The following is a 288,358-nucleotide window of genomic DNA, read 5'->3' as shown; positions in this document are numbered from 1 at the left end:
CCTACACCCATACAACCCTCCCTATCTCTGTGACCTCATCCACCCCTACAACCTTCCCTATCTCTGTAACCTCCTCAAGTCCTACAACCCTCACTATCTCTGAAACCTCCTCCTCCCCTACAATCTTCCCCATCTCGGTAACCTCCTCCAGTCCCTACAACCCTCCCTATCTCTGTAACTTCCTCCACCCCTGCAACCTTCCCTATATCTGTAACCTCCTCCACCCCTACAACCTTCCCTATCTCTGTAACCGCCTCCAGCCCCGGCAACCATCACTATCTCTGTAACCTCCTCCACCCCTACAGCCTTCCCTATCTCTGTAATCTCCTCCACCCCGACAACGTTCCCTGTCTCTGGAACGTCCTCCACCCCTGGAACCCTCCCAATCTCTTAAACCACCTCCTGCCCCTACAACCCTCACTATCTCTGCAACCTCATCCACCCCTACAGCCTTCCCTATCTCTGTAACCTCCTCCACACCTGCAAACCTCACTATCTCTGTCACGTCATCCAACCCTACAATCCTCCCTATCTCTGTAACCTCCTCCAACCCTACAATCCTCCCATCTCTGGAACCTCCTGCAGCCCCTACAACCCTCCCTATCTCTGTCAACGGCTTCAGTCACTACAACACACCCTATCTCTGTAACCTCCTCCAGCCCCAACATCCCTCCCTATCTCTGTAACATCCTCCACCCCTACAATCCTCCCTATCTCGTTGACCTCCTCCACCCCTACAACCTTCCCTATCTATGTAACCTCCTCCAATCCTACATCCCTCACTATCTCTGTAACCTCCTGCACCCCTACAATCTTCCCCATCTCGGTAACCTCCACCAGTCCCTACAACCCTCCCTATCTCTGTAACTTCCTCCACCCCTTCAGCCTTCCCTATATCTATAAACTCCTCCACCACTACAACCTTCCCTATCTCTGCAACCGCCTCCAGCCCCGACAACCCTTACTAACTCTGTAACATCCTCCACCTCTACAGCCTACCCTATCTCTGTAATCTCCTCCACCCCGACAACCTTCCCTGTCTGTGGAACGTCGTCCACCCCTAGAACCCTCCCTATCTCTGTAACCTCCTCCAACCCTGCAATCCTCGCTATCACTGTAACCTCCTGCTGCACCTTCAACCCTCCGTATCTCTGTAACCTGCTTCAGTCCCGACAGCACACCCTATCGCAGTAACCTTCTCCACCCCGACACCCTTCCCTATCTCTGTAACCTCTTCCAGCCCCATCAAATCTCCCTATCTCTGTAACCTCCTCCACCCCTACAGCCTTCCCTATCTTTGTGACATCCTTCACCCCTACAACACTCTCTATCTCTGTAACCTCCTCCACTCCTGCAAATCTCACTATCTCTGTAACCTCCTCCAACCCTGCAACCCTCCCTATCTCTGTAACCTCCTGCAGCCCCAACAACCCTCCATATCTCTGTAACCTGCTTCAGTCCCGACAACACACCCTATCGCTGTTTCCTTCTCCAGCCCTACAAACCTCCCTATCTATGTAACCGCCTCCACCCCTACAACCTTCCCTATCTCTGTAACAGCCTCCAGCCACTATAACCCACCCTAGATCTGTAACCACTTTCCAGCCCCTACAACGCTCCCTATATTTGTAAAATCCTCCACCCCTACAGACTTCTATATCTCTGTAACTTCCTCCACCCCTACAACCATCCCTATATCTGTAACCTCCTCCATCCCTGCAACCCTCCCTGCTTCCGTAAACTACTCCACCCCGACAAACTTCCTTATCTCTGTAACCTCCTCCGTCCCGACAACCCTCACGATCTCTGTACCCTCCTCCACCCCGTCAACCTTCCATATCTCTGTAACCTCCTCCAGTCTCTGCAAACCTCCCTATCTCTGTCACCTCCTCCACCCGAACAGCCTTCCCTATCTCTGTAACCTCCTCCACCCCCAGAACCCTCCCTGTCTCTGGAACCGCCTCCAGCCCGTACAACCTTCACTATCTCGGCAACCTCATCCACCCCTACAGCCTTCCATATATCTGTGACCTCCTCCACCCCTACAAACCTCACTATCTCTGTTACCTCCTCCAACCCTACAACCCTCCCAATCTCTGTAATCTCCTGCAGCCCCTACAACGCTCCCTATCTCTGTAACATGCTTCAGTCCCGACAACACTCCCAATTTCTGTAACCTTCTCCAGACCTACAACCTTCCCTATCTCTGCAACCTTCTCCACCCCTACAACCTTCCCTATGTCTGTAACCTCCTCCAGCCCCTACAAACCTCCCTATCTCTGTAACCTCCTCGAGCCCTACAACCTTCCCTATCTCTGTAGCCTCATCTAGCCCCTACAACTCTCCCGATCCTGTAATCTCCTCCACCCTTAAAGCCTTCCCTATCTCTGTAAACTCCTCCACTCCTACAACCCTCCCTATCTCAGACACATCCTCCGCCCCGACAACCCTCCCCATCTCTGTAACCTCCTCCAGCCCCTACAAACGTCCCGATCCTGTAATCTCCTCCACCCTTAAAGCCTTCCCTATCTCAGTACCTCCTCCAGTCCCTACAACCTTCCCTATCTCTGTCACCTGCTCCACTCCTGAAACCCTCCCTATCTCTGTAACCTCCTGCATCCCTCCAAACCTCCCTATCTCTGTCACCTCCTCCATCCCTACAACCTTCCCTATCTCTGTAACCTCCTCCACCCCTACAACACTCCCTATCTCTGTGACCTCCTCCACCCCTACAACCTTCCCAATCTCTGTAACCGCCAACAGCCCCGACAAACATCACTCTCTCTGTCACCTCCTCCCCCACTAGAGCCTTCCCTATCTCTGTAATCTCCTCCACCCCGACAACCTTCCCTGTCTGTGGAACGTCCTCCACCCCTAGAACACTCCCTATCTCTGTAACCACCTCCAACTCTGCAATCCTCCCTATCTCTGTAACCTCCTGCAGCCCCTACAACCCTCCCTATCTCTGCAACCTGCTTCAGTCCCTACAGCACACCCTATCTCTGTATCATTCTCCAGCCCTACAACCCTCCCTATCACAGTAACCTTCTCCACCCCGACAACCTTCCCTATCTCTGTAACCTCTTACAGCCCCGACAACCCTCCCTATCTCTGTCACCTTCTCCAATCCTACAACCTTCGCTATCTCCGTAACCGCCTCCAGCCCCGACAACCCTCACTATCTCTGTAACCTCCTCCACCCCTACAGCCTTCCCTATCTCTGTAATCTCCTCTACCCCGACAACCTTCCCTGTCTGTGGAACGTCCTACACCCCTAGAACCTTCCCTATATCTGTAACAGCCTCCAGCCCCTACAACCCTCACTATCGCTGCACCCTCCTCCACCCCTACAGCCTTCCCTATCTCTGTAACATCCTCCACCCCTAAAACCCTCCCTATCTCTGTCACCTCCTCCACTGCTGCAACCTCACTATCTCTGTAACCTCCTCCAACCCTACAACCCTCCCTATCTCTGTAGCCTCCTGCAGCCCCAACAACCCTCCATATCTCTGTAGCCTGCTTCAGTCCCTACTAAACACCATATCTCTGTATCCTTCTCCAGCCCTACCACCCACCCTATCTCTGTAACCTTCTCCACCACAACAACCATCCCTATCTCTGTAACCTCCTCCACCCCGACAACCTTCCCTATCTCTGTAACAGCCTCCAGGCACTATAACCCACCCTAGCTCTGTAACCGCCTCCAGCCCCGACAACGCTCCCTATATCTGTAAAATCCTCCACCCCTACAGACTTCTATATCTCTGTAACTTCTTCCATCCCTACAACCATCCCTATATCTGCAACCTCCTCCATCCCTGCAACCCTCCCTGCTTCCGTAACCTACTCCACCCCTACAACCTTCCCTATCTCTGTAACCTCCTCCATCCCGACAACCCTCACTATCTCTGTAACCTCCTCCACCCCGTCAACCTTCCATATCTCTGTCACCTCCTCCAGTCCCTACAAACCTCCCTTTCTCTGTCACCTCCTCCGCCCGAACAGCCTTCCCTATCTCTGTAACCTCCTCCACCCCTACAACCTTCCCTAACTCAGTAACCGCCTCAATCCCCTGCAACCCTCACTATCTCTGTAACCTCCTCCACTCCTACAGCCTTCCCCATCTCGGTAATCTACTCCACCCCGACAACCTTCTCTGTATGTGGAACGTCCTCCACCCCGAGAACCCTCCCTGTCTCTGTAACCGCCTCCAGCCCCTAAAACACTCACTGTCTCTGCAACATCATCCACCACTACAGCCTTCCCGATATCTGTGACCTCCTCCACCCCTACAAACCTCACTCTCTCTGTTACCTCCTCCAACCCTACAACCCTCCCTATCTCTGTAATCTCCTGCAGCCCGTACAATCCTCCCTATCTCTGTAACATGCTTCAGTCCCTCCAACCTTCCCTATGTCTGTAAACTCCTCCAGCCCCTACAAACCTCCCTATCTCTGTAACCTCCTCGAGCCCTACAACCTTCCCTCTCTCTGCAACCTCCTCCAGCCCCTACAACCCTCCCAATCCTGTAATCTCCTCCACCCCAAAAGCCCTCCCTATCTCTCTAACCTCTTCCAGTCCCGACAACCTTCCCCATCTCTGTCACCTGCTCCACCCCTGAAACCCTCCCTATCTCTGTAACCTCCTGCATCCCTCCAAACCTCCCTATCTCTGTCACCTCCTCCATCCCTACAACCTTCCCTATCTCTGTCACCTCCTCCACCCCTACAACACTCCCTATCTCTGTGACCTCCTCCACCCCTACAACCTTCCCAATCTCTGTAACCGCCAACAGCCCCGACAAACATCACTCTCTCTGTAACCTCCTCCCCCACTAGAGCCTTCCCTATCTCTGTAATCTCCTCCACCCCGACAACCTTCCCTGTCTGTGGAACGTCCTCCACCCCTGGAACACTCCCTATCTCTGTAACCACCTCCAACTCTGCAATCCTCCCTATCTCTGTAACCTCCTGCAGCCCCTACAACCCTCCCTATCTCTGCAACCTGCTTCAGTCCCTACAGCACACCCTATCTCTGTATCATTCTCCAGCCCTACAACCCTCCCTATCACAGTAACCTTCTCCACCCCGACAACCTTCCCTATCTCTGTAACCTCTTACAGCCCCGACAACCCTCCCTATCTCTGTCACCTTCTCCAATCCTACAACCTTCGCTATCTCTGTAACCGCCTCCAGCCCCGACAACCCTCACTATCTCTGTAACCTCCTCCACCCCTACAGCCTTCCCTATCTCTGTAATCTCCTCTACCCCGACAACCTTCCCTGTCTGTGGAACGTCCTACACCCCTAGAACCTTCCCTATATCTGTAACCGCCTCCAGCCCCTACAACCCTCAGTATCGCTGCACCCTCCTCCACCCCTACAGCCTTCCCTATCTCTGTAACATCCTCCACCCCTAAAACCCTCCCTATCTCTGTCACCTCCTCCACTGCTGCAACCTCACTATCTCTGTAACCTCCTCCAACCCTACAACCCTCCCTATCTCTGTAACCTCCTGCAGCCCCAACAACCCTCCATATCTCTGTAGCCTGCTTCAGTCCCTACTAAACACCCTATCTCTGTATCCTTCTCCAGCCCTACCACCCACCCTATCTCTGTAACCTTCTCCACCACAACAACCATCCCTATCTCTGTAACCTCCTCCACCCCGACAACCTTCCCTATCTCTGTAACAGCCTTCAGGCACTATAACCCACCCTAGCTCTGTAACCGCCTCCAGCCCCGACAACGCTCCCTATATCTGTAAAATCCTCCACCCCTACAGACTTCTATATCTCTGTAACTTGTTCCATCCCTACAACCATCCCTATATCTGCAACCTCCTCCATCCCTGCAACCCTCCCTGCTTCCGTAACCTACTCCACCCCTACAACCTTCCCTATCTCTGTAACCTCCTCCATCACGACAACCCTCACTATCTCTGTAACCTCCTCCACCCCGTCAACCTTCCATATCTCTGTCACCTCCTCCAGTCCCTACAAACCTCCCTTTCTCTGTCACCTCCTCCGCCCGAACAGCCTTCCCTATCTCTGTAACCTCCTCCACCCCTACAACCTTCCCTAACTCAGTAACCGCCTCAATCCCCTGCAACCCTCACTATCTCTGTAACCTCCTCCACTCCTACAGCCTTCCCCATCTCGGTAATCTACTCCACCCCGACAACCTTCTCTGTATGTGGAACTTCCTCCACCCCGAGAACCCTCCCTGTCTCTGTAACCGCCTCCAGCCCCTAAAACACTCACTGTCTCTGCAACATCATCCACCACTACAGCCTTCCCGATATCTGTGACCTCCTCCACCCCTACAAACCTCACTCTCTCTGTTACCTCCTCCAACCCTACAACCCTCCCTATCTCTGTAATCTCCTGCAGCCCGTACAACCCTCCCTATCTCTGTAACAAGCTTCAGTCCCTACAACCTTCCCTATGTCTGTAAACTCCTCCAGCCCCTACAAACCTCCCTATCTCTGTAACCTCCTCGAGCCCTACAACCTTCCCTCTCTCTGCAACCTCCTCCAGCCCCTACAACCCTCCCAATCCTGTAATCTCCTCCACCCCAAAAGCCCTCCCTATCTCTCTAACCTCTTCCAGTCCCGACAACCTTCCCCATCTCTGTAACCTGCTCCAGCTCCGACAACCCTCCCTATCTCTGTAACCTCCTCCACCCCTACAACCCTCACTATCTCAGTCAACTCCTTAACCCCCACAATCCTTCCGATCTCTGTCACCTCCTCCACCCCTACAAGCTTCCCTATCTCTGTGACCTCCACCACCCCCCAATCGTCCCCATCCCGGTAACCTCCTCCAGTCCCTACAACCCTCCCTATCTCGGTAACTACGTCCACCCCTACAACCCTCCCTATCTCAGTAACCTCCTCCACCCCTACAACCCTCCCTATCTCAGTAACATCATCCAGCCCCGACAAACGTCCCGATCCTGTAATCGCCTCCACCCTTAAAGCCTTCCCTATCTCTGTAACCTCCTCTAGTCCCTGCAACCTTCCCTATCTCTGTAACCTGCTCCAGCCCCTACAGCCCTCCCTATCTCTTAACCTCCTCCAGCCCCGACAACCCTGCTTATCTCTATAACCTTCTCCACCCCTAAAACCCTCCCTATCTCTGTAACCTCCTGCTTCCCTCCAACACTCCCTATCTCTGTCACCTCCTCCACCCCTACAACCTTCCCTATCTCTGTAACCTCCTCCAGCCCCAACATTCCTCCCTATCTCTGAAACCTCCTCCACCCGACAACCCTCCCTATCTCTGTGACCTCCTCCACCCCTACAAGCTTCCCTATCTCTGCAACCTCCTCCAATCCTACAACCCTCACTCTCTCTGTAACCTCCTCCCCCACTAGAGCCTTCCCTATCTCTGTAATCTCCTCCACCCCGACAACCTTCCCTGTCTGTGGAACGTCCTCCACCCCTAGAACACTCCCTATCTCTGTAACCACCTCCAACTCTGCAATCCTCCCTATCTCTGTAACCTCCTCCACCCCTACAACCCTCCCTATCTCTGTAACCTCCTCCAGCCCCTGCAAACCTCCCAATCCTGTAATCTCCTCCACCCCAAAAGCCTCCCCTATCTCTGTAAGCTCCTCCAGTCCCTACAAGCTTCACTATCTCTGTAACCTGCTCCAGCCCCTACAACCATCCCTATCTCTGTAACCTCCTCCAGCCCCGACAACCCTGCTTATCTCTATAACCTTCTCCACCCCGAAAAACCTCCCTATCTCTGTAACCTCCTGCACCACTCCAACGCTCCCTATCTCTGTAACCTCCTCCACACCTACAACCTTCCCTATCTCTGGAACCTCCTCCAATCCTCCAATCCTCACTATCTCTGTAATCTCCTTCACCCCTACAATCTTCCCCATCTCGGTAACCTCCTCCAGTCCCTACAACCCTCCCTATCTCTGTAACTTCCTCCACCCCTACAGCCTTCCCTATATCTGTAACCTCCTACACCCCTACAACCCTCCCTATCTCTAACATCCTGCAGCCCCGACAACCCTCCCTATCGCTGTAAACTGCTTCAGTCCCTACAACACACCCTAACTCTCTAAACTTCTCCAGCCCTTCAACCCTCCCGATCTCTGTAACCTTCTCCACCCCGACAACCTTCTCTATCTCTGTAACCTCCTCCACCCCTACAACCTTCCCTATCTCTGTAACCGCCTCCAGCCATTATAACCCATCCCAGCTCTGTAACCGCCTCCAGCCCCTGCAACCCTCCCTATCTCTGTAACCAACTCCACCCCTGCAGACTTCCATATCTCTGTAACCTCCTCCACCCCTCCAACCTTCCCTATCTCTGTATCCTCCTCCAATCCTACAACCCTCACTATCTCTGTAACCTCCTCCACCCCTTCAGCCTTCCCTATCTCTGTAATCTCCTCCACCCCGACAACCTTCCCTGTCTGTGGAACGTCCTCCACCCCTAGAACCCTCCCTATCTCTGTAACCGCCTCCAGCCCCTACAACCCTCACTATCTCTGCAACCTCCTCCACCCCTACAGCCTTCCCTATCTCTGTAACATCGTCCACCCCTACAACCCTCCCTATCTCTGTAACCTCCTCCACTCCTGCAAACCTCACTATCTCTGTAACCTCCTCCAACCCTACTACCCTCCCTATCTCTGTAACCTCCTGCAGCCCCTACAATCCTCCCTATCTCTGTAACCTGCTTCAGTCCCTACAACACACCCTATCTCTGTAAACTTCTCCATCCCTTCAACCATCCCGATCTCAGTAATCTTCTCCACCCCGATACCTTCCCTATCTCTGTAACCTCCTCCACCCCTACAACCTTCCCTATCTCTGTAACCTTCTCCAACCCCAACAACCCTCCCTATTTCTGTAACCTCCTCCACCCCTGCAACCCTCCCTATCTCCGTAACCTCCTCCACCCCTACAACCTTCCCTATCTCTGTAACCTCCTCCACCCCGACAACCATTCCAAACTCTGTAACCTCCTCCAACCCTCCAACACTCACTATCACTGTAACGTCCTCCACCCCTACAAACGTCCCGATCCTGTATTCTCCTCCACCCTTAAAGCCTTCCCTATCTCTGTAACCTCGTCCACCCCTACAACCCTCACTATCTCAGTCAACTCCTTAACCCCCACAATCCTTCCGATCTCTGTCACCTCCTCCACCCCTACAAGCTTCCCTATCTCTGTGACCTCCACCACCCCCCAATCGTCCCCATCCCGGTAACCTCCTCCAGTCCCTACAACCCTCCCTATCTCGGTAACTACGTCCACCCCTACAACCCTCCCTATCTCAGTAACCTCCTCCATCCCTACAACCCTCCCTATCTCAGTAACATCATCCAGCCCCGACAAACGTCCCGATCCTGTAATCGCCTCCACCCTTAAAGCCTTCCCTATCTCTGTAACCTCCTCTAGTCCCTGCAACCTTCCCTATCTCTGTAACCTGCTCCAGCCCCTACAGCCCTCCCTATCTCTTAACCTCCTCCAGCCCCGACAACCCTGCTTATCTCTATAACCTTCTCCACCCCTAAAACCCTCCCTATCTCTGTAACCTCCTGCTTCCCTCCAACACTCCCTATCTCTGTCACCTCCTCCACCCCTACAACCTTCCCTATCTCTGTAACCTCCTCCAGCCCCAACATTCCTCCCTATCTCTGAAACCTCCTCCACCCGACAACCCTCCCTATCTCTGTGACCTCCTCCACCCCTACAAGCTTCCCTATCTCTGCAACCTCCTCCAATCCTACAACCCTCACTCTCTCTGTAACCTCCTCCCCCACTAGAGCCTTCCCTATCTCTGTAATCTCCTCCACCCCGACAACCTTCCCTGTCTGTGGAACGTCCTCCACCCCTAGAACACTCCCTATCTCTGTAACCACCTCCAACTCTGCAATCCTCCCTATCTCTGTAACCTCCTCCACCCCTACAACCCTCCCTATCTCTGTAACCTCCTCCAGCCCCTGCAAACCTCCCAATCCTGTAATCTCCTCCACCCCAAAAGCCTCCCCTATCTCTGTAAGCTCCTCCAGTCCCTACAAGCTTCACTATCTCTGTAACCTGCTCCAGCCCCTACAACCATCCCTATCTCTGTAACCTCCTCCAGCCCCGACAACCCTGCTTATCTCTATAACCTTCTCCACCCCGAAAAACCTCCCTATCTCTGTAACCTCCTGCACCACTCCAACGCTCCCTATCTCTGTAACCTCCTCCACACCTACAACCTTCCCTATCTCTGGAACCTCCTCCAATCCTCCAATCCTCACTATCTCTGTAATCTCCTTCACCCCTACAATCTTCCCCATCTCGGTAACCTCCTCCAGTCCCTACAACCCTCCCTATCTCTGTAACTTCCTCCACCCCTACAGCCTTCCCTATATCTGTAACCTCCTACACCCCTACAACCCTCCCTATCTCTAACATCCTGCAGCCCCGACAACCCTCCCTATCGCTGTAAACTGCTTCAGTCCCTACAACACACCCTAACTCTGTAAACTTCTCCAGCCCTTCAACCCTCCCGATCTCTGTAACCTTCTCCACCCCGACAACCTTCTCTATCTCTGTAACCTCCTCCACCCCTACAACCTTCCCTATCTCTGTAACCGCCTCCAGCCATTATAACCCACCCCAGCTCTGTAACCGCCTCCAGCCCCTGCAACCCTCCCTATCTCTGTCACCTCCTCCACCCCTGCAGACTTCCATATCTCTGTAACCTCCTCCACCCCTCCAACCTTCCCTATCTCTGTATCCTCCTCCAATCCTACAACCCTCACTATCTCTGTAACCTCCTCCACCCCTTCAGCCTTCCCTATCACTGTAATCTCCTCCACCCCGACAACCTTCCCTGTCTGTGGAACGTCCTCCACCCCTAGAACCCTCCCTATCTCTGTAACCGCCTCCAGCCCCTACAACCCTCACTATCTCTGCAACCTCCTCCACCCCTACAGCCTTCCCTATCTCTGTAACATCGTCCACCCCTACAACCCTCCCTATCTCTGTAACCTCCTCCACTCCTGCAAACCTCACTATCTCTGTAACCTCCTCCAACCCTACTACCCTCCCTATCTCTGTAACCTCCTGCAGCCCCTACAATCCTCCCTATCTCTGTAACCTGCTTCAGTCCCTACAACACACCCTATCTCTGTAAACTTCTCCATCCCTTCAACCATCCCGATCTCAGTAATCTTCTCCACCCCGATACCTTCCCTATCTCTGTAACCTCCTCCACCCCTACAACCTTCCCTATCTCTGTAACCTTCTCCAACCCCAACAACCCTCCCTATTTCTGTAACCTCCTCCACCCCTGCAACCCTCCCTATCTCCGTAACCTCCTCCACCCCTACAACCTTCCCTATCTCTGTAACCTCCTCCACCCCGACAACCATTCCAATCTCTGTAACCTCCTCCAACCCTCCAACACTCACTATCACTGTAACCTCCTCCAACCCCAACAACCCCCCCTATTTCTGTAACCTCCTCCACCCCTGCATCCCTCCCTATCTCCGTAACCTCCTCCACCCCTACAACCATATCAATCTCTGTAACCTCCTCCACCCCTCCAACACTCCCTATCTCTGTAACCTCCTCCAACCAAAAAAACCCTCACTATCTCTGTGACCTCCTACACCCCGTCAACCTTCCATAACTCTGTAAACTCCTCCAGTCCCTACAAACCTCCCTATCTCTGTCACCCTCTCCACCCGTACATCCTTCCTTATCTCTGCAACCTTCTCCACCCCTACAACCTTTCCTAACTCTGTAACCGCCTCCAGGCCCTACAACCCTCACTATCTCTGTAATCTCCTCCACCCCTACAGCCTTCCCTATCTCTGTAATCTACTCCACCCCGACAACCTTCTCTGTCTGTGGAACGTCCTCCACCCCTAGAACCATCCCTGTCTCTGTAACCGCTCCAGCCCCTGCAACCCTCACTTTCTCTGCAACCTCCTCCACCCCTACAGCCTTGCACTATATCTGAAACCTCCTCCCCCCTACAAACCTCACTATCTCTGTAACCACGTCCAACCCTACAACCCTCACTATCTCTGTAATCTCCTGCAGTCCCTACAACACTCCCTATTTCTGTAACCTCCTCCAGCCCTACAATTCTCTCTATCTCTGTAACCTTCTCCACCCCTACAATCTTCCCTATGTCTGTAACTTCCTCCAGCCCCTACAAACCTCCCTATCTCTGTAACCTCCTCGAGCCCTACAACCCTCCCTATCTCTGTAACCTCCTCAAGCCCTACAACCCTCCCTATCTCTGTAACCTCCTCCAGCCCCTACAACCGTCCCGATCCTGTAATCTCCTCCACCCCAAAAGCCTTCCCTATCTCTGTAACCTCCTCCAAACCTACAGGCTTCCCTATCTCTGTAACCTCCTCCACCCCGACAACCCTCCCTATCTCAGTAATCTCTTCCACTCCGACAACCCTCCCTATATCTGTAACCTCCTCCAGACCCTACAATCCTCCCGATCCTGTAATCTCCACCACCCCTAAAGCCTTCCCTATCTCTGTAACCTCCGCCAGTCCCTGCAACCTTTCCTATCTCTGTAACCTGCACCACCCCTAAACCCTCCCTATCTCTTTAACCTCCTGCATCCCTCCAACAATCCCTATCTCTGTAACCTCCTCCACCCCTACAACCTTCCCTATCAATGTAACCTCCTCCAGCCCCAACATCCCTCCCTATCTCTGTAACCTCCTACACCCCTACAACCCTCCCTATCACTGTGACCTCCTCCACCCCTACATCGTTCCCTATCTCTGTAGCCTCCTCCAATCCTACAACCCTCACTATCTCTTCACTCTCCTCCACCCCTACAGCCTTCCCTACCTCTGTAACATCCTCCACACCTACAACTCTCCCAATCTCTGTAACCTCCTCCACTCCTGCAAACCTCACTATCGCTATATCCTCCTCCAACCCTACAACCCTCCCTCCCTCTGTAACCTCCTGCAGCCCCTACAACCCTCCATATATCTGTAACCTGCTTCAGTCCCTACAACACACCCTATCGCTGTTTCCTTCTCCAGCCCTACAACCCTCCCTATCTATGTAACCGCCTCCACCCCTACAACCTTCCCTATCTCTGTAACAGCCTCCAGCCACTATAACCCACCCTAGCTCTGTAACCGCCTCCAGCCCCTACAACGCTCCCTATATCTGTAAATTCCTCCACCCTTACAGACTTCTATATCTCTGTAACTTCCTCCAGCCCTGCAGCCGTCCCTATACATGTAACCTCCTCCACCTCTGCAACCCTCCCTGCTTCCGTAACCTTCTCCAACCCCACAACCATCCCTATATCTGTAAACTCCTCCACACCTACAACCCTCACTATCTCTGAAACCTCCTCCACCCCATCAACCTTCCATATCTCTGTAACCTCCTTCAGTCCATACAAACCTCTCCATCTCTGTCACCTCCTCCACCCGAACAGCCTTCCCTATCTCTGTAACCTCCTCCACCCCTGCAACCTTCCCTAACTCTGTAACCGCCTCCAGCCCCTACAACCCTCTCTATCTCTGTAACCTCCTCCACCCCTACAGCCTTCCCTATCTCTGTAATCTACTCCACCCCGACAACCTTCTCTGTCTGTGGAACGTCCTCCACCCCTAGAACCCTCCCTGTCTCTGTAACCGCCTCCAGCCCCTACAACCCTCACTATCTCTGCAATCTCATCCACACCTACAGCCTTCCCTATATCTGTGACCTCCTCCAACCCTACAACACTCCCTATCTCTGTAATCTCCTGCAGCCCCTACAACCCTCCCTACCTCTGGAACATGCTTCAGTCCCTACAGCACTCCCTATTGCTGTAACCTTCTCCAGCCCTACAACCTTCCCTATCTCTGGAACATTCTCCACCCCCACAACGTTCCCTATCTCTGTAACCTCCTCCAGCCCCTACAAACCTCCCTATCTCTGTAACCTCCTCGAGCCCGACAACCTTCCCTATCTCTGTAACCTCCTCCAGCCTCTACAACACTCCCGATCCTGTAATCTCCTCCACCCCAAAAGTCTTCCCTATCTCTGTAACCTCCTCCACCCCACAACCCTCCCTATCTCAGTACCCTCCTCCACCCCTACAACCCTCCCTATCTCTGTAACGTCCTCCACCCCTACAAACGTCCCGATCCTGTATTTTCCTCCACCCTGAAAGCCTTCCCTATCTCTGTAACCTCCTCCAGTCCCTACAACCTTCCCTATCTCTGTACCCTGCTCCAGCCCCTACAACCCTCCCTATCTCTTAACCTCCTCCAGCCCCGACAACCCTGCTTATCCCTATAGCCTTCTCCACCCCGAAAATCGTCCCTATCTCTGTAACATCTTGCATCCCTCCAACCCACCCTATCTATGTAACCTCCTCCACCCCAACATCCCTCCCTATCTCTGTAACCTCCTCCACCCCTACAACCCTCCCTATCTCTGTGACCTTCTCCACCCCGACAACCTTCCCTATGTCTGTAACCTCCTCAAATCCTGCAACCCTCACTATCTCTGTAACCTCCTCCACCCCTACAATCTTCCCCATATCGGTAACCTCCTCCAGTCCCTGCAACCCTCCCCATCTCTGTAACATCGTCCACCCCTACAGCCTTCCCTATATCTGTAACCTCCTCCACCCCTACAACCTTCCCTATCTCTGTAACCGCCTCCAGCCCTGACAACCCTCACTATCTCTGTAACCTCCTCCACCCCTACAGCCTTCCCTATCTCTGTAATCTCCTCCACCCGACAACATTCCCTGTCTGTGGAACGTCCTCCACCCCTAGAACCCTCCCTATCTCTGTAACCGCCTCCTGCCCGTACAACCCTCACGATCTCTGCAACCTCATCCACCCCTACAGCCTTCCCTATCTCTGTAACCTCCTCCACCCCTACAAACCTCCCTATCTCTGTAACCTCCTCCAACCCTACAATCCTCCTATCCCTGTAACATCCTGCAGCCCCTACAACACTCCCTATTTCTGTAACCTGCTTCAGTCCCTACAACCCTCACTATCTCTGTAACCTCCTCCACCCGGTCAACCTTCCATATCTCTGTAACCTCCTCCAGTCCCTAAATACCTCCCTATCTCCGTCACCTCCTCCACCCGAACAGCCTTCCCTATCTCTGTAACCTCCACCAAGCCTACAACCTTCCCTAACTCTGTAACCGCCTCCAGCGCCTACAACCCTCACTATCTCTGCAACCTCATCCACCCCTACAGCCTTCCTTATATCTGTGACCTCCTCCACCCCTACAAACATCACTATCTCTGTTTCCTCCTCCAACCCTACAACCCTTCCTATCTCTATAATCTCCTGCAGCCCCTGCAACCCTCCCTATCTCTGTAACATGCTTCACCATACAACACTCCCTATTTCTGTAACCTTCTCCAGCCCTCCAACCTTCCCTATCTCTGTAACCATCTCCACCCCTACAACCTTACCTATGTCTGTAACCTCCTCCAGCACCTACAAACCTCCCTATCTCTGTAACCTCCTCGAGCCCTATAGCCTTCCCTATCTCTGTATCCTCCTCCAGCCCCTACAACCCTCCCGATCCTGTACTCTCCTCCACACCAAAAGCCTTCCCTATCTCTGTAACTACGTCCACCCCTACAACCCTCCCTATCTCAGTAACCTCCTCCACCCCTACAACCCTTGCTATCACTGTAACCTCCTCCAGCCCTTACAAACGTCCCGATCCTGTAATCTCCTCCACCCTTAAAGCCTTCCCTATCTCTGTAACCTCCTCCAGTCATACAACATTCCCTTTCACAGTAACCTGCTCCATCCCCTACAACCCTCCCTATCTCTTAACCTCCTCCAGCCCCGACAACCCTGCTTATCTCTATAACCTTCTCCACCCCTAAAACCTTCCCTATCTCTGTAACCTCCTGCATCCCTCCAACCCTCCCTATCTCTGTCACCTCCTCCACCCCCACAACCTTCCCTATCTCTGTAACCTCCTCCGGTCCCAACATCCCTCCCTATCTCTGTAACCTCCTCCACCCCTACTACCCTCCCTATCTCTGTGACCTCCTCCACACCTACAACCTTCCCTATCTCTGTAACCTCCTCAAACCCTACAAACCTCACTATCACTGAAACCTCCTCCTCCCCTACAATCTTCCCCACCTCGGTAAAGTCCTCCAGTCCCTACAACCCTCCCTATCTCTGTAACTTCCTCCACCCCTACAAACTTCCCTATCTCTGTAACCTCCTCCACCCCTACAACCTTCCCTAACTCTGTAACCGCCTCCAGCCCCTACAACCCTCTCTATCTCTGTAACCTCCTCCACCCCTACAGCCTTCCCTATCTCTGTAATCTACTCCACCCCGACAACCTTCTCTGTCTGTGGAACGTCCTCCACCCCTAGAACCCTCCCTGTCTCTGTAACCGCCTCCAGCCCCTACAACCCTCACTATCTCTGCAATCTCATCCACACCGACAGCCTTCCCTATATCTGTGACCTCCTCCAACCCTACAACACTCCCTATCTCTGTAATCTCCTGCAGCCCCTACAACCCTCCCTACCTCTGTAACATGCTTCAGTTCCGACAGCACTCACTATTTCTGTAATCTTCTCCAGCCCTACAACCTTCCCTATCTCTGTAACCTTCTCCACCCCCACAACGTTCCATATCTCTGTAACCTCCTCCAGCCCCTACAAACCTCCCTATCTCTGTAACCTCCTCGAGCCCGACAACCTTCCCTATCTCTGTAACCTCCTCCAGCCCTTACAACACTCCTGATCCTGTAATCTCCTCCACCCCAAAAGCCTTCCCTATCTCTGTCACCTCCTCCACCCCTACAACCCTCCCTATCTCAGTACCCCCCTCCACCCCTACAACCCTCCCTATCTCTGTAACGTCCTCCACCCCTACAAACGTCCCGATCCTGTATTCTCCTCCACCCTTAAAGCCTTCCCTATCTCTGTAACCTCCTCCAGCCCCTACAACCCTCCCTATCTCTTAACCTCCTCCAGCCTCGACAACCCTGCTTATCTCTATAACCTTCTCCACCCCGAAATCCGTCCCTATCTCTGTAACCTCCTGCATCCCTCCAACCCACCCAATCTCTGTAACCTCCTCCACCCCAACATCCCTCCCGATCTCTGTAACCTCCTCCAACCCTACAATCCTCCCTATCTCTGTGACCTTCTCCACCACGACAACCATCCCTATTTCTGTAACATCGTCCACCCCGACAGCCTTCCCTATATCTGTAACCTCCTCCACCCCTACAACCTTCCCTATCTCTGTAACCGCCTCCAGCCCCGACAACCCTCACTATCTCTGTAACCTCCTCCACCCCTACAGCCTTATCTATCTCTGTAATCTCCTCCACCCGATAACCTTCCCTGTCTTTGGAACGTCCTCCACCCCCAGAACCCTCCCTATCTCTGTAACCGCCTCCTGCCCCTACAACCCTCACGATCTCTGCAACCTCATCCACCCCGACATCCTTCCCTATCTCTGTAACCTCCTCCACCCCTACAAACCTCCCTATCTCTGTAACCTCCTCCAGCCCTTACAAACGTCCCGATCCTGTAATCTCCTCCACCCTTAAAGCCTTCCCTATCTCTGTAACCTCCTCCAGTCAATACAACATTCCCTATCACAGTAACCTGCTCCATCCACTACAACCCTCCCTATCTCTTAACCTCCTCCAGCCCCGACAACCCTGCTTATCACTATAACCTTCTCCATCCCTAAAACCCTCCCTATCTCTGTAACCTCCTGCATCCCTCCAACCCTCCCTATCTCTGTCACCTCCTCCAGCCCCACAACCTTCCCTATCTCTGTAACCTCCTCCAGCCCCAACATCCCTCCCTATCTCTGTAACCTCCTCCACCCCTACAACCCTCCCTATCTCTGTGACCTCATCCACCCCTACAACCTTCCCTATCTCTGTAACCTCCTCAAATCCTACAACCCTCACTATCTCTGAAACCTCCTCCTCCCCTACAATCTTCCCCATCTCGGTAACCTCCTCCAGTCCCTACAACCCTCACTATCTCTGTAACCTCCTCCACCCCTACAGCCTTCCCTATCTCTGTAATCTCCTCCACCCCGACAACGTTCCCTGTCTCTGGAACGTCCTCCACCCCTAGAACCCTCCCAATCTCTTAAACCACCTCCTGCCCCTACAACCCTCACTATCTCTGCAACCTCATCCACCCCTACAGCCTTCCCTATCTCTGTAACCTCCTCCACCCCTACAAACCTCCCTATCTCTGTAACCTCCTCCACACCTGCAAACCTCACTATCTCTGTCACCTCATCCAACCCTACAATCCTCCCTATCTCTGTAACCTCCTCCAACCCTACAATCCTCCCATCTCTGGAACCTCCTGCAGCCCCTACAACCCTCCCTATCTCTGTAAACGGCTTCAGTCACTACAACACACCCTATCTCTGTAACCTCCTCCAGCCCCAACATCCCTCCCTATCTCTGTAACATCCTCCACCACTACAATCCTCCCTATCTCTGTGACCTCCTCCACCCCTACAACCCTCCCTATCTCTGTGACCTCATCCACCCCTACAACCTTCCCTATCTCTGTAACCTCCTCAAATCCTACAACCCTCACTATCTCTGAAACCTCCTCCTCCCCTACAATCTTCCCCATCTCGGTAACCTCCTCCAGTCCCTACAACCCTCACTATCTCTGTAACCTCCTCCACCCCTACAGCCTTCCCTATCTCTGTAATCTCCTCCACCCCGACAACGTTCCCTGTCTCTGGAACGTCCTCCACCCCTAGAACCCTCCCAATCTCTTAAACCACCTCCTGCCCCTACAACCCTCACTATCTCTGCAACCTCATCCACCCCTACAGCCTTCCCTATCTCTGTAACCTCCTCCACCCCTACAAACCTCCCTATCTCTGTAACCTCCTCCACACCTGCAAACCTCACTATCTCTGTCACCTCATCCAACCCTACAATCCTCCCTATCTCTGTAACCTCCTCCAACCCTACAATCCTCCCATCTCTGGAACCTCCTGCAGCCCCTACAACCCTCCCTATCTCTGTAAACGGCTTCAGTCACTACAACACACCCTATCTCTGTAACCTCCTCCAGCCCCAACATCCCTCCGTATCTCTGTAACATCCTCCACCCCTACAATCCTCCCTATCTCTGTGACCTCCTCCAACCCTACAACCTTCCCTATCTATGTAACCTCCTCCAATCCTACATCCCTCACTATCTCTGTAACCTCCTGCACCCCTACAATCTTCCCCATCTCGGTAACCTCCTCCAGTCCCTACAACCCTCCCTATCTCTGTAACTTCCTCCACCCCTTCAGCCTTCCCTATATCTATAAACTCCTCCACCACTACAACCTTCCCTATCTCTGCAAACGCCTCCAGCCCCGACAACCCTTACTAACTCTGTAACATCCTCCACCTCTACAACCTTCCCTATCTCTGTAACAGCCTCCAGGCACTAGAACCCACCCTAGCTCTGTAACCGCCTCCAGCCCCGACAACGCTCCCTATATCTGTAAAATCCTCCACCCCTACAGACTTCTATATCTCTGTAACTTCTTCCATCCCTACAACCATCCCTATATCTGCAACCTCCTCCATCCCTGCAACCCTCCCTGCTTCCGTAACCTACTCCACCCCTACAACCTTCCCTATCTCTGTAACCTCCTCCATCCCGACAACCCTCACTATCTCTGTAACCTCCTCCACCCCGTCAACCTTCCATATCTCTGTCACCTCCTCCAGTCCCTACAACCCTCCCTATCTCTGTAACTTCCTCCACCCCTTCAGCCTTCCCTATATCTATAAACTCCTCCACCACTACAACCTTCCCTATCTCTGCAACCGCCTCCAGCCCCGACAACCCTTACTAACTCTGTAACATCCTCCACCTCTACAGCCTTCCCTATCTCTGTAATCTCCTCCACCCCGACAACCTTCCCTGTCTGTGGAACGTCGTCCACCCCTAGAACCCTCCCTATCTCTGTAACCTCCTCCAACCCTGCAATCCTCGCTATCACTGTAACCTCCTGCTGCACCTTCAACCCTCCGTATCTCTGTAACCTGCTTCAGTCCCGACAGCACACCCTATCGCAGTAACCTTCTCCACCCCGACACCCTTCCCTATCTCTGTAACCTCTTCCAGCCCCATCAAATCTCCCTATCTCTGTAACCTCCTCCACCCCTACAGCCTTCCCTATCTTTGTGACATCCTTCACCCCTACAACACTCTCTATCTCTGTAACCTCCTCCACTCCTGCAAATCTCACTATCTCTGTAACCTCCTCCAACCCTGCAACCCTCCCTATCTCTGTAACCTCCTGCAGCCCCAACAACCCTCCATATCTCTGTAACCTGCTTCAGTCCCGACAACACACCCTATCGCTGTTTCCTTCTCCAGCCCTACAAACCTCCCTATCTATGTAACCGCCTCCACCCCTACAACCTTCCCTATCTCTGTAACAGCCTCCAGCCACTATAACCCACCCTAGATCTGTAACCGCTTTCCAGCCCCTACAACGCTCCCTATATTTGTAAAATCCTCCACCCCTACAGACTTCTATATCTCTGTAACTTCCTCCACCCCTACAACCATCCCTATATCTGTAACCTCCTCCATCCCTGCAACCCTCCCTGCTTCCGTAAACTACTCCACCCCGACAAACTTCCCTATCTCTGTAACCTCCTCCGTCCCGACAACCCTCACGATCTCTGTACCCTCCTCCACCCCGTCAACCTTCCATATCTCTGTAACCTCCTCCAGTCTCTGCAAACCTCCCTATCTCTGTCACCTCCTCCACCCGAACAGCCTTCCCTATCTCTGTAACCTCCTCCACCCCCAGAACCCTCCCTGTCTCTGGAACCGCCCCCAGCCCCTACAACCTTCACTATCTCGGCAACCTCATCCACCCCTACAGCCTTCCATATATCTGTGACCTCCTCCACCCCTACAAACCTCACTATCTCTGTTACCTCCTCCAACCCTACAACCCTCCCAATCTCTGTAATCTCCTGCAGCCCCTACAACCCTCCCTATCTCTGTAACATGCTTCAGTCCCGACAACACTCCCAATTTCTGTAACCTTCTCCAGACCTACAACCTTCCCTATCTCTGCAACCTTCTCCACCCCTACAACCTTTCCTATGTCTGTAACCTCCTCCAGCCCCTACAAACCTCCCTATCTCTGTAACCTCCTCGAGCCCTACAACCTTCCCTATCTCTGTAGCCTCATCTAGCCCCTACAACTCTCCCGATCCTGTAATCTCCTCCACCCTTAAAGCCTTCCCTATCTCTGTAAACTCCTCCACTCCTACAACCCTCCCTATCTCAGAAACATCCTCCGCCCCGACAACCCTCCCTATCTCTGTAACCTCCTGCATCCCTCCAAACCTCCCTATCTCTGTCACCTCCTCCATCCCTACAACCTTCCCTATCTCTGTAACCTCCCCCACCCCTACAACACTCCCTATCTCTGTGACCTCCTCCACCCCTACAACCTTCCCAATCTCTGTAACCGCCAACAGCCCCGACAAACATCACTCTCTCTGTCACCTCCTCCCCCACTAGAGCCTTCCCTATCTCTGTAATCTCCTCCACCCCGACAACCTTCCCTGTCTGTGGAACGTCCTCCACCCCTAGAACACTCCCTATCTCTGTAACCACCTCCAACTCTGCAATCCTCCCTATCTCTGTAACCTCCTGCAGCCCCTACAACCCTCCCTATCTCTGCAACCTGCTTCAGTCCCTACAGCACACCCTATCTCTGTATCATTCTCCAGCCCTACAACCCTCCCTATCACAGTAACCTTCTCCACCCCGACAACCTTCCCTATCTCTGTAACCTCTTACAGCCCCGACAACCCTCCCTATCTCTGTCACCTTCTCCAATCCTACAACCTTCGCTATCTCCGTAACCGCCTCCAGCCCCAACAACCCTCACTATCTCTGTAACCTCCTCCACCCCTACAGCCTTCCCTATCTCTGTAATCTCCTCTACCCCGACAACCTTCCCTGTCTGTGGAACGTCCTACACCCCTAGAACCTTCCCTATATCTCTAACCGCCTCCAGCCCCTACAACCCTCACTATCGCTGCACCCTCCTCCACCCCTACAGCCTTCCCTATCTCTGTAACATCCTCCACCCCTAAAACCCTCCCTATCTCTGTCACCTCCTCCACTGCTGCAACCTCACTATCTCTGTAACCTCCTCCAACGCTACAACCCTCCCTATCTCTGTAACCTCCTGCAGCCCCAACAACCCTCCATATCTCTGTAGCCTGCTTCAGTCCCTACTAAACACCATATCTCTGTATCCTTCTCCAGCCCTACCACCCACCCTATCTCTGTAACCTTCTCCACCACAACAACCATCCCTATCTCTGTAACCTCCTCCACCCCGACAACCTTCCCTATCTCTGTAACAGCCTCCAGGCACTAGAACCCACCCTAGCTCTGTAACCGCCTCCAGCCCCGACAACGCTCCCTATATCTGTAAAATCCTCCACCCCTACAGACTTCTATATCTCTGTAACTTCTTCCATCCCTACAACCATCCCTATATCTGCAACCTCCTCCATCCCTGCAACCCTCCCTGCTTCCGTAACCTACTCCACCCCTACAACCTTCCCTATCTCTGTAACCTCCTCCATCCCGACAACCCTCACTATCTCTGTAACCTCCTCCACCCCGTCAACCTTCCATATCTCTGTCACCTCCTCCAGTCCCTACAACCCTCCCTATCTCTGTAACTTCCTCCACCCCTTCAGCCTTCCCTATATCTATAAACTCCTCCACCACTACAACCTTCCCTATCTCTGCAACCGCCTCCAGCCCCGACAACCCTTACTAACTCTGTAACATCCTCCACCTCTACAGCCTTCCCTATCTCTGTAATCTCCTCCACCCCGACAACCTTCCCTGTCTGTGGAACGTCGTCCACCCCTAGAACCCTCCCTATCTCTGTAACCTCCTCCAACCCTGCAATCCTCGCTATCACTGTAACCTCCTGCTGCACCTTCAACCCTCCGTATCTCTGTAACCTGCTTCAGTCCCGACAGCACACCCTATCGCAGTAACCTTCTCCACCCCGACACCCTTCCCTATCTCTGTAACCTCTTCCAGCCCCATCAAATCTCCCTATCTCTGTAACCTCCTCCACCCCTACAGCCTTCCCTATCTTTGTGACATCCTTCACCCCTACAACACTCTCTATCTCTGTAACCTCCTCCACTCCTGCAAATCTCACTATCTCTGTAACCTCCTCCAACCCTGCAACCCTCCCTATCTCTGTAACCTCCTGCAGCCCCAACAACCCTCCATATCTCTGTAACCTGCTTCAGTCCCGACAACACACCCTATCGCTGTTTCCTTCTCCAGCCCTACAAACCTCCCTATCTATGTAACCGCCTCCACCCCTACAACCTTCCCTATCTCTGTAACAGCCTCCAGCCACTATAACCCACCCTAGATCTGTAACCGCTTTCCAGCCCCTACAACGCTCCCTATATTTGCAAAATCCTCCACCCCTACAGACTTCTATATCTCTGTAACTTCCTCCACCCCTACAACCATCCCTATATCTGTAACCTCCTCCATCCCTGCAACCCTCCCTGCTTCCGTAAACTACTCCACCCCGACAAACTTCCCTATCTCTGTAACCTCCTCCGTCCCGACAACCCTCACGATCTCTGTACCCTCCTCCACCCCGTCAACCTTCCATATCTCTGTAACCTCCTCCAGTCTCTGCAAACCTCCCTATCTCTGTCACCTCCTCCACCCGAACAGCCTTCCCTATCTCTGTAACCTCCTCCACCCCCAGAACCCTCCCTGTCTCTGGAACCGCCCCCAGCCCCTACAACCTTCACTATCTCGGCAACCTCATCCACCCCTACAGCCTTCCATATAATCTGTGACCTCCTCCACCCCTACAAACCTCACTATCTCTGTTACCTCCTCCAACCCTACAACCCTCCCAATCTCTGTAATCTCCTGCAGCCCCTACAACCCTCCCTATCTCTGTAACATGCTTCAGTCCCGACAACACTCCCAATTTCTGTAACCTTCTCCAGACCTACAACCTTCCCTATCTCTGCAACCTTCTCCACCCCTACAACCTTCCCTATGTCTGTAACCTCCTCCAGCCCCTACAAACCTCCCTATCTCTGTAACCTCCTCGAGCCCTACAACCTTCCCTATCTCTGTAGCCTCATCTAGCCCCTACAACTCTCCCGATCCTGTAATCTCCTCCACCCTTAAAGCCTTCCCTATCTCAGTACCTCCTCCAGTCCCTACAACCTTCCCTATCTCTGTCACCTGCTCCACCCCTGAAACCCTCCCTATCTCTGTAACCTCCTGCATCCCTCCAAACCTCCCTATCTCTGTCACCTCCTCCATCCCTACAACCTTCCCTATCTCTGTAACCTCCCCCACCCCTACAACACTCCCTATCTCTGTGACCTCCTCCACCCCTACAACCTTCCCAATCTCTGTAACCGCCAACAGCCCCGACAAACATCACTCTCTCTGTCACCTCCTCCCCCACTAGAGCCTTCCCTATCTCTGTAATCTCCTCCACCCCGACAACATTCCCTGTCTGTGGAACGTCCTCCACCCCTAGAACACTCCCTATCTCTGTAACCACCTCCAACTCTGCAATCCTCCCTATCTCTGTAACCTCCTGCAGCCCCTACAACCCTCCCTATCTCTGCAACCTGCTTCAGTCCCTACAGCACACCCTATCTCTGTATCATTCTCCAGCCCTACAACCCTCCCTATCACAGTAACCTTCTCCACCCCGACAACCTTCCCTATCTCTGTAACCTCTTACAGCCCCGACAACCCTCCCTATCTCTGTCACCTTCTCCAATCCTACAACCTTCGCTATCTCCGTAACCGCCTCCAGCCCCAACAACCCTCACTATCTCTGTAACCTCCTCCACCCCTACAGCCTTCCCTATCTCTGTAATCTCCTCTACCCCGACAACCTTCCCTGTCTGTGGAACGTCCTACACCCCTAGAACCTTCCCTATATCTGTAACCGCCTCCAGCCCCTACAACCCTCACTATCGCTGCACCCTCCTCCACCCCTACAGCCTTCCCTATCTCTGTAACATCCTCCACCCCTAAAACCCTCCCTATCTCTGTCACCTCCTCCACTGCTGCAACCTCACTATCTCTGTAACCTCCTCCAACCCTACAACCCTCCCTATCTCTGTAACCTCCTGCAGCCCCAACAACCCTCCATATCTCTGTAGCCTGCTTCAGTCCCTACTAAACACCATATCTCTGTATCCTTCTCCAGCCCTACCACCCACCCTATCTCTGTAACCTTCTCCACCACAACAACCATCCCTATCTCTGTAACCTCCTCCACCCCGACAACCTTCCCTATCTCTGTAACAGCCTCCAGGCACTAGAACCCACCCTAGCTCTGTAACCGCCTCCAGCCCCGACAACGCTCCCTATATCTGTAAAATCCTCCACCCCTACAGACTTCTATATCTCTGTAACTTCTTCCATCCCTACAACCATCCCTATATCTGCAACCTCCTCCATCCCTGCAACCCTCCCTGCTTCCGTAACCTACTCCACCCCTACAACCTTCCCTATCTCTGTAACCTCCTCCATCCCGACAACCCTCACTATCTCTGTAACCTCCTCCACCCCGTCAACCTTCCATATCTCTGTCACCTCCTCCAGTCCCTACAAACCTCCCTTTCTCTGTCACCTCCTCCGCCCGAACAGCCTTCCCTATCTCTGTAACCTCCTCCACCCCTACAACCTTCCCTAACTCAGTAACCGCCTCAATCCCCTGCAACCCTCACTATCTCTGTAACCTCCTCCACTCCTACAGCCTTCCCCATCTCGGTAATCTACTCCACCCCGACAACCTTCTCTGTATGTGGAACGTCCTCCACCCCGAGAACCCTCCCTGTCTCTGTAACCGCCTCCAGCCCCTAAAACACTCACTGTCTCTGCAACATCATCCACCACTACAGCCTTCCCGATATCTGTGACCTCCTCCACCCCTACAAACCTCACTCTCTCTGTTACCTCCTCCAACCCTACAACCCTCCCTATCTCTGTAATCTCCTGCAGCCCGTACAACCCTCCCTATCTCTGTAACATGCTTCAGTCCCTCCAACCTTCCCTATGTCTGTAAACTCCTCCAGCCCCTACAAACCTCCCTATCTCTGTAACCTCCTCGAGCCCTACAACCTTCCCTCTCTCTGCAACCTCCTCCAGCCCCTACAACCCTCCCAATCCTGTAATCTCCTCCACCCCAAAAGCCCTCCCTATCTCTCTAACCTCTTCCAGTCCCGACAACCTTCCCCATCTCTGTAACCTGCTCCACCCCTGAAACCCTCCCTATCTCTGTAACCTCCTGCATCCCTCCAAACCTCCCTATCTCTGTCACCTCCTCCATCCCTACAACCTTCCCTATCTCTGTAACCTCCTCCACCCCTACAACACTCCCTATCTCTGTGACCTCCTCCACCCCTACAACCTTCCCAATCTCTGTAACCGCCAACAGCCCCGACAAACATCACTCTCTCTGTAACCTCCTCCCCCACTAGAGCCTTCCCTATCTCTGTAATCTCCTCCACCCCGACAACCTTCCCTGTCTGTGGAACGTCCTCCACCCCTAGAACACTCCCTATCTCTGTAACCACCTCCAACTCTGCAATCCTCCCTATCTCTGTAACCTCCTGCAGCCCCTACAACTCTCCCTATCTCTGCAACCTGCTTCAGTCCCTACAGCACACCCTATCTCTGTATCATTCTCCAGCCCTACAACCCTCCCTATCACAGTAACCTTCTCCACCCCGACAACCTTGACTATCTCTGTAACCTCTTACAGCCCCGACAACCCTCCCTATCTCTGTCACCTTCTCCAATCCTACAACCTTCGCTATCTCTGTAACCGCCTCCAGCCCCGACAACCCTCACTATCTCTGTAACCTCCTCCACCCCTACAGCCTTCCCTATCTCTGTAATCTCCTCTACCCCGACAACCTTCCCTGTCTGTGGAACGTCCTACACCCCTAGAACCTTCCCTATATCTGTAACCGCCTCCAGCCCCTACAACCCTCACTATCGCTGCACCCTCCTCCACCCCTACAGCCTTCCCTATCTCTGTAACATCCTCCACCCCTAAAACCCTCCCTATCTCTGTCACCTCCTCCACTGCTGCAACCTCACTATCTCTGTAACCTCCTCCAACCCTACAACCCTCCCTATCTCTGTAACCTCCTGCAGCCCCAACAACCCTCCATATCTCTGTAGCCTGCTTCAGTCCCTACTAAACACCCTATCTCTGTATCCTTCTCTAGCCCTACCACCCACCCTATCTCTGTAACCTTCTCCACCACAACAACCATCCCTATCTCTGTAACCTCCTCCACCCCGACAACCTTCCCTATCTCTGTAACAGCCTCCAGGCACTATAACCCACCCTAGCTCTGTAGCCGCCTCCAGCCCCGACAACGCTCCCTATGTCTGTAAAATCCTCCACCCCTACAGACTTCTATATCTCTGTAACTTCTTCCATCCCTACAACCATCCCTATATCTGCAACCTCCTCCATCCCTGCAACCCTCCCTGCTTCCGTAACCTACTCCACCCCTACAACCTTCCCTATCTCTGTAACCTCCTCCATCCCGACAACCCTCACTATCTCTGTAACCTCCTCCACCCCGTCAACCTTCCATATCTCTGTCACCTCCTCCAGTCCCTACAAACCTCCCTTTCTCTGTCACCTCCTCCGCCCGAACAGCCTTCCCTATCTCTGTAACCTCCTCCACCCCTACAACCTTCCCTAACTCAGTAACCGCTTCAATCCCCTGCAACCCTCACTATCTCTGTAACCTCCTCCACTCCTACAGCCTTCCCCATCTCGGTAATCTACTCCACCCCGACAACCTTCTCTGTATGTGGAACGTCCTCCACCCCGAGAACCCTCCCTGTCTCTGTAACCGCCTCCAGCCCCTAAAACACTCACTGTCTCTGCAACATCATCCACCACTACAGCCTTCCCGATATCTGTGACCTCCTCCACCCCTACAAACCTCACTCTCTCTGTTACCTCCTCCAACCCTACAACCCTCCCTATCTCTGTAATCTCCTGCAGCCCGTACAACCCTCCCTATCTCTGTAACATGCTTCAGTCCCTCCAACCTTCCCTATATCTGTAAACTCCTCCAGCCCCTACAAACCTCCCTATCTCTGTAACCTCCTCGAGCCCTACAACCTTCCCTCTCTCTGCAACCTCCTCCAGCCCCTACAACCCTCCCAATCCTGTAATCTCCTCCACCCCAAAAGCCCTCCCTATCTCTCTAACCTCTTCCAGTCCCGACAACCTTCCCCATCTCTGTAACCTGCTCCAGCTCCGACAACCCTCCCTATCTCTGTAACCTCCTCCACCCCTACAACCCTCACTATCTCAGTCAACTCCTTAACCCCCACAATCCTTCCGATCTCTGTCACCTCCTCCACCCCTACAAGCTTCCCTATCTCTGTGACCTCCACCACCCCCCAATCGTCCCCATCCCGGTAACCTCCTCCAGTCCCTACAACCCTCCCTATCTCGGTAACTACGTCCACCCCTACAACCCTCCCTATCTCAGTAACCTCCTCCACCCCTACAACCCTCCCTATCTCAGTAACATCATCCAGCCCCGACAAACGTCCCGATCCTGTAATCGCCTCCACCCTTAAAGCCTTCCCTATCTCTGTAACCTCCTCTAGTCCCTACAACCTTCCCTATCTCTGTAACCTGCTCCAGCCCCTACAGCCCTCCCTATCTCTTAACCTCCTCCAGCCCCGACAACCCTGCTTATCTCTATAACCTTCTCCACCCCTAAAACCCTCCCTATCTCTGTAACCTCCTGCTTCCCTCCAACACTCCCTATCTCTGTCACCTCCTCCACCCCTACAACCTTCCCTATCTCTGTAACCTCCTCCAGCCCCAACATTCCTCCCTATCTCTGAAACCTCCTCCACCCGACAACCCTCCCTATCTCTGTGACCTCCTCCACCCCTACAAGCTTCCCTATCTCTGCAACCTCCTCCAATCCTACAACCCTCACTATCTCTGTAACCTCCTCCACCCCTACAATCTTCCCCATCTCGGCAACCTCCTCCAGTCCCTACAACCCTCCCTATCTCTGTAACTTCCTCCACCCCTACAGCCTTCCCTATATCTGTAATCTCCTCCACCCCGACAACCTTCCCTATCTCTGTAACTGCCTCCAGCCCCGACAACCCTCACTATCTCTGTAACCTCCTCCACCCCGACAGCCTTCCCTATCTCTGTAATCTCCTCCACCCCGACAACCATCCCTGTCTGTGAAATGTCCTCCACCCCGAGAATCCTCCCTATCTCCGTAATCGCCTCCTGCCCCTACAACCCTCACTATCTCTGCAACCTCATCCACCCCGACAGCCTTCCCTATCTCTGTAACCTCCTCCACTCCTGCAAGCCTCACTATCTCTGTAAACTCCTCCAACCTTACAATCCTCCCTATCTCTGTAACTTCCTGCAGCCCCTACAACGCTCCCTATCTGTGTTACCTGCTTCAGTCCCGACAACACACCCTATCTCTGTAACCTCCTACAGCCCCAACATCCCTCCCTATCTCTGTAACCTCCTCCACCCCTACAATCCTCCGTATCTCTGTGACATCCTCCACCCTTACAACCTTCCCTATCTCTGTAACCTCCTCCAAACCTACAACCCTCAATATCTCTGTACCCTCCTCCACCCCTACAATCTACCCCATCTTGGTAACCTCCTCCAGTCCCTACAACCCTCCCTGTCTCTGTAAATTCCTCCACCCCTACAGCCTTCCCTATATCTGTAACCTCCTCCACCACCACAACCTTCCCTATCTCTGTAAATGCCTGCAGCCCCGACAACCCTCCCTATCTCTGTAACCTGCTTCCGTCCCTGCAACGCACCCTATCTCTGTCTCCTTCTCCCGCCCTACAACCCTCATTATCACAGTAACCTTCTCCACCCCGACAACCTTCCCTATCTCTGTAACCTCTTCCAGCCCCAACAAACCTCCCTTTCTCTGTAACCTCCTCCACGCCCTACAACCCTCTGTCACCTTCTCCAACCGTACAACCTTCCCTGTCTATGTAACCTCCTCCAGCCCCTACAACCCTCCCTATCTCTGTAGCCTTCTCCAGCCCCTACAACGCTCCCTATCTCTGTAACCTCCTCCACCCCCATAAGCCTCCCTATCTCCGTAACCTCCTCCAGCCCCTTCAACCCTCCCAATCCTGTAATCTCCTCCACCCCTAAAGCCTCCCCTATCTCTGTAACCACCTCCACCCCTACAACCCTCCCTATCTCTGTAACCTCCTCCACCCCGACAGGCTTCCCTATGTCTGTAACCTCCTCCACCCCTACAACCCTCCCTATCTCTGTAACCTCCTCCACCCCTACAACCCTCCCTATCTCTGTAACCTCCTCCAGCCCCTACAAACCTCCCGATCCTGTCACCTCCTCCAACCCTGCAGCCTTCCCTATCTCAGTAATCTACTCTACCCCGACAACCTTCTCTGTCTGTGGAACATCCTCCACCCCTAGAACCCTCCCTGTCTCTGTAACCGCCTCCAGCCCCGACAACGCTCACTATCTCCTCAACCTCCTCCACCCCTACAGCCTTCCCTATATCTGTAACCTCCTCCACCCCTACAAACCTCACTATCTCTGTAACCTCCTCCAACCCGACAACCCACCATTTCTCTGTAATCTCCTGCAGCCCCTACAAACCCTCCCTATCTCTGAAACATGCTTCAGTCCCTACAACACTCCCTATTTCTGTAGCCTTCTCCAGCCCTACAACCTTCCCTATCCCTGTAACCGTCTCGACCCCTACAACCTTCCCTATCTCTGTACCCTCCTCCAGCACCTACAAACCTCCCTATCTCTGTAACCTCCTCCAGCCCTGCAAACTTCCCTATCTCTGTAACCTCCTCGAGCCCCTACAACCCTCCCTATCTGTGTAATCTTCTCCACGCCGTCACCCTCCCTATCTCTGTAACCTCCTCCACCCCTGCAGGCTTCCCTATCTCTGTTACCTCCTCCACCCCTACAAACCTCCCCATCTCTGTAACCTCGTACAACCCGACAACTCTCCCTTTCTCTGTAACCTTCCTCCACCCCCACAATCCTCCCTATCTCTGTTCCCTCCTCCAGGCCCAACAACTCTCCCGATCCTGTAGTCTCCTCCACCCCAAAAGCCTTGCATATCTCTGTAACCTCCTCCACCCCTACAACCCTCCCCATCTCTGTAACCTCCTCCACCCCTGCAGGCTTCCCTATCTCTGTAACCTCCTCCACCCCTACAACGCACCCTATCTCTGTAACCTCCACCACCCCGAAAACCCTCCCTATCTCTGAAACCTTCTCCAGCCCCTACAAACCTCCCGATCCTGTAATCTCCTCCCACCCTTAAAGCCTTCCCTATCTCTGTAACCTCCTCCAGTCCCTACAACCTTCCCTATCTCTGTTACCTGCTCCAGCCCCTACAACCCTCCCAATCTCTGTAACCTCCTCCAGCCCTACAACCCTGCTTCTCTCTATAACCTTCTCCACCCCTAAAACCCTCCTTATCTCTGTAGCCTCCTGCACCCCTCCAAACCTCCCTATCTCTGTAACCTCCTCCACCCCTACAATCTTCCCCAACTCGGTAACCTCCTCCAGTCCCTACACCCTCCCGATCTCTGTAACTTCCTCCAACCCGACAACCCTCACTATCTCTGTCACCTCCTCCACCCCTGCAGCCTTCCCTATCTCTGTAATCTCCTCCACACCGACAACCTTCCCTGTCTGTGGAACGTCCTCCACCCCGAGAACCCTCCCTATCTCTGTAACCGCCTCCAGCCCCTACAACCCTCACTCTCTCTGTAACCTCCTCCACGCCTACAGCCTTGCCTATCTCTGTAACCTCCTCCATACCTACAACACTCCCTATATCTGTAACCTCTTCCACACCTGCAAACCTCACAATCTCTGTAACCTTCCCCAACCCTACAACAACCCCTATCTCTGGAACCTCCTCCAGTCCCTGCAACCCTCCCTATCTCTGTAACTTCCTCCACCCTACAGACTTCCCGATATCTGTAACCTCCTCCACCCCTACAACCTTCCCTATCTCTGTAAAACCTCCACCCCTACAACCCTCCCTATCTCTGTAACCTCCTCCACCCCTACAGGCTTCCCTATGTCTGTAACCTCCTCCACCCCTGCAACCCTCCCTATCTCTGTAGCCTCCTCCACCCCTACAACCCTCCCTATCTCTGTAACCTCCTCCAGCCCCTACAAACCTCCCGATCCTGTAACCTCCTCCAACCCTGCAGCCTTCCCTATCTCAGTAATCTACTCCACCCCGACAACCTTCTCTGTCTGTGGAACATCCTCCACCCCTAGAACCCTCCCTGTCTCTGTAACCGCCTCCAGCCCCTACAACGCTCACTATCTCCTCAACCTCCTCCACCCCTACAGCCTTCCCTATATCTGTAACCTCCTGCACCCCTACAAACCGCACTATCTCTGTAACCTCCTCCAACCCTACAACCCACCATATCTCTGTAATCTCCTGCAGCCCCTACAAACCCTCCCTATCTCTGAAACATGCTTCAGTCCCTACAACACTCCCTATTTCTGTAGCCTTCTCCAGCCCTACAACCTTCCCTATCCCTGTAACCGTCTCGACCCCTACAACCCTCCCTATCTCTGTAACCTCCTCCAGCCCCTACAAACCTCCCTATCTCTGTAACCTCCTCCAGCCCTGCAAAATTCCCTAACTCTGTAACCTCCTCCAGCCCCTACAACCCTCCCTATCTCTGTAATCTTCTCCACCCCTTCACCCTCCCTATCTCTGTAACCTCCTCCACCCCTGCAGGCTTCCCTATCTCTGTGACCTCCTCCACCCCTACAAACCTCCCTATCTCTGTAACCTCGTACACCCCGACAACTCTCCCTTTCTCTGTAACCTTCCTCCACCACCACAACCCTCCCTATCTCTGTTCCCTCCTCCAGGCCCAACAACTCTCCCGATCCTGTAGTGTCCTCCACCCCAAAAGCCTTGCATATCTCTGTAACCTCCTCCACCCCTACAACCCTCCCTATCTCTGTAACCTCCTCCACCCCTGCAGGCCTCCCTATCTCTGTAACCTCCTCCACCCCTACAACGCACCCTATCTCTGTAACCTCCTGCACCCCTCCAAACCTCTCTATCTCTGTAACCTCCTCCACCCCTACAATCTTCCCCAACTCGGTAACCTCCTCCAGTCCCTACAACCCTCCCGATCTCTGTAAATTCCTCCAACCCGACAACCCTCACTATCTCTGTAACCTCCTCCACCCCTACAGCCTTCCATATCTCTGTAATCTCCTCCACACCGACAACCTTCCCTGTCTGTGGAACGTCCTCCACCCCGAGAACCCTCCCTATCTCTGTAACCTCCTCCAGCCCCTGCAACCCTCACTCTCTCTGTAACCTCCTCCAGCCCTGCAAAATTCCCTATCTCTGTAACCTCCTCCAGCCCCTACAACCCTCCCTATCTCTGTAATCTTCTCCACCCCTTCACCCTCACTATCTCTGTAACCTCCTCCACCCCTGCAGGCTTCCCTATCTCTGTTACCTCCTCCACCCCTACAAACCTCCCTATCTCTGTCACCTCGTACACCCCGACAACCCACCATTTCTCTGTAATCTCCTGCAGTCCCTACAAACCCTCCCTGTCTCTGAAACATGCTTCAGTCCCGACAACACTCCCTATTTCTGTAGCCTTCTCCAGCCCTACAACCTTCCCTATCCCTGTAACCGTCTCGACCCCTACAACCTTCCCTATCTCTGTAACCTCCTCCAGCCCTGCAAACTTCCCTATCTCTGTAACCTCCTCCAGCCCCTACAACCCTCCCTATCTGTGTACTCTTCTCCACCCCTTCACCCTCCCTATCTCTGTAACCTCCTCCACTCCTGCAGGCTTGCCTATCTCTGTAACCTCCTCCACCCCTACAACCCTCCCTATCTCAGTAACCTCCTCCTCTCCTGCAAACCTCACTATCCTGTAACCTCCCCCAAACCTACAACCTTCCCTATCTCTGTAACCTCCTGCAGCCCCTACAACCCTCCCTATCTCTGTAACCTGCTTCAGTCCCTACAACACACCTTGTCTCTGTATCCTTCTCCAGCCCTACAACCTTCCCTATCTCTGTAACGTCCTCCAGCCCCTACAACCCTCCCTACCTCTGTAACCTTCTCCACCCCGACAACCCTCCCTATCTCTGTCACCTCCTCCACCCCTACAGGCTTCCCAATCTCTGTAACCTCCTCCACCCCTACAACCCTCCCTATCTCTGTAACCTCGTACACCCATACAGCTCCCCCTATCTCTGTAACCTCCTCCACCCCTACAACCCTCCCTATCTCTGTAACCTCCTCCAGCCCCGACAACCTTCCCGATCCTGTAATCTCCTCCACCCCTAATCCTTCCCTATCTCTGTAACCTCCTCCACCCCTGCAACCCTCCCTATCTCTGTAACCTCCTCCACCCCTACAGCCTTCCCTATCTCTGTAATCTCCTCCACCCCGACAAAATTCCCTGTCTGTGGAACGTCCTCCAACCCTAGAACCCTCCCTATCTCTCTAACCTTCTCCAGCCCTACAACCTTCTCTATCTCTGTAACCTGCTCCAGCCCCTACAACCGTCCTTATATCTGTAACCTCCTGCAGCCCGACAACCGTCCCTATCTCTGTAACATCCTCCAACCCCTACAACCCTCCCTATCTCTGTAACCTTCGCCAGACCCTACTACCATCCCTATCTCTGTAACCTCCTCCACCCCGACAAACCTACCAATCTCTGTAACTTCCTCCACCCCTAAAACCCTCCCTATCTCTGTAAGCTCCTCCAAACCCTCCAATCCTCCTAATCTCTGTAACCCCCTCCAGACCCGACAACATTCCCTATCTCTGTAAACTCCTCCAGCCTCGACAACACTCCCTGTCACTGTAACCTCCTCCAGATGCTACAACCCTCCCTATCTCTGCAAGCTCCTCCAGACCCTACAACCCTCCCTATCTAAGAAAGCTCCTCCAGACCCGACAACTCTCCCAATCTCTGTAACCCTCTCAAGACAGTACAAACCTCCCTATCTCTGTAACCACCTCCAGACGCTGCAACCCTTACTATCTCTGTAACCTCCCCCAGTCCCTGAAACCCTCCCAATCTCGTTAACTTCCTCCAGCCCCTTCAGCCCTCCCTGCCTCTATAACCTCTTCCATCCCCTTCAACCTTCCGAGATCTCTGCACTCCTCCAATTCCATCCTCTTGAACATCCCCCGATTCCCATCGCTCCACCGTTGGCAGCCCTGCCTTCAGCTGCCTGGGCCCTGAGCTCTGGAACTCCCTCCCTAAACCTTTCTGACTCTCTCTCACTCTCGCTCCTCCAGAAAACCTCCCTCTTTCACCAAGCCTTTGCTCTCCTATCCTTAAGATCTCCTTAAGTGTCTCAGTGTTGAATCTTGTTTGATGCAAAGCAGCTTGGGATGTTGACGATGCTGTTTCAATACAATAAAATAAATATATAAATACAAGTTATTGTGGGACTCCTCCCATCCCCAAACTGTTGGACTCCTGCCCCCCGCACAACTGATGTACTCTTAATTGATTTTGACAGATGATGCTGGATGATTTCCGATTGTTTGGAAAAGCTCTCCAATTGTCAGTGAAGATTTTGACCGAGAATGCGGCTGAGGCGAGTTTTCTGGCCTGGAGAATAATTTTGCGTGGAGACCAACATCTCATTGCAGGTAGGCCCCACCAAGCCTGTTCCACCTCTCAGAACCTGGATTATACTGTCCAATGGCCCAGTGTGGTCCCGAAAGCCAAACACAGGCACAGCAAGAACCCATGTCCCAGGGCCCACTGTGGTCCCGAGAGCCAAACACAGGCACAGCAAGATCCCATGTTCCAGGGCCCACTGTGTCTCCCAGACCCAAACACAGGCACAGCAAGATCCCATGTCCGAGGGCCCACTGTGTCTCCCAGACACAAACACAGGCACAGCAAGATGCCATGTCCCAGGGCCCAGTGTGGTCCAAACGCAGGGACAGCAAGATCCCAAGTCCCAGGGCCCTGAGTGGTCCTGAGAGCCAAACACGGGCACAGCAAGATCCCAGCTCCCACGGTCCATTGGATTCCTGAGATCCAAACACGGGCACAACAAGATCATGTTTCCCAGGGCCCAGTGGGTTCCTGAGATCCAAACACAGGCACAGCAAGATCCCAGGTCCCTCCCTCCCAATGTGGTCCTAATCTCCACAAACAGGCAGAGCAAGATCCCGTGTCCCAGGACTCTGTGTGTTCCTGAGATCCAAGCACAGGCACAGCAAGATCCCAGCTCCCAGGGCCCACTGTGGCCCTGAGAGCCAACACGGGCACAGCAAGATCCCAGCTCCCATGGCCCACTGTGTTCCCGAGAGCCAAACACGGGCACAGCAAGATCCCAGCTCCCAGGGTCCAGTGAATTCCTGAGATCCAAACACGGGTACAGCAAGATCCCATTTCCCAGGGCCCAGTGGGTTCCTGAGATCCAAACACAGGCACAGCAAGATCCCAGGTCCCTTATCCCAATGTGGTCCTGATCTCCACACACAGGCAGAGCAAGATCCCGTGTCCCAGGATTCTGTGTGGTCCTGAGATCCAAACACAGGCACAGCAAGATCCCAGCTCCCAGGACCCACTGTGGTCCTGAGAGCCAAACACAGGCACAGCAAGATCCCAGCTCCCAGGGCCCACTGTGGCCCTGAGAGCCAAACACGAGCACAGCAAGATCCCAGCTCCCATGGCCCACTGTGTTCCCGAGAGCCAAACACGGGCACAGCAAGATCCCAGCTCCCAGGGTCCAGTGGGTTCCTGAGATCCAAACACGGGCACAGCAAGATCCCATTTCCCAGGGCCCAGTGGGTTCCTGAGATCCAAACACAGGCACAGCAAGATCCCAGGTCCCTCCCTCACAATGTGGTCCTGATCTCCACACACAGGCAGAGCAAGATCCCATGTCCCAGGGCTCTGAGTGGTCCTGAGATCTAAACACAGGAACAGCAAGATCCCAGGTCCCTCCCTCCCAATGTGGTCCTGATTTTCACACACAGGCCCAGCAAGATCCAGTGTTCCAGGACTCTGTGTGGTCCTGAGATGCAAACACAGGCACAGCAAGATCCCAGGTCCCAGGGTGGTACTGAGACCAAAACACAGGCACTGCAAGATCCCAGGTCCCTCCCTCCCAATGTGGTCCTGATTTCCACACACAGGCAAAGCAAGATCCCATGTCCCAGGACACTGTGTGGTCCTGAGATCCAAACGCAGGCACAGCAAAATCCTGGATCCCTCCCTCCCAGTGTTGTCATTTGACCCACACACAAGCACAGCAAGATCCCAGGTCCCTCCCTCCCAGTGTGATCCCGAGCCCCAAATACAGGCACAGCAAGATCCCATGTTATAGGCTCCAGTGTGGTTTTGAGACTCAAGCACAGGCACAGCAAGATCCCATGGCCCAAGGCCTAGTGTGGTCCTCAGTCCCAAACACAAGCACAGCAAGATCCCATATCCTAGGCCCCAATGTGACACTGAGCCCCTCACACAGAGGCACAGCAAGAAACCAGGTCCCTCCCCACAGTGTGTTACTGAGCCCCACACAGGTACAGCAGGATCCCAGGACCCTCCCCGCAATGTGATACTGAGCCCCACACACAGGCACAGAAAGATCACAGGTCCCAGCAAACCCCTCCCCAGTGTGGTACTGAGCCCCAAACACAGGCACAGAAAGGTCCCAGGTTCCAGGCCACTCCAATATGGTGCTGAGCTCCAAACACAGGCACAGCAAGATCACACATCTCCCCCTTCCCAACCCCCAGTGTGGGACTGAGCCACACGCACAGACACAAGATCCCATGTTCCCAACCCCCATTGTAGTACTGAGAACCACGCACTGGCACAGTATGGCCCCAGGTCCCAGCCCCTGGTGGGGGTGGGAATGTGTATGGGGAGGGGTAGGCAGGATATATTGGTCCTCAATACACCTCGGGTTGGAATGTGTTGTGGCTCCTGTGCTGGATGACGGTGCAGAGATCCCTGTTGGTGACATTTGGGAGTGCGGTTGCAATCAGGGCTCAGTCATGGTGCAGCCTTCCACAGTGCAATACCCAGTGGACACTCGCAGTGCGGAGCTGACAGGTGAAGCTGCTCCTGGCCTGGCAAGGAGGAATTATCATCGCGTTCTCTATTCATGGTCAGAAACTTTCAATTCTATCTCTGTTTAATAGCAAGAGAATGGGATAATTCGCAGCCCGGTTAAAACTGCTGGAGGATACATTGGAGGGAAAAAGAAATCATATTCACTTGCTCCCTCTCTGCCTCACCACTCTCCCCCTCACCCTACCCCCCTCACTCCCACACTTCTTCTCTCCCTCCCTCTCACTCTGTTGCCCCCTCTCTCTCTCACTCTCCACTTCTCCCACTCGCTCCCTTCTCCCTCTCCCTGTCTCACACTTGCGCCTCAGCTCTCCATTTTACCCTCTCACCGACCTTCTCTCCCTCCTTTGCCCTCAATACCCTTTTCCTGTTTCGCCCTCTACTCTTCAGCCTCCTTTCTCTTTCTCCCTCGCGCCCTCTCTCTCTCCTGCTACCTCTCCTTGTCTCTCCCTCTCTACTCTCTCTCTGTCTCACTCTTCATCTCTACTCTCTCCCTCTATCCTTCTCTCCCTCTGTCTCACTCTCTCTCTCCTGGTCTCTCCCTCTCTACTCTCTTCCTATAGCTTTCCTATGTATATGTGATGGTTTTCTAGAACAGGAAAATAGTATATTGAGGAACCAATTAGAGAACGAGCTATTTTAGATCTCGTATTGTGCAAAGAGAAAAGGGTAAATTAACAATCTTGTTGTCAAGGAGCCTTTCGGAAAGAGTGAACATAATATTATAGAATTTTACATTATGTTTGAAAGTGATGTACTTCAATCCAAAACTAGGGTCTTAAAGTAAATTGGGAAACTACATTAAAAAGGTATTACTGTAGACAGGAAGTGGTTAGCATTTAAATAATTAATACATGGCATTCAACAAATTTACAGTCCTTTGAGGCACAAAAACCCAGCAGGAGAAATGATTCAGCCATGACTAACAAGAGAAATTAAAGATCGTATTAAATCAAAGGAAGAAGCTTCTAAAGTTGCCAAAAAAACGCAGTAAGCCTGAGGATTGTGAGTGTTTTGGAATTCAGCAGAGGAGGACCAAGAAACTGATAAAGAAAGAGAAAATATAATATGAAAGTAAACTAGCGAGGAGCATAGGAACAGACTGAAAAAGTTCCATAGGTATGCAAAAAGGGAAAAGATTAGCAAAGACAGCAATGGGCCCATATTCACTTCTGGCAGATGGAGTATGATGTGGGAAAATGCAAAGTTGTCCATTTTGGCAGGAAGAATAAAAAAGAAGCATATTATGTAAATGGTGAGAGATTTCAGAGCTCTGAGATGCTGAGGAATCTGGGTGTCCCAGTGCAGGAATCACAAAAGGTTAATATGCTGGTACAGCACGTAATTAGGAAAGCTAACAGAATGTTATCGTTTATCGTGAGGGGAATTGAATGCAAAAGTAGGGAGGTTATGCTTCTGCTATCCAGGGTATTAGTGAGACCACATCTGGAGTACTGTGTACAGTACTGGTCGCCTCATTTGAGGAGGAATGTAAATACGTTGGAAGCTGTTCAGAGAAGGTTTACTAGACTAATATCTGGAATGGGCGGTCTGTCTTCTGAGGAAAGATTGGACAGAATAGGCTTGTATCTACTGGAGTTTTGAAGAGTTAGAGGCGACTTGATTGAAACATATAAGATTCTGAGGGGTCTTGACAGGGTGGATGTGGAAAGGATGTTCCCCCTTGTGGGAGAATCTTGAACGAGGTGTCACTGTTTAAAAATAAGGGGTGGTCCATTTAAGATAGGGATGAGGAGAATTTTATTTCTCTCAGAGGATAGGGAATCTTTGGAATTCTCTTCCTCAAAAGTCAGTGGAAGCAGAGTCTTTGAATATTTTTAAGGCAGAGGTAGATATTCTTGATAAGTAAGGGGGTGAAAGTTTATTGGGGTTGGTGGAAATCCATGTTGACTCTGCCCAATCCTACCATTATGTTCTAAGTATGCAGTTATCACATGCTTTATTACAGATTCTAACATTTTCTCTGTAACTAATATCAGAGTAACAGGTATGTAGTACCCCACTTTCTCTCTCCCTACTTTCTTAAATAGTGGGGTTACATTTGCTCCTTCCAATCTTTAGGAACTGCTCCAGTATCTATAGAATTTTGGAAGATGACCACCAATGCATCCACTATCTCTACAGCCACCTCTTTCAACACTCTGGGAATGTAGATCATCAGGTCCAGGGGATTTAATCAACTTTCAATCCGATTAATTTCTCCAGTACAACATTTTTACTGATAGTAATTTCTTTCTGTTCCTCATTCTCGCTTGAGCCACTGTTCTCTAGTATCTCTAGTTTTTTTTGTAAAAGGGAAATCATGTTTGACAATCCTGTTGGAGTTTTTTGAAGCTATAACTAGCATAATAGATCAGGGGGAGCCAGTAGATGTGGAAGAGTCTGTCACTCTAGAATTAGCCTTCATAGCCACTCCAGGCGCAGATCCACAAACAATTGACCATCTTCAGGCGCTGACCCATTGTCTCTCGAGACAAGGAGGCCAACGAAGAAGGAATATTTGGATTTACAGAACATGAACTTTCAAAAGGCGTTTGATACAGTGCCACACAACAGACATGTGAGTAAACTTGAATCTCATGGAATAAAAAGGGACATGGATATGAATTTCGTTGAGTGACAAAAAACAAAGAGTAGTGGTTAATGGATGTTGTTCGGGCTGGAGGAAGGCTTGTAGTGGAGTTCCCCAGGGATCAGTGTTGGGACCCTTGCTTTTTATAATATATATTAATGACCTAGACCTTGGTGTACAGGACACAATTTCAAAACTTGCAGTGATATGAAACTTGGAAGCATTGTGAACTGTGAGGAGGATAGTGTAGAATTTCAAAAGGACATAGACAAGTTGGTGAAATGGGCAGACAGGTGGCAGATGAAGTTCAATACAGAGAAATGTGAGGTGATTCATTTTGGTAGGAAGAACATGGAGAGACAATACAAAATAAAGGGTACAATTCTAAAGGGGTGCAGGAACAGAGGGACCTGGGTGTATATGTGCATAAGTCATTAAAGATGGCAGGACCGGTTGAGAGAGTTGAGAGAGTATGTTAATAAAGCATATAGTATCCTGGGCTTTATTAATAGGGGCATAGAGTACAAGAGCAAGGAAGTTATGTTGAACTTGTGTAAGACACTAGTTCGATCTCAGCTGGAGAATTGTGTCCAGTTCTGGGCACTGCACTTGTTTTAGTTTTACTCACACTGTCCCAGACGTTAGCACTTTCAAATCCTTACCCTACACTCTGTCTCTCTCCCCTTCTCTGGCTCTGTCTGTCTCTCTCTCGCCCTCTCTCTCGTCTCTTTCTCTCATATGGCTGTCTACCTCTCCCTCTCATGTCTCTCTCTCTCCCTCAGGTTTCTCTCTCTCTCTCATGTCTCTCTCTCTTATGTCTCTCTCTCTCTCGTTCATGTCTCTTTCTCTCTTTCATATGTCTCTCATATCTCTCTCTCATGTTTCTCTCTCTCAAGTCTCTCTCTCTTTCATGTCTCTCTCTCTCTTTCATGTCTCTCTCTCTCATGTCTCTCTCTCATCTCTCTCTCTCATGTCTCTCTCATATCTCTCTCTCATGTTTCTCTCTCTCAAGTCTCTCTCTCTTTCATGTCTCTCTCACTCTTTCATGTCTCTCTCTCTCTTTCATGTCTCTCTCTCTCTATTTCAATTCTCTCTCTCTCTCTAATGTTTCTCTCATCTCTCATGTCTCTGTCTCTTATGTCTCTCTCTCTCTCTCTCTCTCTTCCTCTCATGTATCTCGCTCATGTCTCTCTCACTCTCTCATGTCTCTTTCTCTTCTCTCATGTTTCGTTCTGTCATCTCTCATGTCGCTCTCTCTCTCATGTCTCTCGCTCTCCCTCTCATATCTCTCTTTCATGTCTCTCTCTCGCTCTCTCTCTCATGTCTCTCTCTCTCTCTTTCATGTCTCTCTCTCTCTCTATCTCAATGTATACTGACCCTAACCCTAATGTATAATAAGCCGAACCCTAATGTACAGTAACCATGAACCCAAATGTATACTAACCCGAATGGATACCAAACCTAACCCGACTGTATACTAACCCTGAACCATAATGTATACTAACCCTGAACCCTAATGTATACTAACCAGAACCCTAATGTATACTGACCCTGACCGTAATGTAGACTAACCCTGAACCATAATGTATACTGACCCTGAACCCTAATGTATAATAAGCCGAACCCTAATGTACAGTAACCATGAACACAAATGTATACTAACCCGAATGGATACCAAACCTAACGCTAATGTATACTAACCCTGAACCATAATGTATACTTACCCTAACCCTAATGTATACCAACCCTAACCCTAATGTATACTGACACTGACCGTAATGTATACTAACCCTGAACCATAATGTATACTGACCCTGAACCCTAATGTATACTAACCCGGACCCTAATGTACACGAACACTGAACCCAAATGTACACTAACCCTAATGTATACCAACCCTAACCCTAATGTCTACCGATCCTAACCCTAATGTGTACTAACCCTGAACCATAATGTATACTGACCCTGAACCCTAATGTATAATAAGCCGAACCCTAATGTACAGTAACCATGAACACAAATGTATACTAACCCGAATGGATACCAAACCTAACCCTAATGTCTACTAACCCTGAACCATAATGTATACTTACCCTAACCCTAATGTATACCAACCCTAACCCTAATGTATACTGACACTGACCGTAATGTATACTAACCCTGAACCATAATGTATACTGACCCTGAACCCTAATGTATACTAACCCGGACCCTAATGTACACGAACACTGAACCCAAATGTACACTAACCCTAATGTATACCAACCCTAACCCTAATGTCTACCGATCCTAACCCTCATGTGTACTAACCCTGAACCTTAATGTATACTATACCCTGAACCCTAATGTATACTTACCCTAGCCCTAATATATACTAACCCTAACCCTGATGTATAGAAACACTGAACCATAATGTATACTGACCCTAAATCTAATGTATACTAACCCTGAACCCTAATGAATACAAAGGCTGAACCATAATGTATACTGACCCTAACCTTAATGTATACTGTCCCTGAACCCCAATGTATACCAAAACTAACCCTAATCTATACTAACCCTAACCCTAATGTATACGAAACCTGAACAATAATGTACACTACCCCTAATGTATACCAACCCCAACCCTAATTACACTAACCCTAACCCTAATCTATACTAACATAGAACATAGAACATCGAACAGTACAGCACAGTACAGGCCCTTCGGCCCACGATGTTGTGCCGAACCTTTAAACTACTCTAAGATCAAACTAACTACCTACCCTTCATTCTACTATCATCCATGTACCTATCCAAGAGTCACTTAAATGCCCCCAATGTATCTGCTTCTACTACCACCGCTGGCAGCGCATTCCACGCACCCACCACTCTCTGTGTAAAGAACCTACCTCTGACATCTCCCCGAAACCTTCCTCCAATCACCTTAAAATTATGCCCCCTGGTGATAGCCCTTTCCACCCTGGGAAAAAGTCTCTGACTATCCACTCTAACTATGCCTCTCATCATCTTGTACCCCTCTATCAAGTCACCTCTCATCCTTCTTCGCTCCAATGAGAAAAGTCCTAGCTCCCTCAATCTTTCTTCGTAGGACACGCCCTCCAGTCCAGGCAGCATCCTGGCAAATCTCCTCTGCACCTTCTCTAAAGCTTCAACATCCTTCCTATAATGAGGCGACCAGAACTGAACACAATATTCCAAGTGTGGTCGAACCAGGGCCTTATAGAGCTGCAGCATAACCTCGTGGCTCTTAAACTCAATCCCCCTGTTAATGAAAGCCAACACACCATACACCTTCTTAACAACCCTATCAACTTGGGTGGCAACTTTGAGCGATCTATGGACATGGACCCCAAGATCCCTCTGTTCCTCCACACTACCAAGAATCCTATCTTTAAGCCTGTATTCCGCATTCTAATTCGACCTTCCAAAATGAATCACTTCACACTTTTCCAGGTTGAACTCCATCTGCCACTTCTCAGCCCAGCTCTGCATCCTGTCAATGTCCCGTTGCAACCTACAACAGCCTTCCACACTATCCACAACTCCAGAAACCTTCATGTCATTGGCAAACATGCTAACCCAGCCTTCCACTTCCTCATCCAAGAAATTGATAAAAATCACAAAGAGCAGAGGTCCCAGAACAGATCCTTGTGCAACACCACTGGTCACCGAGCTCCATGCTGAATACTTTCCATCTACTACCACCCTCTGTATTCTATGGGCCAGCCAATGTTGTATCCAGACAGCCAACTTTCCCTATATTCCATGCCTCCTTACTTTCTGAATGAGACTACCATGGAGAACCTTATCAAATGCCTTGCTAAAATTCATATGCACCACATCCACTGCTCTTCTTCAAAGAATTCAATAAGGCTTGTGAGGCATGACCTGTCCCTCACAAAGCCATGCTGACTGTCTATAATCAAACCATGCCTTTACAAGTGATCATAAATCCTGTCTCTCAGAATACTCTCCAATAATTTTCCCACTACCGATGTAAGACTGACTGGTCTATAATTCCCAGGGTTATCCCTATTCCCTTTCTTGAACAAGGGAACAACATTTGCCACCCTCCAATCATCTGGTACTACTCCAGTGGACAGTGAAGGCGCAAGGATCATCGCCAAAGGCACAGCAATCTGTTCCCTCGCTTCCCGTAATATCCTTGGGTATATCCCGTCTGGCCCGGGGACTTATCTGTCCTCATAACATTCAAAATTTCCAGCACATCCTCCCTCTTAACCTCAACCTGTTCGAGCATATCAGCCTGTTTCACGCTGTCCTCACAAACGACCAGGTTCCTCTCACTAGTGAATACTGAAGCAAAGTATTCATTTAGGACCTCCACTACCTCCTCCGACTCCAGGCACAAGTTGCCTCCACTATATCAGATCAGCCCTACCCTCACTCTGGCCATACAGAGTCTGTATGTGTAGATGTGTGTGTGTGTCTCTCTGGCCATCTGAGTCTCTGTGTTTGTGTGTGTGTCTCTCTCTCTGCCTATCTGAGTCTGTGTGTGTGTGTGTGTCTCTCTCTCTCTGTCTATGTGAGTCTCTGTGTGTATATGTGTGTGTCTCTCTCTCTGCCTATCTGAGTGTCTGTGTGTATGTGGTGTCTCTCTCTCTCTGCCTCTCTGAGTCTCTGTGTGTATGTGTGTGTCTCTCTCTGTGCCTATCTGAGTCTGTGTGTGTGAATGTCTCTCTTTCTGCCCATCTGAGTCTTTGTGTGGATATTTGTGTGTCTCTCTCTCAGCCTATCTGAGTCTATGTGTGTATGTGTATGTCACTCTGTCTGCCTATCTGAGTCTCTGTGAGTATATGTGTGTGTCTCTCTCTCTCTCGATCTGTGTCTCTGTGTGTCTGTGTGTGTCTCGCTGCCTATCTGAGTCTCTGTGTGTCTGTGTGCGTCTCTCTGCCTATCTGAGTCTCTGTGTGTCTGTGTGCGACTCACTCTCTGCCTTTCTGTGTCTCTGTGTGTATGTGTTTGTGTGTCTCTCTCTGCCTTCCTGAGTCTCTTTGTGTCTATTTGTGTCTCTCTCTCTGCCTATCTGAGTCCCTGTGTGTGTGTCTCTATCTCTGCCTATCTGAGTCTCTGTGAATACTTGTGTGTCTCTCTCTGCCTATCTGAGTCTGTGTGTGTGTGTCTCTCTCTCTCTATCGATCTGAGTCTCTGTGTGTATGTGTGTGTCTCTCTCTGCCTATCTGAGTCTGTGTGTGTGTGTCTCTCTCTCTGCCTATCTGAGTCATTGTTTGTGTGGGTGTCTCTCGCTCTGCCTATCTGACTCTCCGTGTGTATGTGTCTGTCTCTCTCTCTGCCTATCTGAGTCTCTGTGTGAATGTGTGTGTGTCTCTCTCCACCTATCTCAGTCTCTGTGTGTATGTGTTTGTCTCTCTCTCTCACTGCCTATCTGAGTCTCTGTGTGTATGTGTGTGTCTGTCTCTCTCTGCCTATCTGAGTCTCTGTGTGTATGTGTATCTCTCTCTCTCTCTCTGCCTATCTGAGTCTCTGTATGTATGTGTTTATCTCTCTCTCTGCCTGTCTGAGTCTCTGTGTGTATGTGTGTGTGTCTCTCTCCACCTATCTCAGTCTCTGTGTGCATGTGTTTGCCTCTCTCTCTGCCTATCTGAGTCTCTGTGTGTATTTGTGTGTCTCTCTCTGCCTATCTGACTCTCTGTGTGTTTATGTGTGCCTCTCTCTGCTGATCTGAGTCTCTTTGTGTATGTGTGTGTCTCTCTCTGCCTGGCTGTGTATGTGTGTATATGTGTGTGTGTCTTTCTCTGGCCATCTGATTCTCTGTGTATATGTGTGTGTGTGTGTCTCTCTCTCTGCCTATCTGAGTCTCTGTGTGTGTTTGTGTCTCTCTCTGCCTATCTGAGTCCCTGTGTGCAAATGTGTGTGTCTCTTTCTCTGCCTATGTGAGTCTCTGTGTGTGTATGTGTGTGTCTCTCTCTGCCTATCTGAGTCTGTGTGTGTGTCTCTCTCTCTCACTCTCTCTCTGCCGATCTTAGTCTCTGTGAGTATATGTGTGTATGTCTCTCTCTCTGCCTATCTGAGTCTCTGTGTGTCTTTGTGTCTCTCTCTGCCTATCTGAGTCTCTGTGTTTCTGTTTGTGTGTCTCTCTCTGCTTGTCTGTGTCTCTGTGTGTTTCTCTCTTTCTGCCTATCTGAGTCTCTGTATGTATGTGTGTGTGTCTCTCTCTCTGCCTATCTGAGTCTCTGTGTGCATGTGTGTCTCTCTCTGCCTATCTGAGTCTCTGTGTGTATATGTTTGTCTCCCTCTCTGCTTGTCTGTGTCTCCGTGTGTATGTGTGTGTCTCTCTCTCTGCCTATCAGAGTCTCTGTGTGTATTTATGTGTGTGTGTCTCTCTCTGCCTATCCGAGTCTCTGTGTGTCTATGTGTGTGTGTCTCTCTCTGCTTTTCTGTGTCTCTTTGTGTATGTGTGTTTGTGTCTCTCTGCTTGTCTCTGTTTGTGTGTAGGTGTGTGTGTCTCTCTCTGCTTGTCTCTGTCTGTGTGTAGGTGAATGTCTCTCTCTGCTTGTCTCTGTCTGTGTGTATTTGTGTGTCCCTGTCTCTGCCTATCAGAGTATTTGTCTCTGCATATTTGTATTTGTATTTGTCTCTCTCTCCCTGCCTGTCTGAATCTCTGTGTGTTTGTGTGTGTCTCTCTCTGCCTATCTGAGTCTCTCTGTGTGTGTATGTGTGTCTCTCTCTGCTTGTCTCTGTCTGTGGATGTGTGTGTGTCTCTCTCTCTGCTTGTCTCTGTCTGTGTGTATGTGCATCTCTCTCTGCTTGTCTCTGTCTGTGTGAATGTGTGTGTGTCTGTCTTTGCTTGCCTTTGTCTCTGTCTGTCTCTCTGCCTGTCTGTGTCTCTGTGCTTTGTATGTGTGTGTCTCTCTCTTCCTGTCTGTGTCTGTGTGTCTGTCTGTCTCTTTCTTTCTCTGCCTGTCTGTGTCCTCTCTTTCTATGTGGACATGTTCTTTCCTATCTGCATGTGTGTGTCTTTCTGTGAGTCTGTGTATATCTCACACAGACTCTCGCAGGCACACACTCACAACTCATTCCTTCATCGGCAGACACGCACACACACACACACACACACACACACACACACACACACACCTCATTCCCACACAGACACTGTCACACACATTCATTCACATACACACACTCACACTCACACTCACACTCATTCACCTACACACACACACTCAAACTCACACACAACACATTTCCACACATACAGACTCACTCACTCTTATTCACACATATGCCCACACTCAATCTCACGCACATACACAATTCATTTCCACACACTCAAACTCTCATTTCCTCACACACTCAAACTCACTCACACACTCACAAACACACATCCACTCACACACACCCATTCACACAACTCATTCCCAAACAGACAAACACACATATTCACAAACACACACTCTCACACTCCACACACACACAAACACACACACACACACACACACATTCCCCCACAAACACAGACACTCATACAGACACACAGCCACACTCGCAGACACAGACACATTCATTCACACACCTACACACGTGTATCCGTGAGTGAGTGTTTTTTGTGTGTGTGTGAGGATGTCATGAGGATGTGTGAGGGTGATGTGCATCTGTATGTGTGCTCTATAGAGCTGTGTGTGTGTGTGGATGTCCATGCTTGTGTGAGTGTTGGATCTGCGTGTGTGTATGTGTAATTGTTTGTGAGTCTGTGTGTATGCCTGAGTGTGTGTGTCTGTATGTGTGATTTTTCTGTGTGTGTGTATGTGTGTGAGGGTGTCTGTGTCTCTGTGTATGTGTGGTGTGTGTGTGTGTGTGTGTGTGTGTGTGTGTGTGTGTGTGTGTGTGTGTGTGTGTGTGTGTGTGTGTGTGGGTGTGTGGGTGTGTGTGTGTGAGGGTGTGTGTGTGTGTGTGTTTAACATAGAAATATGGAAAATAGGCCCTTCGAGCCTGCTCTGCCATTCATTATGATCTTGGCTGATCATCCAACTCAGTAATTCCTTCTTGAAAACATGCAATGTTTTGGCCTCAACTGCTTTCTGTGGTAGCGATTTCCACAGGCTCACCACTCTCTGGGTGAAGATATTTCTCCTCATCTCAGTCCTGAAAGTTTTACCCCGTATCCTTAGACTATGACCCCTGGTTCTGGACTCCCCCACCATCGGGAACATCCTTCCTGCATCTACCCTGTCAAGACCTGTTCTAATTTTATAGGTTTCTATGAGATTCCCCCCTCACTCTTCTGAACGCCTGCGAATATAATCCTAACTGACTCAATCTCTCCTCATACGTCTGTCCCACCATCCCAAGAATCAGTCTGGTAAACCTTCGCTGCACTCCCTCGATAGCAAGAACATCCTTCCTCAGATAAGGAGACCAAAACTTCACACAATATTCCAGGTGTGGCCTCACCAAAGTCCTGTATAATTAAAGTAAGACATCCCTGCTCCGTTATTCGAATCCTCTCACTATGAAGGCCAACATACCATTTGCCTTTTTTACCCCCTGTTGCAACTGCATGCTAACCTTCAGCGACTGGTGTCCGAGAACACCCAGGTCTCGCTGCATATTCCCCTCTCTGAGTCTTGCCGTTCAGATAATAGTTTTGCTACTGAAGTGGATAACCTCACATTTATCCACATTAAACTGCATCTGCCATGCATTAGCCCACTCACTCAACTTGTCCAAATCACCCTGAAGTCTCTCTGCATCCTCCTCACAACTCACCCTCCCACCCAGTTTTGTGTGAGAGGGTCTGTGTGTGTCTGTGTGTGTGCGCTCTTTGGAGCTGTGTGTGTGTGTGTGTGAGGGTATCTGTGTCCATGTGCATCTGTGTGTGAGAGTGTGTTGAGGGTGTCTGTGTCCGTGTGTGTTTGTGCACTATGGAGGTGTGTGTGTGTGTGTGTGTGTGTGTGTGTGTGTGTGTTTTGAGGGTCTCTGTTTCTGTGTCTGTGTGTGCTCTATGGAGTTGTGTGTGTGTGTCTGTCTGTGAGGGTGTGTGTTTGTCTGTGTGAGGGTGTGTGAGGGTCACTGTGTCTGTGTGTGAGAGTGACTGTGTCTGTGTGAGGGTCTCCGTGTCTGTCTTTCTGTGTGTGTGAGGGTGACTGTGTCTGTGTGAGGGTGTGTGTGAGGGTCTCTGTGTCTGTGTGTGTGAGGGTGACTGTGTCAGTGTGAGGGTGTGTGTGAGGGTCTCTGTGACTGTGTGTATGAGGGTGACTGTGTCTGTGTGAGGGTGACTGTGTCTGTGTGAAGGTGTGTGTATGTGTGTGTGTGTGTGTGATGGTCTCTGTCTGTGTGTGCTCTTTGGAGCTCTGTGTGTATGTCTGTGTGTATGTGTGTGTCTCTGTGAGGTTGTGTGTGAGGGTCTGTGTGTCTGTGTCTGTGTGAGGGTGTCTGAAAGTCTGTGTGAGGGTGTGTGTATGTCTGTGTCTGTGTGTATGTGTGTGTGTGTGTGTGTGTGTGTGTGTGTGTGTGTGTGTGTGTGTGTGCTGATCTGGAAGTGAGAGCCTCTCCTTTGACAGAGAGCTGCTGCCCTTACCCACAACATACGGACTGCTGACCCACAGCAGTGTTGCCCTCAGTAATGGCAGATAGAGTGAGGCGCTCAATGCCACTTTCGCAGAGTGGTATGAGGGGATGGGCAATAAAAACCACTGTGCCCTCGCAGCGACACCCACATCATGTGCATGAATGAAAATGATGATGTGAAGAGGAGGAAAGTCCCTCCCTCATTCTCTTTCGCAATCATTTCCTCTCAATACCGACAAGATTAAGAACCAGGTTGCTGGCAATTATTATCAGAGATATTCCAGCGATTGCCTGAACGGATTGTGCCCCACGAGAGTGAGAAGTGACCCCAAAGTTTGAGGGCAGAGAGAGAGAAGGATTCGCTTGGAGATTGGAACTCCTTCGCAGATCACAGCCCGGGATCTTTCTGCACACAAAATACAAGGTAGGTGCCTGATGCCCTGAGGTGGGTACAGGCTCAGGAAAGGCCCAGGCTGCACGCTTGGCCTAGTCTGAACTTCTCGTGGGAGGGAAAGCAGGAATTTAGCCTGAACTCTGCTCTCCTGTGTCCCGCAAAGAGACTGATTCCCTTCGCCCTTCATCTCCTCCCCGTGCTCACAGACCCTCCCAGTCCAGCAACACCTCCATTCGAAAATGCTGATCCCAGTCTTCAAATCCCCACATGGCCTGCTCGGCCCATCCCTAACTCTGTGACCTCCTCCACCCCTACAACCTTCCCTATCTCTGCAACCTCCTCCACCCCTACAACCTTCCTTATCTCTGCAACCTCCTCCACCCCTACAACCTTCCCTAACTCTGTAACCTCCTCCACCCCGACAACCATCCCTATCTCTGTAACCTCCTCCACCAGTATAACCTTCCAGAACTCTGAAACCTCCTGCACCCCGACAACCTTCCCTAACTCTGTGACCTCCTCCACCCCTACAACCTTCCCTAACTCTGAAACCTCCTGCACCCCGAAACCTTCCCTAACTCTGCAACCTCCTCCACCCCGACAACCGTCCCTAACTCTGTAACCTCCTCCACCCCGACAACCTTCCCTATCTCTGTAACCGCCTCCAGAACCAACAACCATCCCTATTTCTGTAACCTCCTCCACCCCTGCAACCATCCCTGTCTCTGTAACCTCCTCCACCCCGACATCCCTCGCTATCACTGTAACCTCCTCCAGTCCCGACAACACTCCCTATCTCTGTAACCTCCCCCACACCGACAACCCTCCCTATCTCTGCAACCTCCTCCAACCCTACAACCTTCCCTATCTCTGTCAACGCCTCCAGCCCCTACAACCATCCCTATCTCTGTAACCACCTCCAGCCCCTACAACCCTCCCTATCTCTGTAACTTCCTCCACCCAGACAACCCTGGCTCTCTCTGTAACCTCCTCCAGTCCCTACAGCACTCCCTATCTCTGCAACCTCCTCCACCGCTACAACCTTCCCTATCTCAGTGAACGCCTCCAGCCTGACAACCCTCGCTTTCACTGTAACCTCCTCCACTCCAACAACCCTCCCTATCTCTGTAACCTACTCCAGTTCCTACAACACTCCCTATCTCTGTAACCTCCTCCACCACCACAGACTTCCCCATCTCTGTAACCGCCTCCACCCCTACAACTTTCCCTATCTCTGTAACTTCCTCCAGCCCCTACAACCCTCCCTATCTCTGTAACCTCCTCCAGTCCCTACAACACTCCCTATCTCTGTAACCTCCTCCACCCCTACAACCTTCCCCATCTCTGTAACCTTCTCCACCCCTACAACCTTCCCTATCTCTGTAATCTCCTCCAGCCCCTATAACCCTCCATTTCTCTGTAACCTCCACCAGCCCCTACAGACTTCCCTATCTCTGTAACCGCCTCCACCCCTACAGCCTTCCCCATCTCTGCAACATACCCCACCCCTACAACCTTCCCTATCTCTGTAACCTCCTCCAGCCCCTACAACCCTACCTATCTCTGTAAACTCCTCCACCCCTACAGCCTTCCACATCTCTGTAACCTCCTCCACCCCTACAACCTTCCTTATCTCTGTAACCTCCTAAACCCTTTCAACCCTCCCTATCTCAGTAACCTCCTCCACCCCGACAAACCTCGCTATCACCCTCACCTCCTCCACCCCTACAACACTGCCTATCTCTGTAACATCCTCCACCCCGACAACCCTCGCTATCACTGTAACCTACTCCGACCTACAAACTTCCCTATCTCTGTTACCTCCTCCAGCCCCTACAAACTTCCCTATCTCTGTTACCTCCTCCACCCCTTCAATCTTCCCTATTTCTGTAACCTCCTCCAGCCCCGACAACCTTCCCTTTCTCTGTAACCTCCTCCACCCCGAAAACCCTCCCTATCTCTGTAACCTCCTCCAACCCGACAACCTTCCCTATCTCTGTAACCGCCTTCTGCCCCTACGACCCTCACTATTTCTGTATCCGCCTCCACCCCTACAGCCTTCCCTGTCTCTGTGACCTCCTCCACCCCTACAAACCTCACTATCTCTGAAACCTCCTCCAACTCTACCATCCTCCCTATCTCTGTAACTTCCTCCACCTACTTCAGCCCTCCCTACCTCTATAACCTCCTCCAGCCCCTACAACCTTCCAAGATCTCTGCACTCCTCCAATTCCGGCCTCTTGAACATCCCCCGATTCCCATTGCTCCACCATTGGCGGCCCTGCCTTCAGCTGCCTGGGCCCTGAGCTCTGGAACTCCCTCCCTAAACCTCTCCGCCACTCTCTCTCGCTCTCGCTCCTCCATAAAACCTCCCTCTTTCACCAAGCCTTTGCTCGCCTGTCCTTAAAATCTCCTTAAGTGTCTCAGTGTTGAATCTTGTTTGATGCAAAGCAGCTTGGGATGTTAACGATGCTATGTAAATACAATAAAAAAAATATATAAATGCAAGTTATTGTGGGCCTCCCCCCATCCCCAAACTGTGGGACTCCTGCCACCCGCCAAACTGATGAACTCTTAATTGATTTTGACAGATGATGCTGGATGATTTCCGAGTGTTTGGAAAAGCTCTCCAATTGTCAGTGACGATTTCGACCGAGAATGCGGCTGAGGTGAGTTTCCTGGCCTGGAGAATGACCTACCATTGCAGGTAGGCCCCACCAAGCCTGTTCCACCTCTCAGAACCTGCATTATACTGTCCCAGGGACCAGTGTGGTCCCGAAAGCCAAACACGGGCACAGCAAGATCCCATGTCCCAGAGCCCACTGTGGCCCTGAGAGCGAAACACAGGTACTGCACGATCCCATGTTCCAGGGCCCACTGTGCCTCCCAGACCCAAACACAGGCACAGAAAGATCCCATGTCCGAGGGCCCACTGTGTCTCCCAGACCCAAACACAGGCACAGAAAGATCCCATGTCCGAAAGCCCACTGTGTCTCCCAGACCCAAACACAGGCACAGCAAGATCCCATGTCCCAGGGTCCAGTGTGGTCCAAACACAGGCACAGCAAGATCCCATGTCCCAGGGCCCATTGTGGTCCCGAGAACCAAACACAGGCACAGCAAGATCCCATGTCCCAGGGCCCTGAGTGGTCCACAGAGCCAAACACAGGCACAGCAAGATCCCTGCTCCTAGGGCCCACTGTGGTCCCGAGAGCCAAACACAGGTACAGCAAGATCCCAGCTCCCAGGGTCCACTGTGGTCCTAAGAGCCAAACACAGGCACAGCAAGATCCCAGCTCCCAGGGCCCAGTGTGGTCCAAACACAGGCACAGCAAGATCCCATGTCCCAGGGCCCACTGTGGTCCCGAGAGCCAAACACAGGCACAGCAAGATCCCATGTCCCAAGCCCCACTGTGGTCCCGAGAGCCAAACACAGTCACAGCATGATCCCAGCTCCCAGGGCCCACTGTGGTCCAGAGAGCCAAACACAGGCACAGCATCAGCCCAGCTCCCAGGGCCCACTGTGGTCTCGAGAGACAAACACGGGCACAGCAAGATCCCAGCTCCAAGGGCCCACTGTGGTCCCGAGAGCCAAACACAGGCACAGCAAGATCCCAGCTCCCAGGGCCCAATGTGGTCCTGAGATCCAAACACGGGCACAGCAAGATCCCATGTCCCAGGGCCCACTGTGGTCCCGAGAGCCAAACACCGGCACAGCAAGATCCCAGCTCCCAGAGCCCACTGTGGTCCCGAGATCCAAACACAGGCACAGCAAGATCCCAGCTCCCAGGGCCCACTGTGGTCCCGAGAGCCAAACACCGGCACAGCAAGATCCCAGCTCCCAGAGCCCACTGTGGTCCCGAGAGCCAAACACAGGCACAGCAAGATCCCATGTTCCAGACCCCAGTGTGGTCCTGAGACCCAAACACAGGCACAGCAACATCCCTGGGCCCAGTATGGTTCTGAGACCCAAACATAGGCACAGCAAGATCCCATGTCTCAGGGCCCACTGTGCTCCTCAGACCCAAACACAGGCACAGGAAAGTCCCGGGTCCCTCCCTCCCAGTGTGGTCCCATGACCCACACACAAGCACAGCAAGATCCCAGGTCCCTCCCTCCCAGTGTGATCCCGAGACCCAAATACAGGCACAGCATGATCCCATGTCCCAAGGCCTAGTGTGGTACTCAGACCCAAACACAGGCACAGCAAGATCCCAGGTTCCAGACCACTCCAGTATGGGGCTGAGCTCCAAACACAGGCACAGCAAGATCACACATCTCCCCCTTCCCGCCCCCCAGTGTGGGACTGAGCCTCACACACAGGCACAGTAGGATCCCAGGTCCCAGCCCCTGGTGGGGGTGGGAGTGTGTGGGGGGAGGTGTAGGCAGGATATATTGGCCCTCAGTACACCTCGGGTTGGATTGGGTTGCAGCTCCTGTGCTGGATGACGGCGCAGAGATCCCTGTTGGTGACATTTGGGAGTGCGGTTGCAATCAGGGCTCAGTCGTGGTGCAGCCTTCCACAGTGCAATATCCAGTGGACACTCGCAGGACAGAGCTGACAGGTGAAGCTGCTCCTGGCCTGGCAAGGAGGAATTATCATCGTGTTCTCAATTCACGGTCAGAAACTTTCAATTCTATCTCTGTTTAACAGCAGGAGAATGGGATAATTCACAGCCCGGATAAAACTGCTGGTGGATACATTGGAGGTAAAAAGAAACCATATTCACTTGCTCCCTCTCTGCCTCACCACCCTCCCCCTCACCCTACCCCCCTCACTCCCACTCTTCTTCTCTCCCTCCCTCTCACTCTGTTGCCCCCTCTCTCTCTCATCTCCCACTCGCTCTCTCTCTCCCTCTCTCTGTCTCACTCTTCATCGCCAGGCTCTCCCTCTATCCTTCTCTCCCTCTGTCTCTCTCTCTCTCTCCTGGTCTCTCCCTCTCTTCTATCTTCCTCCAGCTTTCCTATGTATGTGTGATGGTTTTCTGGAACAGTAAAATAGTATATTGAGGAACCAATTGGAGAACGAGCTATTTTAGATCTAGTATTGTGCAAAGAGAAAAGGGTTGATTATTAATCTTGTTGTCAAGGAGCCTTCCGGAAAGAGTGAACATAATATTATAGAATTTTACATTATGTTTGAAAGTGATGTAGTTCAATCCAAAACTAGGGTCTTAAAGTAAATTGGGAACCTAATTTCAAAAGGTATTACTGTCGACAGGAAGTGGTTAGCATTTAAAGAATTAATACATGGCTTTCAACAAATGTACAGTCCTTTGAGGCACAAAAACCCAGCAGGAGAAATGATTCAACGATGACTAACAAGAGAAATTAAAGATAGTATTAAATCAAAGAAAGAAGCTTCTAAAGTTGCCAAAAAACGTAGTAAGCCTGAGGATTGTGAGTGTTTTGGAATTCAGCAGAGTAGGACCAAGAAACTGATAAAGAAAGAGAAAATATAATATGAAAGTAAACTAGCGAGGAGCATAGGAACAGACTGAAAAAGTTCCATAGGTATGCAAAAATGGAAAAGATTAGCAAAGACAGCAATGGGCCCATATTCACTTCTGGCAGATGGAGTAGAATGTGGGAAATTGCAAAGTTGTCCATTTTGGCAGGAAGAATAAAAAAGAAGCATATTATGTAAATGGTGAGAGATTGCAGAGCTCTGAGATGCAGAGGGATCTGGGTGTCCTAGTGCATGAATCACAAAAGGTTAATATGCTGGTACAGCACGTAATTAGGAAAGCTAACAGAATGTTATCGTTTATCGTGAGGGGAATTGAATGCAAAAGTAGGGAGGTTATACTTCAGCTATACAGGGCATTAGTGAGACCACATCTGGAGTACTGTGTACAGTCCTGGTCTCCTTATTTAAGGAGGGATGTAAATGCATTGGAAGCAGTTCAGAGTAGGTTTACTAGACTAATATCTGGAATGGGCGGTCTGTCTTATGAGAAAAGATTGGACAGACTAGGCTTGTATCTGCTGGAGTTTTGAAGAGTAAGAGGCGACTTGATTGAAACTTATAAGATTCTGAGGGGTCTTGACAGGGTGGCTGTGGAAAGGATGTTCCCCCTTGTGGGAGAATATCGAACGAGGTGTCACTGTTTAAAAATAAGGGGTGGTCCATTTAAGATAGGGATGAGGAGAATTTTTTTTCTCTCAGAGGATTGGGAATCTTTGGAATTCTCTTCCTCAAAAGGCAGTGGAAGCAGAGTCTTTGAATATTTTTAAGGCAGAAGTAGATAGATTCTTGATAAGTAAGGGGGTGAAAGGTTATTGGGGTAGGTGGAAATCCATGTTGACTCTGCCCAATCCTACCATTATGTTCTAAGTATGCAGTTATCACATGCTTTATTATAGATTCTAACATTTTCTCTGTAACTAATATCAGAGTAACAGGTCTGTAGTACCCCACTTTCTCTCTCCCTACTTTCTTAAATAGTGGGGTTACATTTGCTACTTCCAATCTTTAGGAACTGCTCCAGTATCTAAAGAATTTTGGAAGATGACCACCAATGCATCCACTGCAGCCACCTCTTTCAACACTCTGGGAATGTAGATCATCAGGTCCAGGGGATTTAATCAACTTTCAATCCGATTAATTTCTCCAGTACAATATTTTTACTGATAGTAATTTCTTTCAGTTCCTCATTCTCGCTTGAGCCTTGTTTCTCTAGTATCTCTAGTTTTTTTTGTAAAAGGGAAATCATGTTTGACAATCCTGTTGGAGTTTTTTGAAGCTTTAACTAGCAGAATAGATCAGGGGGAGCCAGTAGATGTGGAAGAGTTTGTCACTCTAGAATTAGCCTTTAGAACCACTCCAGGCCCTGCTTCACAAACCACTGACCATCTTCAGGCGCTTACCCATTGTCTCTCGAGACAAGGAGGCCAAAGAAGAAGGTATATTTGGATTTTCAGAAGACTTTTGATAAGGTCCCCCACGGGAAGTTGGTAAATAAAATTAGAGTGCATGGGATTGGGGGAGATAAACTGGTATGGATTGAGAATTGGTTAATGGACAGGAAACAGAGAGTCGGAATAAACGGGTCATTCTCAGGTTGGCAGGCTGTGACTAGTGAGGTACTACAAGGATCAGTGCTTGGGCCCGAGCTATTCACAATCCATATCAATGAATTGGAGGTGGGGAACAAATGTAATATTTCCAAGTTTGCTGATGACACAAAACTAGTTGGGAATGTGAGTTGTGAGGAGGATGAAATGAGGCTTCAGAGAGATTTCGATAGGCTAAGTGAATTTTTTTTCAAATTCATTCATGGGATGTGAGCCTCCCTGGCCAGGCCAGCATTAATTGCCCATCCCTAATTGCCCTTCAGAAGGTGGTGGTGGACTGCCTTCTTGAACCGCTGCAGTCCATGTGGGGTAGGTACACCCACAGTGCTGTTAGGAAGGGAGTTCCAGGATTTTGACCAAAAAACATTGAAGGAACGGCGATATAGTTCCAAGTCAGGATGGTGTGTGACTTGGAGGGGAACTTGCAGGTGGTGGTGTTCCCATGTGTCTGCTACCCTTGTCCTTCTAGTTGGTGGAGGTCACGGGTTTGGAAGGTGATGTCTAAGGAGCCTTGGTGCATTGCTGCAGTGCATCTTGTAGATGGTACACACTGCTGCCACTGTGTGTCAGTGGTGGAGGGAGTGAATGTTTGTAGATGGGGTGCCAAACAAGCGGGCTGCTTTGTCCTGGATGGTCTTGAGCTTCTTGAGTTTTGTTGGAGCTGCACCAATCCAGGCAAGTGGAAAGTATTCCATCACACTCCTGACTTGTACCTTGTAGATGGTGGACAGGTTTGGGGAGTCAGGAGGTGAGTTACTCGCCTCAGGATTCCTAGCCTCTGACCTGCTCTTGTAGCCATTGTATTTATATGGCTACTTCAGTTCAGTTTCTGCTCAATGGTAGCCCCTAGGATGTTGACAGTGGGGGTTTCAGCGATGGTAATACCATTGAATGTCATGGGGAGATGGTTAGAGTCTCTCTTGTTGGAGATGGTCATTGCCTGGCACTTGTGTTGCGCGAATGTTACTTGCCACTTATCAGCCCAAGCCTGGATATTGTCCAAGTCTTGCTGCATTTCTACACAGACTGCTTCAGTATCTGAGGAGTCACGAATGGTGCTGAACATTGTGCAATCATCAGTGACAATCCCCGTTTCTGCCGTTATGATTGAAGGAAGATCAGTGATGAAGCAGCTGAAGATGGTTGGACCGAGAGTAAGTATAATTAACTGGGGGAAAGCCAACTTCAATGGGGTAAGAATGGAGCTGGGACAAATAAATTGGAATCAAAGGTTGGCAGGCAAAACAGTAGCTGAACAATGGGTTGCCTTCAAACACGAGATAGTTCGGCTGCAGTCAAGGTCAGACCAGTTCAGTCACATGACTAACTCCTGGACTGAAAAGATCTCTCCCCTGTCTGCTCACATCTCTTTCTCACGGAACTGAAGACCCACTGAAGTCACAGGAACCCCAAGAGAGAAAAGTCTCCTGCAGTGAACAAGGTTTAAGAAGAATACTGGGCCCCAATGAAAAGCAAGACGACATCCAATCAAGGACCACAGCGAGCTTGAAGCACAGTAAAAACCCCTCTTCATAGATTGCCTCTAACATTTTTTACATATTTTTTCTTCTCTTTTCTGCCCCTATTTTCATGTGTGTATCGCGTATGCATGCTAGTGTGTGGTGGGGCATGTATCTATAAACAATTCCCATATTAGAGTTTAAGTTTAAGGTTTGATACATTTCACTTTTCGTCTTTAAACCAAAGAAATCCTGTTTAGGCTAATTTCTTTACCTTTTCATTGGAAAGTGGTGAACAAGGATCCACCAAGGGGGCGCTCAAAACACAGTGTGTTTGAAATGAAACCCTGTTACAGTAAGACCAGGTGAAGACAGTAAAATACCCCATGACACCTTTCTCACCCGGTCATAACAATAGAGATTAAGATGAAGAAAAAGTGTGCTTATTGCAGATGCCGGGTCGATAAGACAAAAGAGAACCAGGCTGAATATAGAAGCTTCAGAGAGGAAGTGAAAAAACATATGAGAGAAACAAAGAGAGAGCATAAGAAGAGACTGGCAGCTAACATAAAAGGGAATGCAGAAGTCTTCATAGGCATATTAATAGTAAAAGGGAGGGTGGAATCGATTAGGGACCACAAAGGGGATTTATGCATGGAGGCAGGTATCTGTTTTTATCAAGTAAGAAGATGCAACCCAGGCCACGGTGAAAGAGGAAGTAAGTCAGACACTAGAATAATTTAAAATTGATTAGGAGGAGGTATTGGATAGACTGTGTACTTAAATTTGATTAAGCACCAGGTGAGATGCATCAAGGATGCTGAGGGAAGTGAGAGTGGAAATTGCGGAGGTACTGACCATAATTTTTCAGTCTTCCTTAGACTCGGGGGTGGAGCCAGAGGACTGGAGAATTGCAAACCTTACACTCTTGTTCAAAAAATGGTGTAAAGATAAGCCCAGCAACTACAGGCCAGTCAGTTTAACTTCAGTGGTGGGGAAGCTTCCGGAAACAACAGTTAGGGACAAAATTAATAGTCACTTGGGTGAATGTGGGTTCATTAAGCAAAGCCAGCAATGGATTTCTTCAGTGAAAGTCATGCTAACTAACTTGCTGGAGTTTTTTGAGGAGGTAACAGAGAGGGTTGATGAGGACGATGCTGTTGATGTGGTGTACATGAACTTTCAAAAGGCGTTTGATACAGTGCCACACAACAGACTTGGGAGTAAACTTGTATCTCATGGAATAAAAAGGGACATGGATATGAATTTCGTTGAGTGACAGAAAACAAAGAGTAGTGGTTAATGGATGTTGTTCGGGCTGGAGGAAGGTTTGTAGTGGAGTTCCCCTGGGATCAGTGTTGGGACCCTTGCTTTTTCTGATATATATTAATGACCTAGACCTTGGTGTACAGGGCACAGTTTCAAAATTTGCAGTGATATGAAACTTGGAAGCATCGTGAACTGTGAGGAGGATAGTGTAGAATTTCAAAAGGACATAGACAAGTTGGTGAAATGGGCAGACAGGTGGCAGATGAAGTTCAATACAGAGAAATGTGAGGTGATTCATTTTGATAGGAAGAACATGGAGAGACAATACAAAATAAAGATTACAATACTAAAGTGGGTGCAGGAGCAGAGGGACCTGGCTGGATATGTGCATAAGTCATTGAAGGTGGCAGGACAGGTTGAGAGAGCGGTTAATAAAGCATACAGTATTCTGGGCTTTATTAATAGGGGCATAGAGTACAAGAGCAAGGAAGTTATGTTGAACGTGTGTTCGACACTAGTTCGGTCTCAGCTGGAGAATTGTGTCCAGTTCTGGGCGCTGCACTTGAGGAAGGACGTGAGGGCATTGGAGAGAGTACAGAAAAGATTCACTAGAATATTTCCAGGGTTGAGGAATTTCGTTTCTGAAGATAAATTGGAGAAGTTAGGGCTGTTTTTCTTGGAGAAGAGAAGGCTGAGAGGTGACTTGATAGAGGTATTCAAAATCATGAGGGGTCAGGACAGAGTAGATAGAGAGAAACTGTGGAAGGATCGAGAACAAGAGGGCACAGATTTAAACTGTTTGGTAAAAGAAGCAATGGCAACACGAGGAAAAATGTTTTTATGCAGCGATTGTTTGAGGTCTGGAATGTACTGCCTGAGAGTGTGGAAGCAGGTTTGATTGAGGAATTCAGTAAGGAATTGGATTGTTGTTTGAAACTGAAGAATGGGAAGGGCTGCAGGGAGAAGGAGGAGGAGTGGCAGGAGGTAAATAGCTCGTTCGGAGAGCCAGTACTGACAGGATGGGTTGAATGACCTCCTTCGATGTGTAACAATTCTGTGATTCAGAGATTCTCCATTTCTCTGTATCTCTCTCTCTCACCTTTGATCATTGATCCAACCCATGTGCCTGCCATAATACAGTTATTATCTTCTCTATTTAAGGAAATAATGGATCATGGAACATCAAGTCCATCATCCCGTGTCTGATAATAATGGCTAAAATCGCACAGGCATCAGGTAGGATCAACCAACGGTATAACTGGGATTCAAGCAGTGAGCTACCTTATGAGATAACCGGTGGTATATCAGTGAGATAAAGCAGTGAGATAACTTGTGATATAACCAGTGAAATATCAGCAAGATAAAGCAGTGAGGTAACTTGTGATGTATCCAGTGATATATTAGAATTTTTAGAATTAGAACATTACAGCGCAGTACAGGCCCTTCGGCCCTCGATGTTGCGCCGACCTGTGAAACCATCTGACCTACACTATTCCATTTTCATCCATATGTCTATCCAATGACCACTTAAATGCCCTTAAAGTTGGCGAATCTGCTACTGCTGCAGGCAGGGCGTTCCACGCCCTTACTACTCTGAGTAAAGAAACTACCTCTCACATCTGTCCTATATCTATCAACCTTCAACTTAAAGCTATGTACCCTCGTGTTTGCCATCACCATCCGAGGAAAAAGACGCTCACTATCCACCCTATCTAACCCTCTGATTATCTTATATGTTTCTATTCAGTCACCTCTCCTCCTTCTTCTCTCCAACGTAAACAACCTCAAGTCCCTCAGCCTTTCCTCGTAAGACCTTCCCTCCATACCAGGCAACATCCTAGTAAATCTCCTCTGCACCCTTTCCAAAGCTTCCACATCCTTCCTATAATGCGGTGACCAGAACTGCATGCAATACTCCAGGTGCGGTCTCACCAGAGTTTTGTTCAGCTGCAGCATGACCTCGTGGCTCCGAAACTCGATCCCCCTACTAATAAAAGCAAACACACCATATGCCTTCTTAACAGCCCGATTAACCTGGGTAGCAACCTTCAGGGATTTATGCACCTGGACACCAAGATCTCTCTGTTCATCTACACTACCTAGAATCTTCCCATTAGCCCAGTACTCTGCATTCCTGTTACTCCTTTCAAAGTGAATCACCTCGCACTTTTCCGCATTAAACTCCATTTGCCATCTCTCAGCCCAGCTCTGCAGCCCATCTATGTCCCTCTGTACCCTACAACATCCTTCGGCACGATCGACAACTCCACCGACCTCAGTGTCATCTGCAAATTTAATAACCCACCCTTCTACACCCTCTTCCAGGTCATTTATAAAAATGACAAACAGCAGTGGCCCCAAAACAGATCCTTGCGGTACACCAAGAGTAACTAAACTCCAGGATGAACATTTGCCATCAACCACCACCCTCTGTCTTCTTTCAGCTAGCCAATTTCTGATCCAAAGCTCTAAATCACCTTCAACCCCATACTTCCGTATTTTCTGCAATAGCCTACCATGGGGAACCTTATCAAACGCCTTACTGAAATCCATATACACCACATTAACTGCTTTACCCTCATCCACATGTTTGGTCACCTTCTCGAAAAACTCAATAAGGTATGTGAGGCACGACCTACCCGTCACAAAACCGTGCTGACTATCACTAATGATCTTATTCTTTTCAAGATTATTATAAATCCTGTCTCTTATAACCTTTTCCAACATTTTACCCACAACCGAAGGAAGGCTCACAGGTCTATAATTACCAGGGCTGTCTCTACTCCCCTTCTTGAACAAGGTGACAACATTTGCTATCCTCCAGTCTTCCGGCACTATTCCTGTCGACAATGATGACACAATGGCTCTGCAATCTCCTCCCTTGCTTCCCAGAGAATCCTAGGGTAAATCCCATCTGGCCCAGGGGACATATCTATTTTCACACTTTCCAAAATTGATAACACCTCCTCCTTGTGAACCTCAATCCCATCTAGTCTAGTAGCCTGAATCTCAGTATTCTCCTCAACAAAATTGTCTTTCTCTACTGCAAATACTGACGCACAATATTCATTTAACACTTCCCCTATCTCCTCTGATTCCACACACAACTTCCCACTACTATCCTTGATTGGCCCGAATCTAACTCTAGTCATTCTTTTATTCCTGATATACCTAAAGAAAGCCTTCGGGTTTTCCCTGATCCTATCCGCCAATGACTTCTCGTGCCCTCTCCTTGCTCTTCTTCGCTCTCCCTTTCGATCCTTCCTGGCTAGCTTGTAGCTCTCAAGCGCCCTAACTGAGCCTTCACGTCTCATCCTAACATAAGCCTTCTTCTTCCACTTGACAAGCGCTTCAACTTCTTTAGTAAACCACGGCTCCCTCGCTCGACAACTTCCTCCCTGCCTCACAGCTACATACTTATCAAGGACACGCAGTAGCTGCTCCTTGAATAAGCTCCACATTTCGATTGTTCCCATCCCCTGCAGTTTCCTTCCCCATCCTATGCATCCTAAATCTTGCCTAATCACATCATAATTTCCTTTCCCCCCGCTATAATTTTTGCCCTGCCGTATATACCTGTCCCTGCCCATCGCTAAGGTAAACCTAACCGAATTGTGATCACTATCACCAAAGTGCTCACCTACATCTAAATCTAACACCTGGCCGGGTTCATTTCCCAGTACCATATCCAATGTGGCATCGCCCCTGGTTGGCCTGTCCACATACTGTGTCAGAAAACCCTCCTGCACACACTGGACAAAAACTGACCCATCTAAATTACTCGAACTATAGTATTTCCAGTCGATATTTGGAAAGTTAAAGTCCCCCATAACAACTACCCTGTTACTCTCGCCCCTGTCGAGAATCATCTTCGCTATCCTTTCCTCTACATCTCTGGAACTATTTGGAGGTCTATAAAGGACTCCCAACAGGGTAACCTCACCTCTCCTGTTTCTAACCTCGGCCCATACTACCTCAGTAGACGAGTCCTCAAACGTCCTTTCTGTCGCTGTAATACTCTCCTTGATTAACAATGCCACACCCCCCCCCCCCCTCTTTTACCATCTTCTCTGTTCTGACTGAAACATCTAAATCCTGGATCCTGCAACATGCATTCCTGCCCCTGTTCGACCCATGTCTCCGAAATGGCCACGACATCGAGATCCCAGGTACCAACCCATATCAGTGAGATAAAGCAGTGAGATAACTTGTGATGTAACCAGTGATATATCAGTGAGATCAAGCAGTGAGATACATAGTTGTGACAATTCTGGTCTTCATATCCCTTGGTTAGACCACACTTGGAGCATTATGCACCGTTCTGATCACCGCATCCCTTGGTTAGACGACACGTGGAGCACTGTGCACAGTTTTGCTCTCCATTTCCCTTGGTTGGACCACACTTGGAGCACTGTGCACAATTCCAGTCTCCATATACCTTGGTTGGACCACACTTGGAGCACTGTGCACTGTTATGATCTCCATATGTCTTGGTTGGACCACACTTGGAGCACTGTGCTCTGTTCTGGTCTCCATATCCCTCGGTTAGACCACACTTGGAGCACTGTTCACAGTTCTGGTCTCCATATCCCTTGGGTAGACCACTCTTCAAGCACTGTGCACAGTTCCAGTCTCCATATACCTTGGTTAGACCACTCTTGAAGCACTGTGCACAGTTCCAGTCTTCATATACCTTGGTTAGACCACACTTGGAGCACTGTGCACAGTTCTAGTCTCCATATCCCTTGTTTAGACCACACGTGGAGCACTGTGCACGGTTCCAGTCTCCATATCCCTAGGTTCGACCACACTTGAAGCACTGTGTACAGTTCCGGTCTCCATATCCCTTGGTTGATCACACTTGGAGCACTGTGCACAGTTCTGGTCTCCATATCCCTTGGTTAGACCGCACTTGGAGCACTGTGCACAGTTCTGGTCTCCATATCCCTTGGTTAGACCACACTTGGAGCACTGTGCACAGTTCCAATCTCTACATCCCTTGGTTCGACCGCACTTGGAGCACTGTGGACAGTTCCGGTCTCCATATCCCTTGGTTAGATCACTCTTGGAGCACTGTGCAGCGTTCCAGTCTCCATATCCCTTGGTTAGACCACACGTGGAGCTTCGTGTACAGTTCTGATCTCCATATCCCTTGGTTAGACCACACTTGGAGCACTGTACACAGTTACGGTCTCCATATCCCTTGGTTGGACCACACATGGAGCACTGCGCACAGTTCTAGTCTCCATATTATAAAAAGGATATAGAGACCCTCGTGAAGATGCAAACAAGGATGATCCCAGAACTGAGAGGTTACATATAACTATCAGGAATGACTGAACAGGCTGGGGCGGTTTTCTCTAGAATTGAGAACGCTTGAACCGTGGCCTAATAGAGGTCTTTAAAATCATGGAAGTTTCGATGGGCCCGATGTAGAGAAGACGTTTCCACTTGTGGGTGAATTCAGAACTCGGGACCGTCAATATAAGATAGTAATAAATGCAGTCAGGGAATTCAGGAGAAACATCTTTCCCCACAGAGTGGTGAGAATGTGCAACTCACTCACACAGGGATTGGGTGAAGTTAATAGTGTGGATGTATTTAAGGGGGAAGCTGGAGAGAGAAAGCAACAGAAGGATATGGTGATGGGGCGAGATGAAGAGGGGCTTGTGTGGGGTATAGACATGGATCTGTTGGGCCGAATGGCCTGTTTCTGTGCTGAAATCCTGTGTCACACTGTCATCTCTCACATGTCGGAATTATTGACCTGATCATTGGCTGTTTGGATTTGCTTTGTAGGACATAATATAAGTGCCAGGGTTGGAGGTGATGTACTTCTTCCCTGTAAGAGTGATCCCAATGGAATTGCTAAGGGTTCCATATACTGGCAAAAAGTGAAACCGAATATCGTGGCATGGTATTGGAACAAAGGCAAGGAAGATTCCCAGTATCAGGACCCGCAGTACAGGAATCGAACCCTCATCGCCAACAGTGAAGTCATCAGAGGAAATCTGTCACTGCTGATCCAGGGGCTGCAATTGAATGACAGTGGAGAATACGAATGTATTGTCTCGAAGAAAGGGAGTATGACTGCCGAAAGACTTATTGTCAGACTGGCAGTAAACAGTGAGTGCTAAAGTCATCTCTGTCCGTCATACATTACACTCATATATCTCTCTCTCTGTCTCTCTGTCTGTCTGTCTGTCTCTCTCTCTCTCTCTTTCATGTTTCTCTGTCTCTCATGTCTCTCTCTCGTATCCCTCTCTCACTCTCTCATGCCTCTCTCTCTCTCTCTCTGTCTCGCATGTCTCTCTCTCCCATCTCTATCTCTCTCTCACTCATGTCCCTCTCTCTCTCATCTCTCTCTCTCTCATCTCTCTCTCATCTCTCTCATGTCGCTCCCTTTCATGTCCCTGACTCTCTTTCATGTCTCTTTCTCTCTTTCATGTCTCTCTCTCTGTCTTTCCTTCATGTCTCTCTCTCTCTCTCTCTCATGTCTCTCCCTCTCTTTAATGTCTCTCTCTCTCATGTCTCTCGCTCTCTCTCATGTCTGTCTCTCTCTCTCATGTCACACTCTGTCCGATTTTCTCTTTGTCGGGTCCTCTCTCTGATCCTGACCCATTGTCGATGCAAAACATCGATTTGCTCTGTTTGATTTGTGTTTAACAGATTCTAAGATGGAGACTGAAGTGAATACCAAACCAGACAGCTTTGATAACTATACCAAGCCTAATAATACAGGTGAGAGACCATGAGATCATAACCCTGAACCCTAATGTATACTCGCATTTACCCTATTGTATACTGACCCTACCCCTAATGTATATGAAACCTAAACCTAATGTATACTAACCCTAACCCAAATGTATACTAACCCTAACCCTAATGTGTACTGACCCTGAACCCTAATGTATACTGACCCTAACACTAATGTATACTAAACATGACCCCTAATGTATAGTAACCCTGAACCCTAATGTATACTGACCCTAACTCTAATGTATACTTACCCTAAACCTAATGTATACTTACTCTAAACCGTAATGAATAGTGTCACTAAACGTAATGTATACTGAACCTAAACCTAATGTATAACAACCATAAATCTAATGTGTAAGGACCCTAAACCTAATGTATCCTAACCCCAACCCCAATGTATACTGACCCTCAGGCTAATGTATACTGACCCTAACCCTAAAGTGCACTAACCCTGAACCTTATGAATACTAACCCTGAACTCTGATATATACTGACCTAACTCGAATGTATACTAACCCGAAACGTAATGTATACTAACCCTGAACCCTAATGAATACTGACCCTAAAGCTAATGTACACTGACCCTAACACTAATGTATACAAACCTGAGCCCTAATGTATACTGAACCTCATCCTAATGTATACTGACGCGAACCCTAATGTATACTGTCCTAACCCTAATGTATACTGACCCTATCCCTAATGTATACTGACCCTAACCCTAATGTCTACTCACCCTGAACCCGATTGTATACAGACCCTAATGCTAATGTTTACTGACCCTACTCCTAATGTATAGTAACCCTAATTCCAATGTATACTAACCCTGAACCCTAATATATACTGACCCTAACCCTAATGTATACTGACCCTGAAATCTAATGCATACTGACGCTAACCCGAATGTATACGAACCCTGAACCCTAATGTATACTGACCCTGAACCCTAACATATACTGACCCTGAACCCGAATGTATACTAACCCTAACACTAATGTATACTGAACCTAACCCTACTGTATACTGACCCTGAACCCGAATGTATACTGACCCTGAACTCTGATGAAGACTGACACTTACCCTAATGTATACTAACCCTGAACCCTAATGTATACTGACCCTAACCCTAATGTGTACTAACCCTGAACCCTAATGTATACTAACCCTAACCCTAATGTATCCTGACCCTAACCCTAATGTATACTAACCATGAACCTTAATGTATACGAACCCTGAACCTTAATGTATACTGACCCAGAACACTACTGTATACTGCTCCTGAACCCTAATATATATTAACCCTGAAACCTAATGTATACTAACCCTGAACCCTAATGCATACTGACCCTGAACCTAATGTATACTGACCCTAACACTAATGTATACTGAACCTAACCCTACTGTATACTGACCCTGAACCCGAATGTATACTGACCCTGAACTCTGATGAAGACTGACACTTACCCTAATGTATACCAACCCTGAACCCGAATGTATACTGACCCTAATCCTGATGTATACTAACCCTAATTCAAATCTATACTGACCCTAAACCCTAATGTATACTAACCCTGAACCCTAATGTATACTAACCCTGAACCCTAATGTATACTAATCTAACCCTAGTGTATCCTGACACTTACTCTAATGCATACCAACCCTGTACCTTAATGTATACGAACACTGAAACCTAATGTATACTGACCCAGAACCCTACTGTATACTGACCCTGAACCCTAATGTATATTAACCCTGAACACTAATGTATACTAACCTTAACCCTAATGTGCAAGGACCCAATTCTTAATTATACTGACTCTATTGTATACTGACACGAATGCCAATGTATACTAAGCCGAACCCTAATGTATACTAACCCTCACACTAATGTATACTAACCCTGAAACCTAATGTAAACTCACCCTAACCCTGATGTACACTGACCCTAATCCTAAGATATACTAACCCTTAATCGTACTGTATACTGACCCTAACCCTCATGTATAAGAACCCTGAACCACAATGTATCCCTACCCTAACCCTAATGTATACTGGCCCTGAACCTTAATGTAGACTAACCCTGAATCCTCATGTATACTGACCCAGAACCAGACTGTATACTGACCCTGATCCCTAATGTATACTAACACTGAAGCCGAATGTATACTTTCCCTGAACCCGAATGTATACTGACCCTAATGTGTACTGACTCTAACCCTAGTGAATACTGACCCTCACTCTCTCGTATGCTGACCCAGAACAGTAATGTATACTAACCCTGAACCCTAATGAATACTAACCATTAACCGTAACGTAGACTGACCCTGAACCCCAATGTATACTAACAATGAACCCTAATGTATACTGACCCAGAACCAGACTGCAACAGACCCTGAACCCGAATGTATACTAACACTGAACCCTAATGTATACTAACCCTGAACCCTAACGTATACTGACACTAACCCTAATGTATACTGACCCTAACCCTAATGTATACTAACCCTGAACCCCAATGTATACTGACCCTGGGCCTAATGTATACTGACCCTAACCCTAATGTATACTGACCCTGAACCCGAATGTATACTGTCCCTAACCCTAATGTATACTAACCCTGAACCTGAATGTATACTGACCCTAACCCGAATGTTTACTGACCCTAATCCTAATGTATACTAACCCTTTACCCTAATGAATACTAACCCTGAACCCCAACGTAGACTGACCCAGAACCCTAATGTATACTGACCCTTACCCTAATGTATACTGACCCTGAACATTAATGTATACTAACCCTGAAGCCTAATGTATACTAACACCGAACCCTAATGTATACTAACACTGAACCCTAATGTATACCTACCCTGAACCCTAATGTATACTCACCCTGAAACCTGATGTATCCTGAACCTCAACCCTACTGTGTACTGACCCTGAACCCTAATGTATACTGACCTTAACCCTAATGTATACTAACCCTGAACCCTAATGTATACTAACCCTGAACCCTAATATATACTGAACCTAACCCTAATTGCCCCTAGTATAGGTAGGTGGTAGGGAAATATAGGGACAGGTGGGGATGCGGTAGGAATATGGGATTAGTGTAGGATCAATAAATGGGTGGTTGATGGTCGGCACAGACTCGGTGGGTCGAAGGGCCTGTTTCAGTGATGTCTCTCTAAACTAAACTAAACTAAACTAAACTAAGCTAATATATACTAACCCTGAACCCTAATGTATACTGACCCTAACCCGAATGTATACTAACCCTGCACCCCAATGTATACTAACCCTAACCATAATGTATACTAACCCTGTACCTTAATGTATACGAACCCTGAACCCAAATGTATATTAACCATGAACCCTAATGTATACTAACTCTGAACCCTAATGTGTACTAACCCTGAACCCTAATGTATACTAACCCTAACCCTAATGTATCCTGACCCTAACCCTAATGTATACTAACCATGAACCTTAATGTATACGAACCCTGAACCTTAATGTATACTGACCCAGAACACTACTGTATACTGCTCCTGAACCCTAATATATATTAACCCTGAAACCTAATGTATACTAACCCTGAACCCTAATGCATACTGACCCTGAACCTAATGTATACTGACCCTAACACTAATGTATACTGAACCTAACCCTACTGTATACTGACCCTGAACCCGAATGTATACTGACCCTGAACTCTGATGAAGACTGACACTTACCCTAATGTATACCAACCCTGAACCCGAATGTATACTGACCCTAATCCTGATGTATACTAACCCTAATTCAAATCTATACTGACCCTAAACCCTAATGTATACTAACCCTGAACCCTAATGTATACTAACCCTGAACCCTAATGTATACTAATCTAACCCTAGTGTATCCTGACACTTACTCTAATGCATACCAACCCTGTACCTTAATGTATACGAACACTGAAACCTAATGTATACTGACCCAGAACCCTACTGTATACTGACCCTGAACCCTAATGTATATTAACCCTGAACACTAATGTATACTAACCTTAACCCTAATGTGCAAGGACCCAATTCTTAATTATACTGACTCTATTGTATACTGACACGAATGCCAATGTATACTAAGCCGAACCCTAATGTATACTAACCCTCACACTAATGTATACTAACCCTGAAACCTAATGTAAACTCACCCTAACCCTGATGTACACTGACCCTAATCCTAAGATATACTAACCCTTAATCGTACTGTATACTGACCCTAACCCTCATGTATAAGAACCCTGAACCACAATGTATCCCTACCCTAACCCTAATGTATACTGGCCCTGAACCTTAATGTAGACTAACCCTGAATCCTCATGTATACTGACCCAGAACCAGACTGTATACTGACCCTGATCCCTAATGTATACTAACACTGAAGCCGAATGTATACTTTCCCTGAACCCGAATGTATACTGACCCTAATGTGTACTGACTCTAACCCTAGTGAATACTGACCCTCACTCTCTCGTATGCTGACCCAGAACAGTAATGTATACTAACCCTGAACCCTAATGAATACTAACCATTAACCGTAACGTAGACTGACCCTGAACCCCAATGTATACTAACAATGAACCCTAATGTATACTGACCCAGAACCAGACTGCAACAGACCCTGAACCCGAATGTATACTAACACTGAACCCTAATGTATACTAACCCTGAACCCTAACGTATACTGACACTAACCCTAATGTATACTGACCCTAACCCTAATGTATACTAACCCTGAACCCCAATGTATACTGACCCTGGGCCTAATGTATACTGACCCTAACCCTAATGTATACTGACCCTGAACCCGAATGTATACTGTCCCTAACCCTAATGTATACTAACCCTGAACCTGAATGTATACTGACCCTAACCCGAATGTTTACTGACCCTAATCCTAATGTATACTAACCCTTTACCCTAATGAATACTAACCCTGAACCCCAACGTAGACTGACCCAGAACCCTAATGTATACTGACCCTTACCCTAATGTATACTGACCCTGAACATTAATGTATACTAACCCTGAAGCCTAATGTATACTAACACCGAACCCTAATGTATACTAACACTGAACCCTAATGTATACCTACCCTGAACCCTAATGTATACTCAACCTGAAACCTGATGTATCCTGAACCTCAACCCTACTGTGTACTGACCCTGAACCCTAATGTATACTGACCTTAACCCTAATGTATACTAACCCTGAACCCTAATGTATACTAACCCTGAACCCTAATATATACTGAACCTAACCCTAATTGCCCCTAGTATAGGTAGGTGGTAGGGAAATATAGGGACAGGTGGGGATGCGGTAGGAATATGGGATTAGTGTAGGATCAATAAATGGGTGGTTGATGGTCGGCACAGACTCGGTGGGTCGAAGGGCCTGTTTCAGTGATGTCTCTCTAAACTAAACTAAACTAAACTAAACTAAGCTAATATATACTAACCCTGAACCCTAATGTATACTGACCCTAACCCGAATGTATACTAACCCTGCACCCCAATGTATACTAACCCTAACCATAATGTATACTAACCCTGTACCTTAATGTATACGAACCCTGAACCCAAATGTATATTAACCATGAACCCTAATGTATACTAACTCTGAACCCTAATGTATACTGACCCTGAACCTAATGTATACTGACCCGAACACGAATGTACACTGAACCTCACCCTACTGTATACTGACCCTGAACCCTAATGTATACTAACCCTGAACCCTAATGTATACTGACCCTAACCCTAACGTATACTAACCCTGAACCCGAATGTATACTGACCCTAACCCTAATGTTTACTGACCCTAATCCTAATGTATACTAACCCTGAACCCTAATGTATACTAACCCTGACCCTAATGTATACTAATCCTGAACCCTAATGTATACTGACCCTAATCCTAATGTATACTAACTCTGAACCCTAATGTATACTGACCCTAACCCTAACGTTTACTGACCCTAATCCAAATGTATACTAACCCTGAACCCTAATGTATACTGACCCTGAACCCTAATGTATACTGACCCTAACCCTAATGTATACTAACCCTGAACCTTAATGTATACTGACCCAGAACCAGACTGTATACTGACCCTGAACCCTAATGTATACTAACACTGAACCCTAATGTATACTAACCCTGAACCCTAAAGTATACAAAATCTAACCCTCATGTATTCTGACCCTAACCCTAATGTATACTGACCCTGAACCCGAATGTATACTGACCTGAACCCTAATGTATACTGTCCCTCACCCTAATGTATACTAACCCTGAACCCGAATGTATACTGACCCTAATCCTAAAGTATACTAACCCTAAACCCTAATGTATACTAACCCTGAACCCTAACGCAGACTGACACTGAACCCGAATGTATACTGACTCTTACCCTAACGTATACTGACCCTAAACCCTAATGTATACTAACCCTGAACCCAAATGTTTACTGACCCTAACCCTAATGTATACTGACACTGAACCCTAATGTATACTCACCCTCAACCCTGATGTATCCTGAACCTCAACCCTACTGTATACTGACCCTAACCCTAATGTATACTAACCCTGAACCCTAATGTATACTAACCCTGAACCCCAATGTATACTGACCCTAACCCTAATATATACTAACCCTGAACCCTAATGCATACTAACTCTAACCCTAATGTATCCTGACCCTAACCATAATGTATACTAACCCTGTACCTTAATGTATACGAACCCTGAACCCTAATGTATACTAACTCTGAACCCTAATGTACACTGACCCTGAACCTAATGTATTCTGGCCCTAACACTAATGTACACTGAACCTCACCCTACTGTATACTGACCCTGAACCCTAATGTATACTAACCCTGAACCCTAATGTATACTTACCCTAACCCTAATGTATACTAACCATGAACCCGAATGTATACTGACCCAAACCCCAATGTGTACTAACCCTCACACTGCTTTGTACGGACCCTTACCAGAATGTATACTGACCCTAATGTGTACTGACCCTAACCCTAATGTATACTGACCCTAACTCTATCGTATACTGACGCTGAACCGTAATGTTTACTGACCCTAACTCTAATGTCTACTAACCATAAACCTAATGTATACTGACGCTGAACCCTAATGTATACTAACCCTGAACCCCAATGTGTAAGGACCCAATCCTTAATTATACTGACTCTAATGTATACTGACCCTAATGCCAATGTATACTAAGCCTAACCCTAATGTATACTAACCCACACACTAACGTATACTAACTCTGAACCCTAATGTATACTGACCCTAACCCTGATGTACACTGACCCAAATCCTAATATATACTAACCCTGAATCGTACTGTATACTGACCCTAACCCTAATGTATAAAAAACCTGGACGCCAATATATCTCTACCCTAACCCTAATGTATACAGACCCTGAACCTTAATGTATACTAACCCTGAACCCTAATGTATACTGACCCAGAGCCAGACTGTATACTGACCCTGAACCCTAATGTATACTAACACTGAACCCTAATGTATACTAACCCTGAACCCGAAAGTATACTGACTCTAACCCTAATGTATACTGACCCTAACCCTAATGTATACTAACCCTGAACCCTAATGTATACTGACCCTGAGCCTAATGTATCATGACCCTAACCCTAATGTATACTAACCCTGCACCCGAATGTATACTGACCCTAACCCTAATGTTTACTGACCCTAATCCCAATGTATACTAACCCTAAACCCTAATGGATACTAACCCTGAACCCTAACAGAGACAGACACTGACCCCTAATGTAAACTGACTCTTACCCTAACGTATACTGACCCTGAACCCTAATGTCTACTAACCCTGAACCCAAATGTATACTGACCCTAACCCTAATGTATACTAAAACTGAACGATAATGTATACTAACCCTGAACCCTAATGTATACTCACCCTGAACCCTGATGTATCCTGAACCTCAAACATACTGTATAATGACCCTGAACCCTAATGTATACTGACCCTGAACCCTAAAGTATACTAACCCTAACCCTAATGTATACTAACCCTGGACCCTAATGTATACTAACCCTGAACCCTAATGTATACTGACCCTAACTCTAATGCATGCTGACACTAACCATAATCTATAGTAACCCTGTACCTTAATGTATACAAACCCTGAACCCTAATGTATACTGACCCAGAACCCTACTGTATACTGACCCTGAACCCGAATGTATATTAACCCCGAACCCTAATGTATACTAACTCTGAACCCGAATGTATACCGAACCTGAACCTAATGTATACTGACCCTAACACAAAATGTACACTGAACCTCACCCTACTGTATACTGACCCTGAACCCTAATGTATACTAACCCTGAACCCTAATGTATACTGACCCTAACCCTAATGTATACTAACCCTGAACCCGAATGTATACTGACAATAACCCTAATGTTTACTGACCCTAATCCTAATGTATACTAACCCTGAACCCGAATGTATACTGACCCTAACCCTAATGTTCACTGACCCTAATCCTGATGTATACCAACACTAATTCAAATCTATACTGACCATGAACCCTAATGTATACTAACCCTGAAACTTAATGTATACGAACCCTGAACCCTAATGTCTACTGACCCAGAACCCTACTGTATACTGGCCCTGAACCCTAATGTATATTAACCCTGAACCCTAATGTATAATATCCCTGAACCCTAATGTATACTGACCCTGAATCTAATGTATACTGATCCCAACACTAATGTATACTGAACCTTAACCCTACTGTATACTGACCCTGAACCCGAATGTATACTGACCCTGAACTCTAATGTATACTGACCCTAACCCTAATGTATACTAACCCTGAACCCGAATGTATACTGACCCTAACCCTAATGGTTACTGACCCTAATCCTGATGTATACTAACACTAATTCAAATCTATACTGACCATGAACCCTAATGTATACTAACCCTGAACCCTAATGTATGCTGACCCTGAACCCTAATGCATACGGAGACTAACCCTAATGTATACTGACCCAACCCTAATGTATACTAATCCTGAACCCTAATGTATACTCACCCTAACCCTAATGTATCCTGACCCTAACCCTAATGTATACTCACCCTGAACCTCAATGTATACGAACACTGAAACCTAATGTATACTGACCCAGAACCCTACTGTATACTGACCCTGAAACCTAATGTATATTAACCCTGAACCCTAATGTATACCAACCCTGAACCCTAATGCATACTAACCCTAACCCTAATGTATACTAACCCTGAACCCTAATGCATACTAACCCTAACCCTAATGTATACGATCCCTGAACCCTAATGTATCCCTACCCTAACCCTAATGTATACTAACCCTGAACCCTAATGTATACTGACCCTTACCCAAATATATACTGACCCTAACCCTAATGTACACTAACCGAGACCCCTATTGTATACTAACCCTAAACCTAATGTATACTGACCCTAACCCTAATGTATACTAACCCTGAACCCTAATGTATACTGACCCTTACCCAAATATATACTGACCCTAACCCTAATGTACACTAACCGAGACCCCTATTGTATACTAACCCTAAACCTAATGTATACTGACCCGAACCCTAATGTATACTAACCCTGAGCCCTAATGTATACAAACCCTGAGCCCTAATGTAGACAGAACCTCACCCTAATGTATACTGACGCTAACCCTAATGTATACTGACACTGAACACTAATGTATACTGTCCTAACCCTAATGCAGACTGCATCTATCCCTAATGTATACTGACCGTAACCCTGATGTATACTAACCCTGAACCCGATTGTCTACTGACCCTAACGCTAATGTTTACTGACCCTGATCCTAATGTATACTAACCGTAATTCTAATGTATACTGACCCTGAACCCCAATGTATACTGACCCTACCCCTAATGTATACGAACCCTGAAACCTAATGTATACTGACCCTGAACCCTAATATATACTGACCCTGAACCCTAATGTGTACTAACCCTCACACTGCTTTGTACGGACCCTAACCCTAATGTATACTAACCCTAACTCTAATGTCTACTAACCCTAAACCTAATGTATACTGACGCTGACCCCTAATGTATACTAACCTTAACCCCAATGTGTAAGGACCCAATCCTTAATTATACTGACTCTAATGTATACTGACCCTAATGCCACTGTATACTCAGCCTAACCCTAATGTATACTAAACCACACACTAATCTATACTAACGCTGAACCCTAATGTATACTGACCCTAATCCTGATGTACACTGACCCAAATCCTAATATATACTAACCCTGAATCGTACTGTATACTGACCCCAACCCTAATGTATAAGAAACCTGGACGCCAATGTATCTCTACCCTAACCCTCATGTATACTGACCCTGAACCTTAATGTATACTGACCCAGCACCAGACTGTATACTGACCCTGAACCCTAATGTATACTAACACTGAACCCTAATGTATACTAACCCTGAACACTAAAGTGTACTGACTCTAACCCTCATGTATTCTGACCCTAACCCTAACGTATACTGACCCTGAACCCGAATGTATACTGACCCTGAACCCTAATGTATACTGTCCCTAACCCTAATGTATACTAACCCTGAACCCGAATGTATACTGACCCTGAACCTAATGTATACTGACCCGAACACGAATGTACACTGAACCTCACCCTACTGTATACTGACCCTGAACCCTAATGTATACTAACCCTGAACCCTAATGTATACTGACCCTAACCCTAACGTATACTAACCCTGAACCCGAATGTATACTGACCCTAACCCTAATGTTTACTGACCCTAATCCTAATGTATACTAACCCTGAACCCTAATGTATACTAACCCTGACCCTAATGTATACTAATCCTGAACCCTAATGTATACTGACCCTAATCCTAATGTATACTAACCCTGAACCCGAATGTATACTGACCCTACCCCGAATGTTTACTGACCCTAATCCAAATGTATACTAACCATGAACCCTAACGTATACTAACCCTGAACCCTAACGTAGACTGACCCTGAACCCTAATGTATACTGACACTTACCCTAATGTATACTGACCCTAACCCTAATGTATACTAACACTGAACACTAATGTATCCTAACCCTGAACCCTAATGAATACTCACCCTGAAACCTGATGTATCCTGACCCTCAACCCTACTGTATACTGACCCTAAACCTAATGAATAAGAACCCTGAACCCTAATGCATCCCTACCCTAAACCTAATGTATACTGGCCCTGAACCTTAATGTATACCAACCCTGAACCCTAATGTATACTGACCCAGAACCCTAATGTATACTGACCCTGAGCCTAATGTATACTGACCCTAACCTTAATGTATTCCGACCTTCACCCAAATGTATACTGACCCTGAACCCGAATGTATACTGACCCTAACCCTCATGTATACTAACCCTGAACCCTAATGTATACTGACCCTGAGCCTTATGTATACTGACCAAAACACTAATGTATTCCGACCCTCTCCCTAATGTATATTGACCCTGAACCCGAATGTATACTGACCCTGAACCCTAATGATTAATGTCCCTAACCCTAATGTATACAAACCCTGAACCCGAATGTATACGGACCCTAACCCTAATGTTTACTGACCCTAATCCAAATGTATACTAACCCTGAACCGTAATGTATACTAACCCTGAACCCGAATGTATACTGACCCTGAACCCTAATTTATACTGACCATTACCCTAATGCATACTGACCCTGAACCCGAATGTATACTAACCCTGAACCCTAATGCTTACTGACCCGAACCCTAATGTATACTAACACTGAACACTCATGTATACTCACCCAGAACCCTGATGTATCCTGACCCTCAACCCGACTGTATACTGACCCTGAACCCTAATGGATACTGACCCTAACCCTAATGTGTACTAACCCTGAACCCTAATGTATACTAACCCTGAACACTAATGTATACTGACCCTAACCCAAATGTATACCAACCCTGAACCCTAATTTATACTAACCCTAACCCTAATGTATCCTGACCCTAACCCGAATGTATACTAACCCTGAACCCCAATGTATACTGACCCAGAACCCTACTGGATACTGACAATGTAGCCTAATGTATATTAACCCTGAACCCTAATGTATATTGACCCTGAACCCGAATGTATACTGACCCTAACCCTAATGAATACTGACCCTGAACCCTAATGTATACTGACCCTAACCCGAATGTATACGAACCCTGAAGCCTAATGTGTACTGACCCTGAACCCTAGTATATACTGACCCTGAACCCTAATGTATACTAACGCTAACACTGCTGTGTAAGGACACTAAACCTAATGTATACTAACACTAACCCTAATGTATATTAATCCTGAACCCAAATGTATACTGACACTAACCCTAATGTATACTTACCCTAATGTTTACTGACCCTAACCCTAATGTATACTAACCCTATCTCTAATGTCTACTAACCCTAAAACTAATGTATACTGACGGTGAACCATAATGTATACTCACCTTAACCCTAATGTGTAAGTACCCAATCCAGAATTATACTGACTCTAATGTATACTGACCCTAATGCCAATGTATACCAAGCCTAACCCTAATGCATAGTAACCCTCACACAAATGTATACTAACCCTGAACCCTAATGTATACTGACCCTAACCCTGATGTACACTGACCCTAATCCGAATATATACGAACCCTGAATCGTACTGTATACTGACCCTAAACCTAATGTATAAGAACCCTGAACCCTAATGTATCCCTACCCTAACCCTAATGTAGACAGGCCCTGAACCTTAATGTATACTAACCCTGAAACCTAATGTATACTGACCCAGAACCAGACTGTATACTGACCCTGAACCCTAATGTATACGAACACTGAACCCTAATGTATACTAACCCTGAACCCTAAAGTATACTGACTCTAACCCTAATGTATACTGACACTAACCCGAATGTATACTAACCCTGAACCCTAATGTATACTGACCCTGAGCCTAATGTCTACTGACCCTAACCCTAATGTATTCCGACCCTCACCCTAATGTATACTGACCGTGAACCCGAATGTATACTGACCCTGAACCCTAATGTATACTGTCCCGAATCCGAATGTATACTAACCCTGAACCCTAATGTATACTAACCCTGAACCCTAACGTAGACTGACCCTGAACCCTAATGTATACTGACCCCTACCCTAATGTATACTGATCCTGAACCCTAATGTATACTGAACCTAACCATAATGTTTACTGACGCTAATGCTAATGTATACTAACCCTGAACCCTAATGTATACTGACCTTTACCCGAATGTATACTGACCCTGAACCCTAATGTATACGATCCCTGAACCCTAATGCATCCCTACCCGAACCCTAATGTATATTAACCCTGAAACCTAATGTATAGGAACCCTGAACCCTAATGTATACTGACCCTGAACCCTAATGTATACTGACCCTAACCCTAATATATACTAACCCTAATATATACTAACCCTAAACCTAATGTATACTAACCGTGAACACTAATGTATACTAACCCTAAACCTAATGTATACTGACCCTAACCCTCATGTATACAAACCCTGAGCCCTAATGTATAGAAACCCTGACCCCTAATGTATACTGAACCTCACCCTAATGTATACTGATGCCAACCCTAATGTATACTGACCCTGAACACTAATGTATCCTGTCCTAACCCTAATATATACTGACCCTATCCCTAATGTATACTGAACCTAACCCGATTGTATATTAACCCTGAACCCGATTGTATACTGACCCTAACGCTAATATTTACTGACCCTAATCCCAATGTACACTCACCCTAATTCTAATGTATACAAACCCTGAACCCTAATGTATGCAGACCCTGAACCCTAATGTATACTGACCCTAACCCTAATGTATACTGACCCTGAACCCTAATGTATACTGACCCTAACCCTAATGTATACGAAACCTGTACCCTAATGTATACTGACCCTGAACCCTAATATATACTGACCCTGAACCCTAATGTATACTAACCCTATCCTGCTGTGTAAGGAGCCTAAACCTAATGTATACTAACCCTAACTCTAATGTATACTGACCCTAACCCTAATGTATACTGACCCTAATGTGTACTGACCCTAACCCTAATGTATACTGACCCTAACTCGATCGTATACTGACCCTGAACCGTAATGTTTACTGACACTAACCCTAATGTATACTGACCCTAACTCTAATGTCTACGAACCCGAAACCTAATGTATACTGAAGCTGAACCCTAATGTACACTAACCTTAACCCTAATGTGTAAGGACCCAATCCTTAATTATACTGACTCTAATGTATACTGACCCTAATGCCAATGTATACGAAGCCTAACCCGAATGTATACTAACCCTCACACTAATGTATACTAACCTTGCACCCTAATGTATACTGACCCTAACCCTGATGTACACTGACCGAAATCCTGATATATACTATCCCTGAATCGTACTGTATACTGACCCTAACCCTAATGTATAAGAACCCTGAACCCAAATGTATCCCCACCCGAACCCTAATGTATACTGGCCCTGAACCTTAATGTATACTAACCCTGAACCCGAATGCATACTGACCCAGAACCAGACTGTATACTGACCCTGAACCCTAATGTATAATAACACTGAACCCTAGTGTATACTAACCCTGAACCCTAATGTATACTGACCCTAACCCTAATGTATACTGACCCTAATGTGTACTGACCCTCACCCTAATGTATACTGACCCTAACTCCTTCGTATACTGACCCTGAACCGTAATGTTTACTGACCCTAACCCTAATGTATACTAACACTAAACCCTCATGTCTACTAACCCTGAACCCTAACGTATACTGACTCTAACCCTAATGTATACTGACCCTAACCCTAATGTGTACTAACCCTGAACCCTAATGTATACTAACCCTGAACCCGAATGTATACTGACCCTAAACCTAATGTATACTAACCCTGAACCCTAATGTATACTAACCCTAACCCTAATGTATCCTGACCCTGAACCTAATGTATACAGACCGTAACACTAATGTATACTGAATCTAACCCTACTGTATACTGACCCTGAACCCGAATGTATACTGAACCTGAACCCTAATGTATACTGACCCTAACCCGAATGTATACTAACCCTGAACCCGAATGTATACTGACCCTAAGCTTAAAGTTTGCTGAACATAATCCTGATGTATACTAACCCTAATTCAAATCTATACTGAACCTGAACCCTAATGTATACTAACCCTGAACCCTCGTGGATGCTGACCCTGAACCCGAATGTACACTGACCCTAATCCTAATGTATACTAAGCCTGAACCCTAATGTATACTAACCCTGAACCCTAATGTATACGAAACCTGAACCCTACTGTATACTGACCCTGAACCTAATGTATACTAACCCTGAACCCTAATGTATACTAACCCTGAACCCTAATGTATACTGACTCTAACCTAAATGTATACTAACCCTGAACCCTAATGTATACTAACCCTAACCCTAATGTATCCTGACCCTAACCCTAATGTATACTAACCCTGAACCCTAATGTGTACTGACCCAGAACCCTACTGCATACTGACCCTGAACCCTAATGTGTATTAACCCTGAACCCTAATGTATATTGACCCTGAACCCTAATGTATACTGACCCTGACCCTAATGTATTCTGACCCTGAACCCTAATGTATACTGACCCTAACCCGAATGTATACGAACCCTGAACCCTAATGTATACTGACCCTGAACCCTAGTATATACTGACCCTAAACCCTAATGTATACTAACCCGAACACTGCTGTGTAAGGACACTAAACCTAATGCATACTAACCCTTACCCTAATGTATACTAATCCTGAACCCCAATGTATACTGACCCTAACCCTAATGTATACTGACCCTAATGTGTACTGAACCTAACCCTAATGTATACTGACCCTAACTCTATCATATACTGACCCTGAACTGTAATGTTTACTGACCCTAACCCTAATTTATACTGACCCTAACCCTAATGTATACTGACCCTAATGTGCACTGACCCTAACCCTAATGGATACTGACGCTACCCCTATCGTATACTGAGCCTGAACCGTAATGTTTACTGACCCTAACCCTAATGTATAATAACACTAAACCCTAATGTATACTAACCCTGATCCCTAACATATACTGACTCTAACACCAATGTATACTGACCCTAACCCGACTGTATACTGACCCTGAACATTAATGTATACTGACCCTGAACCCTAATGTACACTGACCCTAACCCTAATGGATACTAACCATGAACCCTAATGTATACTAACCCTGAACCCTAATGTAGACTGACATAACCCTAATGTAGACTAACACTGAACCCTAATGTATACTAACCCTAACCCTAATGTATCCTGACCCTACCCTAATGTATACTAACCCAGAACCTTAATGTATACGAAACATGAACCCTAATGTATACTGACCCAGAACCCTACTGCATACTGACCCTGAACCCTAATATATATTAACCCTGAAACCTAATGTATACTAAACCTGAACCCTAATGTATACTGACCCTGAACCTAATGTATACTGACCCTAACAATAATGTATACTGACCATAACCCTAATGTATACTAACCCTGAACCCGAATGTATACTGACCCTAACCCTAATGTTTACTGAACCTAATCCTGATGTATACCAACCCTAATTCAAATCTATACTGACCCTGAACCATAATGCATACGAGCCCTGAACTCGAATGTATGCTGACCCTGAACCCTAATGTATACTGAACCTGAACCCTAATGTATACCACCCCTAAATCCAAATGTATACCAACCCTGAACCCTAATGTCGACTGACCCTAACCCTAATGTATACTAACCCTGAACACTAATGTATACTTACCCTAACCCTAATGTATCCTGACCCTAACCCTAATGCATACTAACCCTGAACCTGAATGTATACGAACCCTGAACCCTAATGTATCCTGACCCTAACCCTAATGCATACTAACCCTGAACCTGAATGTATACGAACCCTGAACCCTAATGTATACTTACCCTAACCCTAATGTATCCTGACCCTAACCCTAATGTATACTAACCCTGAACCCGATTGTATACTGACCCTAACGCTAATGTTTACTGACCCTAATCCTAATGTATACTAACCCTCATTCTAATGTATACCAACCCTGAACCCTAATGTATACTGACCCTGAACCCGAATGTATACAGAGCCGAACCCTGATGTATAGTGACCCTCAACCCTAGTGAATATTAACCCTGAACCCAACTGTATACTGACCCTGAACCCTAATGTATATTAACCCTGAACCCTAATGTATACTAAACCTGAACCCTAATGTATACTGACCCTGAACCTAATGTATACTGACCCTAACAATAATGTATACTGACCTTAACCCTAATGTATACAAACCCTGAACCCGAATGTATACTGACCCTAACCCTAATGTTTACTGAACCTAATCCTGATGTATACTAACCCTAATTCAAATCTATACTGACCCTGAACCATAATGTATACTAACCCTGAACCTTAATGTATACGAACCCTGAACCCTAATGTCTACTGACCCAGAACCCGACTGTATACTGACCCTGAACCCCAATGTATAATAACCCTGAACCCTAATGTATACTAGCCCTGAACCCTACTGTATACTGACCCTGAACCTAATGTATACTGACCCTAACCCTAATGTTTACAAACCCTGAACCCGAATGTATATGAACCCTGAACCCTACTATATACTGACCCTGAACCCTAATGTATATTATCCCTGAACCCCAATTTATACGAACCCTGAACTCTAATGTATACTGACCCTAACCCTAATGTATACTAACCCTGAGCCCTAATGTATACTGACCCTGAACCCTAATGTATACTGACACTAACCATAATTTATACGAACTCTGAACCCTAATTTATACTGACCCTTTACTCTAATATATACTGACCCTGAACCCTAATGTATACTAACCCTAACACTGCTGTGTAATTACCCTAAATCTAATGTATACTGAACCTAACCCTAATGTATACGATCCCTGAACCCTAATGCATCGCGACCCTAACCCTAATGTATAATAACCCTGAAACCTAATGTATACTAACTCTGAACCCTAATGTGTACTGACCCTGAACCCTAATGTATATTGACCCTAACCCAAATATATACTGACCCTAACGCTAATGTATACTAACCCTGAGCCCTAATGCATACAAACCCTGAGCCATAATGTACACTGAACCTCACCCTAATGTATACTGACGCTAACCCTAATGTATACTGACCCTAAACCCTAATGTATACTATCCTAACCCTAATGTATACTGACCATATCTATAATGTATACTGACCCTAACCCTAATGTATACTAACCCTGAACCCAATTGTATACTGACCCTAACGCTAATGTTTACTGATCCTAATCCTAATGTATACTTACCCTAATTCTAATGTATACTAACCCTGAACCCTAATGTATACTGACCCTGAACCCAAATGTATACTGACCCTAACCCTAATGTATACTGACCCTGAACCCTAATGTATACTGACACTAACCATAATTTATACGAACTCTGAACCCTAATTTATACTGACCCTTTACTCTAATATATACTGACCCTGAACCCTAATGTATACTAACCCTAACACTGCTGTGTAATTACCCTAAATCTAATGTATACTAACCCTAACCCTAATGTATAGTAATCCTGAACCCTAATGTATACTGACACTAACCCTAATGTATACTGACCCTAATGTGTATTGACCCTAACCCAAATGTATACTGACCCTAACTCTATCGAATACTGACCCTGAACCGTAATGTTTACTGACCCTAACCCGAATGTATACTGACCCTAACTCTAATGTCTACTAACCCTAAACCTAATGTATACTGACGCTGAACCCTAATGTATACTAACCATAACCCTAATGTGTAAGGACCCAATCCTTAATTATACTGACTCTAATGTGTACTGACCCTAACTCTAATGTCTACTAACCCTGAACCCAAATTTATACTGACCCTGAACCCGAATGTTTACTGACCCTAACCCTAATGTATACTGACCCTCACACTAATGTATACTAACCCTGAGCCCTAATGTATACTCACCCTAATCCTAATATATACTAACCCTGAATCGAACTGTATACTGACCCTAACCCTAATGTATAAGAACCCTGAATTTTAATGTATCCCTACCCTAACCCTAATGTATACTGGCCCTGAACCTTATTGTATATTAACCCTGAACCCTAATGTATATTGACCCTGAACCCTAATGTATACTGACCCTGACCCTAATGTATTCTGACCCTGAACCCTAATGTATACTGACCCTAACCCGAATGTATACGAACCCTGAACCCTAATGTATACTGACCCTGAACCCTAGTATATACTGACCCTAAACCCTAATGTATACTAACCCTAACACTGCTGTGTAAGGACACTAAACCTAATGCATACTAACCCATACCCTAATGTATACTAATCCTGAACCTCAATGTATACTGACCCTAACCCTAATGTATACTGACCCTAATGTGTACTGAACCTAACCCTAATGTATACTGACCCTAACTCTATCATATACTGACCCTGAACTGTAATGTTTACTGACCCTAACCCTAATTTATACTGACCCTAACCCTAATGTATACTGACCCTAATGTGCACTGACCCTAACCCTAATGTATACTGACGCTACCCCTATCGTATACTGAGCCTGAACCGTAATGTTTACTGACCCTAACCCGAATGTATAATAACACTAAACCCTAATGTATACTAACCCTGATCCCTAACATATACTGACTCTAACCCGACTGTATACTGACCCTGAACATTAATGTATACTGACCCTGAACATTAATGTATACTGACCCTGAACCCTAATGTACACTGACCCTAACCCTAATGGATACGAACCATGAACCCTAATGTATACTAACCCTAACCCTAATGTAGACTGACATAACCCTAATGTAGACTAACACTGAAACCTAATGTATACTAACCCTAACCCTAATGTATCCTGACCCAGAACCCTACTGCATACTGACCCTGAACCCTAATATATATTAACCCTGAAACCTAATGTATACTAAACCTGAACCCTAATGTATACTGACCCTGAACCTAATGTATACTGACCCTAACAATAATGTATACTGACCATCACCCTAATGTATACTAACCCTGAACCCGAATGTATACTGACCCTAACCCTAATGTTTACTGAACCTAATCCTGATGTATACCAACCCTAATTCAAATCTATACTGACCCTGAACCATAATGCATACGAGCCCTGAACTCTAATGTATGCTGACCCTGAACCCTAATGTATACTGAACCTGAACCCTAATGTATACCACCCCTAAACCCAAATGTATACCAACCCTGAACCCTAATGTCGACTGACCCTAACCCTAATGTATACTAACCGTGAACACTAATGTATACTTACCCTAACCCTAATGTATCCTGACCGTAACCCTAATGCATACTAACCCTGAACCTTAATGTATACGAACCCTGAACCCTAATGTATACTTACCCTAACACTAATGTATCCTGACCCTAACCCTAATGTATACTAACCCTGAACCTTAATGTATACGAAACATGAACCCTAATGTATACTGACCCAGAACCCTACTGCATACTGACCCTGAACCCTAATATATATTAACCCTGAAACCTAATGTATACTAAACCTGAACCCTAATGTATACTAACCCTGAACCCGAATGTATACTGACCCTAACCCTAATGTTTACTGAACCTAATCCTGATGTATACCAACCCTAATTCAAATCTATACTGACCCTGAACCATAATGCATACGAGCCCTGAACTCGAATGTATGCTGACCCTGAACCCTAATGTATACTGAACCTGAACCCTAATGTATACCACCCCTAAATCCAAATGTATACCAACCCTGAACCCTAATGTCGACTGACCCTAACCCTAATGTATACTAACCCTGAACACTAATGTATACTTACCCTAACCCTAATGTATCCTGACCCTAACCCTAATGCATACTAACCCTGAACCTGAATGTATACGAACCCTGAACCCTAATGTATCCTGACCCTAACCCTAATGCATACTAACCCTGAACCTGAATGTATACGAACCCTGAACCCTAATGTATACTTACCCTAACCCTAATGTATCCTGACCCTAACCCTAATGTATACTAACCCTGAACCCGATTGTATACTGACCCTAACGCTAATGTTTACTGACCCTAATCCTAATGTATACTAACCCTCATTCTAATGTATACCAACCCTGAACCCTAATGTATACTGACCCTGAACCCGAATGTATACAGAGCCGAACCCTGATGTATAGTGACCCTCAACCCTAGTGAATATTAACCCTGAACCCAACTGTATACTGACCCTGAACCCTAATGTATATTAACCCTGAACCCTAATGTATACTAAACCTGAACCCTAATGTATACTGACCCTGAACCTAATGTATACTGACCCTAACAATAATGTATACTGACCTTAACCCTAATGTATACAAACCCTGAACCCGAATGTATACTGACCCTAACCCTAATGTTTACTGAACCTAATCCTGATGTATACTAACCCTAATTCAAATCTATACTGACCCTGAACCATAATGTATACTAACCCTGAACCTTAATGTATACGAACCCTGAACCCTAATGTCTACTGACCCAGAACCCGACTGTATACTGACCCTGAACCCCAATGTATAATAACCCTGAACCCTAATGTATACTAGCCCTGAACCCTACTGTATACTGACCCTGAACCTAATGTATACTGACCCTAACCCTAATGTTTACAAACCCTGAACCCGAATGTATATGAACCCTGAACCCTACTATATACTGACCCTGAACCCTAATGTATATTATCCCTGAACCCTAATTTATACTAACCCTGAACTCTAATGTATACTGACCCTAACCCTAATGTATACTAACCCTGAGCCCTAATGTATACTGACCCTGAACCCTAATGTATACTGACACTAACCATAATTTATACGAACTCTGAACCCTAATTTATACTGACCCTTTACTCTAATATATACTGACCCTGAACCCTAATGTATACTAACCCTAACACTGCTGTGTAATTACCCTAAATCTAATGTATACTGAACCTAACCCTAATGTATACGATCCCTGAACCCTAATGCATCGCGACCCTAACCCTAATGTATAATAACCCTGAAACCTAATGTATACTAACTCTGAACCCTAATGTGTACTGACCCTGAACCCTAATGTATATTGACCCTAACCCAAATATATACTGACCCTAACGCTAATGTATACTAACCCTGAGCCCTAATGCATACAAACCCTGAGCCATAATGTACACTGAACCTCACCCTAATGTATACTGACGCTAACCCTAATGTATACTGACCCTAAACCCTAATGTATACTATCCTAACCCTAATGTATACTGACCATATCTATAATGTATACTGACCCTAACCCTAATGTATACTAACCCTGAACCCAATTGTATACTGACCCTAACGCTAATGTTTACTGATCCTAATCCTAATGTATACTTACCCTAATTCTAATGTATACTAACCCTGAACCCTAATGTATACTGACCCTGAACCCAAATGTATACTGACCCTAACCCTAATGTATACTGACCCTGAACCCTAATGTATACTGACACTAACCATAATTTATACGAACTCTGAACCCTAATTTATACTGACCCTTTACTCTAATATATACTGACCCTGAACCCTAATGTATACTAACCCTAACACTGCTGTGTAATTACCCTAAATCTAATGTATACTAACCCTAACCCTAATGTATAGTAATCCTGAACCCTAATGTATACTGACACTAACCCTAATGTATACTGACCCTAATGTGTATTGACCCTAACCCAAATGTATACTGACCCTAACTCTATCGAATACTGACCCTGAACCGTAATGTTTACTGACCCTAACCCGAATGTATACTGACCCTAACTCTAATGTCTACTAACCCTAAACCTAATGTATACTGACGCTGAACCCTAATGTATACTAACCATAACCCTAATGTGTAAGGACCCAATCCTTAATTATACTGACTCTAATGTGTACTGACCCTAACTCTAATGTCTACTAACCCTAAACCCAAATTTATACTGACCCTGAACCCGAATGTTTACTGACCCTAACCCTAATGTATACTGACCCTCACACTAATGTATACTAACCCTGAGCCCTAATGTATACTCACCCTAATCCTAATATATACTAACCCTGAATCGAACTGTATACTGACCCTAACCCTAATGTATAAGAACCCTGAATTTTAATGTATCCCTACCCTAACCCTAATGTATACTGGCCCTGAACCTTATTGTATATTAACCCTGAACCCTAATGTATATTGACCCTGAACCCTAATGTATACTGACCCTGACCCTAATGTATTCTGACCCTGAACCCTAATGTATACTGACCCTAACCCGAATGTATACGAACCCTGAACCCTAATGTATACTGACCCTGAACCCTAGTATATACTGACCCTAAACCCTAATGTATACTAACCCTAACACTGCTGTGTAAGGACACTAAACCTAATGCATACTAACCCATACCCTAATGTATACTAATCCTGAACCTCAATGTATACTGACCCTAACCCTAATGTATACTGACCCTAATGTGTACTGAACCTAACCCTAATGTATACTGACCCTAACTCTATCATATACTGACCCTGAACTGTAATGTTTACTGACCCTAACCCTAATTTATACTGACCCTAACCCTAATGTATACTGACCCTAATGTGCACTGACCCTAACCCTAATGTATACTGACGCTACCCCTATCGTATACTGAGCCTGAACCGTAATGTTTACTGACCCTAACCCGAATGTATAATAACACTAAACCCTAATGTATACTAACCCTGATCCCTAACATATACTGACTCTAACCCGACTGTATACTGACCCTGAACATTAATGTATACTGACCCTGAACATTAATGTATACTGACCCTGAACCCTAATGTACACTGACCCTAACCCTAATGGATACGAACCATGAACCCTAATGTATACTAACCCTGAACCCTAATGTAGACTGACATAACCCTAATGTAGACTAACACTGAAACCTAATGTATACTAACCCTAACCCTAATGTATCCTGACCCAGAACCCTACTGCATACTGACCCTGAACCCTAATATATATTAACCCTGAAACCTAATGTATACTAAACCTGAACCCTAATGTATACTGACCCTGAACTTAATGTATACTGACCCTAACAATAATGTATACTGACCATCACCCTAATGTATACTAACCCTGAACCCGAATGTATACTGACCCTAACCCTAATGTTTACTGAACCTAATCCTGATGTATACCAACCCTAATTCAAATCTATACTGACCCTGAACCATAATGCATACGAGCCCTGAACTCTAATGTATGCTGACCCTGAACCCTAATGTATACTGAACCTGAACCCTAATGTATACCACCCCTAAACCCAAATGTATACCAACCCTGAACCCTAATGTCGACTGACCCTAACCCTAATGTATACTAACCGTGAACACTAATGTATACTTACCCTAACCCTAATGTATCCTGACCGTAACCCTAATGCATACTAACCCTGAACCTTAATGTATACGAACCCTGAACCCTAATGTATACTTACCCTAACACTAATGTATCCTGACCCTAACCCTAATGTATACTAACCCTGAACCTTAATGTATACGAAACATGAACCCTAATGTATACTGACCCAGAACCCTACTGCATACTGACCCTGAACCCTAATATATATTAACCCTGAAACCTAATGTATACTAAACCTGAACCCTAATGTATACTGACCCTGAACCTAATGTATACTGACCCTAACAATAATGTATACTGACCATCACCCTAATGTATACTAACCCTGAACCCGAATGTATACTGACCCTAACCCTAATGTTTACTGAACCTAATCCTGATGTATACCAACCCTAATTCAAATCTATACTGACCCTGAACCATAATGCATACGAGCCCTGAACTCGAATGTATGCTGACCCTGAACCCTAATGTATACTGAACCTGAACCCTAATGTATACCACCCCTAAACCCAAATGTATACCAACCCTGAACCCTAATGTCGACTGACCCTAACCCTAATGTATACTAACCCTGAACACTAATGTATACTTACCCTAACCCTAATGTATCCTGACCGTAACCCTAATGCATACTAACCCTGAACCTTAATGTATACGAACCCTGAACCCTAATGTATACTTACCCTAACCCTAATGTATCCTGACCCTAACCCTAATGTATACTAACCCTGAACCCGATTGTATACTGACCCTAACGCTAATGTTTACTGACCCTAATCCTAATGTATACTAACCCTAATTCTAATGTATACCAACCCTGAACCCTAATGTATACTGACCCTGAACCCGAATGTATACAGAGCCGAACCCTGGTGTATAGTGACCCTGAACCCTAGTGAATATTAACCCTGAACCCTACTGTATACTGACCCTGAACCCTAATGTATATTAACCCTGAACCCTAATGTATACTAAACCTGAACCCTAATGTATACTGACCCTGAACCTAATGTATACTAACTCTGAACCCTAATGTACAATAACCCTGAAACCTAATGTATACTAACTCTGAACCCTAATGTATACTGACCCTGAACCCTAATGTATATTGACCCTAACCCAAATATATACTGACCCTAACGCTAATGTACACTAACCGTGAACCCTAATGTATACTAACCCTAAACCTAATGTATACTGACCCTAACCCTAATGTATACTAACCCTGAGCCCTAATGCATACAAACCCTGAGCCATAATGTATACTGAACCTCACCCTAATGTATACTGACGCTAACTCTAATGTATACTGACCCTAAACCCTAATGTATACTGTCCTAACCCTAATGTATACTGACCATATCTATAATGTATACTGACCCTAACCCTAATGTATACTAACCCTGAACCCAATTGTATACTGACCCTAACGCTAATGTTTACTGATCCTAATCCTAATGTATACTTACCCTAATTCTAATGTATACTAACCCTGAACCCTAATGCATACTGACCCTGTACCCTAATGTATACTGACCCTAACCCTAATGTATACTGACCCTGAACCCTAATGTATACTGACACTAACCATAATTTATACGAACTCTGAACCCTAATTTATACTGACCCTTTACTCTAATATATACTGACCCTGAACCCTAATGTATACTAACCCTAACACTGCTGTGTAATTACCCTAAATCTAATGTATACTAACCCTAACCCTAATGTATACTGACACTAACCCTAATGTATACTGACCCTAATGTGTATTGACCCTAACCCAAATGTATACTGACCCTAACTCTATCGTATACTGACCCTGAACCGTAATGTTTACTGACCCTAACCCGAATGCATACTGACCCTAACTCTAATGTCTACTAACCCTAAACCTAATGTATACTGACGCTGAACCCTAATGTATACTAACCATAACCCTAATGTGTAAGGACCCAATCCTTAATTATACTGACTCTAATGTGTACTGACCCTAACTCTAATGTCTACTAACCCTGAACCCAAATGTATACTGACCCTGAACCCGAATGTTTACTGACCCTAACCCTAATGTATACTGACCCTCACACTAATGTATACTAACCCTGAGCCCTAATGTATACTCACCCTAATCCTAATATATACTAACCCTGAATCGAACTGTATACTGACCCTAACCCTAATGTATAAGAACCCTGAATTTTAATGTATCCCTACCCTAACCCTAATGTATACTGGCCCTGAACCTTATTGTATATTAACCCTGAACCCTAATGTATACTGACCCAGAACCAGACTGTATACTGACCCTGAACCCTAATGTTTACTAACACTGAACCCTAATGTATACTGACCCTGAACCCGAATGTATACTGACACTGAACCTTAATGTATACAGACCCTCACACTAATGTATACTAACCCTGAGCCCTAATGTATACTCACCCGAATCCTAATATATACTAACCCTGAATCGTACTGCATACTGACCCTAACCCTAATGTATAAGAACCCTGAATTTTAATGTATCCCTACCCTAACCCGAATGTATACTGGCCCTGAACCTTATTGTATACTAACCCTGAACCCTAATGTATACTGACCCAGAACCAGACTGGATACTGACCCTGAACACTAATGTCTACTAACACTGAACCCTAATGTATACTAACCAAGAACCCTAACGTATACTGACTCTTACCCGAATGTATACTGACCCTAACCCTAATGTATACTAACCCTGAACCCTAATGTATACTGACCATGAGCCTAATGTATACTGACCCTAACCCTAATGTATTCCGACCCTATCCCTAATGTATACTGACCCTGAACCCGAATGTATACTGACCCTGAACCTTAATGTATACTGTCCCTAACCCTAATGTATACTAACACTGAACCCGAATTTATACTGACCCTAACCCTAATGTATACTAATCCTGAACCTTAATGTATACGAACCCTGAACCCTACTGTTTACTGACCCAGAACCCTACTGTATAGTGACCCTAACCCTAATGTATACTGACCCTGAACCTTAATGTATACTGACACTAACCATAATTTATACGAACTCTGAACCCTAATTTATACTGACCCTTTATTCTAATATATACTGACCCTGAACCCTAATGTATACTAACCCTAACACTGCTGTGTAATTACCCTAAATCTAATGTATACTAACCCTAACCCTAATGTATAGTAATCCTGAACCCTAATGTATACTGACACTAACCCTAATGTATACTGACCCTAATGTGTATTGACCCTAACCCAAATGTATACTGACCCTAACTCTATCGTATACTGACCCTGAACCGGAATGTTTACTGACCCTAACCCGAATGTATACTGACCCTAACTCTAATGTCTACTAACCCTAAACCTAATGTATACTGACGCTGAACCCTAATGTATACTAACCATAACCCTAATGTGTAAGGACCCAATCCTTAATTATACTGACTCTAATGTGAACTGACCCTAACTCTAACGTCTACTAACCCTAAACCCAAATGTATACTGACCCTGAACCCGAATGTTTACTGACCCTAACCCTAATGTATACTGACCCTCACACTAATGTATACTAACCCTGAGCCCTAATGTATACTCACCCTAATCCTAATATATACTAACCCTGAATCGAACTGTATACTGACCCTAACCCTAATGTATAAGAACCCTGAATTTTAATGTATCCCTACCCTAACCCTAATGTATACTGGCCCTGAACCTGATTGTCTTTTAACCCTGAACCCTAATGTATACTGACCCAGAACCAGACTGTATACTGACCCTGAACCCTAATGTATACTAACACTGAACCCAAATGTATACTGACCCTGAACCCGAATGTTTACTGACCCTAACCCTAATGTATACTGACCCTCACACTAATGTATACTAACCCTGAGCCCTAATGTATACTCACCCTAATCCTAATATATACTAACCCTGAATCGAACTGTATACTGACCCTAACCCTAATGTATAAGAACCCTGAATTTTAATGTATCCCTACCCTAACCCTAATGTATACTGGCCCTGAACCTGATTGTATATTAACCCTGAACCCTAATGTATACTGACCCAGAACCAGACTGTATACTGACCCTGAACCCTAATGTATACTAACACTGAACCCTAATGTATACTGACCCTGAACCCGAATGTATACTGACCCTGAACCTTAATGTATACAGACCCTCACACTAATGTATACTAACCCTGAGCCCTAATGTATACTCACCCGAATCCTAATATATACTAACCCTGAATCATACTGCATACTGACCCTAACCCTAATGTATAAGAACCCTGAATTTTAATGTATCCCTACCCTAACCTGAATGTATACTGGCCCTGAACCTTATTGTATACTAACCCTGAACCCGACAGTATACTGACCCAGAACCAGACTGGATACTGACCCTGAACACTAATGTCTACTAACACTGAACCCTAATGTATACTAACCCAGAACCCTAACGTATACTGACTCTTACCCGAATGTATACTGACCCTAACCCTAATGTATACTAACCCTGAACCCTAATGTATACTGACCATGAGCCTAATGTATACTGACCCTAACCCTAATGTATTCCGACCCTAACCCTAATGTATACTGACCCTGAACCCGAATGTATACTGACCCTGATCCTTAATGTATACTGTCCCTAACCCTAATGTATACTAACACTGAACCCGAATTTATACTGACCCTAACCCTAATGTATACTAACCCTGAACCTTAATGTATACGAACCCTGAACCCTACTGTTTACTGACCCAGAACCCTACTGTCTAGTGACCCTAACCCTAATGTATACTAACCCTGAACCCTAATGTATACTAACCCTGTACCCTAATGTCTACTGACCATAACCCAAATGTATACTAACCCTGAACCCTAATGTATACTAACCCTAATCCAAATGTATCCTGACCTCAACCCTAATATATACTAACCCTGAACCTTAATGTATACGAACCCTGAACCCTAATGTATACTGACCCAGAACCCTACTGCATACCGACCTTAATCCTAATGTATACTAACCCTGAACCCGAATGTTTACTGACCCTAATCCTGATGTATACTAACCCTAATTCAAATATGTACTGACCCAGAACCCTAATGAATACTCACCCTGAACCCTAATGTCTGCTGACCCTGAACCCGAATGTATACTGACCCTAACCCTAATGTATACTGACCCTAACCCTAATGTAAACTAACCCTGAACCCTAATGTATACTTATCCTGAACCCTAATGTATACTCACTCTGAACCCTAATGTATGCTGACCCTGAACCCGAATGTATACTGACCCTAACCCTAATGTATACTGGCCCTGAACCTTATTGTATACTAACCCTGAACCCTAATGTATACTGACCCAGAACCAGACTGTATACTGACATTGAACCCTAATGTATACTAACACAGAACCCTAATGTATACTGACCCTGAACCCGAATGTATACTGACCCTGAACCCTAGTGTATACCAACACTGAACCCTAATGTATGCTGACCCTGAACCCGAATGTATACTGACCCTAACCCTAATGTATACTGACCCTAACCCTAATGTATACTGACCCGAACCCTAATGTATACTTACCCTGAACCCTAATGTATACTAACCCTGAACCCTAATGTATACTGACCCTAACCCTAATTTATATTGACCCAGAACCCTAATGTATACTGGCCCTGAACCTTAATGTATACTAACCCAGAACCCTAATGTATACTGACCCTGAACCCTAATATATACTGTCCCTAACCCTAATGTATACTAACCCTGAACCCGAATGTATACTGACCCTGAACCCTAATATATATTAACCCTGAAACCTAATGTATACTAAACCTGAACCCTAATGTATACTGACCCAGAACCCTACTGCATACTGACCCTGAACCCTAATATATATTAACCCTGAAACCTAATGTATACTAAACCTGAACCCTAATGTATACTGACCCTGAACCTAATGTATACTGACCCTAACAATAATGTATACTGACCATCACCCTAATGTATACTAACCCTGAACCCGAATGTATACTGACCCTAACCCTAATGTTTACTGAACCTAATCCTGATGTATACCAACCCTAATTCAAATCTATACTGACCCTGAACCATAATGCATACGAGCCCTGAACTCGAATGTATGCTGACCCTGAACCCTAATGTATACTGAACCTGAACCCTAATGTATACCACCCCTAAACCCAAATGTATACCAACCCTGAACCCTAATGTCGACTGACCCTAACCCTAATGTATACTAACCCTGAACACTAATGTATACTTACCCTAACCCTAATGTATCCTGACCGTAACCCTAATGCATACTAACCCTGAACCTTAATGTATACGAACCCTGAACCCTAATGTATACTTACCCTAACCCTAATGTATCCTGACCCTAACCCTAATGTATACTAACCCTGAACCCGATTGTATACTGACCCTAACGCTAATGTTTACTGACCCTAATCCTAATGTATACTAACCCTAATTCTAATGTATACCAACCCTGAACCCTAATGTATACTGACCCTGAACCCGAATGTATACAGAGCCGAACCCTGGTGTATAGTGACCCTGAACCCTAGTGAATATTAACCCTGAACCCTACTGTATACTGACCCTGAACCCTAATGTATATTAACCCTGAACCCTAATGTATACTAAACCTGAACCCTAATCTATACTGACCCTGAACCTAATGTATACTAACTCTGAACCCTAATGTGTACTGACCCTGAACCCTAATGTACAATAACCCTGAAACCTAATGTATACTAACTCTGAACCCTAATGTATACTGACCCTGAACCCTAATGTATATTGACCCTAACCCAAATATATACTGACCCTAACGCTAATGTACACTAACCGTGAACCCTAATGTATACTAACCCTAAACCTAATGTATACTGACCCTAACCCTAATGTATACTAACCCTGAGCCCTAATGCATACAAACCCTGAGCCATAATGTATACTGAACCTCACCCTAATGTATACTGACGCTAACTCTAATGTATACTGACCCTAAACCCTAATGTATACTGTCCTAACCCTAATGTATACTGACCATATCTATAATGTATACTGACCCTAACCCTAATGTATACTAACCCTGAACCCAATTGTATACTGACCCTAACGCTAATGTTTACTGATCCTAATCCTAATGTATACTTACCCTAATTCTAATGTATACTAACCCTGAACCCTAATGTATACTGACCCTGAACCCTAATGTATACTGACCCTAACCCTAATGTATACTGACCCTGAACCCTAATGTATACTGACACTAACCATAATTTATACGAACTCTGAACCCTAATTTATACTGACCCTTTACTCTAATATATACTGACCCTAACTCTAATGTCTACTAACCCTGAACCCAAATGTATACTGACCCTGAACCCGAATGTTTACTGACCCTAACCCTAATGTATACTGACCCTCACACTAATGTATACTAACCCTGAGCCCTAATGTATACTCACCCTAATCCTAATATATACTAACCCTGAATCGAACTGTATACTGACCCTAACCCTAATGTATAAGAACCCTGAATTTTAATGTATCCCTACCCTAACCCTAATGTATACTGGCCCTGAACCTTATTGTATATTAACCCTGAACCCTAATGTATACTGACCCAGAACCAGACTGTATACTGACCCTGAACCCTAATGTTTACTAACACTGAACCCTAATGTATACTGACCCTGAACCCGAATGTATACTGACACTGAACCTTAATGTATACAGACCCTCACACTAATGTATACTAACCCTGAGCCCTAATGTATACTCACCCGAATCCTAATATATACTAACCCTGAATCGTACTGCATACTGACCCTAACCCTAATGTATAAGAACCCTGAATTTTAATGTATCCCTACCCTAACCCGAATGTATACTGGCCCTGAACCTTATTGTATACTAACCCTGAACCCTAATGTATACTGACCCAGAACCAGACTGGATACTGACCCTGAACACTAATGTCTACTAACACTGAACCCTAATGTATACTAACCAAGAACCCTAACGTATACTGACTCTTACCCGAATGTATACTGACCCTAACCCTAATGTATACTAACCCTGAACCCTAATGTATACTGACCATGAGCCTAATGTATACTGACCCTAACCCTAATGTATTCCGACCCTATCCCTAATGTATACTGACCCTGAACCCGAATGTATACTGACCCTGAACCTTAATGTATACTGTCCCTAACCCTAATGTATACTAACACTGAACCCGAATTTATACTGACCCTAACCCTAATGTATACTAATCCTGAACCTTAATGTATACGAACCCTGAACCCTACTGTTTACTGACCCAGAACCCTACTGTATAGTGACCCTAACCCTAATGTATACTGACCCTGAACCTTAATGTATACTGACACTAACCATAATTTATACGAACTCTGAACCCTAATTTATACTGACCCTTTATTCTAATATATACTGACCCTGAACCCTAATGTATACTAACCCTAACACTGCTGTGTAATTACCCTAAATCTAATGTATACTAACCCTAACCCTAATGTATAGTAATCCTGAACCCTAATGTATACTGACACTAACCCTAATGTATACTGACCCTAATGTGTATTGACCCTAACCCAAATGTATACTGACCCTAACTCTATCGTATACTGACCCTGAACCGGAATGTTTACTGACCCTAACCCGAATGTATACTGACCCTAACTCTAATGTCTACTAACCCTAAACCTAATGTATACTGACGCTGAACCCTAATGTATACTAACCATAACCCTAATGTGTAAGGACCCAATCCTTAATTATACTGACTCTAATGTGAACTGACCCTAACTCTAACGTCTACTAACCCTAAACCCAAATGTATACTGACCCTGATCCCTAATGTTTACTGACCCTAACCCTAATGTATACTGACCCTCACACTAATGTATACTAACCCTGAGCCCTAATGTATACTCACCCTAATCCTAATATATACTAACCCTGAATCGAACTGTATACTGACCCTAACCCTAATGTATAAGAACCCTGAATTTTAATGTATCCCTACCCTAACCCTAATGTATACTGGCCCTGAACCTGATTGTCTTTTAACCCTGAACCCTAATGTATACTGACCCAGAACCAGACTGTATACTGACCCTGAACCCTAATGTATACTAACACTGAACCCTAATGTATACTGACCCTGAACCCGAATGTATACTGACCCTGAACCTTAATGTATACAGACCCTCACACTAATGTATACTAACCCTGAGCCCTAATGTATACTCACCCGAATCCTAATACATACTAACCCTGAATCGTACTGCATACTGACCCTAACCCTAATGTATAAGAACCCTGAATTTTAATGTAGCCCTACCCTAACCTGAATGTATACTGGCCCTGAACCTTATTGTATACTAACCCTGAACCCTACTGTATACTGACCCAGAACCAGACTGGATACTGACCCTGAACACTAATGTCTACTAACACTGAACCCTAATGTATACTAACCCAGAACCCTAACGTATACTGACTCTTACCCGAATGTATACTGACCCTAACCCTAATGTATACTAACCCTGAACCCTAATGTATACTGACCATGAGCCTAATGTATACTGACCCTAACCCTAATGTATTCCGACCCTAACCCTAATGTATACTGACCCTGAACCCGAATGTATACTGACCCTGATCCTTAATGTATACTGTCCCTAACCCTAATGTATACTAACACTGAACCCAAATGTATACTGACCCTGAACCCGAATGTTTACTGACCCTAACCCTAATGTATACTGACCCTCACACTAATGTATACTAACCCTGAGCCCTAATGTATACTCACCCTAATCCTAATATATACTAACCCTGAATCGAACTGTATACTGACCCTAACCCTAATGTATAAGAACCCTGAATTTTAATGTATCCCTACCCTAACCCTAATGTATACTGGCCCTGAACCTGATTGTATATTAACCCTGAACCCTAATGTATACTGACCCAGAACCAGACTGCATACTGACCCTGAACCCTAATGTATACTAACACTGAACCCTAATGTATACTGACCCTGAACCCGAATGTATACTGACCCTGAACCTTAATGTATACAGACCCTCACACTAATGTATACTAACCCTGAGCCCTAATGTATACTCACCCGAATCCTAATATATACTAACCCTGAATCATACTGCATACTGACCCTAACCCTAATGTATAAGAACCCTGAATTTTAATGTATCCCTACCCTAACCTGAATGTATACTGGCCCTGAACCTTATTGTATACTAACCCTGAACCCGACAGTATACTGACCCAGAACCAGACTGGATACTGACCCTGAACACTAATGTCTACTAACACTGAACCCTAATGTATACTAACCCAGAACCCTAACGTATACTGACTCTTACCCGAATGTATACTGACCCTAACCCTAATGTATACTAACCCTGAACCCTAATGTATACTGACCATGAGCCTAATGTATACTGACCCTAACCCTAATGTATTCCGACCCTAACCCTAATGTATACTGACCCTGAACCCGAATGTATACTGACCCTGATCCTTAATGTATACTGTCCCTAACCCTAATGTATACTAACACTGAACCCGAATTTATACTGACCCTAACCCTAATGTATACTAACCCTGAACCTTAATGTATACGAACCCTGAACCCTACTGTTTACTGACCCAGAACCCTACTGTCTAGTGACCCTAACCCTAATGTATACTAACCCTGAACCCTAATGTATACTAACCCTGTACCCTAATGTCTACTGACCATAACCCAAATGTATACTAACCCTGAACCCTAATGTATACTAACCCTAATCCAAATGTATCCTGACCTCAACCCTAATATATACTAACCCTGAACCTTAATGTATACGAACCCTGAACCCTAATGTATACTGACCCAGAACCCTACTGCATACCGACCTTAATCCTAATGTATACTAACCCTGAACCCGAATGTTTACTGACCCTAATCCTGATGTATACTAACCCTAATTCAAATATGTACTGACCCAGAACCCTAATGAATACTCACCCTGAACCCTAATGTCTGCTGACCCTGAACCCGAATGTATACTGACCCTAACCCTAATGTATACTGACCCTAACCCTAATGTAAACTAACCCTGAACCCTAATGTATACTTATCCTGAACCCTAATGTATACTCACTCTGAACCCTAATGTATGCTGACCCTGAACCCGAATGTATACTGACCCTAACCCTAATGTATACTGGCCCTGAACCTTATTGTATACTAACCCTGAACCCTAATGTATACTGACCCAGAACCAGACTGTATACTGACATTGAACCCTAATGTATACTAACACAGAACCCTAATGTATACTGACCCTGAACCCGAATGTATACTGACCCTGAACCCTAGTGTATACCAACACTGAACCCTAATGTATGCTGACCCTGAACCCGAATGTATACTGACCCTAACCCTAATGTATACTGACCCGAACCCTAATGTATACTTACCCTGAACCCTAATGTATACTAACCCTGAACCCTAATGTATACTGACCCTAACCCTAATTTATATTGACCCAGAACCCTAATGTATACTGGCCCTGAACCTTAATGTATACTAACCCAGAACCCTAATGTATACGGACTCTGAACCCGAATGTATACTGACCCTGAACCCTAATATATACTGTCCCTAACCCTAATGTATACTAACCCTGAACCCGAATGTATACTGACCCTGAACCCAAATGTTTACTGACCCTAATCCAAATGTATACTAACCCTGAACCCTAATGTATACTAACCCTGAACCCTAACGTAGACAGACCCTGAACCCTAATGTATACTGACCCTGAACCCTAATGTATACTGACCCTAACCCTAATGTATACTGACCCTGAACCCTAATGTATACTGACACTAACTATAATTTATACGAACCCTGAACCCTAATGTATACTGACCCTGAACTCTAATATATACTGACCCTGAACCCTAATGTATACTAACCCTAACACTGCTGTGTAATTACCCTAAATCTAATGTATACTAACCCTAACCCTAATTTATACTGACCCTAACCCTAATGTAAACTATCCCTGAACCCTAATGTATACTTACCCTGAACCCTAATGTATACTCACTCTGAACCCTAATGTATACTGACCCTGAACTCTAATATATACTGACCCTGAACCCTAATGTATACTAACCCTAACACTGCTGTGTAATTACCCTAAATCTAATGTATACTAACCCTAACCCTAATTTATACTAATCCTGAACCCTAATGTATACTGACCCTAACCCTAATGTATACTGCCCCTAATGTGTACTGACCCTAACCCGAATGTATACTGACCCTAACTCTAATGTCTACTAACCCTAAACCTAATGTATACTGACGCTGAACCCTAATGTATACTAACCATAACCCTAATGTGTAAGGACCCAATCCTTAATTATACTGACTCGAATGTGTACTGACCCTAACTCTAATGTCTACTAACCCTGAACCCTAATGTATACTGACCCTGAACCCTTATGTTTACTGACCCTAACCCTAATGCATACTGACCCTCACACTAATGTATACTAACCCTGAGCCCTAATGTATACTCACCCTAATCCTAATATATACTAACCCTGAATCGTACTGTATACTGACCCTAACCCTAATGTATAAGAACCCTGAATTTTAATGTATCCCTACCCTAACCCTAATGTATACTGGCCCTGAACCTTATTGTATATTAACCCTGAACCCTAATTATACTGACCCAGAACCAGACTGTATACTGACCCTGAACCCTAATGTATACTAACACTGAACCCTAATGTATACTGACCCTGAACCCGAATGTATACTGACCCTGAACCTTAATGTATACTGACCCTCACACTAATGTATACTAACCCTGAGCCCTAATGTATACTCACCCGAATCCTAATATATACTAACCCTGAATCGTACTGCATACTGACCCTAACCCTAATGTATAAGAACCCTGAATTTTAATGGATCCCTACCCTAACCCTAATGTATACTGGCCCTGAACCTTATTGTATACTAACCCTGAACCCTAATGTATACTGACCCAGAACCAGACTGTATACTGACCCTGAACACTAATGTCTACTAACACTGAACCCTAATGTATACTAACCCAGAACCCTAACGTATACTGACTCTTACCCGAATGTATACTGACCCTAACCCTAATGTATACTAACCCTGAACCCTAATGTATACTAATCCTGAAACCAAATGTACACTGTCCCAAACCCTAATGTATACTAACACTGAACCCTAATGTATACTCACCACAAACCCTGATGTATCCTGACCCTCAACCCTACTGCATACTGACCCTGATCCCTAATGTATGCTAACCCTAACCCGAATGTATACTGACCCTAACCCTAATGTTGACTGACCCTAATGCTAATGTATACAAACCCAGAACCCTAATGTATACTAAACCTGGACCCTATCGTAGACCGACCCTGAAACATAATGTATACTGGCCCTTACCCTAATGTATACTGACCCTGAAACCTAATGTATACTAATCCTGAAACCTAATGTATACTGTCCCTAACCCTAATGTATACTAACACTGAACCCTAATGTATACTCACCACAAACCCTGATGTATCCTGACCCTCAACCCTACTGCATACTGACCCTGAACCCTAATGTATACAGACCCTAACTCTAATGTATACTAATCCTGAACCCTAATGTATACTAACCCTGAAACCTAATGTATACTGACCCTAACCCTAATGTATTCTAACCCTGATCCCCAATGTATACTCACCCTAACCCTGATGTATCCTGACCCTAACCCGAATGTATACTAACCCTGAACCTTAATGTATACGAACCCTGAACCCTAATGTATACTGACCCAGAACCCTAATGTATACTGACCCTAAACCCTAATGTATATTAACCCTGAACCCTAATGTATACTAACCCTGAACCCTAATGTATACTGACCCTGAACCCTAATGTATACTGACCCTGAACCTATTGTATACTGACCCGAACACTGATTTATACTGAACCTAACCCTACTGTATAATGACCCTGAACCCGAATGTAAGCTGAACCTGAACCCTAATGTATACTGACGCTTACCCTAATGTATACAAACCCTGAACCCGAATGTATACTGACCCGAACCCTAATGTTTACTGACACAAATCCTGATGTATACTAACCCTAATTCAAATCTATACTGACCCTAAACCCTAATGTGTACTAACCCTGAAACCTAATGTATGCTGACCCAGAACCCTAATGTATACTGACCCTAACCCTAATGTATACTAACCCTGAACCCTAATGTATACTAACCCTGTACTCTAATGTATACTGACCCAGAGCCCTACTGCATACCGACCCTAACCCTAATGTATACTAACCCTGAACCCGAATGTATACTGACCCGAACCCTAATGTTTACTGACCCTGATCCTGCTGCATACCAACCCTGATTCAAATCTGTACTGACACTGAACCCTAACGTATACTCACTCTGAACCCTAATGTATGCTGACCCTGAACACGAATGTATACTGACCCTAACCCTAATGTATACTGACCCTATCCCTAATGTACACTAACCCTGAACCCTAATGTATACTAACACAAACCCGAATGTATACTGACCCGAACCCTAATGTATACCTACCCTGAACCCTAATGTATACTAACCCTGAACCCTAATGTATACTGACCCTGACCCTAATTTATATTGACCCGGTACCCTAATGTATACTGGCCCTGAACATTAATGTATACTAACCCAGAACCCGAATGTATACTGACCCTGAACCCGAATGTATACTGACCCTGAACCCTAATGTATACTGTCCCTAACCCTAATGTATTCTAACCCAGAACCCCAATGTATACTAACCCTAACGCTAATGTATCCTGATCCTAACCCTAATGTATGCTAACCCTGAACCTTAATGTATACGAACCCTGAAATCGAATCTATACTGACCCTGAACCTAATGTATACTGACCCTTAATCCTAATGTATACTGACCCTGAACCTAATGTTTACTGACCGTAACACTGATTTATACTGAACCTAACCCTACTGTATAATTACCCTGAACCCGAATGTATGCTGAACCAGAACCCTAATGTATACTGACGCTGACCCTAATGTATACTAACCCTGAACCCGAATGTATACTGATCCGAACCCTAATGTTTACTGACCCTAATCCTGAATTATACTAACACTAATTCTAATGTATACTGACCCTGAACCCTAATGTGTACTAACCCTGAAACCTAATGTATGCTGACCCTGAACCCTAATGTATACTGACCCTAACCCTAATGTATACTAACCCTGAACCCTAATGTATAGTAACCCTGTACGCTAATGTCTACTGACCCTAACCCTAATGTATATTAACCCTGAACCCTAATGTATACTAACCCCAATCCAAATGTATACTGACCTAAACCCTAATGTATACTAACCCTGAACCTTAATGTATACGAACCCTGAACCCTAATGTATACTGACCCAGAACCCTACAGCATACCGACCTTAACCCTAATGTATACTAACCCTGAACCCGAATGTTTACTGACCCTAATACTGATGTATACTAACCATAATTCAAATCTGTACTGACCCTGAACCCTACTGTATACTCACTCTGAACCCTAATGTCTGCTGACCCTGAACCCGAATGTATGCTGACCCTGAACCCGAATGTATACTGACCCTAACCCTAATGTATACTGACCCTAACCCTAATGTATACTGACCTGAACCCTAATGTATACTTACCCTGAACCCTAATATATACTAACCCTGAACCCTAATGTATACTGACCCTAACCCTAATTTATATTGACCCGGAACCCTAATGTATACTGGCCCTGAACCTTAATGTATACTAACCCAGAACCCTAATGTATTCTAACCCAGAACCCCAATGTATACTAACCCTAACGCTAATGTATCCTGATCCTAACCCTAATGTATGCTAACCCTGAACCTTAATGTATACGAACCCTGAAACCGAATCTATACTGACCCTGAACCTAATGTATACTGACCCTTAATCCTAATGTATACTGACCCTGAACCTAATGTTTACTGACCGTAACACTGATTTATACTGAACCTAACCCTACTGTATAATTACCCTGAACCCGAATGTATGCTGAACCAGAACCCTAATGTATACTGACGCTGACCCTAATGTATACTAACCCTGAACCCGAATGTATACTGATCCGAACCCTAATGTTTACTGACCCTAATCCTGAATTATACTAACACTAATTCTAATGTATACTGACCCTGAACCCTAATGTGTACTAACCCTGAAACCTAATGTATACTAATCCTGAAACCTAATGTATACTGTCCCTAACCCTAATGTATACTAACACTGAACCCTAATGTATACTCACCACAAACCCTGATGTATCCTGACCCTCAACCCTACTGCATACTGACCCTGAACCCTAATGTATACAGACCCTAACTCTAATGTATACTAATCCTGAACCCTAATGTATACTAACCCTGAAACCTAATGTATACTGACCCTAACCCTAATGTATTCTAACCCTGATCCCCAATGTATACTCACCCTAACCCTGATGTATCCTGACCCTAACCCGAATGTATACTAACCCTGAACCTTAATGTATACGAACCCTGAACCTTAATGTATACTGACCCAGAACCCTAATGTATACTGACCCTAAACCCTAATGTATATTAACCCTGAACCCTAATGTATACTAACCCTGAACCCTAATGTATACTGACCCTGAACCCTAATGTATACTGACCCTGAACCTATTGTATACTGACCCGAACACTGATTTATACTGAACCTAACCCTACTGTATAATGACCCTGAACCCGAATGTAAGCTGAACCTGAACCCTAATGTATACTGACGCTTACCCTAATGTATACAAACCCTGAACCCGAATGTATACTGACCCGAACCCTAATGTTTACTGACACAAATCCTGATGTATACTAACCCTAATTCAAATCTATACTGACCCTAAACCCTAATGTGTACTAACCCTGAAACCTAATGTATGCTGACCCAGAACCCTAATGTATACTGACCCTAACCCTAATGTATACTAACCCTGAACCCTAATGTATACTAACCCTGTACTCTAATGTATACTGACCCAGAGCCCTACTGCATACCGACCCTAACCCTAATGTATACTAACCCTGAACCCGAATGTATACTGACCCGAACCCTAATGTTTACTGACCCTGATCCTGCTGCATACCAACCCTGATTCAAATCTGTACTGACACTGAACCCTAATGTATACTCACTCTGAACCCTAATGTATGCTGACCCTGAACACGAATGTATACTGACCCTAACCCTAATGTATACTGACCCTATCCCTAATGTACACTAACCCTGAACCCTAATGTATACTAACACAAACCCGAATGTATACTGACCCGAACCCTAATGTATACCTACCCTGAACCCTAATGTATACTAACCCTGAACCCTAATGTATACTGACCCTAACCCTAATTTATATTGACCCGGTACCCTAATGTATACTGGCCCTGAACATTAATGTATACTAACCCAGAACCCGAATGTATACTGACCCTGAACCCGAATGTATACTGACCCTGAACCCTAATGTATACTGTCCCTAACCCTAATGTATTCTAACCCAGAACCCCAATGTATACTAACCCTAACGCTAATGTATCCTGATCCTAAACCTAATGTATGCTAACCCTGAACCTTAATGTATACGAACCCTGAAACCGAATCTATACTGACCCTGAACCTAATGTATACTGACCCTGAATCCTAATGTATACTGACCCTGAACCTAATGTTTACTGACCGTAACACTGATTTATACTGAACCTAACCCTACTGTATAATTACCCTGAACCCGAATGTATGCTGAACCAGAACCCTAATGTATACTGACGCTGACCCTAATGTATACTAACCCTGAACCCGAATGTATACTGATCCGAACCCTAATGTTTACTGACCCTAATCCTGAATTATACTAACACTAATTCTAATGTATACTGACCCTGAACCCTAATGTATACTGACCCTAACCCTAATGTATACTAACCCTGAACCCTAATGTATAGTAACCCTGTACGCTAATGTCTACTGACCCTAACCCTAATGTATATTAACCCTGAACCCTAATGTATACTAACCCCAATCCAAATGTATCCTGACCTAAACCCTAATGTATACTAACCCTGAACCTTAATGTATACGAACCCTGAACCCTAATGTATACTGACCCAGAACCCTACAGCATACCGACCTTAACCCTAATGTATACTAACCCTGAACCCGAATGTTTACTGACCCTAATACTGATGTATACTAACCCTAATTCAAATCTGTACTGACCCTGAACCCTACTGTATACTCACTCTGAACCCTAATGTCTGCTGACCCTGAACCCGAATGTATACTGACCCTAACCCTAATGTATACTGACCCTAACCCTAATGGAAACTAACCTTGAACCCTAATGTATACTTACCCTGAACCCTAATGTATACTCACTCTGAACCCTAATGTATGCTGACCCTGAACCCGAATGTATACTGACCCTAACCCTAATGTATACTGACCCTAACCCTAATGTATACTGACCTGAACCCTAATGTATACTTACCCTGAACCCTAATATATACTAACCCTGAACCCTAATGTATACTGACCCTAACCCTAATTTATATTGACCCGGAACCCTAATGTATACTGGCCCTGAACCTTAATGTATACTAACCCAGAACCCTAATGTATTCTAACCCAGAACCCCAATGTATACTAACCCTAACGCTAATGTATCCTGATCCTAACCCTAATGTATGCTAACCCTGAACCTTAATGTATACGAACCCTGAAACCGAATCTATACTGACCCTGAACCTAATGTATACTGACCCTTAATCCTAATGTATACTGACCCTGAACCTAATGTTTACTGACCGTAACACTGATTTATACTGAACCTAACCCTACTGTATAATTACCCTGAACCCGAATGTATGCTGAACCAGAACCCTAATGTATACTGACGCTGACCCTAATGTATACTAACCCTGAACCCGAATGTATACTGATCCGAACCCTAATGTTTACTGACCCTAATCCTGAATTATACTAACACTAATTCTAATGTATACTGACCCTGAACCCTAATGTGTACTAACCCTGAAACCTAATGTATGCTGACCCTGAACCCTAATGTATACTGACCCTAACCCTAATGTATACTAACCCTGAACCCTAATGTATAGTAACCCTGTACGCTAATGTCTACTGACCCTAACCCTAATGTATATTAACCCTGAACCCTAATGTATACTAACCCCAATCCAAATGTATCCTGACCTAAACCCTAATGTATACTAACCCTGAACCTTAATGTATACGAACCCTGAACCCTAATGTATACTGACCCAGAACCCTACAGCATACCGACCTTAACCCTAATGTATACTAACCCTGAACCCGAATGTTTACTGACCCTAATACTGATGTATACTAACCCTAATTCAAATCTGTACTGACCCTGAACCCTACTGTATACTCACTCTGAACCCTAATGTCTGCTGACCCTGAACCCGAATGTATACTGACCCTAACCCTAATGTATACTGACCCTAACCCTAATGGAAACTAACCTTGAACCCTAATGTATACTTACCCTGAACCCTAATGTATGCTCACTCTGAACCCTAATGTATGCTGACCCTGAACCCGAATGTATACTGACCCTAACCCTAATGTATACTGACCCTAACCCTAATGTATACTGACCTGAACCCTAATGTATACTTACCCTGAACCCTAATATATACTAACCCTGAACCCTAATGTATACTGACCCTAACCCTAATTTATATTGACCCGGAACCCTAATGTATACTGGCCCTGAACCTTAATGTATACTAACCCAGAACCCTAATGTATAAGGACCCTGAACCCGAATGTATACTGACCATGAACCCTAATGTATACTGTCCCTAACCCTAATGTATACTAACCCTGAACCCGAATGGATACTGACCCAGAACCCTAATGTATACTGACCCTAACCCTAATGTATACTAACCCTGAACCCTAATGTATACTAACCCTGTACCCTAATGTATACTGACCCAGAACCCTACTGCATACCGACCCTAACCCTAATGTATACGAACCCTGAACCCGAATATATACTGACCCGAACCCTAATGTTTACTGACCCTAATCCTGCTGTATACTAACCCTAATTCAAATCTGTACTGACACTGAACCCTAATGTATACTCACTCTGAACCCTAATGTATGCTGACCCTGAACACGAATGGATACTGACCCTAACCCTAATGTATACTGACCCTATCCCTAATGTACACTAACCCTGAACCCTAATGTATACTAACACTAACCCGAATGTATACTGACCCGAACCCTAATGTATACCTACCCTGAACCCTAATGTATACTAACCCTGAACCCTAATGTATACTGACCCTAACCCTAATTTATATTGACCCGGTACCCTAATGTATACTGGCCCTGAACATTAATGTATACTAACCCAGAACCCGAATGTATACTGACCCTGAACCCTAATGTATACTGTCCCTAACCCTAATGTATTCTAACCCAGAACCCCAATGTATACTAACCCTAACGCTAATGTATCCTGACCCTAACCCTAATGTATGCTAACCCTGAACCTTAATGTATACGAACCCGGAAACCGAATCTATACTGACCCTGAACCTAATGTATACTGACCCTGAATCCTAATGTATACTGACCCTGAACCTAATGTATACTGACCGTAACACTGATTTATACTGAACCTAACCCTACTGTATAATTACCCTGAACCCGAATGTATGCTGAACCAGAACCCTAATGTATACTGACGCTGACCCTAATGTATACTAACCCTGAACCCGAATGTATACTGACCCGAACCCTAATGTTTACTGACCCTAATCCTGAATTATACTAACCCTAATTCAAATGTATACTGACCCTGAACCCTAATGTGTACTAACCCTGAAACCTAATGTATGCTGACCCTGAACCCTAATGTATACTGACCCTAACCCTAATGTATACTAACCCTGAACCCTAATGTATACTAACCCTGTACCCTAATGTCTACTGACCCTAACCCTAATGTATATTAACCCTGAACCCTAATGTATACTAACCCCAATCCAAATGTATCCTGACCTCAACCCTAATGTATACTAACCCTGAACCTTAATGTATACGAACCCTGAACCCTAATGTATACTGACCCAGAACCCTACTGCATACCGACCTTAACCCTAATGTATACTAACCCTGAACCCGAATGTTTACTGACCCTAATACTGATGTATACTAACCCTAATTCAAATCTGTACTGACCCTGAGCCCTACTGTATACTCACTCTGAACCCTAATGTCTGCTGACCCTGAACCCGAATGTATACTGACCCTAACCCTAATGTATACTGACCCGAACCCTAATGTAAACTAACCCTGAACCCTAATGTATACTTACCCTGAACCCTAATGTATACTCACTCTGAACCCTAATGTATGCTGACCCTGAACCAGAATGTATACTGACCCTAACCCTAATGTATACTGACCCTAACCCTAATGTATACTGACCCGAACCCTAATGTATACTTACCCTGAACCCTAATGTATACTAACCCTGAACCCTAATGTATACTGACCCTAACCCTAATTTATATTGACCCGGAACCCTAATGTATACTGGCCCTGAACCTTAATGTATACTAACCCAGAACCCTAATGTATAAGGACCCTGAACCCGAATGTATACTGACCCTGAACCCTAATGTATACTGTCCCTAACCCTAATGTTTACTGACCCTAATCCAAATGTATACTAACCCTGAACCCTAATGTATACTAACCCTGAACCCTAACGTAGACTGACCCTGAACCCTAATGTATACTGACCCTTACCCTAATGTATACTGACCCTGAACGCTAATGTCTACTAACCCTGAACCCTAATGTATACTAACCCTGAACATTAATGTATACGAACCCTGAACCTTAATGTTTCGTGACCCAGAACCCTACTGTATACTGACCCTGAACCCTAATGTATACTGACCCTGAACCCTAATGTATACTGACCCTGAACATAATGTATACTGACCTTAACACTGATTTATACTGAACCTAACCCGACTGTATAATGACCCTGAACCCGAATGTATACTGAACCTGAACCCTAATGTATACTAACCCTAATCCTGATGTATACTAACCCTAATTCAAATCTATACTGACCCTGAACCCTAATGTGTACTAACCCTGAAACCTAATTTTTGCTGACCCTGAACCCTAATGTATACTGACCCTAACCCTAATGTATACTAACCCTGAACCCTAATGTATACTAACCCTGTAACCTAATGTATACTGACCCTAACCCTAATGTATACTAACCCTGAACCCTAATGTATACTGACCCTGAACCCTAATGTATACTGACCCTGAACCTAATGCATACTGACCCTAACACTGATTTATACTGAACCTAACCCTACTGTATAATGACCCTGAACCCGAATGTATACTGAACCTGAACCCTAATGTATACTGACGCTAACCCTAATGTATACTAACCCTGAACCCGAATGTATACTGACCCAAACCCTAATATTTACTGACCCTAATCCTGATGTATACTAACCCTAATTCAAATCTATACTGACCCTGAACCCTAATGTGTACCAAACCTGAAACCTAATGTATGCTGACCCTGAACCCTAATGTATACTGACCCTAACCCTAATGTATACTAACCCTGAACCCAAATGAATACGAACCGTGTACCCTAATGTCTACTGACCCTATCCCAAATGTATACTAACCCTGAACCCTAATGTATACTGACCCTAACCCTAATGTATACTGACCCTAACCCTAATGTAAACTAACCCTGAACCCTAATGTATACTTACCTGAACCCTAATGTATACTCACTCTGAACCCTAATGTATGCTGACCCTGAACCCGAATGTATACTGACCCTAACCCTAATGTATACTGGCCCTGAACCTTATTGTATACTAACCCTGAACCCTAATGTATACTGACCCAGAACCAGACTGTATACTGACCCTGAACCCTAATGTATTCTAACACTGAACCCTAATGTATACTGACCCTGAACGCGAATGTATACTGACCCTGAACCCTAATGTATACTAACACTGAACCTTAATGTCTGCTGACCCTGAACCCGAATGTATACTGACCCTAACCCTAATGTATACTGACCCTAACCCTAATGTATACTGACCCGAACCCTAATGTATATTAACCTGAACCCTAATGTATACTAACCCTGAACCCTAATGTATACTGACCCTAACCCTAATTTATATTGACCCAGAACCCTAATGTATACTGGCCCTGAACCTTAATGTACACTAACCCAGAACCCTAATGTATACGGACTCTGAACCCGAATGTATACTGACCCTGAACCCTAATATATACTGTCCCTAACCCTAATGTATACTAACCCTGAACCCGAATATATACTGACCCTGAACCCTAATGTTTACTGACCCTAATCCAAATGTATACTCACCCTGAACCCGAATGTGTACTAACCCTGAACCCTAATGTATACTGACCCTGAACCCTAATGTATACTGACCCTAACCATAGTGTATACTGACCCTGAACCCTAATGTATACTGACACTAACTATAATTTATACGAACCCTGAAGCCTAATGTAGACTGACCCTGAACTCTAATATATACTGACCCTGAACCCTAATGTATACCAACCCTAACACTGCTGTGCAATTACCCTAACTCTAATGTATACTAACCCTAACACTAATGTATACTAATCCTGAACCCTAATGTATACTGACCCTAACCCTAATGTATACTGACCCTAATGTGTACTGACCCTAACCCAAATGTATACTGACCCTAACTCTATCGTATACTGACCCGGAACCGTAATGTTTACTGACCCTAACCCGAATGTATACTGACCCTAACTCTAATGTCTACTAACCCTAAACCTAATGTATACTGACGTTGAACCCTAAAGTATACTAACCATAACCCTAATGTGTAAGGACCCAATCCTTAATTATACTGACTCTAATGTGTACTGACCCTAACTCTAATGTCTACTAACACTGAACCCTAATGTATACTGACCCTGATCCCTAATGTTTACTGACCCTAACCCTAATGTATACTGACCCTCACACTAATGTATACTGACCCTAACCCTAATGTATACTGACCCGAACCCTAATGTATACTTACCCTGAACCCTAATGTATACTAACCCTGAACCCTAATGTATACTGACCCTAACCCTAATTTATATTGACCCGGAACCCTAATGTATACTGGCCCTGAACCTTAATGTATACTAACCCAGAACCCTAATGTATAAGGACCCTGAACCCGAATGTATACTGACCCTGAACCCTAATGTATACTGTCCCTAACCCTAATGTTTACTGACCCTAATCCAAATGTATACTAACCCTGAACCCTAATGTATACTAACCCTGAACCCTAACGTAGACTGACCCTGAACCCTAATGTATACTGACCCTTACCCTAATGTATACTGACCCTGAACGCTAATGTCTACTAACCCTGAACCCTAATGTATACTAACCCTGAACATTAATGTATACGAACCCTGAACCTTAATGTTTCGTGACCCAGAACCCTACTGTATACTGACCCTGAACCCTAATGTATACTGACCCTGAACCCTAATGTATACTGACCCTGAACATAATGTATACTGACCTTAACACTGATTTATACTGAACCTAACCCGACTGTATAATGACCCTGAACCCGAATGTATACTGAACCTGAACCCTAATGTATACTAACCCTAATCCTGATGTATACTAACCCTAATTCAAATCTATACTGACCCTGAACCCTAATGTGTACTAACCCTGAAACCTAATTTTTGCTGACCCTGAACCCTAATGTATACTGACCCTAACCCTAATGTATACTAACCCTGAACCCTAATGTATACTAACCCTGTAACCTAATGTATACTGACCCTAACCCTAATGTATACTAACCCTGAACCCTAATGTATACTGACCCTGAACCCTAATGTATACTGACCCTGAACCTAATGCATACTGACCCTAACACTGATTTATACTGAACCTAACCCTACTGTATAATGACCCTGAACCCGAATGTATACTGAACCTGAACCCTAATGTATACTGACGCTAACCCTAATGTATACTAACCCTGAACCCGAATGTATACTGACCCAAACCCTAATATTTACTGACCCTAATCCTGATGTATACTAACCCTAATTCAAATCTATACTGACCCTGAACCCTAATGTGTACCAAACCTGAAACCTAATGTATGCTGACCCTGAACCCTAATGTATACTGACCCTAACCCTAATGTATACTAACCCTGAACCCAAATGAATACGAACCGTGTACCCTAATGTCTACTGACCCTATCCCAAATGTATACTAACCCTGAACCCTAATGTATACTGACCCTAACCCTAATGTATACTGACCCTAACCCTAATGTAAACTAACCCTGAACCCTAATGTATACTTACCTGAACCCTAATGTATACTCACTCTGAACCCTAATGTATGCTGACCCTGAACCCGAATGTATACTGACCCTAACCCTAATGTATACTGGCCCTGAACCTTATTGTATACTAACCCTGAACCCTAATGTATACTGACCCAGAACCAGACTGTATACTGACCCTGAACCCTAATGTATTCTAACACTGAACCCTAATGTATACTGACCCTGAACGCGAATGTATACTGACCCTGAACCCTAATGTATACTAACACTGAACCTTAATGTCTGCTGACCCTGAACCCGAATGTATACTGACCCTAACCCTAATGTATACTGACCCTAACCCTAATGTATACTGACCCGAACCCTAATGTATATTAACCTGAACCCTAATGTATACTAACCCTGAACCCTAATGTATACTGACCCTAACCCTAATTTATATTGACCCAGAACCCTAATGTATACTGGCCCTGAACCTTAATGTACACTAACCCAGAACCCTAATGTATACGGACTCTGAACCCGAATGTATACTGACCCTGAACCCTAATATATACTGTCCCTAACCCTAATGTATACTAACCCTGAACCCGAATATATACTGACCCTGAACCCTAATGTTTACTGACCCTAATCCAAATGTATACTCACCCTGAACCCGAATGTGTACTAACCCTGAACCCTAATGTATACTGACCCTGAACCCTAATGTATACTGACCCTAACCATAGTGTATACTGACCCTGAACCCTAATGTATACTGACACTAACTATAATTTATACGAACCCTGAAGCCTAATGTAGACTGACCCTGAACTCTAATATATACTGACCCTGAACCCTAATGTATACCAACCCTAACACTGCTGTGCAATTACCCTAACTCTAATGTATACTAACCCTAACACTAATGTATACTAATCCTGAACCCTAATGTATACTGACCCTAACCCTAATGTATACTGACCCTAATGTGTACTGACCCTAACCCAAATGTATACTGACCCTAACTCTATCGTATACTGACCCGGAACCGTAATGTTTACTGACCCTAACCCGAATGTATACTGACCCTAACTCTAATGTCTACTAACCCTAAACCTAATGTATACTGACGTTGAACCCTAAAGTATACTAACCATAACCCTAATGTGTAAGGACCCAATCCTTAATTATACTGACTCTAATGTGTACTGACCCTAACTCTAATGTCTACTAACACTGAACCCTAATGTATACTGACCCTGATCCCTAATGTTTACTGACCCTAACCCTAATGTATACTGACCCTCACACTAATGTATACTGACCCTAACCCTAATGTATACTGACCCGAACCCTAATGTATACTTACCCTGAACCCTAATGTATACTAACCCTGAACCCTAATGTATACTGACCCTAACCCTAATTTATATTGACCCGGAACCCTAATGTATACTGGCCCTGAACCTTAATGTATACTAACCCAGAACCCTAATGTATAAGGACCCTGAACCCGAATGTATACTGACCCTGAACCCTAATGTATACTGTCCCTAACCCTAATGTTTACTGACCCTAATCCAAATGTATACTAACCCTGAACCCTAATGTATACTAACCCTGAACCCTAACGTAGACTGACCCTGAACCCTAATGTATACTGACCCTTACCCTAATGTATACTGACCCTGAACGCTAATGTCTACTAACCCTGAACCCTAATGTATACTAACCCTGAACATTAATGTATACGAACCCTGAACCTTAATGTTTCGTGACCCAGAACCCTACTGTATACTGACCCTGAACCCTAATGTATACTGACCCTGAACCCTAATGTATACTGACCCTGAACATAATGTATACTGACCTTAACACTGATTTATACTGAACCTAACCCGACTGTATAATGACCCTGAACCCGAATGTATACTGAACCTGAACCCTAATGTATACTAACCCTAATCCTGATGTATACTAACCCTAATTCAAATCTATACTGACCCTGAACCCTAATGTGTACTAACCCTGAAACCTAATTTTTGCTGACCCTGAACCCTAATGTATACTGACCCTAACCCTAATGTATACTAACCCTGAACCCTAATGTATACTAACCCTGTAACCTAATGTATACTGACCCTAACCCTAATGTATACTAACCCTGAACCCTAATGTATACTGACCCTGAACCCTAATGTATACTGACCTTGAACCTAATGCATACTGACCCTAACACTGATTTATACTGAACCTAACCCTACTGTATAATGACCCTGAACCCGAATGTATACTGAACCTGAACCCTAATGTATACTGACGCTAACCCTAATGTATACTAACCCTGAACCCGAATGTATACTGACCCAAACCCTAATATTTACTGACCCTAATCCTGATGTATACTAACCCTAATTCAAATCTATACTGACCCTGAACCCTAATGTGTACCAAACCTGAAACCTAATGTATGCTGACCCTGAACCCTAATGTATACTGACCCTAACCCTAATGTATACTAACCCTGAACCCAAATGAATACGAACCGTGTACCCTAATGTCTACTGACCCTATCCCAAATGTATACTAACCCTGAACCCTAATGTATACTGACCCTAACCCTAATGTATACTGACCCTAACCCTAATGTAAACTAACCCTGAACCCTAATGTATACTTACCTGAACCCTAATGTATACTCACTCTGAACCCTAATGTATGCTGACCCTGAACCCGAATGTATACTGACCCTAACCCTAATGTATACTGGCCCTGAACCTTATTGTATACTAACCCTGAACCCTAATGTATACTGACCCAGAACCAGACTGTATACTGACCCTGAACCCTAATGTATTCTAACACTGAACCCTAATGTATACTGACCCTGAACGCGAATGTATACTGACCCTGAACCCTAATGTATACTAACACTGAACCTTAATGTCTGCTGACCCTGAACCCGAATGTATACTGACCCTAACCCTAATGTATACTGACCCTAACCCTAATGTATACTGACCCGAACCCTAATGTATATTAACCTGAACCCTAATGTATACTAACCCTGAACCCTAATGTATACTGACCCTAACCCTAATTTATATTGACCCAGAACCCTAATGTATACTGGCCCTGAACCTTAATGTACACTAACCCAGAACCCTAATGTATACGGACTCTGAACCCGAATGTATACTGACCCTGAACCCTAATATATACTGTCCCTAACCCTAATGTATACTAACCCTGAACCCGAATATATACTGACCCTGAACCCTAATGTTTACTGACCCTAATCCAAATGTATACTCACCCTGAACCCGAATGTGTACTAACCCTGAACCCTAATGTATACTGACCCTGAACCCTAATGTATACTGACCCTAACCATAGTGTATACTGACCCTGAACCCTAATGTATACTGACACTAACTATAATTTATACGAACCCTGAAGCCTAATGTAGACTGACCCTGAACTCTAATATATACTGACCCTGAACCCTAATGTATACCAACCCTAACACTGCTGTGCAATTACCCTAACCCGAATGTGTACTAACCCTGAACCCTAATGTATACTGACCCTGAACCCTAATGTATACTGACCCTAACCCTAATGTATACTGACCCTAATGTGTACTGACCCTAACCCAAATGTATACTGACCCTAACTCTATCGTATACTGACCCGGAACCGTAATGTTTACTGACCCTAACCCGAATGTATACTGACCCTAACTCTAATGTCTACTAACCCTAAACCTAATGTATACTGACGTTGAACCCTAAAGTATACTAACCATAACCCTAATGTGTAAGGACCCAATCCTTAATTATACTGACTCTAATGTGTACTGACCCTAACTCTAATGTCTACTAACACTGAACCCTAATGTATACTGACCCTGATCCCTAATGTTTACTGACCCTAACCCTAATGTATACTGACCCTCACACTAATGTATACTAACCCTGAGCCCTCATGTATACTCACCCTAATCCTAATATATACTAACCCTGAATCGTACTGTATACTGACCCTAACCCTAATGTATAAGAACCCTGAATTTTAATGTATCCCTACCCTAACCCTAATGTATACTGGCCCTGAACCTTATTGTATACTAACCCTGAACCCTAATGTATACTGACCCAGAACCAGACTGTATACTGACCCTGAACCCTAATGTATACTAACACTGAACCCTAATGTATACTGACCCTGAACCCGAATGTATACTGACCCTGAACCTTAATGTATACTGACCCTCACACTAATGTATACTAACCCTGAGCCCTAATGTATACTCACCCTAATCCTAATATATACTAACCCTGAATCGTACTGTATACTGACCCTAACCCTAATGTATAAGAACCCTGAATTTTAATGTATCCCGACCTTAACCCTAATGTATACTGGCCCTGAACCTTATTGTATACTAACCCTGAACCCTAATGTATACTGACCCAGAACCAGACTGTATACTGACCCTGAACACTAATGTATACTAACACTGAACCCTAATGTATACTGACCCTGAGCCTAATGTATACTGACCCTAACCCTCATGTATTCCGACCCTAACTCTAATGTATACTGCCCCTGAACCCGAATGTATACTGACCCTGAACCTTAATGTATACTGTCCCTAACCCTAATGTATACTAACCCTGAACCCGAATGTATACTGACCCTAACCCTAATGTTTACTGACCCTAATCCTAATGTATACTAACCCTGAACCCTAATGTATACTAAACCTGGACCCTAACGTAGACTGACCCTGAAACCTAATGTATACTGGCCCTTACCCTAATGTATAATGACCCTGAACTCTAATGTATACTAATCCTGAAACCAAATGTACACTGTCCCGAACCCGAATGTATACTAACACTGAACCCTAATGTATACTCACCACAAACCCTGATGTATCCTGACCCTCAACCCTACTGCATACTGACCCTGAACCCTAATGTATACTAACCCTAACCCGAATGTATACTGACCCTAACCCTAATGTTTACTGACCCTAATCCTAATGTATACTAACCCTGAACCCTAATGTATACTAAACCTGGACCCTATCATAGACTGACCCAGAAACCTAATGTATACTGGCCCTGACCCTAATGTATACTGACCCTGAACCCTAATGTATACTAATCCTGAAAGCTAATGTATACTGTCCCTAACCCTAATGTATACTAACACTGAACCCTAATGTATACTCACCACAAACCCTGATGTATCCTGACCCTAACCCTAATGTATACAAACCCTGAACCTTAATGTATACGAACCCTGAACCCTAATGTATACTGACCCAGAACCCTACTGTATACTGACCCTGAACCCTAATGTATATTAACCCTGAACCCTAATGTATACTAACCCTGAACCCAAATGTATACTGACCCTGAACCCTAATGTATACTGACCCTGAACCTATTGTATACTGACCCTAACACTGATTTATACTGAACCTAACCCTACTGTATAATGACCCTGAACCCGAATGTAAGCTGAACCTGAACCCTAATGTATACTGACGCTTACCCTAATGTATACAAACCCTGAACCCGAATGTATACTGATCCGAACCCTAATGTTTACTGACACAAATCCTGATGTATACTAACCCTAATTCAAATCTATACTGACCCTAAACCCTAATGTGTACTAACCCTGAAACCTAATGTATGCTGACCCAGAACCCTAATGTATACTGACCCTAACCCTAATGTATACTAACCCTGAACCCTAATGTATACTAACCCTGTACCCTGATGTATACTGACCCAGAACCCTACTGCATACCGACCCTAACCCTAATGTATACTAACCCTGAACCCGAATGTATACTGACCCGAACCCTAATGTTTACTGACCCTAATCCTGCTGTATACTAACCCTAATTCAAATCTGTACTGACACTGAACCCTAATGTATACTCACTCTGAACCCTAATGTATGCTGACCCTGAACACGAATGTATACTGACCCTAACCCTAATGTATACTGACCCTATCCCTAATGTATACCTACCCTGAACCCTAATGTATACTAACCCTGAACCCTAATGTATACTAACCCTGTACCCTGATGTATACTGACCCAGAACCCTACTGCATACCGACCCTAACCCTAATGTATACTAACCCTGAACCCGAATGTATACTGACCCGAACCCTAATGTTTACTGACCCTAATCCTGCTGTATACTAACCCTAATTCAAATCTGTACTGACACTGAACCCTAATGTATACTGACTCTGAACCCTAATGTATGCTGACCCTGAACACGAATGTATACTGACCCTAACCCTAATGTATACTGACCCTATCCCTAATGTATACCTACCTGAACCCTGATGTATACTAACCCTGAACCCTAATGTATACTGACCCTAACCCTAATTTATATTGACCCTGAACCCTAATGTATACTGGCCCTGAACCTTAATGTAGACTAACCCAGAACCCGAATGTATACTGACCCTGAACCCAAATGTATACTGACCCTGAACCCTAATGTATACTGTCCCTAACCCTAATGTATTCTAACCCAGAACCCCAATGTATACTAACCCTAACGCTAATGTATCCTGACCCTAACCCTAATGTATGCCATCCCTGACCCTTAATGTATACGAACCCTGAAACCGAATCTATACTGACCCTGAACCTAATGTATACTGACCCTGAACCTCATGTATACTGACCCTAACACTGATTTATACTGAACCTAACCCTACTGTATAATGACCCTGAACCCGAATGTATGCTGAACCAGAACCCTAATGTATACTGACGCTCACCCTAATGTATACTAACCCTGAACCCGAATGTATACTGACCCGAACCCTAATGTTTACTGACCCTAATCCTGAATTATACTAACCCTAATTCAAATGTATACTGACCCTGAACCCTAATGTGTACTAACCCTGAAACCTAATCTATGCTGACCCAAAACCCTAATGTATACTGACCCTAACCCTAATGCATACTATCCCAGAACCCTAATGTATACTAACCCTGTACCCTAATGTCTACTGACCCTAACCCTAATGTATATTAACCCTGAACCCTAATGTATACTAACCCCAATCCAAATGTATCCTGACCTCAACCCTAATGTATACTAACCCTGAACCCTAATGTATACTGACCCAGAACCCTACTGCATACCGACCTTAACCCTAATGTATACTAACCCTGAACCCGAATGTTTACTGACCCTAATACTGATGTATACTAACCCTAATTCAAATCTGTACTGACCCTGAACCCTAATGTATACTCACTCTGAACCCTAATGTCTGCCGACCCCAAACCCGAATGTATACTGACCCTAACCCTAATGTATACTGACCCGAAGCCTAATGTATACTTACCCTGAACCCTAATGTATACTAACCCTGAACCCTAATGTATATGGAAACTGAACCCGAATGTATACTGACCCTGAACCCTAATGTCTACTGTCCCTAACCCTAATGTATACTAACCCTGAACCCGAATGTATACTGACCCTGAACCCTAATGTTTACTGACCCTAATCCAAATGTATACTAACCCTGAACCCTAATGTATACTAACCCTGAACCCTAACGTAGACTGACCCTGAACCCTAATGTATACTTACCTGAACCCTAATGTATACTCACTCTGAACCCTAATGTATGCTGACCCTGAACCCGAATGTATACTGACCCTAACCCTAATGTATACTGACCCGAAGCCTAATGTATACTTACCCTGAACCCTAATGTATACTAACCCTGAACCCTAATGTATATGGAAACTGAACCCGAATGTATACTGACCCTGAACCCTAATGTCTACTGTCCCTAACCCTAATGTATACTAACCCTGAACCCGAATGTATACTGACCCTGAACCCTAATGTTTACTGACCCTAATCCAAATGTATACTAACCCTGAACCCTAATGTATACTAACCCTGAACCCTAACGTAGACTGACCCTGAACCCTAATGTATACTGACCCTTACCCTAATGTATACTGACCCTAACCCTAATGTATACTAACACTGAACCCAAATGTATACTGACCCTGAACCCTGATGTATACGAACCCTGAACCCTAATGGATACTAACCCTGAACCCTAATGTATACTGACCCTAACCCTAATGTCTACTAACCCTGAACCCTAATGTATACTAACCCTGAACATTAATGTATACGAACCCTGAACCTTAATGTTTCGTGACCCAGAACCCTACTGTATACTGACCCTGAACCCTAATGTATATTAACCCTGAACCCTAATGTATACTAACCCTGAACCCTAATGTATACTGACCCTGAACCCTAATGTATACTGACCCTGAACATAATGTATACTGACCTTAACACTGATTTATACTGAACCTAACCCTACTGTATAATGACCCTGAACCCGAATGTATACTGAACCTGAACCCTAATGTATACTGACGCTTACCCTAATGTATACTAACCCTGAACCCGAATGTATACTGACCCGAACTCTAATGTATACTGACCCTAATCCTGATGTATACTAACCCTAATTCAAATCTATACTGACCCTGAACCCTAATGTGTACTAACCCTGAAACCTAATGTATGCTGACCCTGAACCCTAATGTATACTGACCCTAACCCTAATGTATACTAATCCTGAACCCTAATGCATACTAACCCTGTAACCTAATGTATACTGACCCTAACCCTAATGTATACTAACCCTGAACTCTAATGTATACTGACCCTGAACCCTAATGTATACTGACCCTGAACCTAATGTATACTGACCCTAACACTGATTTATACTGAACCTAACCCTACTGTATAATGACCCTGAACCCGAATGTATACTGAACCTGAACCCTAATGTATACTGACGCTTACCCTAATGTATACTAACCCTGAACCCGAATGTATACTGACCCAGACCCTAATATTTACTGACCCTAATCCTGATGTATACTAACCCTAATTCAAATCTATACTGACACTGATCCCTAACGTGTACTAACCCTGAAACCTAATGTATGCTGACCCTAACCCTAATGTATACTAACCCTGAACCCAAATGAATACGTACCGTGTACCCTAATGTCTACTGACCCTAACGCAAATGTATACTAACCCTGAACCCTAATGTATACTAACCCTAATCAAAATGTATCCTGACCTCAACCCTAATGTATACTAACCCTGAACCTTAATGTATACGAACCCTGAACCCTAATGTATACTGACCCAGAACCATACTGCATACCGACCTTAACACTAATGTATACTAACCCTGAACCCGAATGTTTACTGACCCGAATCCTGATGTATACTAACCCTAATTCAAATCTTTACTGACCCTGAACCCTAATGTATACTCACTCTGAACCTTAATGTCTGCTGACCCTGAACTCGAATGTATACTGACCCTAACCCTAATGTATACTGACCCTAACCCTAATGTTAACTAACCCTGAACCCTAATGTATACTTACCCTGAACCCTAATGTATACTCACTCTGAACCCACTGTATGCTGACCCTGAACCCGAATGTATACTGACCCTAACCCTAATGTATACTGACCCTAACCCTAATGTATACTGACCCGAACCCTAATGTATACTTACCCTGAACCCTAATGTATACTAACCCTGAACCCTAATGTATACTGACCCTAAACCTAATTTATATTGGCCCGGAACCCTAATGTATACTTGCCCTGAAACTTAATGCATACTAACCCAGAACCCTAATGTATACGGACCCTGAACCCGAATGTATACTGACCCTGAACCCTAATGTATACTGTCCCTAACCCTAATGTATACTAACCCTGAACCCGAATGTATACTGACCCTGAAACCTAATGTTTACTGACCCTAATCCAAATGTATACTAACCCTGAACCCTAATGTATACTAACCCTGAACCCTAACGTAGACTGACCCTGAACCCTAATGCATACTGACCCTGAACCCTAATGTATACTAACCCTGAACCCTAATGTATACTGACCCTAACCCAAATGTATACTAACACTGAACCCAAATGTATACTGACCCTGAACCCTGATGTATATGAACCCTGAACCCTAATGGATACTAACCCTGAACCCGAATGTATACTGACCCTAACCCTAATGTCTACTAACCCTGAACCCTAATGTATACTAACTTTGAACATTAATGTATACGAACCCTGAACCTTAATGTTTCGTGACCCAGAACCCTACTGTATACTGACCTGAACCCGAATGTATATTAACCCTGAACCCTAATGTATATTAACCCTGAACCCTAATGTATACTGACCCTAACCCTAATATATACTGACCCTAAAGCTAATGTACACTAACCGTGAACCCTAATGTATACTAACCCTAAACCTAATGTATACTGACCCTAACCCTAATGTACATTAACCGTGAGCCCTAATGTATACAAACCCTGAGCCCGAACATATACTGAACCTCACCCTAATGTATACTGACCCTAAACCCTAATGTATACTGTCCTAACCCTAATGTATACTGACCATATCTATAATGTATACTGACCCTAACCCGATTGTATACTAATCCTGAACCCTAATGTATACTGACTCTATCCCTAATGTACACTAACCCTGAACCCTAATGTATACTAACACTAACCCGAATGTATACTGACCTGAACCCTAATGTATGCTGACCCTGAACCCTGATGTATACTAACCCTGAACCCTAATGTATACTGACCCTAACCCTAATTTATATTGACCCGGTACCCTAATGTATACTGGCCCTGAACCTTAATGTATACTAACCCAGAACCCGAATGTATACTGACCCTGAACCCGAATGTATACTGACCCTGAACCCTAATGTATACTGTCCCTAACCCTAATGTATTCTAACCCAGAACCCCAATGTATACTAACCCTAACGCTAGTGTATCCTGACCCTAACCCTAATGTATGCTAACCCTGAACCTTAATGTATACGAACCCTGAAACCGAATCTATACTGACCCTGAACCTAATGTATACTGACCCTGAACCTAATGTATACTGACCCTAACACTGATTTATACTGAACTTAACCCTACTGTATAATGACCCTGAACCCGAATGTATGCTGAACCAGAACCCTAATGTATACTGACGCTCACCCTAATGTATACTAACCCTGAACCCGAATGTATACTGACCCGAACCCTAATGTTTACTGACCCTAATCCTGAATTATACTAACCCGAATTCAAATGTATACTGACCCTGAACCCTAATGTATACTAACCCTGAAACCTAATCTATGCTGACCCAGAACCCTAATGTATACTGACCCTAACCCTAATGTATACTATCCCAGAACCCTAATGTATACTAACCCTGTACCCTAATGTCTACTGACCCTAACCCTAATGTATATTAACCCTGAACCCTAATGTATACTAACCCCAATCCAAATGTATCCTGACCTCAACCCTAATGTATACTAACCCTGAACCTTAATGTATACGAACCCTGAACCCTAATGTATACTGACCCAGAACCCTACTGCATACCGACCTTAACCCTAATGTATACTAACCCTGAACCCGAATGTTTACTGACCCTAATACTGATGTATACTAACCCTAATTCAAATCTGTACTGACCCTGAACCCTAATGTATACTCACTCTGAACCCAAATGTCTGCTGACCCTGAACCCGAATGTATACTGACCCTAACCCTAATGTATACTGACCCTAACCCTAATGTAAACTAACCCTGAACCCTAATGTATACTTACCTGAACCCTAATGTATACTCACTCTGAACCCTAATGTATGCTGACCCTGAACCCGAATGTATACTGACCCTAACCCTAATGTACACTGACCCGAACCCTAATGTATACTTACCCTGAACCCTAATGTATACTAACCCTGAACCCTAACGTATACTGACCCTAACCCTAATTTATATTGACCCGGAACCCTAATGTATACTGGCCCTGAACCTTAATGTATACTAATCCAGAACCCTAATGCATACGGACACTGAACCCGAATGTATACTGACCCTGAACCCTAATGTATACTGTCCCTAACCCTAATGTATACTAACCCTGAACCCGAATGTATACTGACCCTGAACCCTAATGTTTACTGACCCTAATCCAAATGTATACTAACCCTGAACCCTAATGTATACTAACCCTGAACCCTAACGTAGACTGACCCTGAACCCTAATGTATACTGACCCTTACCCTAATGTATACTGACCCTGAACCCTAATGTATACTAACCCTGAACCCTAATGTATACTGACCCTAACCCTAATGTATACTCACACTGAACCCAAATGTATACGGACCCTGAACCCTGATGTATACGAACCCTGAACCCTAATGGATGCTAACCCTGAACCCTAATGTATACTGACCCTAACCCTAATGTCTACTAACCCTGAACCCTAATGTATACTAACCCTGAACATTAATGTATACGAACCCTGAACCTTAATGTTTCGTGTCCCAGAACCCTACTGTATACTGACCCTGAACCCTAATGTATATTAACCCTGAACATTAATGTATACGAACCCTGAACCTTAATGTTTCGTGACCCAGAACCCTACTGTATACTGACCCTGAACCCTAATGTATACTAACCCTGAACATTAATGTATACGATCCCTGAACCTTAATGTTTCGTGACCCAGAACCCTACTGTATACTGACCCTGAACCCTAATGTATACTAACCCTGAACCCTAATGTATACTGACCCTGAACCCTAATGTATACTGACCCTGAACATAATGTATACTGACCTTAACACTGATTTATACTGAACCTAACCCTACTGTATAATGACCCTGAACCCGAATGTATACTGAACCTGAACCCTAATGTATACTGACGCTTACCCTAATGTAAACTAACCCTGAACCCGAATGTATACTGACCCGAACTCTAATGTTTACTGACCCTAATCCTGATGTATACTAACCCTAATTCAAATCTATACTGACCCTGAACCCTAATGTGTACTAACCCTGAAACCTAATGTATGCTGACCCTGAACCCTAATGTATACTGACCCTAACCCTAATGTATACTAACCCTGAACCCTAATGCATACTAACCCTGTAACCTAATGTATACTGACCCTAACCCTAATGTATACTAACCCTGAACTCTAATGTATACTGGCCCTGAACCCTAATGTATACTGACCCTGAACCTAATGTATACTAACCCTAACACTGATTTATACTGAACCTAACCCTACTGTATAATGACCCTGAACCCGAATGTATACTGAACCTGAACCCTAATGTATACTGACGCTTACCCTAATGTATACTAACCCTGAACCCGAATGAATACTGACCCAGACCCTAATATTTACTGACCCTAATCCTGATGTATACTAACCCTAATTCAAATCTATACTGACACTGAACCCTAACGTGTACTAACCCTGAAACCTAATGTATGCTGACCCTGAACCCTAATGTATACTGACCCTAACCCTAATGTATACTAACCCTGAACCCAAATGAATACGAACCGTTTACCCTAATGTCTACTGACCTAAACGCAAATGTATACTAACCCTGAACCCTAATGTATACTAACCCTAATCAAAATATATCCTGACCTCAACCCTAATGTATACTAACCCTGAACCTTAATGTATACGAACCCTGAACCCTAATGTATATTGACCCAGAACTCTACTGCATACCGACCTTAACACTAATGTATACTAACCCTGAACCCGAATGTTTACTGACCCGAATCCTGATGTATACTAACCCTAATTCAAATCTTTACTGACCCTGAACCCTAATGTATACTCACTCTGAACCCTAATGTCTGCTGACCCTGAACTCGAATGTATACTGACCCTAACCCTAATGTATACTGACCCTAACCCTAATGTAAACTAACCCTGAACCCTAATGTATACTTACCCTGAACCCTAATGTATACTCACTCTGAACCCACTGTATGCTGACCCTGAACCCGAATGTATACTGACCCTAACCCTAATGTATACTGACCCTAACCCTAATGTATACTGACCCGAACCCTAATGTATACTTACCCTGAACCCTAATGTATACTAACCCTGAACCCTAATGTATACTGACCCTAAACCTAATTTATATTGGCCCGGAACCCTAATGTATACTGGCCCTGAACCTTAATGCATACTAACCCAGAACCCTAAAGTATACGGACCCTGAACCCGAATGTATACTGACCCTGAACCCTAATGTATACTGTCCCTAACCCTAATGTATACTAACCCTGAACCCGAATGTATACTGACCCTGAAACCTAATGTTTACTGACCCTCATCCAAATGTATACTAACCCTGAACCCTGATGTATACGAACCCTGAACCCTAATGGATACTAACCCTGAACCCGAATGTATACTAACCCTGAACATTAATGTATACGAACCCTGAACCTTAATGTTTCGTGACCAAGAACCCTACTGTATACTGACCTGAACCCGAATGTATATTAACCCTGAACCCTAATGTATATTAACCCTGAACCCTAATGTATACTGACCCTGAACCCTAATGTGTACTGACCCTAACCCTAATATATACTGACCCTAAAGCTAATGTACACTAACCGTGAACCCTAATTTATACTAACCCTAAACCTAATGTCTACTGACCCTAACCCTAATGTACATTAACCGTGAGCCCTAATGTATACAAACCCTGAGCCCTAATATATACTGAACCTCACCCTAATGTATACTGACCCTAACCCTAATATATACTGACCCTAAAGCTAATGTACACTAACCGTGAACCCTAATTTATACTAACCCTAAACCTAATGTATACTGACCCTAACCCTAATGTATACTGACCCTAACCCTAATGTATACTCACACTGAACCCTAATGTATACTGAAACTAACCCTAATTTATACGGACCATGAATCCTAATGTATACTGACCCTGAACCCTAATGTATACTAACCCTAACACTTCTGTGTAAGGACCCTAAATCTAATGTATACTAACCCTAATCCTAATGGATACTAATCCTGAACCCTAATGTATACTGACCCTACCCTAATGTATACTGACCCTAATGTGTACTGACCCTAACCCAAATGTATACTGACCCTAACTCTATTGTATACTAACCCTGAACCGTAATGTTTACTGACCCTAACCCTAATGTATACTGACCCTAACTCCAATGTCTACTAACCCTAAACCTAATGTACACTAACCCTGAACCCTAATATATACTTACCCTGAACCCTAATGTATACTCACTCTGAACCCTAATGTATGCTGACCCTGAACCCGAATGTATACTGACCCTAACCCTAATGTATACTGACCCTTACCCTAATGTATACTTACCCTGAACCCTAATGTATACTAACCCTAATGTTACTGACCCTAACCCTAATGTATACTCACACTGAACCCAAATGTATACTGACCCTGAAACCTGATGTATACTAACCCTGAACCCTAATGGATACTAACCCTGAACCCTAATGTATACTAACCCTGAACCCTAATGTATACTGACCCTAACACTAATTTATATTGACCCAGAACCCTAATGTATACTGGCCCTGAACCTTAATGTATACTAAACCAGAACCCTAATGTATACTGACCCTGAACCCGAATGTACACTGACCCTGAACCCTAATGTATACTGTCCCTAACCCTAATGTATACTAACCCTGAACCCGAATGTATACTGACCCTGAAGCCTAATGTTTACTGACCCTAATCCAAATGTATACTAACCCTGAACCCTAATGTATACTAACCCTGAATCCTAACGTAGACTGACCCTGAAACCTAATGTATACTGACCCTTACCCTAATGTATACTGACCCTGAACCCTAATGTATACTAACCCTGAACCCTAATGTTACTGACCCTATCCCTAATGTATACTAACACTGAACCCAAATGTATACTGACCCTGAAACCTGATGTATACTGACCCTAACCCTAATGTATACTAACCCTGAACCCTAATGTATACTAACCCTGAACCTTAATGTATACGAACCCTGAACCTTAATGTATACTGACCCAGAACCCTACTGTATACTGACCCTGAACCCTAATGTATCTTAACCCTGAACACTAATGTATACTAACCATGAACCCTAATGTATACTTACACTGAACCCTAATGTATACTGACCCTGAACCTAATGTATACTGACCCTAACACTAATGTATACTGAACCTAACCCTACTGTATACTGACCCTGAACCCGAATGTATACTGAACCTGAACCCTAATGTATGCTGACAATAACCCTCATGTATACTAACCCTGAACCCGAATGTACACTGACCCTAACCCTAATGATTACTGACCCTAATCCTGATGTATACCAATCCTAATTCAAATCTATACTGACTCTGAACCCTAATGTATCTTAACCCTGAACACTAATGTATACTAACCATGAACCCTAATGTATACTTACACTGAACCCTAATGTATACTGACCCTGAACCTAATGTATACTGACCCTAACACTAATGTATACTGAACCTAACCCTACTGTATACTGACCCTGAACCCGAATGTATACTGAACCTGAACCCTAATGTATGCTGACAATAACCCTCATGTATACTAACCCTGAACCCGAATGTACACTGACCCTAACCCTAATGATTACTGACCCTAATCCTGATGTATACCAATCCTAATTCAAATCTATACTGACTCTGAACCCTAATGTGTACTAACCCTGAAACATAATGTATGCTGACCCTGAACCCTAATGTATAGTGACCCTAACCCTAATGTATACTAACCTTGAACACTAATGTATACTCACCCTGAACCCTAATGTATACTGACCCTAACCCTAATGTATACTAACCCTAACCCTAATGTATCCTGACCTCAACCCTAATGTATACTAACCCTGAACCTTAATGTATACGAACCCTGAACCCTAATGTATACTGAACCTGAACCCTAATGTATACCACCCCTAAACCCAAATGTATACCAACCCTGAACCCTAATGTCGACTGACCCTAACCCTAATGTATACTAACCCTGAACACTAATGTATACTTACCCTAACCCTAATGTATCCTGACCGTAACCCTAATGCATACTAACCCTGAACCTTAATGTATACGAACCCTGAACCCTAATGTATACTTACCCTAACCCTAATGTATCCTGACCCTAACCCTAATGTATACTAACCCTGAACCCGATTGTATACTGACCCTAACGCTAATGTTTACTGACCCTAATCCTAATGTATACTAACCCTAATTCTAATGTATACCAACCCTGAACCCTAATGTATACTGACCCTGAACCCGAATGTATACAGAGCCGAACCCTGGTGTATAGTGACCCTGAACCCTAGTGAATATTAACCCTGAACCCTACTGTATACTGACCCTGAACCCTAATGTATATTAACCCTGAACCCTAATGTATACTAAACCTGAACCCTAATGTATACTGACCCTGAACCTAATGTATACTAACTCTGAACCCTAATGTGTACTGACCCTGAACCCTAATGTACAATAACCCTGAAACCTAATGTATACTAACTCTGAACCCTAATGTATACTGACCCTGAACCCTAATGTATATTGACCCTAACCCAAATATATACTGACCCTAACGCTAATGTACACTAACCGTGAACCCTAATGTATACTAACCCTAAACCTAATGTATACTGACCCTAACCCTAATGTATACTAACCCTGAGCCCTAATGCATACAAACCCTGAGCCATAATGTATACTGAACCTCACCCTAATGTATACTGACGCTAACTCTAATGTATACTGACCCTAAACCCTAATGTATACTGTCCTAACCCTAATGTATACTGACCATATCTATAATGTATACTGACCCTAACCCTAATGTATACTAACCCTGAACCCAATTGTATACTGACCCTAATGCTAATGTTTACTGATCCTAATCCTAATGTATACTTACCCTAATTCTAATGTATACTAACCCTGAACCCTAATGTATACTGACCCTGAACCCTAATGTATACTGACCCTAACCCTAATGTATACTGACCCTGAACCCTAATGTATACTGACACTAACCATAATTTATACGAACTCTGAACCCTAATTTATACTGACCCTTTACTCTAATATATACTGACCCTAACTCTAATGTCTACTAACCCTGAACCCAAATGTATACTGACCCTGAACCCGAATGTTTACTGACCCTAACCCTAATGTATACTGACCCTCACACTAATGTATACTAACCCTGAGCCCTAATGTATACTCACCCTAATCCTAATATATACTAACCCTGAATCGAACTGTATACTGACCCTAACCCTAATGTATAAGAACCCTGAATTTTAATGTATCCCTACCCTAACCCTAATGTATACTGGCCCTGAACCTTATTGTATATTAACCCTGAACCCTAATGTATACTGACCCAGAACCAGACTGTATACTGACCCTGAACCCTAATGTTTACTAACACTGAACCCTAATGTATACTGACCCTGAACCCGAATGTATACTGACACTGAACCTTAATGTATACAGACCCTCACACTAATGTATACTAACCCTGAGCCCTAATGTATACTCACCCGAATCCTAATATATACTAACCCTGAATCGTACTGCATACTGACCCTAACCCTAATGTATAAGAACCCTGAATTTTAATGTATCCCTACCCTAACCCGAATGTATACTGGCCCTGAACCTTATTGTATACTAACCCTGAACCCTAATGTATACTGACCCAGAACCAGACTGGATACTGACCCTGAACACTAATGTCTACTAACACTGAACCCTAATGTATACTAACCAAGAACCCTAACGTATACTGACTCTTACCCGAATGTATACTGACCCTAACCCTAATGTATACTAACCCTGAACCCTAATGTATACTGACCATGAGCCTAATGTATACTGACCCTAACCCTAATGTATTCCGACCCTATCCCTAATGTATACTGACCCTGAACCCGAATGTATACTGACCCTGAACCTTAATGTATACTGTCCCTAACCCTAATGTATACTAACACTGAACCCGAATTTATACTGACCCTAACCCTAATGTATACTAATCCTGAACCTTAATGTATACGAACCCTGAACCCTACTGTTTACTGACCCAGAACCCTACTGTATAGTGACCCTAACCCTAATGTATACTGACCCTGAACCTTAATGTATACTGACACTAACCATAATTTATACGAACTCTGAACCCTAATTTATACTGACCCTTTATTCTAATATATACTGACCCTGAACCCTAATGTATACTAACCCTAACACTGCTGTGTAATTACCCTAAATCTAATGTATACTAACCCTAACCCTAATGTATAGTAATCCTGAACCCTAATGTATACTGACACTAACCCTAATGTATACTGACCCTAATGTGTATTGACCCTAACCCAAATGTATACTGACCCTAACTCTATCGTATACTGACCCTGAACCGGAATGTTTACTGACCCTAACCCGAATGTATACTGACCCTAACTCTAATGTCTACTAACCCTAAACCTAATGTATACTGACGCTGAACCCTAATGTATACTAACCATAACCCTAATGTGTAAGGACCCAATCCTTAATTATACTGACTCTAATGTGAACTGACCCTAACTCTAACGTCTACTAACCCTAAACCCAAATGTATACTGACCCTGAACCCGAATGTTTACTGACCCTAACCCTAATGTATACTGACCCTCACACTAATGTATACTAACCCTGAGCCCTAATGTATACTCACCCTAATCCTAATATATACTAACCCTGAATCGAACTGTATACTGACCCTAACCCTAATGTATAAGAACCCTGAATTTTAATGTATCCCTACCCTAACCCTAATGTATACTGGCCCTGAACCTGATTGTCTTTTAACCCTGAACCCTAATGTATACTGACCCAGAACCAGACTGTATACTGACCCTGAACCCTAATGTATACTAACACTGAACCCTAATGTATACTGACCCTGAACCCGAATGTATACTGACCCTGAACCTTAATGTATACAGACCCTCACACTAATGTATACTAACCCTGAGCCCTAATGTATACTCACCCGAATCCTAATACATACTAACCCTGAATCGTACTGCATACTGACCCTAACCCTAATGTATAAGAACCCTGAATTTTAATGTATCCCTACCCTAACCTGAATGTATACTGGCCCTGAACCTTATTGTATACTAACCCTGAACCCTACTGTATACTGACCCAGAACCAGACTGGATACTGACCCTGAACACTAATGTCTACTAACACTGAACCCTAATGTATACTAACCCAGAACCCTAACGTATACTGACTCTTACCCGAATGTATACTGACCCTAACCCTAATGTATACTAACCCTGAACCCTAATGTATACTGACCATGAGCCTAATGTATACTGACCCTAACCCTAATGTATTCCGACCCTAACCCTAATGTATACTGACCCTGAACCCGAATGTATACTGACCCTGATCCTTAATGTATACTGTCCCTAACCCTAATGTATACTAACACTGAACCCAAATGTATACTGACCCTGAACCCGAATGTTTACTGACCCTAACCCTAATGTATACTGACCCTCACACTAATGTATACTAACCCTGAGCCCTAATGTATACTCACCCTAATCCTAATATATACTAACCCTGAATCGAACTGTATACTGACCCTAACCCTAATGTATAAGAACCCTGAATTTTAATGTATCCCTACCCTAACCCTAATGTATACTGGCCCTGAACCTGATTGTATATTAACCCTGAACCCTAATGTATACTGACCCAGAACCAGACTGTATACTGACCCTGAACCCTAATGTATACTAACACTGAACCCTAATGTATACTGACCCTGAACCCGAATGTATACTGACCCTGAACCTTAATGTATACAGACCCTCACACTAATGTATACTAACCCTGAGCCCTAATGTATACTCACCCGAATCCTAATATATACTAACCCTGAATCATACTGCATACTGACCCTAACCCTAATGTATAAGAACCCTGAATTTTAATGTATCCCTACCCTAACCTGAATGTATACTGGCCCTGAACCTTATTGTATACTAACCCTGAACCCGACAGTATACTGACCCAGAACCAGACTGGATACTGACCCTGAACACTAATGTCTACTAACACTGAACCCTAATGTATACTAACCCAGAACCCTAACGTATACTGACTCTTACCCGAATGTATACTGACCCTAACCCTAATGTATACTAACCCTGAACCCTAATGTATACTGACCATGAGCCTAATGTATACTGACCCTAACCCTAATGTATTCCGACCCTAACCCTAATGTATACTGACCCTGAACCCGAATGTATACTGACCCTGATCCTTAATGTATACTGTCCCTAACCCTAATGTATACTAACACTGAACCCGAATTTATACTGACCCTAACCCTAATGTATACTAACCCTGAACCTTAATGTATACGAACCCTGAACCCTACTGTTTACTGACCCAGAACCCTACTGTCTAGTGACCCTAACCCTAATGTATACTAACCCTGAACCCTAATGTATACTAACCCTGTACCCTAATGTCTACTGACCATAACCCAAATGTATACTAACCCTGAACCCTAATGTATACTAACCCTAATCCAAATGTATCCTGACCTCAACCCTAATATATACTAACCCTGAACCTTAATGTATACGAACCCTGAACCCTAATGTATACTGACCCAGAACCCTACTGCATACCGACCTTAATCCTAATGTATACTAACCCTGAACCCGAATGTTTACTGACCCTAATCCTGATGTATACTAACCCTAATTCAAATATGTACTGACCCAGAACCCTAATGAATACTCACCCTGAACCCTAATGTCTGCTGACCCTGAACCCGAATGTATACTGACCCTAACCCTAATGTATACTGGCCCTGAACCTTATTGTATACTAACCCTGAACCCTAATGTATACTGACCCAGAACCAGACTGTATACTGACATTGAACCCTAATGTATACTAACACAGAACCCTAATGTATACTGACCCTGAACCCGAATGTATACTGACCCTGAACCCTAGTGTATACTTATCCTGAACCCTAATGTATACTCACTCTGAACCCTAATGTATGCTGACCCTGAACCCGAATGTATACTGACCCTAACCCTAATGTATACTGGCCCTGAACCTTATTGTATACTAACCCTGAACCCTAATGTATACTGACCCAGAACCAGACTGTATACTGACATTGAACCCTAATGTATACTACACAGAACCCTAATGTATACTGACCCTGAACCCGAATGTATACTGACCCTGAACCCTAGTGTATACCAACACTGAACCCTAATGTATGCTGACCCTGAACCCGAATGTATACTGACCCTAACCCTAATGTATACTGACCCTAACCCTAATGTATACTGACCCGAACCCTAATGTATACTTACCCTGAACCCTAATGTATACTAACCCTGAACCCTAATGTATACTGACCCTAACCCTAATTTATATTGACCCAGAACCCTAATGTATACTGGCCCTGAACCTTAATGTATACTAACCCAGAACCCTAATGTATACGGACTCTGAACCCGAATGTATACTGACCCTGAACCCTAATATATACTGTCCCTAACCCTACTGTATACTAACCCTGAACCCGAATGTATACTGACCCTGAACCCAAATGTTTACTGACCCTAATCCAAATGTATACTAACCCTGAACCCTAATGTATACTAACCCTGAACCCTAACGTAGACAGACCCTGAACCCTAATGTATACTGACCCTGAACCCTAATGTATACTGACCCTAACCCTAATGTATACTGACCCTGAACCCTAATGTATACTGACACTAACTATAATTTATACGAACCCTGAACCCTAATGTATACTGACCCTGAACTCTAATATATACTGACCCTGAACCCTAATGTATACTAACCCTAACACTGCTGTGTAATTACCCTAAATCTAATGTATACTAACCCTAACCCTAATTTATACTGACCCTAACCCTAATGTAAACTAACCCTGAACCCTAATGTATACTTACCCTGAACCCTAATGTATACTCACTCTGAACCCTAATGTATACTGACCCTGAACTCTAATATATACTGACCCTGAACCCTAATGTATACTAACCCTAACACTGCTGTGTAATTACCCTAAATCTAATGTATACTAACCCTAACCCTAATTTATACTAATCCTGAACCCTAATGTATACTGACCCTAACCCTAATGTATACTGCCCCTAATGTGTACTGACCCTAACCCGAATGTATACTGACCCTAACTCTAATGTCTACTAACCCTAAACCTAATGTATACTGACGCTGAACCCTAATGTATACTAACCATAACCCTAATGTGTAAGGACCCAATCCTTAATTATACTGACTCGAATGTGTACTGACCCTAACTCTAATGTCTACTAACCCTGAACCCTAATGTATACTGACCCTGAACCCTTATGTTTACTGACCCTAACCCTAATGCATACTGACCCTCACACTAATGTATACTAACCCTGAGCCCTAATGTATACTCACCCTAATCCTAATATATACTAACCCTGAATCGTACTGTATACTGACCCTAACCCTAATGTATAAGAACCCTGAATTTTAATGTATCCCTACCCTAACCCTAATGTATACTGGCCCTGAACCTTATTGTATATTAACCCTGAACCCTAATTATACTGACCCAGAACCAGACTGTATACTGACCCTGAACCCTAATGTATACTAACACTGAACCCTAATGTATACTGACCCTGAACCCGAATGTATACTGACCCTGAACCTTAATGTATACTGACCCTCACACTAATGTATACTAACCCTGAGCCCTAATGTATACTCACCCGAATCCTAATATATACTAACCCTGAATCGTACTGCATACTGACCCTAACCCTAATGTATAAGAACCCTGAATTTTAATGGATCCCTACCCTAACCCTAATGTATACTGGCCCTGAACCTTATTGTATACTAACCCTGAACCCTAATGTATACTGACCCAGAACCAGACTGTATACTGACCCTGAACACTAATGTCTACTAACACTGAACCCTAATGTATACTAACCCAGAACCCTAACGTATACTGACTCTTACCCGAATGTATACTGACCCTAACCCTAATGTATACTAACCCTGAACCCTAATGTATACTAATCCTGAAACCAAATGTACACTGTCCCAAACCCTAATGTATACTAACACTGAACCCTAATGTATACTCACCACAAACCCTGATGTATCCTGACCCTCAACCCTACTGCATACTGACCCTGAACCCTAATGTATGCTAACCCTAACCCGAATGTATACTGACCCTAACCCTAATGTTGACTGACCCTAATGCTAATGTATACAAACCCAGAACCCTAATGTATACTAAACCTGGACCCTATCGTAGACCGACCCTGAAACATAATGTATACTGGCCCTTACCCTAATGTATACTGACCCTGAAACCTAATGTATACTAATCCTGAAACCTAATGTATACTGTCCCTAACCCTAATGTATACTAACACTGAACCCTAATGTATACTCACCACAAACCCTGATGTATCCTGACCCTCAACCCTACTGCATACTGACCCTGAACCCTAATGTATACAGACCCTAACTCTAATGTATACTAATCCTGAACCCTAATGTATACTAACCCTGAAACCTAATGTATACTGACCCTAACCCTAATGTATTCTAACCCTGATCCCCAATGTATACTCACCCTAACCCTGATGTATCCTGACCCTAACCCGAATGTATACTAACCCTGAACCTTAATGTATACGAACCCTGAACCCTAATGTATACTGACCCAGAACCCTAATGTATACTGACCCTAAACCCTAATGTATATTAACCCTGAACCCTAATGTATACTAACCCTGAACCCTAATGTATACTGACCCTGAACCCTAATGTATACTGACCCTGAACCTATTGTATACTGACCCGAACACTGATTTATACTGAACCTAACCCTACTGTATAATGACCCTGAACCCGAATGTAAGCTGAACCTGAACCCTAATGTATACTGACGCTTACCCTAATGTATACAAACCCTGAACCCGAATGTATACTGACCCGAACCCTAATGTTTACTGACACAAATCCTGATGTATACTAACCCTAATTCAAATCTATACTGACCCTAAACCCTAATGTGTACTAACCCTGAAACCTAATGTATGCTGACCCAGAACCCTAATGTATACTGACCCTAACCCTAATGTATACTAACCCTGAACCCTAATGTATACTAACCCTGTACTCTAATGTATACTGACCCAGAGCCCTACTGCATACCGACCCTAACCCTAATGTATACTAACCCTGAACCCGAATGTATACTGACCCGAACCCTAATGTTTACTGACCCTGATCCTGCTGCATACCAACCCTGATTCAAATCTGTACTGACACTGAACCCTAATGTATACTCACTCTGAACCCTAATGTATGCTGACCCTGAACACGAATGTATACTGACCCTAACCCTAATGTATACTGACCCTATCCCTAATGTACACTAACCCTGAACCCTAATGTATACTAACACAAACCCGAATGTATACTGACCCGAACCCTAATGTATACCTACCCTGAACCCTAATGTATACTAACCCTGAACCCTAATGTATACTGACCCTAACCCTAATTTATATTGACCCGGTACCCTAATGTATACTGGCCCTGAACATTAATGTATACTAACCCAGAACCCGAATGTATACTGACCCTGAACCCGAATGTATACTGACCCTGAACCCTAATGTATACTGTCCCTAACCCTAATGTATTCTAACCCAGAACCCCAATGTATACTAACCCTAACGCTAATGTATCCTGATCCTAACCCTAATGTATGCTAACCCTGAACCTTAATGTATACGAACCCTGAAACCGAATCTATACTGACCCTGAACCTAATGTATACTGACCCTGAATCCTAATGTATACTGACCCTGAACCTAATGTTTACTGACCGTAACACTGATTTATACTGAACCTAACCCTACTGTATAATTACCCTGAACCCGAATGTATGCTGAACCAGAACCCTAATGTATACTGACGCTGACCCTAATGTATACTAACCCTGAACCCGAATGTATACTGATCCGAACCCTAATGTTTACTGACCCTAATCCTGAATTATACTAACACTAATTCTAATGTATACTGACCCTGAACCCTAATGTGTACTAACCCTGAAACCTAATGTATGCTGACCCTGAACCCTAATGTATACTGACCCTAACCCTAATGTATACTAACCCTGAACCCTAATGTATAGTAACCCTGTACGCTAATGTCTACTGACCCTAACCCTAATGTATATTAACCCTGAACCCTAATGTATACTAACCCCAATCCAAATGTATCCTGACCTAAACCCTAATGTATACTAACCCTGAACCTTAATGTATACGAACCCTGAACCCTAATGTATACTGACCCAGAACCCTACAGCATACCGACCTTAACCCTAATGTATACTAACCCTGAACCCGAATGTTTACTGACCCTAATACTGATGTATACTAACCCTAATTCAAATCTGTACTGACCCTGAACCCTACTGTATACTCACTCTGAACCCTAATGTCTGCTGACCCTGAACCCGAATGTATACTGACCCTAACCCTAATGTATACTGACCCTAACCCTAATGGAAACTAACCTTGAACCCTAATGTATACTTACCCTGAACCCTAATGTATACTCACTCTGAACCCTAATGTATGCTGACCCTGAACCCGAATGTATACTGACCCTAACCCTAATGTATACTGACCCTAACCCTAATGTATACTGACCTGAACCCTAATGTATACTTACCCTGAACCCTAATATATACTAACCCTGAACCCTAATGTATACTGACCCTAACCCTAATTTATATTGACCCGGAACCCTAATGTATACTGGCCCTGAACCTTAATGTATACTAACCCAGAACCCTAATGTATTCTAACCCAGAACCCCAATGTATACTAACCCTAACGCTAATGTATCCTGATCCTAACCCTAATGTATGCTAACCCTGAACCTTAATGTATACGAACCCTGAAACCGAATCTATACTGACCCTGAACCTAATGTATACTGACCCTGAATCCTAATGTATACTGACCCTGAACCTAATGTTTACTGACCGTAACACTGATTTATACTGAACCTAACCCTACTGTATAATTACCCTGAACCCGAATGTATGCTGAACCAGAACCCTAATGTATACTGACGCTGACCCTAATGTATACTAACCCTGAACCCGAATGTATACTGATCCGAACCCTAATGTTTACTGACCCTAATCCTGAATTATACTAACACTAATTCTAATGTATACTGACCCTGAACCCTAATGTGTACTAACCCTGAAACCTAATGTATGCTGACCCTGAACCCTAATGTATACTGACCCTAACCCTAATGTATACTAACCCTGAACCCTAATGTATAGTAACCCTGTACGCTAATGTCTACTGACCCTAACCCTAATGTATATTAACCCTGAACCCTAATGTATACTAACCCCAATCCAAATGTATCCTGACCTAAACCCTAATGTATACTAACCCTGAACCTTAATGTATACGAACCCTGAACCCTAATGTATACTGACCCAGAACCCTACAGCATACCGACCTTAACCCTAATGTATACTAACACTGAACCCGAATGTTTACTGACCCTAATACTGATGTATACTAACCCTAATTCAAATCTGTACTGACCCTGAACCCTACTGTATACTCACTCTGAACCCTAATGTCTGCTGACCCTGAACCCGAATGTATACTGACCCTAACCCTAATGTATACTGACCCTAACCCTAATGGAAACTAACCTTGAACCCTAATGTATACTTACCCTGAACCCTAATGTATACTCACTCTGAACCCTAATGTATGCTGACCCTGAACCCGAATGTATACTGACCCTAACCCTAATGTATACTGACCCTAACCCTAATGTATACTGACCTGAACCCTAATGTATACTTACCCTGAACCCTAATATATACTAACCCTGAACCCTAATGTATACTGACCCTAACCCTAATTTATATTGACCCGGAACCCTAATGTATACTGGCCCTGAACCTTGATGTATACTAACCCAGAACCCTAATGTATAAGGACCCTGAACCCGAATGTATACTGACCATGAACCCTAATGTATACTGTCCCTAACCCTAATGTATACTAACCCTGAACCCGAATGGATACTGACCCAGAACCCTAATGTATACTGACCCTAACCCTAATGTATACTAACCCTGAACCCTAATGTATACTAACCCTGTACCCTAATGTATACTGACCCAGAACCCTACTGCATACCGACCCTAACCCTAATGTATACGAACCCTGAACCCGAATATATACTGACCCGAACCCTAATGTTTACTGACCCTAATCCTGCTGTATACTAACCCTAATTCAAATCTGTACTGACACTGAACCCTAATGTATACTCACTCTGAACCCTAATGTATGCTGACCCTGAACACGAATGGATACTGACCCTAACCCTAATGTATACTGACCCTATCCCTAATGTACACTAACCCTGAACCCTAATGTATACTAACACTAACCCGAATGTATACTGACCCGAACCCTAATGTATACCTACCCTGAACCCTAATGTATACTAACCCTGAACCCTAATGTATACTGACCCTAACCCTAATTTATATTGACCCGGTACCCTAATGTATACTGGCCCTGAACATTAATGTATACTAACCCAGAACCCGAATGTATACTGACCCTGAACCCTAATGTATACTGTCCCTAACCCTAATGTATTCTAACCCAGAACCCCAATGTATACTAACCCTAACGCTAATGTATCCTGACCCTAACCCTAATGTATGCTAACCCTGAACCTTAATGTATACGAACCCGGAAACCGAATCTATACTGACCCTGAACCTAATGTATACTGACCCTGAATCCTAATGTATACTGACCCTGAACCTAATGTATACTGACCGTAACACTGATTTATACTGAACCTAACCCTACTGTATAATTACCCTGAACCCGAATGTATGCTGAACCAGAACCCTAATGTATACTGACGCTGACCCTAATGTATACTAACCCTGAACCCGAATGTATACTGACCCGAACCCTAATGTTTACTGACCCTAATCCTGAATTATACTAACCCTAATTCAAATGTATACTGACCCTGAACCCTAATGTGTACTAACCCTGAAACCTAATGTATGCTGACCCTGAACCCTAATGTATACTGACCCTAACCCTAATGTATACTAACCCTGAACCCTAATGTATACTAACCCTGTACCCTAATGTCTACTGACCCTAACCCTAATGTATATTAACCCTGAACCCTAATGTATACTAACCCCAATCCAAATGTATCCTGACCTCAACCCTAATGTATACTAACCCTGAACCTTAATGTATACGAACCCTGAACCCTAATGTATACTGACCCAGAACCCTACTGCATACCGACCTTAACCCTAATGTATACTAACCCTGAACCCGAATGTTTACTGACCCTAATACTGATGTATACTAACCCTAATTCAAATCTGTACTGACCCTGAGCCCTACTGTATACTCACTCTGAACCCTAATGTCTGCTGACCCTGAACCCGAATGTATACTGACCCTAACCCTAATGTATACTGACCCGAACCCTAATGTAAACTAACCCTGAACCCTAATGTATACTTACCCTGAACCCTAATGTATACTCACTCTGAACCCTAATGTATGCTGACCCTGAACCAGAATGTATACTGACCCTAACCCTAATGTATACTGACCCTAACCCTAATGTATACTGACCCGAACCCTAATGTATACTTACCCTGAACCCTAATGTATACTAACCCTGAACCCTAATGTATACTGACCCTAACCCTAATTTATATTGACCCGGAACCCTAATGTATACTGGCCCTGAACCTTAATGTATACTAACCCAGAACCCTAATGTATAAGGACCCTGAACCCGAATGTATACTGACCCTGAACCCTAATGTATACTGTCCCTAACCCTAATGTTTACTGACCCTAATCCAAATGTATACTAACCCTGAACCCTAATGTATACTAACCCTGAACCCTAACGTAGACTGACCCTGAACCCTAATGTATACTGACCCTTACCCTAATGTATACTGACCCTGAACGCTAATGTCTACTAACCCTGAACCCTAATGTATACTAACCCTGAACATTAATGTATACGAACCCTGAACCTTAATGTTTCGTGACCCAGAACCCTACTGTATACTGACCCTGAACCCTAATGTATACTGACCCTGAACCCTAATGTATACTGACCCTGAACATAATGTATACTGACCTTAACACTGATTTATACTGAACCTAACCCGACTGTATAATGACCCTGAACCCGAATGTATACTGAACCTGAACCCTAATGTATACTAACCCTAATCCTGATGTATACTAACCCTAATTCAAATCTATACTGACCCTGAACCCTAATGTGTACTAACCCTGAAACCTAATTTTTGCTGACCCTGAACCCTAATGTATACTGACCCTAACCCTAATGTATACTAACCCTGAACCCTAATGTATACTAACCCTGTAACCTAATGTATACTGACCCTAACCCTAATGTATACTAACCCTGAACCCTAATGTATACTGACCCTGAACCCTAATGTATACTGACCCTGAACCTAATGCATACTGACCCTAACACTGATTTATACTGAACCTAACCCTACTGTATAATGACCCTGAACCCGAATGTATACTGAACCTGAACCCTAATGTATACTGACGCTAACCCTAATGTATACTAACCCTGAACCCGAATGTATACTGACCCAAACCCTAATATTTACTGACCCTAATCCTGATGTATACTAACCCTAATTCAAATCTATACTGACCCTGAACCCTAATGTGTACCAAACCTGAAACCTAATGTATGCTGACCCTGAACCCTAATGTATACTGACCCTAACCCTAATGTATACTAACCCTGAACCCAAATGAATACGAACCGTGTACCCTAATGTCTACTGACCCTATCCCAAATGTATACTAACCCTGAACCCTAATGTATACTGACCCTAACCCTAATGTATACTGACCCTAACCCTAATGTAAACTAACCCTGAACCCTAATGTATACTTACCTGAACCCTAATGTATACTCACTCTGAACCCTAATGTATGCTGACCCTGAACCCGAATGTATACTGACCCTAACCCTAATGTATACTGGCCCTGAACCTTATTGTATACTAACCCTGAACCCTAATGTATACTGACCCAGAACCAGACTGTATACTGACCCTGAACCCTAATGTATTCTAACACTGAACCCTAATGTATACTGACCCTGAACGCGAATGTATACTGACCCTGAACCCTAATGTATACTAACACTGAACCTTAATGTCTGCTGACCCTGAACCCGAATGTATACTGACCCTAACCCTAATGTATACTGACCCTAACCCTAATGTATACTGACCCGAACCCTAATGTATATTAACCTGAACCCTAATGTATACTAACCCTGAACCCTAATGTATACTGACCCTAACCCTAATTTATATTGACCCAGAACCCTAATGTATACTGGCCCTGAACCTTAATGTACACTAACCCAGAACCCTAATGTATACGGACTCTGAACCCGAATGTATACTGACCCTGAACCCTAATATATACTGTCCCTAACCCTAATGTATACTAACCCTGAACCCGAATATATACTGACCCTGAACCCTAATGTTTACTGACCCTAATCCAAATGTATACTCACCCTGAACCCGAATGTGTACTAACCCTGAACCCTAATGTATACTGACCCTGAACCCTAATGTATACTGACCCTAACCATAGTGTATACTGACCCTGAACCCTAATGTATACTGACACTAACTATAATTTATACGAACCCTGAAGCCTAATGTAGACTGACCCTGAACTCTAATATATACTGACCCTGATCCCTAATGTATACCAACCCTAACACTGCTGTGCAATTACCCTAACTCTAATGTATACTAACCCTAACACTAATGTATACTAATCCTGAACCCTAATGTATACTGACCCTAACCCTAATGTATACTGACCCTAATGTGTACTGACCCTAACCCAAATGTATACTGACCCTAACTCTATCGTATACTGACCCGGAACCGTAATGTTTACTGACCCTAACCCGAATGTATACTGACCCTAACTCTAATGTCTACTAACCCTAAACCTAATGTATACTGACGTTGAACCCTAAAGTATACTAACCATAACCCTAATGTGTAAGGACCCAATCCTTAATTATACTGACTCTAATGTGTACTGACCCTAACTCTAATGTCTACTAACACTGAACCCTAATGTATACTGACCCTGATCCCTAATGTTTACTGACCCTAACCCTAATGTATACTGACCCTCACACTAATGTATACTGACCCTAACCCTAATGTATACTGACCCGAACCCTAATGTATACTTACCCTGAACCCTAATGTATACTAACCCTGAACCCTAATGTATACTGACCCTAACCCTAATTTATATTGACCCGGAACCCTAATGTATACTGGCCCTGAACCTTAATGTATACTAACCCAGAACCCTAATGTATAAGGACCCTGAACCCGAATGTATACTGACCCTGAACCCTAATGTATACTGTCCCTAACCCTAATGTTTACTGACCCTAATCCAAATGTATACTAACCCTGAACCCTAATGTATACTAACCCTGAACCCTAACGTAGACTGACCCTGAACCCTAATGTATACTGACCCTTACCCTAATGTATACTGACCCTGAACGCTAATGTCTACTAACCCTGAACCCTAATGTATACTAACCCTGAACATTAATGTATACGAACCCTGAACCTTAATGTTTCGTGACCCAGAACCCTACTGTATACTGACCCTGAACCCTAATGTATACTGACCCTGAACCCTAATGTATACTGACCCTGAACATAATGTATACTGACCTTAACACTGATTTATACTGAACCTAACCCGACTGTATAATGACCCTGAACCCGAATGTATACTGAACCTGAACCCTAATGTATACTAACCCTAATCCTGATGTATACTAACCCTAATTCAAATCTATACTGACCCTGAACCCTAATGTGTACTAACCCTGAAACCTAATTTTTGCTGACCCTGAACCCTAATGTATACTGACCCTAACCCTAATGTATACTAACCCTGAACCCTAATGTATACTAACCCTGTAACCTAATGTATACTGACCCTAACCCTAATGTATACTAACCCTGAACCCTAATGTATACTGACCCTGAACCCTAATGTATACTGACCCTGAACCTAATGCATACTGACCCTAACACTGATTTATACTGAACCTAACCCTACTGTATAATGACCCTGAACCCGAATGTATACTGAACCTGAACCCTAATGTATACTGACGCTAACCCTAATGTATACTAACCCTGAACCCGAATGTATACTGACCCAAACCCTAATATTTACTGACCCTAATCCTGATGTATACTAACCCTAATTCAAATCTATACTGACCCTGAACCCTAATGTGTACCAAACCTGAAACCTAATGTATGCTGACCCTGAACCCTAATGTATACTGACCCTAACCCTAATGTATACTAACCCTGAACCCAAATGAATACGAACCGTGTACCCTAATGTCTACTGACCCTATCCCAAATGTATACTAACCCTGAACCCTAATGTATACTGACCCTAACCCTAATGTATACTGACCCTAACCCTAATGTAAACTAACCCTGAACCCTAATGTATACTTACCTGAACCCTAATGTATACTCACTCTGAACCCTAATGTATGCTGACCCTGAACCCGAATGTATACTGACCCTAACCCTAATGTATACTGGCCCTGAACCTTATTGTATACTAACCCTGAACCCTAATGTATACTGACCCAGAACCAGACTGTATACTGACCCTGAACCCTAATGTATTCTAACACTGAACCCTAATGTATACTGACCCTGAACGCGAATGTATACTGACCCTGAACCCTAATGTATACTAACACTGAACCTTAATGTCTGCTGACCCTGAACCCGAATGTATACTGACCCTAACCCTAATGTATACTGACCCCAACCCTAATGTATACTGACCCGAACCCTAATGTATATTAACCTGAACCCTAATGTATACTAACCCTGAACCCTAATGTATACTGACCCTAACCCTAATTTATATTGACCCAGAACCCTAATGTATACTGGCCCTGAACCTTAATGTACACTAACCCAGAACCCTAATGTATACGGACTCTGAACCCGAATGTATACTGACCCTGAACCCTAATATATACTGTCCCTAACCCTAATGTATACTAACCCTGAACCCGAATATATACTGACCCTGAACCCTAATGTTTACTGACCCTAATCCAAATGTATACTCACCCTGAACCCGAATGTGTACTAACCCTGAACCCTAATGTATACTGACCCTGAACCCTAATGTATACTGACCCTAACCATAGTGTATACTGACCCTGAACCCTAATGTATACTGACACTAACTATAATTTATACGAACCCTGAAGCCTAATGTAGACTGACCCTGAACTCTAATATATACTGACCCTGAACCCTAATGTATACCAACCCTAACACTGCTGTGCAATTACCCTAACCCGAATGTGTACTAACCCTGAACCCTAATGTATACTGACCCTGAACCCTAATGTATACTGACCCTAACCCTAATGTATACTGACCCTAATGTGTACTGACCCTAACCCAAATGTATACTGACCCTAACTCTATCGTATACTGACCCGGAACCGTAATGTTTACTGACCCTAACCCGAATGTATACTGACCCTAACTCTAATGTCTACTAACCCTAAACCTAATGTATACTGACGTTGAACCCTAAAGTATACTAACCATAACCCTAATGTGTAAGGACCCAATCCTTAATTATACTGACTCTAATGTGTACTGACCCTAACTCTAATGTCTACTAACACTGAACCCTAATGTATACTGACCCTGATCCCTAATGTTTACTGACCCTAACCCTAATGTATACTGACCCTCACACTAATGTATACTAACCCTGAGCCCTCATGTATACTCACCCTAATCCTAATATATACTAACCCTGAATCGTACTGTATACTGACCCTAACCCTAATGTATAAGAACCCTGAATTTTAATGTATCCCTACCCTAACCCTAATGTATACTGGCCCTGAACCTTATTGTATACTAACCCTGAACCCTAATGTATACTGACCCAGAACCAGACTGTATACTGACCCTGAACCCTAATGTATACTAACACTGAACCCTAATGTATACTGACCCTGAACCCGAATGTATACTGACCCTGAACCTTAATGTATACTGACCCTCACACTAATGTATACTAACCCTGAGCCCTAATGTATACTCACCCTAATCCTAATATATACTAACCCTGAATCGTACTGTATACTGACCCTAACCCTAATGTATAAGAACCCTGAATTTTAATGTATCCCGACCTTAACCCTAATGTATACTGGCCCTGAACCTTATTGTATACTAACCCTGAACCCTAATGTATACTGACCCAGAACCAGACTGTATACTGACCCTGAACACTAATGTATACTAACACTGAACCCTAATGTATACTGACCCTGAGCCTAATGTATACTGACCCTAACCCTCATGTATTCCGACCCTAACTCTAATGTATACTGCCCCTGAACCCGAATGTATACTGACCCTGAACCTTAATGTATACTGTCCCTAACCCTAATGTATACTAACCCTGAACCCGAATGTATACTGACCCTAACCCTAATGTTTACTGACCCTAATCCTAATGTATACTAACCCTGAACCCTAATGTATACTAAACCTGGACCCTAACGTAGACTGACCCTGAAACCTAATGTATACTGGCCCTTACCCTAATGTATAATGACCCTGAACTCTAATGTATACCAATCCTGAAACCAAATGTACACTGTCCCGAACCCGAATGTATACTAACACTGAACCCTAATGTATACTCACCACAAACCCTGATGTATCCTGACCCTCAACCCTACTGCATACTGACCCTGAACCCTAATGTATACTAACCCTAACCCGAATGTATACTGACCCTAACCCTAATGTTTACTGACCCTAATCCTAATGTATACTAACCCTGAACCCTAATGTATACTAAACCTGGACCCTATCATAGACTGACCCAGAAACCTAATGTATACTGGCCCTGACCCTAATGTATACTGACCCTGAACCCTAATGTATACTAATCCTGAAAGCTAATGTATACTGTCCCTAACCCTAATGTATACTAACACTGAACCCTAATGTATACTCACCACAAACCCTGATGTATCCTGACCCTAACCCTAATGTATACAAACCCTGAACCTTAATGTATACGAACCCTGAACCCTAATGTATACTGACCCAGAACCCTACTGTATACTGACCCTGAACCCTAATGTATATTAACCCTGAACCCTAATGTATACTAACCCTGAACCCAAATGTATACTGACCCTGAACCCTAATGTATACTGACCCTGAACCTATTGTATACTGACCCTAACACTGATTTATACTGAACCTAACCCTACTGTATAATGACCCTGAACCCGAATGTAAGCTGAACCTGAACCCTAATGTATACTGACGCTTACCCTAATGTATACAAACCCTGAACCCGAATGTATACTGATCCGAACCCTAATGTTTACTGACACAAATCCTGATGTATACTAACCCTAATTCAAATCTATACTGACCCTAAACCCTAATGTGTACTAACCCTGAAACCTAATGTATGCTGACCCAGAACCCTAATGTATACTGACCCTAACCCTAATGTATACTAACCCTGAACCCTAATGTATACTAACCCTGTACTCTAATGTATACTGACCCTAACTCTATCGTATACTGACCCGGAACCGTAATGTTTACTGACCCTAACCCGAATGTATACTGACCCTAACTCTAATGTCTACTAACCCTAAACCTAATGTATACTGACGTTGAACCCTAAAGTATACTAACCATAACCCTAATGTGTAAGGACCCAATCCTTAATTATACTGACTCTAATGTGTACTGACCCTAACTCTAATGTCTACTAACACTGAACCCTAATGTATACTGACCCTGATCCCTAATGTTTACTGACCCTAACCCTAATGTATACTGACCCTCACACTAATGTATACTAACCCTGAGCCCTCATGTATACTCACCCTAATCCTAATATATACTAACCCTGAATCGTACTGTATACTGACCCTAACCCTAATGTATAAGAACCCTGAATTTTAATGTATCCCTACCCTAACCCTAATGTATACTGGCCCTGAACCTTATTGTATACTAACCCTGAACCCTAATGTATACTGACCCAGAACCAGACTGTATACTGACCCTGAACCCTAATGTATACTAACACTGAACCCTAATGTATACTGACCCTGAACCCGAATGTATACTGACCCTGAACCTTAATGTATACTGACCCTCACACTAATGTATACTAACCCTGAGCCCTAATGTATACTCACCCTAATCCTAATATATACTAACCCTGAATCGTACTGTATACTGACCCTAACCCTAATGTATAAGAACCCTGAATTTTAATGTATCCCGACCTTAACCCTAATGTATACTGGCCCTGAACCTTATTGTATACTAACCCTGAACCCTAATGTATACTGACCCAGAACCAGACTGTATACTGACCCTGAACACTAATGTATACTAACACTGAACCCTAATGTATACTGACCCTGAGCCTAATGTATACTGACCCTAACCCTCATGTATTCCGACCCTAACTCTAATGTATACTGCCCCTGAACCCGAATGTATACTGACCCTGAACCTTAATGTATACTGTCCCTAACCCTAATGTATACTAACCCTGAACCCGAATGTATACTGACCCTAACCCTAATGTTTACTGACCCTAATCCTAATGTATACTAACCCTGAACCCTAATGTATACTAAACCTGGACCCTAACGTAGACTGACCCTGAAACCTAATGTATACTGGCCCTTACCCTAATGTATAATGACCCTGAACTCTAATGTATACTAATCCTGAAACCAAATGTACACTGTCCCGAACCCGAATGTATACTAACACTGAACCCTAATGTATACTCACCACAAACCCTGATGTATCCTGACCCTCAACCCTACTGCATACTGACCCTGAACCCTAATGTATACTAACCCTAACCCGAATGTATACTGACCCTAACCCTAATGTTTACTGACCCTAATCCTAATGTATACTAACCCTGAACCCTAATGTATACTAAACCTGGACCCTATCATAGACTGACCCAGAAACCTAATGTATACTGGCCCTGACCCTAATGTATACTGACCCTGAACCCTAATGTATACTAATCCTGAAAGCTAATGTATACTGTCCCTAACCCTAATGTATACTAACACTGAACCCTAATGTATACTCACCACAAACCCTGATGTATCCTGACCCTAACCCTAATGTATACAAACCCTGAACCTTAATGTATACGAACCCTGAACCCTAATGTATACTGACCCAGAACCCTACTGTATACTGACCCTGAACCCTAATGTATATTAACCCTGAACCCTAATGTATACTAACCCTGAACCCAAATGTATACTGACCCTGAACCCTAATGTATACTGACCCTGAACCTATTGTATACTGACCCTAACACTGATTTATACTGAACCTAACCCTACTGTATAATGACCCTGAACCCGAATGTAAGCTGAACCTGAACCCTAATGTATACTGACGCTTACCCTAATGTATACAAACCCTGAACCCGAATGTATACTGATCCGAACCCTAATGTTTACTGACACAAATCCTGATGTATACTAACCCTAATTCAAATCTATACTGACCCTAAACCCTAATGTGTACTAACCCTGAAACCTAATGTATGCTGACCCAGAACCCTAATGTATACTGACCCTAACCCTAATGTATACTAACCCTGAACCCTAATGTATACTAACCCTGTACCCTGATGTATACTGACCCAGAACCCTACTGCATACCGACCCTAACCCTAATGTATACTAACCCTGAACCCGAATGTATACTGACCCGAACCCTAATGTTTACTGACCCTAATCCTGCTGTATACTAACCCTAATTCAAATCTGTACTGACACTGAACCCTAATGTATACTCACTCTGAACCCTAATGTATGCTGACCCTGAACACGAATGTATACTGACCCTAACCCTAATGTATACTGACCCTATCCCTAATGTATACCTACCCTGAACCCTAATGTATACTAACCCTGAACCCTAATGTATACTAACCCTGTACCCTGATGTATACTGACCCAGAACCCTACTGCATACCGACCCTAACCCTAATGTATACTAACCCTGAACCCGAATGTATACTGACCCGAACCCTAATGTTTACTGACCCTAATCCTGCTGTATACTAACCCTAATTCAAATCTGTACTGACACTGAACCCTAATGTATACTGACTCTGAACCCTAATGTATGCTGACCCTGAACACGAATGTATACTGACCCTAACCCTAATGTATACTGACCCTATCCCTAATGTATACCTACCCTGAACCCTGATGTATACTAACCCTGAACCCTAATGTATACTGACCCTAACCCTAATTTATATTGACCCTGAACCCTAATGTATACTGGCCCTGAACCTTAATGTAGACTAACCCAGAACCCGAATGTATACTGACCCTGAACCCAAATGTATACTGACCCTGAACCCTAATGTATACTGTCCCTAACCCTAATGTATTCTAACCCAGAACCCCAATGTATACTAACCCTAACGCTAATGTATCCTGACCCTAACCCTAATGTATGCCATCCCTGACCCTTAATGTATACGAACCCTGAAACCGAATCTATACTGACCCTGAACCTAATGTATACTGACCCTGAACCTCATGTATACTGACCCTAACACTGATTTATACTGAACCTAACCCTACTGTATAATGACCCTGAACCCGAATGTATGCTGAACCAGAACCCTAATGTATACTGACGCTCACCCTAATGTATACTAACCCTGAACCCGAATGTATACTGACCCGAACCCTAATGTTTACTGACCCTAATCCTGAATTATACTAACCCTAATTCAAATGTATACTGACCCTGAACCCTAATGTGTACTAACCCTGAAACCTAATCTATGCTGACCCAAAACCCTAATGTATACTGACCCTAACCCTAATGCATACTATCCCAGAACCCTAATGTATACTAACCCTGTACCCTAATGTCTACTGACCCTAACCCTAATGTATATTAACCCTGAACCCTAATGTATACTAACCCCAATCCAAATGTATCCTGACCTCAACCCTAATGTATACTAACCCTGAACCCTAATGTATACTGACCCAGAACCCTACTGCATACCGACCTTAACCCTAATGTATACTAACCCTGAACCCGAATGTTTACTGACCCTAATACTGATGTATACTAACCCTAATTCAAATCTGTACTGACCCTGAACCCTAATGTATACTCACTCTGAACCCTAATGTCTGCCGACCCTAAACCCGAATGTATACTGACCCTAACCCTAATGTATACTGACCCTAACCCTAATGTAAACTAACCCTGAACCCTAATGTATACTTACCTGAACCCTAATGTATACTCACTCTGAACCCTAATGTATGCTGACCCTGAACCCGAATGTATACTGACCCTAACCCTAATGTATACTGACCCGAAGCCTAATGTATACTTACCCTGAACCCTAATGTATACTAACCCTGAACCCTAATGTATATGGAAACTGAACCCGAATGTATACTGACCCTGAACCCTAATGTCTACTGTCCCTAACCCTAATGTATACTAACCCTGAACCCGAATGTATACTGACCCTGAACCCTAATGTTTACTGACCCTAATCCAAATGTATACTAACCCTGAACCCTAATGTATACTAACCCTGAACCCTAACGTAGACTGACCCTGAACCCTAATGTATACTGACCCTTACCCTAATGTATACTGACCCTAACCCTAATGTATACTAACACTGAACCCAAATGTATACTGACCCTGAACCCTGATGTATACGAACCCTGAACCCTAATGGATACTAACCCTGAACCCTAATGTATACTGACCCTAACCCTAATGTCTACTAACCCTGAACCCTAATGTATACTAACCCTGAACATTAATGTATACGAACCCTGAACCTTAATGTTTCGTGACCCAGAACCCTACTGTATACTGACCCTGAACCCTAATGTATATTAACCCTGAACCCTAATGTATACTAACCCTGAACCCTAATGTATACTGACCCTGAACCCTAATGTATACTGACCCTGAACATAATGTATACTGACCTTAACACTGATTTATACTGAACCTAACCCTACTGTATAATGACCCTGAACCCGAATGTATACTGAACCTGAACCCTAATGTATACTGACGCTTACCCTAATGTATACTAACCCTGAACCCGAATGTATACTGACCCGAACTCTAATGTATACTGACCCTAATCCTGATGTATACTAACCCTAATTCAAATCTATACTGACCCTGAACCCTAATGTGTACTAACCCTGAAACCTAATGTATGCTGACCCTGAACCCTAATGTATACTCACTCTGAACCCACTGTATGCTGACCCTGAACCCGAATGTATACTGACCCTAACCCTAATGTATACTGACCCTAACCCTAATGTATACTGACCCGAACCCTAATGTATACTTACCCTGAACCCTAATGTATACTAACCCTGAACCCTAATGTATACTGACCCTAAACCTAATTTATATTGGCCCGGAACCCTAATGTATACTTGCCCTGAAACTTAATGCATACTAACCCAGAACCCTAATGTATACGGACCCTGAACCCGAATGTATACTGACCCTGAACCCTAATGTATACTGTCCCTAACCCTAATGTATACTAACCCTGAACCCGAATGTATACTGACCCTGAAACCTAATGTTTACTGACCCTAATCCAAATGTATACTAACCCTGAACCCTAATGTATACTAACCCTGAACCCTAACGTAGACTGACCCTGAACCCTAATGTATACTGACCCTTACCCTAATGTATACTGACCCTGAACCCTAATGTATACTAACCCTGAACCCTAATGTATACTGACCCTAACCCAAATGTATACTAACACTGAACCCAAATGTATACTGACCCTGAACCCTGATGTATACGAACCCTGAACCCTAATGGATACTAACCCTGAACCCGAATGTATACTGACCCTAACCCTAATGTCTACTAACCCTGAACCCTAATGTATACTAACTTTGAACATTAATGTATACGAACCCTGAACCTTAATGTTTCGTGACCCAGAACCCTACTGTATACTGACCTGAACCCGAATGTATATTAACCCTGAACCCTAATGTATATTAACCCTGAACCCTAATGTATACTGACCCTGAACCCTAATGTATACTGACCCTAACCCTAATATATACTGACCCTAAAGCTAATGTACACTAACCGTGAACCCTAATGTATACTAACCCTAAACCTAATGTATACTGACCCTAACCCTAATGTACATTAACCGTGAGCCCTAATGTATACAAACCCTGAGCCCTAACATATACTGAACCTCACCCTAATGTATACTGACGCTAACCCTAATGTATACTGACCCTAAACCCTAATGTATACTGTCCTAACCCTAATGTATACTGACCATATCTATAATATATACTGACACTAACCCGATTGTATACTAATCCTGAACCCTAATGTATACTGACTCTATCCCTAATGTACACTAACCCTGAACCCTAATGTATACTAACACTAACCCGAATGTATACTGACCTGAACCCTAATGTATGCTGACCCTGAACACGAATGTATACTGACCCTAACCCTAATGTATACTGACCCTATCCCTAATGTATACCTACCCTGAACCCTGATGTATACTAACCCTGAACCCTAATGTATACTGACCCTAACCCTAATTTATATTGACCCTGAACCCTAATGTATACTGGCCCTGAACCTTAATGTAGACTAACCCAGAACCCGAATGTATACTGACCCTGAACCCGAATGTATACTGACCCTGAACCCTAATGTATACTGTCCCTAACCCTAATGTATTCTAACCCAGAACCCCAATGTATACTAACCCTAACGCTAATGTATCCTGACCCTAACCCTAATGTATGCCATCCCTGACCCTTAATGTATACGAACCCTGAAACCGAATCCATACTGACCCTGAACCTAATGTATACTGACCCTGAACCTCATGTATACTGACCCTAACACTGATTTATACTGAACCTAACCCTACTGTATAATGACCCTGAACCCGAATGTATGCTGAACCAGAACCCTAATATATACTGACGCTCACCCTAATGTATACGAACCCTGAACCCGAATGTATACTGACCCGAACCCTAATGTTTACTGACCCTAATCCTGAATTATACTAACCCTAATTCAAATGTATAATGACCTTGAACCCTAATGTGTACTAACCCTGAAACCTAATCTATGCTGACCCAAAACCCTAATGTATACTGACCCTAACCCTAATGCACACTATCCCAGAACCCTAATGTATACTAACCCTGTACCCTAATGTCTACTGACCCTAACCCTAATGTATATTAACCCTGAACCCTCATGTATACTAACCCCAATCCAAATGTATCCTGACCTCAACCCTAATGTATACTAACCCTGAACCCTAATGTATACTGACCCAGAACCCTACTGCATACCAACCTTAACCCTAATGTATACTAACCCTGAACCCGAATGTTTACTGACCCTAATACTGATGTATACTAACCCTAATTCAAATCTGTACTGACCCTGAACCCTAATGTATACTCACTCTGAACCCTAATGTCTGCCGACCCTGAACCCGAATGTATACTGACCCTAACCCTAATGTATACTGACCCGAAGCCTAATGTATACTTACCCTGAACCCTAATGTATACTAACCCTGAACCCTAACGTATACTGACCCTAACCCTAATTTATATTGACCCGGAACCCTAATGTATACTGGCCCTGAACCTTAATGTATACTAATCCAAAACCCTAATGTATACGGACACTGAACCCGAATGTATACTGACCCTGAACCCTAATGTATACTGTCCCTAACCCTAATGTATACTAACCCTGAACCCGAATGTATACTGACCCTGAACCCTAATGTTTACTGACCCTAATCCAAATGTATACTAACCCTGAACCCTAATGTATACTAACCCTGAACCCTAACGTAGACTGACCCTGAACCCTAATGTATACTGACCCTTACCCTAATGTATACTGACCCTGAACCCTAGTGTATACTAACCCTGAACCCTAATGTATACTGACCCTAACCCTAATGTATACTAACACTGAACCCAAATGTATACTGACCCTGAACCCTGATGTATACGAACCCTGAACCCTAATGGATACTAACCCTGAACCCTAATGTATACTGACCCTAACCCTAATGTCTACTAACCCTGAACCCTAATGTATACTAACCCTGAACATTAATGTATACGAACCCTGAACCTTAATGTTTCGTGACCCAGAACCCTACTGTATACTGACCCTGAACCCTAATGTATATTAACCCTGAACCCTAATGTATACTAACCCTGAACCCTAATGTATACTGACCCTGAACCCTAATGTATACTGACCCTGAACATAATGTATACTGACCTTAACACTGATTTATACTGAAACTAACCCTACTGTATAATGACCCTTAACCCGAATGTATACTGAACCTGAACCCTAATGTATACTGACGCTTACCCTAATGTATACTAACCCTGAACCCGAATGTATACTGACCCGAACTCTAATGTATACTGACCCTAATCCTGATGTATACTAACCCTAATTCAAATCTATACTGACCCTGAACCCTAATGTGTACTAACCCTGAAACCTAATGTATGCTGACCCTGAACCCTAATGTATACTGACCCGAACCCTAATGTATACTAACCCTGAACCCTAATGCATACTAACCCTGTAACCTAATGTATACTGACCCTAACCCTAATGTATACTAACCCTGAACTCTAATGTATACTGACCCTGAACCCTAATGTATACTGACCCTGAACCTAATGTATACTGACCCTAACACTGATTTATACTGAACCTAACCCTACTGTATAATGACCCTGAACCCGAATGTATACTGAACCTGAACCCTAATGTATACTGACGCTTACCCTAATGTATACTAACCCTGAACCCGAATGTATACTGACCCAGACCCTAATATTTACTGACCCTAATCCTGATGTATACTAACCCTAATTCAAATCTATACTGACACTGATCCCTAACGTGTACTAACCCTGAAACCTAATGTATGCTGACCCTAACCCTAATGTATACTAACCCTGAACCCAAATGAATACGTACCGTGTACCCTAATGTCTACTGACCCTAACGCAAATGTATACTAACCCTGAACCCTAATGTATACTAACCCTAATCAAAATGTATCCTGACCTCAACCCTAATGTATACTAACCCTGAACCTTAATGTATACGAACCCTGAACCCTAATGTATACTGACCCAGAACCATACTGCATACCGACCTTAACACTAATGTATACTAACCCTGAACCCGAATGTTTACTGACCCGAATCCTGATGTATACTAACCCTAATTCAAATCTTTACTGACCCTGAACCCTAATGTATACTCACTCTGAAACTTAATGTCTGCTGACCCTGAACTCGAATGTATACTGACCCTAACCCTAATGTATACTGACCCTAACCCTAATGTTAACTAACCCTGAACCCTAATGTATACTTACCCTGAACCCTAATGTATACTCACTCTGAACCCACTGTATGCTGACCCTGAACCCGAATGTATACTGACCCTAACCCTAATGTATACTGACCCTAACCCTAATGTATACTGACCCGAACCCTAATGTATACTTACCCTGAACCCTAATGTATACTAACCCTGAACCCTAATGTATACTGACCCTAAACCTAATTTATATTGGCCCGGAACCCTAATGTATACTTGCCCTGAAACTTAATGCATACTAACCCAGAACCCTAATGTATACGGACCCTGAACCCGAATGTATACTGACCCTGAACCCTAATGTATACTGTCCCTAACCCTAATGTATACTAACCCTGAACCCGAATGTATACTGACCCTGAAACCTAATGTTTACTGACCCTAATCCAAATGTATACTAACCCTGAACCCTAATGTATACTAACCCTGAACCCTAACGTAGACTGACCCTGAACCCTAATGCATACTGACCCTGAACCCTAATGTATACTAACCCTGAACCCTAATGTATACTGACCCTAACCCAAATGTATACTAACACTGAACCCAAATGTATACTGACCCTGAACCCTGATGTATATGAACCCTGAACCCTAATGGATACTAACCCTGAACCCGAATGTATACTGACCCTAACCCTAATGTCTACTAACCCTGAACCCTAATGTATACTAACTTTGAACATTAATGTATACGAACCCTGAACCTTAATGTTTCGTGACCCAGAACCCTACTGTATACTGACCTGAACCCGAATGTATATTAACCCTGAACCCTAATGTATATTAACCCTGAACCCTAATGTATACTGACCCTAACCCTAATATATACTGACCCTAAAGCTAATGTACACTAACCGTGAACCCTAATGTATACTAACCCTAAACCTAATGTATACTGACCCTAACCCTAATGTACATTAACCGTGAGCCCTAATGTATACAAACCCTGAGCCCGAATGTATACTGACCCTAAACCCTAATGTATACTGTCCTAACCCTAATGTATACTGACCATATCTATAATGTATACTGACCCTAACCCGATTGTATACTAATCCTGAACCCTAATGTATACTGACTCTATCCCTAATGTACACTAACCCTGAACCCTAATGTATACTAACACTAACCCGAATGTATACTGACCTGAACCCTAATGTATGCTGACCCTGAACCCTGATGTATACTAACCCTGAACCCTAATGTATACTGACCCTAACCCTAATTTATATTGACCCGGTACCCTAATGTATACTGGCCCTGAACCTTAATGTATACTAACCCAGAACCCGAATGTATACTGACCCTGAACCCGAATGTATACTGACCCTGAACCCTAATGTATACTGTCCCTAACCCTAATGTATTCTAACCCAGAACCCCAATGTATACTAACCCTAACGCTAGTGTATCCTGACCCTAACCCTAATGTATGCTAACCCTGAACCTTAATGTATACGAACCCTGAAACCGAATCTATACTGACCCTGAACCTAATGTATACTGACCCTGAACCTAATGTATACTGACCCTAACACTGATTTATACTGAACTTAACCCTACTGTATAATGACCCTGAACCCTAATGTATGCTGAACCAGAACCCTAATGTATACTGACGCTCACCCTAATGTATACTAACCCTGAACCCGAATGTATACTGACCCGAACCCTAATGTTTACTGACCCTAATCCTGAATTATACTAACCCGAATTCAAATGTATACTGACCCTGAACCCTAATGTATACTAACCCTGAAACCTAATCTATGCTGACCCAGAACCCTAATGTATACTGACCCTAACCCTAATGTATACTATCCCAGAACCCTAATGTATACTAACCCTGTACCCTAATGTCTACTGACCCTAACCCTAATGTATATTAACCCTGAACCCTAATGTATACTAACCCCAATCCAAATGTATCCTGACCTCAACCCTAATGTATACTAACCCTGAACCTTAATGTATACGAACCCTGAACCCTAATGTATACTGACCCAGAACCCTACTGCATACCGACCTTAACCCTAATGTATACTAACCCTGAACCCGAATGTTTACTGACCCTAATACTGATGTATACTAACCCTAATTCAAATCTGTACTGACCCTGAACCCTAATGTATACTCACTCTGAACCCAAATGTCTGCTGACCCTGAACCCGAATGTATACTGACCCTAACCCTAATGTATACTGACCCTAACCCTAATGTAAACTAACCCTGAACCCTAATGTATACTTACCTGAACCCTAATGTATACTCACTCTGAACCCTAATGTATGCTGACCCTGAACCCGAATGTATACTGACCCTAACCCTAATGTACACTGACCCGAACCCTAATGTATACTTACCCTGAACCCTAATGTATACTAACCCTGAACCCTAACGTATACTGACCCTAACCCTAATTTATATTGACCCGGAACCCTAATGTATACTGGCCCTGAACCTTAATGTATACTAATCCAGAACCCAAATCATACGGACACTGAACCCGAATGTATACTGACCCTGAACCCTAATGTATACTGTCCCTAACCCTAATGTATACTAACCCTGAACCCGAATGTATACTGACCCTGAACCCTAATGTTTACTGACCCTAATCCAAATGTATACTAACCCTGAACCCTAATGTATACTAACCCTGAACCCTAACGTAGACTGACCCTGAACCCTAATGTATACTGACCCTTACCCTAATGTATACTGACCCTGAACCCTAATGTATACTAACCCTGAACCCTAATGTATACTGACCCTAACCCTAATGTATACTCACACTGAACCCAAATGTATACGGACCCTGAACCCTGATGTATACGAACCCTGAACCCTAATGGATGCTAACCCTGAACCCTAATGTATACTGACCCTAACCCTAATGTCTACTAACCCTGAACCCTAATGTATACTAACCCTGAACATTAATGTATACGAACCCTGAACCTTAATGTTTCGTGTCCCAGAACCCTACTGTATACTGACCCTGAACCCTAATGTATATTAACCCTGAACATTAATGTATACGAACCCTGAACCTTAATGTTTCGTGACCCAGAACCCTACTGTATACTGACCCTGAACCCTAATGTATACTAACCCTGAACATTAATGTATACGATCCCTGAACCTTAATGTTTCGTGACCCAGAACCCTACTGTATACTGACCCTGAACCCTAATGTATACTAACCCTGAACCCTAATGTATACTGACCCTGAACCCTAATGTATACTGACCCTGAACATAATGTATACTGACCTTAACACTGATTTATACTGAACCTAACCCTACTGTATAATGACCCTGAACCCGAATGTATACTGAACCTGAACCCTAATGTATACTGACGCTTACCCTAATGTAAACTAACCCTGAACCCGAATGTATACTGACCCGAACTCTAATGTTTACTGACCCTAATCCTGATGTATACTAACCCTAATTCAAATCTATACTGACCCTGAACCCTAATGTGTACTAACCCTGAAACCTAATGTATGCTGACCCTGAACCCTAATGTATACTGACCCTAACCCTAATGTATACTAACCCTGAACCCTAATGCATACTAACCCTGTAACCTAATGTATACTGACCCTAACCCTAATGTATACTAACCCTGAACTCTAATGTATACTGGCCCTGAACCCTAATGTATACTGACCCTGAACCTAATGTATACTAACCCTAACACTGATTTATACTGAACCTAACCCTACTGTATAATGACCCTGAACCCGAATGTATACTGAACCTGAACCCTAATGTATACTGACGCTTACCCTAATGTATACTAACCCTGAACCCGAATGAATACTGACCCAGACCCTAATATTTACTGACCCTAATCCTGATGTATACTAACCCTAATTCAAATCTATACTGACACTGAACCCTAACGTGTACTAACCCTGAAACCTAATGTATGCTGACCCTGAACCCTAATGTATACTGACCCTAACCCTAATGTATACTAACCCTGAACCCAAATGAATACGAACCGTTTACCCTAATGTCTACTGACCTAAACGCAAATGTATACTAACCCTGAACCCTAATGTATACTAACCCTAATCAAAATATATCCTGACCTCAACCCTAATGTATACTAACCCTGAACCTTAATGTATACGAACCCTGAACCCTAATGTATATTGACCCAGAACTCTACTGCATACCGACCTTAACACTAATGTATACTAACCCTGAACCCGAATGTTTACTGACCCGAATCCTGATGTATACTAACCCTAATTCAAATCTTTACTGACCCTGAACCCTAATGTATACTCACTCTGAACCCTAATGTCTGCTGACCCTGAACTCGAATGTATACTGACCCTAACCCTAATGTATACTGACCCTAACCCTAATGTAAACTAACCCTGAACCCTAATGTATACTTACCCTGAACCCTAATGTATACTCACTCTGAACCCACTGTATGCTGACCCTGAACCCGAATGTATACTGACCCTAACCCTAATGTATACTGACCCTAACCCTAATGTATACTGACCCGAACCCTAATGTATACTTACCCTGAACCCTAATGTATACTAACCCTGAACCCTAATGTATACTGACCCTAAACCTAATTTATATTGGCCCGGAACCCTAATGTATACTGGCCCTGAACCTTAATGCATACTAACCCAGAACCCTAAAGTATACGGACCCTGAACCCGAATGTATACTGACCCTGAACCCTAATGTATACTGTCCCTAACCCTAATGTATACTAACCCTGAACCCGAATGTATACTGACCCTGAAACCTAATGTTTACTGACCCTCATCCAAATGTATACTAACCCTGAACCCTAAAGTATACTAACCCTGAACCCTAACGTAGACTGACCCTGAACCCTAATGTATACTGACCCTTACCCTAATGTATACTGACCCTGAACCCTAATGTATACTAACCCTGAACCCTAATGTATACTGACCCTAACCCTAATGTATACTAACACTGAACCCAAATGTATACTGACCCTGAACCCTGATGTATACGAACCCTGAACCCTAATGGATACTAACCCTGAACCCGAATGTATACTAACCCTGAACATTAATGTATACAAACCCTGAACCTTAATGTTTCGTGACCAAGAACCCTACTGTATACTGACCTGAACCCGAATGTATATTAACCCTGAACCCTAATGTATATTAACCCTGAACCCTAATGTATACTGACCCTGAACCCTAATGTATACTGACCCTAACCCTAATATATACTGACCCTAAAGCTAATGTACACTAACCGTGAACCCTAATTTATACTAACCCTAAACCTAATGTCTACTGACCCTAACCCTAATGTACATTAACCGTGAGCCCTAATGTATACAAACCCTGAGCCCTAATATATACTGAACCTCACCCTAATGTATACTGACCCTAACCCTAATATATACTGACCCTAAAGCTAATGTACACTAACCGTGAACCCTAATTTATACTAACCCTAAACCTAATGTATACTGACCCTAACCCTAATGTACATTAACCGTGAGCCCTAATGTATACAAACCCTGAACCCTAATGTATACTGACCCTGAACCCTAATGTATACTGACCCTAACCCTAATGTATACTCACACTGAACCCTAATGTATACTGAAACTAACCCTAATTTATACGGACCATGAATCCTAATGTATACTGACCCTGAACCCTAATGTATACTAACCCTAACACTTCTGTGTAAGGACCCTAAATCTAATGTATACTAACCCTAATCCTAATGGATACTAATCCTGAACCCTAATGTATACTGACCCTACCCTAATGTATACTGACCCTAATGTGTACTGACCCTAACCCAAATGTATACTGACCCTAACTCTATTGTATACTAACCCTGAACCGTAATGTTTACTGACCCTGAACCCGAATGTATACTGACCCTAACCCTAATGTATACTGACCCGAACCCTAATGTATACTTACCCTGAACCCTAATGTATACTAACCCTGAACCCTAATGTATACTGACCCTAACCCTAATTTATATTGACCCGGAACCCTAATGTATACTGGCCCTGAACCTTAATGTATACTAACCCAGAACCCTAATGGATACTGACCCTGAACCCGAATGTATACTGACCCTGAACCCAAATGTATACTGTCCCTAACCCTAATGTATACTAACCCTGAACCCGAATGTATACTGACCCTGAAGCCTAATGTTTACTGACCCTAATCCAAATGTATACTAACCCTGAACCCTAATGTACACTAACCCTGAACCCTAACGTAGACTGACCCTGAAACCTAATGTATACTGACCCTTACCCTAATGTATACTGACCCTGAACCCTAATGTATACTAACCCTAATGTTACTGACCCTAACCCTAATGTATACTCACACTGAACCCAAATGTATACTGACCCTGAAACCTGATGTATACTAACCCTGAACCCTAATGGATACTAACCCTGAACCCTAATGTATACTAACCCTGAACCCTAATGTATACTGACCCTAACACTAATTTATATTGACCCAGAACCCTAATGTATACTGGCCCTGAACCTTAATGTATACTAAACCAGAACCCTAATGTATACTGACCCTGAACCCGAATGTACACTGACCCTGAACCCTAATGTATACTGTCCCTAACCCTAATGTATACTAACCCTGAACCCGAATGTATACTGACCCTGAAGCCTAATGTTTACTGACCCTAATCCAAATGTATACTAACCCTGAACCCTAATGTATACTAACCCTGAATCCTAACGTAGACTGACCCTGAAACCTAATGTATACTGACCCTTACCCTAATGTATACTGACCCTGAACCCTAATGTATACTAACCCTGAACCCTAATGTTACTGACCCTATCCCTAATGTATACTAACACTGAACCCAAATGTATACTGACCCTGAAACCTGATGTATACTGACCCTAACCCTAATGTATACTAACCCTGAACCCTAATGTATACTAACCCTGAACCTTAATGTATACGAACCCTGAACCTTAATGTATACTGACCCAGAACCCTACTGTATACTGACCCTGAACCCTAATGTATCTTAACCCTGAACACTAATGTATACTAACCATGAACCCTAATGTATACTTACACTGAACCCTAATGTATACTGACCCTGAACCTAATGTATACTGACCCTAACACTAATGTATACTGAACCTAACCCTACTGTATACTGACCCTGAACCCGAATGTATACTGAACCTGAACCCTAATGTATGCTGACAATAACCCTCATGTATACTAACCCTGAACCCGAATGTACACTGACCCTAACCCTAATGATTACTGACCCTAATCCTGATGTATACCAATCCTAATTCAAATCTATACTGACTCTGAACCCTAATGTATCTTAACCCTGAACACTAATGTATACTAACCATGAACCCTAATGTATACTTACACTGAACCCTAATGTATACTGACCCTGAACCTAATGTATACTGACCCTAACACTAATGTATACTGAACCTAACCCTACTGTATACTGACCCTGAACCCGAATGTATACTGAACCTGAACCCTAATGTATGCTGACAATAACCCTCATGTATACTAACCCTGAACCCGAATGTACACTGACCCTAACCCTAATGATTACTGACCCTAATCCTGATGTATACCAATCCTAATTCAAATCTATACTGACTCTGAACCCTAATGTGTACTAACCCTGAAACATAATGTATGCTGACCCTGAACCCTAATGTATAGTGACCCTAACCCTAATGTATACTAACCTTGAACACTAATGTATACTCACCCTGAACCCTAATGTATACTGACCCTAACCCTAATGTATACTAACCCTAACCCTAATGTATCCTGACCTCAACCCTAATGTATACTAACCCTGAACCTTAATGTATACGAACCCTGAACCCTAATGTATACTGACCCTGAACCCCACTGTATACTGACCCTGAACCCTAATGTAAATTAACCCTGAACCCTAATGTATACTAAACCTGAACCCTAATGTATCCTGACCCTGAAACCTAATGTATACTGACCCTAACACTAATGTATACTGACTCTATCCCTACTGTATACTGACCCTGAACCCGAATGTGTACTGACCCTGAACCCTAATGTATACTGACCCTAACCCTAAAGTATACTAACCCTGAACCCGAATGTATACTGACCCTAATCCTGATGTATACTAACCCTAATTCAATTCTATACTGACCCAGAACCCTAATGTATGCTGACCCTGAACCCGAATGTATACTGACCCTAACACTAATTTATACTGACCCTAACCCTAATGTACACTAACCCTGAACCCTAATGTATACTAACACTAACCCGAATGTATACTGACCCTAATCCTAATGTATACTAACCCTGAACTCTAATGTATACTAACCTTGACACCTAATGTATACTGACCCTGACCCTAATGTATTTTGACCCTGAATCCTAATGTATGCTGACCCTATCCCTAATGTATACTGACCCTATCCCAAATGTATTTTGACCCTGAACCCGAATGTATACTGACCCTGTCCCGAATGCTTACTAACCCTGAACCCGAATGTATGCTGACCCTGAACCCGAATGTTTAGTGACCCTGAACCCGAATGTATACTGACCCTGAACCCGAATGTATACTGACCCTAACCCTAATGTATACTAACCCTGAACCCGAATGTATACTAACCCTGAACCCTAATGTATACTGACCCTGACCCGAATGCTTACTAGCCCCGAACCCGAATGTATACTGACCCTGAACCCGAATGTCTACTGACCCTGAACCCTAATGTATGCTAACCCTAACCTTAGTGTGTACTAAAACTATCCTTTCTGTATAGTAACCCTAACCTTAGTGTATACTAACCGTAATCCTAATGTATACTAACACCAACCCTATTGTATACGAACCCTAATGTGCCCTAATCTAATGTACCCTAACCTTAATGCACCCTAACTCGAACACTGACCCCTACTGCCCAAAATATGGAATTTAAATTGGGGTAAGTTGAACATTTATTGAAATAATATTAGCACAGACAGGACTAGAGACATCATTAAAATGTAATCAGTAAAATAATTCGTTTGTTAAATGCCATAACGATGGCAGAGTAGGCGATGTGTGGCAGCTGCAGAATGTGGGAGCTGGTGGATACCAGTGTGATCCAGGGCAAACACGCCTGTGGTAAGTAGCTGCAGCTTGAGGAGCTTTGGCTCAGAGTCATTGAACTGGAGGCCGAGCTCCTGCCACTGCGACACATCAGGGAGGGGGAATGTTACCTGGTCACTTTGTACCAGGAGGCAGTCACACCCCTTAGGATAGGGTCTTCTGATTTGGTCAGTGGTCAGGAACAGGAGAGTGTGACTGCGAGTGAGGCAGGTAAGGGTATCGAGAAGTCAGAAGTGGAGGACCCTCAGCCCTTGCAGTTGTCCCACAAGTTCGAGGTTCTTGCAGCTTGTATGGACAAGAGCGAGGGGTGCAGGGTGAATGTGTGAACTCACCAAGGCACCATGGTACAGGAAGCCATTCCAGTGGGGGGAGTAAATAGGAATGTAGTGGTAATAGGGGGCAGTATAGTCAGGGGGATAGACATAGTTCTGTGCAGCCTAAAGCGAGACTCCAGAAGGCTGTGTTGCCTGCCCGCTGTCTGGATTCGGGACATCTGCTCCGGGATGGAGAGAAACTAGCAGTGGGAGGGGGAGGATCCAGTTGTCATGGTCCACGTGGGTACCAATGACATAGATAGGACTGGGAAAAAGGTTCTATTTAGGGAGTATGAGCAGCTAGGGGCTAAGTTAAAAAGCAGAACCTCAAAGGTAATATTCTCTGAATTTTTACCTGAGCCACAAGCAAATTGGAGTCGGGTAAATAAGATTAGAGAGTAAAATGCGTGGCTGAAAGATTGGTGTCGGAGAAAAGGGTTTCAATTCATGGGGCACTGGCAGCAGTACTGGGGAAAGTGGAAGCTGTTCCACTGGGATGGTCTTCACTTGAACTGTGCTGGGACCAGTGTTCTGGTGAGTCACATAACTAGGGCTTTAAGAGAGGGCTGTAAAAAAAAAAGTGGAACGAAGGATCAAGCAAGGGAAGATATGATAAATTAAAGAGAGAGGAAAAGGCAAGAGAGAAAGGTAGAAATAAGGGAACACATAACCTGTGTGTGGCAGGAAGGGTCAGAGCGTACAAACTTACACGTGCACCTGCAGATAAGGTTAGAGGTTGTGAAAATAATAAAAAGACAGAATTAAAGGCACTCTATCAGAATGCACACAGCATTCGCAAAAAGATGGATGAATGACGGCACAAATAGAAGTAAACAGGTATGATCTAATTGTCATTACAGAGACATGGCTGCAGGGTGACAAGACTGGGAACTGAAAGTCCAAGGGTATTCAACATTTAGGAAGGACAGGCAAAAGAGGAAAGGAGGTGTGGCAGCACTGCTAATAAAGGATCAGATCAGTATATTACTGAGAGAGAATCTTGGATCGAAGGAGCAAGAGGTAGAATCAGTTTGCGAGGAGCTAAGAGACAGCAAAGGGCAGAAAGCATTGGCTGGAGTTGTTATAGGCCAACAAAGAGTAGTGGTAAAGTAGGATATGATATAAATCAGGAAATTAGAGGTGCATGAAACAAGGGTAATACTGTATTCACGGGGCACTTCAATCTGCATATAGACTGGGTAAACCTAATTAGCACTAATGCTGTGGAGGATGGTTTCCTAGAACAGTATGTTGAATAACAACCAGAGAATGGGTTATTTTAGATCTGGTATTGTGCAATGAGATAGGGATAATTCATAATCTGGTTGAAAAGGCACCTTTAGGGAAGAGTGACCATAATGTAATAGAATTGCATTTTAGGCTTGCAAGTGATGTAATTCAATCCAAAACAAAGATCTTAAATCTAAACACAGGAAACTACAAAGGTATGAGGGGCAAATTGGCTGCGGTAGATTGGGAAATTATATTAAAAATGTGATGTTAGACAGGCAATGGCTAGCATTTAAAGAATTAATACATGGTTTACAATGGATTTACATTCCTTTGAGGCACAAAAACCCAGCAGAAAAGTTAACAACAGAGGTTAAAGATTACATTCTATCAAAGGAAGAGGCGTATAAAGTTGCTAAAATGTAGTAAGTCTGAGGATTGGGAGCCTTTTAGACTTCAGCAAAGGAAGACCAAGAAACCGATAGAGAATATAGAGTAACAAAAACACAAAAATGGACCGTAAAAGCTTCTGTAGGTATGTAAAAAGGAAACGATTAGCAAAGATATCTGTGGGCCCTTACAACCAGAGTAAGGAGAATTTATAATGGTGAATAAGGAATTGGCTGAGAAACTAAACAAATATTTCTGTCTGTCTTCACAGTGGAAGATACAAAAATGCTCCCAGAAATGCTAGAGAAACAAGGAACGAGTGAGAGGGAGGAACTGAAGGAAATTAGCATAAGCAAAAAAAAAGTAGTGCTGGGGAAATTAATGGGACTGAAAGTTAATAAATCCCCTGGACCTGATGATCTACACTGGACTTGGCTCTGGTCTCCATAACCCTTGGTTAGACCACACTTGGAGCACTGTACACAGTTCTGGTCTCCATATCCCTTGGTTAGACCACACTTGGAGCACTGTACACAGTTCCAGTATCCATATCCCTTGGTTAAACCACACTTGGAGCACTGGACACAGTTCCGGTCTCCATATCCCTTGGTTAGACCACACTTGGAGCACTGAATACAGTTCCAGTCTCCATATCCCTTGGTTTGACCACACTTGGAGCACTGTACACAGTTCCAGTCTCCATATCCCTTGGTTAGACCACACTTAGAGCACTGTGCACAGTTCCGGTCTCCATATCCCTTGGTTTGACCACACTTCTAGCACTGGCACAGTTCTGGTCTCCAAATCCCTTGTTTAGATCACACTCGGAGCACTGTGCACAATTTTGGTCTCCATATCCCTTGGTTTGACCACATTTGGAGCACTGTGTACAGTTCTGGTCTCCATATCCCTTAGTTAGACCACACTTGGAGCACTGTGCACAGTTCTGGTCTCCATATCCCTTGGTTAGACCACACTTGAAGCACTGTGCACAGTTCTGGTCTCCATATACCTTAGTTAGACCACACTTGGAGCACTGTGCACAGTTCTGGTCTCCATATCCCTTGGTTAGACCACACTTGGAGCACTGTGCACAGTTCTGGTCTCCGATTTCCTTGGTTAGACCACACTTGGAGAACTCTGCACAGTTCTGGTCTCCATATGCCTTTGTTAGACCACACTTGGAGCACTGTGCACAGTTCCAATCTCCATATCCCTTGGTTAGACCACACTTGGAGCACTGTGCAAGATTCTTGTCTCCATATCCATTCGTTGGACCACACTTGGAGCACTGTGCACAGTTCCAGTCTCCATATCTCTATGTTAGACCACACTTGGAGCACTGAGTACAGTTCCGGTCTCCATATCCTTTGGTTAAACTACACTTGGAGCGCTGTGCACGGTTCTTGTCTCCATATCCCTTGGTTAGACCACACTTGAGGCACTGTACACAGTTCTGGTCTTCATATCCCTTGGTTAGATCACACTTGGAGCACTGTACACAGTTCTGGTCTGCATATCCCTTGTTTAGACCACACATGGAGCACTGTGCACAGTTCCAATCTCCATATCCCTTGGTTAGACCACACTTGGAGCACTGTGCACAGTCCAATCTCCATATCCCTTGGTTAGACCACACTTGGAGCACTGTGTACAGTTCTGGTCTCCATATGTCTTGGTTAGACCACACCTGGAGCACTGTACACAGTTGTAGTCTCCGCATACCTTGGTTAGATCACACATGGAGAACTGTGCACAGTTCCGGTCTCCATATCCCTTGGTGTGACCACACCTGGAGCACTCTGTACAGTTCTGGTCTCCATATGTCTTGGTTAGACCACACCTGGAGCACTGTACACAGTTTTGGTCTCAATATCCCTTGGTTGGAACGCACATGGAGCACTGTGCACAGTTCTGGTCTCCAAAGCCCTTTGTTCGACCACACTCGGTGCACTGTGCACAGTTTTGGTCTCCTTATTCCTTAGTTAGACCATACTTGGAGCACTGTGTACAGTTCCAGTCTCCATATCCCTTGGTTATACCACACCTGGTGTACTATGCACAGTTCCAGTCTCCATATCTCTTAATTAGACCACACTTGGAGTACTGTGCACAGTTCTGGTCTCCATATCCCTTGGTTAGACCACACTTGGAGCACTGTGCACAGTTCCAGTCTCCATATCCTTTTGTTAGATCACACTTGGAGCACTGTGCACAGTTCTGGTCTCCATATCCCTTGGTTAGACCCACATTTGGAGCACTGTGCACAGTTCTGGTCTCCATATCCCTTGGTTAGACCCACACTTGGAGCACTGTGCACAGTTCTGGTCTCCATATCCCTTGGTTAGACCACACTTGGAGTACTGTGCACAGTTCTGGTCTCCATATCCCTTGGTTAGACCCACACTTGGAGCACTATGCACAGTTCCAGTCTCCATATTCCTTGGTTAGGCCACACTTGGAGCACTGTGCACAGTTCCGGTCTCCATGTCCCTTGGTTAGACCCACACTTGGAGAACTAGGCACAGTTCCAGTCTCCATATCCCTTGGTTAGACCACACTTGGTGCACTGTGCACAGTTCTGGTCTTCATATCCCTTGGTTAGACCACACTTGCAGCACTGTGCACAGTTCCGGTCTCCATGTCCCTTGGTTAGACCCACATTTGGAGCACTGTGCACAGTTCTGGTCCCCATATCCCTTGTCTAGACCACACTTGGAGCACTGTGCACAGCTCCAGTCTCCATATCCCTTTGTTAAACCACACTTGGGGCACTGTGTACAGTTCTGATCTGCATATCCCTTGTTTTGATCACACTTGGAGCACTGTGTACAGTTCTCGTATCCACGTCCCTTGGTTGGACAACCCTTGGAGCACTGTGCACAGTTCTGGTTTCCATATCCCTTGGTTAGACCACTTGGAGCACTGTACATTGTTCCAGTCTCCATATCCTTTGGTTAGACCACACCTGAAGCACTGTGCACAGTTCCTGTCTCCATATCCCTTGGTTAGACCCACACTTGAAGCACTGTGCACAGTTCCGGTCTCCATGTCCCTTGGTTAGACCCACACTTGAAGCACTGTGCACAGTTTCAATCTCCATAGCCTTGGTTAGACCACACTTGGAGCTCTGTGTACTGTTCCGTCTCCATATCCCTCGGTTGGACCACACTTGGAGCACTGTGCACCGTTCCGGTCTTCATATCCCTTGGTTAGACCAACATTGGGAGCACTGTGACTTAGTTGAATGATTGCAGAACTGGGAAGTTACGGTGATCAGGAAAGACTGAACAAGCTTGGATTCTTTTCTGTAGAAAGGGCAGACTGAGGGATGACCTGACAGAGGTCTTTAAAATCATGGAAGATTTGATGGGACTGATGTATAGAAGATGTTTCCATTTGTTTGTGAGATCAGAACTCGGGACCGTCAATATAAGATAGTAATAAATCCAGACAGGGAATTCAGTAGAAACACCTTTCCCCACAGAGTGGTGAGAATGTGCAACTCACTCCCACAGGGATTGGTTGAGGTTAATCGTGTGGATGTATTCAAGGGGGAAGCTGGAGAAACACATGGGAGAGAAAGGAATAGAAGGATATGACTCTCAGTCTCTCTGTCTGTCTCTCCTTCCCGGGATCTAACTCTCTGTCTGTCCGTATGTTTGTCTGTCTCTCTTTCCTGATATCTCTCTGTCTCTCTCTTTGCCTTGTTCAATCCGACAGGACAATATTAAGCTGGTCTAGTTCTGAAACATTAGTATAGACTGTTCATATTAAGATGTGTTCTCTTTCACAGATGGGGAACACCACGTCAGACATCATTACGGCGTCATTGGATCATTCATATTCTTTACCATCGCTTTTGTTCTATTTCTTGTCCTGTGGAAAATCTCGAAAAGTCAGTGAGCATAAATTTAATTTAATCTCTCTTTGACCCTCTGTATCTAATCCCTTTGTTTTTAGGACTTGCATAAAAGCAATATTTCATCACTAACCTGCTTTCTTTCGGCAACCAAAACCTGAGGAGCAGCCCCTTCAAACACTCAAAAAGGGGCTGCAACCTCGCACACTCCATATATACATGGAACACGGACTCATCCAGGCCACAGAAAGTACAGGTGGCCAGGGAGTCCGTGAACCTACTTAAAAGTCTGTTGCACGGGATTGCCCTGTGCAACACCCTCCACCCCAGGTCTCCGATGTAAAGGGGGAAGACTCCCACATAGAGACCTTCATCCAGATTTCCCTCACCGCTAGATGGCAACGCGGACCACCAGGGCATGTCTGGCCAGCTGACGAGTGCGAGGAAGTGGAGAGTGTGCAGGAGCAGGCCGTACAGGAAACCCCTCCGCGCTGGTTGGAATGGCACGGAGGACATTGCCGAGAGGCGGCTCAGGTTGTGCGGGACTGGCTCCCGAGGAGGGTTTCAGGTCCTCGTTCCGAAGTGCACGTTCCGGAGGCTGTTCTCCCGAAGACCGAGCGGGACTGGGGTGAGCTCACCCTCAGTACTCACCCTCTGACAGTGCAGCGCTCCGTCAGTATTGACCATCTGACAGTGCAGCACTCCCTCAGTACTGACACTCTGACAGTGCAGCACTCCTTCAGTACTGACCCTCTGACAGTGCAGCTCACCCTCAGCACTGACCCTCTGACAGTGCAGCTCACCCTCAGTACTGACCCTCTGACAGTGAAGCGCTCCATCAGTACTGACCCTCTGACAGTGCAGCTCACCCTCAGTACTGACCCTCTGACAGTGCAGCTGACCCTCAGTACTGACCCACTGACAGTGCAGTGCTCCCTCAGTACTGACCCTCTGACAGTGCAATGTTACCTCAGTACTGACCCTCTGACAGTGCAGTGCTCCCTCAGTACTGACACTCTGACAGTGAAGCACTCCCTCAGTACTGACACTCTGAGTGCAGCACTCCTTCTGTACTGACACTCTGACAGTGCAGTGCTCCCTCAGTACTGACCCTCTGACAGTGCAGCGCTCCCTCAGTACTGACACTCCGACAGTGCAGTGCTTTCTCAGTACTGACACTCTCACAGTGCAGCGTTCCATCAGTACTGACACTCTGACAGTGCAGCGCTCCCTCAGTACTGAACTTCCGATATTGCAGCAATCCCTCAGTACTGACCCCCCCGACCGTGCAGCACTTCCTCAGTAGAAACTCTGACAGTGCAGCGCTCCCTCAGTAATGACACGCAGACAGCACAGCGCTCCTTCAGTACTGACACTCTGACAGTGCAGCACTCCCTCAGTACTGAACTTCCAATATTGCAGCAATCCCTCAGTACTGACCCCCCGACCGTGCAGCACTTCCTCAGTAGAAACTCTGACAGTGCAGCGCTCCCTCAGTACTGACACGCAGACAGCACAGCGCTCCTTCAGTACTGACACTCTGACAGTGAAGCACTCCCTCAGTACTGACAATCTGAGTGCAGCACTCCTTCTATACTGAAACTCTGACAGTGCAGCACTCCCTCAGTACTGACCCTCCGACAGTGCAGCGCTCCCTCAGTACTGACACTCCGACAGTGCAGCACACTATCGGTACTGACCCTCTGACAGTGCAGTGCTCCCTCAGTACTGACACTCTGACAGTGCAGCGCACCTTCTGTACTGACCCTCTGACATTGAGGCTCACCCTCAGTACTGACCCTCTGACAGTCCAGCGCTTCCTCAGTACTGACACTCTGACAGTGCAGCACTCCCTCAGTACTGACCTTCCGGCATTGCAGCACTCCCTCAGTACTGACCCTCCGACAGTGCAGCGCACCCTCAGTAGAAACTTTGACAGTGCAGCACTCCCTCAGTACTGACCCTCTGACAGTGCAGCACTCACTCAGTGCTGACCCTCCGAGAGTGCAGCGCTCCCTCAGTACTGAAAATCTGACAGTCCAGCGCTCCCTCAGTACTGACACTCCGACAGTGCAGCACTCCCTCAGTACTAACCCTCCGACAGTGCAGCGCTCCCTCAGTACTGACACTCCGACAGTGCAGCACACACTCGGTACTGACCCTCTGACAGTGCACTTATCCCTCAGTACTGACACTCTCACAGTGCAGCGCTCCATCAGTACTGACACTCTGACAGTGCAGCGCTCCCTCAGTACTGAACTTCCGATATTGCAGCAATCCCTCAGTACTGACCCTCCGACCGTGCAGCACTTCCTCAGTAGAAACTCTGACAGTGCAGCACTCCCTCAGTACTGACCTTCCGATATTGCAGCACTCCCTCAGTACTGACCCTCCGACAGTGCAGTGCTCCCTCAGTACTGACCATCCGACAATGCAGCGCTCCCTCAGTACTGAGACTCTGACAGTCCAGCGCTCCCACAGTACTGACACTCTGACAGTGCAGCACGCCCTCAGTACTGACCCTCCGACAGTGCAGTGCTACCTCAGGACTGACACTCTGACAGTGAAGCACTCCCTCAGTACTGACAATCTGAGTTCAGCACTCCTTCTGTACTGAAACTCTGACAGTGCAGTGCTCCCTCAGTACTGACCCTCTGACAGTGCAGCGCTCCCTCAGTACTGACACTCCGACAGTGCAAGGCTCCCTCAGTACTGACACTCTGACAGAGCAGCTCCCATCAGTACTGACACGCTGACAGTGCAGCACTCCCTCTCTACTGACCTTCCGACATTGCAGCACTCCCTCAGTACTGACCCTCCGACAGTGCAGCGCTCCCTCAGTACTGACACTCTGACAGTCCTGCGCTCCCTCAGTACTGACACTCTGACAGTGCAGCACTCCCTCAGTACTGACCCTCCGACAGTGCAGCGCTCCCTCAGTACTGACACTCCGACAGTGCAGCACACTATCGGTACTGACCCTCTGACAGTGCAGTGCTCCCTCAGTACTGACACTCTGACAGTGCAGCGCAACTTCTGTACTGACCCTCTGACATTGAGGCTCACCCTCAGTACTGACCCTCTGACAGTCCTGCGCTCCCTCAGTACTGACACTCTGACAGTGCAGCACTCCCTCAGTACTGACCTTCCGGCATTGCAGCACTCCCTCAGTACTGACCCTCCGACAGTGCAGCGCACCCTCAGTAGAAACTCTGACAGTGCAGCACTCCCTCAGTACTGACCCTCTGACAGTGCAGCACTCACTCAGTGCTGACCCTCCGAGAGTGCAGCGCTCCCTCAGTACTGAAAATCTGACAGTCCAGCGCTCTCTCAGTACTGACACTCCGACAGTGCAGCACTCCCTCAGTACTAACCCTCCGACAGTGCAGCGCTCCCTCAGTACTGACACTCCGACAGTGCAGCACACACTCGGTACTGACCCTCTGACAGTGCACTTATCCCTCAGTACTGACACTCTGACAGTACAATGCTCCTTCTGTACTGACACTCTGACAGTGCAGCACTCACTCAGTACAGACCTTCCGACAGTGCAGTGCTCCCTCAGTACTGACCCTCTGACAGAGCTGTGCTCCCTCCGTACTGACACACTGACAGTGCAGCACTCCCTCAGTACTGACCCTCGGACAGTGCAGCGGGTCTCCCTCAGTACTGACACTCTGACAGTGCAGCTCACCCTCAGTACTGACTCTCTGACAGTGCAGCGCTCCTTCAGTACTGACCTTCTGACAGAGCAGCACTCCCTCAGTCCTGACCCTCCGACAGTGCAGCACTACCTCAGTACTGACACTCTGACAGTCCAGCACTCCCTCAGTACTGACACTCAGACTGTCAGCACACCCTCAGTACTGACCCTCTGACAGTGCAGCGCTCCCTCAGTACTGACACTCCGACAGTGCAAGGCTCCCTCAGTACTGACACTCTGACAGAGCAGCTCCCATCAGTACTGACACGCTGACAGTGCAGCACTCCCTCTCTACTGACCTTCCGACATTGCAGCACTCCCTCAGTACTGACCCTCCGACAGTGCAGCGCTCCCTCAGTACTGACACTCTGACAGTCCAGCGCTCCCTCAGTACTGACACTCTGACAGTGCAGCACTCCCTCAGTACTGACCCTCCGACAGTGCAGCGCTCCCTCAGTACTGACACTCCGACAGTGCAGCACACTATCGGTACTGACCCTCTGACAGTGCAGTGCTCCCTCAGTACTGACACTCTGACAGTGCAGCGCAACTTCTGTACTGACCCTCTGACATTGAGGCTCACCCTCAGTACTGACCCTCTGACAGTCCAGCGCTCCCTCAGTACTGACACTCTGACAGTGCAGCACTCCCTCAGTACTGACCTTCCGGCATTGCAGCACTCCCTCAGTACTGACCCTCCGACAGTGCAGCGCACCCTCAGTAGAAACTCTGACAGTGCAGCACTCCCTCAGTACTGACCCTCTGACAGTGCAGCACTCACTCAGTGCTGACCCTCCGAGAGTGCAGCGCTCCCTCAGTACTGAAAATCTGACAGTCCAGCGCTCTCTCAGTACTGACACTCCGACAGTGCAGCACTCCCTCAGTACTAACCCTCCGACAGTGCAGCGCTCCCTCAGTACTGACACTCTGATAGTGCAGCGCTAATTCACTACTGACACTCTGACAGTGCAACACTCCCTCAGTACTGACCTTCCGACAGAGCAGCGCTCCTTCGGTACTGACCTTCCGACAGTGCAGCGCTCCCTCAGTACTGACCTTCCGACAGTGCAGCATTCCCTCACTATGGACCCTCTGACAGTGCAGCACTCACTCAGTACTGACCCTCCAGCAGTGCAGCACTCCCTCTGTACTGACACTCTGACAGTGCAGCACTCCCTCAGTACTGACCTTCCGACAGTGCAGTGCTCCCTCAGTACTGGCCCTATAACAGAGCTGTGCTCCCTCCGTACTGACACACTGACAGTGCAGCACTCCCTCAGTACTGACCCTCCGACAGTGCAGCGGGTCTCCCTCAGTACTGAACCTCTGACAGTGCAGCTCACACTCAGTAATGAATCTCTTGCAATGCAGCGCTCCCTCAGTACTGACCCTCTGACAGTGCAGCACACTCTCGGTACTGACCCTATGACAGTGCAGCACTCACTCAGTGCTGATCGTCCAGCAGTGCAGCGCACCCTCAGTACTGACACTCGAACAGTGCAGCACTCCCTCAGTACAGACACTCTGACAGTGCAGCACTCCCTCAGTACTGACATTCTGACAGTCCAGCGCTCCCTCAGTACTGACACTCTGACAGTGCAGCGCTCCTACCCTACTGACCTTCCGACAGTGCAGCACTCCCTCAGTACTGACCCTCTGACAGTGCAGTTCTCCCTCAGTACTGACACTCTGACAGAACAAAGAACAAAGAACAAAGATAATTACAGCACAGGAACAGGCCATTTGGCCCTCCAAGCCTGCGCCGAACCAGATCCTCTCTCTAAACATGTCGCCTATTTTCTAAGGTTCTGTATCTCTTTTCTTCCTGCCCATTCATGTATCTGTCTAGATACATCTTAAAAGACGCCATCGTGCCCGCATCTACCACCTCCACTGGCAACGCGTTCCAGGCACCCACCTCCCTCTGCGTAAAGAACTTTCCACGCATATCCCCCCTAAACTTTTCCCCTTTCACTTTGAACTCGTCTCTTCTAGTAATTGAATCCCCCACTCTGGGAAAAAGCCTCTTGCTATCCACCCTGTCTATACCTCTCATGATTTTGTACACCTCAATCAGGTCCTCCTTCAACCTCCGTCTTTCTAATGAAAATAATCCTAATCTACTCAACCTCTCTTCATAGCTAGCGCCCTCCATACCAGGCAAGATCCTGGTGAACCTCCTCTGCACCCTCTCCAAAGCATCCACATCCTTTTGGTAATGTGGCGACCAGAACTGTACGCAGTATTCCAAATGTGGCCGAACCAAAGTCCTATACAACTGTAACATGACCTGCCAACTCTTGTACTCAATACCCCGTCTGATGAAGGAAAGCATGCCGTATGCCTTCTTGACCACTCTAATTACCTGCGTTGCCACCTTCAGGGAACAGTGGATCTGAACACCCAAATCTCTCTGGACATCAATTTTCCCCAGGACTTTTCCATTTCCTGTCTAGTTCACTCTTGAATTGGATCTTCCAAAATGCATCACCTCGCATTTGCCCTGATTGAAATCCATCTGCCATTTCTCCACCCAACTCTCCAATCTATCTATATTCTGCTGTATTCTCTGACAGTCCCCTTCACTATCTGCTACTCCACCAATCTTAGTGTCGTCTGCAAACTTGCTAATCAGTCCACCTATACTTTCCTCCAAATCATTAATGTATATCACAAACAACAGTGGTCCCAGCACGGATCCCTGTGGAACACCACTGGTCACACGTCTCCATTTTGAGAAAATCCCTTCTACTGCTACTCTCTGTCTTCTGTTGCCCAGCCAGTTCTTTATCCATCTAGCTAGTACACCTTGGACCCCAAGCGCCTTAACTTTCTCCATCAGCCGGCCATGGGGAACCTTATCAAACGCCTTACTGAAGTCCATGTATATGACATCGACAGCCCTTCCCTCATCAATCAATTTTGTCACTTTCTCAAAGAATTCTATTAAGTTGGTAAGACATGACCTTCCCTGCAAAAAACCATGTTGCCTATCACTGATAAGCCCATTTTCTTCCAAATGGGAATAGATCCTATCCCTCAGTATCTTCTCCAGCAGCTTCCCTACCACTGACATCAGGCTCACCGGTCTATAATTACCTGGATTATCCCTGCTACCCTTCTTAAACAAGGGGACAACATTAGCAATTCTCCAGTCCTCCGGGACCTCACCCGTGTTTAAGGATGCTGCAAAGATATCTGTTAAGGCCCCAGCTATTTCCTCTCTCGCTTCCCTCAGTAACCTGGGATAGATCCCATCCGGACCTGGGGACTTGTCCACCTTAATGCCCTTTAGAATACCCAACACTTCCTCCCTACTTATGCCGACTTGACCTAGTGTAATCAAACACCTGTTCCTAACCTCAACATCCGTCATGTCCCTCTCCTCGGTGAATACCGATGCAAAGTACTCGTTTAGAATCTCACCCATTTTCTCTGAAGTCCAAGCATAACATTCCTCCTTTGTCCTTGAGTGGGCCAATCCTTTCTCTAGTTACCCTCTTTCTCCTTATATATGAATAAAAGGCTTTGGGATTTTCTTTAACCCTGTTTGCTAGATATTTCATGACCCCTTTTAGCCCTCTTAATTCCTCGTTTCAGATTGGTCCTACATTCCCGATATTCTTTCAAAGCTTCGTCTTTCATCAGCCGCCTCGACCTTATGTATGCTTCCTTTTTCCTCAGCTAGTCTCACAATTTCACCTGTCATCCATGGTTCCCTAATCTTGCCATTTCTATCCCTCATTTCCACAGGAACATGTCTCTCCTGCACGCTAATCAACCTCTCTTTAAAAGCTCACACATATCACATGTGGATTTACCTTCAAACAGCTGCTCCCAATCTACATTCCCCAGCTCCTGCCGAATTTTGGTATAGTTGGCCTTCCCCCAATTTAGCACTCTTCCTTTAGGACCACTCTCATCTTTGTCCATGAGTATTTTAAAGCTTACGGAATTGTGATCACTATTCCCAAAGTAGTCCCCTACTGAAACTTCAACCACCTGGCCGGCCTCAATCCACAACACCAGGTCCAGTATGGCCCCTTCCCGAGTTGGACTATTTACATACAGCTCTAGAAAACCATCCTGGATGCTCCTGACAAATTCTGCTCCATCTAGACCTCTAACACTAAGTGAATCCCAGTCAATGTTGGGAAAATTAAAATCTCCTATCACCACCACCCTGTTGCTCCTACATCTTTCCATAATCTGTTTACATATTTGTACCTCTATCTCACGCTCGCTGTTGGGAGGCCTGTAGTACAGCCCCAACATTGTTACCGCACCCTTCCTATTTCTGAGTTCTGTCCATATTGCCTCACTGCTCGAGTCCTCCATAGTGCCCTCCTTCAGCACAGCTGTGATATCCTCTTTGACCAGTAATGCAACTCCTCCACCCCTTTTACCTCTCTCTCTATCCCGCCTGAAGCATCGATATCCTGGGATATTTAGTTGCCAATCATGCCCTTCCCTCAACAGTGCAGTGCTCCCTCAGTAATGACACTCTGAAAGTGCAGCTCACCCTCAGTGCTGACACTCTGACAGTGCAGCATTCCTTCAGTACTGACCCTCTGACAGTGCAGCATGCCCTCAGTACTGACACTCTGACAGTGCAGCACTCCTTCAGTACTGACCTTCCGACAGTGCCACACTCCCTCAGTACTGACACTCCGATAGTGCAGCGCTCCCTCAGTACTGACACTCTGACAGAGCAGCCATCCCTCAGTACTGACCCTCCCACAGTGCAGCACTCCCTCAGTACTCACACTCTGACAGTGCAGCACACACTCAGTACTGACCCTCCGACAGTGCAGTGCTCCTCAGTACTGACACTCTGACACAGCAGCACTCCGCCAGTACTGACTTTCCGGCAGTGCAGCGCTCCCTCAGTACTTACACTCTGACAGTGCAGCACTCCGCCAGTATTGTCAGTCCGGCAGTGCAGCACTCCCTCAGTACTGACAATCTGACTGTCCAGCGCTCCCTCAGTACTGACACTCAGAAGGTGCAGCGCTCCCTCAGTACTCACCCTCCGACAGTGCAGTGCTCCCTCAGTACTGACACTCTGACATTGCAGTTCACCGTCAGTACTGACCCTCTGACAGTGCAGCACTCCCTCAGTACTGACTCTCTGACAGTGCAGCGCTCCCTCAGTACTGACACTCTGACAGTGTAGCACTCCGTCAGTACTGATCGTACGGCAGTGCAGCGCTCACTCAGTACTGACACTCTGACAGTGCAGCACTCCCTCAGTACTGACACTCTGACAGTCCAGCACTCCCTCAGTACTGACCCTCAGACAGTGCAGCACTCCCTCAGTACTGGCACTCTGACATTGCAGCACTCCCTCAGTACTGACACTCTGACAGTCCAGCGCTCCCTCAGTACTGACCCTCTGACAGTGCAGCTCTCCTTCAGTACTGATCCTCTGACAGTGCAGCTCACCCTCAGTACTGACCCTCTGACAGTGCAGCACTCACTCAGTACTGACCCTCTGACAGTACAGCTCACCCTCAGTACTGACACTCTGACAGTCCAGCACTCCCTCAGTACTGTCACTCAGACAGTGCAGCACTCCCTCAGTACTGACACTTTGATAGTGCAGCACTCCCTCAGTACTGACACTCTGACAGTCCAGCGCTCCCTCATTCCTGACACTCTGACAGTGTAGCTCACCCTCAGTACTGACCCTCTGACAGTGCCGAACTCCTTCAGTACTGACCATCTGACAGTGCTGCTCACCCTCAGTACTGACCCTCTGACAGTGCAGCTCTCTCTCAGTACTGACCCTCTGACAGTACAGCTCACCCTCAGTACTGAACCTCTGAAAGTGCAGTGCTCCCCCAGTACTGACCCTCTGACAGTGCAGCACTCCCTCAGTACTGACACTCTGACAGTGCAGCACTCACTCAGGACTGACACTCTGACAGTCCAGCACTCCCTCAGTACTGACACACAGACAGTGCAGCACTCCCTCAGTACTGACACTCTGACAGTGCAGTACTCCCTCAGTACTGACACTCTGACTGTCCAGCACTCCCTCAGTACTGACACTCAGACAGTGCTGCGCTCCCTCAGTACTGACAGTCCGACAGCACAGCAGTCCCTCAGTACTGACGCTCTGACAGTGTAGCACTCCGTCAGTACTGATCGTACGGCAGTGCAGCGCTCACTCAGTACTGACACTCTGACAGTGCAGCACTCACTCAGTACTGACACTCTGACAGTCCAGCACTCCCTCAGTACTGACCCTCAGACAGTGCAGCACTCCCTCAGTCCTGGCACTCTGACATTGCAGCACTCCCTCAGTACTGACACTCTGACAGTCCAGCGCTCCCTCAGTACTGACACTCTGACAGTGCAGCGCTCCCTCAGTACTGACCCTCTGACAGTGCAGCTCTCCTTCAGTACTGATCCTCTGACAGTGCAGCTCACCCTCAGTACTGACCCTCTGACAGTGCAGCACTCACTCAGTACTGACCCTCTGACAGTACAGCTCACCCTCAGTACTGACCCTCTGACAGTGCAGTGCTCCCTCAGTATTGACACTCTGACAGTGCAGCGCTCCCTCAGGACTGACACTCCGACAGTGCAGCGTTCCCTCAGTACTGACACTCTGACAGTGCAGCACTCCTTCTTTACTGACACTCTGACACTGCAGCACTCGCTCAGTACTGACACTCTGACAGTGCAGTGCTCCCTCAGTAATGACTCTCTGTCAGTGCAGCTCACCCTCAGTACTGACCCTCTGTTAGTGCAGCGCTCCTTCAGTACTGACCCGCTGACAGTGAAACGCTCCCTCAGTACTGACCCTCCGATAGTGCAGCGCTCCCTCAGTACTGACCCGCTGACAGTGCGGCACTCCCTCAGTACTGAACCTCCGATAGTGCAGCACTCCCTCAGTACTGACCCTCCGATAGTGCAGCACTCCCTCAGTACTGACAGTCTGCCAGTGCAGCACTCCCTCAGTACTGACACTTTGATAGTGCAGCACTCCCTCAGTACTGACACTCTGACAGTGCAGCGCTCCCTCATTCCTGACACTCTGACAGTGTAGCTCACCCTCAGTACTGACCCTCTGACAGTCCAGCGCTCCCTCATTCCTGACACTCTGACAGTGTAGCTCACCCTCAGTACTGACCCTCTGACAGTACCGAACTCCTTCAGTACTGACCCTCTGACAGTGCTGCTCACCCTCAGTACTGACCCTCTGACAGTGCAGCTCTCTCTCAGTACTGACCCTCTGACAGTACAGCTCACCCTCAGTACTGAACCTCTGAAAGTGCAGTGCTCCCCCAGTACTGACCCTCTGACAGTATGGCGTTCCTTCAGTACTGACACTCTGCCATTGCAGCTCACCCTCAGTACTGAACCTCTGACAGTGCAGCGCTCCCTCAGTACTGGCACTCTGACAGGGCAGCGCTCCCTCAGTACTGACACTCTGACAGTGCAGCACTCCCTCAGTACTGACCCTCCGACAGTGCAGCACTCCTTCTGTACTGACATTCTGACATTGCAGTTCATTCTCAGTACTGACCCTCTGACAGTGCAGCTCTGCCTCAGTACTGACACTCTGACATTGCAGTTCACCGTCAGTACTGACCCTCTGACAGTGCAGCACTCCCTCAGTACTGACTCTCTGACAGTGCAGCGCTCCCTCAGTACTGACCCTCTGACATTGCAGCGCTCCCTCAGTACTGACACTCTGACAGTCCAGCACTCCGTCAGTACTGTCAGTCCAGCAGTGCAGCACTCCCTCAGTACTGACACTCTGACAGTGCAGCAGTCACTCAGTACTGACACTCTGACAGTCCAGCACTCCCTCAGTACTGACACACAGACAGTGCAGCACTCCCTCAGTACTGACACTCTGACAGTGCAGTACTCCCTCAGTACTGACACTCTGACTGTCCAGCACTCCCTCAGTACTGACACTCAGACAGTGCTGCACTCCCTCAGTACTGACAGTCCGACAGCACAGCAGTCCCTCAGTACTGACGCTCTGACAGTGTAGCACTCCGTCAGTACTGATCGTACGGCAGTGCAGCGCTCACTCAGTACTGACACTCTGACAGTGCAGCACTCACTCAGTACTGATTTTCTGACAGTCCAGCACTCCCTCAGTACTGACCCTCAGACAGTGCAGCACTCCCTCAGTACTGACACGCTGACAGTGCAGCTCTCCTTCAGTACTGATCCTCTGACAGTGCAGCTCACCCTCAGTACTGACCCTCTGACAGTGCAGCACTCACTCAGTACTGACCCTCTGACACTGCAGCACACTCTCGGTACTGACCCTCTGACAGTGCAGCTCACCCTCAGTACTGACCGTCCGGCAGTGCAGCACACTCTCGGTACTGACCCTCTGACAGTGCTGTGCTCCCTCAGTAATGACACTCCGACAGTGCAGCGCTCCTTCAGTACTGACCCTCTGACAGTGAGGCTCCACCACAGTACTGACCCTCTGACAGTCCAGCGCTCCCTCAGTACTGACCCTATGACAGGGCAGCACACTCTCGGTACTGACCCTCTGACAGTGCAGCACTCACTCAGTACTGACCCTCCGACAGTGCTGCGCTCCCTCAGTACTGACACTCTGAGAGTGCAGCACTCCTTCTGTACTGACACTCTGACAGTGCAGCACTCCCTCAGTACTGACACTCTGACAGTGCAGTGCTCCCTCAGTAATGACACTCTGACAGTGCAGCTCACCCTCAGTAGTGACACTTTGACAGTGCAGCGCTCCTTCAGTACTGACCTTCCGACAGTGCAGCACTCCCTCAGTACTGACCCTCCGATAGTGCAGCGCTCCCTCAGTCCTGACACTCTAACAGTGTAGCTCACCCTCAGTACTGACCCTCCCACAGTGCAGCAGTCCCACAGTACTCACACTCTGACAGTGCAGCACTCCCTCAGTACTGACCCTGCGACAGTGCAGCGCTCCTCAGCACTGACACACTCACAGTGCAGCACTCCGCCAGCACTGACAGTCCGGCAGTGCAGCGCTCACTCAGTACTGACACTCTGACAGTCCAGCACTCACTCACTACTGACACTCTGACAGTCCAGCACTCACTCAGTACTGACACTCTGACAGTGCAGCACTCCCTCAGTACTGACACTCTGACAGTCCAGCACTCCCTCAGTACTGACCCTCAGACAGTGCAGCACTCCCTCAGTACTGACACTCTGACAGTCCAGCACTCCCTCAGTACTGACCCTCTGACAGTCCAGCGCTCCCTCAGTACTGACACTCTGACAGTGCAGCGCTCCCTCAGTACTGACCCTCTGACAGTGCAGCTCTCCTTCAGTACTGATCCTCTGACAGTGCAGCTCACCCTCAGTACTGACCCTCTGACAGTGCAGCACTCACTCAGTACTGACCCTCTGACAGTACAGCTCACCCTCAGTACTGACACTCTGACAGTCCAGCACTCCCTCAGTACTGTCACTCAGACAGTGCAGCACTCCCTCAGTACTGACACTTTGATAGTGCAGCACTCCCTCAGTACTGACACTCTGACAGTCCAGCGCTCCCTCATTCCTGACACTCTGACAGTGTAGCTCACCCTCAGTACTGACCCTCTGACAGTGCCGAACTCCTTCAGTACTGACCCTCTGACAGTGCTGCTCACCCTCAGTACTGACCCTCTGACAGTGCAGCTCTCTCTCAGTACTGACCCTCTGACAGTACAGCTCACCCTCAGTACTGAACCTCTGAAAGTGCAGTGCTCCCCCAGTACTGACCCTCTGACAGTGCAGCGTTCCTTCAGTACTGACACTCTGCCATTGCAGCTCACCCTCAGTACTGAACCTCTGACAGTGCAGCGCTCCCTCAGTACTGGCACTCTGACAGGGCAGCGCTCCCTCAGTACTGACACTCCGACAGTGCAGCACTCCTTCTGTACTGACATTCTGACATTGCAGTTCATTCTCAGTACTGACCCTCTGACAGTGCAGCTCTGCCTCAGTACTGACACTCTGACATTGCAGTTCACCGTCAGTACTGACCCTCTGACAGTGCAGCACTCCCTCAGTACTGACTCTCTGACAGTGCAGCGCTCCCTCAGTACTGACCCTCTGACATTGCAGCGCTCCCTCATGTACTGACACTCTGACAGTCCAGCACTCCGTCAGTACTGACACTCAGACAGACCACACACACTCAGCACTGACACTCTGACAGTGCAGCACTCCCTCAGTACTCACCCTCCGACAGTGCAGTGTTCCCTCAGGACTGACACTCTGACAGTGCAGCACTCCCTCAGTACTGACAATCTGACAGTGCAGCACTCCCTCAGTACTGACCCTCCGACAGTGCAGCGCTCCCTCAGTACGGACCCTCTGACAGTGCAGCACTCCCTCAGTACTGACCCTCCGGCAGTGCAGCACTCCCACTGTACTGACACTCTGACAGTGCAGCACTCCCTCAGTACTGACCCTGCGACAGTGCAGTGCTCCCTCTGTAAGACCCTCCGACAGTGCAGTGTTCCCTCAGGACTGACACTCTGACAGTGCAGCACTCCCTCAGTACTGACAATCTGACAGTGCAGCACTCCGTCAGTACTGACCCTCCGGCAGTGCAGCACTCCCACTGTACTGACACTCTGACAGTGCAGCACTCCCTCAGTACTGACCCTCCCACAGTGCAGCACTCCCTCAGTACTGAACCTGCGACAGTGCAGCGCTCCCTCAGCACTGACACAATGACAGTGCAGCACTCCGCCTGTACTGACAGTCCGGCAGTGCAGCACTCCCTCAGTACTGACTCTCTGACAGTGCAGCACTCACTCAGTACTGACACACAGACAGTGCAGTACTCCCTCAGTACTGACACCCTGACAGTGCAGTACTCCCTCAGTACTGACACTCTGACAGTCCAGCACTCCCTCAGTACTGACACTCAGACAGTGCTGCGCTCCCTCAGTACTGACAGTCCGACAGCGCAGCAGTCCCTCAGTACTGAAGCTCTGACAGTGTTGCACTCCGTCAGTACTGATCGTACGGCAGTTCAGCGCTCACTCAGTACTGACACTCTGACAGTGCAGCACTCCCTCAGTACTGACACTCTGACAGTCCAGCACTCCCTCAGTACTGACAATCTGACAGTGCAGCACTCCCTCAGTACTGACCCTCCGACAGTGCAGCGCTCCCTCAGTACGGACCCTCTGACAGTGCAGCACTCCCTCAGTACTGACCCTCCGGCAGTGCAGCACTCCCACTGTACTGACACTCTGACAGTGCAGCACTCCCTCAGTACTGACCCTGCGACAGTGCAGTGCTCCCTCTGTAAGACCCTCCGACAGTGCAGTGTTCCCTCAGGACTGACACTCTGACAGTGCAGCACTCCCTCAGTACTGACACTCTGACAGTCCAGCACTCCCTCAGTACTGACACTCAGACAGTGCTGCGCTCCCTCAGTACTGACAGTCCGACAGCGCAGCAGTCCCTCAGTACTGACGCTCTGACAGTGTTGCACTCCGTCAGTACTGATCGTACGGCAGTTCAGCGCTCACTCAGTACTGACACTCTGACAGTGCAGCACTCCCTCAGTACTGACACTCTGACAGTCCAGCACTCCCTCAGTACTGACCCTCAGACAGTGCAGCACTCCCTCAGTACTGGCACTCTGACATTGCAGCACTCCCTCAGTACTGACACTCTGACAGTCCAGCGCTCCCTCAGTACTGACACTCTGACAGTGCAGCGCTTCCTCAGTACTGAACCTCTGACAGTGCAGCTCTCCTTCAGTACTGATCCTCTGACAGTGCAGCTCACCTTCAGTACTGACCCTCTGACAGTGCAGCACTCACTCAGTACTGACCCTCTGACAGTACAGCTCACCCTCAGTACTGACCCTCTGACAGTGCAGTGCTCCCTCAGTATTGACACTCTGACAGTGCAGTGCTCCCTCAGTACTGACACTCCGACAGTGCAGCGTTCCCTCAGTACTGACACTCTGACAATGCAGCACTCCCTCAGTACTGACACTCTGACAGTGCAGTGCTCCCTCAGTAATGACACTCTGACAGTGCAGCTCACCCTCAGTACTGACACTCTGACAGTGCAGCGCTCCTTCAGTACTTACACTCTGAAAGTGCAGCTCACCCTCAGTACTGACCCTCTGATAGTGCAGCGCTCCTTCAGTTCTGACCATCCGACAGTCCAGCACTCCCTCAGTACTGTCACTCAGACAGTGCAGCACTCCCTCAGTGCTGACACTCTGATAGTGCAGCACTCCCTCAGTACTGACACACTGACAGTCCAGCGCTCCCTCATTCCTGACACTCTGACAATGTAGCTCTCCCTCAGTACTGACCCTCTGACAGTGCAGCTCTCTCTCAGTACTGACCCTCTGACAGTACAGCTCACCCTCAGTACTGACCCTCTGACAGTGCAGTGCTCCCTCAGTACTGACCCTCTGACAGTGCAGCGTTCCTTCAGTACTGACACTCTGCCATTGCAGCTCACCCTCAGTACTAAACCTCTGACAGTGCAGCGCTCCCTCAGTACTGACACTCTGACAGTGCAGCACTTCCTCAGTACTGGCACTCTGACAGGGCAGCGCTCCCTCAGTACTGACACTCTGACAGTGCAGCACTCCCTCAGTACTGTCCCTCCGACAGTGCAGCACTCCTTCTGTACTGACATTCTGACATTGCAGTTCACCCTCAGTACTGACCCTCTGACAGTGCAGCTCTGCCTCAGTACTGACACTCTGACATTGCAGTTCACCGTCAGGACTGACCCTCTGACAGTGCAGCACTCCCTCAGTACTGACTCTCTGACAGTGCAGCGCTCCCTCAGTCCTGACCCTCTGACATTGCAGCGCTCCCTCAGTACTGACACTCTGTCAGTGCAACGCTGCCTCAGTACTGACACTCTGACATTGCAGCACTCCTACTGTACTGACACTCTGACATTGCAGTTCACCCTCAGTACTGACCCTCTGACAGTGCAGCGCTGCCTCAGTACTGACTCTCCTACATTGCAGTTCACCCTCAGTACTGACCCTCTGACAGTGCAGCTCACCCTCAGAACTGACCGTCTGACAGTGCATCGCTCCCTCAGTACTGATCCTCTGTCAGTGCAGCTCACCCTCAGTACTGACCCACTGACAGTGCTGCACTAATTCAGTACTGACCCTCTGACAGTGCAGTTCACCCTCAGTACTGACCCACTGACAGTGCTGCACTAATTCAGTACTGACCTTCTGACAGTGCAGTTCACCCTCAGTACTGACACTCTGACAGTGCAGCGCTCCCTCAGTACAGACACTCTGACAATGCAGCTCTCCCTCAGTACTGACCCTCCAACAGTGCAGCACTCACTCAGTACAGACACTCTGACATTGCAGCACTCGTTCAGTGCTGATCCCATGACAGTGCAGCACTCCCTCAGTACAGACCCTCTGACAGTGCAGCACTCCCTCAGTACAGACACTCTGAGATTGCAGCACTCCCTCAGTAATGCCCCTCTGACAGTGCAGCGCTCCCTCAGTACAGACACTCTGAGATTGCAGCACTCCCTCAGTGCTGACCCTCTGACAGTGCAGCACTCTCTCAGTACTGACACTCTGACAGTGCAGCTCTCCCTCAGTACTGACCCTCCAACAGTGCAGCACTCCCTCAGTACTGACACTGTGACAGTGCAGCTCTCCCTCAGTACTGACACTCCGACAGTGCAGCGTTCCCTCAGTACTGACACTCTGACAGTGCAGCACTCCCTCAGTACTGACACTCTGACAGTGCAGTGCTCCCTCAGTAATGACACTCTGACAGTGCAGCTCACCCTCAGTACTGACACTCTGACAGTGCAGCGCTCCTTCAGTACTTACACTCTGAAAGTGCAGCTCACCCTCAGTACTGACCCTCTGATAGTGCAGCGCTCCTTCAGTTCTGACCATCCGACAGTCCAGCACTCCCTCAGTACTGTCACTCAGACAGTGCAGCACTCCCTCAGTGCTGACACTCTGATAGTGCAGCACTCCCTCAGTACTGACACACTGACAGTCCAGCGCTCCCTCATTCCTGACACTCTGACAATGTAGCTCTCCCTCAGTACTGACCCTCTGACAGTGCAGCTCTCTCTCAGTACTGACCCTCTGACAGTACAGCTCACCCTCAGTACTGACCCTCTGACAGTGCAGTGCTCCCTCAGTACTGACCCTCTGACAGTGCAGCGTTCCTTCAGTACTGACACTCTGCCATTGCAGCTCACCCTCAGTACTAAACCTCTGACAGTGCAGCGCTCCCTCAGTACTGACACTCTGACAGTGCAGCACTTCCTCAGTACTGGCACTCTGACAGGGCAACGCTCCCTCAGTACTGACACTCTGACAGTGCAGCACTCCCTCAGTACTGTCCCTCCGACAGTGCAGCACTCCTTCTGTCCTGACATTCTGACATTGCAGTTCACCCTCAGTACTGACCCTCTGACAGTGCAGCTCTGCCTCAGTACTGACACTCTGACATTGCAGTTCACCGTCAGGACTGACCCTCTGACAGTGCAGCACTCCCTCAGTACTGACTCTCTGACAGTGCAGCGCTCCCTCAGTCCTGACCCTCTGACATTGCAGCGCTCCCTCAGTACTGACACTCTGTCAGTGCAACGCTGCCTCAGTACTGACACTCTGACATTGCAGCACTCCTACTGTACTGACACTCTGACATTGCAGTTCACCCTCAGTACTGACCCTCTGACAGTGCAGCGCTGCCTCAGTACTGACTCTCCTACATTGCAGTTCACCCTCAGTACTGACCCTCTGACAGTGCAGCTCACCCTCAGAACTGACCCTCTGACAGTGCATCGCTCCCTCAGTACTGATCCTCTGTCAGTGCAGCTCACCCTCAGTACTGACCCACTGACAGTGCTGCACTAATTCAGTACTGACCCTCTGACAGTGCAGTTCACCCTCAGTACTGACCCACTGACAGTGCTGCACTAATTCAGTACTGACCTTCTGACAGTGCAGTTCACCCTCAGTACTGACACTCTGACAGTGCAGCGCTCCCTCAGTACAGACACTCTGACAATGCAGCTCTCCCTCAGTACTGACCCTCCAACAGTGCAGCACTCACTCAGTACAGACACTCTGACATTGCAGCACTCCTTCAGTGCTGATCCCATGACAGTGCAGCACTCCCTCAGTACAGACCCTCTGACAGTGCAGCACTCCCTCAGTACAGACACTCTGAGATTGCAGCACTCCCTCAGTAATGCCCCTCTGACAGTGCAGCGCTCCCTCAGTACAGACACTCTGAGATTGCAGCACTCCCTCAGTGCTGACCCTCTGACAGTGCAGCACTCCCTCAGTACTGACACTCTGACAGTGCAGCTCTCCCTCAGTACTGACCCTCCGACAGTGCAGCACTCCCTCAGTACTGACACTGTGACAGTGCAGCTCTCCCTCAGTACTGACACTCTGACAGTGCAGCACTCCCTCAGTACAGACACTCTGACATTGCAGCACTCCTTCAGTGCTGATCCTCCGACAGTGCAGCACTCCCTCAGTGCAGACACTCTGAGATTGCAGCAGTCCCTCAGTACTGCCCCTCTGACAGTGCAACACTCCCTTAGTACTGACCCTCTGACAGTGCAGCGCTCCCTCAGTACAGACACTCTGACAATGCAGCACTCCCTCAGTACTGACCTTCCAACAGTGCAGCACTCCCTCAGTACAGACACTCTGACATTGCAGCACTCCTTCAGTTCTGATCCTCCGACAGTGCAGCACTCCCTCAGTACAGACACTCTGAGATTGCAGCACTCCCTCAGTAATGCCCCTCTGACAGTGCAGCGCTCCCTCAGTACAGACACTCTGAGATTGCAGCACTCCCTCAGTGCTGACCCTCTGACAGTGCAGCACTCCCTCAGTACTGACACTCTGACAGTGGAACTCTCCCTCAGTACTGACACTCCGACAGTGCAGCACTCCCTCAGTACTGACACTGTGACAGTGCAGCTCTCCCTCAGTACTGACCCTCTGACAGTGCAGCACTCCCTCAGTACTGACACTCTGACATTGCAGCTCTCCCTCAGTACTGACCCTCCGACAGTGCAGCACTCCCTCAGTACTGACACTGTGACAGTGCAGCTCTCCCTCAGTACAGACACTCTGAGATTGCAGCACTCCCTCAGTAATGCCCCTCTGACAGTGCAGCGCTCCCTCAGTACAGACACTCTGAGATTGCAGCACTCCTTCAGTACTGATCCTCCGACAGTGCAGCACTCCCTCAGTACAGACACTCTGAGATTGCAGCACTCTCTCAGTAATGCCCCTCTGACAGTGCAGCGCTCCCTCAGTACAGACACTCTGAGATTGCAGCACTCCCTCAGTGCTGACCCTCTGACAGTGCAGCACTCCCTCAGTACTGACACTCTGACAGTGCAACTCTCCCTCAGTACTGACCCTCCGACAGTGCAGCACTCCCTCAGTACTGACACTGTGACAGTGCAGCTCTCCCTCAGTACTGACCCTCTGACAGTGCAGCACTCCCTCAGTACTGACACTCTGACATTGCAGCTCTCCCTCAGTACTGACCCTCCGACAGTGCAGCACTCCCTCAGTACTGACACTGTGACAGTGCAGCTCTCCCTCAGTACAGACCCTCTGACAGTGCAGCACTCCCTCAGTACTGACACTCTGACAGTGCAGCTCTCCCTCAGTACTGACCCTCCGACAGTGCAGCACTCCCTCAGTACTGACACTCTGACAGTGCAGCACTCCCTCAGTGGTCTAAGGAGATTATCCCCCATGTTCTTACAGCTCTGGAATTAAGTGAAGTACCTCAAGCATGGAGCTGTTCTGGTAATGGAGGAATTTGATCACTTGTGGGATGGATTGCGTCCCCGCACTCACAGGCGAATGTCCTGTGGGCTTTGTAACTTCCCTGGTGCCAGGGTGTACAATGTCCTCACTATTCTGTAGCCACCTGACTACGCGGGGAGATTTAATGTCTTTTCAGCTGATTGTACAGAACGATTGACTCTCTCCCAATATCTCTCCATCTCTGACAGGTTCTGCGATGGAGTGAGCAGCAGGAGACAATCCTCGACAGTTTAAACTGATCAATAAATGGAGGAACTCTCCGGGATTTTTAATGTCTCTGTGTTCTTGAATTGATAACACCTCATCATGATGGATTTCACAGGGGGAATGTTGATGGAATATTTCACAGGTCACATGTCCCGGACTCTTCTATCAGTCACATTATGTACACTCTCCCCTATCACAGTCTCTCCGCCCCCATTCAATCACCCACAGCCCATGTACACTCTTCCCTAGCACAGTCTCTACGCCCCCATTCAATCTCCCACAGCCCATGCACACTCTCCCCTATCACAGTCTCTACGCCCCCATTCAATCTCCCACAGCCCATGTACACTCTCCCCTATCACAGTCTCTATACCCCCATTCAATCTCCCGCAGCCCATGTACACTCTCCCCGATCACAGTCTCTACATCCCCATTCAATCTCCCGCAGCCCATGTACACTCTCCCCAATCACAGTCTCTACATCCACATTCAATCTCCCACAGCCCATGTACACTCTCCCCTATCACAGTCTCAACGCCCCCATTCAATCTCCCACAGCCCATGTACACTCTCCCCAATCACAGTCTCTACATCCCCATTTAATCTCCCGCAGCCCATGTACACTCTCCCCGATCACAGTCTCTTCATCCCCATTCAATCTCAGACAGCCCATGTACACTCTCCCCTATCACAGTCTCTACATCCCCATTCAATCTCCCGCAGCCCGTGTACACTCTCCCCTAGCACAGTCTCTACACCCCCATTCAATCTCCCACAGCCCATGTGCACTCTCCCCTATCAGAGTCCCTGCATCCCCATTCAATCTCCCACAGCCCATGTACACTCTCCCCATCACAGTCTCTACATCCCCATTCAATCTCCCACAGCCCATGTACACTCTCCCCTATCACAGTATCTACACTCCCATCCAATCTCCCACAGCGCATGTCCACTCTCCCCTATCACATTCTCTACATCCTCATTCAATCTCCCACATCACATGTGCACTCTCCCCTATCACTGTCTCTACACCCCCATTCAATCTCCCACAACCCATGTACACTCTCCCCTATAACAGTCTCTACACCCGCATTTATTCGCCCACAACCCATGTACACTCTACCTCATCACAGTCTCTGCACCCCCATTCAATCCTCTTCCACAGCCCATGTGCACTATCCCTTAGCTCTCTCTCAACCCACACTTTCTCAGGGAGTCATCTGTACACTGACTGGTGTCTCTTGGTCCCTCTCTCTCAGGGTGATATCTGGACACTGACTGGTGTCTCTCAGTCCCTCTCTCTCAGGGTGATATCTGGACACTGACTGGTGTCTCTCAGGGTGATATCTGTACACTGACTGGTGTCTGTTAGTCCCCTCTCTCATGGAGATAAAAAAAAACAAAGAACAAAGAAAATTACAGCACAGGAACAGGCCCTTTGGCCCTCCAAGCCTGCGCCAATCCAGATCCTCTATCTAAACATGTCGCCTATTTTCTAAGGGTCTGTATCCATTTTCTTCCTGCCCATTCATGTATCTGTCTGGATACATCTTAAAAGACGCCATCATGCCCGCATCTACCACCTCCACTGGCAACGCGTTCCAGGCACCCACAACCCTCTGCATAAAGAACTTTCCACGCATATCCCCCCTAAACTTTTCCCCTTTCACTTTGAACTCGTGTCCTCTAGTAATTGAATCCCCCACTCTGGGAAAAAGCCTCTTGCTATCCACCCTGTCTATACCTCTCATGATTTTGTACACCTCAATCAGGTCCCCCCTCAACCTCCATCTTTCTAATGAAAATAATCCTAATCTACTCAACCTCTCTTCATAGAGATGTTTTTACACTGACTGGTATCTCTCAGTACCCTCGCTAGGTGATCTGTACACTAACTGGTATCTCTCAGTCATTGTCTCTCAGGGAGATACCAATTCTGAGGGCCAGGCCAGTTCGAAAGGCAAGGATTAATTAGGGATAGTCAGCATGGATTTGTTAATGGAAAGTCATGTCTTACTAACTTGAGATTTTTGAGGAAGTAAAAAAGAGGGTTGATGAGGGTAGTGCAGTGGATGTGGTCTACATGGATCTCAGTAAGGCATTTTACATGGTGGACTGGTCAGTAAAATGAAAGCGCTTGGAATACAGGGGAATGTGGCAGGTTGGATCCAAAATTGGCTCAGTGACAAGAAGCAAAGGTTAGTAGTCGATGGATGTTTTTGTGAACGGAAAGCGGTTTCCCGTGGTGTTTCACAGGGCTCTGTGTTGAGTCCCTTGCTGTTTTGGGATGTATTAATGATACAGATTTAAATGTGGGAGGCATAATTGGGAAATTTGCTGATGACACAAAAATTGGTAAGCAGTTGATAGCGAAGAGGACAGCTGTAGACTACAGAAATATGTAAATGGTTTGGTTGAGTGGGTGGAAAAGTGGCAAATGGAATTCAATCCAGAAAAGTGTGAGGTAATGCATTTGAGGGCAAATAAAGTGAGGAAATACACAATAAATGAGAGGATATTGAGAGGGGTAGAAGACGTGAGAGACCTTGGAGTGCATATGGAATGCTTTCTTTTACTGTCTGAGATATAGAATACAAAAGCAGGGATGTGATGCTGAACCTGTATAAAACACTGGTTAGGCCACAGCTGGAATATTGCGTACAGTTCTGGTCACCACATTACAGGAAGGACATAATTGCTGTGAAGAGAGTACAGAGGAGATATACAAGAATGTTGCCTGGGCTTGAAAGTTGCAGCTATGAGGAAAGTTTGGATCGGCTCGGGTTGTTTTCCTTGGATCAGAGGAGGCTGAGGTGTGACTGAATTGAGGTGTATAAAATTATGAGCGGCCGAGACAGAGGAGACAGGAAGGACCTGCTTCCCCTCACTGAGAAGTCAATTACCAGGGGGCACAGATTTAAGATAATTGATCGAAGGATGAGAGGGGACATGAGAATAAACTTTTTCACCCAGAGGGTGGTGGGTGTCTGGAATTCACTGCCAGGAATGGTGGTGGAGGCAGAAACCCTCAATTCATTTAAAAGATACCTGGACATGTACCTGAAGTGCTGTAACTTGCAAGGCTGTGGACCAGGTGCTGGAAGGTGGGATTAGAATGGGCAGGTTTTTTCAGCCGGCGGAGAAACGATGGGCTGAATAGCCTCCTTCTGTTCCATAACTTTTCTATGGTTCTTTATCTGTTCCCTGACTGATGTCTTTCTGTGCTGCCTTCATTGGGTTGACTGAGTGTAGTTGAGGAGTGAGGGTGAGGTGTTGTCAATCCCAGGGCGATAACATGTCGGAAGCAGATTGCACCCTTTTGCGGAGATTGCGAATGATCATGAGACAGATGATGTTTTATTTATTCTTTATACATTTTTTGAAGACTCCAAAAGACATCGAGCACTAAATTTCCAAATGTAGAATCCATGCCTTCACAACGTGTCACTCGGCTGTGACAGAGGCCAACCGTCGCTCAATCTCCCGACAGTACTTTTCTGGCAGGCCGACGGACCTGCGAAAGAGGATCAGGAATGGGTTACAGACCCTGGAACTGAGGCAGACTCAGATTCCAACCCCTTCCCATCACACCACACAGGATTGAACCCCTACCTGCTCACTCACACTCTCGACAGCCCCACAGGCCACAGTCCCAATGGTCCCAAACCCCTTCCCGCTCGCTCCCACTCCCCACAGCCCCAATGGTCCCATACCCCTTCCCGCTCACTCCCACTCCCCACAGCCCCAATGGTCCCATACCCCTTCCCGCTCACTCCCACTCCCCACAGCCCCAATGGTCCCATACCCCTTCCCGCTCGCTCCCAATCCCCACTGGACACAAACCCCTTCCCGCTCGCTCCCACTCCCCACTGGACCCAAACCCCTTCCCGCTCGCTCCCACTTCCCACAGCCCAAATGGTCCTAAACCCCTTCCCGCTCACTCCCACTCCCCACAGCCCCAATGGACCCAAACCCCTTCCCGCTCACTCCCATTCCCCACAGTCCCACTGGACCCAAATCCCTTCCCGCTCGGTCCCACTCCCCACTCCCCACTGGACCCAAACCCCCTCCCACTCGCTCCTACCCCCACAGTCCCAATGGTCTGAAACCCCTTCCCGCTCGCTCCCACTCCCCACAGCCCCAATGGTCTGAAACCCCTTCATGCTCGCTCCCACTCCCCAAAGCCCCACTGCACCCAAACCCCTACCCGCTCGTTCCCACTCCCTGCAGCCCCAATGGACCCAAACACCATCCCATTCACTCCCACTCCCCACAGCCCAAATGGTCCCAAACCCCTTCCCGCTCGCTCCCACTCCCCACAGCCCCAATAGACCCAAACCCCTTCCCACTCGCTCCCACCCCCCACAGCCCCAATGGTCCAAAACCCCTTCTCGCTCGCTCCCACTCCACACAGCCCCAATGGACCCAAACCCATTCACGCTCGCTTCCACTCCCCACTGGACCCAAACCCCTTCCCGCTCGCTCCCACTCCCCTCAGCCACACTGGACCCAAACCCCTTCCCGCTCGCACCCACACCCCACAGCCTAAATGGACCGAAACCACTTCCCGCTCGCTCCCAATACCCACTGGACCCAAACCCCTTCCTGCTCGCACCCCACTCCCCACAGCCCCAATGGACAGAAACCCCTTCTCGCTCCCACTCCCCACAGCCCCAAAAGTCCCAAACCCCTTCCCGCTCGCTCCCACTCCCCACAGCCCCAATGGACCAAAACCCCTTCCCGGTCACTCCCATTCCCCACTGTCCCAATGGAACCAAACCCCTTCCCACTTGCTCCCACTCCCCAATGGACCAAAACCCCTTCCCGGTCACTCCCACTCTCCACAGCCCCAATGGACCCAAACCCCTTCCCGCTCGCTCCCACTCCCCACTGCCCCAATGGACCCAAACCCCTTCCCGCTCGCTCCCACTGCCCACTGGACCCAAACCCCTCCCTGCTCACTTCCACGCCCCACAGCCCCAATGGTCCCAAACCCCTTCCCGCTTGCTCCCACTCCCCACAGCCTCACTGGACACAAACGCCTTCTTGCTCGCTCCCACTCCCCACTGCACCCAAACCCATTCCTGCTCGCTCCCACGCCCCACAGCCCCAATGGACCCAAACCCCTTCCCAATTGCTCCCACTCCTCAATTGTCCCAAAACACTTCCCACTTGCTCCCACTCCCCACAGCCCCAATGGTCCCAAACCCCTTCCCGCTTGCTCCCACTCCCCACAGTCCCAAAGGTCCCGCTCCCCTCAGCCCCACTGGACCCAAACCCCTTCCCACTCGCTCCCACTCCCCACAGCCCCAATGGACCCAAACCCCTTCCCACTCGCTCCCAATCCCCACAGTCCCAATGGACCCAAACGCCTTCCTGCTCGCTCCCACTCCCCACTGGACCCAAAACCCTTCCTGCTCGCTCCCACTCCCCACAGCCCCAATGGACGCAAACGCCTTCTCGCTTGCTCCCACTCCCCAAAGCCCCAATGGACCCAAACCCCTTCCCGCTCGCTCCCACTCCTCACAGCCCCAATGGACCCAAACCCCTTCCCGCTCGCTCCCACGCCCCACAGCCCCCAAACCCTTTCCCGCACACTCCCACTCCCCACAGGCCCAATGGACCCAAACCCCTTCCCGAGTGCTCCCACTCCCCACATTCCCACTGGACCCAAACTCCTTCCCGCTCGTTCCCACTCCCCACAGTCCCAATGGACAAAACCCCTTCCCGCTCGCTCCCACACCCAACAGCCCCCAAACCCCTTCCCGCTCGCTCCCACTCCCCACAGCCTCACTGGACACAAACGTCTTCTTGCTCGCTCCCACTCCCCACTGCACCCAAACCCATTCCTGCTCGCACCCACGCCCCACAGCCCCAATGGACCCAAACCCCTTCCCGATTGCTCCCACTCCCCACTTGTCCCAAAACCCTTCCCGCTTGCTCCCACTCCCCACAGCCCCAATGGTCCCAAACCCCTTCCCGCTTGCTCCCACTCCCCACAGTCCCAAAGGTCCCGCTCCCCTCAGCCCCACTGGACCCAAACCCCTTCCCACTCGCTCCCACTCCCCACAGCCCCAATGGACCCAAACCCCTTCCCACTCACTCCCAATCCCCACAGTCCCAATGGACCCAAACCCCTTCCTGCTCGCTCCCACTCCCCACTGGACCCAAACCCCTTCCTGCTCGCTCCCACTCCCCACAGCATCAATGGACGCAAACGCCTTCTCGCTTGCTCCCACTCCCCAAATCCCCAATGGACCCAAACCCCTTCCCGTTCGCTCCCACTCCTCACAGCCCCAATGGACCCAAACCCCTTCCCGCTCGCTCCCACGCCCCACAGCCCCCAAACCCTTTCCCGCTCGCTCCCAATCCCCACAGTCCCAATGGACCCAAACCCCTTCCCGAGTGCTCCCACTCCCCACATTCCCACTGGACCCAAACTCCTTCCCGCTCGTTCCCACTCCCCACAGTCCCAATGGACCCAAACTCCTTCCCGCTCGTTCCCACTCCCCACAGTCCCAATGGACCCAAACCCCTTCCCGCTCGCTCCCGCCCCCCACAGCCCCAATGGACCCAAACCCATTCACACTCGCTTCCACTCCCCACTGGACCCAAACCCCTTCCCGCTCGCTCCCATACCCCACAGCCTAAATGGACCCAAACCCCTTCCTGCTCGCTCCCAATCCCCACAGTCCCAATGGTCCCATCCCCTCAGCCCCACTGGACCCAAACCCCTTCCCGCTCGCACCCACACCCCACAGCCTAAATGGACCGAAACTCCTTCCCGCTCGCTCCCAATACCCACTGGACCCAAACCCCTTCCTGCTCGCACCCCACTCCCCACAGCCCCAATGGACAGAAACCCCTTCTCGCTCCCACTCCCCACAGCCCCAAAAGTCCCAAACCCCTTCCCGCTCGCTCCCACTCCCCACAGCCCCAATGGACCAAAACCCCTTCCCGGTCACTCCCACTCTCCACAGCCCCAATGGACCCAAACCCCTTCCCGCTCGCTCCCACTCCCCACTGCCCCAATGGACCCAAATCCCTTCCCGCTCGCTCCCACTGCCCACTGGACCCAAACCCCTCCCTGCTCACTTCCACGCCCCACAGCCCCAATGGTCCCAAACCCCTTCCCGCTTGCTCCCACTCCCCACAGCCTCACTGGACACAAACGCCTTCTTGCTCGCTCCCACTCCCCACTGCACCCAAACCCATTCCTGCTCGCTCCCACGCCCCACAGCCACTATGGACCCAAACCCCTTCCCGATTGCTCCCACTCCCCACTTGTCCCAAAACCCTTCCCGCTTGCTCCCACTCCCCACAGCCCCAATGGTCCCAAACCCCTTCCCGCTTGCTCCCACTCCCCACAGTCCCAATGGACCCAAACCCCTTCCTGCTCGCTCCCACTCCCCACTGGACCCAAACCCCTTCCTGCTCGCTCCCACTCCCCACAGCCCCAATGGACGCAAACGCCTTCTCGCTTGCTCCCACTCCCCAAAGCCCCAATGGACCCAAACCCCTTCCCGCTCGCTCCCACTCTTCACAGCCCCAATGGACCCAAACCCCTTCCCGCTCGCTCCCACGCCCCACAGCCCCCAAACCCTTTCCCGCTCGCTCCCACTCCCCACAATCCCAATGGACCCAAACCCCTTCCCGAGTGCTCCCACTCCCCACATTCCCACTGGACCCAAACTCCTTCCCGCTCGTTCCCACTCCCCACACCCCACAGCCCCCAAACCCCTTCCCGCTCGCTCCCACACCCCACAGCCCCCAAACCCCTTCCCGCTCGCTCCCACTCCCCACAGTCCCACTGGACTCAAACCCCTTCCCGCTCGCTCCCACTCCCCACAGCCCCAATGGTCCCAAACCCCTGCCCACTCGCTCCCAATTCCAACAGTCCCACTGGACCCAAACCCCTTCCCGCTCGCTCCCACTCCCCACAGTCCCAATGGACCCAATGTACCCAACCACCTTCTCGCTCGCTCCCACGCCCACTGCAACCAAACCCCTTCCCGCTCGTTCCCACTCCCCACAGTCCCAATAGACCCAAACCCCATCCCGCTCGCTCCCACAAACCACAGCCCCCAAACCCCTTCCCGCTCACTCCCATTCCCCACAATCCCACTGGACTCAAACCCCTTCCCGCTCGCTCCCACTCCCCACTGCCCCAATGGACCCAAACCCCTTCCCGCTCGCTCCCACTGCCCACTGGACCCAAACCCCTCCCTGCTCACTTCCACGCCCCACAGCCCCAATGGTCCCAAACCCCTTCCCGCTTGCTCCCACTCCCCACAGCCTCACTGGACACAAACGCCTTCTTGCTCGCTCCCACTCCCCACTGCACCCAAACCCATTCCTGCTCGCTCCCATGCCCCACAGCCCCAATGGACCCAAACCCCTTCCCGATTGCTCCCACTCCCCACTTGTCCCAAAACCCTTCCCGCTTGCTCCCACTCCCCACAGCCCCAATGGTCCCAAACGCCTTCCCGCTTGCTCCCACTCCCCACAGTCCCAAAGGTCCCACTCCCCTCAGCCCCACTGGACCCAAACCCCTTCCCACTCGCTCCCACTCCCCACAGCCCCAATGGACCCAAACCCCTTCCCACTCGCTCCCAATCCCCACAGTCCCAATGGACCCAAACCCCTTCCTGCTCGCTCCTACTCCCCACTGGACCCAAACCCCTTCCTGCTCGCTCCCACTCCCCACAGCCCCAATGGACGCAAACGCCTTCTCGCTTGCTCCCACTCCCCAAAGCCCCAATGGACCCAAACCCCTTCCCGCTCGCTCCCACTCCTCACAGCCCCAATGGACCCAAACCCCTTCCCGCTCGCTCCCATGCCCCACAGCCCCCAAACCCTTTCCCGCTCACTCCCACTCCCCACAGGCCCAATGGACCCAAACCCCTTCCCGAGTGCTCCCACTCCCCACATTCCCACTGGACCCAAACCCCTTCCCGCTCGTTCCCACACCCCACAGCCCCAAGAGACCCAAACCACTTCCCACTCGCTCCCACCCCCCAAAGCCCCAATGGTCCAAAACCCCTTCTCGCTCGCTCCCACTCTCCACAGCCCCACTGGACCCAAACGCCTTCCCACTCGCTCCCATACCCCACAGTCCCAATGGTCCTATCCCCTCAGCCACACTGGACCCAAACCCCTTCCCGCTCGCACCCACACCCCACAGCCTAAATGGACCGAAACCCCTTCCCGCTCGCTCCCAATACCCACTGGACCCAAACCACTTCCTGCTCGCACCCCACTCCCCACAGCCCCAATGGACAGAAACCCCTTCTCGCTCCCACTCCCCACAGCCCCAAAAGTACCAAACCCCTTCCCGCTTGCTCCCACTCCCCACAGCCCCAATGGACCAAAACCCCTTCCCGGTCACTCCCACTCTCCACAGCCCCAATGGACCCAAACCCCTTCCCGCTTGCTCCCACTCCCCACTGCCCCAATGGACCTAAACCCCTTCCCGCTCGCTCCCACTGCCCACTGGACCCAAACCCCTCCCTGCTCACTTCCACGCCCCACAGCCCCAATGGTCCCAAACCCCTTCCCGCTTGCTCCCACTCCCCACAGTCCCAATGGACAAAACCCCTTCCCGCTCGCTCCCACACCCAACAGCCCCCAAACCCCTTCCCGCTCGCTCCCACTCCCCACAGCCTCACTGGACACAAACGTCTTCTTGCTCGCTCCCACTCCCCACTGCACCCAAACCCATTCCTGCTCGCACCCACGCCCCACAGCCCCAATGGACCCAAACCCCTTCCCGATTGCTCCCACTCCCCACTTGTCCCAAAACCCTTCCCGCTTGCTCCCACTCCCCACAGCCCCAATGGTCCCAAACCCCTTCCCGCTTGCTCCCACTCCCCACAGTCCCAAAGGTCCCGCTCCCCTCAGCCCCACTGGACCCAAACCCCTTCCCACTCGCTCCCACTCCCCACAGCCCCAATGGACCCAAACCCCTTCCCACTCACTCCCAATCCCCACAGTCCCAATGGACCCAAACCCCTTCCTGCTCGCTCCCACTCCCCACTGGACCCAAACCCCTTCCTGCTCGCTCCCACTCCCCACAGCATCAATGGACGCAAACGCCTTCTCGCTTGCTCCCACTCCCCAAATCCCCAATGGACCCAAACCCCTTCCCGTTCGCTCCCACTCCTCACAGCCCCAATGGACCCAAACCCCTTCCCGCTCGCTCCCACGCCCCACAGCCCCCAAACCCTTTCCCGCTCGCTCCCAATCCCCACAGTCCCAATGGACCCAAACCCCTTCCCGAGTGCTCCCACTCCCCACATTCCCACTGGACCCAAACTCCTTCCCGCTCGTTCCCACTCCCCACAGTCCCAATGGACCCAAACCCCTTCCCGCTCGCTCCCGCCCCCCACAGCCCCAATGGACCCAAACCCATTCACGCTCGCTTCCACTCCCCACTGGACCCAAACCCCTTCCCGCTCGCTCCCATACCCCACAGCCTAAATGGACCCAAACCCCTTCCTGCTCGCTCCCAATCCCCACAGTCCCAATGGTCCCATCCCCTCAGCCCCACTGGACCCAAACCCCTTCCCGCTCGCACCCACACCCCACAGCCTAAATGGACCGAAACTCCTTCCCGCTCGCTCCCAATACCCACTGGACCCAAACCCCTTCCTGCTCGCACCCCACTCCCCACAGCCCCAATGGACAGAAACCCCTTCTCGCTCCCACTCCCCACAGCCCCAAAAGTCCCAAACCCCTTCCCGCTCGCTCCCACTCCCCACAGCCCCAATGGACCAAAACCCCTTCCCGGTCACTCCCACTCTCCACAGCCCCAATGGACCCAAACCCCTTCCCGCTCGCTCCCACTCCCCACTGCCCCAATGGACCCAAATCCCTTCCCGCTCGCTCCCACTGCCCACTGGACCCAAACCCCTCCCTGCTCACTTCCATGCCCCACAGCCCCAATGGTCCCAAACCCCTTCCCGCTTGCTCCCACTCCCCACAGCCTCACTGGACACAAACGCCTTCTTGCTCGCTCCCACTCCCCACTGCACCCAAACCCATTCCTGCTCGCTCCCACGCCCCACAGCCACTATGGACCCAAACCCCTTCCCGATTGCTCCCACTCCCCACTTGTCCCAAAACCCTTCCCGCTTGCTCCCACTCCCCACAGCCCCAATGGTCCCAAACCCCTTCCCGCTTGCACCCACTCCCCACAGTCCCAATGGACCCAAACCCCTTCCTGCTCGCTCCCACTCCGCACTGGACCCAAACCCCTTCCTGCTCGCTCCCACTCCCCACAGCCCCAATGGACGCAAACGCCTTCTCGCTTGCTCCCACTCCCCAAAGCCCCAATGGACCCAAACCCCTTCCCGCTCGCTCCCACTCTTCACAGCCCCAATGGACCCAAACCCCTTCCCGCTCGCTCCCACGCCCCACAGCCCCCAAACCCTTTCCCGCTCGCTCCCACTCCCCAGAATCCCAATGGACCCAAACCCCTTCCCGAGTGCTCCCACTCCCCACATTCCCACTGGACCCAAACTCCTTCCCGCTCGTTCCCACTCCCCACACCCCACAGCCCCCAAACCCCTTCCCGCTCGCTCCCACACCCCACAGCCCCCAAACCCCTTCCCGCTCGCTCCCACTCCCCACAGTCCCACTGGACTCAAACCCCTTCCCGCTCGCTCCCACTCCCCACAGCCCCAATGGTCCCAAACCCCTGCCCACTCGCTCCCAATTCCAACAGTCCCACTGGACCCAAACCCCTTCCCGCTCGCTCCCACTCCCCACAGTCCCAATGGACCCAATGTACCCAACCACCTTCTCGCTCGCTCCCACGCCCACTGCAACCAAACCCCTTCCCGCTCGTTCCCACTCCCCACAGTCCCAATAGACCCAAACCCCATCCCGCTCGCTCCCACACACCACAGCCCCCAAACCCCTTCCCGCTCACTCCCATTCCCCACAATCCCACTGGACTCAAACCCCTTCCCGCTCGCTCCCACTCCCCACTGCCCCAATGGACCCAAACCCCTTCCCGCTCGCTCCCACTGCCCACTGGACCCAAACCCCTCCCTGCTCACTTCCACGCCCCACAGCCCCAATGGTCCCAAACCCCTTCCCGCTTGCTCCCACTCCCCACAGCCTCACTGGACACAAACGCCTTCTTGCTCGCTCCCACTCCCCACTGCACCCAAACCCATTCCTGCTCGCTCCCATGCCCCACAGCCCCAATGGACCCAAACCCCTTCCCGATTGCTCCCACTCCCCACTTGTCCCAAAACCCTTCCCGCTTGCTCCCACTCCCCACAGCCCCAATGGTCCCAAACGCCTTCCCGCTTGCTCCCACTCCCCACAGTCCCAAAGGTCCCACTCCCCTCAGCCCCACTGGACCCAAACCCCTTCCCACTCGCTCCCACTCCCCACAGCCCCAATGGACCCAAACCCCTTCCCACTCGCTCCCAATCCCCACAGTCCCAATGGACCCAAACCCCTTCCTGCTCGCTCCTAATCCCCACTGGACCCAAACCCCTTCCTGCTCGCTCCCACTCCCCACAGCCCCAATGGACGCAAACGCCTTCTCGCTTGCTCCCACTCCCCAAAGCCCCAATGGACCCAAACCCCTTCCCGCTCGCTCCCACTCCTCACAGCCCCAATGGACCCAAACCCCTTCCCGCTCGCTCCCATGCCCCACAGCCCCCAAACCCTTTCCCGCTCACTCCCACTCCCCACAGGCCCAATGGACCCAAACCCCTTCCCGAGTGCTCCCACTCCCCACATTCCCACTGGACCCAAACCCCTTCCCGCTCGTTCCCACACCCCACAGCCCCAAGAGACCCAAACCACTTCCCACTCGCTCCCACCCCCCAAAGCCCCAATGGTCCAAAACCCCTTCTCGCTCGCTCCCACTCCACACTGGACCCAAACGCCTTCCCACTCGCTCCCATACCCCACAGTCCCAATGGTCCTATCCCCTCAGCCACACTGGACCCAAACCCCTTCCCGCTCGCACCCACACCCCACAGCCTAAATGGACCGAAACCCCTTCCCGCTCGCTCCCAATACCCACTGGACCCAAACCACTTCCTGCTCGCACCCCACTCCCCACAGCCCCAATGGACAGAAACCCCTTCTCGCTCCCACTCCCCACAGCCCCAAAAGTACCAAACCCCTTCCCGCTTGCTCCCACTCCCCACAGCCCCAATGGACCAAAACCCCTTCCCGGTCACTCCCACTCTCCACAGCCCCAATGGACCCAAACCCCTTCCCACTCGCTCCCATACCCCACAGTCCCAATGGTCCTATCCCCTCAGCCACACTGGACCCAAACCCCTTCCCGCTCGCACCCACACCCCACAGCCTAAATGGACCGAAACCCCTTCCCGCTCGCTCCCAATACCCACTGGACCCAAACCACTTCCTGCTCGCACCCCACTCCCCACAGCCCCAATGGACAGAAACCCCTTCTCGCTCCCACTCCCCACAGCCCCAAAAGTACCAAACCCCTTCCCGCTTGCTCCCACTCCCCACAGCCCCAATGGACCAAAACCCCTTCCCGGTCACTCCCACTCTCCACAGCCCCAATGGACCCAAACCCCTTCCCGCTCGCTCCCACTCCCCACTGCCCCAATGGACCTAAACCCCTTCCCGCTCGCTCCCACTGCCCACTGGACCCAAACCCCTCCCTGCTCACTTCCACGCCCCACAGCCCCAATGGTCCCAAACCCCTTCCCGCTTGCTCCCACTCCCCACAGCCTCACTGGACACAAACGCCTTCTTGCTCGCTCCCACTCCCCACTGCACCCAAACCCATTCCTGCTCGCTCCCACGCCCCACAGCCCCAATGGACCCAAACCCCTTCCCGATTGCTCCCACTCCCCACTTGTCCCAAAACCCTTCCCACTTGCTCCCACTCCCCACAGCCCCAATGGTCCCAAACCCCTTCCCGCTTGCTCCCACTCCCCACAGTCCCAAAGGTCCCACTCCCCTCAGCCCCACTGGAGCCAAACCCCTTCCCACTCGCTCCCACTCCCCACAGCCCCAATGGACCCAAACCCCTTCCCACTCGCTCCCAATCCCCACAGTCCCAATGGACCCAAACCCCTTCCTGCTCGCTCCCACTCCCCACTGGACCCAAACCCCTTCCTGCTCGCTCCCACTCCCCACAGCCCCAATGGACGCAAACGCCTTCTCGCTTGCTCCCACTCCCCAAAGCCCCAATGGACCCAAACCCCTTCCCGCTCGCTCCCACTCCTCACAGCCCCAATGGACCCAAACCCCTTCCCGCTCGCTCCCACACCCCACAGCCCCCAAACCCCTTCCCGCTCGCTCCCGCTCCCCACAGTCCCACTGGACTCAAACCCCTTCCCGCTCGCTCCCACTCCCCACAGCCCCAATGGTCCCAAACCCCTGCCCACTCGCTCCCAATTCCCACAGTCCCACTGGACCCAAACCCCTTCCCGCTCGCTCCCACTCCCCACAGTCCCAATGGACCCAATGTACCCAACCACCTTCTCGCTCGCTCCCACACCCACTGCAACCAAACCCCTTCCCGCTCGTTCCCACTCCCCACAGTCCCAATAGACCCAAACCCCTTCCCGCTCGCTCCCACACCCCACAGCCCCCAAACCCCTTCCCGCTCACTCCCATTCCCCACAGTCCCACTGGACTCAAACCCCTTCCCGCTCGCTCCCACTCCCCACAGCCCCAATGGTCCCAAACCCCTACCCACTCGCTCCCAATTCCCACAGTCCCACTGGACCCAAACCCCTTCCCGCTCGCTCCCACTCCCCACTGGTCCCAAACCCGCTCCCACTCGCTCCTACTCCCCACAGTCCCTATGGTCTGAAACCCCTTCACGCTCACTCCCACTCCCCACAGCCCCACTGCATCCAAACCCCTACCCGCTCGCTCCCACTCCCTACAGCCCCAATGGTCCCAAACCCCTTCCCGCTCGCTCCCATTCCCCACTGTCCCAATGGAACCAAACCCCTTCCCACTTGCTCCCACTCCCCACTGGACCCAAACCCTTTCCTGCTCGCTCCCACTCCCCACAGCCCCAATGAACCCAAACCCCTTCCCGCTCGCTCCCACTCCCCACTGCCCCAATGGACCCAAACCCCTTCCCGCTCGCTCCCACTGCCCACTGGACCCAAACCCCTCCCTGCTCGCTTCCACGCCCCACAGCCCCAATGGTCCCAAACCCCTTCCCGCTTGCTCCCACTCCCCACAGCCTCACTGGACACAAACGCCTTCTCGCTCGCTCCCACTCCCCACTGCACCCAAACCCATTCCTGCTCGCTCCCACGCCCCACAGCCCCAATGGACCCAAACCCCTTCCCGATTGCTCCCACTCCCCACTTGTCCCAAAACCCTTCCCGCTTGCTCCCACTCCCTACAGTCCCAAAGGTCCCACTCCCCTCAGCCCCACTGGACCCAAACCCCTTCCCACTCGCTCCCACTCCCCACAGTCCCAATGGACCCAAACCCCTTCCCGAGTGCTCCCACTCCCCAACATTCCCACTGGACCCAAACTCCTTCCCGCTCGTTCCCACGCCCCACAGTCCCAATGGACCCAAACCCCTTCCCGCTCGCTCCCACACCCCACAGCCCCCAAACCCCTTCCCGCTCGCTCCCACTCCCCACAGTCCCACTGGACTCAAACCCCTTCCCGCTCGCTCCCACTCCCCACAGCCCCAATGGTCCCAAACCCCTGCCCACTCGCTCCCAATTCCCACAGTCCCACTGGACCCAAACCCCTTCCCGCTCGCTCCCACTCCCCACAGTCCCAATGGACCCAATGTACCCAACCACCTTCTCGCTCGCTCCCACGCCCACTGCAACCAAACCCCTTCCCGCTCGTTCCCACTCCCCACAGTCCCAATAGACCCAAACCCCTTCCCACTCGCTCCCACACCCCACAGCCCTCAAACCCCTTCCCGCTCACTCCCATTCCCCACTGTCCCACTGGACTCAAACCCCTTCCCGCTCGCTCCCACTCCCCACAGCCCCAATGGTCCCAAACCCCTACCCACTCGCTCCCAATTCCCACAGTCCCACTGGACCCAAACCCCTTCCCGCTCGCTCCCACTCCCCACTGGTCCCAAACCCGCTCCCACTCGCTCCTACTCCCCACAGTCCCAATGGTCTGAAACCCCTTCACGCTCACTCCCACTCCCCACAGCCCCACTGCACCCAAACCCCTACCCGCTCGCTCCCACTCCCTACAGCCCCAATGGTCCCAAACCCCTTCCCGCTCGCTCCCATTCCCCACTGTCCCAATGGAACCAAACCCCTTCCCACTCGCTCCCACTCCCCACTGGACCCAAACCCCTTCCTGCTCGCTCCCACTCCCCACAGCCCCAATGAACCCAAACCCCTTCCCGCTCGCTCCCACTCCCCACTGCCCCAATGGACCCAAACCCCTTCCCGCTCGCTCCCACTGCCCACTGGACCCAAACCCCTCCCTGCTCGCTTCCACGCCCCACAGCCCCAATGGTCCCAAACCCCTTCCCGCTTGCTCCCACTCCCCACAGCCTCACTGAATACAAACGCCTTCTCGCTCGCTCCCACTCCCCACTGCACCCAAACCCATTCCTACTCGCTCCCACGCCCCACAGCCCCAATGGACCCAAACCCCTTCCCGATTGCTCCCACTCCCCACTTGTCCCAAAACCCTTCCCGCTTGCTCCCACTCCCCACAGCCCCAATGGACCCAAACCCCTTCCCACTCGCTCCCACTCCCCACAGCCCCAATGGACCCAAACCCCTTCCCACTCGCTCCCACTCCCCACAGCCCCAATGGACCCAAACCCCTTCCCACTCGCTCCCAATCCCCACAGTCCCAATGGACCCAAACCCCTTCCTGCTCACTCCCACTCCCCACTGGACCCAAACCCCTTCCTGCTCGCTCCCACTCCCCACAGCCCCAATGGACGCAAATGCCTTCTCGCTTGCTCCCACTCCCCAAAGCCCCAATGGACCCAAACCCCTTCCCGCTCGCTCCCACTCCTCACAGCCCCAATGGACCCAAACCCCTTCCCGCTCGCTACCACGCCCCACAGCCCCCAAATCCTTTCCCGCTCGCTCCCACTCCCCACAGTCCCAATGGACCCAAACCCCTTCCCGAGTGCTCCCACTCCCCACATTCCCACTGGACCCAAACTCCTTCCCGCTCGTTCCCACTCCCCACAGTCCCAATGGACCCAAACCCCTTCCCGCTCGCTCCCACACCCCACAGCCCCCAAACCCCTTCCCGCTCGCTCCCACTCTCCACAGTCCCACTGGTCTCAAACCCCTTCCTGCTCGCTCCCACTCCCCACAGCCCCAATGGTCCCAAACCCCTGCCCACTCGCTCCCAATTCCCACAGTCCCACTGGACCCAAACCCCTTCCCACTCGCTCCCAATCCCCACTGGACCCAAACCCGCTCCCACTCGCTCCCATTCCCCACAGTCCCAATGGTCTGAAACCCCTTCACACTCGCTCCCACTCCCCACAGCCCCACTGCACCCAAACCCCTACCCGCTCGCTCCCACTCCCTACAGCCCCAATGGTCCCAAACCCCTTCCCGCTCGCTCCCATTCCCCACTGGACCCAAACCCCTTCCTGCTCGCTCCCACTCCCCACAGCCCCAATGAACCCAAACCCCTTTCCGCTCGCTCCCACTCGCCACTGCCCCAATGGTCCCAAACCCCTTCCCGCTCGCTCCCACTATCCACAGCCCCATTGGACCCAAACACCTTCACGCTCGCTCCCACTCCCCACAGCCCCACTGCACCCAAACCCCTACCCGCTCGCTCCCACTCCCTATAGCCCCAATGGTCCCAAACCCCTTCCCGCTCGCTCCCATTCCCCACTGTCTCAATGGAACCAAACCCCTTCCCGCTCGCTCCCACTCCCCACTGGACCCAAACCCCTTCCCGCTCGCTCCCATGCCCCACAGCCCCAATTGTCCCAAACCCCTTCCTTCTCTCTCCCACTCCCCACAGTCCCACTGGACCCAAACCCCTTCCCGCTCGCTCTCACTCCTCAAAGCCCCAATGATCCCAAACCCCTTCCCCACTGGACCCAAACCCCTTCCCGCTCGCTCCCACTCCCCACTGCACCCAAACCCCTTCCCGCTCGCTCCCAATCCCCACAGCCCCACTGCACCCAACCCCCATCCCGCTCGCTCCCACTCCCCACAGCCCCACTGCACCCAAACCCCTTCCCCGTCGCTCCCATTCCCCACAGCCCCACTGCACCCAAACCCCTCCCCGTCGCTCCCACTCCCCACAGCCCCACTGCACCCAAACCCTTCCCCGCTCACTCCCACTCCACACAGCCTCAATGGTCCCAAACCCATTCTTGCTCGCTCCCACTCCCCACAGCCCCAATGGTCCCAAACCCCTTCCCGCTCTCTCCCACTCCCCACAGTCCCACTGGACCCAAACCCCTTCCCGCTCGCTCCCACTCCCCACAGCCCCAATGGTCCCAAACCCTTCCCGCTCGCTCCCTCTCCCCACAGCCTCAATGGTCCCAAACCCCTTCCCACTCGCTCCCACTCCTCACAGCCCCATTGGACCAAACCCCTTCCAGCTCACTCCCACTGCCCACAGCACCCATAGCCCTTCCCGCTCACTCCCACTCCCCACAGCCCCAATGGTCCCAAACTCCTTCCCGCTCGCTCCCACTCTCCACAATCCCAATGGTCCCAAACTCCTTCCCGCTCGCTCGCACACTCCACAATCCCAATGGTCCCAAACCACTTCCCGCTCGCTCCCACTTTCATCAATCCCGATGGTCCCAAAACCCTTCCCATTCACTCCCAATCTACACAGCCTCAATGGTCCCAAACCTCTTCCCGCTCGCTCCCACTTTCCTCAATCCCAATGGTCCCGAACCCCTTCCCATTCACTCCCACTCTCCACAGTCCCAATGGTCCCAAACCCAATTCCGCCCACTCCTACTCTTCACAATCCCAATGGATCCAAACCCCTCCCTATTCACTCCCACTCTACACAATCCTAATGGAGCTGACCTGAGTTCATCCAGTTTCTTGCGTTTGATTTGGTCGAAACGAAGCCGTCTTTTTAAATCTTCCTCCTTTAGTCGCTTTCCTTCCTCAAAGAATGCCGCCTGCTCCTCGATGTGCTTCTGCTCCCTCTCCCTGATCTGCTCGTGAAGGTCCGTTGCATACTTGGTCCTGCCATATCTCTTGTCCTCTTCCTCTTTCTTCTCCTTCTCCATCTGCTCTTTCTGTACCCTGCAAGTTCAGTCCCATCAGTTGCCGGGAGAGCCAACAAAATCCCTCACCTTGATCCCTCCGTCTAAACTGTCATGTACAGGGGAGCTTCCGGCATCTAGTACCTCCCTTTGCCAACACCTCCAGAACCCTTCAACCAGTTGGACACACTGTGAAACCTGCCCCCACCCGCATCCTCACCAAACACCAACACCCTCAGCACCTTTCGTCCAAATCCATACGCAGAGAGGTTAAAGGTCAGTGTCTTGCATACCTCACCATCTCCAAACATCATTGCAGCAGCTTTTTTGGGAGCAGAGAGTGCGAGCGAGTGAGCAACTGGGAAGGTCAGTTCAAAGTAAATTTAATTTCCTTTTGTTTTCGGCGGAGACCAGGGGGCTGCTGGGTAAGTAAAACCCTATATATTTGGGCCGTTTCTGAACCCGAGACACTACACCTGCAGTGTCTCCCACCCGCCCTCCTCCTCTCACCAAAAAAAAGGACTCGGTGGTGTGTAGATAAGGTAAGGCTTTTTCTATTTCTCTTTTTTTTTATCGTGTGATTGGTAAAAACTTTTCGTTCCTTTTTCATTTAACTAAGTTCAAGCTTAAGATTAAAAATGGCAGGAGATCTCAGACCCGTGACATGCTCCTCTTGCTCAATGTGGGAGCTCAGGAACATGGCTGATGTCCCTGACTCCTTCACATGCAGGAAGTGTGTCCAGCTGTAGCTCTTGTTAGACCACATGACGGCTCTGGAGCTGCGGATGGACTCACTTTGGAGTATCCGCGATGCTGAGGAGGTCGTGGATAGCACGTTTAGTGAATTGGTCACATCGCAGATTAGGATTGCTGAGGGAGAAAGGGAATGGGTGACCAAAAGGCAGAGAAAGAGCAGGAAGGCAACGCAGGTGTCCCCTGCGGTCATCTCCCTCCACAACAGGTATACCGTTTTGGATACTGTTGAGGGAGATGGCTCACCAGGGGAAGGCAGCAGTAGCCAGGTTCATGGCACCGTGGCTGGCTCTGCTGTTCAGAAGGGCGGGAAAAAGAGTGGAAGGGCTATAGTCATAGGGGATTCGATTGTAAGGGGAGTAGATAGGCGGTTCTGTGGTCGAAAACAAGACTCCCGAATGGTATGTTGCCTCCCAGGTGCACGGGTCAGGGATGTCTCAGATCGGCTGCAGAACATTCTGAAGGGGGAGGGTGAACAGCCAGTTGTCGTTGTGCACATAGGCACCAATGATATAGGTAAAAAACGGGATGAGGTCCTACAAGCAGAATTTAGGGAGTTAGGAGCCATGTTAAAAAGTAGGACCTCAGAAGTAGTAATCTCAGGATTGTTACCAGTGCCACGTGATAGTCAGAGTAGAAATGAAAGAATAGTCAGGATGAATGCGTGGCTTGAGAGATGGTGCAGGAGGGAGGGGTTCAGATTTTTGGGACATTGGGACCGGTTCTGGGGGAGGTGGGACTATTACAAATTGGACGGTCGACACCTGGGCCGGACTGGAACCAATGTCCTTGGGGGTGCTTTTGCTCACGCTGTTGGGGAGGGTTTAAACTAATGTGGCAGGGGGATGGGAACCAAATGAGGTCAGTAGAGAGTAAGGATGTAGTAACTAAAGCCTGTAAGGAACTAGATAATGAAGTCAGCGTGACTAAGGGAAAGAGTAGGCAGGGAGCAGATGATGAAAGCAAAGGGACTGGTGGTCTGAGGTGTATTTGTTTTAATGCAAGAAGTGTAGTAGGTAAGGCAGATGAATTTAGGGCTTGGATTAGTACCTGGGAGTATGATGTTATTGCTATTACTGAGACTTGGTTAAGGGAAGGGCATGATTGGCAACTAAATATCCCAGGATACCGATGCTTCAGGCAGGATAGAGAGGGAGGTAAAAGGGGTGGAGGAGTTGCATTACTGGTCAAAGAGGATATCACAGCTGTGCTGAAGGAAGGCACTATGGAGGACTCGAGCTGTGAGGCAATATGGACAGAACTCAGAAATAGGAAGGGTGCGGTAACAATGTTGGGGCTGTACTACAGGCCACCCAACAGCGAGCGTGAGATAGAGGTACAAATATGTAAACAGATTATGGAAAGCTGTAGGAGCAACAGGGTGGTGGTGATAGGAGATTTTAATTTTCCCAACATTGACTGGGATTCACTTAATGTTAGAGGTCTAGATGGAGCAGAATTTGGAAGGAGCATCCAGGAGGGTTTTCTAGAGCAGTATGTAAATAGTCCAACTCGGGAAGGGGCCATACTGGACCTGGTGTTGGGAAATGTGCCGGGCCAGGTGGTTGACGTTTCAGTAGGGGACTACTTTGGGAAGTGATCACAATTCCGTAAGTTTTAGAATAATCATGGACAAAGACGAGAGTGGTCCTAAAGGAAGAGTGCTAAATTGGGGGAAGGCCAACTATACCAAAATTCGGCAGGAGCTGGGGAATGTAGATTGGGAGCAGCTGTTTGAAGGTAAATCCACTTTTGATATGTGGGAGGCTTTTAAAGAGAGGTTGATTAGCGTGCAGGAGAGACATGTTCCTGTGAAAATGAGGGATAGAAATGGCAAGATTAGGGAACCATGGATGACAGGTGAAATTGTGAGACTAGCTGAGGAAAAAGGAAGCACACATAAGGCCTAGGCGGCTGAAGAACGACGAAACTTTGAAAGAATATCGGGATTGTAGGCGCAATCTGAAACAAGGAATTAAGAGGGCTAAAAGGGGTCATGAAATATCTTTAGCAAACAGGGTTAAAGAAAATCCCAAAGCCTTTTATTCATATATAAGGAGAAAGAGGGTAACTAGAGAAAGGATTGGCCCATTCAAGGACAAAGGAGGAAAGTTATGCGTGGAGTCAGAGAAAATGGGTGAGATTCTAAACGAGTACTTTGCATCGGTATTCACCGAGGAGAGGGACATGACGGATGTTGAGGTTAGGGACAGATGTTTGATTACTCTAGGTCAAGTCGGCATATGGAGGGAGGAAGTGTTGGGTATTCTAAAAGGCATTAAGGTGGACAAGTCCCCAGGTCCGGATGGGATCTATCCCAGGTTACTGTGGGAAGCGAGAGAGGAAATAGTTGGGGCCTTAACAGATATCTTTGCAGCATCCTTAAACACGGGTGAGGTCCCAGAGGACTGGAGAATTGCTAATGTTGTCCCCTTGCTTAAGAAGGGTAGCAGGGAAAATCCAGGTAATTATAGACCGGTGAGCCTGACGTCAGTGGTAGGGAAGCTGCTGGAGAAGATACTGAGGGATAGGATCTATTCCCATCTGGAAGAAAATGGGCTTATCAGTGATAGGCAACATGGTTTTGTGCAGGGAAGGTCATGTCTTACCAACTTAACATAATTCTTTGAGGAAGTGACAAAGTTCATTGATGAGGGAAGGGCTGTAGATGTCATATACATGGACTTCAGTAAGGCGTTTGATAAGGTTCCCCATGGTAGGCTGATGGAGAAAGTGAAGGCGCATGGGGTCCAAGGTGTACTAGCTAGATGGATAAAGAACTGGCTGGGCAACAGGAGACAGAGAGTAGCAGTGGAAGGGAGTTTCTCAAAATGGAGACGTGTGACCAGTGGTGTTCCACAGGGATCCGTGCTGGGACCACTGTTGTTTGTGATATACATAAATGATTTGGAGGAAAGTATAGGTGGTCTGATTAGCAAGTTTGCAGATGACACTAAGATTGGTGGAGTAGCAGATACTGAAGGGGACTGTGAGAGAATACAGCAGAATATAGATAGATTGGAGAGTTGGGCAGAGAAATGGCAGATGGAGTTCAATCAGGGCAAATGCGAGGTGATGCATTTTGGAAGATCCAATTCAAGAGTGAACTATACAGTAAATGGAAAAGTCCTGAAGAAAATTGATGTACAGAGAGATTTGGGTGTTCAGGTCCATTGTTCCCTGAAGGTGGCAACGCAGGTCAATAGAGTGGTCAAGAAGGCATACGGCATGCTTTCCTTCATCGGACGGGGTATTGAGTACAAGAGTTGGCAGGTCATGTTACAGTTGTATAGGACTTTGGTTCGGCCACATTTGGAATACTGCGTGCAGTTCTGGTCGCCACATTACCAAAAGGATGTGGATGCTTTGGAGAGGGTGCAGAGGAGGTTCACCAGGATCTTGCCTGGTATGGAGGGCGCTAGCTACGAAGAGAGGTTGAGTAGATTAGGATTATTTTCATTAGAAAGACGGAGGTTGAGGGGGGACCTGATTGAGGTGTACAAAATCATGAGAGGTATAGACAGGGTGGATAGCAAGAAGCTTTTTTCCCAGAGTGGGGGATTCAATTACAAGGGGACACAAGTTCAAAGTGAAAGGGGAAAAGTTTAGGGGGGATATGTGTGGAAAGTTCTTTATGCAGAGGGTGGTGGGTGCATGGAACGCATTACCAGCGGAGGTGGTAGACGCGGGCACGATAGCATCTTTTAAGATGTATCGAGACAGATACATGAATGGGCAGGAAGTAAAGAGATACTGACCCTTAGAAAATAGGCGACAGGTTTAGATAGAGGATTTGGATCGGTGTAGGCTTGGAGGGCCGAAGTGCCTGTTCCTGTGCTGTAATTTTCTTTGTTCTTTTTTCCCGATTGGTCCGTACCCCCAAGCTGTTAAAGTCAGCGTCTCACACACTGTGACCCCCGGCAGCCCCCAGACTGTCATTGAGGGCTGAAGGTGGGGAATGTTTTTGAAACGATGTTCCAGAAAACTAACAGCCACTGGGACAAGCATGGACTAAAAATAAAAAGGCAGCACGGATTGGTTAAGAGTAAACTTGACTAAGTTTTGATGAAGTCACAGAGAGGGTCGATGAGGGTAATGTGGTTGACATGGTGTACATGGACATCCAAAAGGCACTGGATGGAGTACCACCTAACAGGCCTGTTAGTGAAATTGAAGCCCATGGAATAAAAGGGACATTGGCAGCACGGATACGAAGTTGGCTGAGTGACAGGAAACGGAGAGTGGTGGTGTATGGTTGATTATTGAACTGGAGGATGGTAGACAGTGCCGTTCTCCAGGGACCGGGACCATTGCTGTTTTTGATACACATTAATGACTTGGACTTGGGGGTAACAGGACACAATTTTGACATTTGCAGATGGCATGAAACTTGGAAGTGTAACAAACAGTGAGGAGGATAGTGATAGACTTCAATAGGATATCAACAGGCTGATGGAATGGGCAGACAAGTGGCAGATCAAATTCAACTCAGGAAAGTGTGAAGTGATTCATTTTAGTAGGAGGAACAAGGAGGCAATATTAAATTAACGGTTACTGTCATGCAGGCCCCCACCTGCCAAGAATGAGGCACATTAATTTCACCACATGGACACTAAATTGTCGTTGAGAAGAGAAGGCCTGTTACAAGGAATTGCCAGGCCCCTGGTCAGAAAGACCATTTTTGAATATTAACAGACAGGCTTGTAGCCAAAGGAGCCACTCCCTGCTCCAATTCAATCCACAAACAGACGTGGTCAGACCAGTTTAGTCACATGACTAACTGGCTGTTGTAGTTTTTGAACTGAGAGCTTTAAATTGGAGAGACAGTGTTTGAGCTGGCAGAAAGCTCTTTGCTCCTGGACTGAAAAAGACCTCCTCTCCTCCTGTCTACTCCCATCTCTTTCTCACAGAACTCCAGAACCCATTGAAGACACATGAACCCAAAGGGAGAGAAAAGTCTCCGACAGTGAGAAGGGTTTAAGAAGAATACTAGGCCCCAATGAAAAGCAAGACTATATATTCAATCAAGGACTCCACAGCGAGCTTGAAGCACAGTAACAAAAAAAACCCTCCTCAGAGATTGCCTCAAACCTTTCCACTATATTTTTTCTTCTGCCCCTATCTGCATCCGTGTATCATGTATGCATGCTAACATGGGTGCATCATGTACCTGCAGGCGTTAACCGAATTAGAGTTTAAGTTTAATAAATTTCACTTTTCTTCTTTAAACCTAAGAAAGCCTGTTTGTGCTCATTTCTTTGCCTCATAATTGGAAAGCGGTGAACAAGGATTCATCAAGGGGGAGCTCAAAACGCAGTGTGTTTAAAATCAAAACCCTGTTACAGTAAGACCAGGTGAAGGCTGAAAGGGATCCCTAGACCCCTTTCTCACCTGGTTGTAACAACTGCAATTATAAAGGGGGTGCAGGAGCAGTGGGACCTGGGTCACAAATATGGTCACAAATCTTTGCAGGTGGCAGGACAGGTTGAGAAAGTGGTCAATGAAGTATATGGAATCCTGGGCTTTATAAATAGCGGGCAGAGAGAACAAAAACAAGGATGTCATGATAAACCTGTACAAAACACTGGTTCAGTCTCAACTGTAGTATTGTGTCCAGTTCCAGGCACTGCAATGGTTCTCAAACCGATGTCTGCAAAGGCTTTCCGGGGAACTGTGAAATTATCTCTTCAGCGGCTGAGAGAGGGAGAGAGAGAGAGAGGGAGAGAGAGAGAGAGAAGGGGAAAAAGGAAAGTAAAGAAGAAAAAGGTTAGATGCTTACTAACGACAGTTAGTGTGAGTCTCGCACGAGTAGAGTAACTGACAAGATGCCCACTCCCCGAGGACTCCTAAATACTCAGCCTTCTTTGCAGTGACAGGAGCCGCAGTGGTTATAGTCATGAGCAATGAGTTTCACATTTACTGTCGGCGGGAAGGAAGAGGAGGCTGGCTGCGGCCGTGATGATCAGAGTGCATTCAATATGGATTTGTGCAGTGCAACAAGTGCCACGATAACCCATTTATTGCCCATCCCTAATTGCCCTTGAGAAGGTGATGGTGAGCTGCCTTCTTGAACCGCTGCAGTCCATGTGGGGTAGGTACACCCACAGTGCTGTTAGGAAGGGAGTTCCAGGATTTTGACCCAGCGACAGTGAAGGAACGGCGATATAGTTCCAAGTCCGGATGGTGTGTGACTTGGAGGGGAACTTGCAGGTGGCGGTGTTCCCATGCCTCTGCTGCCCTTTTGTCCTTCTAGTTGGTAGAGGTCGCAGGTTTGGAAGATGCTGTCTAAGGATGAGTTGCTGCAGTGGATCTTGTAGATGGCACACACTGCTGCCACTGTGCGTCGGTGGTGGAGGGAGTGAATATTGAAGGTGGTGGATGGGGTTCCGATCAAGCAGAATAGGATTGGAGGGAAGGAAACTCGTCTGCCTGTGGGTCTTTTTTTTTTTAAGAAGAAACTAAAATAGAAAGCTGCTCAGCCTCTCAAAGATGCAAAACCAGTGCGGAGGCCATTGATACTGTTCTGACGAGCAGCTGTTGGTATCAGATGCAATCTGTGAATTGACATGGTGCGTCCGTCATCGACAGTAAGTCTTTGACCACATTAAAAGCAGTTCAGTTGGCGGGCCCGAAAATGTTAGTGCAGTAGCACTTATCTTTTATCCCTGATTTGTCAGCACTGTTCCATCATTGCCGACATCAGGGAAACTATCCCTCAAATTGCCAGTCCAGATAATTCCCTGTTGTCCTGAAACCATTTAGGAAGGACAGGAAGCTAGGAAAAGGTGGAGGGGTTGCTCTGTTAATTAATGATGGTATTAGCACAATAAAGAGGGATGACCGAAGTTCAGGAGACCAGGATGTAGAAGCAATTTGGATAGAGATGAGAAATCATAAAGGCAAGAAGTCACTTGTGGGAGTGGTATACAGGCCACCTAACACTAACCACACTGTAGGACGGGGTATAAAGGAGGAACCAATGGGAGCTTGTCAGAAAGATACAGAGATAATTATGGGGGATTTTAACGTACATATAGACTGGGAAAAAAATCAGATCGGCAGAAGTCGCCTAGATGAAGAGTACATAGAATGTTTTCAGGATAATTTCTTGGAACAATACATTCTGGAGGCAACCAGAGAGCAGGCTATACTAGACCTGGTATTGTGCAACGAGATAGGATTAATTAATGACCTCATAGTTAAGGCGCCCCTAGGCCGCAGCGATCATAATATGATTGCATTCTACATTCAGTTTGAGGAAGAGAAGAGTGGGTCTAAGACTAGTATTTTAAACTTAAATAAGGGCAATTATGAGGGCAGGAAAGCAGAGTGAGCTAAAGTTAACTGGCAAATCAGGTTAAGGGATAGATCGATAGAGATGCAGTGGCTGACATTTAAGGGGATATTTCAGAATACACAGAATAGATATATTTCAATGAAAAAGAAAAATTTTAAGGGGGGACCCACCATCCGTGGTTAACTAGAACAGTTAAAGATAGTATCAAACTTCATGAGAAAGCCTATAATTGTGCAAAGATGGGAGACAGGTCAGAAGATTGGACAGAATATAAAAAACAGCAAAGAAGGACTAAAAAATTGATAAGAAAGGTAAAATTACAGTACGAGAGAAAGCGAGCTGGAAATAGAGAGACAGATAGTAACAGTTTCTGTAGATATTTTAAAAAGAAAAGAGTTAACAAAGTGCACGTTGGTCCGACAGAGAGCGAGTCTGGGGAATTAATAATGGAGGTGGCAAATAAATTGAACAGGTATTTTTCATCTGTCTTCACTATTGAGGATACAAGTAACATCCCAGAATTAGCTGTAAGTCAGGAAATGGAAGTGAGGGAGGAACTCACAAAAATTACAATGACCAGGGAAGTGGTACTGAACTAATTGTCGGAGCTGCGGGCTGACAAGTCCCCAGGTCCTGATGGACTTCACCTTCGGGTGTTAAAAGAAGCGGCTAGTGAGATAGTTGATGCGTTAGTTTTAATTTTCAACATTCCCTAGATTCGGGGAAGGTTCCTTTAGATTGGAAAATAGCAAATATAACTCCTTTATTCAAAAAGGGAGGGAGAAAGAAAGCAGGAAACTACAGGCCAGTTAGCTTAACATCTGTCTTAGGGAAAATGTTAAAAGCTATTATTAAAGATGTGATAGCAGGGCATTTAGAAAAATTCAAGGTAATTAGGCAGAGTCAACATGGTTTTGTGAAATGGAAATCATGTTTAACCAATTCATTGGAGTTCTTTGAGTGAGTTACATGTGCTGTGGATAAAGGGGAACCGGTGGATATATTGTACTTAGATTTCCAGAAGGCATTTGATAAGGTGCCATATCAAAAGGTTATTGCAGGAAATAAAATCTCATGGTGTAGAGGGTAACATATTGGCATGGATAGAAGATTGGTTAACTACAAGGAAATAGAGAGTAGGCATAAATGGGTCATTTTCTGCTTGGCAAGTTGTAACGAGTGGTGTGCCACAGGGATCTGTGATGGGGCCTCAACTTTTTACAATTTATATAAATGACTGAGATGAAGGGACCAAAGGTTTGGTTGCTAAATTTGCTGATGAGGCAAAGATAGATAGGAAAGTAACTTGTGAAGAGGACATAAGGAGGCTACAAAGGGATATAGATAGGTTAGGTGAGTGGGCAAAGACCTGGAAAATGGAGTATAATGTGGGAAAGTGGGAAATTGTCCACTTTGGCAAGAAGAAGAAAAAGCATATTGCCTAAATGGCGAGAGATTGCAGAGCTCTGAGATGCAGAGGGATCTGCGTATCCTAGTGCATGAATCGCAAAAGGTTAGTATGCAGGTACAGAACGTAATTAGGAAAGCAAATAGAATGTTATCATTTATCACGAGGGGAATTGAATACCAAAGTAGGGAGGTTATGCTTCAGCTCAGGGGCCGCACAGTGGTGCAGTGGTTAGCACTGCAGCCTCACAGCTCCAGCAACCTGGGTTCAATTCTGGGTTCTGCCTGTGTGGAGTTTGCAAGTTCTCCCTGTGTCTGTGTGGGTATTCTCCGGCTGCTCCGGTTTCCTCCCAAAAGCCAAAAGACTTGCAGGTTGATAGGTAAATTGGCCATTATAAATTGCCCCCAGTATAGGTAGGTGTTAGGGAAATATAGGGACAGGTGGGGATGTGGTAGGAATATGGGATTAGTGTAGGATTAGTATAAATGGGTGGTTGATGGTCGGCACAGACTCGGTGGGCTGAAGGGCCTGTTTCAGTGCTGTATCTCTAAACTAAACTAAGCTATACAGGGCATTGGTGAGACCACACCTGGAGTACTGTGGACAGTACTGGTCTCCTTATTTAAGGAAGTATGTAAATGCATTGGAAGCAGCACAGAGAAGGTTGACTAGACTAATACCTGGAATGGGTGGGTTGTCTTCTGAGGAAAGATTGGACAGACTAGGCTTGTATCTCCTGGAATTTCGAAGAGGCGACTTGATTGAAACATATAAGATCGTGAGGGGTCTTGACAGGGTGGATGTGGAATGGATGGTTCCCCTTGTGGGAGAATCTTGAACTAGGGGTCACATTTAAAAATAAGGGGTTGCCCATTTAAGACAGAGATAAGGAGAATTTTTTTCTCTCAGAGGGCCGTGAGTCTTTGGCATTCTCTTCCTCAAAAGGCAGTGGAAGCAGAGTCTTTGAATATTTTTAAGGCAGAGGTAGATAGATTCTTCGTAAGGAAGGGGGTGAAAGGTTATCGGGGGGTAGGTGGAAATGTGGAGTAATCAGTTCAGCCATGAACTTATTGAATGGTGGAGCAGGCTCGAGGGGTCGAGTGGTCTACTCCTGCTCCCAGTTCCGATGTTCGTATGTTCATTATTGAGGCATGCTCTCCATGTAGCATTTTCAGGATGGGCTGAATGGCCTCCTTCTGTGCTGTAACCATTCTATGATTTTCACCTCATGAGTATTCCACAGGGTTATAATTTAGACGTAGGGTTCGTGATTACCAGTCCATTTCAGAAGAAGGCCGTTTAACCAAAATAAACGATGTCCGGAGGCCGAAGGGTGGCAGATCGAAGGCGAGAGGCAAAAGTACCAGAGGCAACAGGGGAGGTTAGGATTTGGAAGTGACTCAGCGAGGAGGATGGAAAGAGATCGAAGCAGAGACTTTGAATATTTAAAATGAAATGGGCTGAAGACTTGGAGAAAACATTGGAGGGAACAAGGGGCAGGAGAGGGGTGGGGGGGGGCAGAGAGCACTGAAATGATTTCTGAAAGAGCTGGCGGAAACTCAATGGGCTGAAAGGCCTCACTCCACGTTTAACGATTCTGCGACAGTGTCTGACGCACAGAGATACCTGGGGCCCCACCCTGCCACGTCACCGAGATGGAGAGATCAGTGAGAACTCTCTCGACGTCCTGCCGTTCTTTCGTGGCCTGCACCCACAGAAAATGCTGCTTCTGCCGGATTTGATCTGCTTGGGATTTCTTCAGAATCTCAGCCACCTCAGCTTTCTTACGCTCGTCCCGCAGTTCCTTCCGACGCCATTCACGCTCGGCGGTTTCCTGGCTCCTTTTTGCCCTGAGCGCATCCTAAAATAGAGAGAAAAGGGGAAAACAAGAGAGGAACCATTGTCTCAGTGTGATATCTGTACACTGACTGGTGTCTCTCAGTCCCTCTCTCTCTCAGGGTGAAATCTGTACACTGACTGGTGTCTCTCAGTCCCTCTCTCTCAGGGTTATATTTGTACACTGACTAGTGTCCCTCAGTCCCTCGCTCTCAGGGTGATATCTGTACACTGATTTGTGTCTCTCAGTCCCTCTCTCTCAGGAGGATATCTGTACACTGACTAGTGTCCCTCAGTCCCGCTCTCTCAGTGTGATCTCTGTACACTGACTGGTGTCTCTCAGTCCCTCTCTCTCAGGGTGATCTCTGTACACTGACTGGTGTCCCTCAGTCCCTCCCTCTCAGGGTGATATCTGTACACTGACCAGTGTCCCTCAGTCCCTCTCTCTCAGGGTGATATCTGCACACTGACTGGTGTCTCTCAGTCCCTCTCTGTCTCAGTGTGATCTCTGTACACTGACTGGTGTCCCTCAGTCCCTCTCTCTCAGGGTGATATCTGTACACTGACTGGTGTCTCTCAGTCCCTCTCTCACAGGGCGATATCTGTACACTGACTGGTGTCTCTCAGTCTCTCTCTCACAGGGTGATATCTGTACACTGACTGGTGTCTCTCAGTCTCTCTCTCAGGGTGATATCTGTAAACTGACTGGTGTCTCTCATTCCCCACTCTCTCAGGGTGATATCTGTACACTGACTGGTGTCCCTCAGTCTCTCTCTCTCTCAGGGTGATATCTGTACACTGACTGGTGTCCCTCAGTCTCTCTCTCTCTCAGGGTGATATCTGTACACTGACTGGTGTCTCTCAGTCCCTCTCTCTCAGGAGGATATTTGTACACTGACTGGTGTCTCTCAGTCCCTCTCTCTCAGGGTGATATCTGTACACTGACTGGTGCATCTCAGTCCCTCTCTCACAGGGTGATATCTCTCCACTGACGGGTGTCTCTCAGTCCCTCTCTCGCAGGGTGATATCTCTCCACTGACGGGTGTCCCTCAGTCCCTCTCTCTCAGGGTGATATCTCTCCACTGACGGGTGTCCCTCAGTCCCTCTCTCTCAGGGTGATATCTGTACACTGACTGGTGCATCTCAGTCCCTCTCTCACAGGGTGATATCTCTCCACTGACGGGTGTCCCTCAGTCCCTCTCTCTCAGGGTGATATCTGTACACTGACTGGTGTTGATCGGTCCCTCTCTCGCAGGGTGATATCTCTCCACTGACGGGTGTCCCTCAGTCCCTCTCTCTCAGGGTGATATCTCTCCACTGACGGGTGTCCCTCAGTCCCTCTCTCTCAGGGTGATATCTGTACACTGACTGCTGCATCTCAGTCCCTCTCTCACAGGGTGATATCTCTCCACTGACGGGTGTCTCTCAGTCCCTCTCTCGCAGGGTGATATCTCTCCACTGACGGGTGTGTCTCAGTCCCTCTATCTCGGGGAGATATCAGTACACTGACTGGTGTCTCTCAATCCCTCTCTCCCAGGGCGATATGTAAACACTGACTGGTGTCTCTCAGTCCCTCTCTCTGTCACAGGGTGATCTCTGTCCATTGACTGATGTCTCTCAGTCCCCCTCTCTCAGGGTGATCTCTGCACACTGACTGGTGTCTCTCAGGGTGATATCTGTACACTGACTGGTGTCTCACAGTCCCTGTCTCTCAGGGTGATATCTCTGTACTGACTGGTGTCTCTCAGTCCCCTCTCTCTCCGGGAGATATCTGAACACTGACTGGTGTCACCCAGTCCCTCTCTCTCGGGGTGATATCTGTGCACTGAGTGATGTCTGAGTCCCTCTCTCGCAGGGTGATATCTGTACACCGACTGGTGCCTCTCAGTCCCTCTCTCTCTCTCAGGATGATCTCTGTACATGGACTGCCGTCGCTCAGTCCCTCTCTCTGTCGGTGATATCTGTACACTGACTGGTGTCTCTCAAAAAATCTCTCTCAGGGCGATATCTGTACACTGACTGTGTGTCTCTCAGTCCCTCTCCCTCTCAGGGTCATATCTGTATACTGACTGGTGTCTCTCAGTCTCTCTATCTCAGGGAGATATCTGGACAGTGACTGGTGTCTCTCAATCCCTCTCTCCCAGGGCGATATCTGTACACTGACTGGTGTCTCTCAGGGTGATATCTGCACACTGACTGGGGTCTCTCAGTCCCCTCTCTCTCCGGGAGATATCTGAACACTGACTGGTGTCTCTCAGTCCTTCTCTCTCAGGGTGATCTCTGTACACTGACTGGCGTCTCTCAGGGTGATATCTGTACACTGACTGGTGTCTCTCAATCCCTCTCTCTCTGTGGGTGATATCTGTACAATGACTGGTGTCTCTCAGTCCCTCTATCTCAGGGAGATATCTGGAAACTGACTGGTGGATCTCACTCCCTCTCTCAGGGAGATGATTTTTTAGATTAGAGATACAGCACTGAAACAGGCCCTTCGGCCCACCGAGTCTATGCCGAACATCAACCACCCATTTATACTAATCCTACACTAATCCCATATTCCTACCAAACATCCCCACCTGTTCCTATATTTCCCTACCACCTACCTATACTAGTGCCAATTTATAATGGCCAATTTACCTATCAACCTGCAAGTCTTTTGGCTTGTGGGAGCAAACCGGAGCACCCGGAGAAAACCCACGCAAACACAGGGAGAACTTGCAAACTCCACACAGGCAGTACCAGGAATCGAACCCGGGTCCCTGGAACTGTGAGGCTGCAGTGCTAACCACTGCACCGCCCTAGATATCTGTACACTGACTGGTGTCTCTCAGTCCCTCTATCGAAGGGAGATACCTGGGCACTGACTGGTGTCTCTCAGTCCCTCTCTCTCAGGGTGATATCTGTACAATGACTGGTGTCTCTCAATCCCTCTCTCTCTGTGGGTGATACCTGTACAATGACTGGTGTCTCTGAGTCCCTCTATCTCAGGGTGATATCTGGACACTGACTGGTGTCTCTCATTCCCTCTATCTCAGGGAGATATCTGGACACTGACTGGTGTCTCTCAGGGTGATATCTGTACACTGACTGGTGGATCTCACTCCCTCTCTCTCAGGGTGATCTCTGTTCACTGACTGGTGTCTCTCAGTCCCTCTCTCTCAAGGTGATCTCTGTTCACTGACTGGTGTCTCTCAGTCCCTCTCTATCAGGGTGATATCTGTACACTGACTGGTGACTCTCAGTCCCTCTCTCTCGGGGAGATATCTGGACACTGACTGGTGTCTCCCAGAACCCTCTCTCTCGGGGTGAAATCTGGACACTGACTGGTGTCTCCCAGTCCCTCTCTCTCAGGGAGATATCTGGACACTGACTGGTGTCTCTCAGTCCCTCTCTCTCAGGGAGATATCTGGACACTGACTGGTGTCTCTCAGTCCCTCTATCTCAGGGAGATATCTGGACACTGACTGGTGTCTCTCAGTCCCTCTATCTCAGGGAGATATCTGGACACTGACTGGTGTCTCTCAGTCCCTCTATCTCAGGGAGATATCTGGACACTGACTGGTGTCTCTCAGTCCCTCTATCTCAGGGAGATATCTGGACACTGACTGGTGTCTCTCAGTCCCTCTATCTCAGGGAGATATCTGGACACTGACTGGTGTCTCTCAGTCCCTCTATCTCAGGGAGATATCTGGACACTGACTGGTGTCTCTCAGTCCCTCTATCTCAGGGAGATATCTGGACACTGACTGGTGTCTCTCAGTCCCTCTATCTCAGGGAGATATCTGGACACTGACTGGTGTCTCTTAATCCCTCTCTCCCAGGGCGATATCTGTACACCGACTGGTGTCTCTCAGTCCCTCTCTCTCAGGAGGATATCTGTACACTGACTAGTGTCCCTCAGTCCCTCTCTCTCAGGAGGATATCTGTACACTGACTGGTGTCCCTCAGTCGCTCTCTCTCTCAGGGTGATCTCTGTACACTGCCTAGTGTCCCTCAGACACTCTCTCTCAGGGTGATAACTGGACACTGACTGGTGTCTGTCAGTCCCTCTCCCTCATGGTGATATCTGTACACTGACTGGTGTCTCTCAGGGTGACATCTTTACACTGACTAGTGTCCCTCAGTCACTCTCTCTCAGGGTGATATCTGGACACGGACTGGTGTCTCTCAGTCCCCCCCTCTCAGGGTGATATCTGTACACAGACTGGTGTCTCTGAGTCCCACTCTCGCAAGGTGACATCTGTACACCGACTGGTGTCTCTCAGTCCCACTCTCTCTCTCAGGGTGATATCTGTACACAGACTGCTGTCTCACAGTCCCTCTCTCTGTGGGTGATATCTGGATACTGACTGGTGTCTCTCACTCCCTCTCTCTCAGGGCGATATCAATACACTGACTGGTGTCTCTCAATCCCTCTCTCTCAGGGTGATATCTGTACACTGACTGGTGTCTCTCAATCCCTCTCTCTCAAGGCGATATCAGTACACTGACTGATGTCTCTCAGTCGCTTTCTCTCTCTCAGGGTGATATCTGGACACTGACTGGAGTTTCTCAATCCCTCTCTCTCAGGGAGATATCTGTACACTGACTGGTGTCTCAGTCCCTCTACCTCAGGGAGATATCTGGACACTGACTGGTTTCTCTCAGTCCCTCTATCTCAGGGTGATATCTGTACACCGACTGGTGTCTCTCAGTTCATCTCTCTCTCAGGGTGATCTCTGTACACTGCCTGCTGTCTCACAGTCCCTCTCTCTCGGGGCGACAACTGTACACTGACTGGTGTCTCACAATCCCTCTCTCTCAGGAGGATATCTGTGCACTGACTGTTGTCTCTCAGACCCTCTCTCTATCTCAGGGTGATCTCTGTACACGGACTGGCGTCCCTCAGTCCCCTCTCTCTCAGGGTGATATCTGGAAACTGACTGCTGTTTCTCAATCCCTCTCTCTCAGGGTGATCTCTGCACACTGACTGCTGTCTCTCAGTCCCCTCTCTCTCAGGGTGATATCTGTAAACTGACTGGTGTCTCTCAGGGTGATATCTGGACACTGACTGGTGTCTCTCAGTCCCTCTCTCTCGGGGTGACAACTGTACACTGACTGGTGTCTCTCAGTCCCTCTCTCTCTCAGGGTGAAATCTGTACACTGACTGGTGTCTCTCAGTCCCTCTCTCTCAGGGTTATATTTGTACACTGACTAGTGTCCCTCAGTCCCTCGCTCTCAGGGTGATATCTGTACACTGATTTGTGTCTCTCAGTCCCTCTCTCTCAGGAGGATATCTGTTCACTGACTGGTGTCTCTCAGTCCCTCTCTCACAGGGCGATATCTGTACACTGACTGGTGTCTCTCAGTCCCTCTCTCACAGGGCGATATCTGTACACTGACTGGTGTCTCTCAGTCTCTCTCTCACAGGGTGATATCTGTACACTGACTGGTGTCTCTCAGTCTCTCTCTCAGGGTGATATCTGTAAACTGACTGATGTCTCTCATTCCCCACTCTCTCAGGGTGATATCTGTACACTGACTGGTGTCCCTCAGTCTCTCTCTCTCTCAGGGTGATATCTGTACACTGACTGGTGTCCCTCAGTCTCTCTCTCTCTCAGGGTGATATCTGTACACTGACTGGTGTCTCTCAGTCCCTCTCTCTCAGGAGGATATTTGTACACTGACTGGTGTCTCTCAGTCCCTCTCTCTCAGGGTGATATCTGTACACTGACTGGTGCATCTCAGTCCCTCTCTCACAGGGTGATATCTCTCCACTGACGGGTGTCTCTCAGTCCCTCTCTCGCAGGGTGATATCTCTCCACTGACGGGTGTCCCTCAGTCCCTCTCTCTCAGGGTGATATCTCTCCACTGACGGGTGTCCCTCAGTCCCTCTCTCTCAGGGTGATATCTGTACACTGACTGGTGCATCTCAGTCCCTCTCTCACAGGGTGATATCTCTCCACTGACGGGTGTCCCTCAGTCCCTCTCTCTCAGGGTGATATCTGTACACTGACTGGTGTTGATCGGTCCCTCTCTCGCAGGGTGATATCTCTCCACTGACGGGTGTCCCTCAGTCCCTCTCTCTCAGGGTGATATCTCTCCACTGACGGGTGTCCCTCAGTCCCTCTCTCTCAGGGTGATATCTGTACACTGACTGGTGCATCTCAGTCCCTCTCTCACAGGGTGATATCTCTCCACTGACGGGTGTCTCTCAGTCCCTCTCTCGCAGGGTGATATCTCTCCACTGACGGATGTGTCTCAGTCCCTCTATCTCGGGGAGATATCAGTACACTGACTGGTGTCTCTCAATCCCTCTCTCCCAGGGCGATATGTAAACACTGACTGGTGTCTCTCAGTCCCTCTCTCTGTCACAGGGTGATCTCTGTCCATTGACTGATGTCTCTCAGTCCCCCTCTCTCAGGGTGATCTCTGCACACTGACTGGTGTCTCTCAGGGTGATATCTGTACACTGACTGGTGTCTCACAGTCCCTGTCTCTCAGGGTGATATCTCTGTACTGACTGGTGTCTCTCAGTCCCCTCTCTCTCCGGGAGATATCTGAACACTGACTGGTGTCACCCAGTCCCTCTCTCTCGGGGTGATATCTGTGCACTGAGTGATGTCTGAGTCCCTCTCTCGCAGGGTGATATCTGTACACCGACTGGTGCCTCTCAGTCCCTCTCTCTCTCTCAGGATGATCTCTGTACATGGACTGCCGTCGCTCAGTCCCTCTCTCTGTCGGTGATATCTGTACACTGACTGGTGTCTCTCAAAAAATCTCTCTCAGGGCGATATCTGTACACTGACTGTGTGTCTCTCAGTCCCTCTCCCTCTCAGGGTCATATCTGTATACTGACTGGTGTCTCTCAGTCTCTCTATCTCAGGGAGATATCTGGACAGTGACTGGTGTCTCTCAATCCCTCTCTCCCAGGGCGATATCTGTACACTGACTGGTGTCTCTCAGGGTGATATCTGCACACTGACTGGGGTCTCTCAGTCCCCTCTCTCTCCGGGAGATATCTGAACACTGACTGGTGTCTCTCAGTCCTTCTCTCTCAGGGTGATCTCTGTACACTGACTGGCGTCTCTCAGGGTGATATCTGTACACTGACTGGTGTCTCTCAATCCCTCTCTCTCTGTGGGTGATATCTGTACAATGACTGGTGTCTCTCAGTCCCTCTATCTCAGGGAGATATCTGGAAACTGACTGGTGGATCTCACTCCCTCTCTCAGGGAGATGATTTTTTAGATTAGAGATACAGCACTGAAACAGGCCCTTCGGCCCACCGAGTCTATGCCGAACATCAACCACCCATTTATACTAATCCTACACTAATCCCATATTCCTACCAAACATCCCCACCTGTTCCTATATTTCCCTACCACCTACCTATACTAGTGCCAATTTATAATGGCCAATTTACCTATCAACCTGCAAGTCTTTTGGCTTGTGGGAGCAAACCGGAGCACCCGGAGAAAACCCACGCAAACACAGGGAGAACTTGCAAACTCCACACAGGCAGTACCAGGAATCGAACCCGGGTCCCTGGAACTGTGAGGCTGCAGTGCTAACCACTGCACCGCCCTAGATATCTGTACACTGACTGGTGTCTCTCAGTCCCTCTATCGAAGGGAGATACCTGGGCACTGACTGGTGTCTCTCAGTCCCTCTCTCTCAGGGTGATATCTGTACAATGACTGGTGTCTCTCAATCCCTCTCTCTCTGTGGGTGATACCTGTACAATGACTGGTGTCTCTGAGTCCCTCTATCTCAGGGTGATATCTGGACACTGACTGGTGTCTCTCATTCCCTCTATCTCAGGGAGATATCTGGACACTGACTGGTGTCTCTCAGGGTGATATCTGTACACTGACTGGTGGATCTCACTCCCTCTCTCTCAGGGTGATCTCTGTTCACTGACTGGTGTCTCTCAGTCCCTCTCTCTCAAGGTGATCTCTGTTCACTGACTGGTGTCTCTCAGTCCCTCTCTATCAGGGTGATATCTGTACACTGACTGGTGACTCTCAGTCCCTCTCTCTCGGGGAGATATCTGGACACTGACTGGTGTCTCCCAGAACCCTCTCTCTCGGGGTGAAATCTGGACACTGACTGGTGTCTCCCAGTCCCTCTCTCTCAGGGAGATATCTGGACACTGACTGGTGTCTCTCAATCCCTCTCTCTCAGGGAGATATCTGGACACTGACTGGTGTCTCTCAGTCCCTCTATCTCAGGGAGATATCTGGACACTGACTGGTGTCTCTCAGTCCCTCTATCTCAGGGAGATATCTGGACACTGACTGGTGTCTCTCAGTCCCTCTATCTCAGGGAGATATCTGGACACTGACTGGTGTCTCTCAGTCCCTCTATCTCAGGGAGATATCTGGACACTGACTGGTGTCTCTCAGTCCCTCTATCTCAGGGAGATATCTGGACACTGACTGGTGTCTCTCAGTCCCTCTATCTCAGGGAGATATCTGGACACTGACTGGTGTCTCTCAGTCCCTCTATCTCAGGGAGATATCTGGACACTGACTGGTGTCTCTCAGTCCCTCTATCTCAGGGAGATATCTGGACACTGACTGGTGTCTCTCAGTCCCTCTATCTCAGGGAGATATCTGGACACTGACTGGTGTCTCTTAATCCCTCTCTCCCAGGGCGATATCTGTACACCGACTGGTGTCTCTCAGTCCCTCTCTCTCAGGAGGATATCTGTACACTGACTAGTGTCCCTCAGTCCCTCTCTCTCAGGAGGATATCTGTACACTGACTGGTGTCCCTCAGTCGCTCTCTCTCTCAGGGTGATCTCTGTACACTGCCTAGTGTCCCTCAGACACTCTCTCTCAGGGTGATAACTGGACACTGACTGGTGTCTGTCAGTCCCTCTCCCTCATGGTGATATCTGTACACTGACTGGTGTCCCTCAGGGTGACATCTTTACACTGACTAGTGTCCCTCAGTCACTCTCTCTCAGGGTGATATCTGGACACGGACTGGTGTCTCTCAGTCCCCCCCTCTCAGGGTGATATCTGTACACAGACTGGTGTCTCTGAGTCCCACTCTCGCAAGGTGACATCTGTACACCGACTGGTGTCTCTCAGTCCCACTCTCTCTCTCAGGGTGATATCTGTACACAGACTGCTGTCTCACAGTCCCTCTCTCTGTGGGTGATATCTGGATACTGACTGGTGTCTCTCACTCCCTCTCTCTCAGGGCGATATCAATACACTGACTGGTGTCTCTCAATCCCTCTCTCTCAGGGTGATATCTGTACACTGACTGGTGTCTCTCAATCCCTCTCTCTCAAGGCGATATCAGTACACTGACTGATGTCTCTCAGTCGCTTTCTCTCTCTCAGGGTGATATCTGGACACTGACTGGAGTTTCTCAATCCCTCTCTCTCAGGGAGATATCTGTACACTGACTGGTGTCTCAGTCCCTCTACCTCAGGGAGATATCTGGACACTGACTGGTTTCTCTCAGTCCCTCTATCTCAGGGTGATATCTGTACACCGACTGGTGTCTCTCAGTTCATCTCTCTCTCAGGGTGATCTCTGTACACTGCCTGCTGTCTCACAGTCCCTCTCTCTCGGGGCGACAACTGTACACTGACTGGTGTCTCACAATCCCTCTCTCTCAGGAGGATATCTGTGCACTGACTGTTGTCTCTCAGACCCTCTCTCTATCTCAGGGTGATCTCTGTACACGGACTGGCGTCCCTCAGTCCCCTCTCTCTCAGGGTGATATCTGGAAACTGACTGCTGTTTCTCAATCCCTCTCTCTCAGGGTGATCTCTGCACACTGACTGCTGTCTCTCAGTCCCCTCTCTCTCAGGGTGATATCTGTAAACTGACTGGTGTCTCTCAGGGTGATATCTGGACACTGACTGGTGTCTCTCAGTCCCTCTCTCTCGGGGTGACAACTGTACACTGACTGGTGTCTCTCAGTCCCCTCTCTCTCTCAGGGTGATATCTGCACAATGACTGGTGTCTCTCAGTCCCTCTCTCTGTGGGTGATAACTGTACACTGACTGGTGTATCTCAGTCCCCTCTCTCTCAGGGTGATATCTGTACACGGACTGCTGTCCCTCAGTCCCTCTATGTCAGGGTGATATCTGGACACTGACTGGAGTCTCTCAATCCCTCTCTCTCAGGGTGATATCTGTACACTGACTGGTGTATCTCAGTCCCCTCTCTCTCAGGGTGATATCTGGACACTGACTGTTGTCTCTCAGTCCCTCTCTCTCAGGGTGATATCTGTACACTGACTGGTGTCTCTCAGACCCTCTCTCTCAGGGTGATATCTGTACACTGACTATTGTCTCTCAGACCCTCTCGCTCAGGGTGATATCTGTACACTGACTGCTGTTTCTCAATCCCTCTCTCTCAGGGTGATCTCTGTACACGGACTGGTGTCTCTCAGTCCCTCTATGTCAGGGTGATATCTGTACACTGACTGGAGTCTCTCAATCCCTCTCTCTCAGGGAGATATCTGTACACTGACTGGTGTCTCTCAATCCCTCTCTCTCTCAGGGAGATTTCTGGACACTGACTGGTGTCAAACAATCCCTCTCTCTCAGGGTGATCTCTGTACACGGACTGGTGTCTCTCAGTCCCTCTATGTCAGGGTGATATCTGTACAGTGACTGGTGTATCTGAGTCCCTCTCTCTCAGGGTGATCTCTCGACACTGACTGGTGTCTCACAGTCCCTCTCTCTCGGAGTGACAACTGTACACTGACTGGTGTCTCACAATCCCTCTCTCTCAGGGCGATATCTGCACAGTGACTGGTGTCTCTCAGTCCCTCTCTCTCAGGGTGACAACTGTACACTGACTGGTGTCTCTCAGTCCCTCTCTCTGTGGGTGATATCTGGACACTGACTGGTGTCTCTCAGTCCCTCTATCTCAGGGTGATATCTGGACACTGACTGGTGTCTCTCATTCCCTCTCTCTCAGGGTGATCTCTGTACAATGACTGGTGTCTCTCAGTCCCTCTATCTCAGGGTGATATCTGGACACTGACTGGTGTCTCTCATTCCCTCTATCTCAGGGAGATATCTGGACACTGACTGGTGTCTCTCAGGGTGATATCTGTACACTGACTGGTGGATCTCACTCCCTCTCTCTCAGGGTGATCTCTGTTCACTGACTGGTGTCTCTCAGTCCCTCTCTCTCAAGGTGATCTCTGTTCACTGACTGGTGTCTCTCAGTCCCTCTCTATCAGGGTGATATCTGTACACTGACTGGTGACTCTCAGTCCCTCTCTCTCAGGGAGATATCTGGACACTGACTGGTGTCTCCCAGAACCCTCTCTCTCGGGGTGAAATCTGTACACTGACTGGTGTCTCTCAGTCCCTCTATCTCAGGGAGATATCTGTACACTGACTGGTGTCTCTCAGTCCCTCTATCTCAGGGAGATATCTGGACACTGACTGGTGTCTCTCAGTCCCTCTATCTCAGGGAGATATCTGGACACTGACTGGTGTCTCTCAGTCCCTCTATCTCAGGGAGATATCTGGACACTGACTGGTGTCTCTCAGTCCCTCTATCTCAGGGAGATATCTGGACACTGACTGGTGTCTCTCAGTCCCTCTATCTCAGGGAGATATCTGGACACTGACTGGTGTCTCTCAGTCCCTCTATCTCAGGGAGATATCTGGACACTGACTGGTGTCTCTCAGTCCCTCTATCTCAGGGAGATATCTGGACACTGACTGGTGTCTCTCAGTCCCTCTATCTCAGGGAGATATCTGGACACTGACTGGTGTCTCTCAGTCCCTCTATCTCAGGGAGATATCTGGACACTGACTGGTGTCTCTCAGTCCCTCTATCTCAGGGAGATATCTGGACACTGACTGGTGTCTCTTAATCCCTCTCTCCCAGGGCGATATCTGTACACCGACTGGTGTCTCTCAGTCCCACTATCTCTCTCAGGGTGATCTCTGTACATTGACTGGTGTCGCTCAGTCCCTCTCTCTCAGGAGGATATCTGTACACTGACTGGTGTCTCTCAGTCCCTCTCTCTCAGGAGGATATCTGTACACTGACTAGTGTCCCTCAGTCCCTCTCTCTCAGGAGGATATCTGTACACTGACTGGTGTCCCTCAGTCGCTCTCTCTCTCAGGGTGATCTCTGTACACTGCCTAGTGTCCCTCAGACACTCTCTCTCAGGGTGATAACTGGACACTGACTGGTGTCTGTCAGTCCCTCTCCCTCATGGTGATATCTGTACACTGACTGGTGTCTCTCAGGGTGACATCTTTACACTGACTAGTGTCCCTCAGTCACTCTCTCTCAGGGTGATATCTGGACACGGACTGGTGTCTCTCAGTCCCCCCCTCTCAGGGTGATATCTGTACACAGACTGGTGTCTCTGAGTCCCTCTCTCGCAAGGTGACATCTGTACACCGACTGGTGTCTCTCAGTCCCACTCTCTCTCTCAGGGTGATATCTGTACACAGACTGCTGTCTCACAGTCCCTCTCTCTGTGGGTGATATCTGGATACTGACTGGTGTCTCTCACTCCCTCTCTCTCAGGGCGATATCAATACACTGACTGGTGTCTCTCAATCCCTCTCTCTCAGGGTGATATCTGTACACTGACTGGTGTCTCTCAATCCCTCTCTCTCAAGGCGATATCAGTACACTGACTGATGTCTCTCAGTCGCTTTCTCTCTCAGGGTGATATCTGGACACTGACTGGAGTTTCTCAATCCCTCTCTCACAGGGTGATCTCTGCACACTGACAGGTGTCTCTCAATCCCTCTCTCTCAAGGCGATATCAGTACACTGACTGATGTCTCTCAGTCGCTTTCTCTCTCTCAGGGTGATATCTGGACACTGACTGGAGTTTCTCAATCCCTCTCTCTCAGGGAGATATCTGTACACTGACTGGTGTCTCAGTCCCTCTATCTCAGGGTGATATCTGTACACCGACTGGTGTCTCTCAGTTCATCTCTCTCTCAGGGTGATCTCTGTACACTGCCTGCTGTCTCACAGTCCCTCTCTCTCGGGGCGACAACTGTACACTGACTGGTGTCTCACAATCCCTCTCTCTCAGGAGGATATCTGTGCACTGACTGTTGTCTCTCAGACCCTCTCTCTATCTCAGGGTGATCTCTGTACACGGACTGGCGTCCCTCAGTCCCCTCTCTCTCAGGGTGATATCTGGAAACTGACTGCTGTTTCTCAATCCCTCTCTCAGGGTGATATCTGCACACTGACTGGTGTCTCTCAGTCCCCTCTCTCTCAGGGTGATATCTGGACACTGACTGGTGTCTCTCAGTCCCTCTCTCTCAGGGTGATATCTGGACACTGACTGCTGTTTCTCAATCCCTCTCTCTCAGGGTGATCTCTGCACACTGACTGCTGTCTCTCAGTCCCCTCTCTCTCAGGGTGATATCTGTAAACTGACTGGTGTCTCTCAGGGTGATATCTGGACACTGACTGGTGTCTCTCAGTCCCTCTCTCTCAGGGTGACAACTGTACACTGACTGGTGTCTCTCAGTCCCCTCTCTCTCTCAGGGTGATATCTGCACAATGACTGGTGTCTCTCAGTCCCTCTCTCTGTGGGTGATAACTGTACACTGACTGGTGTATCTCAGTCCCCTCTCTCTCAGGGTGATATCTGTGCACGGACTGCTGTCCCTCAGTCCCTCTATGTCAGGGTGATATCTGGACACTGACTGGAGTCTCTCAATCCCTCTCTCTCAGGGTGATATCTGTACAATGACTGGTGTATCTCAGTCCCCTCTCTCTCAGGGTGATATCTGGACACTGACTTGTCTCTCAGTCCCTCTCTCTCAGGGTGATATCTGTACACTGACTGGTGTCTCTCAGACCCTCTCTCTCAGGGTGATATCTGTACACTGACTATTGTCTCTCAGACCCTCTCGCTCAGGGTGATATCTGTACACTGACTGCTGTTTCGCAATCCCTCTCTCTCAGGGTGATCTCTGTACACGGACTGGTGTCTCTCAGTCCCTCTATGTCAGGGTGATATCTGTACACTGACTGGAGTCTCTCAATCCCTCTCTCTCAGGGTGATATCTGTACACTGACTGGAGTCTCTCAATCCCTCTCTCTCAGGGAGATATCTGTACACTGACTGGTGTCTCTCAATCCCTCTCTCTCTCAGGGAGATTTCTGGACACTGACTGGTGTCAAACAATCCCTCTCTCTCAGGGTGATCTCTGTACACGGACTGGTGTCTCTCAGTCCCTCTATGTCAGGGTGATATCTGTACAGTGACTGGTGTAACTGAGTCCCTCTCTCTCAGGGTGATCTCTCGACACTGACTGGTGTCTCACAGTCCCTCTCTCTCGGAGTGACAACTGTACACTGACTGGTGTCTCACAATCCCTCTCTCTCAGGGCGATATCTGCACAGTGACTGGTGTCTCTCAGTCCCTCTCTCTCAGGGTGACAACTGTACACTGACTGGTGTCTCTCAGTCCCTCTCTCTGTGGGTGATATCTGGACACTGACTGCTGTTTCTCAATCCCTCTCTCTCAGGGTGATCTCTGTACACTGACTGGTGTCTCTCAGTCCCTGTACCTCAGGGAGATATCTGGACACTGACTGGCTTCTCTCAGTCCCTCTATCTCAAGGTGATATCTGTACACCGACTGGTGTCTCTCAGTCCCTCTCTCTGGGGGTGACAACAGTACAATGACTGGTGTCTCTCAGTCCCTCTCTCTGTGGGTGATATCTGTCCAGTGACTGGTTTATCTGAGTCCCTCTCTCTCAGGGTGATATCTGTACACTGACTGGTGTCTCTCAGTCCCTCTCTCTCTCAGTGTGATATTTGTACACCGACTGATGACTCTCAGTCCCTATCTCTCCGGGAGATATCTGCACACTGACGTGTGTCTCTCAGTCCCTCTTTGTCAGGGTGATATCTGTGCACTGACTGGTGTCTCTCAGTCCCCCTCTCTCAGGATGATCTCTGTACAGGGACTGCTGTCTCTCCGTCCCTCTCTCTCAGGGTGATCTCTGTACAGGGACTGGTGTCTCTCCGTCCCTCTCTCTCAGGGTGATCTCTGTACAGGGACTGGTGTCTCTCCGTCCCTCTCTCTCAGGGTGATCTCTGCACACTGACTGGTGTCTCTCCGTCCCTCTCTCTCAGGGTGATATATGGACACTGACTTGTGTCCCTCAGTCCCTCTCTCTCTCTCAGGATGATCTCTGTACAGGGACTGCTGTCTCTCAGTCTCCTCTCTGTCAGGGTGATATCTGTACACTGACTGTTGTCTCTCAGACCCACTCTCTCTCTCAGGGTGATCTCTGTACACTGACTTGTGTCTCTCAGTCCCTCTATGTCAGGGTGATATCTGTACACTGACTGGTGTCTCTCAGTCCCTCTCTCTCTCAGGGTGATATCTGTACACTGACTGGTGTCTCTCAGACCCACTCTCTCTCTCAGGGTGATCTCTGTACACTGACTGGTGTCTCTCAGTCCCTCTCTCTCTCAGGGTGATATCTGTACACTGACTGGTGTCTCTCCGCCCCTCTCTCTCAGGGTGATATATGGACACTGACTTGTGTCCCTCAGTCCCTCTCTCTCTCTCTGGGTGATCTCTGGACACTGACTGGTGTCTCTCAGGGTGATATTTGTACACCGACTGGTGTCTCTCAGTCCCTCACTCTCAGGGTGATATCTGTACACCGACTGATGTCTCTCAGTCCCTATCTCTCCGGGAGATATCTGCACACTGACTTGTGTCCCACAGTCCCTCTATCTCAGGGTGATATCTGCACACTGAAGGTGTCTCTCAGGGTGATATCTGTACACTGACTGGTGTCTCTCAGTCCCCTCTCTCTCGGGGAGATATCTGTTCACCGACTGGAGTCTCTCAGTCCCTCTCTCTCAGGGTGATATCTGTACACTGACTGGTGTCTCTCAGTCCCTCTATCTCTCTCAGGGTGATCTCTGTACACTGACTGGTGTCTCTCAGTCCCCTCTCTCTCAGGGTGATATCTGTACACTGACTGCTGTTTCTCAATCCCTCTCTCTCAGGGTGATATCTGTACACGGACTGGTGTCTCTCAGTCCCCTCTCTCTCAGGGTGATATCTGGACACTGACTGGTGTCTCTCAGTCCCCTCTCGGTCAGGGTGATCTCTGTACACTGACTGGTGTCCCTCAGTCCCTCTCACTCAGGGTGATATCTGTACACTGAAAGTGTCTCTCAGGGTGACGTCTGGACACTGACTGTTCTCTCTCAGTCCCTCTCTGTCTCAGGATGATCTCTGCACAGGGACTGCTGTCTCTCTGTCCCTCTCTCTCAGGGTGATCTCTGTACACTGACTGGTGTCCATCAGTCCCTCTCTCTCAGGGTGATCTCTGTACACTGACTGGTGTCTCTCAGTCCCTCTCTCTCTCAGGGCGATATCTGTACACTGACTGGTGTCTCTCAGTCCCTCTCTCTCTCAGGGTGATATTTGTACACCGACTGGTGACTCTCAGTCCCTATCTCTCCAGGAGATATCTGCACACTGATGTGAGTCTCTCAGTCCCTCTATGTCAGGGTGATATCTGTGCACTGACTGGTGTCTCTCAGTCCCTCTCTCTCTCAGGGTGATATCTGTACACTGACTGGTGTCTCTCAGTCCCTCTCTCTCTCTCAGGATGATCTCTGTACAGGGACTGGTGTCTCTCCGTCCCTCTCTCTCAGGGTGATCTCTGTACAGGGACTGGTGTCTCTCAGTCCCTCTCTCTCTCTCAGGATGATCTCTGTACAGGGACTGCTGTCTCTCAGTCCCCTCTCTGTCAGGGTGATATCTGTACACTGACTGTTGTCTCTCAGACCCACTCTCTCTCTCAGGGTGATCTCTGTACACTGACTTGTGTCTCTCAGTCCCTCGATGTCAGGGTGATATCTGGACACTGACTGGTGTCTCTCAGTCCCTCTCTCTCTCAGGGTGATATCTGTACACTGACTGGTGTCTCTCCGTCCCTCTCTCTCAGGGTGATCTCTGCACACTGACTGGTGTCTCTCCGTCCCTCTCTCTCAGGGTGATATATGGACACTGACTTGTGTCCCTCAGTCCCTCTCTCTCTCTCAGGGTGATCTCTGTACACTGACTGGTGTCTCTCAGGGTGATATTTGTACACCGACTGGTGTCTCTCAGTCCCTCACTCTCAGGGTGATATCTGTACACTGACTGATGTCTCTCAGTCCCTATCTCTCCGGGAGATATCTGCACACTGACTTGTGTCCCTCAGTCCCTCTATCTCAGGGTGATATCTGCACACTGAAGGTGTCTCTCAGGGTGGTATCTGTACACTGACTGGTGTCTCTCAGGGTGATATTTGTACACGGACTGGTGTCTCTCAGTCCCCTCTCTCTTGGGGAGATATCTGTTCACCGACTGGAGTCTCTCATTCCCTCTCTCTCAGGGTGATATCTGTACACTGACTGGTGTCTCTCAGTCCGCTCTCTGTCAGGGTGATATCTGTACACTGACTGTTGTCTCTCAGACCCACTCTCTCTCTCAGGGTGATATCTGTACACTGACTGTTGTCTCTCAGACCCTCTCTCTCTCTCAGGGTGATATCTGGACACGGACTGGTGTCTCTCAGTCCCCTCTCTGTCAGGGTGATATCTGTACACTGACTGGTGTCCCTCAGTCCCCTCTCTGTCAGGGTGATATCTGTACACTGACTGGTGGCTCTCAGTCCCCCTCTCTCACAGGGTGATATCTGTACACTGACTGGTGTCCCTCAGTCCGATATCTGTGCACTGACTGGTGTCTCTCAGTCCCTCTCTCTCAGGGTGATCTCCTTACATTGACTGGTGTCTCTCAGTCCCTCTCTCTCAGGGTGATATCTGTACACTGACTGGTGTCTCTCAGTCCCTCTCTCTCAGGGTGATATTTGTACACTGACTGGTGTCTCTCAGTCCCTCTCTCTCAGGGTGATATCTGGACAGGGACTGGTGTCTCTCAGTCCCCCTCACTCAGGGTGATATCTGTACACTGACTGGTGTCTCTCATTCCCCTCTCTCTCAGGATAATCTTCTGTACACTGACTGGTGTCTCTCAGTCCCCCTCTCTCACAAGGTGATATCTGTACACTGACTGGTGTCTCTCAGTCACTCTCTCTCTAGGGTGATATCTGTACAGGGACTGGTGTCTCTCAGTCCCTCTCACTCAGGGTGATATCTGTACACTGAAGGTGTCTCTCAGGGTGATATCTGTACACTGACTGGTGTCTCTCAGTCCCCTCTCTCTCAGGATGATCTCTGTACACTGAATGGTGTCTCTCAGTCCCCTCTCTCTCCGGGAGATATCTGAACACTGACTGGTGTCTCTCAGTCCTTCTCTCTCAGGGTGATCTCTGTACACTGACTGGCGTCTCTCAGGGTGATATCTGTACACTGACTGGTGTCCCTCAGTCCCCTCTCTGTCAGGGTGATATCTGTACAATGACAGGTGTCTCTCAGTCCCTCTATCTCAGGGAGAAATCTGGACACTGACTGGTGTCTCTCAGTCCCTCTATCTAAGGGAGATATCTGGACACTGACTGGTGTCTCTCAGTCCCCTCTCTCTCCGGGAGATATCTGAACACTGACTGGTGTCTCTCAGTCCTTCTCTCTCAGGGTGATCTCTGTACACTGACTGGCGTCTCTCAGGGTGATATCTGTACACTGACTGGTGTCCCTCAGTCCCCTCTCTGTCAGGGTGATATCTGTACAATGACAGGTGTCTCTCAGTCCCTCTATCTCAGGGAGAAATCTGGACACTGACTGGTGTCTCTCAGTCCCTCTATCTCAGGGAGATATCTGGAAACTGACTGGTGGATCTCACTCCCTCTCTCAGGGAGATGATTTTTTAGATTTGAGATACAGCACTGAAACAGGCCCTTCGGCCCACCGAGTCTATGCCGAACATCAACCACCCATTTATACTAATCCTACACTAATCCCATATTCCTACCAAACATCCCCACCTGTTCCTATATTTCCCTCCCACCTACCTATACTAGTGCCAATTTATAATGGCCAATTTACCTATCAACCTGCAAGTCTTTTGGTTTGTGGGAGGAAACCGGAGCACCCGGAGAAAACCCATGCAAACACAGGGAGAACTTGCAAACTCCACATAGGCAGTACCAGGAATCGAACCCGGGTCCCTGGAACTGTGAGGCTGCAGTGCTAACCACTGCGCCGCCCTAGATATCTGTACACTGACTGGTGTCTCTCAGTCCCTCTATCTAAGGGAGATATCTGGACACTGACTGGTGTCTCTCAGGGTGATATCTGTACACTGACTGGTGGATCTCACTGCCTCTCTCTCAGGGTGATCTCTGTTCACTGACTGGTGTCTCTCAGTCCCTCTCTATCAGGGTGATATCTGTACACTGACTGGTGAATCTCAGTCCCTCTCTCTCAGGGAGATATCTGGACACTGACTGGTGTCTCCCAGAACCCTCTCTCTCGGGGTGAAATCTGTACACTGACTGGTGTCTCTCAGTCCCTCTATCTCAGGGAGATATCTGGACACTGACTGGTGTCTCTCAGTCCCTCTATCTCAGGGAGATATCTGGACACTGACTGGTGTCTCTCAGTCCCTCTATCTCAAGGAGATATCTGGACACTGACTGGTGTCTCTCAGTCCCTCTATCTCAGGGAGATATCTGGACACTGACTGGTGTCTCTCAGTCCCTCTATCTCAGGGAGATATCTGGACACTGACTGGTGTCTCTCAGTCCCTCTATCTCAGGGAGATATCTGGACACTGACTGGTGTCTCTTAATCCCTCTCTCCCAGGGCGATATCTGTACACCGACTGGTGTCTCTCAGTCCCACTCTCTCTCTCAGGGTGATCTCTGTACATTGACTGCTGTCGCTCAGTCCCTCTCTCTGTGGGTGATATCTGGATACTGACTGGTGTCACTCAGACCCTCTATCTCACGGTGATATCTGTACACTGACTGGTGTCTCTCAGTCCCTCTCTCTCAGGGTGATATCTGTACACAGACTAGTGTCCCTCAGTCCCTCTCTCTCAGGGTGATATCTGTACACTGACTGGTGTCCCTCAGTCGCTCTCTCTCTCAGGGTGATCTCTGTACACTGCCTAGTGTCCCTCAGACACTCTCTCTCAGGGTGATATCTGGACACTGACTGGTGTCTGTCAGTCCCTCTCCCTCAGGGTGATATCTGTACACTGACTGGTGTCTCTCAGTCCCTCTATCTAAGGGAGATATCTGGACACTGACTGGTGTCTCTCAGGGTGATATCTGTACACTGACTGGTGGATCTCACACCCTCTCTCTCAGGGTGATCTCTGTTCACTGACTGGTGTCTCTCAGTCCCTCTATCTCAGGGAGATATCTGGACACTGACTGGTGTCTCTCAGTCCCTCTATCTCAGGGAGATATCTGGACACTGACTGGTGTCTCTCAGTCCCTCTATCTCAGGGAGATATCTGGACACTGACTGGTGTCTCTCAGTCCCTCTATCTCAGGGAGATATCTGGACACTGACTGGTGTCTCTCAGTCCCTCTATCTCAGGGAGATATCTGGACACTGACTAGTGTCTCTCAGTCCCTCTATCTCAGGGAGATATCTGGACACTGACTGGTGTCTCTCAGTCCCTCTATCTCAGGGAGATATCTGGACACTGACTGGTGTCTCTCAGTCCCTCTATCTCAGGGAGATATCTGGACACTGACTGGTGTCTCTTAATCCCTCTCTCCCAGGGCGATATCTGTACACCGACTGGTGTCTCTCAGTCCCACTCTCTCTCTCAGGGTGATCTCTGTACATTGACTGCTGTCGCTCAGTCCCTCTCTCTCAGGAGGATATCTGTACACTGACTAGTGTCCCTCAGTCCCTCTCTCTCAGGGTGATATCTATACACTGACTGGTGTCCCTCAGTCGCGCTCTCTCTCAGGGTGATCTCTGTACACTGCCTAGTGTCCCTCAGACACTCTCTCTCAGGGTGATATCTGGACACTGACTGGTGTGTCAGTCCCTCTCCCTCAGGGTGATATCTGTACACTGACTGGTGTCTCTCAGGGTGACATCTTTACACTGACTAGTGTCCCTCAGTCATTCTCTCTCAGGGTGATATCTGGACACGGACTGGTGTCTCTCAGTCCCCCCCTCTCAGGGTGATATCTGTACACAGACTGGTGTCTCTCAGGCTGATATCTGTACACTGACTGGTGTCTCTCAGTCCCCTCTCTCTCAGGATGATCTCTGTACACTGACTGGTGTCTCTCAGTCCCCTCTCTCTCAGGGTGATCTCTGTACACTGACTGGCGTCTCTCAGTCCCCCTCTCTCACAGGGTGATATCTGTACACTGACTGGTGTCCCTCAGTCCCCTCTCTCTCAGGGTGATATCTGGACACTGACTGCTGTTTCTCAATCCCTCTCTCTCAGGGTGATATCTGTACACGGACTGGTGTCTCTCAGTCCCCTCTCTCTCAGGGTGATATCTGGACACTGACTGCGGTTTCTCAATCCCTCCCTCTCAGGGTGATCTCTGTACACTGACTGGTGTCTCTCAATCCCTCTATATCAGGGTGATATCTGTACACTGACTGGTGTCTGTCAGTCCCTCTCACTCAGGGTGATATCTGTACACTGAAGGTGTCTCTCAGGGTGATATCTGGACAGTGACTGGTGTCTCGCACTCCTTCTCTCTCAGTGTGACGTCTGGACACTGACTGTTCGCACTCAGTCCCTCTCTGTCTCAGGATGATCTCTGTACAGGGACTGCTGTCTCTCCATCCCTCTCTCTCAGGGTGATCTCTGTGCAGGGACTGGTGTCTCTCCGTCCCTCTCTCCCAGGGTGATCTCTGTACACTGACTGGTGTCTCTCCGTCCCTCTCTCTCAGGGTGATTTCTGTACAATGACTGGTGTCTCTCAGTCCCTCTCTCTCAGGGTGATTTCTGTACACTGACTGGTGTCTCTCAGTCCCTCTCTCTCTCAGGGTGATATTTGTACACGGACTGGAGTCTCTCAGTCCCTCTCTCTCAGGGTGATATCTGTACACTGACTGGTGTCTCTCAGTCCCTCTCTGTCAGGGTGATATCTGTACACTGACTGATGTCTCTCAGTCCCTATCTCTCCGGGAGATATCTGCACACTGACTTGTGTCTCTCAGTCCCTCTCACTCAGGGTGATATCTGTACACTGACTGGTGTCTCTCAGTCCAATATCTGTACACTGACTGGTGTCTCTCAGTCCCTCTCTCTCAGGGTGATCTCCTTACATTGACTGGTGTCTCTCAGTCCCTCTCTCTCAGGGTGATATCTGTACACTGACTGGTGTCTCTCAGTCCCTCTCTCTCAGGGTGATATTTGTACACTGACTGGTGTCTCTCAGTCCCTCTCTCTCAGGGTGATATCTGGACAGGGACTCGTGTCTCTCAGTCCCCCTCACTCAGGGTGATATCTGTACACTGACTGGTGTCTCTCATTCCCCTCTCTCTCAGGATAATCTTCTGTACACTGACTGGTGTCTCTCAGTCCCTCTCTCTCACAAGGTGATATCTGTACACTGACTGGTGTCTCTCAGTCACTCTCTCTCTAGGGTGATATCTGTACAGGGACTGGTGTCTCTCAGTCCCCCTCACTCAGGGTGATATCTGTACACTGACTGGTGTCTCTCATTCCCCTCTCTCTCAGGATAATCTTCTGTACACTGACTGGTGTCTCTCAGTCCCCCTCTCTCACAAGGTGATATCTGTACACTGACTGGTGTCTCTCAGTCACTCTCTCTCTAGGGTGATATCTGTACAGGGACTGGTGTCTCTCAGTCCCTCTCACTCAGGGTGATATCTGTACACTGAAGGTGTCTCTCAGGGTGATATCTGTACACTGACTGGTGTCTCTCAGTCCCCTCTCTCTCAGGATGATCTCTGTACACTGACTGGTGTCTCTCAGTCCCCTCTCTCTCCAGGAGATATCTGAACACCGACTGGTGTCTCTCAGTCCTTCTCTCTCAGGGTGATCTCTGTACACTGACTGGCGTCTCTCAGGGTGATATCTGTACACTGACTGGTGTCCCTCAGTCCCCTCTCTGTCAGGGTGATATCTGTACAATGACAGGTGTCTCTCAGTCCCTCTATCTCAGGGAGAAATCTGGACACTGACTGGTGTCTCTCAGTCCCTCTATCTCAGGGAGATATCTGGAAACTGACTGGTGGATCTCAGACCCACTCTCTCTCTCAGGGTGATATCTGTACACTGACTGTTGTCTCTCAGACCCTCTCTCTCTCTCAGGGTGATATCTGGACACGGACTGGTGTCTCTCAGTCCCCCTCACTCAGGGTGATATCTGTACACTGACTGGTGTCTCTCATTCCCCTCTCTCTCAGGATAATCTTCTGTACACTGACTGGTGTCTCTCAGTCCCCCTCTCTCACAAGGTGATATCTGTACACTGACTGGTGTCTCTCAGTCACTCTCTCTCTAGGGTGATATCTGTACAGGGACTGGTGTCTCTCAGTCCCTCTCACTCAGGGTGATATCTGTACACTGAAGGTGTCTCTCAGGGTGATATCTGTACACTGACTGGTGTCTCTCAGTCCCCTCTCTCTCAGGATGATCTCTGTACACTGACTGGTGTCTCTCAGTCCCCTCTCTCTCCAGGAGATATCTGAACACCGACTGGTGTCTCTCAGTCCTTCTCTCTCAGGGTGATCTCTGTACACTGACTGGCGTCTCTCAGGGTGATATCTGTACACTGACTGGTGTCCCTCAGTCCCCTCTCTGTCAGGGTGATATCTGTACAATGACAGGTGTCTCTCAGTCCCTCTATCTCAGGGAGAAATCTGGACACTGACTGGTGTCTCTCAGTCCCTCTATCTCAGGGAGATATCTGGAAACTGACTGGTGGATCTCACTCCCTCTCTCAGGGAGATGATTTTTTAGATTTGAGATACAGCACTGAAACAGGCCCTTCGGCCCACCGAGTCTATGCCGAACATCAACCACCCATTTATACTAATCCTACACTAATCCCATAATCCTACCAAACATCCCCACCTGTTCCTATATTTCCCTCCCTCCTACCTATACTAGTGCCAATTTACAATGGCCAATTTACCTATCAACCTGCAAGTCTTTTGGTTTGTGGGAGGAAACCGGAGCACCCAGAGAAAACCCACGCAAACACAGGGAGAACTTGCAAACTCCACACAGGCAGTACCAGGAATCGAACCCGGGTCCCTGGAACTGTGAGGCTGCAGTGCTAACCACTGCGCCGCCCTAGATATCTGTACACTGACTGGTGTCTCTCAGTCCCTCTATCTAAGGGAGATATCTGGACACTGACTGGTGTCTCTCAGTCCCTCTATCTCAGGGAGATATCTGGACACTGACTGGTGTCTCCCAGAACCCTCTCTCTCGGGGTGAAATCTGTACACTGACTGGTGTCTCTCAGTCCCTCTATCTCAGGGAGATATCTGGACACTGACTGGTGTCTCTCAGTCCCTCTATCTCAGGGAGATATCTGGACACTGACTGGTGTCTCTCAGTCCCTCTATCTCAAGGAGATATCTGGACACTGACTGGTGTCTCTCAGTCCCTCTATCTCAGGGAGATATCTGGACACTGACTGGTGTCTCTCAGTCCCTCTATCTCAGGGAGATATCTGGACACTGACTGGTGTCTCTCAGTCCCTCTATCTCAGGGAGATATCTGGACACTGACTGGTGTCTCTCAGTCCCTCTATCTCAGGGAGATATCTGGACACTGACTGGTGTCTCTTAATCCCTCTCTCCCAGGGCGATATCTGTACACCGACTGGTGTCTCTCAGTCCCACTCTCTCTCTCAGGGTGATCTCTGTACATTGACTGCTGTCGCTCAGTCCCTCTCTCTGTGGGTGATATCTGGATACTGACTGGTGTCTCTCAGACCCTCTATCTCACGGTGATATCTGTACACTGACTGGTGTCTCTCAGTCCCTCTCTCTCAGGGTGATATCTGTACACTGACTAGTGTCCCTCAGTCCCTCTCTCTCAGGGTGATATCTGTACACTGACTGGTGTCCCTCAGTCGCTCTCTCTCTCAGGGTGATCTCTGTACACTGCCTAGTGTCCCTCAGACACTCTCTCTCAGGGTGATATCTGGACACTGACTGGTGTCTGTCAGTCCCTCTCCCTCAGGGTGATATCTGTACACTGACTGGTGTCTCTCAGTCCCTCTATCTAAGGGAGATATCTGGACACTGACTGGTGTCTCTCAGGGTGATATCTGTACACTGACTGGTGGATCTCACACCCTCTCTCTCAGGGTGATCTCTGTTCACTGACTGGTGTCTCTCAGTCCCTCTCTATCAGGGTGATATCTGGACACTGACTGGTGACTCTCAGTCCCTCTCTCTCAGGGAGATATCTGGACACTGACTGGTGTCTCTCAGTCCCTCTATCTCAGGGAGATATCTGGACACTGACTGGTGTCTCTCAGTCCCTCTATCTCAGGGAGATATCTGGACACTGACTGGTGTCTCTCAGTCCCTCTATCTCAGGGAGATATCTGGACACTGACTGGTGTCTCTCAGTCCCTCTATCTCAGGGAGATATCTGGACACTGACTGGTGTCTCTCAGTCCCTCTATCTCAGGGAGATATCTGGACACTGACTAGTGTCTCTCAGTCCCTCTCTCTCAGGAGGATATCTGTACACTGACTAGTGTCCCTCAGTCCCTCTCTCGCAGGGTGATATCTATACACTGACTGGTGTCCCTCAGTCGCGCTCTCTCTCAGGGTGATCTCTGTACACTGCCTAGTGTCCCTCAGACACTCGCTCTCAGGGTGATATCTGGACACTGACTGCTGTTTCTCAATCCCTCTCTCTCAGGGTGATCTCTGCACACTGACTGGTGTCTCTCAGTCCCCTCTCTCTGAGGGTGATATCTGTAAACTGACTGGTGTCTCTCAGGGTGATATCTGGACACTGACTGGTGTCTCTCAGTCCCTCTCTCTCGGGGTGACAACTGTACACTGACTGGTGTCTCTCAGTCCCTCTCTCTCAGGGTGATATCTGTACACTGATTGGTGTATCTCAGTCCCCCCTCTCTCTCGGGGTGACAACTGTACACTGACTGGTGTCTCTCAGTCCCTCTCTCTCAGGGTGATATCTGCACAATGACTGGTGTCTCTCAGTCCCTCTCTCTCTCAGGGTGATATCTGTACACTGACTGGTGTCCCTCAGTCCCTCTCTCTGTCAGGGTGATATCTGGACACTGACTGGAGTCTCTCAATCCCTCTCTCTCAGGGTGATATCTGTACACTGACTGGTGTCTCTCAGTCCGATATCTGTACACTGACTGGTGTCTCTCAGTCCCTCTCTCTCAGGGTGATCTCCTTACATTGACTGGTGTCTCTCAGTCCCTCTCTCTCAGGGTGATATCTGTACACTGACTGGTGTCTCTCAGTCCCTCTCTCTCAGGGTGATATTTGTACACTGACTGGTGTCTCTCAGTCCCTCTCTCTCAGGGTGATATCTGTACACTGACTGGTGTCTCTCATTCCCCTCTCTCTCAGGATAATCTTCTGTACACTGACTGGTGTCTCTCAGTCCCCCTCTCTCACAAGGTGATATCTGTACACTGACTGGTGTCTCTCAGTCACTCTCTCTCTAGGGTGATATCTGTACAGGGACTGGTGTCTCTCAGTCCCTCTCACTCAGGGTGATATCTGTACACTGAAGGTGTCTCTCAGGGTGATATCTGTACACTGACTGGTGTCTCTCAGTCCCCTCTCTCTCAGGATGATCTCTGTACACTGACTGGTGTCTCTCAGTCCCCTCTCTCTCCGGGAGATATCTGAACACTGACTGGTGTCTCTCAGTCCTTCTCTCTCAGGGTGATCTCTGTACACTGACTGGCGTCTCTCAGGGTGATATCTGTACACTGACTGGTGTCCCTCAGTCCCCTCTCTGTCAGGGTGATATCTGTACAATGACAGGTGTCTCTCAGTCCCTCTATCTCAGGGAGAAATCTGGACACTGACTGGTGTCTCTCAGTCCCTCTATCTCAGGGAGATATCTGGAAACTGACTGGTGGATCTCACTCCCTCTCTCAGGGAGATGATTTTTTAGATTTGAGATACAGCACTGAAACAGGCCCTTCGGCCCACCGAGTCTATGCCGAACATCAACCACCCATTTATACTAATCCTACACTAATCCCATATTCCTACCAAACATCCCCACCTGTTCCTATATTTCCCTCCCACCTACCTATACTAGTGCCAATTTATAATGGCCAATTTACCTATCAACCTGCAAGTCTTTTGGTTTGTGGGAGGAAACCGGAGCACCCGGAGAAAACCCACGCAAACACAGGGAGAACTTGCAAACTCCACACAGGCAGTACCAGGAATCGAACCCGGGTCCCTGGAACTGTGAGGCTGCAGTGCTAACCACTGCGCCGCCCTAGATATCTGTACACTGACTGGTGTCTCTCAGTCCCTCTATCTAAGGGAGATATCTGGACACTGACTGGTGTCTCTCAGGGTGATATCTGTACACTGACTGGTGGATCTCAGTCCCTCTCTCTCAGGGAGATATCTGGACACTGACTGGTGTCTCCCAGAACCCTCTCTCTCGGGGTGAAATCTGTACACTGACTGGTGTCTCTCAGTCCCTCTATCTCAGGGAGATATCTGGACACTGACTGGTGTCTCTCAGTCCCTCTATCTCAGGGAGATATCTGGACACTGACTGGTGTCTCTCAGTCCCTCTATCTCAAGGAGATATCTGGACACTGACTGGTGTCTCTCAGTCCCTCTATCTCAGGGAGAAATCTGGACACTGACTGGTGTCTCTCAGTCCCTCTATCTCAGGGAGATATCTGGAAACTGACTGGTGGATCTCACTCCCTCTCTCAGGGAGATGATTTTTTAGATTTGAGATACAGCACTGAAACAGGCCCTTCGGCCCACCGAGTCTATGCCGAACATCAACCACCCATTTATACTAATCCTACACTAATCCCATATTCCTACCAAACATCCCCACCTGTTCCTATATTTCCCTCCCACCTACCTATACTAGTGCCAATTTATAATGGCCAATTTACCTATCAACCTGCAAGTCTTTTGGTTTGTGGGAGGAAACCGGAGCACCCGGAGAAAACCCACGCAAACACAGGGAGAACTTGCAAACTCCACACAGGCAGTACCAGGAATCGAACCCGGGTCCCTGGAACTGTGAGGCTGCAGTGCTAACCACTGCGCCGCCCTAGATATCTGTACACTGACTGGTGGATCTCAGTCCCTCTATCTAAGGGAGATATCTGGACACTGACTGGTGTCTCTCAGGGAGATATCTGGACACTGACTGGTGTCTCTCAGTCCCTCTATCTCAGGGAGATATCTGGACACTGACTGGTGTCTCTCAGTCCCACTCTCTCTCTCAGGGTGATCTCTGTACATTGACTGCTGTCGCTCAGTCCCTCTCTCTCAGGAGGATATCTGTACACTGACTAGTGTCCCTCAGTCCCTCTCTCTCAGGGTGATATCTATACACTGACTGGTGTCCCTCAGTCGCGCTCTCTCTCAGGGTGATCTCTGTACACTGCCTAGTGTCCCTCAGACACTCTCTCTCAGGGTGATATCTGGACACTGACTGGTGTGTCAGTCCCTCTCCCTCAGGGTGATATCTGTACACTGACTGGTGTCTCTCAGGGTGACATCTTTACACTGACTAGTGTCCCTCAGTCATTCTCTCTCAGGGTGATATCTGGACACGGACTGGTGTCTCTCAGTCCCCCCCTCTCAGGGTGATATCTGTACACAGACTGGTGTCTCTCAGTCCCATTCTCTCTCTCAGGGTGATATCTGTACACAGACTGCTGTCGCTCAGTCCCTCTCTCTGCGGGTGATATCTGGATACTGACTGGTGTCTCTCACTCCCTCTCTCTCAGGGCGATATCAATACACTGACTGGTGTCTCTCAATCCCTCTCTCTCAGGGAGATATCTGTCCACTGACTGTTGTCTCTCAGACCCTCTCTCTGTGGGTGATAACTGGATACTGACTGGTGTCTCTCACTCCCTCTCTCTCAGGGTGATCTCTGTACACTGACTGCTGTCTCACAGTCCCTCTCTCTCGGGGCGACAACTGTACACTGACTGGTGTCTCACAATCCCTCTCTCTCAGGGTGATATCTGTACACGGACTGGCGTCCCTCAGTCCCCTCTCTCTCAGGGTGATATCTGGAAACTGACTGCTGTTTCTCAATCCCTCTCTCTCAGGGAGATATCTGGACACTGACTGGTGTCTCTTAATCCCTCTCTCCCAGGGCGATATCTGTACACCGACTGGTGTCTCTCAGTCCCACTCTCTCTCTCAGGGTGATCTCTGTACACTGCCTAGTGTCCCTCAGTCCCTCTCTCTCAGGGTGATATCTGGACACTGACTGCTGTTTCTCAATCCCTCTCTCTCAGGGTGATCTCTGCACACTGACTGGTGTCTCTCAGTCCCCTCTCTCTGAGGGTGATATCTGTAAACTGACTGGTGTCTCTCAGGGTGATATCTGGACACTGACTGGTGTCTCTCAGTCCCCTCTCTCTCTCGGGGTGACAACTGTACACTGACTGGTGTCTCTCAGTCCCTCTCTCTCGGGGTGACAACTGTACACTGACTGGTGTCTCTCAGTCCCTCTCTCTCAGGGTGATATCTGCACAATGACTGGTGTCTCTCAGTCCCTCTCTCTCAGGGTGATATCTGTACACTGACTGGTGTCCCTCAGTCCCTCTCTCTGTCAGGGTGATATCTGGACACTGACTGGAGTCTCTCAATCCCTCTCTCTCAGGGTGATATCTGTACACTGACTGCTGTTTCTCAATCCCTCTCTCTCAGGGTGATCTCTGCACACTGACTGGTGTATCTCAGTCCCCTCTCTCTCTCAGGGTGACGTCTGTACACTGACTGGTGTCTCTCAGTCCCTCTCTCACAGGGTGATATCTGTACACTGACTGGTGTCTCTCAGTCCCTCTCTGTCAGAGTGATATCTGTACACTGACTGGTGTCTCTCAGTCTCTCTCTCTCAGCGTGATAACTGGCCACTGACTGGTGTCTCTCAGACCCTCTCTCTCAGGGTGATCTCTGTACACTGACTGGTGTCTCTCAATCCCTCTCTCTCAAGGCGATATCAGTACACTGACTAATGTCTCTCAGTCGCTTTCTCTCTCTCAGGGTGATATCTGGACACTGATTGCTGTTTCTCAATCCCTCTCTGTCAGGGTGATATCTGTACACTGACTGGAGTCTCTCAATCCCTCTCTCTCAGGGAGATATCTGTACACTGACTGGTGTCTCTCAGTCCCCTCTCTCTCAGGGAGATATCTGTACACTGACTGGTGTCGCTCAGTCCCTCTACCTCAGGGAGATATCTGTACACTGACTGGTGTCTCTCAGTCCATCTCTCTCTCAGGGTGATCTCTGTACACTGACTGCTGTCTCTCAGTCCCTCTCTCTCGGGGTGATATCTGTATACTGACTGGTGTCTCACAATCCCTCTCTCTCAGGGTGATCTCTGCACACTGACTGGTGTCTCTCAGTCCCTCTATGTCAGGGTGATATCTGTACACTGACTGTTGTCTCTTAGTCCCTCTCTCTCTCAGGGTGATCTCTGTACACGGACTGGTGTCTCTCAGTCCCCTCTCTCTCAGGGTGATATCTGGACACTGATTTCTGTTTCTCAATCCCTCTCTCTCAGAGTGATCTCTGTGCACTGACTGCTGTTTCTCAATCCCTCTCTCTCAGGGTGATCTCTGCACACTGACTGGTGTCTCTCAGTCCCTCTATGTCAGGGTGATATCTGTACACTGACTGGTTGGTGTCTGTCAGTCCCTCTCACTCGGTGATATCTGTACACTGAAGGTGTCTCTCAGGGTGACATCTGGACAGGGACTGGTGTCTCTCCGTCCCTCTCTCTCAGGATGATCTCTGTACAGGGACTGGTGTCTCTCAGTCCCTCTCTCTCAGGGTGATCTCTGTACACTGACTGGTGTCTCTCAGTCCCTCTCTCTCTCAGGGTGATATCTGTACACTGACTGGTGTCTCTCAGTCCCTCTCTCTCAGGGTGATCTCTGTACACTGAAGGTGTCTCTCAGGGTGATATCTGGACAGTGACTGGGGTCTCGCAGTCCTTCTCTCTCAGGGTGATCTCTGTACACTGACTGGTGTCTCTCAGTCCCTCTCTCTCAGGGTGATCTCTGTACACTGACTGGTGTCTCTCAGTCCCTCTCTCTCAGGGTGATCTCTGTACACTGACTGGTGTCTCTCAGTCCCTCTCTCTCAGGGTGATCTCTGTACACTGACTGGTGTCTCTCAGTCCCTCTCTCTCAGGGTGATCTCTGTACACTGACTGGTGTCTCTCAGTCCCTCTCTCTCTCAGGGCGATATCTGTACACTGACTGGTGTCTCTCAGTCCCTCTCTCTCTCAGGGTGATATTTGTACACCGACTGGTGACTCTCAGTCCCTATCTCTCCGGGAGATATCTGCACACTGACGTGTGTCTCTCAGTCCCTCTATGTCAGGGTGATATCTGTGCACTGACTGGTGTCTCTCAGTCCCTCTCTCTCTCTCTCAGGGTGATATCTGTACACTGACTGGTGTCTCTCAGTCCCTCTCTCTCAGGGTGATCTCTGTACACTGACTGGTGTCTCTCCGTCCCTCTCTCTCAGGGTGACGTCTGGACACTGACTGTTCTCTCTCAGTCCCTCTCTGTCTCAGGATGATCTCTGTACAGGGACTGCTGTCTCTCCGTCCCTCTCTCTCAGGGTGATCTCTGTACAGGGACTGGTGTCTCTCCGTCCCTCTCTCTCAGGGTGATCTCTGTACAGGGACTGGTGTCTCTCCGTCCCTCTCTCTCAGGGTGATATATGGACACTGACTTGTGTCCCTCAGTCCCTCTCTCTCTCTCAGGATGATCTCTGTACAGGGACTGCTGTCTCTCAGTCCCCTCTCTGTCAGGGTGATATCTGTACACTGACTGTTGTCTCTCAGACCCACTCTCTCTCTCAGGGTGATCTCAGTACACTGACTGGTGACTCTCAGTCCCTATCTCTCCGGGAGATATCTGCACACTGACGTGTGTCTCTCAGTCCCTCTATGTCAGGGTGATATCTGTGCACTGACTGGTGTCTCTCAGTCCCTCTCTCTCTCTCAGGGTGATATCTGTACACTGACTGGTGTCTCTCAGTCCCTCTCTCTCAGGGTGATCTCTGTACACTGACTGGTGTCTCTCCGTCCCTCTCTCTCAGGGTGACGTCTGGACACTGACTGTTCTCTCTCAGTCCCTCTCTGTCTCAGGATGATCTCTGTACAGGGACTGCTGTCTCTCCGTCCCTCTCTCTCAGGGTGATCTCTGTACAGGGACTGGTGTCTCTCCGTCCCTCTCTCTCAGGGTGATCTCTGTACAGGGACTGGTGTCTCTCCGTCCCTCTCTCTCAGGGTGATATATGGACACTGACTTGTGTCCCTCAGTCCCTCTCTCTCTCTCAGGATGATCTCTGTACAGGGACTGCTGTCTCTCAGTCCCCTCTCTGTCAGGGTGATATCTGTACACTGACTGTTGTCTCTCAGACCCACTCTCTCTCTCAGGGTGATCTCAGTACACTGACTTGTGTCTCTCAGTCCCTCTATGTCAGGGTGATATCTGTACACTGACTGGTGTCCCTCAGTCCCTCTCTCTCTCAGGGTGATATCTGTACACTGACTGGTGTCTCTCCGTCCCTCTCTCTCAGGGTGATCTCTGCACACTGACTGGTGTCTCTCCGTCCCTCTCGCTCAGGGTGATATATGGACACTGACTTGTGTCCCTCAGTCCCTCTCTCTCTCTCAGGGTGATCTCTGTACACTGACTGGTGTCTCTCAGGGTGATATTTGTACACCGACTGGTGTCTCTCAGTCCCTCACTCTCAGGGTGATATCTGTACACCGACTGGTGTCTCTCAGCCCCTATCTCTCCGGGAGATATCTGCACACCGACTTGTGTCCCTCAGTCCCTCTATCTCAGGGTGATATCTGCACACTGAAGGTGTCTCTCAGGGTGATATCTGGACACTGACTGGTGTCTCTCAGGGTGATATTTGTACACGGACTGGTGTCTCTCAGTCCCCTCTCTCTCGGGGAGATATCTGTTCACCGACTGGAGTCTCTCAGTCCCTCTCTCTCCGGGTGATATCTGTACACTGACTGGTGTCTCTCAGTCCCTCTATCTCTCTCAGGGTGATCTCTGTACACTGACTGGTGTCTCTCAGACCCACTCTCTCTCTCAGGGTGATATCTGTACACTGACTGTTGTCTCTCAGACCCTCTCTCTCTCTCAGGGTGATATCTGGACACGGACTGGTGTCTCTCAGTCCCCTCTCTGTCAGGGTGATATCTGTACACTGACTGGTGTCCCTCAGTCCCCTCTCTCACAGGGTGATATCTGTACACTGACCGGTGTCTCTCAGTCCCCTCTCTGTCAGGGTGATATCTGTACACTGACTGGTGGCTCTCAGTCCCCCTCTCTCACAGGGTGATATCTGTACACTGACTGGTGTCTCTCAGTCCCCTCTCTCTCAGGGTGATATCTGGACACTGACTGGTGTCTCTCAGTCCCCTCTCTCTCAGGGTGATATATGGACACTGACTGCTGTTTCTCAATCCCTCTCTCTCAGGGTGATATGTGTACACTGAAGGTCTCTCTCAGGGTGATATCTGGACAGTGACTGGTGTCTCGCACTCCTTCTCTCTCAGGGTGACGTCTGGACACTGACTGTTCGCTCTCAGTCCCTCTCTGTCTCAGGATGATCTCTGTACAGGGACTGCTGTCTCTCCATCCCTCTCTCTCAGGGTGATCTCTGTGCAGGGACTGGTGTCTCTCTGTCCCTCTCTCTCAGGGTGATCTCTGCACAGGGACTGGTGTCTCTCCGTCCCTCTCTCTCAGGGTGATCTCTGTACACTGACTGGTGTCTCTCCGTCCCTCTCTCTCAGGGTGATTTCTGTACACTGACTGGTGTCTCTCAGTCCCTCTCTCTCAGGGTGACATCTGTACACTGACTGGTGTCTCTCAGTCCCTCTCTCACAGGGTGATATCTGTACACTGACTGGTGTCTCTCAGTCCCTCTCAGGGTGATATCTGTATACTGACTGGTGTCTCTCAGTCCCTCTCTGTCAGGGTGATATCTGTACACTGACTGGTGTCTCTCAGTCCCTCTCTGTCAGGGTGATATCTGTACACTGACTGGTGTCTCTCAGTCTCTCTCTCAGGGTGATATCTGTACACTGACTGGTGTCTCTCAGTCTCTCTCTCTCAGCGTGATAACTGGCCACTGACTGGTGTCTCTCAATCCCTCTCTCTCAAGGCGATATCAGTACACTGACTGATGTCTCTCAGTCGCTTTCTCTCTCTCAGGGTGATATCTGGACACTGATTGCTGTTTCTCAATCCCTCTCTGTCAGGGTGATATCTGTACACTGACTGGAGTCTCTCAATCCCTCTCTCTCAGGGAGATATCTGTACACTGACTGGTGTCTCTCAGTCCCCTCTCTCTCAGGGAGATGTCTGTACACTGACTGGTGTCGCTCAGTCCCTCTACCTCAGGGAGATATCTGTACACTGACTGGTGTCTCTCAGTCCCTCTATCTCAGGGAGATATCTGGACACTGACTGGTGTCTCTTAATCCCTCTCTCCCAGGGCGATATATGTACACCGACTGGTGTCTCTCAGTCCCACTCTCTCTCTCAGGGTGATCTCTGTACATTGACTGCTGTCGCTCAGTCCCTCTCTCTGTGGGTGATATCTGGATACTGACTGGTGTCTCTCAGACCCTCTATCTCACGGTGATATCTGTACACTGACTGGTGTCTCTCAGTCCCTCTCTCTCAGGGTGATATCTGTACACTGACTAGTGTCCCTCAGTCCCTCTCTCTCAGGGTGATATCTGTACACTGACTGGTGTCCCTCAGTCGCTCTCTCTCTCAGGGTGATCTCTGTACACTGCCTAGCGTCCCTCAGACACTCTCTCTCAGGGTGATATCTGGACACTGACTGGTGTCTGTCAGTCCCTCTCCCTCAGGGTGATATCTGTACACTGACTGGTGTCTCTCAGTCCCTCTATCTAAGGGAGATATCTGGACACTGACTGGTGTCTCTCAGGGTGATATCTGTACACTGACTGGTGGATCTCACACCCTCTCTCTCAGGGTGATCTCTGTTCACTGACTGGTGTCTCTCAGTCCCTCTCTATCAGGGTGATATCTGGACACTGACTGGTGACTCTCAGTCCCTCTCTCTCAGGGAGATATCTGGACACTGACTGGTGTCTCTCAGTCCCTCTATCTCAGGGAGATATCTGGACACTGACTGGTGTCTCTCAGTCCCTCTATCTCAGGGAGATATCTGGACACTGACTGGTGTCTCTCAGTCCCTCTATCTCAGGGAGATATCTGGACACTGACTGGTGTCTCTTAATCCCTCTCTCCCAGGGCGATATCTGTACACCGACTGGTGTCTCTCAGTCCCACTCTCTCTCTCAGGGTGATCTCTGCACATTGACTGCTGTCGCTCAGTCCCTCTTTCTCAGGAGGATATCTGTACACTGACTAGTGTCCCTCAGTCCCTCTCTCTCAGGGTGATATCTATACACTGACTGGTGTCCCTCAGTCGCGCTCTCTCTCAGGGTGATCTCTGTACACTGCCTAGTGTCCCTCAGACACTCTCTCTCAGGGTGATATCTGGACACTGACTGGTGTGTCAGTCCCTCTCCCTCAGGGTGATATCTGTACACAGACTGGTGTCTCTCAGTCCCATTCTCTCTCTCAGGGTGATATCTGTACACAGACTGCTGTCGCTCAGTCCCTCTCTCTGCGGGTGATATCTGGATACTGACTGGTGTCTCTCACTCCCTCTCTCTCAGGGCGATATCAATACACTGACTGGTGTCTCTCAATCCCTCTCTCTCAGGGAGATATCTGTCCACTGACTGTTGTCTCTCAGACCCTCTCTCTGTGGGTGATAACTGGATACTGACTGGTGTCTCTCACTCCCTCTCTCTCAGGGTGATCTCTGTACACTGACTGCTGTCTCACAGTCCCTCTCTCTCGGGGCGACAACTGTACACTGACTGGTGTCTCACAATCCCTCTCTCTCAGGGTGATATCTGTACACAGACTGGCGTCCCTCAGTCCCCTCTCTCTCAGGGTGATATCTGGAAACTGACTGCTGTTTCTCAATCCCTCTCTCTCAGGGAGATATCTGGACACTGACTGCTGTTTCTCAATCCCTCTCTCTCAGGGTGATCTCTGCACACTGACTGGTGTCTCTCAGTCCCCTCTCTCTGAGGGTGATATCTGTAAACTGACTGGTGTCTCTCAGGGTGATATCTGGACACTGACTGGTGTCTCTCAGTCCCTCTCTCTCGGGGTGACAACTGTACACTGACTGGTGTCTCTCAGTCCCTCTCTCTCAGGGTGATATCTGTACACTGATTGGTGTATCTCAGTCCCCTCTCTCTCTCGGGGTGACAACTGTACACTGACTGGTGTCTCTCAGTCCCTCTCTCTCGGGGTGACAACTGTACACTGACTGGTGTCTCTCAGTCCCTCTCTCTCAGGGTGATATCTGCACAATGACTGGTGTCTCTCAGTCCCTCTCTCTCAGGGTGATATCTGTACACTGACTGGTGTCCCTCAGTCCCTCTCTCTGTCAGGGTGATATCTGGACACTGACTGGAGTCTCTCAATCCCTCTCTCTCAGGGTGATATCTGTACACTGACTGCTGTTTCTCAATCCCTCTCTCTCAGGGTGATCTCTGCACACTGACTGGTGTATCTCAGTCCCCTCTCTCTCTCAGGGTGACATCTGTACACTGACTGGTGTCTCTCAGTCCCTCTCTCACAGGGTGATATCTGTACACTGACTGGTGTCTCTCAGTCCCTCTCTGTCAGAGTGATATCTGTACACTGACTGGTGTCTCTCAGTCTCTCTCTCTCAGCGTGATAACTGGCCACTGACTGGTGTCTCTCAGACCCTCTCTCTCAGGGTGATCTCTGTACACTGACTGGTGTCTCTCAATCCCTCTCTCTCAAGGCGATATCAGTACACTGACTAATGTCTCTCAGTCGCTTTCTCTCTCTCAGGGTGATATCTGGACACTGATTGCTGTTTCTCAATCCCTCTGTGTCAGGGTGATATCTGTACACTGACTGGAGTCTCTCAATCCCTCTCTCTCAGGGAGATATCTGTACACTGACTGGTGTCTCTCAGTCCCCTCTCTCTCAGGGAGATATCTGTACACTGACTGGTGTCGCTCAGTCCCTCTACCTCAGGGAGATATCTGTACACTGACTGGTGTCTCTCAGTCCATCTCTCTCTCAGGGTGATCTCTGTACACTGACTGCTGTCTCTCAGTCCCTCTCTCTCGGGGTGATATCTGTATACTGACTGGTGTCTCACAATCCCTCTCTCTCAGGGTGATCTCTGCACACTGACTGGTGTCTCTCAGTCCCTCTATGTCAGGGTGATATCTGTACACTGACTGTTGTCTCTTAGTCCCTCTCTCTCTCTCAGGGTGATATCTGTACACTGACTGTTGTCTCTCAGACCCTCTCTCTCTCAGGGTGATCTCTGTACACGGACTGGTGTCTCTCAGTCCCCTCTCTCTCAGGGTGATATCTGGACACTGATTTCTGTTTCTCAATCCCTCTCTCTCAGAGTGATCTCTGTGCACTGACTGCTGTTTCTCAATCCCTCTCTCTCAGGGTGATCTCTGCACACTGACTGGTGTCTCTCAGTCCCTCTATGTCAGGGTGATATCTGTACACTGACTGGTTGGTGTCTGTCAGTCCCTCTCACTCGGTGATATCTGTACACTGAAGGTGTCTCTCAGGGTGACATCTGGACAGGGACTGGTGTCTCTCCGTCCCTCTCTCTCAGGATGATCTCTGTACAGGGACTGGTGTCTCTCAGTCCCTCTCTCTCAGGGTGATCTCTGTACACTGACTGGTGTCTCTCAGTCCCTCTCTCTCTCAGGGTGATATCTGTACACTGACTGGTGTCTCTCAGTCCCTCTCTCTCAGGGTGATCTCTGTACACTGAAGGTGTCTCTCAGGGTGATATCTGGACAGTGACTGGGGTCTCGCAGTCCTTCTCTCTCAGGGTGATCTCTGTACACTGACTGTTCGCTCTCAGTCCCTCTCTGTCTCAGGATGATCTCTGTACAGGGACTGCTGTCTCTCCATCCCTCTCTCTCAGGGTGATCTCTGTGCAGGGACTGGTGTCTCTCCGTCCCTCTCTCTCAGGGTGATCTCTGCACAGGGACTGGTGTCTCTCCGTCCCTCTCTCTCAGGGTGATCTCTGTACACTGACTGGTGTCTCTCCGTCCCTCTCTCTCAGGGTGATTTCTGTACACTGACTGGTGTCTCTCAGTCACTCTCTCTCTCAGGGTGACATCTGTCCACTGACTGGTGTCTCTCAGTCCCTCTCTCTCAGGGTGACATCTGTACACTGACTGGTGTCTCTCAGTCCCTCTCTCTCAGGGTGACATCTGTACACTGACTGGTGTCTCTCAGTCCCTCTCTCACAGGGTGATATCTGTACACTGACTGGTGTCTCTCAGTCCCTCTCAGGGTGATATCTGTACACTGACTGGTGTCTCTCAGTCCCTCTCTGTCAGGGTGATATCTGTACACTGACTGGTGTCTCTCAGTCCCTCTCTGTCAGGGTGATATCTGTACACTGACTGGTGTCTCTCAGTCCCTCTCTCAGAGTGATATCTGTACACTGACTGGTGTCTCTCAGTCTCTCTCTCTCAGCGTGATAACTGGCCACTGACTGGTGTCTCTCAATCCCTCTCTCTCAAGGCGATATCAGTACACTGACTGATGTCTCTCAGTCGCTTTCTCTCTCTCAGGGTGATATCTGGACACTGATTGCTGTTTCTCAATCCCTCTCTGTCAGGGTGATATCTGTACACTGACTGGAGTCTCTCAATCCCTCTCTCTCAGGGAGATATCTGTACACTGACTGGTGTCTCTCAGTCCCCTCTCTCTCAGGGAGATGTCTGTACACTGACTGGTGTCGCTCAGTCCCTCTACCTCAGGGAGATATCTGTACACTGACTGGTGTCTCTCAGTCCCTCTATCTCAGGGAGATATCTGGACACTGACTGGTGTCTCTTAATCCCTCTCTCCCAGGGCGATATCTGTACACCGACTGGTGTCTCTCAGTCCCACTCTCTCTCTCAGGGTGATCTCTGTACATTGACTGCTGTCGCTCAGTCCCTCTCTCTGTGGGTGATATCTGGATACTGACTGGTGTCTCTCAGACCCTCTATCTCACGGTGATATCTGTACACTGACTGGTGTCTCTCAGTCCCTCTCTCTCAGGGTGATATCTGTACACTGACTAGTGTCCCTCAGTCCCTCTCTCTCAGGGTGATATCTGTACACTGACTGGTGTCCCTCAGTCGCTCTCTCTCTCAGGGTGATCTCTGTACACTGCCTAGTGTCCCTCAGACACGCTCTCTCAGGGTGATATCTGGACACTGACTGGTGTCTGTCAGTCCCTCTCCCTCAGGGTGATATCTGTACACTGACTGGTGTCTCTCAGTCCCTCTATCTAAGGGAGATATCTGGACACTGACTGGTGTCTCTCAGGGTGATATCTGTACACTGACTGGTGGATCTCACACCCTCTCTCTCAGGGTGATCTCTGTTCACTGACTGGTGTCTCTCAGTCCCTCTCTATCAGGGTGATATCTGGACACTGACTGGTGACTCTCAGTCCCTCTCTCTCAGGGAGCTATCTGGACACTGACTGGTGTCTCTCAGTCCCTCTATCTCAGGGAGATATCTGGACACTGACTGGTGTCTCTTAATCCCTCTCTCCCAGGGCGATATCTGTACACCGACTGGTGTCTCTCAGTCCCACTCTCTCTCTCAGGGTGATCTCTGTACATTGACTGCTGTCGCTCAGTCCCTCTCTCTCAGGAGGATATCTGTACACTGACTAGTGTCCCTAAGTCCCTCTCTCTCAGGGTGATATCTATACACTGACTGGTGTCCCTCAGTCGCGCTCTCTCTCAGGGTGATCTCTGTACACTGCCTAGTGTCCCTCAGACACTCTCTCAGGGTGATATCTGGACACTGACTGGTGTGTCAGTCCCTCTCCCTCAGGGTGATATCTGTACACTGACTGGTGTCTCTCAGGGTGACATCTTTACACTGACTAGTGTCCCTCAGTCATTCTCTCTCAGGGTGATATCTGGACACGGACTGGTGTCTCTCAGTCCCCCCCTCTCAGGGTGATATCTGTACACAAACTGGTGTCTCTCAGTCCCATTCTCTCTCTCAGGGTGATATCTGTACACAGACTGCTGTCGCTCAGTCCCTCTCTCTGCGGGTGATATCTGGATACTGACTGGTGTCTCTCACTCCCTCTCTCTCAGGGCGATATCAATACACTGACTGGTGTCTCTCAATCCCTCTCTCTCAGGGAGATATCTGTCCACTGACTGTAGTCTCTCAGACCCTCTCTCTGTGGGTGATAACTGGATACTGACTGGTGTCTCTCACTCCCTCTCTCTCAGGGTGATCTCTGTACACTGACTGCTGTCTCACAATCCCTCTCTCTCAGGGTGATATCTGTACACGGACTGGCGTCCCTCAGTCCCCTCTCTCTCAGGGTGATATCTGGAAACTGACTGCTGTTTCTCAATCCCTCTCTCTCAGGGAGATATCTGGACACTGACTGGTGTCTCTTAATCCCTCTCTCCCAGGGCGATATCTGTACACCGACTGGTGTCTCTCAGTCCCACTCTCTCTCTCAGGGTGATCTCTGTACACTGCCTAGTGTCCCTCAGTCCCTCTCTCTCAGGGTGATATCTGGACACTGACTGCTGTTTCTCAATCCCTCTCTCTCAGGGTGATCTCTGCACACTGACTGGTGTCTCTCAGTCCCCTCTCTCTGAGGGTGATATCTGTAAACTGACTGGTGTCTCTCAGGGTGATATCTGGACACTGACTGGTGTCTCTCAGTCCCTCTCTCTCGGGGTGACAACTGTACACTGACTGGTGTCTCTCAGTCCCTCTCTCTCGGGGTGACAACTGTACACTGACTGGTGTCTCTCAGTCCCTCTCTCTCAGGGTGATATCTGCACAATGACTGGTGTCTCTCAGTCCCTCTCTCTCAGGGTGATATCTGTACACTGACTGGTGTCTCTCAGTCCCTCTCTCTCAGGGTGATATCTGTACACTGATTGGTGTATCTCAGTCCCCTCTCTCTCTCGGGGTGACAACTGTACACTGACTGGTGTCTCTCAGTCCCTCTCTCTCGGGGTGACAACTGTACACTGACTGGTGTCTCTCAGTCCCTCTCTCTCAGGGTGATATCTGTACACTGACTGGTGTCTCTCAGTCCCTCTCTCACAGGGTGATATCTGTACACTGACTGGTGTCTCTCAATCCCTCTCTCTCAAGGCGATATCAGTACACTGACTAATGTCTCTCAGTCGCTTTCTCTCTCTCAGGGTGATATCTGGACACTGATTGCTGTTTCTCAATCCCTCTCTGTCAGGGTGATATCTGTACACTGACTGGAGTCTCTCAATCCCTCTCTCTCAGGGAGATATCTGTACACTGACTGGTGTCTCTCAGTCCCCTCTCTCTCAGGGAGATATCTGTACACTGACTGGTGTCGCTCAGTCCCTCTACCTCGGAGATATCTGTACACTGACTGGTGTCTCTCAGTCCATCTCTCTCTCAGGGTGATCTCTGTACACTGACTGCTGTCTCTCAGTCCCTCTCTCTCGGGGTGATATCTGTATACTGACTGGTGTCTCACAATCCCTCTCTCTCAGGGTGATCTCTGCACACTGACTGGTGTCTCTCAGTCCCTCTATGTCAGGGTGATATCTGTACACTGACTGTTGTCTCTTAGTCCCTCTCTCTCTCTCAGGGTGATATCTGTACACTGACTGTTGTCTCTCAGACCCTCTCTCTCTCAGGGTGATCTCTGTACACGGACTGGTGTCTCTCAGTCCCCTCTCTCTCAGGGTGATATCTGGACACTGATTTCTGTTTCTCAATCCCTCTCTCTCAGAGTGATCTCTGTGCACTGACTGCTGTTTCTCAATCCCTCTCTCTCAGGGTGATCTCTGCACACTGACTGGTGTCTCTCAGTCCCTCTATGTCAGGGTGATATCTGTACACTGACTGGTTGGTGTCTGTCAGTCCCTCTCTCTCAGGGTGATCTCTGTACAGGGACTGGTGTCTCTCAGTCCCTCTCTCTCAGGGTGATCTCTGTACACTGACTGGTGTCTCTCAGTCCCTCTCTCTCTCAGGGTGATATCTGTACACTGACTGGTGTCTCTCAGTCCCTCTCTCTCAGGGTGATCTCTGTACACTGAAGGTGTCTCTCAGGGTGATATCTGGACAGTGACTGGGGTCTCGCAGTCCTTCTCTCTCAGGGTGATCTCTGTACACTGACTGGTGTCTCTCAGTCCCTCTCTCTCAGGGTGATCTCTGTACACTGACTGGTGTCTCTCAGTCCCTCTCTCTCAGGGTGATCTCTGTACACTGACTGGTGTCTCTCAGTCCCTCTCTCTCAGGGTGATCTCTGTACACTGACTGGTGTCTCTCAGTCCCTCTCTCTCAGGGTGATCTCTGTACACTGACTGGTGTCTCTCAGTCCCTCTCTCTCTCAGGGCGATATCTGTACACTGACTGGTGTCTCTCAGTCCCTCTCTCTCTCAGGGTGATATTTGTACACCGACTGGTGACTCTCAGTCCCTATCTCTCCGGGAGATATCTGCACACTGACGTGTGTCTCTCAGTCCCTCTATGTCAGGGTGATATCTGTGCACTGACTGGTGTCTCTCAGTCCCTCTCTCTCTCTCAGGGTGATATCTGTACCCTGACTGGTGTCTCTCAGTCCCTCTCTCTCAGGGTGATCTCTGTACACTGACTGGTGTCTCTCCGTCCCTCTCTCTCAGGGTGACGTCTGGACACTGACTGTTCTCTCTCAGTCCCTCTCTGTCTCAGGATGATCTCTGTACAGGGACTGCTGTCTCTCCGTCCCTCTCTCTCAGGGTGATCTCTGTACAGGGACTGGTGTCTCTCCGTCCCTCTCTCTCAGGGTGATCTCTGTACAGGGACTGGTGTCTCTCCGTCCCTCTCTCTCAGGGTGATATATGGACACTGACTTGTGTCCCTCAGTCCCTCTCTCTCTCTCAGGATGATCTCTGTACAGGGACTGCTGTCTCTCAGTCCCCTCTCTGTCAGGGTGATATCTGTACACTGACTGTTGTCTCTCAGACCCACTCTCTCTCTCAGGGTGATCTCAGTACACCGACTGGTGACTCTCAGTCCCTATCTCTCCGGGAGATATCTGCACACTGACGTGTGTCTCTCAGTCCCTCTATGTCAGGGTGATATCTGTGCACTGACTGGTGTCTCTCAGTCCCTCTCTCTCTCTCAGGGTGATATCTGTACACTGACTGGTGTCTCTCAGTCCCTCTCTCTCAGGGTGATCTCTGTACACTGACTGGTGTCTCTCCGTCCCTCTCTCTCAGGGTGACGTCTGGACACTGACTGTTCTCTCTCAGTCCCTCTCTGTCTCAGGATGATCTCTGTACAGGGACTGCTGTCTCTCCGTCCCTCTCTCTCAGGGTGATCTCTGTACAGGGACTGGTGTCTCTCCGTCCCTCTCTCTCAGGGTGATCTCTGTACAGGGACTGGTGTCTCTCCGTCCCTCTCTCTCAGGGTGATATATGGACACTGACTTGTGTCCCTCAGTCCCTCTCTCTCTCTCAGGATGATCTCTGTACAGGGACTGCTGTCTCTCAGTCCCCTCTCTGTCAGGGTGATATCTGTACACTGACTGTTGTCTCTCAGACCCACTCTCTCTCTCAGGGTGATCTCAGTACACTGACTTGTGTCCCTCAGTCCCTCTATGTCAGGGTGATATCTGTACACTGACTGGTGTCCCTCAGTCCCTCTCTCTCTCAGGGTGATATCTGTACACTGACTGGTGTCTCTCCGTCCCTCTCTCTCAGGGTGATCTCTGCACACTGACTGGTGTCTCTCAGTCCCTCTCGCTCAGGGTGATATATGGACACTGACTTGTGTCCCTCAGTCCCTCTCTCTCTCTCAGGGTGATCTCTGTACACTGACTGGTGTCTCTCAGGGTGATATTTGTACACCAACTGGTGTCTCTCAGTCCCTCACTCTCAGGGTGATATCTGTACACCGACTGGTGTCTCTCAGCCCCTCTCTGTCAGGGTGATATCTGTACACTGACTGATGTCTCTCAGTCCCTATCTCTCCGGGAGATATCTGCACACTGACTTGTGTCCCTCAGTCCCTCTATCTCAGGGTGATATCTGCACACTGAAGGTGTCTCTCAGGGTGATATCTGGACACTGACTGGTGTCTCTCAGGGTGATATTTGTACACGGACTGGTGTCTCTCAGTCCCCTCTCTCTCGGGGAGATATCTGTTCACCGACTGGAGTCTCTCAGTCCCTCTCTCTCCGGGTGATATCTGTACACTGACTGGTGTCTCTCAGTCCCTCTATCTCTCTCAGGGTGATATCTGTACACTGACTGGTGTCTCTCAGACCCACTCTCTCTCTCAGGGTGATATCTGTACACTGACTGTTGTCTCTCAGACCCTCTCTCTCTCTCAGGGTGATATCTGGACACGGACTGGTGTCTCTCAGTCCCCTCTCTGTCAGGGTGATATCTGTACACTGACTGGTGTCCCTCAGTCCCCTCTCTCACAGGGTGATATCTGTACACTGACCGGTGTCTCTCAGTCCCCTCTCTGTCAGGGTGATATCTGTACACTGACTGGTGGCTCTCAGTCCCCCTCTCTCACAGGGTGATATCTGTACACTGACTGGTGTCTCTCAGTCCCCTCTCTCTCAGGGTGATATCTGGACACTGACTGGTGTCTCTCAGTCCCCTCTCTCTCAGGGTGATATATGGACACTGACTGCTGTTTCTCAATCCCTCTCTCTCAGGGTGATATGTGTACACTGAAGGTCTCTCTCAGGGTGATATCTGGACAGTGACTGGTGTCTCGCACTCCTTCTCTCTCAGGGTGACGTCTGGACACTGACTGTTCGCTCTCAGTCCCTCTCTGTCTCAGGATGATCTCTGTACAGGGACTGCTGTCTCTCCATCCCTCTCTCTCAGGGTGATCTCTGTGCAGGGACTGGTGTCTCTCCGTCCCTCTCTCTCAGGGTGATCTCTGCACAGGGACTGGTGTCTCTCCGTCCCTCTCTCTCAGGGTGATCTCTGTACACTGACTGGTGTCTCTCCGTCCCTCTCTCTCAGGGTGATTTCTGTACACTGACTGGTGTCTCTCAGTCACTCTCTCTCTCAGGGTGACGTCTGTCCACTGACTGGTGTCTCTCAGTCCCTCTCTCTCTCAGGGCGATATCTGTACACTGACTGGTGTCTCTCAGTCCCTCTCTCTCTCAGGGTGATATTTGTACACCGACTGGTGACTCTCAGTCCCTATCTCTCCGGGAGATATCTGCACACTGACGTGTGTCTCTCAGTCCCTCTATGTCAGGGTGATATCTGTGCACTGACTGGTGTCTCTCAGTCCCTCTCTCTCTCTCAGGGTGATATCTGTACCCTGACTGGTGTCTCTCAGTCCCTCTCTCTCAGGGTGATCTCTGTACACTGACTGGTGTCTCTCCGTCCCTCTCTCTCAGGGTGACGTCTGGACACTGACTGTTCTCTCTCAGTCCCTCTCTGTCTCAGGATGATCTCTGTACAGGGACTGCTGTCTCTCCGTCCCTCTCTCTCAGGGTGATCTCTGTACAGGGACTGGTGTCTCTCCGTCCCTCTCTCTCAGGGTGATCTCTGTACAGGGACTGGTGTCTCTCCGTCCCTCTCTCTCAGGGTGATATATGGACACTGACTTGTGTCCCTCAGTCCCTCTCTCTCTCTCAGGATGATCTCTGTACAGGGACTGCTGTCTCTCAGTCCCCTCTCTGTCAGGGTGATATCTGTACACTGACTGTTGTCTCTCAGACCCACTCTCTCTCTCAGGGTGATCTCAGTACACCGACTGGTGACTCTCAGTCCCTATCTCTCCGGGAGATATCTGCACACTGACGTGTGTCTCTCAGTCCCTCTATGTCAGGGTGATATCTGTGCACTGACTGGTGTCTCTCAGTCCCTCTCTCTCTCTCAGGGTGATATCTGTACACTGACTGGTGTCTCTCAGTCCCTCTCTCTCAGGGTGATCTCTGTACACTGACTGGTGTCTCTCCGTCCCTCTCTCTCAGGGTGACGTCTGGACACTGACTGTTCTCTCTCAGTCCCTCTCTGTCTCAGGATGATCTCTGTACAGGGACTGCTGTCTCTCCGTCCCTCTCTCTCAGGGTGATCTCTGTACAGGGACTGGTGTCTCTCCGTCCCTCTCTCTCAGGGTGATCTCTGTACAGGGACTGGTGTCTCTCCGTCCCTCTCTCTCAGGGTGATATATGGACACTGACTTGTGTCCCTCAGTCCCTCTCTCTCTCTCAGGATGATCTCTGTACAGGGACTGCTGTCTCTCAGTCCCCTCTCTGTCAGGGTGATATCTGTACACTGACTGTTGTCTCTCAGACCCACTCTCTCTCTCAGGGTGATCTCAGTACACTGACTTGTGTCCCTCAGTCCCTCTATGTCAGGGTGATATCTGTACACTGACTGGTGTCCCTCAGTCCCTCTCTCTCTCAGGGTGATATCTGTACACTGACTGGTGTCTCTCCGTCCCTCTCTCTCAGGGTGATCTCTGCACACTGACTGGTGTCTCTCAGTCCCTCTCGCTCAGGGTGATATATGGACACTGACTTGTGTCCCTCAGTCCCTCTCTCTCTCTCAGGGTGATCTCTGTACACTGACTGGTGTCTCTCAGGGTGATATTTGTACACCAACTGGTGTCTCTCAGTCCCTCACTCTCAGGGTGATATCTGTACACCGACTGGTGTCTCTCAGCCCCTCTCTGTCAGGGTGATATCTGTACACTGACTGATGTCTCTCAGTCCCTATCTCTCCGGGAGATATCTGCACACTGACTTGTGTCCCTCAGTCCCTCTATCTCAGGGTGATATCTGCACACTGAAGGTGTCTCTCAGGGTGATATCTGGACACTGACTGGTGTCTCTCAGGGTGATATTTGTACACGGACTGGTGTCTCTCAGTCCCCTCTCTCTCGGGGAGATATCTGTTCACCGACTGGAGTCTCTCAGTCCCTCTCTCTCCGGGTGATATCTGTACACTGACTGGTGTCTCTCAGTCCCTCTATCTCTCTCAGGGTGATATCTGTACACTGACTGGTGTCTCTCAGACCCACTCTCTCTCTCAGGGTGATATCTGTACACTGACTGTTGTCTCTCAGACCCTCTCTCTCTCTCAGGGTGATATCTGGACACGGACTGGTGTCTCTCAGTCCCCTCTCTGTCAGGGTGATATCTGTACACTGACTGGTGTCCCTCAGTCCCCTCTCTCACAGGGTGATATCTGTACACTGACCGGTGTCTCTCAGTCCCCTCTCTGTCAGGGTGATATCTGTACACTGACTGGTGGCTCTCAGTCCCCCTCTCTCACAGGGTGATATCTGTACACTGACTGGTGTCTCTCAGTCCCCTCTCTCTCAGGGTGATATCTGGACACTGACTGGTGTCTCTCAGTCCCCTCTCTCTCAGGGTGATATATGGACACTGACTGCTGTTTCTCAATCCCTCTCTCTCAGGGTGATATGTGTACACTGAAGGTCTCTCTCAGGGTGATATCTGGACAGTGACTGGTGTCTCGCACTCCTTCTCTCTCAGGGTGACGTCTGGACACTGACTGTTCGCTCTCAGTCCCTCTCTGTCTCAGGATGATCTCTGTACAGGGACTGCTGTCTCTCCATCCCTCTCTCTCAGGGTGATCTCTGTGCAGGGACTGGTGTCTCTCCGTCCCTCTCTCTCAGGGTGATCTCTGCACAGGGACTGGTGTCTCTCCGTCCCTCTCTCTCAGGGTGATCTCTGTACACTGACTGGTGTCTCTCCGTCCCTCTCTCTCAGGGTGATTTCTGTACACTGACTGGTGTCTCTCAGTCACTCTCTCTCTCAGGGTGACGTCTGTCCACTGACTGGTGTCTCTCAGTCCCTCTCTCTCAGGGTGACATCTGTACACTGACTGGTGTCTCTCAGTCCCTCTCTCTCAGGGTGACATCTGTACACTGACTGGTGTCTCTCAGTCCCTCTCTCACAGGGTGATATCTGTACACTGACTGGTGTCTCTCAGTCCCTCTCAGGGTGATATCTGTACACTGACTGGTGTCTCTCAGTCCCTCTCTGTCAGGGTGATATCTGTACACTGACTGGTGTCTCTCAGTCCCTCTCTGTCAGGGTGATATCTGTACACTGACTGGTGTCTCTCAGTCCCTCTCTCAGGGTGATATCTGTACACTGACTGGTGTCTCTCAGTCTCTCTCTCTCAGCGTGATAACTGGCCACTGACTGGTGTCTCTCAATCCCTCTCTCTCAAGGCGATATCAGTACACTGACTGATGTCTCTCAGTCGCTTTCTCTCTCTCAGGGTGATATCTGGACACTGATTGCTGTTTCTCAATCCCTCTCTGTCAGGGTGATATCTGTACACTGACTGGAGTCTCTCAATCCCTCTCTCTCAGGGAGATATCTGTACACTGACTGGTGTCTCTCAGTCCCCTCTCTCTCAGGGAGATGTCTGTACACTGACTGGTGTCGCTCAGTCCCTCTACCTCGGAGATATCTGTACACTGACTGGTGTCTCTCAGTCCATCTCTCTCTCAGGGTGATCTCTGTACACTGACTGCTGTCTCTCAGTCCCTCTCTCTCGGGGTGACAACAGTACAATGACTGGTGTCTCTCAGTCCCTCTTTCTGTGGGTGATATCTGTATAGTGACTGGTGTCTCACAATCCCTCTCTCTCAGGGTGATCTCTGCACACTGACTGGTGTCTCTCAGTCCCTCTATGTCAGGGTGATATCTGTACACTGACTGTTGTCTCTCAGACCCTCTCTCTCTCTCAGGGTGATCTCTGTACACGGACTGGTGTCTCTCAGTCCCCTCTCTCTCAGGGTGATATCTGTGCACTGACTGCTGTTTCTCAATCCCTCTCTCTCTCAGGGTGATCTCTGCACACGGACTGGTGTCTCTCAGTCCCTCTCTCTCAGGGTGATTTCTGTGCACTGACTGCTGTTTCTCAATCCCTCTCTCTCAGGGTGATCTCTGCACTCTGACTGGTGTCTCTCAGTCCCTCTATGTCAGGGTGATATCTGTACACTGACTGGTTGGTGTCTGTCAGTCCCTCTCACTCAGGGTGATATCTGTACACTGAAGGTGTCTCTCAGGGTGACATGTGGACAGGGACTGGTGTCTCTCCGTCCCTCTCTCTCAGGGTGTACTCTGTACACTGACTGGTGTCTCTCAGTCCCTCTCTCTCTCAGGGTGATATCTGTACACTGACTGGTGTCTCTCAGTCCCTCTCTCTCTCAGGGTGATCTCTGTACACTGACTGGTGTCTCTCAGTCCCTCTCTCTCTCAGGATGATCTCTGTACACTGACTGGCGTCTCTCAGTCCCTCTCTGTCAGGGTGATATCTGTACACTGACTGATGTCTCTCAGTCCCTCTCTCTCAGGGTGTACTCTGTACACTGACTGGTGTCTCTCAGTCCCTCTCTCTCTCAGGGTGATATCTGTACACTGACTGGTGTCTCTCAGTCCCTCTCTCTCTCAGGGTGATCTCTGTACACTGACTGGTGTCTCTCAGTCCCTCTCTCTGTCAGGGTGATCTCTGTACACTGACTGGTGTCTCTCAGTCCCTCTCTCTCTCAGGATGATCTCTGTACACTGACTGGCGTCTCTCAGTCCCTACTTGTCAGGGTGATCTCTGTACACTGACTGGTGTCTCTCAGTCCCTCTCTCTCTCAGGGTGATCTCTGTACACTGACTGGTGTCTCTCAGTCCCTCTCTCTCTCAGGATGATCTCTGTACACTGACTTGTGTCTCTCAGTCTCTCTCTCTCAGGGTGATATCTGGACACTGACTGGTGTCTCTCAGTCCCCTCTCACTCAGGGTGATATCTGGACACTGACTGGTGTCTCTCAGTCCCGTCTCTGTCAGGGTGATCTCTGTGCACTGACTGGTGTCTCTCAGTCCCTCTCTCTGTGGGTGATATCTGTATACTGACTGGTGTCTCACAATCCCTCTCTCTCAGGGTGATCTCTGCACACTGACTGGTGTCTCTCAGTCCCTCTATGTCAGGGTGATATCTGTACACTGACTGTTGTCTCTTAGTCCCTCTCTCTCTCTCAGGGTGATATCTGTACACTGACTGTTGTCTCTCAGACCCTCTCTCTCTCTCAGGGTGATCTCTGTACACGGACTGGTGTCTCTCAGTCCCCTCTCTCTCAGGGTGATATCTGGACACTGATTGCTGTTTCTCAATCCCTCTCTCTCAGGGTGATCTCTGCACACGGACTGGTGTCTCTCAGTCCCTCTCTCTCAGGGTGATCTCTGCACTCTGACTGGTGTCTCTCAGTCCCTCTCACTCAGGGTGATATCTGTACACTGAAGGTGTCTCTCAGGGTGACATCTGGACAGGGACTGGTGTCTCTCCGTCCCTCTCTCTCAGGATGATCTCTGTACACTGACTGGTGTCTCTCAGTCCCCTCTCTCTCAGGGAGATGTCTGTACACTGACTGGTGTCGCTCAGTCCCTCTACCTCAGGGTGATCTCTGTACACTGACTGCTGTCTCTCAGTCCCTCTCTCTCGGGGTGACAACAGTACAATGACTGGTGTCTCTCAGTCCCTCTCTCTGTGGGTGATCTCTGTACACTGACTGGTGTCTCTCAGTCCCTCTCTCTCTCAGGGTGATCTCTGTACACTGACTGGTGTCTCTCAGTCTCTCTCTCTATCAGGGTGATATCTGTACACTGACTGGTGTCTCTCAGTCCCTCTCTCTCTCAGGGTGATCTCTGTACACTGACTGGTGTCTCTCAGTCCCTCTCTCTGTCAGGGTGATCTCTGTACACTGACTGGTGTCTCTCAGTCCCTCTCTCTCTCAGGATGATCTCTGTACACTGACTGGCGTCTCTCAGTCCCTACTTGTCAGGGTGATCTCTGTACACTGACTGGTGTCTCTCAGTCCCTCTCTCTCTCAGGGTGATCTCTGTACACTGACTGGTGTCTCTCAGTCCCTCTCTCTCTCAGGATGATCTCTGTACACTGACTTGTGTCTCTCAGTCTCTCTCTCTCAGGGTGATATCTGGACACTGACTGGTGTCTCTCAGTCCCCTCTCACTCAGGGTGATATCTGGACACTGACTGGTGTCTCTCAGTCCCCTCTCTGTCAGGGTGATCTCTGTACACTGACTGGTGTCTCTCACTCCCTCTCTCTGTGGGTGATATCTGTATACTGACTGGTGTCTCACAATCCCTCTCTCTCAGGGTGATCTCTGCACACTGACTGGTGTCTCTCAGTCCCTCTATGTCAGGGTGATATCTGTACACTGACTGTTGTCTCTTAGTCCCTCTCTCTCTCTCAGGGTGATATCTGTACACTGACTGTTGTCTCTCAGACCCTCTCTCTCTCTCAGGGTGATCTCTGTACACGGACTGGTGTCTCTCAGTCCCCTCTCTCTCAGGGTGATATCTGGACACTGATTGCTGTTTCTCAATCCCTCTCTCTCAGGGTGATCTCTGCACACGGACTGGTGTCTCTCAGTCCCTCTCTCTCAGGGTGATATCTGTACACTGACTGGTTGGTGTCTGTCAGTCCCTCTCACTCAGGGTGATATCTGTACACTGAAGGTGTCTCTCAGGGTGACATCTGGACAGGGACTGGTGTCTCTCCGTCCCTCTCTCTCAGGATGATCTCTGTACAGGGACTGGTGTCTCTCAGTCCCTCACTCTCAGGGTGTACTCTGTACACTGACTGGTGTCTCTCAGTCCCTCTCTCTCTCAGGGCGATATCTGTACACTGACTGGTGTCTCTCAGTCCCTCTCTCTCTCAGGGTGATCTCTGTACACTGACTGGTGTCTCTCAGTCCCTCTCTCTCTCAGGATGATCTCTGTACACTGACTTGTGTCTCTCAGTCTCTCTCTCTCAGGGTGATATCTGGACACTGACTGGTGTCTCTCAGTCCCCTCTCACTCAGGGTGATATCTGGACACTGAAGGTGTCTCTCAGGGTGACATCTGGACAGGGACTGGTGTCTCTCCGTCCCTCTCTCTCAGGATGATCTCTGTACAGGGACTGGTGTCTCTCAGTCCCTCACTCTCAGGGTGTACTCTGTACACTGACTGGTGTCTCTCAGTCCCTCTCTCTCTCAGGGTGATATCTGTACACTGACTGGTGTCTCTCAGTCCCTCTCTCTCTCAGGGTGATCCCTGTACACTGACTGGTGTCTCTCAGTCCCTCTCTCTCTCAGGGTGATCTCTGTACACTGACTGGTGTCTCTCAGTCCCTCTCTCTCTCAGGGTGATATCTGTACACTGACTGGTGTCTCTCAGTCCCTCTCTCTCTCAGGGTGATCTCTGTAACTGACTGGTTGGTGTCTGTCAGTCCCTCTCACTCAGGGTGATATCTGTACACTGAAGGTGTCTCTCAGGGTGACATCTGGACAGGGACTGGTGTCTCTCCGTCCCTCTCTCTCAGGATGATCTCTGTACAGGGACTGGTGTCTCTCAGTCCCTCACTCTCAGGGTGATATCTGTACACTGACTGGTGTCTCTCAGCCCCTCTCTCTCTCAGGGTGATCTCTGTACACTGACTGGTGTCTCTCAGTCCCTCTCTCTCTCAGGATGATCTCTGTACACTGACTTGTGTCTCTCAGTCTCTCTCTCTCAGGGTGATATCTGGACACTGACTGGTGTCTCTCAGTCCCCTCTCTGTCAGGGTGATCTCTGTACACTGACTGGTGTCTCTCAGTCCCTCTCTCTCAGGGTGATATCTGTACACTGACTGTTGTCTCTCAGACCCTCTCTCTCTCTCAGGGTGATCTCTGTACACGGACTGGTGTCTCTCAGTCCCTCTCACTCAGGGTGATATCTGGACACTGAAGGTGTCTCTCAGGGTGACATCTGGACAGGGACTGGTGTCTCTCCGTCCCTCTCTCTCAGGATGATCTCTGTACAGGGACTGGTGTCTCTCAGTCCCTCTCTCTCTCAGGGTGATATCTGTACACTGACTGGTGTCTCTCAGTCCCTCTCTCTCTCAGGGTGATATCTGTACACTGACTGGTGTCTCTCAGTCCCTCTCTCTCTCAGGGTGATCTCTGTACACTGACTGGTGTCTCTCAGTCCCTCTCTCTCTCAGGGTGATCTCTGTACACTGACTGGTGTCTCTCAGTCCCTCTCTGTCAGGGTGATATCTGTACACTGACTGATGTCTCTCAGTCCCTCTCTCTCTCAGGGTGATCTCTGTACACTGACTGGTGTCTCTCAGTCCCTCTCTCTCTCAGGGTGATATCTGGACACTGACTGGTGTCTCTCAGTCCCTCTATATCAGGGTGATATCTGTACACTGACTGGTGTCTGTCAGTCCCTCTCACTCAGGGTGATATCTGGACACTGACTGGTGTCTCTTAGTCCCTCTCTCTCTCTCAGGGTGATATCTGTACACTGACTGTTGTCTCTCAGACCCTCTCTCTCTCTCAGGGTGATCTCTGTACACTGACTGGTGTCTCTCAGTCCCCTCTCTCTCAGGGTGATATCTGGACACTGATTGCTGTTTCTCAACCCCTCTCTCTCAGGGTGATCTCTGCACACGGACTGGTGTCTCTCAGTCCCTCTCTCTCAGGGTGATCTCTGTGCACTGACTGCTGTTTCTCAATCCCTCTCTCTCAGGGTGATCTCTGCACTCTGACTGGTGTCTCTCAGTCCCTCTATGTCAGGGTGATATCTGTACACTGACTGGTTGGTGTCTGTCAGTCCCTCTCACTCAGGGTGATATCTGTACACTGAAGGTGTCTCTCAGGGTGACATCTGGACAGGGACTGGTGTCTCTCCGTCCCTCTCTCTCAGGATGATCTCTGTACAGGGACTGGTGTCTCTCAGTCCCTCACTCTCAGGGTGTACTCTGTGCACTGACTGCTGTTTCTCAATCCCTCTCTCTCAGGATGATCTCTGGACACTGACTGGTGTCTCTCAGTCCCTCTCTCTGTGGGTGATATCTGGACACTGACTGGTGTCTCTCAGTCCCTCTCTCACAGGGTGATATCTGTACACTGACTGGTGTCTCTCAGTCCCTCTCTGTCAGGGTGATATCTGTACACTGACTGGTGTCTCTCAGTCCCTCTCTCTCAGGGTGATATCTGTATACTGACTGGTGTCTCACAATCCCTCTCTCTCAGGGTGATCTCTGCACACTGACTGGTGTCTCTCAATCCCTCTCTCTCTCAGGATGATCTCTGTACACTGACTTGTGTCTCTCAGTCTCTCTCTCTCAGGGTGATATCTGGACACTGACTGGTGTCTCTCAGTCCCCTCTCACTCAGGGTGATATCTGGACACTGAAGGTGTCTCTCAGGGTGACATCTGGACAGGGACTGGTGTCTCTCCGTCCCTCTCTCTCAGGATGATCTCTGTACAGGGACTGGTGTCTCTCAGTCCCTCACTCTCAGGGTGTACTCTGTACACTGACTGGTGTCTCTCAGTCCCTCTCTCTCTCAGGGTGATATCTGTACACTGACTGGTGTCTCTCAGTCCCTCTCTCTCTCAGGGTGATCCCTGTACACTGACTGGTGTCTCTCAGTCCCTCTCTCTCTCAGGATGATCTCTGTACACTGACTGGTGTCTCTCAGTCCCCTCTCTGTCAGGGTGATCTCTGTACACTGACTGGTGTCTCTCAGTCCCTCTCTCTGTGGGTGATACCTGTATACTGACTGGTGTCTCACAATCCCTCTCTCTCAGGGTGATCTCTGCACACTGACTGGTGTCTCTCAGTCCCTCTATGTCAGGGTGATATCTGTACACTGACTGTTGTCTCTTAGTCCCTCTCTCTCTCTCAGGGTGATATCTGTACACTGACTGTTGTCTCTCAGACCCTCTCTCTCTCTCAGGGTGATCTCTGTACATGGACTGGTGTCTCTCAGTCCCCTCTCTCTCAGGGTGATATCTGGACACTGATTGCTGTTTCTCAATCCCTCTCTCTCAGGGTGATCTCTGCACACGGACTGGTGTCTCTCAGTCCCTCTCTCTCAGGGTGATCTCTGTGCACTGACTGCTGTTTCTCAATCCCTCTCTCTCAGGGTGATCTCTGCACTCTGACTGGTGTCTCTCAGTCCCTCTATGTCAGGGTGATATCTGTACACTGACTGGTTGGTGTCTGTCACTCCCTCTCACTCAGGGTGATATCTGTACACTGAAGGTGTCTCTCAGGGTGACATCTGGACAGGGACTGGTGTCTCTCCGTCCCTCTCTCTCAGGATGATCTCTGTACAGGGACTGGTGTCTCTCAGTCCCTCACTCTCAGGGTGTACTCTGTACACTGACTGGTGTCTCTCAGTCCCTCTCTCTCTCAGGGTGATATCTGTACACTGACTGGTGTCTCTCAGTCCCTCTCTCTCTCAGGGTGATCTCTGTACACTGACTGGTGTCTCTCAGTCCCTCTCTCTCTCAGGGTGATCTCTGTACACTGACTGGTGTCTCTCAGTCCCTCTCTCTCTCAGGGTGATCTCTGTACACTGACTGGTGTCTCTCAGTCCCTCTCTCTCTCAGGGTGATCTCTGTACACTGACTGGTGTCTCTCAGTCCCTCTCTCTCTCAGGGTGATATCTGGACACTGACTGGTGTCTCTCAGTCCCTCTCTCACAGGGTGATATCTGTACACTGACTGGTGTCTCTCAGTCCCTCTCTGTCAGGGTGATATCTGTACACTGACTGGTGTCTCTCAGTCCCTCTCTCTCAGGGTGATATCTGTACACTGACTGGTGTCTCTCAGTCCCTCTGTCTCAGGGTGATATCTGTACACTGACTGGTGTCTCTCAGTCCCAGCACCCAACATTAGATATCTGTGCACCCACTTGTTCTGCCTTGTGATCGTGTGCACGTTTCTGCAGTGCCTGCAGTCGAGCCACTTCAATCGCCTTCTCCCGCTTCAAGCGATTCTGCTGCTCGTCATATACAGCTTCTCTTTTCTGGGAAGAAAAGTATGGAAATGACACAGGTTAGTTCCATAATTAGAGCCCTCACGCTCTCCCTCTCTGTCTCTCTCCCGTTCTCTCCCTGTGTCCCTCCCTCCCCCTCTCCATCCCTCTCTCTCTCTCTCTGTCCCTCCCTCTCTCTCCCTGTGCCCCTCCCCTCCCCTCCCTCTCTCCCTGTGCGAAGTCCAAAGTACGGAAAGTCCTCATCAGAGAACTCGTCTTTGCTGACGATGCTGCTTTAACATCTCACACTGAAGAGTGCCTGCAGAGTCTCATCGACAGGTTTGCGGCTACCTGCAACGAATTTGGCCTAACCATCAGCCTCAAGAAAACAAACATCATGGGGCAGGACGTCAGAAATGCTCCATCCATCAATATTGGCGACCACGCTCTGGAAGTGGTTCAAGAGTTCACCTACCTCAGCTCAACTATCACCAGTAACCTGTCTCTCGATGCAGAAATCAACTAGCGCATGGGAAAGGTATCCGCTGCTATGTCCAGACTGGCCAAGGGAGTGTGGGAAAATGGCGCACTGACACGGAACACAAAAGTCTGAGTGTATCAAGCCTGAGCCTGTGTATGTCAGCCAAGAGCGACGTCTCAACTCATTCCATCTTCGCTGCCTCCGGAGAATCCTTGGCATCAGGTGGCAGGACTGTATCTCCAACACAGAAGTCCTCGAGGCGGCCAACATCCCCAGTTTATACACACGACTGAGTCAGCGGCGCTTGAGATGGCTTGGCCATGTGAGCCGCATGGAAGATGGCAGGATCCCCGAAGACACATTGTACAGCGAGCTCGTCACTGGTATCAGACCCACCGGCCGTCTATGTCTGCGCTTTAAAGACGTCTGCAAACGCGACATGAAGTCCTGTGACATTGATCACAAGTCGTGGGAGTCAGTTGTCAGCGTTCGCCAGAGCTGGCGGGCAGCCATAAAGACGGGGCTAAAGTGTGGCGAGTCGAAGAGACTTAGCAGTTGGCAGGAAAAAAGACAGAAGCGCAAGAGGAGAGCCAACTGTGTAACAGCCCCGACAAACAAATTTATCTGCAGCGCCTGTGGAAGAGTCTGTCACTCTAGAATTGGCCTTTTTAGCCACTCCAGACGCAGCTTCACAAACCACTGACCACCACTGAGAGGCATAGATAGGCTAGATAGCCAGAGGCTATTTCCCACGGTAGCTGTGACTAAAACTATAGGGCATGGATTTAAGGCGAGAGGGAGGAGGTTTAAAGGGGATCAAAGGGGTAAATTTTTCACACAACGAATAGTGGGTATCTGGAATGAGCTGCCTGAGGAGGTGGTGGAGGCAGGAACAGTAGCGACATTTAAGAGGCATCTGGACAGGTACTTGAATGAGCAAGGCATAGAGGGATATGGAATTAATGCAGGCAGGTGGGATTAGTATAGATAGGCATTATGGTCGGCATGGACGCTGTAGGCCGAAGGGCCTGTTTCTATGCTGTACGTCTCTATGACTCTATGACTCCTCGGCACTTACCCATGGTCTCTCATGACAAGGAGGCCAAAGAAGACACTTTCCCATCAAACACTCCCAGGACAGGTACAGTACGGGGATTAGATACAGAGTAAAGCTCCCTCTACCCTGTCCCCATCAAACACTCCCAGGACAGGTACAGTACGGGGATTAGATACAGAGTAAAGCTCCCTCTACACTGTCCCCATCAAACACTCCCAGGACAGGTACAATACGGGGATTAGATACAGAGTAAAGCTCCCTCTACACTGTCCCCATCAAACACTCCCAGGACAGGTACAGTACGGGGATTAGATACAGAGTAAAGCTCCCTCTACCCTGTCCCCATCAAACACTCCCAGGACAGGTACAGTACGGGGATTAGATACAGAGTAAAGCTCCCTCTACACTGTCCCCATCAAACACTCCCAGGACAGGT

The 288,358-nt window shown here is 47.8% G+C and overlaps 2 protein-coding genes across 4 annotated transcripts; one reads left to right on the top strand and one right to left on the bottom strand.

Moving 5' to 3' along the window:
• The first annotated feature begins 50,645 nt into the window (after positions 1-50,645).
• On the top strand, positions 50,646-199,911 carry LOC137345318 (V-set domain-containing T-cell activation inhibitor 1-like). Of its 2 annotated transcripts, XM_068008815.1 has the most exons (8): positions 50,646-50,849; positions 53,411-53,488; positions 55,474-55,528; positions 61,787-61,861; positions 66,425-66,751; positions 67,295-67,366; positions 179,040-179,141; positions 199,828-199,911. In XM_068008815.1, the coding sequence occupies exons 2-8, from the start codon at positions 53,411-53,413 to the stop codon at positions 199,842-199,844; spliced, it is 726 nt and encodes a 241-aa protein (XP_067864916.1). In that variant the 5' UTR covers positions 50,646-50,849; the 3' UTR covers positions 199,845-199,911. The 2 variants fall into 2 exon arrangements, with proteins under 2 accessions (XP_067864916.1, XP_067864917.1); XM_068008816.1 differs by lacking the exon at positions 61,787-61,861.
• Positions 199,912-203,218: 3,307 nt separating this feature from the next.
• Positions 203,219-286,431, bottom strand: LOC137385176 (cilia- and flagella-associated protein 45-like). 2 transcript variants are annotated; one of them, XM_068060162.1, is made up of 4 exons: positions 286,322-286,431; positions 229,764-230,349; positions 218,846-219,070; positions 203,219-203,360 (listed from the first exon to the last, which is right to left on the bottom strand). In XM_068060162.1, the coding sequence occupies exons 2-4, from the start codon at positions 229,769-229,771 to the stop codon at positions 203,291-203,293; spliced, it is 303 nt and encodes a 100-aa protein (XP_067916263.1). In that variant the 5' UTR covers positions 229,772-230,349; positions 286,322-286,431; the 3' UTR covers positions 203,219-203,290. The 2 variants fall into 2 exon arrangements, with proteins under 2 accessions (XP_067916263.1, XP_067916262.1); XM_068060161.1 differs by having other exon boundaries at positions 230,263-230,349.
• Positions 286,432-288,358: the final 1,927 nt, after the last annotated feature.

This window comes from Heterodontus francisci, chromosome 28 (assembly GCF_036365525.1).
Source record: "Heterodontus francisci isolate sHetFra1 chromosome 28, sHetFra1.hap1, whole genome shotgun sequence".
NCBI lineage: Eukaryota > Metazoa > Chordata > Chondrichthyes > Heterodontiformes > Heterodontidae > Heterodontus > Heterodontus francisci.
This window is presented reverse-complemented; position numbering and strand designations above follow the sequence as displayed.

Excerpts from the sequence above, each read along its gene's own strand:
- LOC137345318 (XM_068008815.1), top strand. The coding sequence starts at position 53,411 with ATGATGCTGGATGATTTCCGAGTGTTTGGAAAAGCTCTCCAATTGTCA. Across the intron at positions 66,752-67,294 it reads TGTCAGACTGGCAGTAAACA|ATTCTAAGATGGAGACTGAA; the intron begins GTGAGTGCTAAA and ends TGTGTTTAACAG. Across the intron at positions 67,367-179,039 it reads TACCAAGCCTAATAATACAG|ATGGGGAACACCACGTCAGA; the intron begins GTGAGAGACCAT and ends TCTCTTTCACAG.
- LOC137385176 (XM_068060161.1), bottom strand. The coding sequence starts at position 230,348 with ATGCGCTCAGGGCAAAAAGGAGCCAGGAAACCGCCGAGCGTGAATGGC. Across the intron at positions 219,071-230,262 it reads ACGAGCGTAAGAAAGCTGAG|GGTACAGAAAGAGCAGATGG; the intron begins GTGGCTGAGATT and ends CTGAACTTGCAG. Across the intron at positions 203,361-218,845 it reads AAGAAACTGGATGAACTCAG|GTCCGTCGGCCTGCCAGAAA; the intron begins GTCAGCTCCATT and ends CCTCTTTCGCAG.